Source organism: Eschrichtius robustus, chromosome 16 (genome assembly GCF_028021215.1).
Source record: "Eschrichtius robustus isolate mEscRob2 chromosome 16, mEscRob2.pri, whole genome shotgun sequence".
NCBI classification, from domain to species: Eukaryota; Metazoa; Chordata; class Mammalia; order Artiodactyla; family Eschrichtiidae; genus Eschrichtius; species Eschrichtius robustus.
The window spans coordinates 25,223,127-25,502,751 of record NC_090839.1 but is presented as its reverse complement, the minus strand read 5'-3'; the positions used below and the strand labels follow the sequence as shown (position 1 = coordinate 25,502,751).

At 40.4% G+C, this 279,625-nt stretch overlaps 3 protein-coding genes, 1 long non-coding RNA gene and 1 pseudogene across 5 annotated transcripts; 3 read left to right on the top strand and 2 right to left on the bottom strand.

Moving 5' to 3' along the window:
* Window positions 1-8,822: 8,822 nt before the first annotated feature.
* On the bottom strand, window positions 8,823-31,922 carry EIF2S2 (eukaryotic translation initiation factor 2 subunit beta). Its single transcript, XM_068566028.1, has 9 exons — window positions 31,763-31,922; window positions 26,521-26,698; window positions 24,895-24,998; window positions 21,710-21,845; window positions 20,880-20,980; window positions 20,109-20,257; window positions 12,164-12,220; window positions 9,931-10,016; window positions 8,823-9,293 (listed from the first exon to the last, which is right to left on the bottom strand). Exons 1-9 carry the CDS (start codon window positions 31,775-31,777, stop codon window positions 9,118-9,120), a joined length of 1,002 nt encoding a protein of 333 aa, XP_068422129.1. The 5' UTR covers window positions 31,778-31,922; the 3' UTR covers window positions 8,823-9,117.
* A 207-nt stretch (window positions 31,923-32,129) lies between these two features.
* LOC137750382 (uncharacterized) lies at window positions 32,130-44,952 on the top strand. 2 transcript variants are annotated; one of them, XR_011070429.1, is made up of 4 exons: window positions 32,130-32,257; window positions 34,372-34,447; window positions 34,694-34,815; window positions 44,630-44,952. It is a non-coding gene; the product is annotated as an uncharacterized lncRNA (long non-coding RNA). The 2 variants fall into 2 exon arrangements; XR_011070430.1 differs by lacking the exon at window positions 44,630-44,952 and adding an exon at window positions 36,385-36,885.
* An 84,830-nt stretch (window positions 44,953-129,782) lies between these two features.
* ASIP (agouti signaling protein) lies at window positions 129,783-240,271 on the top strand. Its single transcript, XM_068524205.1, has 7 exons — window positions 129,783-129,842; window positions 138,041-138,114; window positions 139,496-139,581; window positions 140,923-140,969; window positions 237,359-237,528; window positions 238,775-238,839; window positions 240,095-240,271. Exons 5-7 carry the CDS (start codon window positions 237,369-237,371, stop codon window positions 240,269-240,271), a joined length of 402 nt encoding a protein of 133 aa, XP_068380306.1. The 5' UTR covers window positions 129,783-129,842; window positions 138,041-138,114; window positions 139,496-139,581; window positions 140,923-140,969; window positions 237,359-237,368.
* An 11,559-nt stretch (window positions 240,272-251,830) lies between these two features.
* Window positions 251,831-267,982, bottom strand: AHCY (adenosylhomocysteinase). Its single transcript, XM_068565534.1, has 10 exons — window positions 267,848-267,982; window positions 262,257-262,447; window positions 261,029-261,104; window positions 259,203-259,352; window positions 258,204-258,316; window positions 257,523-257,730; window positions 257,344-257,431; window positions 257,125-257,242; window positions 256,124-256,318; window positions 251,831-252,716 (listed from the first exon to the last, which is right to left on the bottom strand). The coding sequence occupies exons 1-10, from the start codon at window positions 267,873-267,875 to the stop codon at window positions 252,585-252,587; spliced, it is 1,299 nt and encodes a 432-aa protein (XP_068421635.1). The 5' UTR covers window positions 267,876-267,982; the 3' UTR covers window positions 251,831-252,584.
* A 10,388-nt stretch (window positions 267,983-278,370) lies between these two features.
* LOC137749968 (large ribosomal subunit protein mL49 pseudogene) lies at window positions 278,371-279,055 on the top strand (annotated as a pseudogene).
* Window positions 279,056-279,625: the final 570 nt, after the last annotated feature.

The window sequence follows — 279,625 nt, the reverse complement described above, 5'->3', positions numbered from 1 at the left end:
AACTCGCCACTTTCTCCCCTTCTGTGTCTTGGTTTAGGACACTGTTTTTTCACAGGGATCCTTGGGCAGCAAGGGGAAAGAGGCTAGAGGCTGAGGCCTTCAGTCAGAGACCCAGACCTGGAGTGAAAAGTAGCCCCTTGGAACTGGTCAAAAGACTTCAATCTGGAGAGTTGGAGAGTTGAAGAGGGTGTCTAGAGGAAGGGGCTAGGTCCACAGGGAGTGTCTCATCCCCTTGAAGAGCCCTTGGTGGCACATACCACTACAATCCCTGAACCTACAATCTGTCCTTGCACCCAGGACATCAGAGCCCAGCTCTAGCTGACCCACTTGCACACCTGGGTAGGTCTTCATGTTCCCCTCTGTACAAGGTGGGGAACTGCTGCCCTGGACTGGAACTTGGGCAAAGTCCAAAGGGGTTTTGGTGCCTGGTAAATATCACACTGAGGGCTGGCACTGTGTTCTGTGTCCCCAGAGCTTAGTGCTGTGCGCCCATTGTACTGTAATAACACTTCTAGACTCTACAAGGACTACTCAGTATGCTTTACTGAGGCACTCACTTTTCAGAGCTGGGGGTACAGGTACAACAGCATGGGCCATGGGCTTCCTTAGTATGCCAGGCATAGAGGCCATGAGAAGAACAGGGAAGACCCTTTCCAGAGTTGGAAGCATCTGCCCTACCCAGAGGCCCTGTCTTATCACCCTGGCACCAGGAAATATCCTGGACAGAGTAAAAATGGGATTCCCCAACCTGGCGCCCCGGAAAAGCCCCTGAACTACTTCAGCTCCTAAGAAAGCTCATAGTTGGGCCCTTGAGTTAAGAGGTTCAGATCCACAAGACCCTGCATATACCTGCCCGTCCTCCCTGTGTCTGGGACCAGAAAAGACACTTCCCATTGCATTGCTCAATAGTTTTCATTTTTCTTTCCAACCTCTGAAAAACAAAAGGAGATCATGAAGAAATGTGATAGCAGATTCTGCCCAAAGCACTGATATTCTCTACATACTTTCAAGATCTTAAGTATCGATTGTGATCCTAGCAGCCCTCTTGAAGGACTGTCATAGCCAGTGGGTTTCCTGGATTGTGAGCTAATGCTTTCCCCCTTTTACTGCTGCCAGTAAGGTTTGTGACCCTGGCAGGTCTTTTTCCTTGCCAGGTCTCTGTTTCCTCATCTGTGTGAGGGGTTGGCCTAGATAGGGATAGTAAATGGGCCTGATTTCAGTTGTATAACAAACCACTCTGAAATTTAGTGCCTTTAGTGAACATTTATTAGCTTCTGATTCTGTAGCTGGGCAGTTTGGGCTGTGAACCAGCTGGGTGGTTCTTCTGCTTATCTCATCTGGGCTCTCATGTGGCTGAAGTGAGCTGGCAGATTGTCTGGAAGCTGATTGGTCTCAGATAACCACCCACTTGTCAAGTGGTTGGGCAGTGGGGGCAACTGGGCCACATGTTCCTAGCATCTAGCAGGCAAGACAGGGTAAGCCCTGATACGCAGGTGCTCTTCAAGCTCCTTGCTTGTGTCATGCTTGTTAAGGGTCTGTTGGCCAAAGCAAGTCATATGGCTAAGCCCAATTCCTCATTATGACCGTAATTTGTTTTTAACCTATCTCAGGCCTCATTTCACTTGCCAATTCAAAACATTTAGTAGCAGCTGCTGGAATGCTTTTTGAAGATTTGGAGCAGTTTTTAGACTATTAGGAAATAGTAACATGATAAGTTTGGTCATGTTTTTTATGGGCAAGGAATTGAAATATGGGTATGTGTCAGGTATTAGCCAACCCTGGCCAGGTTACATCTTGTCCCATAATATATATACTATGCAGTGGGCCATCTGATGAGACCACAAAAATACAGACGGTAGAGCAGGGCAAAAGATTCTGAGCCAGGTGTCCTGGGTTTGAATCCCAGTTGGGCCATTGACTGGCTTTGGGCATATCAAAATCCCTCTACCTGTGGCCACTTCCTGAATATCTGCTGTATAAAAGGCACATTTTACACTTAGTTAATCTCCACAACCACCCTTTTAGGTGGATGTAGTGTGAACTTTTGGTTACAGGTTATAGAAACTGAACTTAAACCTGCTTAAGCAGGAGGAAGTTTACTGTTTCACAAATTTAAAAGCCCAGGGGTAGATTTTCAGACCCAGTGGGACCTGGGGGTTCAGGAGCTGCCATCAGGAATCTTTTTCTCTATTCCCCAGCTCTGCTTCTTCTGTTGGTGGTGTTCTCAGGCAGCTTCTAAGTGGTGGCAGAGCATGGCCACAGGGCCTGTGAAGGGTGGAGGGAGGAGAAAATCCCCAAATGGAAAATATGAGTTCTACAGCTAGAAGAAAGGGGGCTTGGGCTGACAAAAACAGGTCTTCATTGTGTGATTATGACCATTTTATAGATTTTATAAATGTGGATGTTTTAGAACATGGCCCCATTGACAGGTGGTCTCTATATCCTCTCCCCTTTATCTGGACTCTATTTTATCAGTAGAATACAGTGATGGTGATGCTATTATGCCAGTCTCCCAGTCCTGTTCTTAAGAACTAGCAGTTTCTACTTCTTCTGTGTTGGGACCCAGCCACCATGCTGTGAAGAGGCCGTGTGTACATGTTCCAGCTGACAGCCAGTATCAACTGTCAGACATGAGTGAGGAAGCCTTCAAGATGGCTCCAGCCCAGCCATTGTCTGGAGAGCTGAGTAAGAACTGCCCAGCTGACCTAGTCAAAGCCCAGCACCATGAGTGATAATAATCAAATGACTGTTGTTGCTTTAAGCCACTAAATTTTAGAGTGATTTGCTATATATCAGTTGATAACCAGAACACAAACTGAGACTCAAAGGTTAAGTAGCTTGCTCTACTTTGGGGGACTGGGTTAGGAGTAAAGACCTTGTGTTGAATTGAGTTCCTATCTAGACTTTTTGTTGTGTGACCTTAGGCAAGTCACTTAAGTCTCTGTGAGCCTCATCTTCCTCATCTGAAAAAAGAAAAAAACACATTCTTTTTATGACAGTACTTACTAAATGAGAGCACTTATTATTACCTAATCCAGATTCAGGTGATTTTCTCTTAAAAAATAACGGACCATAATTTCCTGTTTTATTTTTTTTCCTACTTATTTTTATACTCACCTTGTTTCAAAATGTTACTTCAGGCAGCTGACAAAGAAAAAGTCAATAGAATATTATAAAAATGAGGCAAAGGAAGATAACAGCAAGGAGGCCTTTTTTGGTGTAATAACTCTTGTGAGTCACTGCAGTCAAGAGGAGTGCGTTGGTCTAGTGACTAGGCCATGGGGCAGCCCAGTTAGCCATCCTGCTTGTATGAACGAATGGATACGTCTCTCCTCTGACTGGTCAGTGGACTCCTGGTGCACACATGCTCTGCACCTCCACCTCAGTGTACCTCTGTGGGAGCCCAGATGATCAGGGTGTCCTTCCACAAAAGTACAGCAGCCAGGTCTTGTTTGGCCAAGTGCATGGGTTTGGCTCTTCTGTAGACTGAACAGAAACTGACAGGGTTACCCATTCTTACTTTCTGACCTGGACCCCGTCTTTCCCTCAACTCTCCAGTCCCTTTTAATAATAAGCCCCCTTATTCCTCAAACCCCACCTTCAGTGTCTGTCTCCTCTGTGCCCTGCCCTGCACACCCCAATGTCCAGCTCCCTGACCACACAGGGAGCTGCCTAAGGTGAGAGACTGTCTCACTCATCCTTGCACATAAGGGTTTTAAAAAGGAACATGTGACTGGGTCAACGACATAATTATGGAGCAAATACAAACAATCCAATCCAGCATCTACCTTTGTCTTCTTAATTATATTCTACCTCTGCAGAATCTATAGAAAGGCATATAACATATATACGTTAACATATATATGTTAGCATTTCCTGGGTGCTCTGCTGAGTTAACATAGATTGCATTATCTTATTTAACCCTCACATCAATCCCCCAGAGTTGGAGATACTCATCCCTTGTTACAGGTTGGGAAATTGAGACTCTGGGTTGAATAATTTGCCCAAAATCTTGTCACTTGGAAGGGGTGGAGGCAGGTTGCAAACCTGGGCAGTCGCTCACCACATGCCCCTGTCATAAATGACTCTGAAAGTCCTCTCCCAATTCTTGTGACAACAGTCTCTCTTGGCTCTCCTCCTCTGCATACTCAATTTCCTTTGCTGACTCTTCCCCTTATGCCAGCACCTCTTCATCCGCTTTAATTTTTATGTATAAATTCCTGGCTGACCAAACCTATGGCTTCAGACTCCACTTTCAGGCCTCCACAATCTCCAACTCTTAACTTAATCCTCCCCAGGAGTGCCGGGGGACATACACAGATACCCATCTGATAGTTGCACTTGGATGTCCACAAGGATCTCAGTTGAGCCCTGCCCAGCCCCATCTTTATCTTCATGAGTCCTGCATCTTGAAGAATGGCATTTTTGTCTACCCCGTTGCTCATGTCAACATCTTCCACTCCTAATTGTCAAATCATGTTAGTTTTTCCATGGTATGTCTTTGCTCTAACCTGTTTTTCATCCCACTGCCTTAATAGTTAAGCCCTTTTTATCTCTTACATAGACTTCTACAACTTCTTAACTAGCCTTCCTGCCACTTACTTCCCATCAGTCTTTCCTCTTTACCACCAATCAGTTATCCACTGCTCAGTGGGTAAATTCCAGACCCCTTAGCATAGCATGTAAGCCCTTTAGGATCTGACCCTCTTCCTTTCTCTCTCTAGCTCAATACCTCCCCCAGTCTGCCCTCTGTTCTTAAGCCACATAGAACTAATTGTGAAAAGAACTGTCTGATTTCTGTGCCTTTACACATGAGGTTGCTTCTACCTGGAATGTTGTCTTCTCCCACTGGTTAACCTTCATTTATCCTTTATAGCTCAGCTCAGAAGTCACCTTCTCAGACACCTTCCTGGCCTGAGTTAGCACTGCCCCTCCTGTGTGCTACTTTTATTACAGCTTTTACAGATGATATATATTTACAACTGGTTTGGTCATCGGTCATTTTCACTAAACTGTAAGTTCCTGGAGGGCAGAGAACAGGGTCTGGAGCCCAAGTGCCTGGGACTGCATCCTGTCTCCCCACTTACCAACTAAGTGACTCCTTGGGTGAGCTGCTTATCCTGAGTCTCCATTTCATCTGTAAAATGGAGATAACAGTATACCTACCTCGAAGGGTTGCTGTGCTTATTAAATGAATAAATATATATAAGCACCTAGAACAGGACCTCACACAAATTAGGGACTTTGGTAGTACTAGCCATTTATTATATAAATGATTATTTAAGAATAGCCCAGAGGGAATTTCCTGGTGGTCGGTGGTTAGGACTCCGCCCTTTCAATGCTGGGGCCTGCATTCAATCCCTGGTCAGGGAACTAAGATCCTGCAAGCCGCGCAGTGCAGCCGAAAAAAAGGAGAAGAATAGCCCAGATTCTGGGCCACATGAGAGGCATCTGTCATAGTGCACTGGTGTATCTGGGACTGAAAAGTGAAGCAGTTATAATTCTCAGAGGCCAAAACAGTTTATGATACTGCAGATGTTGCCCAGCATGATATGATTAGGTTTGGCCAACTTCCCATGTAGTGTTTTGGCTTTAAGTTGGTTCCTGGCTCATTTTAAAGCTCATGAAAATCTGCAGCTGATGAATATAATTTTAAAAGGTGCCCATTAAAATGGTGGTGTTCAATAAGAATGTCCATTAGTACTTATCCTTTAGAATAGCTGGTTCTCCAGTGGCTTCAAATATTGTGTTACAACAGAAGCCAAGCTTAAATCAAGGGGCAGTGATTAGAAGGGTTCATGGATATCTGCTATTAGGGAAGGTTTGAAGGGACAGGACTCATGGCAATCACAGGGGACCCAGTATTTGGTCCTTTCTTCTCTGGAGAGCACCACCATTAATGGGACAAAGATTGAAGGGCTATGCCTCTGTTGCAAACCCTTGGGAGAGTTTGATGCTCCTATGGCCAAGGGTGGCAGGGTTTATCAGGATCACTGAGACAGGCAACCACCCCAAGCACAGCAGTCTTTAACAAGGTCAGTAAACCCACCGTCATCATAAACATAGAAGCAATACCTATAGTCTTCAGGATTTGTACACTTGGCAGGGCCACCCTTTGGGAAAAGGGATATGCTTACAAGTACTATCAGCCATTAAGTCTCCTCCCCTCTGACCAGGGAAATTCACCCTAAGGGAAGTAGGTATTCAACAGAAGGAAGATAGATAGATAGATAGTGCATAGTGCAAGGCAGACCTGGGTTAAGCACTTTACATACACTATCTCATCATCTTTGAGGTAGGCATTTTCTCATTTTATAGATGAGAATACAGGCTATAATCAATGGTAGAGGACTGCCACTCCAGACTGTTCAAAGCCTACGCTCATAGCATTTTCAAGAATTAGCAAAACCCACCAGTAGGGTACTGACTTAATAAACTATGGCATAACATGAATAGACTCTTATGCAGTTTTAGAAATTATAAAGATACTAACTTGGAAAAATGTTCTTGATACTGAAAGAGTCTATGGTGATAGGATTATGGGAATTAAATTTTTGAAATTATAAATTCATCTTCTCAATTAGAAAAAGACTATATACCACATACTCTAAAGCCCAACTTCTAAAAACACACTGTAAAATCTAATGTTCTGTTCAAATGTGAAAACTGAGTATTGCCAGGGCAAAGAATCTGGATTGGGGAGGCCAGGTCAGAACTGGGGCCTCACACACCACAGCAGTACTTCTTCCAGGCTGCCCAGCCCAGCATTTTTTCTGAACACTTAGCCTGCAAAATGTTTGGGGGGAGAAGGGGCTACAGGTCTGCATAGTCTATGTTCCTCTTAAAGAAACTCAAGATACTAGAACACCTCCTACCACTTACAACCCACAAGCTAGGCACTGCTTGCTCTAGGCATGGGGATACATCAGTGAACGATCATACTCCCGGCTCTCAGCACTTACAGTGGCCTGAGGGGAAACAACAGTTGACATGCGGTGGGCAGGGACCTCTGAAGTATAGAGTGAGCCAGGAGGAGATCTTAGGAAAAGCTTAAGCTTTTTTGTAGGTGAGGCTGGGGACAGGTATGGAGTCAAGAGGGTTTTATAAAGACTAGAGATATAACTGCATGTTTATGTGCTTATGAAAATGCACATCAGCATACAAAAGACTTAGGCAGTCACGGAACATGTTTATCTAGTCTCAAACTCTTCTTTACCATGGGACATCCCACCCCGCACCCAGCATAATTAGGAACACTCTTCAACACTGCTTCCTAAGACACTTTGGAAATGGTGGGCTGGTTCCCTTATAACCATGGCCCTTGATCAGAAACTCTCAATGGCCTTTGCTTTGTCACTCCATAAAAGGTTCCTTCCAGCTGAGCTGTGGTTGGTATGAGGTTATACAGGAGACAGAAGAGAGGCTGATGCTATCGTGAATGGGTAACCTAGGGCAACCCATCATTTTAAATGGGTCTGCTACAGTCAATCCAATTTTAACCAAACAATACCTCAACTGGACTATCTCAAAGAGTTAGGATCAGTCCAGAGAATCTGTTTTGAGAATGGAGTTAAGAACTGGAGTTGAAATTGCCAGCCTGTCACTAAACTGTAAAGTCCCATGTCTCCCCACTAAAGAAATGAACAAAACACACATATATACGCACAAAAGCGCTAATTCCACAAGAGGCACTGATCCTTGCTTTATTCACGCAGTAACATCTGACATTGGGAATTGTGTGGATATAGATACAAAAGAAGGAAGATGAAATCATAAACAGCAGTTGAGTTCATTAGGGCAGTGCTGGCAGCTCAGCCAGTGTGTAGTCCCCTCAGGTCCTACTGGGTTGAGGGAATGCTCTGCCCCCTCCACTGCTTCTTGGCCAAGATGCTTTACAACACTTGGCCTATACTTTAAAATTAAGGGTCACAGTGATTAAAAACAACACAGTCAAGACATTCAAGGCTGAGTGACTGCTCCTGGAATAGTCTGGCAACAAGAAAGTGAGGAGCAGCATTATGCCCTTATCCTTGGCAAGTGCGTGCAAGGCAGATCACAGCAGACATGTAAGATGATCTTTTCCCCTGTGCTCAGTGGAGAAATACCTTTTCGGCCAAAACCACAGAAGGCAGAACCAGAAGGAAGCCCCAGAAGCACCACACAAGTAATATCGCCTCTTGGTTTCTCATGATCACATTCAAAAGCTACTTTAATACAGAAAATAGAAAAAGCATTTGTGGTGGGTCCTTTTCAAATCCAGAACACAAGTTGGGGAGGAAAAAGAAAAGCTTCCTCTAGCATCATGGTTTGGACTCTCAAGAGTTATCTCTACTACACATGCCACACCACTTCCTCACCAATAGAAGCCCAACAGGGGTTTTTCTTGGAGTGCCAGTTACAAGACACACCCAAAGGCTGTTATCTCTAAACTTCTCTTAGTGGCCAATAAGGAAGAAAATGCTAAGAAAGGTACTTAGCACCTTGTATTCCCTTATGTAGTAACAGCTGGAGGACTTAGCAGTGAGGTAGTGGCAACAATCCTCACATAATGAAAAGAATTCAAGTCTATATAATCGTTCTCTGGACACTGAAAACAAGCTGTCCTCCCAGACCTCATCCTCCAACCACCCTCTCACGTGAAGCTGTGTCTACTTCCGGTATACCGGGAAGCTGAGAAGGAAAATGGCTACCCAGCTGAAGTTTCTCAGGACTAGCATACAGAGACCTCGCCAGAGCCTAGGCACAAACTGTTCTGCTGAATTCATTAGGCATAATTTTTTTTTATAGAAAAGAAAACTGAAGGACAAACCAAATTGAAAGAATCACTGTTATAATAACTTTAATTTATCTTGCATTTTACAGAAGTCTATGAACGATTTTAAAAAAGCACCGCCTTACCCCATCATATTTCTCTGACAGTTGTTAAAGTAGGCAATGAGTATGTCAACAGCTTGAGCAACGGCATCTTGCAAGAATTTCGGACCAACCGGCCACACGCCAAAGAACTTGGCAGCTTTTCTATCTTGTTTTTAATACAGTGGTATATCCACTCTGATGGTACACCTGTCCAGCCAAATCTCCACAACACACTTTGCAAAATCAGTGGTGATTAGCAAATTAGTTAGCTTTGGCACGGAGCTGTGCTCGCTTGCCTGTGACAGCCTGGAAGCCAGTTTTGATGCTGGCAACAGAGCATCGAGAATGACAAGTTTCACACTGTAAGAAATAGAGTCGGGTGTCCTTTTGCAGGATTGTGTCCGGTGATCGGCACGTGTGACAGGTGACATATTCCTCTGCAGGAAAAGCAACATAAGGAATTACCTGGTAGCCACAGTGAGCCAGAGGTTTCTTTCTTCTGAAACACTTCTACTGACTGCAAGCCCACGCTGGCACCCAAACCAGGAAAGCTTAGCTTAGCTACACTTAGGTATTTTAGGGGTAAGAAAACACAAGCTATCTGATGTGATGCTTCACATACTTAACAATGGGTTGAAAAAAGACCCCAAATGTCCAAAGAAGCAGTGACACTTGCCAAATGCCTACTCCTGGCTGTGTTTACAGGAGAGCCAGTTAGACAACTTACTAGCTTTCCTAGGTGGGAACAGATCTGCCAATTTTAAGTGATTAGGAAGGTAACAAAACTGGGTCAGGCCAGGTCTGAATGCAGACAGATTTCTCTGACTTGGCCTTCAGCCTGGAACCAACCAGCAGCCTTGATCAGCTGGGTCGTCTTAGGAAATCCAAATCCCTCCCCATGACCCCAGTCGGCCACCAAGAGCCACCTCCCACCCCAGCTCCCCACCACTATCATTTTCCCTCATCTTCTAAGGCCAGCCTTTCCAGCTTCATTAAAAACCAATGGCTGTCCCCCAAAATACTTCAGCCCAATAAAAACATTTCAGAGCGACATGTTAAAAATTATAAACTTACTGATATATCTTCTCAAAACATTTTCTATCTGTTTCTGTTGGAATCTTCCTTTAATTACAAGTTGGTTATTACCATCTATAGAACCACTATGAAAGAAAACAAAAATATCTCCATTATTATTATTTTTTTCCTATAAGGAATCAAATTCCAGGGCCTTTACATATAATGAACTTAAAATATATTCAATGGCACAGGATAAGTTCTAGGAGCAGTACTACCTGGTTTCTCAAAATTTATTTTTTATTAAGTAGTTGGTACCTGATGACCGTATTTCCTAACATTAAATTCAATTTTCAATTAATTAAGTCTACAGCAACAAATCTGATTTGTAACTGATTTTAAGTCTAAAAAATTTATTCCTTAACTGTCTGTGTGATGACCCATTCACCCAACAAAAGGACAATCACACTTTTACTGAATGCATACCACACGCAAAGCAGTGAGGTAGGCTATAAACACATGCAAAGCAGTGAGGTAGGCTATAAATACAAAAAATATGAAAGGAACTACAGATATCTTTAAAAATTCTAAGGCCAAATCTTTTGATTCAGTCACATACAGCTGATGAAAATGTTCTAAAATTGTGGTGATGGTTAACTATGTGAACAAATTAGAAACCACTGGATTGTACATATTTACATGTGTGAATTTTATCTGTAAAGCTGTTACAACCCTCCCCCAAAAGTACAGTTGAAATCACAGGCCTCATATTGTCAATGGTGCTTAAAAAAGAAACTTTCTGAAAAGAAGTTGCTGACAAGTACTTTTGAGAAAGCAAAGCTCTCGGCTAGACGTCATTTGTTAAAAATTACGAATCAGAAAGTGAAACAACAAAATTCAGCCAAGCAGCATTAAATTTATATTTGCTCCGTATCTTATTATAAAGCTGACTTTTGCAGGAACCTCTCCTGTGATTCTCCTTTAACTGTAAGAGTTTATTATCATCCTCCATGAACTGCAACCCCTAATCTCTAGGCTACAGTGACTTCAATGCTTGATGCAAGAAATTTTTTTCATTCACTGTCAAAAGAAATTGAATTTTCTCAACAACCCTATAATATTTAGCCCACTGACCATAAGTTCACTGGTCACAACTTGTTATAATTTACCTCACCTCTACAAAAACTAAATTATTCTGAGAAGTAGGAAAAACACTACCTTTTACTCCATCAGTTTATGCAAGTTAAAAACAATGATTGTAACAGATTTACATTTAAAACACAATTCTTCCACAACACAGTCCACATATCTACCACTGGTCAAGTAAATTACTCCTTAACCCCAAAGCAAATACAGCCAATTCCAACAAACTGAGTTTCAAGAGTAGGAAGAGAACAGGATACCTCAGTTATCTCTCTACTGCCAGCAAGGCACAGGATTAAGGCTTTTAAGAGTTCCAGCTCCTGAGAAAGGCAGACCTGAGTTTACATCTTGACTGCAATTAACTAGCTATGTTACCAACCATACAACTTCACTTCACCAAACCTGTTTCCAAATGTGTAAGACAAGGGTAATACCAGTTTCTACTAACAGTTCACATAACTGTTTAAAGATTGAGATGGTACCCAAAAAAGTGCTTGGCATACAATGGGCACTCAATGTCTTAGTCATATTTATTATGCCCTAATTCTACATTACTTATTTTTAAAGGGACATTCAGCTTCCTAGCACTTATGGCCAAACTAACTGGGATGGGCTCCATGGGACACTGGCCCTCCCGAATGGTGATGGACTGGCGTGGTGTCTTCAACAGGAGAGCCCTAAAGACAGGGAAGTAACTAATTATGGATACCTGTTTCAATGTTTCTCCCATGCCACTCATCAATTTATAAGCTGTACTTCATCAACAGCCTATTTACAATTTAGAAAATAAATTGTCCTAAGAAAATGGCTTCCTCTGAAATCTGGTATTTGCTCCATAAAAAGACCCAAGAATTCCAATTAATGACAGGAAACTCTCTAAACATGGCAGAGCCATGGTGCTCACTCTGGTATACCAACAGGCCTGTTCACAGAGGAGCCAATGTGAACTTTGTTTCCTATTCCCAAGTAACCAACCTCCCATAGAAATGAACAAGTTTTCCTCCTTCACTGCCCTAAAAGTTCTTCTGACAATAAAGTGAATGTTTCTTTTTTCTAAGCGTGTTACATATCTTTTCAAGTTAAGAGAAGTTCTTATGAAATGTCCATTAATACTGTAAGTAACTATACATAAATGTGAATAGTTTCTTACCTTGTACCCAATTCAGCCAATAAAAACGCAAGGAGATGTTTGGGCTGACGATGTAATCTAAAAAGAAAGTGGAATAATATAAACCTTATCTTTCATGGAAATCTAACCAAACTTCTAAAAACCTCACCCTGTTCACTGTTTTAAGTTGTTATTACTCAGCTATTAGGTGAATTTTAGCACAGTTCATCAAATTCTGAAATGAAGATAAATGATACCATTTGTTTGCATTTCAAAGCCCATAAAACAATATTACATTTTATTTACAAACATATACACATTGGTAAATGTCTATAAACAGGGACAGGAAAGGTAAATACCAACTTTAGAGGATAAAATCTTTTTCTAGGAAGGAAGGTAAAAGGGATCAGAAAGAGATATAAAGATGGCCTTAAACTGTAACTGTAAAGCCCTCTTTGTAAAGAAGCAAAAAGATCTGAAGCAAATGTGTCAAAAGGTCAAAATACACCAAATTGAGGCAATGAATACTCGGGTATTTGTTATGCTAATTCCTATATATTTCCTGTTTGCAATTTTTTATTTAAAAAAAGGGAAGTATTTCACAGCAGCACAATAGCAGAAAATTTAAAACAGGTAAAATATTCACCAACTGGGAAGTGGCTAAATAAATTATGGTACATCCATTCTATCTTGCTTTTAAAATAATACAGGTCTCTAAATACAGAAAAAACAAAAAGATGTATCCACATAAAATGAAAAAAGCAAATACAGAGCAAGGCCACTCAGTATTTTCACTTTTTAATTTATTCATTTGGCACTGTTTGGGATTGTTCCAATAAGTAGATATTACTATTACAATTTTAAAAAGTTATTTTTAAAAAGTTACAACTTTAAAAAGTTATTTTTTCCCAAAAATGTAATGAGTAAGGGTTGGTGAACATATATAATATATAATAAAACAGGTAGACACTTACGTTGCTACTGGGAGTATAAACTAGTATAAACTTGTTGGAAAGCAACTTGCCAATGTCTGCCAAAAAATGTCCACTCCTGAGAGCCTCCCATCAAGCCTCTTAGATAGCCTCAACCACCAGAGGGCAGACAGCAGAAGCAAGAAAAACTACAATCCTGCAGCCTGTGGACCAAAAACCACAGTTACAGAAAGATAGACAAGATGAAAAGGCAGAGGGCTATGTACCAGATGAAGGAACAAGAAAAAACCCCAGAAAAACAACTAAATGAAGTGGAGATAGGCAACCTTCCAGAAAAAGAATTCAGAATAATGATAGTGAAGATGATCCAGGACCTCGGAATAAGAATGGAGGCAAAGATTGAGAAGATGCAAGAAATGATTAACAAAGACCTAGAAGAATTAAAGAACAAACAAACAGAGATGACCAATACAATAACTGAAATGAAAACTACACTAGAAGGAATCAACAGCAGAATAACTGAGGCAGAAGAACGGATAAGTGACCTGGAAGACAGAATGGTGGAATTCACTGCTGCGGAACAGACTAAAGAAAAAAGAATGAAAAGAAATGAAGACAGCTTAAGAGACCTCTGGGACAACATTAAACGCAACAACATTCGCATTATAGGGGTCCCAGAAGGTGAAGAGAGAGAGAAAGGACCAGAGAAAATATTTGAAGAGATTATAGTCGAAAACTTCCCTAACATGGGAAAGGAAATAGCCACCCAAGTCCAGGAAGCGCAGAGAGTCCCATACAGGATAAACCCAAGGAGAAACACGCCGAGACACATAGTAATCAAAGTGGCAAAAATTAAACACAAAGAAAAATTATTGAAAGCAGCAAGGGAAAAACAACAAATAACATACAAGGGAACTCCCATAAGGTTAACAGCTGATTTCTCAGCAGAAACTCTGCAAGCCAGAAGGGAGTGGCATGATATACTTAAAGTGATGAAAGGGAAGAACCTACAACCAAGATTACTCTACCCGGCAAGGATCTCATTTAGATTTGATGGAGAAATCAAAAGCTTTACAGACAAGCAAAAGCTACGAGAATTCAGCACCACCAAACCAGCTCTACAACAAATGCTAAAGGAACTTCTCTAAGTGGGAAACACAAGAGAAGTAAAGGACCTACAAAAACAAACCCAAAACAATTAAGAAAATGGTCATAGGAACATACATATCGATAATTACCTTAAACGTGAATGGATTAAATGCCCCAACCAAAAGACATAGACTGGCTGAATGGATACAAAAACAAGACCCATATATATGCTGTCTACAAGAGACCCACTTTAGACCTAGGGACACATACAGACTGAAAGTGAGGGGATGGAAAAAGATATTCCATGCAAATGGAAATCAAAAGAAAGCTGGAGTAGCTATACTCATATCAGATAAAATAGACTTTAAAATAAAGAATGTTACAAGAGACAAGGAAGGACACTACATAATGATCAAGGGATCAATCCAAGAAGAAGATATAACAATTATAAATATATATGCACCCAACATAGGAGCACCTCAATACATAAGGCAACTGCTAACAGCTATAAAAGAGGAAATTGACAGTAACACAATCATAGTGGGGGACTTTAACACCTCACTTACACCAATGGACAGATCATCCAAAATGAAAATAAATAAGGAAACAGAAGCTTTAAATGACACAATAGACCAGATAAATTTAATTGATATATATAGGACATTCCATCCAAAAACAGCAGATTACACGTTCTTCTCAAGTGCGCACGGAACATTCTCCAGGATAGATCACATCTTGGGTCACAAATCAAGCCTCAGTAAATTTAAGAAAATTGAAATCATATCCAGCATCTTTTCTGACCACAACACTATGAGATTAGAAATGAATTACAGGGAAAAAAACATAAAAAAGACAAACACATGGAGGCTAAACAATACGTTACTAAATAACCAAGAGATCACTGAAGAAATCAAAGAGGAAATCAAAAAATACCTAGAGACAAATGACAATGAAAACACGATGATCCAAAACCTATGGGATGCAGCGAAAGCAGTTCTAAGAGGGAAGTTTATAGCTATACAAGCCTACCTAAAGAAACAAGAAAAATCTCAAGTAAACAATCTAACCTTACACCTAAAGAAACTAGAGAAAGAAGAACAAACAAAACCCAAAGTTAGCAGAAGGAAAGAAATCATAAAGATCAGAGCAGAAATAAATGAAATAGAAACAAAGAAAACAATAGCAAAGATCAATAAAACTAAAAGCTGGTTCTTTGAGAAGATAAACAAATTGATAAGCCATTAGCCAGACTCATCAAGAAAAAGAGGGAGAGGACTCAAATCAATAAAATCAGAAATGAAAAAGGAGAAGTTACAACAGACACTGCAGAAATACAAAGCATCCTAAGAGACTACTACAAGCAACTTTATGCCAATAAAATGGACAACCTGGAAGAAATGGACAAATTCTTAGAAAGGTATAACCTTCCAAGACTGAATCAGGAAGAAACAGAAAATATGAACAGACCAATCACAAGTAATGAAATTGAAACTGTGATTAAAAATCTTCCAACAAACAAAAGTCCAGGACCAGATGGCTTCACAGGTGAATTCTATCAAACATTTAGAGAACAGCTAACACCTATCCTTCTCAAACTCTTCCAAAAATTTGCAGAGGAAGGAACACTCCCAAACTCATTCTATGAGGCCACCATCACCCTGATACCAAAACCAGACAAAGACACTACAAAAAAAGAAAATTACAGACCAATATCACTGATGAATATAGATGCAAAAATCCTCAACAAAATACTAGCAAACAGAATCCAACAACACATTAAAAGGATCATACACCACGATCAAGTGGGATTTATCCCAGGGATGCAAGGATTCTTCAATATACGCAAATCAATCAATGTGATACACCATATTAACAAATTGAAGAATAAAAACCATATGATCATCTCAATAGATGCAGAAAGAGCTTTCGACAAAATTCAACACCCATTTATGATAAAAACTCTCCAGAAAGTGGGCATAGAGGGAACCTACCTCAACATAATAAAGGCCATATATGACAAACCCACAGCAAACATCATTCTCAATGGTGAAAAACTGAAAGCATTTCCTCTAAGATCAGGAACGAGACAAGGATGTCCACTCTCACCACTATTATTCAACATAGTTCTGGAAGTCCTAGCCATGGCAATCAGAGAAGAAAAAGAAATAAAAGGAATACAAATTGGAAAAGAAGAAGTAAAACTGTCACTGCGGATGACATGATACTATACATAGAGAATCCTAAAACTGCCACCAGAAAACTGCTAGAGCTAATTAATGAATATGGTAAAGTTGCAGGATACAAAATTAATGCACAGAAATCTCTTGCATTCCTATACACTAATGATGAAAAATCTGAAAGAGAAATTATGGAAACACTCCCATTTACCATTGCAACAAAAAGAATAAAAGACCTAGGAATAAACCTACCTAGGGAGACAAAAGACCTGTATGCAGAAAACTATAAGACACTGATGAAAGAAATTAAAGATGATACCAACAGATGGAGAGATATACCATGTTCTTGGATTGGAAGAATCAACATTGTGAAAATGAGTATACTACCCAAAGCAATCTACAGATTCAATGCAATCCCTATCAAATTACCAATGGCATTTTTTACGGAACTAGAACAAATCATCTTAAAATTTGTATGGAGACACAAAAGACCCCGAATAGCCAAAGCAGTCTTGAGGCAAAAAAATGGAGCTGGAGGAATCAGACTCCCTGACTTCAGACTATACTACAAAGCTACAGTAATCAAGACAATATGGTACTGGCACAAAAACAGAAACATAGATCAATGGAACAAGATAGAAAGCCCAGAGATTAACCCACACACCTATGGTCAACTAATCTATGACAAAGGAGGCAAAGATATACAATGGAGAAAAGACAGTCTCTTCAATAAGAGGTGCTGGGAAAACTGGATAGCTACATGTAAAAGAATGAAATTAGAATACTCCCTAACACCATACACAAAAATAAACTCAAAATGGATTACAGACCTAAATATAAGACTGGACACTATAAAACTCTTAGAGGAAAACATAGGAAGAACACTCTTTGACATAAATCACAGCAAGATCTTTTTTGATCCACCTCCTAGAGTAATGGAAATAAAAACAAAAATAAACAAATGGGACCTAATGAAACTTCAAAGCTTTTGCACAGCAAAGGAAACCAGAAACAAGACGAAAAGACAACCCTCAGAATGGGAGAAAATATTTGCAAACGAATCAACGGACAAAGGATTAATCTCCAAAATATATAAACAGCTCATTCAGCTCAATATTAAAGAAACAAACACCCCAATCCAAAAATGGGCAGAAGACCTAAATAGACATTTCTCCAAAGAAGACATACAGGCGGCCACGAAGCACATGAAAAGATGCTCAACATCACTAATTATTAGAGAAATGCAAATCAAAACTACAATGAGGTATCACCTCACTCCTGTTAGAATGGGCATCATCAGAAAATCAACAAACAACAAATGCTGGAGAGGGTGTGGAGAAAAGGGAACCCTCTTGCACTGTTGGTGGGAATGTAAATTGATACAGCCACTATGGAGAACAATATGGAGGTTCCTTAAAAAACTAAAAATAGAATTACCATATGACCCAGCAATCCCACTACTGGGCATATACCCAGAGAAAACCGTAATTCAAAAAGACACATGCACCCCAATGTTCATTGCAGCACTATTTACAATAGCCAGGTCATGGAAGCAACCTAAATGCCCATCAACAGATGAATGGATAAAGAAGTTGTGGTACATATATACAATGGAATATTACTCAGCCATAAAAAAGAAACGAAATTGAGTCATTTGTTGAGAAGTGGATGGATCTAGAGACTGTCATACAGAATGAAGTAAGTCAGAAAGAGAAAAACAAATATCGTATATTAATGCATGTATGTGGAACCTAGAAAAATGGTACAGATGAGCCAGTTTGCAGGGCAGAAGTTGAGACACAGATGTAGAGAATGGACATATGGACACCAAGGGGGGAAAACTGCGGTGGGGTGGGGACGGTGGTGTGCTGAATTGGGCGATTGGGATTGATATGTATACACTGATGTGTATAAAATTGATGCCTAATAAGAACCTGCAGTATAAAACAACAAACAAAACAACTAATACTAAACTTTCATTGGGTTATTTGTATGGAAATATGTTAATATAAATGTTTCAGACATTACATGAAATTTCTAAAAATCTTATATTTGTATTTGTATGGAAATATGTATGGAAATATGTTAATATAAATGTTTCAGACATTACATGAAATTTCTAAAAATCTTATATGTTCTGGTATAATGTTATAAGTAATAATCCTAGTTATTACTTAATAAAAAAAAAAAATGTCCACTCCTTGTGACTAGGCAATTCCATTTTGGGAATTTTTGCCCTAAGGCTCTATTCTGACTTCTGCCGAGATAATGTATAAGGATGTTTCCTAAAGCTCTGCCTCTGATAATGAAAAATTGGGAGCAACAATGTGCAAGTAAGGAACTGTCAGAATATGTTGTATAGGGACTTCCCTGGTGGCACAGTGGTTAAGAATCCTCCTGCCAATGCAGGAGACACAGGTTCTATCCCTGGTCCGGGAAGATCCCACATGCCACGGAGCAACTAAGCCCGTGCGCCACAACTACTGAGCCTGCGCTCTAGAGCCCGCGGAGCCACAACTACTGAAGCCCACGCACCTAGAGCCCGTGCTCTGCTACAAGAGAAGCCACCTCAGTGAGACGGCCGCGCACCACAATGAAGAGTAGCCCCCACTCGCCGCAACTAGAGAAAAGCCCACGCGCAGCAACGAAGACCCAATGCCGCCATAAATAAATAAATAAATAAATAAATAAATAAATAAAATATTTAAAGCCTTGTGCTTCAAAGGATGGCAAGAAAGTGAAAAGACAATCCATACAATGGGAGAAAAAAATTTATCTATATATATAAAAAAAGAATATGTTGTATAACTCCTAAAAACATGTAAAAGACTATTTAATGATAAGGGTAAAAAAATCACAATATATTAAGAGAAAAATATGTTAAAAACCAGTATAATACCAATTTATTTAAATATATATAGATTCATAAAAGTAGCAAAACATAAAAATATTAAAACTATGATTACCTATCTCTTAATGGTGGACTTAACAGATGACTTTTTTTTCTTTAGTAGGTCTATATTTTCTAATTTTTCTATAATAAGCAAATACTACTATCGCCATCAGCAAAAAAGCCTAAAACCTTTTAAGTCATGCCTAAAGCAATGAAAACAAGTGGGCAGGGAATTTTTAGTGATTATATTTTCTTTGTTTACTGTTCTTTTCCCTTTTATCTGAAACAAGCATGTATCACTTATGAAACTAAAAAGAACAAACAGGAGATAAGGTCAGTTGCCCTAAGGAACCTGCCAGAAAAGGTGTAGCTGAGGAGCTTTGAGAAGAGCCAGCCCCAGACAGTGACCTGGGGGTGAGACAGGCATGGAATGAGATGGAAATTAAGAAAGTCGAAATCTCATCAACTGTGTCTTGGCAATAACCATCCAAGGAAGAAGCACATTAAATTCAGCTGCTTTCCCAAAGCTCACTGCTTGTACTTGCTTGGCAGGCCCACCCCAGGCTGATGAGCTTCTCCACCTCCCTGGGCTCTCCAGGCCCCTGTCTAAGGACTACAGTCAGCCTTCTTACTCCTCACTCCATCTGGTTAGGATCCTCTCATGAGTCAGCATGAGTGGGCTTCTCTCACTTCTGGATGTCCAATAAAACAAACCTAAAGCAGCTTTCGATTCATAATCGAAAGAACTGACGGACTTGAACTGTGACCTCCCTCGACCCAACCCTGACACCTGTGCATTCTTTCTACTTTTAATAAAGTCCACAATAAGCATATTTAACATACACTCCACTGAGAATCTAGCATTTGGGATGGAGACTCTGCATCAATCAACTTACAATTTACAGATATCTGTAAAGTTGACAAAAGAAGTTTTCTTGGTTCCTACTCGGACGACCTGTGGAGGTTTCATGACAAATTTCCTTTTCTCTCCAGCAACCATATCTGGATTCTTTTCCCTCATGATGTTGAACACTCGATTCAGTAGCTATAGAGATAAAGTGGTATTCATGTACAGTCTTATTAATAGCAGGAGTATAACGTTCCCACTTGAGTCATTCTGCTTTTCCTTTAAACAGAACAAACTTTACTTTTTACTAAATGTACACACACATCACATGTTCTGGGAGCTCCCTGAAAGCAAGACTCAATTCTCAACCAGGAACTGGTCCATTATGGATGCTTAATAGTTCCTTGTTCAAAGTTAAAGGAATGAACAAGCCCCTAATTCTACTGTTTCTGTGGGAAAGTATATGGTACCTGGAGAAGTAAAATTCAGACTACCCTGAACAAGCAAACTCCAGACTACTATGGCCCCCTATTAGCCACTCCCTCTCCCTACTGTCCCCCTTCAGTGGGGCTCCAATGACCTCAGAAGTTCATGGATTCAGATGGAACAGTGAGTACTATAATGACTGCCACATTGTGGACAGCCTGCCCCAAACGTCGGCATCAGGCAGTGCTGTGCATTGGCTGTGTGACCTCTCTGGGTCTGTTTCATTATCAACCTGTACTTCAATGGCCCTTTCAATTCAGGGAACATTTATCCTGCTTTTGTTTTGAGTTCTACTGAACAGTTTAGCCCCCTTTCATAACAGAATTTGTCTTACCTCCTCATATGTGTAGTCTCTTTCTGAACCTGCCCAAGCAGGGCCTGTCTGGTTACTGAATGAGATACCATCATCTTTTTTGCTGTCTTCATCTTCTAAAGCTACAGATAACAAAGACTGTAAGAATGAGGGGTAGAGCCTGATACAATAACAAAAAGGGGAGAAGGGAGAAGGGAGAAGCAGATCTAGAGAAATGAAAGCTTCAAAGACATTTGTCTTCCTTCCCACAACTGCATTCACAACAGCCTCAAAAGCATAAAGGCATCAAGGCTCACAAATAACCCCATATTCCCTAAGGGGATGTTACGATTTTCATAAACCACCCTTAATAGAGACCTCTCTAGGAATCTGTGGTAATACAGACACATTGAACTGTTTCTTGATTTAACAAACATAAGATAAAATAATGCACTGGGATAATTAGAGGAAAAAAATGTCCAATTGTTTTGAAGCACTTAAGAAACATATACATCCATAAAAACCCATCTGCTGACTATACTAAAGTTCTCTAAAGCAGCTATAGCACTTAGAAGCCAATAAACAGCACTTTTAACAAAACAGTAAAAGATTTTTTAAACATTATTTAAAATTCAGTTACAGTAATTGTCCCAATAGTCTAAATCAGTATGTTTTAATGTAATCACAATTGTCAAGTTCTTCCCCCATGAAATCTTTTAAACTGTCATTATGAAGTTAGATTCTGTTTCCTTTTAGCTTCCATTATTAGGCAGTGGAAATAAGGGGCAAGAAAAAATAAATAAGGCCACCCATGAAAGAGACTAGGCCAAAGGCTTGTGTAGCCTAGAAATGAGCTAAGCTCCCAATATTACCTTCATCTTTCTCTAGTATTTCATCCTCATCTGGGAACTTGACATTCTTCTTTTTCTTCTTTTTATTGCCAAGCATAATGTCAAGGTCATCCTCTGGTTCAGCTGGTTCTTGAACATCACTTTCAATCTTAAGGTCCTAAGAAAGTGAGATAAGAGTCTCAACATTTTGCTACCAGGATTATTATCACTATTTTTAAATGACATGGGCTGACATGGTTTTGGAGGAAAAAAATATATTAAATATTCAAAACTGAAGTTACAGATCAGAACTCTCTCTCACAGGTGAACCAAACTGGTTCAGAGTCTGTCATTTAAACTGGAAAAATTTTAAGACACTTTTGTGGGACCTTTTCCTTTCTTTTATCCATCAGCCTTGGGATCTTACTATAATTATTGTCCATGTTTTTAAACCAGGCCACTGTCAGAATCAAAGAAACAAAGATTCTTAAATCTTCTCAGTGACAATCTTCAGCAGGAATGGGGTTCAGGAATGTTTTAAATAAGTTTCTAGGTATTCTGATGCAGTTCGTAGGAGGGTTTTTTTTTCCTTCTGACACCAAATATGTGATGTTTTTCCACCTCAATTCTCCAACTCTCTGACACTAACTAGGTGACCTACAATTCAATGCAGTTCTAACACTACCCAGAGTTAGTGACAAACTCCATGGGTTTAAGGGCTCAGTCGCATAAGACTGTCTTCATTTCAGAGGCCAGGTACAAGTATGGAGTCCCCAGGTTTCCAATACATATGTCCTACTTCAAATTCAGAGGTTCCCACACACCCCTGGTTCAATAATTTGCTAGAAGGACTCAAAGAATTCAGGAAAACACTTTACTTAACTATTACTTTATTATATTATATATATATACAATATTATAAAGGATACGCTCAGAAATAGCCAAATGGAAAACATGCATAGAGCAAGGAAAGGGAGGCAGGAGTGCAGTGCTTCCATGCCCTCTTCAAGTATACCACTCTCCCAACACCCCAGTGTGGTCACCAATCCTGAAGCTCTCCAAACCCCACTGTTTAAGGGTTTTTTATGGACCTAACCCATGAAAGCTTTTTTGTGGAGGCTTCATTATGCAGGCATGAATGATGAAATCAGTGCTCTTGGTGACCGAACTCATAACTAGAGATTCCAAGAGTCTTAGGAGCTATGTGCCAGGAACCGGGGACAAAGACCAAATATTTTTTTTTATACCACAGCCAGCCTGGCACCAGACTGTGAGGAGGTCTTTGGGCATCACTTCAATAGATGAAACCACAAAAGAGGGAGAAGGCAGAACCCACGGAGAATTAGGGTCCTATGATGAATGCATAGAGACAAGGTAAAGCTTGATCCCAAGATTAGCTGCTATAGTCATGGATGTAAATAGGGCATAACCTTGAAATGAGACATAGAAAACCCCAGAAGAGCAGAAAGGGCCAGTTTCAGTCTCCAGCCTTCTAATCTCACCTCCTTTCACCAGTGTATCCAACTCCCTACCCTGAAGTGTGCTGTCCACATTACCCATCAATATCTATTTTTATGCACCTACATCCTGAACTACTCTGTAAATGGCTATAGTCATTTTAGAAATCTAATCAGCAGAAAAGTTGGAATAGCCGGGAGTAAATGAAGCTCAGCCTTGAGATGCCAAATCCAGCTGTGTAGTCTCAGTGCCACTTTTGGCCATCAAAGACCAATCAGCCCAATCAGTGTATTAGCTGGATAACACCAGACAAGAAACCTGATATTAACCTACTCTCTAATAAGATGACAGTCAGTAAATGAGAAACTCAGACATGCTAAATATAAATTAGCACACATCAGCCAGCTTCTAGTCCTATATTATTATTTATTTTATCCCAGTAAGATCTATTTCCAACCTGAGGCTAAGACCTAGTGAAAGGTAGAGAATAGCACATAGTGTTTCTGAAGATTTTTCAAAAGCCCTGTGGTGCTCTGAAAATTCAGGGGGAGAGTAACCCAAGATCTTAAAAACACTTCAGCCTCAAGTTAATGCCCATGTCTTGCCTGATAAGGGTACTTGTAACCTCTTACGTTATGACTTCAGTAGCAGAGAAAAAAGTATCCAAGCACTAAATTAGAGCTTACAAGTGACTCTTCAGGACAAAAGCTACTAGAGAAATTTGTTAACCAAGACTTTCTGTGGTACATCTCTGATGTGTCACCTTGTTACCCAGGCTATTTATACCTCATTCATTCAACATAATTTGAGCATTTCTCTTTATCAATTTCCTTATAACAGTAGGAAGAGAAGAGAATCCCCAAACAGGGAGAGAGTAGGATAAATCCAGGTAAAATAATCTTGTTCTAAAGAACTCTAAATTATCCCTGAACCTCCAAAAACAGGAAAAATATCTTATTTGTTTCAGTACCCTAACAATTAGCACACAATGCCTGACTCACTATAATCATTAACACATATTTGCTGAATTAACCAAGTCATTAAAATTGTGACATTGTTTCCAAAACTCAATGAATCACTGCTATGTGTGGGATACACCTTATTTACTTGAACTTGAGCAAATAAATAATTTACCAAAGAAAAATTTGGGTAAAGGGCACAAAAGGGGACAACTTAGTGCATGTGTATGTGTATTCTCACTCTTTCTCTCTCATAATTCTGAGATATTTGTATTAGAAATCAATCCAGTAATAAGACAATTACAGGGCTTCAAGTCCCTACAAGATCAGAGAACTCCATAAAACCAACCTGAGTGCTCTGGTTCTCCTACAGGCTATAAAATCATCAGCCACCAACCACCACAGGCTGGGGTTCATTCTTTGCTGCTCAGAAGAATACACATAAATTTGTGTATCCTCAACATGCTACCAAAAGTTTAACAGAAGAAACTGTATTTGCTCTATAGGATTTCTCACAGAAATCTCTCTCCTCAGCCAATCTCAGTATGATTAATGACAAGTGGCATTTTGTAATCATCTTAACGGCACACAATACAATGTGTAAAACCTAAATTTACATTCCTTTGAACCATCATCCCTTTAAGATACCTAGTCAGACAAAAATCCCAAGAAACTGACCTTAACAGTGGTGACTAAATACTTAATAACAAAAGCAAAACTAGTAAGAGATGAGACAAACAGGGAGAAACATCAGCCACTAGCAACCTTTCAAGAGGTCAAATTTTACCTTCAATAAGAAAGCAATACTACCTTTACACCTTCTTCAGCTTCATCAATATCAAATATCTTTTTTGTTTTTTTCTTCTTTTTCTTCTGATTAAAGAAGTTCAAGTCATCTAGATCATCAGAAGCATCTAAAAAGATAATTGAGATTATCAATTATTAACAAATAGCAGAAGGCGAAGCATTAAATTATGAGTTAAACCAATGTTTCAGCTATTAATCGATCAAGTCACCAGAATAGCGAGATTGGTATTAATTAGCACAGTAATTCCTCCACAGCCACAAAGGTTAGGGTTCTGAAAACACAATGGCAGGTCAACTCAAAGCTTTGTAGGAAAAATCTGGTTAGGGGACCATGTTGGGAATATTTATTTAGTAATCTGACCATATGATGCCTCACTGTTCCCAAGACAAAGTCAGGGTTCTAACATAATTTCCAAGGCTCTCCAGCCTTCTCTCTCTACTTCTGCCTACTCTCTCATCTCCCACACCTTATTTCCTAGTTCCAGCTCAACTGAACTACCTCCACTTCTTAGTGAGGTGTGCGTCTCTCACCTTCAAGCCTTCCTATGGGCCCTCCCACACAGCTCTTACCTTCATCTCACAGGATCTTTGTTAGAAGTTACTTCCACCAAGAAGTCTTCTCTAAGCCTATCCCTCCTGTTCCCCAACTGGGTTAGGTGTCCCCTAGGTGCTTTGATAGTACCTTCTATCACTCCAACAGAGGTGTTTACCAGCTGCTTGTCTATCTCCCAATGAGATACTTAGGGGCTATGCCTTTCTCACCTAAATCCCAGTGCCTAGCTCAACGAGTTATTCAATCAATCAATCAACAAACAGCCTTATAAAGTATTTCACATTCATTAAAATGAGGCTATAATATGAATAAAATGAAATTTTATCCACCATTAGTGAGTAATAATGGGTTTGGTTCAGTAAGTTTTCCATTTGTTCTGCCCTATTGTACACTAGAAATATTTTTAAATGCCCCTACTACAAAGTTTTTCAAGGAACTATTTATGAATTAATTTCGTCTTAATAAAAGAATGATTTACTTTCCAAGTTTGTTTTAAACATGTATAAGATGCTTAGCACATGGTAGATGCTCAATGAATGTTAATTTTCTCTATCCCTAGTACAGTGTCTTCTATTCAATAGGCATAAATATGTTTACTTAATCATTTATTTCTAATTGTCAAATGCTGTCTGTGTTAGAGCACAGAGTGAGTAACTCATGCTGGTGTCTAAACCCAAACACTGCAGGCTGTAATTTTAATCTCTTCTGTATGTTTTCAAACTTGTTAAGACACAAAACTGTTTATCTTGGTCCCATTTCTTTCTGCCTACACTCAAATACTACCACCATTAAAACTGGAAAAGAGACATCCCGAAAGGCTAGACTAGAAAAACCAGCCCTGGAGTGACAAAGTTTTGTCATCTCTGTCTTGTGGATTCAGTGGAATTTTCCCTGAAACAAGTCTATCGGAAATCTGGCAAGGTCCCACGCACACAGACCGTTGATGGCCTCAGCTTCACTGTAATAGATAGCCTCTCAAGTTGAGAGGCCACTGTGTACACAAAATCCAAAACACACTGATGGAAGAGAACCAGGTCTCCCAGGACAACAGTGACTCTCTCATGTCTACCACTTACCTTTTTTCCTACTGTCCTCTTCATCGGCTTCTACATCTTTGTCCTCAGTTGGCTCTGGCTCCATTTCTTTTGTTTCTGAGGGCTGGGTTTCTTCTGTCTGGGCATCCCCTTCCTCATCTAACATAAAAGGCTTCTTCTTCTTCTTTTTCTTCTTGCTCATAGTAGGATCAAAAATCATCTGTTTAAAAGATAATAAAAAAGAAAAGGGGACCACGTGATTATTTTTAATGATACTCACATTCCAAGTATGCTGTATTCTCAAAAGGCATACTCTTAAGAGTATCTGACGCATTAAAGTATCTAAAAGGATTTTACAAAAAGAAAAAAAAAAAAATATATATATATATACACACACACACACACACACACACACACGCAACCTTCCTTATACTATTAAAAGTTGAGGGGGTGCTGCCCCAAAACATATGTACATGTCTTTTAATTTAAAATTATCACAAGATAACAGAATTTAGGAAGGCATCTTAGCAATAACCCATGCTTCACCCCTCGCTTTATGAATGAGAAAACCAATGCCTAGACAAGTCATACATGTTTTATTTAAGGTTGGTAACCTGGGGTTGCTATACCAGCAGACTTGAACTGATAAAAAAAAAAAACTTAAAAATTTTTTTTATCCTGAAACTCAGACAAGCCTTTAAGGAAATCCATCAGCAACCCTTCATGTAGCAAATCTCTGAGTAAAAGAAACTTCTATACAACCTTTTACTCTGCTTTTTGTTTCTGGAACATTAAAAAATACAGATAAAGTTTTTAAAAGCACAAGTCTAGAACCTAACTGATTGAATTCAAATCCTGACTCTGGTTCTTACTTTTGTTACCCCAGGTAAGTTCTTGCCCTCTCTCTGCCTCAGTTGTAAAATGGAGATCAGTAGCAGAAACAAAACCAAATCTCACGAGGTTATTAGGAGGACTAAATAAGTAAATAAATATAAAACACTTGGTGCAGTGCCTGGCACAAAAGTACTCAATAAATGTTAGCAATTATTATACAATTTATATAATGCTTTACAGTTGACAAAACATGGTATCTCTTGATTCCTATCACTGAAATTTCATCAACTCAGGGTGATCTAATTTCCAAGACATATCACAAAACTCAAAAAAATTCCCAAAACTGATTCTGATTAACTTAAATTCCTTTATGTCCCAAGTACATTAAGGAAACTGAGCTACACTGAAACCAAACTATGGTCTGTAATAAGGTAGGGTAGTGTAAGTATCGTCCTCACCCAATAGAGAAGGATTTGCAAGACATTCTGGAAATTGATACAGCCTCATTTCAAAGTTATCCCCTCCAACCTTAAGAAGGCTCTAATTGTATAAATGAATAATTCTGAAAAGCAGTCAGTCTGAGGAACATAATCTGGCAAACTTAGAGAAGAGGATAGAAGAGCCAGGAGGAAGGAGTTCCCCACTGCTGACCTACTGGGTCTTGAGTCACCCTACATGGAGTGTTGTAATCTGTTCCACGGAAGAAGCTATAATTCATCCTTATTCCTGAAATATGGAAGTCTGGCAAAAGGACAGACAACACTCCAGGCACTACAAATTTGGTTGTCTGGCAGGGCTTACAATTCACTTACTGCATTTTTTTCAAGTATCAAGTTTCCTAGAATATTAATTATCTTTTAACTATTATTCAGCAAGACAGACTAAAGATAAGGGGGATCCTAAAATCATCAAAGGACATCCTCACAACCGCCCTGTTATGCTCTGAAAAACATTCATATAGGTCCACAGGGAAATAGTACGGTTGTAGCCTTGTAAAGGGTTATAAACATGAAAGAACTGTACACTGAAGTAATTAACACCTCTCTCAATTACTCTCTCTGGATACTTAAGACATATACTCATTGCCTCATTTTATTCACACCACTCAGCAAAACCAGAGTTTAAAAATATGGAAATAGGGATTCCAAAATAGTGCCCAAAGCAGACCTCCCCCAAACCACAAGGTCACATCAGTCTTAACTTTAAAAATGTGGTTTTTGGGACTTCCTTGGTGGTCCAGTGGTAAAGAATCCACCTTACAATGCAGGGGATGTGGGGATCGGGCAACTAAGCCCGCGCGACAACTACTGAGCTCGCGCACCTCAACTAGAGAGCCTGCATGCTGCAAATTACAGAGCCCATGAGCTCTGGAACCCGGGCACCACAGAAGAGAAAACCCAACACCACAACAAGAGAGAAGCCCACGTGCCGCAATGAAAGATCCCACATGCCCCAATGAAGATCCCGCATGCGGCAACTAAGACCTGATGCAGCCAAAAATAAAACAAATAAATAAAAAAAAATAAATCCTTTTAAAAAATGTGGTTTTTTTTTTTTAAGACTTTCATATCTGACTTAACAAATTATCACAGTCCAAATGTTTTGTTTATGAAACTAGCTGGGATGTGAGACGCAAACAGTTGCTCACGGTACACTTATGGAAAATCAGACTCTTTTGAGCTTTCTTTTTTTTAACTTTAGATAGAACAAAGCCTTCAAAAGTTTTCTCTTTTCAACTTCCCACACTGGGTTGGGTTGAAGAAAGTGAGGAAAAGGGACAGCAGCAAAAGTTACCCTGACAATAGCCTAAAGTGCTTCAGCAAGTTGGAAGCCTACTCCCATCTATCATACCTTACTCAGGATGTTAACTTTAAGGCCACAGCACACCCCACCCAGAAGGCAGGAGTGAGTTACAAAAAGAACCCAGAGAAGCAAGGTGAGCAGAACAAATGCTCTGAACAAATGTGTCGTCATCTCTGGGTGACAGGATTCTGGGAGATTTTTATTTCTCTTTGTATTCTTCTGCGTTTTGTATACGTCATACAACACATATTCCATTTTTAATCAGTTTCTTTTGTAAAACACCTTACTATGTTGTGTGAAAACCTGACGTTCCGATACTTTGTGAATGGGGCCTAGTAATAAGCAATAATCTTAGCTATTGACAGCACTTTAATGCCTGCAGATTAGGGAATTTTTCCTCACAAGACAGCACTCATATTTCTAGAATACTGCTTTTTAGAGATCATGGTTCCACTAGTTTAAAAGAAATTATGTTATGTGAGTTTTGGGCTTACTTGCCAGGTTTAAAAGGAAGTGTGTGCAGTTTACGGCAACTATACATTAAAAAACTATTAAAAGCAAAAAAGGAAATGTGAAAAAAGAAATAAATTACTTTTTAATAGTGGGTTCTTTAACCCTCTATCCTGGCCACCAGGTAGGACTACTTCCACTGAAGCGAATCCCTCACAGTTTATAAATCATTTCCATGTACAGATTTTCACTCGATTCTTACAAGTCTGTAAAGTAGCCAGAAGTTAAGAATTGGCCTAAGAAAACTTATCTATCCAGCAGTATTAAAGGAACCAGAATCTGCACATACCTTCAGAGTGGAAGCCAAAGGCAGGATTCTAGTCATACTAACTTGCTGTGTGATCTTGGGCAACTTAACCTCCCTGAGCCCTAATTTCCTGTTTACAAAATGGACTGGTAGATCTGAGAAATGCAAAGCGGCCTAATACTTTATGGGCTTCCAAAGTCCTCTGCTGGAATGCTAGTTCTGACATCTCTGCTTGACGAAATCCTTTTCACCCTTCAGTAATATTCCACTTCCTTCGACATCTGATCCCACTGCTAAAACTGAACCCTCCAGCCCTCCAAATCGCTGTTAATTGCTCTATTTCTACCTCCTGTACCAACTAGTAGTAAATCTCTTACAACACTTGCAAGTACTTTACCATAGAAAACCAAATACAGAAGAGCACCCCAGAGAACTTTGCACTATACAGGTACTTTATTTGTTAAAGGTTATGAAAAGCTTAGAAAATGGGTAGAAACAAAACAAGCATGAGACACTGCCACTCTCAGAACTTTTGAAATAGTGGCCTAGAGCAATGTCTACCATGACCTCCAAGCAAGAACCACGTACCTCCCTTAGACTCACTTTCCTTCCTAAGAGAGCGAGACCCTCCTAGTCACCTAAATAGAGATTTGGAATTCTACTACTGGCTCAGCCACTTACTATTTCATCATGGGCATTATACAACTCTCTAAAAGCCTCGGTTTTCTCATTTCTAAAATGGGCATAACAATAATACCCACCTTAAAGGGTTGTCATGAGAATCAAATGAGAGCTCAGAATCCCCTCCAAAATAAAATCCAAATTCCTTAACTTGGTCTTCAAATCCCTCCATGAACTAGCTACTTCCTATATTTCAAGGGATTAACTCTAACCAAAGTGGATAATATTCTACTCCCTTGCCCTGGATCAGGCCTTTCCACTACTTGCGGAAATTCAAAGCATTTCCAGGGCCTACCTCAAAATCCAAAGCTCGAAAAAGCCTCGAATTTTTCTCTTCCTTCTCTCCGAGGCCCTACTGGCCAAGCACTCGAATGCTTGCAGAAATTAATTATAAATTCAAGGGGGTTTTTCTGGTGGGGAGAGCTGGCCGGTAAGCGGTAGCTCTCCCCGCAGTGTTTATACCTACGGATATCGCTTAAAGCCAAATTTCATTTTAAGTCGTTTGGTTTTAAATAAACTGGGATAAATCTGGCCAAAAAGGGATCTGAGGAAATTTGCTGAGGTACAAGCACGACAGAAAAAGACCCAGGCAGCTTTGCAGCTCAGACTTCCCGCTGACGTCGCTGAGAGCTCTGCTAAGGAAGGCTCAGGGACTCCCGCCCTAAAACTTTCCGAAAAGGTTAATCACTTTTTCAGGCTGAAGGATCTTTTCCTCTCGTCCTATCCCCCCCTACATGAGAACAAGGGTGGGTGCCGGGCAGGACAAGCCAGCCTGCAAAGTTTTAAACTAGGGCGCTCCACCGGAGCCAAGAGACGCTCCTCTCGGCACCACCAGCGCCCAGAGAGTGAGAGTTGGAGCTGCACCGTCAAATCGAAGAGAATGCAGGGGCCGCCAGCCCCAATCTCGTTCAGCTGGGGCATTAACCGGGCATTCAAGCCTCTTCTGGAGAGCGACTCAACGTGCTCTCCATTCCGGAAACGCCGGCCACGGGAGGACGCCGGCCTCAGCGCCGCCACCCTGAGGAGAGCGGGGCACGGCCAAGCCGCGGCTCCGGGGCCCTCGCCGGCTCTGCCGCTCCCCGTCGCCTAGGCCCGGCTGCCCCACATGGCGGCGGCCGGCCGCTAGGCCGCAGGCCCAGTCTCCCACACTGGGGTGGGTCTGCCTCACTGCCTCCGTCCCTAGACCTAGCACCAGCCTCAGGCCCTCACCTCGTCCCCGGACATGGCTGCGGCTCGAGTGGGCTCGGCACGGACGGAAAGTCTGACAGGTCAGCCCCAGGCCCAGGCTTCAGCGTTGCTCCTGCCGACACCTCTCCCACCACCGCACTAGGATCTTGCATCAGCGAAAGGGAACAACACCCCGCCCACTCTTCCCAAGAGTTAGAAATGCGCCTGCGCAGAGACCGCCAAGGCGCAGGCGCGCGGCGAAGCCGACCTAGCGCGCTCTAACTGGCGCGAGTTACCAGGCGACGCCGCGGCGACAGGCAAGCCGGGACTTGTAGTCCGCCTAGAAGAGGCGGGCGCTAGCGCGGCGGCCGCCCAGCGACCCGTGCGCGTGCGCGACGTCTGAGGAAGCCGGCACGGAAGGTTCGATTTTGCCGGGGGTTGCCCTTACCTCAGCTTTTGGAGGCGTGGAGAACCCGCGCTTTTCTGCGTCGCTTGCGGAGTGAATTCGAGGCGGTTTCTCCTGGGTTAGGGTGGTGGGTAAGGCACTCAGTAATATGAACCCGTCGCGGCTTGTTTCCCTGCTGCTCCCTCCACCGTGCCCCATTGGGGTGTTCTAGTGTTTCAGGAACTCGAAGTTGGAGCTAGAGGCGCATACCTCACTAAAGAGTTTTACTTCACGAGAAATTTAACTCAACAGGCTGGATTTCAACTTGGGAGGTCGGCTCCTCCCTGTAGACGGGAGAGGAGACGTCCCCTGAGGAGAAGCGGCCTGGCAAGAGGCATTCTGTCGCGAAACCTCGAAATCCTTGTTTGCGAAGTCTCTGCTTGAACGCTGCGGGTGCAATTCCCCTTGAGGCATGATAATAGCAGTTACCCTTTAGGGGGCTCTCACTATTGTCAATTCCCTCCAGCCAAATACCACCGAGATCACCTGTCTAGTTGAACAAAGCTGGGCTTGGACTTCCCTGGTGGTCCAGTGGTTAAGAAGCCGCCTGCCAATGCAGGGGACACGGGTTTGAGCCCTGGTCGGGGAAGATCCCACATGCCGCAGAGCAACTAAGCCTGTGCACCACAACTACTGGGCCTGCGCTCTAGAGCCTGCGAGCCACAACTACTGAGCCCGCGTGCTGCAACTACTGAAACCCATGCGCCTAGAGCCCGTGCTCTGCGACAAGAGAAGCCACCGCAATGAGAAGCCCGCGCACCGCAATGAAGAGTAGCCCCCCACTCGCGGCAACTAGCGCAGCAACGAAGACACAACACAGCCATAAATTAAACAAAAACCTGAGCTTATTGTCTCCTTGTAAGGAGGGGAGGCACAGAATGAGGCACAGGGAGACATCTCAGAAAGAGGGTGCTGGAAAGAATTTACAGGGTTTGGGCTTGTGTTAGGTAATTTGGAGGAGGGCTTCAGGAAGCGGGCCTTCTCTCTGGATTGAATGCTATTAGGAGGTGAAGGTAATTCTATGATGGGGTATTTTAATAATTCTTATCTAAAAAGGGAGAAGAACCCTCATGTTAGCCAGGATAGGGGGATATTTGGTCTTTTTGTTTGTTTTTCTTTTGGGGTTGGAACAGTATTCTTGTTTGTTTGTATTCAAACATGTTTATGGAGTGGTTTTGTTTTTGTCTTATCCATCATGGTCACAGAGTGGCTTTGTCTGATGTTGGTGTTTTGTGAAATTGTTTATGTTCAGTAGGGCAGCACATCCTAGTTGATAACACCAGCCTAGCTCCCCCTATTCAGGAGCTGCTTTTCTCCCTCTCACTGTGCTTCATATCACTTAGTATATATTCCCTGCTTTGGGCCTCAAAACAACTGTGTGAGACAATCCACAAATAGTTTGTACTCTCCATTGGATACTAGTCCCTAATGTAAATATGGTAGGTAAAATTAGGTCCCTGCCTCCAAGGAGCTTATAGCTCAGTGAGAGTGATCCAAGCCCAGGCAATCTGATGCCAGTGGCTGCTGCTTTACCACCTTGAGAATCTGTATCCCTAAGGGGACTACACTGCCTCCTCAGTAATTTTCAGCTACTGATATCTGTGCATACCAGGATTTCTCAACAGCAGCACTCTTGACATTTGGGGCCAGATAATTCTTTGTTATTGGTGGCTGTTCTGTGCAGTGTAGGATGTTTAGCAGTATCCCTGGCCTCTATCCACTAGATGCCAGTGGCACCCTTTCCCTAATTGTGACAACCAAAAATGTCTCTAGCCATTACCAAATCACCCCTGGTTAAAAGCCACTGGTGAATACCATTTGTATTCTCCTGGTCTCTGAGAGGTAACAAATATTTGGGGCATGACAGTCCCCAAATCACTTTGAATGGGGAGGCCTTGAAGAGGAGAGAAGGAAACAATGTGGCCTAAGTTTTTGAAAAGCCCATCCAACTAGGAGAATGAAGACTGAGACAAAGAGAAGACAAGTGGGAAAAAACAAAGGTAGAAGAGAAATGATAGAGGCAGAGAGGAGCTCATAGGAAATCACCCTTAAATTACTTAGTTCACACTAACAAAGTTAGTTCACATTAATAAAGACAAAGCCTTAATGAGGCCTCGCTGTACTGCCACTCCCTGTTTGGGAAATGCTGGTCTGATTAGCAAATAGTGTTGACCACTTTTGTGAAAAGATTTATTTTCTTTTACAGCATGGTACCAGATATGACCTCCCTGAACTGGTTGCTTGCAAGAGACTTTCTTCAGAGATTTCAGGTTACTCTCAAGGTAGTTGTTTTCTTGGGAAAGCCAAGATTCCCTGGGGAGCTGGCAAAAGTCACAAAGCAATGGCAGCTGTTTCCAGGTTTTCCAAGAGATAGATTGTACTTAGATTAAGCTAATAAGAACATCAACACAATAGTTATTTGTATTTTCCTAACCTGTTTCATCCAGGAATCTGTAAAACATATAGACATTTATTAATTTTCTTCTCATAATGGTGAGGGAAATCATTGACATTCTCCTATTTTATAGATACAGAAGCCAAATTATGGAGTCCACAAAAAGTAGTGAGAAATCCAGAACAGCCTCCTGGAATCTTCACTCTGGGCCATTCCTGATGCTCAGCACCACCCCAGATCTCCAGCTTCCTAGTAGTAAGCTACTGAATTTTGTTTTCATAGGCTTTAAAATATTCCTTAGTCTCTTCACTTGACCCACAAAAACAGGCCTATAGCGGCTATGACTTTAAATAGTGACAGTACTTGAACTAGAACCCAGATCTCATGATTTTAGTCCACTACTCTGTCTACTTAAGCAAGCCCATACATCCTTGTAGGTGATGTTTAACTTACAGAAAACATAAATAAGAAAGAAATTCTAATCCACAGGGAAATCCAGACCTATTCAATCCTTTTCATTCATTTCATGGGGACTTTACGAGTTAGCTTTGATGAGTAAAAGAGAAAGTCACTGAGATATTAATGGAAAGCATTTAGTAACTCTGAAATTAAATTTGTCTTTGGGTTGATGAGGTAGACAGGAGGTATAGTGAGCACCGCCCCCTTACCCAAAGAAGTCTTGAATAGTTTATCCTCTGAGAACTAAACCAACAGAAATGAATTCTTAATTATTTAATCATATATAGAAACGACTTATGAGATAATGTGTCAATGGGGAGATTTAGGAATCTAGTCTAATGGAAATACTGTCTCCAAATAACATCATTATGTCAATGATTCTCAAATCCATTATTTCCAATCCAAACTTCTCCTCAGAATTCTAGCCTTACATGTCCAAGTGCCTGTTTCTTTTCATTTGCTTGTCTTACAGAGATCTCAAAGTTATTGTGTTTATAACAGAACTCTGGGTATGTCCCACTGCAAATCTTCCTCATCTCAATTAACAAGGCACTGCTCTCTACCCAGTTGCTTAAGTCAGAAACTCAGGAGTTAACTCAGTTCCTTCCTTTTCCTCACTTTCTTCATCCAATTCATTATCAAGTCTTATTGATTCCATGTCCAAAATAAATCTCAAATCCAACCACTTTTTTCTCTACTGCCACTAGCCTGGTCCAGGCGATAGTCATCTCTTTCTTGGATACTGCAACAGTCACCTCTTTCCCCTTTACTTCATAACACTTACCACAATTTGTTTAATTTATTGGTCTGTTTTTCTTACTTGTGATTTAATAATCTCACTTCACTACTAGAATGTATATAAAGTGCTTGAGGATAGGTACAAAATCTATCTTTTTTTTTTTGGCTGCGTCGGGTCTTCGTTGCTGCGTGTGGGCTTTCTCTAGTTGTGGTGAGCGGGGGCTACTCTTCATTGCAGTGTGTGGACTTCTCATTGTAGTGGCTTCTCTTGTTGCAGAGCACAGGCTCTAGGCGCATGGGCTTCAGTAGTTGCAGCACGCGGGCTCAGTAGTTGTGGCTCACAGGCTCTAGAGCGCAGGCTCAGTAGTTGTGGTGCACAGGCTTAGTTGCTCCGCGGCATGTGGGATCTTCCTGGACCAGGGCTCGAACCCGTGTCCCCTGCATTGGCAGGCAGATTCTTAACCACTGTGCCACCAGGGAAGTCCTATTATTTATTTTTAAGTGCATTTGTCCTTTCTTTCCAGCTAGATTATAAAATCCTTGAAGGCAATGACTATGTGTACTGTTGCCTCCTACAGTGTGTTAAATCTAGTAGGATCTTGATGTAAATTGTGTTGTGATTTACAGGGTTACTTAGTGTCTTGGCTTCTCTACAGAAGACTTCAAAACTCTTAAGAAAACCACAAATGAGATACCACCTCACACCAATTGGATGGCTATTAGGAAAAAAAAAAAAAGAAAATGACAAGTGTTAACAAGGATGTGGAGAAATTGGAACCCTTGTGTACTGTTGGTTGGAATGTAAAATAGTGCAGCCACTGTGTATGGCTGTTCCCAAAAACAATATGGTGGTTCCTCAAGAAATTAAAAATAGTATTACCATATGATACAGCAATTCCAGTTCTGGGTATATATCGAAAAAAATTGAAAGCAGAGTCTCAAAGAGATATTTGTATACCTATATGTATAGCAGCATTATTCACAATAGCCAATAGGTGCAAGCAACCCGAATGTCCACTGATAGATGAATGGATAAACAAAATGTGGTATATACATGTAATGGAATGTTATTCAGCCTTAAAAAGAAGGAAATTCTGACATGCTATAACATGGATGAAACTTGAGGACATTATGTTAAGTGAAATAAGCCAGTCACAAAAAGGTAAATACTGTATGATCCCATTTATATGAAGTGCTTAGGGTTGTCAAATTCATAGAAACAGAAAGTAGAATGGTGGTTGCCAGAGTCTGGGGGATGAGGGAGAATGGAGAATTGTTGTTTAATGGGTATAGAGTTTTAGTTTTGCAGGATAAAAGGTGTTCTGGAGACTGGTTGCACAACGTGGTGAATGTACTTAGTTGCACACAAAAATGGTTAAGATGGTAAATTTTATGTTATGTGTATTTAACCAGAATTTTTTTTTCAAAAGACCACTGAATAGGGAGTCAAAAGACCAAGGTTGGAGTTCCTTGTTCCTTGATGACTAATGAATCTTGAGCAAGTCACTTTTTCACTCATGCCTTGATTTCTTCATCTTTAAACAGGATAATAAAACATTCCCAGCTTCTGGGTTTATGTAAGGATCAGAGAGAAAAAAAACCCAAAAAATGAATAACTCTTAAGATAATTTTTTTGAGTAGTAGTTCCAGTATTCCAGTGTCCCTGATCTCCTTTAATATTCATTACAAATTTTATGTCTTATTTCATAACAAAATATTCCTAAAGATGTCTTAGCAATAACCTGTTACCACTTCAAAGGATATATACGCTGAACTCTTTCAACTTGGGCTGCTCACCTTATAATTTGGTCCTGGGAAAACAGCAAATAAAAAGCCTTTATGAGGGCTATTGATGACCTAAGATCCTAATTACTAATGTGGTTTAGCATTAATTGAGGAAATACAAGTTTAGGATTCTCATGTGAACATAATAAAGCTGGTCCCAAATTAAGGGGATAAGAGGAAGAATGAACATCTGCTGAGTACCTAATAAGTGTTAGGCCCTATAACAGATGTGTTACATGCATTATCTAATTTAGTCCTCACAACAGCGTTGTCAGGTTAATAACATCATACTCGTTTTATAAACGGGGCAGACAAAGCTGAGAGGTTGTCACTTGCCCAGGATCACACAATGAATGACAGAGATACAATCAAGTGCAGGTCTGTGTGACTCTGAAGCCCATACTCTTTCTACTGTTACACTGCTTCTCAAAATATATTTGACTACGCCTCTTGGTAATAGAGTTAATGGTAAATATTATATATTTGATATATATTCATACATTTATATCAGTTATCTTACCTTAGTCATTACAAGTAAGATAGACTGTGGTAAGGACAATTATCACCACTTTACAGATGATGAAACAGATAGAAAATTTAACTTACCTAACACCAACATCAACCAGCCAATAAATAATAATAGCAGGACTTGAAAATAGGTACTGCAATTCTCAGACCCATGTGTTTTCCACATCAGCCTCATGAGAGCAGAATTTTATCTCTGAATTTTCTGGTTCTGACATTTTTTTATGGGAGTGAAAGAGTGAGCATCTTGAAAGTCCTTCAGTTCTCAGTATACATGGACAAATTAAACACATCTTCATCCTTATTCTCTCCCCCATTCACTAAAATGACATTGAGTTAATATTTTTAATGTTATCAGTCCACAAGGACAAAGGGAATAAGAAAGATAACAGCAGATGAGGGATATCAGCAACATTTTGGAAGATGGAAAGTTGAGCCGAGAAAATTGAATTCCAAATACTGGGGAGGGGTATACTAATGAGAGGCAAGCAGGTTCATGTTGCAGAACACTAAAACATCAGGAATTGAAAGGAGCAGATACTATAGCAGCAGAGATATGTGAGGGGCCAAAAAGAGGGAGATTGGCTGAAAGTCTATATAAGAAGTTAAACTACCAGGCTCCTTCCTCATCCTGCTCAGCTAGGCAACTACGCCTCTATCTCCCTGGTTTATTCTGTGAAAAATTGAATCAGAGAAGCTCCAGACTGAGGTACCAGGTACAGCTAAAGGTCATAGCTGAGGAGGCTGGGGTAGGAGGATACCACACTGAAAACAGAGATCAGATGAATATCTACATGCTGAATGATGAAACTCGCCCAGCCTTCTTGCTCTACTTCACTCCAAGGATGCTGACAGCAAGGCTTATATTCTCGAGGCAGGAGAGCAGAGGATTAATTTTGGGAGAAACTTAAAATTGGATAACCCCAGAAGAAATAGCTATAGATAATGATACTTGAGGGTCTCCCAGCAAAACAAATAGGTCCCCACTTTATCAACCTGTGATGAAACCCACCAACTGACAAACTCTTCCGCCTAACATAGACCTTCCAAATACCTTTGTAATGACTCATTCTTAAATATGAAGGGACAGCAAAGGATCACCAGATAGTTGAGATAAACCTTCACCAAGAAAGACAGCATCAAATAGAAATGGAAAACAGAGGCAATATAGAGAGCAGAAGAATATTTTTTTGAAAACAATAAGCATCCTCTGCCTCTGATAGTATAAAATAGTGCATCCATAAAGCAAAGACAAGTTGCTCCAAAAAAAAGGAGCAATCAGAGAATAATAGCTCTGGGAAATTTTTTTAATAGCAAAAACAAATAATAGAAGTATTAATGTATAAAATTGAGGAAATCTCCCAGAAAAATAGAACAAAAAGACAGACCTGAAAATAAAAGAGAAAAGATATGGGCTTCCCTGGTGGCGCAGTGGTTGAGAATCTGCCTGCCAATGCAGGGGACACGGGTTCGAGCCCTGGTCTGGGAAGATCCCACATGCTGCGGAGCAACTAGGCCCGTGAGCCACAACTACTGAGCCTGCGCGTCTGGAGCCTGTGCTCCGCAACAAGAGAGGCCGCGATAGTGAGAGGCCCGCGCACCGCGTTGAAGAGTGGCCCCCACTTGCCGCAACTAGAGAAAGCCCTCGCACAGAAACGAAGACCCAACACAGCCATAAATAAATAATTAATTAATTAAAAAAAAAAACTTTAAATCATTTTCATATACATTACCGCTTTAAAAAAAAAAAAGAAAAGATAATTGGAGAATGAATCCATTAGGTCCAATGTTAGGCTAACTACAGTTTTAGAAATGGAGAAGAAATGAAGGGAAGAAAATTATCAAAGAAATTACAAGATCTCTGATAACTGAAGGACACGAGTTTCCAGATTGACAGAGCCTGCTGAGTGCCCAGCATAATGAAGGGAAAAAAACCAAAACCAAGAGAACTATGGGACATTATCATAAAATTTCTAAAGACAAGGGATAAAGAGAAGATCCAAAAATCTTGTTGATAGGAGGTGAAGAGGGAGCAGGGAAGGGGAATGGATTATTCATAAAAGAGTAGGTAATAAGAATAGCATATTTCTTAACATTGACACTGGTGGTTAGAAGACGATGAAACAGTGCTTTCAAAATTCTGAGAGAAAATTATTTTCAACCTAGAATTCTATACTAAGTCATGTTATCACTCAAGTGTGAGGCACAACTGAAGATGCAAGGATCAAAAAAATTTACTAACCCCCAAGCTTTTCCTGGGACACTACTGGAGGATGTGCTCTACTGAAACAAGAACGACAAAGATAGAGGTTTTAGGAAAGAGGGGATCAACCTAAGAAGGGTAAAAGGAAGTCCCAAGGTGATAGCTGTACAGCAGACCTTGTGAGGGATAGTCCAGACTAAAGGGGAAGGAGTGCTCCAGGGGAGTATTTCCAGTAAAACTGTTAGAGTATACGACATGTTTGGGTGTGCTAAAAATAGTTAAGGCATTTTTACATTTCTGTTAGTCTGGAACAGTTAGTGATAATGATACAGAAAATTTGGCAAACAAACTGAGGCAATTATTAATTGCAAGACAAACAAAAAGTTACATAAGAAAGGAAATGTAATCATAATACAATTAATTGATCCAGAAGTAAACCACACTTATAGAGTCATAGTAAGGTTAATATGAAACATTGATTTAATTTAAATGTGATATAACAATATTGTGAGGCTGAAGGGAGGGAAAGCATAAAGTGTTGGATCTTTATCTTTTATATCAGGTACTGTTTAAAATTTACAAATCAAAAAAGAAAGCAGTAAAAATATTTAATTTAGGAAAATGTTAGTAAATATGAAAAGAAAAAAAGCCAGTGAAAGAGTCTGGGAGGGTATCTCAGGCTTTGGGGAGGCCACCGCTTTTTTTTTTTTAAGTCTGTGTGTGTGTTAAAATATACTCCTGCTGTGTTTTGTTATGAGCCTTGTAGTTCCACATGACTTTTTTTAAACCACAAGACTTAAAGTATTTACATGTATTACCTTGATAAACATTAAAAATATCAAAGATAGAAAGAGAGAGAGAGAAGGAAAGAGAGAAAGAAAATCTTGTGTCTATCCAGACCTATGATATAAAATGACATTATGAATTTTCTTTACAGATAAGTCCTGGAAGAATACTAGAAAATAACAACCCTAGATATTTCAGAAGAATAAAACCCTAACTATTTAGGCCATTTTTTTAAGTATCGCATTGAATTTGGGGTGTCACAGTTGCTGCCTTCTCCCAAAATGAGAGAAATAAGGTGGAATACTAGAGCATTGCTATCCTCTGAGTTCTAATCAGTCTTACTGGCTGATTTTTTTAAATTGTGAAAACAAATGTCATCGATCTTCTGGAATCTCAAAAAGATGTTATCCTCAAGATAAATGTTGTGAGACTGTCTCATATATGGAATTAAGAGACCTAGGTTTAAATCCCCTTTCTATGACTTACTGGCTCTGTCACCTTAGGTATATTATTGATTCTGGCCCTCCCGTTTCTTCTGCTTACTCCAGAAGCTAAATTGCAATGAAAAATGTTCAAGAAGAACTGCTTCATGCTAAATCCCTCTAGTAGTGAATATGCTGCAGTGTACTTATTAGGGATTATTCAGTCTCCTCTATTAAACTATAAGAATTTTTAAAGTACCAACTGTATCTTTGCCTCTGAAATTTTCCACATCCTATTATTGCTGTTCTCTGCTTCTAATGGGCACCAAATCAATGTTGCCAGAGATTTATTGACCATATTGTGAGGAGAATGTTTGTCATTAAATGTTCCCATAATTCCTTGTTTAGAAAAGACAAAAAGTTCCATATGCTCCAGGAAGATTCTATTTTCATTGTTAAATTTAGGCTTAAGTTGGACGTAAACAATAAAGTAAAAACAAAACAGTCTGTCTTCTTCCAAAGAAAGAGTTCCTTAATGATTTTTATATATGTAAATAAATATATATAATATATTTTAAAAAATTTTTGGCCATGCTGCACGGCATGTGGGATGGCATGTGGGATCTTAGTTCCCTGACCAGGGATCGAACCTGGGCCCCCTGCATTGGAAGTGCTGAGTGTTAACCACTGGACCACCAGGGAAGTCCCATAATGATTTATATTTTTATAAAAAGGAAAGATTTTATCCAAAACCCTGGAGTACCCCAAAGATTTGGTAAACTTAACTGCTATTGTTACTGATATCCGTGTTCTTATGAGTATTAACAAAAGAATTTGACACATCTAAACAAATAAAATTATAGCATGAAATCTAGAGGAAGCATGATGAAGGAGATAATAAAGAGAGTTTTTATGATCTTGAAAAGTACAAACGGGACTTCCCTGATGGCACAGTGGTTAAGAATCCGCCTGCCAATGCAGGGGACACGGGTTTGATCCCTGGTCTGGGACGAACCCACATGCTGCGGAGTAGTTGTGGCGCACGGGCGCACTACGCCCGTGCGCCACAACTACTGACCCTGCGCTCTAGAGCCCGCGAGCCACAACTACTGAGCCCGCGTGCCACAATTACTAAAGCCATCATGCCTAAATCCTGCACTCCGCAACAAGAAAAACCACCACAATGAGAAGCCCGTGCACCACAACAAAGAGTAGCCCCCGCTCGCCGCAGCTAGAGAAAGCCTGCGCAGCAACGGAGACCCAACACAGCCAAAAAAAAGAAAAAAGTACAGAGTGAGACTTAATTTGTTCAACGATACCTAGAATATTAGAACTTCAGCTCACCTTTGGAAATTTAAAATACACTTTTGGAAAATAAAAATTAAATTAAAATGCCCACTAGATAGTGGACCTTAAATTTTAAAAAGTAACCATTTCATATATTTTAGAACAGTATAATTTTTCAATTAAGGCTATATTATTATAGCTAATATTTATTGAATGCTTCCTTTTGAACACTCCTCTAAGCTCCTTAATATATTATCTTGTTTTCCTAACCCTGTGAAATAGGTACTGTAATTACCCCCATTTTACAAATAAGAAAATGGGCTCAAAGAGATTAACTAAATATCATCTTCCAGATGCGATCTGATCAGTTCCCAGATATTATACCTCCTTTAAGTATGACAACTTTTTCCCCCTTTTATTTATTTATTTATTTATTTATTTATTTGTTTGTTTGTTTATTTTTAAATTTTTGGCTGCATTGGGTCTTTGTTGCTGTATGCAGGCTTTCTCTAGTTGCAGCAAGCATGGGCTACTCTTCATTGCAGTGTGCGGGCTTCTCATTGCAGTGGCTTCTCTTGTTGCAGAGCATGGGCTCTAGGTGCGCAGGCTTCAGTAGTTGTGGCATGCGGGCTCAGTAGTTGTGGCTCGTGGGCTCTAGAGCGCAGGCTCAGTAGTTGTGGTGCACGGGCTTCGTTGCTCCGTGGCATGTGGGATCTTCCCGGACCGGGGCTCGAACCTGTGTCCACTGTATTGGCAGGCAGATTCTCAACCACTGTGCCACCAGGGAAGCCCCCTAAAGTTGGGTTCCTTTGAAATGACCCAAGGCTCTCTTAATATCTTCCTTCCTAAATTGTACTCCAATTCCCTTTTGATGGTGTTAAACTCATTCCAGTTTAAGATTGTTCTTGGTGGAGCCATCTGACCTGGTAGCTTTTATTATCCTCCCACATGTATAATCGCTTGTTAGCCTCTTTATTTCTAGCTTCCTCTAAGTATTTCTTCTCAGGTTCTTGGTTTCCCAACATACAGTGTTACTTCTCTTCTGTTAGATAACTTTTTTTTTTTTTTGGTGGCGCTGCATGGCTAGCAGGATCTTAATTCCCCGACCAGGGATGGAACCCATACCTCCAGTGGTGGAAGCCCAGAGTCCTAACCATTGGACCACCAGGGAAGTCCCTAAACAGATCTTTTAAACAAACAAAAAAATACCTTTAAATAGCCTTATTCTTTTTGAGAAATCTCTTTTCCTTCCCCAAGGTCCCTTCCACCCAATAACCTCAGTATAAAATAGTCTCTTTCTCTGCTGAAACTTTGTAGTACTTCACTTATGCCTGCTTTCTTTATCTTATTTGTCATGTTCTCTCTAGCATTAGAGTTGTCTATATTCATTTACTGTTTGCTAGAATCTAAACCTCTTGGGACAAGAGCCAAATTTTACACATCTTTGTATTCCTTTGTATTCCTTGCACATAATAAATGTTTAGTGAGTGTTGTTGAATGAATGAATAGGCAAATGAATAAATGGAGTCCTATTTAGTGGTGTGTTAGAGTTGCTCTTACTAGATTCTGAATGCTAATTGTTAAATTTTCAGGAATTTTGCTAGTAGGCTGTTAAACTATTGGTAGCTTGAAAACTGACCATGGTAAAAGTATTCCCACCAATGTTTTGTTGCACAACACAACAAAGTTTTTTTTTCCACCAGAGAGCCAGTTATTATTAAACATTTATATATTTATCAAACATTTACCAGCACACCACTGGTCCTATTCTTCCATACTAGAAAACTGTATATACCTCTTTGTGTTAATATTAAAAAGCTGAAAGAGTTTCTAAGCCATCTTTTCTAATCTCAACATTTTACAGATAAAGAAATTGAGATCCAGAGAAGTGAAGTGGTTTGTATATGTCATACATCTAGATAGTAGCAAAGCAGAAACTGGATTCCAGCTCTTCATTCTTCTGGTCATTTCTTCTTTTTATGCACCACATTGACTTCATTTCTATGTTGTTTTACTGTTGCTTTGTTCCTTGGTATAACTTCAAATAAGGTCATAAGTATTGTTCCACACATAATAATTATTAAGGGGTGTCAGTAAACAGAACACAGCTTTCTCTGCTCTTTGTTCCTTTTGCAAACAGATTTAACACATTTGTTTTTGGAGAAGGAGCAGATTTTGTTCCTGAGTTTTATGGGCTGAGAAAAAAAGTTTTGCTTTTAATGTTTCTTTATTGTTTAGTTAAAAATTTTTTATTGAATAAAAGAGACTGCATTTCATAAAAGTACATTATATGACACTTGGAAATGTGTTTGTAAACTTTTATTGCACACTCCCCGAGAATGACTGTGAAAGCCAGGCAGCAACAATTTTGTCTCTTCTGCAGTGGCATGGCTGCCCAGTAATATCTTCCTCACTGACCTGCCTTGTTTTCTAAAATTCTCACCATTAGTTTGACAATCTGGGATCAAGGTATTTGTTAAAATGCACAAATGTTACCTTGGAAGAAAAGCGCAAAAAGCCATTTTTAGAACACTAGAGGAATAAAAATAGGACAGATATTTTGTGATTTTGAAGGGATAAGGGTGATAAAGAGAGACCCAAGATAATGTAAGAATTTCCAGTAGGATAGGTAGGACAAGCCTATCTTTGGTGATTTGTCACAACTTAGAACCCATGGGGACTTCCCTGGCGGTCCAGTGGTTGGGACTCCACCCTTCCATTGCAGGGTTCGACCCCTGGCCGGGGAACTAAGATCCCCATATGCTGCATGGCACAGCCCAAAAAAAAAAAAAGTTTGAAAAAAAAAAAAGAACCCATGGCAGCCAGAGGATAGCATGAGAATATTGGTCATAATCAGTGGATTTATTGGAGACTTCAGTGAGATCTTGGAAATATGGTTAACTTCTGAGAACAGAACTAGTAAGAAACAACCTAGGCTTGTCAGACCTCGCTTTGAGTATTATCATTAGAAAATTTGTAGACAAACTGGAACACTTTCCAGGGAGAAGATTGGGACTGAAAAATCCACCTTCAATGAATATTTATGTTCCAGCACTGTTCTGTACATTGGGATACATCAGTGAACAAAACAAAGATCCCTGCCCTTGTTTTTGTTTGTTTGTTTGGTTTTTTGTTTGTTTGGCTCCACTGCGTGGCATGCAGGATCTTAGTTCCCTGACCAGGGATGGAACCCATGGCCCTTGCAGTGGAAGCATAGAATCCTAACCACTGGATCGCCAGGGAATTCCCCTCCCTGCCTTTAGGGAACTTAAATTTTTGTAAGGCTAGACAGACAACAAAATGAATACTGACTACAGTTTGTTAGAAGGTGAAAAGTGCTTTTGATAAAAAGAAAAAATAGACAAGGCAAAGTGAATCATGTCAAGAATATCAGGAAAAGTTGAAGGATGATAGTTCTGTTTCTTCTATAAAGTATATATAATAATATTTACCATTGCTATAAATATCGAATGTGGTACTATTTGTTAAGTACTTTGTACTATGCCTAACATACTTGACAGTGGACAATAAAAGGTCTGCCCCACATCATCTTTACTCCAGGATCCAGGTCTTCTATCTGAAATATTGTCTGTTTTATGGAAGAGGGAAAAGAGGCAGGCAAACCACTCACTGGCTCTTAAAGCTTCTGCCCAGAAGTCACACGTCACCAATTTTATTAGAGCAAGTCACATGGTGTGATGGTTTTCAAAATATGTCCACAAATTCTTTGACACTCCTCCCTTCAGAAAGTGGAGTCTAATTCCTCTGCCCTTGAGTGTGAGTTGGACTTAGTTTCTTGCTTCTGACAAATACATGATGACAGAAGTGATGATGTGTGACTTCCAAGACAGTATCATAAAAGGCATTGCAGGAGCCACGGAGGAGAGCGCAGCAACAGGGGTGCGGAGGGCAGAGTGGAGAGGTTCCCACACAGAAGATCAGTGCCGACCTGCACTCACCAGCCCAAGAGGCTTGTCTGCTCACCCGCCGGGACGGGCGGGGGCTGGGAGCTGAGTCTCAGGCAGGGAGAGGACTGAGGTTGGCGGCGTGAACACAGCCGGAAGGGGTTAGTGCACCACAGCTAGCCGGGAGGGAGTCCGGGAAAAGGTCTGGGCCTGCCGAAGAGGCAAGAGACTTTTTCTTGCCTCTTTGTTTCCTGGTGCTCGAGGAGAGGGGATTAAGAGCGCTGCTTAAAGGAGCTCCAGACGCGGGCGCGAGCCGCGGCTATCAGCGCGGACCCCAGAGACGGGCATGAGACGCTAAGGCTGCTGCTGCCACAACCAAAAAGCCTGTGTGCAAGCACAGGTCACTATCCACACCGCCCCTCCCGGGAGCCTGTGCAGCCCACCACTGCCAGGGTCCCGTGATCCAGGGACAACTTCCCCGGGAGAACGCACGGCGTGCCTCAAGCTGGTGCAACGTCACGCTGGCCTCTGCCGCCGCAGGCTCACCCCGCATCCGTACCCCTCCCTCCCCCCGGCCTGAGTGAACCAGAGCCCCCGAAGCAGCTGTGCCTTTAACCCCGTCCTGTCTGAGCGAAGAACAGACGCCCTCAGGCGACCTACACGCAGAGGCGGGTCCAAATCCTAAACTGAACCCCGGGAGCTGTGCGAACAAAGAAGAGAAAGGGAAATTTCTCCCAGCAGCCTCAGGAGCAGCGGATTAAAGCTCCACAAACAACTTGATGTACCTGCATCTGTGGAATACCTGAATAGACAACGAATCATCCCAAATTGAGGAGGTGGACTTTGGGAGCAAGATATATTATTTTTTCCCCTTTACCTCTTTTTGTGAGTGTGTATATGTATGCTTCTGTGTGAGATTTTGTCTGTATAGCTTTGCTTTCACCATTTGTCCTAGGGTTCTGTCTGTCCGTTTTTTTGTTTTTTTACTTAAAAATTTTTTTTCTTAATAATTATTTTTTATTTTAATAACTTTATTTTATTTTATCTTACTTTATTTTATTTTATTTTATCCTCTTTCTTTCTTTCTATTTTTTCTCCCTTTTATTCTGAGCCGTGTGGATGAAAGACTCTTCTTGGTGCTCCAGCCAGGCATCAAGGCTGTGCCTCTGAGGTGGGAGAGCCAACTTCAGGACACTGGTCCACAAGAGACCTCCCAGCTCCACGTAATACCAAACGGTGAAAATCTCCCAGAGATCTCCATCTCAACACCGAGACCCAGCTTCACTCAACGACCAGCAAGCTACAGTGCTGGACACCCTATGCCAAACAACTAGCAAGACAGGAACACAGCCCCATCCATTAGCAGAGAGGCTGCCTAAAATCATAATAAGGCCACAGACACCCCAAAACACACCACCAGACGTGGTCCTGCCCACCAGAAAGACAAGATCCAGCCTCATCCACCAGAACACAGGCACTAGTCCCCTCCACCAGGAAGCCTACACAACCCACTGAACCAACCTTAGCCACTGGGGACAGACACAAAAAACAATGGGAACTATGAACCCTGCAGCCTGTGAAAAGGAGACCCCAAACACAGTGAGATAAGCAAAATGAGAAGACAGAAAAACACACAGCAGATGAAGGAGCAAGGTAAAAACACACCAGACCTAGCAAATGAAGAGGAAATAGGCAGTCTACCTGAAAAAGAATTCAGAATAATGATAGTAAAGATGATCCAAAATCTTGGAAATAGAATAGACAAAATGCACGAAACATGTAACAAGGACCTAGAAGAACTAAAGAGTAAACAAGCAATGATGAACAACACAATAAATGAAATTTAAAATACACTAGAGGGGATCAATAGCAGAACAACTGAGGCAGAAGAACGGATAAGTGACCTGGAAGATAAAATAGTGGAAATAACTACTGCAGAGCAGAATAAAGAAAAAAGAATGAAAAGAACTGAGGACAGTCTCAGAGACCTCTGGGACAACATTAAATGCACCAACATTCGAATTATAGGGGTCCCAGAAGAAGAAGAGAAAAAGAAAGGGACTGAGAAAATATTTGAAGAGAATATAGTTGAAAACTTCCCTAATATGGGAAAGGAAATAGTTAATCAAGTCCTGGAAGCACAGAGAGTCCCATACAGGATAAATCCAAGGAGAAACACGCCAAGACACATATTAATCAAACTATCAAAAATTAAATATAAAGAAAACATATTAAAAGCAGCAAGGGAAAAACAACAAGTAACACACAAGGGAATCCCCATAAGGTTAACAGCTGATCTTTCAGCAGAAACTCTGCAAGCCAGAGGGGAGTGGCAGGACATATTTAAAGTGATGAAGGAGAAAAACCTACAGCCAAGATTACTCTACCCAGCAAGGATCTCATTCAGATGTGATGGAGAAATTAAAACCTTTACAGACAAGCAAAAGCTCAGAGAGTTCAGCACCACCAAACCAGCTTTACAACAAATGCTAAAGGAACTTCTCTAGGCAAGAAAGACAAGAGAAGGAAAACACCTACAATAGCAAACCCAAAACATTTAAGAAAATGGGAATAGGAACATACATATCGATAATTACCTTAAATGTAAATGGATTCAATGCTCCCACCAAAGACACAGACTGGCTGAATGGATACAAAAACAAGACCCATATATATGCTGTCTACAAGAGACCCACTTCAGACCTAGGGACACATACAGACTGAAAGTGAGGGGATAGAAAAAGATATTCCATGCAAATGGAAATCAAAAGAAACCTGGAGTAGCAGTTCTCATATCAGAAGAAATAGACTTTAAAATAAAGACTATTACAAGAGACAAAGAAGGACACTACATAATGATCAAGGGATCGATCCAAGAAGAAGATACAACAATTGTAAATATTTATGCACCCAACATAGGAGCACCTCAATACATAAGGCAAATACTAACAGTTATAAAAGGGGAAATCGACAGTAACACAATCATAGTAGGGGACTTTAACACCCCACTTTCACCAATGGACAGATCATCCAAAATGAAAATAAATAAGGAAACACAAGCTTTAAATGATACATTAAACAAGATGGACTTAATTGATATTTATAGGACATTCCACCCAAAAACAACAGAATACACATTTTTCTCAAGTGCTCATGGAACATTCTCCAGGATAGATCATATCTTGGGTCACAAATCAAGCCTTGGTAAATTTCAGAAAATTGAAATCGTATCAAGTATCTTTTCCGACCACAACGCTATGAGACTAGATATCAATTACAGGAAAAGATCTGTAAAAAATACAAACACATGGAGGCTACACAATACACTACTTAATAACGAAGTGATCACTGAAGAAATCAAAGGGGAAATCAAAAAATACCTAGTAACAAATGACAATGGAGACACGACGACCCCAAACCTATGGGATGCAGCAAAAGCAGTTCTAAGAGGGAAGTTTATAGCAATACAATCCTACCTTAAGAAACAGGAAACATCTCAAATAAACAACCTAACCTTGCACCTAAAGCAATTAGAGAAAGAAGAACAAAAAAACCCCAAAGTTAGCAGAAGGAAAGAAATCATAAAGATCAGATCAGAAATAAATGAAAAAGAAATGAAGGAAACAATAGCAAAGATCAGTAAAACTAAAAGCTGGTTCTTTGCGAAGATAAACAAAATTGATAAACCATTAGCCAGACTCATCAAGAAAAAAAGGGAGAAGACTCAAATCAATAGAATTAGAAATGAAAAAGAAGTAACAACTGACACTGCAGAAATAGAAAGGATCATGAGAGATTACTACAAGCAACTCTATGCCAATAAAATGGACAACCTGGAAGAAATGGACAAATTCTTAGAAATGCACAACCTGCCAAGACTGAACCAGGAAGAAATAGAAAATATGAACAGACCAATCACAAGCACTGAAATTGAAACTGTGATTTAAAATCTTCCAACAAACAAAAGCCCAGGACCAGATGGCTTTACAGGTGAATTCTATCAAACATTTAGAGAAGAGCTAACACCTATCCTTCTCAAACTCTTCCAAAATATAGCAGAGGGAGGAACACTCCCCAACTCATTCTACGAGGCCACCATCACCCTGATACCAAAACCAGACAAAGATGTCACAAAGAAAGAAAACTACAGGCCACTATCACTGATGAACATAGATGCAAAAATCCTCAACAAAATACTAGCAAACAGAATCCAACAGCACATTAAAAGGATCATACACCATGGTCAAGTGGGGTTTATTCCAGGAATGCAAGGATTCTTCAATATACGCAAATCAATCAACGTGATACACCATATTAACAAATTGAAGGAGAAAAACCATATGATCATCTCAATAGATGCAGAGAAAGCTTTTGACAAAATTCAACACCCATTTATGATAAAAGCCCTGCAGAAAGTAGGCATAGAGGGAACTTTCCTCAACATCATAAAGGCCATATATGACAAACCCACAGCCAACATCGTCCTCAATGGTGAAAAACTGAAAACATTTCCACTAAGATCAGGAACAAGACAAGGTTGCCCACTCTCACCACTATTATTCAACATAGTTTTGGAAGTTTTAGCCACAGCAATCAGAGAAGAAAAAGATATAAAAGGAATCCAAATCGGAAAAGAAGAAGTAAAACTGTCACTGTTTGCAGATGACATGATACTATACATAGAGAATCCTAAAGATGCTACCAGAAAACTACTAGAGCTAATCAATGAATTTGGTAAAGTAGCAGGATACAAAATTAATGCACAGAAATCTCTTGCATTCCTATATACTAATGATGAAAAATCTGAAAGTGAAATTAAGAAAACACTCCCATTTACCATTGCAACAAAAAGAATAAAATATCTAGGAATAAACCTACCTAAGGAGACAAAAGACCTGTATGCAGAAAATTATAAGACACTGATGAAAGAAATTAAAGATGATACAAATAGATGGAGAGATATACCATGTTCTTGGATTGGAAGAATCAATATTGTGAAAATGACTCTACTACCCAAAGCAATCTACAGATTCAATGCAATCCCTATCAAACTACCACTGGCATTTTTCACAGAACTAGAACAAAAAATTTCACAATTTGTATGGAAACACAAAAGACCCCGAATAGCCAAAGCAATCTTGAGAATGAAAAATGGAGCTGGAGGAATCAGGCTCCCTGACTTCAGACTATACTACAAAACTTCAGTAATCAAGACAGTATGGTACTGGCACAAAAACAGAAATATAGATAAATGGAACAGGATAGAAAGCCCAGAGATAAACCCACGCACATATGGTCACCTTATCTTTGATAAAGGAGGCAAGCATATACAGTGGAGAAAAGACAGCCTCTTCAATAAGTGGGGCTGGGAAAACTGGACAGGTACATGTAAAAGTATGAAATTAAAACACTCCCTAACACCATACACAAAAATAAACTCAAAATGGATTAAAGACCTAAATGTAAGGCCAGACACTATCAAACTCTTAGAGGAAAACATAGGCAGAACACCCTATTACATAAATCACAGGAAGATCCTTTTTGACCCACCTCCTAGAGAAGTGGAAATAAAAACAAAAATAAACAAATGGGACCTAATGAAACTTTAAAGCTTTTGCACAGCAAAGGAAACCATAAACAAGACCAAAAGACAACCCTCAGAATGGGAGAAAATATTTGCAAATGAAGCAACTGACAAAGGATTAATCGCCAAGATTTACAAGCAGCTCATGCAGCTCAATAACAAAAAAAACAAACAACCAAATCCAAAATTGTGCAGAAGACCTAAACAGACATTTCTCCAAAGAAGATATACAGATTGCCAACAAACACATGAAAGAATGCTCAACATCATTAATCATTAGAGAAATGCAAATCAAAACTACAATGAGGTATCATCTCACACCGGTCAGAATGGCCATCATCAAAAAATCTAGAAACAATAAATGCTGGAGAGGGTGTGGAGAAAAGGGAACCCTCTTGCCCTGTTGGTGGGAATGTAAATTGATACAGCCACTATGGAGAACAGTATGGAGGTTCCTTAAAAAACTAAAAATAGAACTACCATATGACCCAGCAATCCCACTACTGGGCATATACCCTGAGAAAACCATAATTCAAAAAGAGTCATGTACCAAAATGTTCATTGCAGCTCTATTTACAATAGCCAGGACATGGAAGCAACCTAAGTGTCCATCATCGGATGAATGCATAAAGAAGATGTGGCACATATATACAATGGAATATTACTCAGCCATAAAAAGAAACGAAATGGAGTTATTTGTAGTGAGGTGGATGGAGTTAGAGTCTGTCATACAGAGTGAAGTAAGTCAGAAAGAGAAAAACAAATACAGTATGCTAACACATATATATGGAATCTAAGGGAAAAAAAAAAAAAGGTCATGAAGAACCTAGGGGCAAGATGGCAATAAAGACACAGACCTACTAGAGAATGGACTTGAGGATATGGGGAGGGGGAAGGGTAAGCTGTGACAAAGTGAGAGAGTGGCGTGGACATATATACACTACCAAACGTAAAATAGATAGCTACTGGGAAGCAGCCGCATAGCACAGGGAGATCAGCTCGGTGCTTTGTGATCACCTAGAGGGGTGGGATAGGGAGGGTGGGAGGGAGGGAGATGCAAGAGGGAAGAGATATGGGAACATATGTATATGTATAACTGATTCACTTTGTTATAAAGCAGAAACTAACACACCATTGTAAAGCAATTATACTCCAATAAAGATGTTTAAAAAAAAAAAGGCTTTGCAGCTTCTCTCTTGGTCTACTCACTCTGGAATAAGCCAGCTACCATGTCATGAGGACACTCAAGTAGCCAAATGGTTAGACCCATATGGTCAGGAACTTAGGCTCTTCACTAATAGCCAGTGAGGATCAGAGATCTCTTGCCAGTAGTCATGTGAATGAGCTCTCTTGGAAGAGGATCTTCCTGCTTCACTCAAGCTTTCAAATGTCTGCAGCCCCAGGAAACATCTTTTTTTAAAATTGAAGTATAATTGATTTACAATTTTGTATTAGTTTCAGGTGTAAAATATAGTGATTCAATATTTTTATACATCACAAAATTATCACTACAATAAATCTAATTTACACATGTCACCAGCAAAGTTATTACAATATTATTAGCTATATTCCCTATGCTCTACATTACACCCCCAAGACTTGTTTATTTTATAACTGAAAGTTTGTACTTCTAAATCTACCTCACCTATTACACTCATTTCCCCCTCCACCTCCCCTCTGGTAACCACCAGTTTGTTCTCTGTATCTATGAGTCTATTTTTGTTTTGTTATATTTGTTCATTTGTTTTGTTTTTTAGATTACACAGGTAAGTGAAATCATGTGGTATATGCCTTTCTCTGTATGGCTTATTTCATTTAGCATAATACTCTCTGGGCCCATCCATGTTGTCGTAAATGGCAAGATTTCATTCCTTTTTATGGCTGAGTAATATTCCATTGTAGATAAATAGATAAGTAGATATAGATATAGATTATTTATTTATTTATTTATTTATTTATTTATTTATTTATTTTTGGTTGCATTGGATCTTCGTTGCTGTGCATGGGCTTTCTCTAGTTGCGGTGAGGGGGGCTACTCTTCGTTGTGGTGTGTGGGCTTCTTATTGTGGTGGCTTCTCTTGTTGTGGAGCACAGGCTCTAGGCACACAGGCTTCAGTAGCTGTGGCAGACAGGGTCAGTAGTTGTGACTCGTGGGTTCTAGAGTGCAGGCTTGGTAGTTGTAGCACACGGGCTTAGTTGTTCCATGGCATGTGGGATCTTCCCGGACCAGGGCTCGAACCTGTGTCCCCTGCATTGGCAGGCAGATTCTTAACCACTGCACCACCAGGGAAGTCCCAGTAGATATAGATTTTGAATCATTGTGTTTTCATTTTCATTTGTCTCCAGGTATTTTTAAATTTAAATTTTCTCTTTGATTTCTTCAATGACCCATTGATTGTTTAGTACCATGTTGTTTAGACTCCATCTGTTTGTATTTATTCCAGTTTTTTCCTTGTAGTTGATTTCTGGTCTCACACTATTGTGGTCAGAAAAGATGCTTGATATGATTTCAGTCTTCTTAAATTTATTGAGACTTGTTTTGTGGCCTGGCATGTGATCTATCCTGGAGAATGTTCCATGTGCACTTGAAAGAATGTGTACTCTGCTGCTTTTGGATGGAATGTTCTATATGTAGCTATTAACTTCATCTGATCTAATATGTCATTTAAGGCCAGTGTTTCCTTATCGATTTTCTCTCTGGATGATCTGTCCATTGATGTATGTGTGGTGTCAAAGTCCCCTACTATTATTCTGTTACTGTCAATTTCTCCTTTATGTCTGTTAATATTTTCTTTATATATTTAGGTGCTCCTATGTTGGGTGCATATATTTTTACCATTATGTCTTCTTGTTGGATTGATCCTTTTATTGTTGTGTAATGTCCTTCTTTATCTCTTGTTATGGTTTCTGTTTTAAAGTCTTTTATCTAATATAAGTATTTCTACCCCAGCTTTCTTTTTGTTTCTATTTGCATGGAATATATTTTTTCATCCCGTCACTTTTAGTCTGTGTGTCTTTAGATCTGAAGTGAAAGTCTTGTAGACAGTATATATGTATATGTGTATGTGTGTGTGTGTGTATATATATATATGTATATATATATATAGATATATATATGTCTTGTTTTTGTATCCATTTAGCTGTTATGTGTCTTGTTGGAATGCTTAGCCCATTTACATTTAAAGTAATTATTGATAGGTGTGTACTTATTGCCATTTTGTTAATTGTTTTCTTGTTGTTTTTGTGGTTCTTTTTTGCTCCTTTCTTCTTCTTTTGCTCTCTCCCCTTTAAGATTTGATGACTATCTTCAGTATAATGTGTGGATTCCTTTCTTTTTGTGTGTGTATCTATTATAGATTTTTAGTTTGTTGTTACCATGAAGTTCATATAACTAACTATAACTCCCTCTCTCTCTCTCTCTTTCTCTCTCTCTCTCTCTCTCTCTCTCTATATATATATATATATATATGATTATTTTAAGCTGTTGATCTCTTAATTTTTTTTTAAAGTATTTATTTATTTATTTATGGCTGTGTTGGGTCTTCGTTTCTGTGTGAGGGCTTTTTGTAGTTGTGGCAAGCAGAGGCCACTCTTCATCGCGGTGCACGGGCTTCTCACTATCACAGCCTCTCTTGTTGCGGAGCACAGGCTCCAGACACGCAGGCTCAGTAATTGTGGCTCACGGGCCCAGCTGCTCCACGGCACGTGGGATCTTCCCAGACCAGGGCTCGAACCCGTGTCCCCTGCATTGGCAGGCAGATTCTCAACCACTGCGCCACCAGGGAAGCCCTGATCTCTTAATTTTTAATGCATTCTAATAACACTGCATTTTTACTCCCTCCCCCATGTCTAATGTTTTTGACATCATATTTTACATCTTTGTGTTTTGTGTATACTTTACTTATTGTGGATATAGATGATTTTACTTCATTTGTCTTTTAACCTTCCTACTAGCTTTATAAGTGGTTGATCTACTGCTTTTACTGTATGTTTGCCTTTACCAATAAGATTTTTCCTTTCATATTTTTCATATTTTAGTTGTGTTCTTTTCTGCTTAGAGAAGAAATGTTTAATGTTTCTAGTGGTGCTGAACTCTTTTAGCTTTTGCTTGTCTGAACCCATGCCACCTACAGTGGAAGCACAGAATCCTAACCACTGGACCACCAGGGAATTCCCCTGGGTAGAGTATTCCTGGTTTTAAGTTTTTTCCTTCTATCATTTTGAGTGTATTGTGCCACTTCCTTCTGGCCTCCAAAGATTCTGCTGAAAAGTCAACTGATTGTCTTATAGGAGTTCCTTTGTATGTAACTAGTTGCTTTTCTCTTGATGCTTTTAAGAGTCTCTCATTATCTTTAATCTTTGCCATTTTAATTATAATGTATCTGGGTGTGACCCCTTTAGGTTCATCTTGTTTGAGACTCTCTGTGCTTCCTGAACTTGGATGTCTGTGTCCTTTACCAGGTTAGTGAAGTTTTCAGCTATTATTTCTTCAAATAAGTTCTCTGCCCCTTTCTCTCTTATTCTTCCAGGACCCCTATAATGTAATGTTAGTATGCTTGATGTTGACCCAGAGGTCTCTTAAACTATCCTCATTTTTTAAAAATACTTTTTTCTTTTCAGCTTGGGTGATTTCCACTACTCTTTCTTCCTGTTCACTGATCCATTCCTTTGTATCATCTAATCTACTGTTGATTCCTTCAGTGTATTTTTAATTTCAGTTATTGTATTCTTCAGCCCTGTTTGTTTCTTCTTTAATTATGTAACTCCATTAAACTTATCCCTGTGTTCATCCATTCTTCTCCCAAGTTCGTTGAACATCTTTATGACCATTACCTTGAACTCTTTATCAGATAGATTGCTTATTTCCACTTCACTTTGGTCTTCTTCTGGGGTTTTGTCTTGTTTCTTTGTTTGGAACATATTCCTCTGTCTCCTCATTTTGCCTAATTCTCTGGGTTTATTTCTATGTATTAGGTAGGTCAGTTATGTTTCCTAATCTTGGAGAAGTGGTCTTATATAAGAGATGTCCTTTGGGGCCCAGCAGCACATTCCCCCTGGTCACCAGAGCTGTATGCTCTAGGAGTGCTCCCTATGTGGGCTGCATGGGCCCTTCTACTGTGGTAGGGCCAACTGCTGAGGGTACACTAGTAGGCAGAGCTGGTCCCTGGCCTGGTTGGCTGCCAGGCACGTCCTTGTGTGGTGGTTGTCGGGCTGCTGATGGGGAGGACTGGGTCCCAGAGCAGCTGGCTGCATGGTCTGGGGGTTCCCAGGGCTGGTGCTAGCCTGCTAGTGGGTGGGTAAACCCCCAGTGCTAATAGGCTAGAGGGAGGACTTCAAAATGGTGCTTCTAAGCACCAGTGTCCTCATGGTAGAACGAGCTCCCATAAATGGGCTGCTGCCAGTGTTTGCATCCCCAAGGGAAGTCCCAGTTGCCTCCTGCTTCTCCAACAGTCTCTCCAAGATCAGCAAGTGGGTCTGACCCAAGCTCCTTTGAAATTACTGCCTCTCTGCTGAGACTCAGAGTGTGAGATTTTACACACACCCTTTAAGAGCAGAGCCTCTGTTTCCTGCAGCCCTCTGACTCTGATCTGGGGGCTCCTCTTCTCATGCATGACCCCTCAGCTGGGGAGCCAGATGTGGGTCTCATACCCCTCACTCGTTGGGATGAACCTCTGCAATTGTGATTATCTTCCTGTTTGTGGCTCACCTACCCAGGGGTATGGGTCTTGACTATAGTGCATCTCTGCCCTTCCTACTAGACTTGTTTTGGTTCCTTCTTTATATCTTTCATAGTAGAAAATCTTTTCTGCTAGTCTTTAGGTCGTTCTTATAGATAGCTGCTCTATAAATAGTTGTAATTTTGGTGTGCCTGTGGGAGGACGTGAGCTCAGAATGTGCCATCTTGGCCAATGCTCCTCTTCTCAGCAAAACCATGAGAGACCCTGAGCCAGGACGACCTAGCCAAACTACTCCCAGATTCTTGACATACAGAAACTATGAGATAATAAATATTCATTGTTTTTAATTGTAAAGTTTTGGAGTAATTTGTTGTACAGCTATAGATAACTAATACATATGGCCACCTCTGAGTTCAATGGGACAGAATATATAATCCTCATGCAGAGAGAGGTATAGTAAGGAGAGAAATTGGAATATTTGGTGAGCAGTAATATCTATGACAGTAGCTAAAATATATTTTTTAATTTATTTTCTTTCTTTATTTATTTTTGGCTGTGTTGGGTCTTCATTGCTGTGCATGGGCTTTCTCTAGCTGCAGCGAGTAGGGGCTACTCTTTGTTGCAGTGTACGCAGCATCATTGCAGCGGCTTCTCTTGTTGTGGAGCACAGGCTCTAGGTGCACAGGCTTCAGTAGTTGCAGCACGCGGGCTCTAGAGCGCAGGCTCAGTAGTTGTGGCACACAGGCTTAGTTGCTCCTTGGCATGTGGGATCTTCCTGGACCACTGCTCGAACCCGTGTCCCCTGCATTGGCAGGTGGATTCTCAACCACTGCACCACCAGGGAAGCTCCTAGCTAAAATATTTAAATCTAGTCCTCTACCTTTTCATTAGACAAATATCTAAAGCAAGGAATAAATCATATAACCTCTGTACATTTACTCCCTTTTCCCTATCCTGTCATCCAGGAAGTTCCATAATCAGCAAGTAAGGAGGTGTTTAAGTCTGGGTTCTGATACCCGCTTCCTAATCCCTACCCCCTTCTAATTCATAGAAGTGTTGTCAGATTCCATTCTTTTTCCTGCTTTTGATCCCTCCTTAGTCTCGAATCAACCAGTTTTATATTCTGACTCTACTACTCAGTTTTACAAAGAAAGGAGATTTCTTATTCTAAGCTTTCCCCTCTTTTCCTGTTTCAAGCCTGGAGTCCTTCATCCTCACTTTCTGGATATTTCACTAATACCTCTTTCCTTTCTCCTGCCCCAGTCCCAGCATTCACAGAGAGACAGCTTGGAACAGAGCATTGGCCAGTTTATAGGCATTAAAAACTCTCATTCAACCCTAAGCATGACGTTGGCTTTGTTCAAGTTTTTCAAAATGGAAATTTATATTGTTTTTCTGTTTATAAAGGAAATAAAGGCTCATAAAAAATGAAACAATAGAGAAATAAAAACTGAAAGTTCTCCAGAATTTTTATTATGCATATACAAATAAACACATATGTTTTTATAAAACTGGCATTGTAAAATGCATTCTCTTCTATAATTTTTTCAGTTAATAAATTGTGGTCTTTTTTCTATGTCAGTACTAACCAATCTATCTTATGATTATTAAAACTACACAATAAAGGGGGGCCATAAAGTCTGGAAAAATAGGCAAATACACATAATTGATTTATTGATATGACATTACAATACGTAATATGTTCAGTGATATTTCATGATATGTTCAATGTTTTGTCATTCATTAACAATGTGTAGTTCAATGCTCTGTGCAATATTGCAATGAACATAGTACATAAATACAGAATTTCCATCAACCCCTACACATGCATCTGAAATGCATCGCCTCAATTGATTGTGGACTTGGTTTCACTGAATAAGCCTGTTCCTCTGGTGTACACCAGAAGAAGTAACCAAGGGGGTAAGTATCTATCTGATTTTTTCTTTTTTTAACATCTTTATTGGAGTATAATTGCTTTACAATGGTGTGTTAGTTTCTGCTTTATAACAAAGTGAATCAGTTATACATATACATATGTTCCCATATCTCTTCCCCCTTGCATCTCCCTCCCTCCCACCCTCCCTATCCCACCCCTCTAGGTGATCACAAAGCACCGAGCTGATCTCCCTGTGCTATGCAGCTGCTTCCCATTAGCTATCTATTTTACGTTTGGTAGTGTATATATGTCCACGCCACTCTCTCACTTTGTCACAGCTTACCCTTCCCCCTCCCCATATCCTCAAGTCCATTCTCTAGTAGGTCTGTGTCTTTATTGCCGTCTTGCCCCTAGGTTCTTCATGACCTTTTTTTTTTTTTTTCTTATATTCCATATATATGTGTTAGCATACGGTATTTGTTTTTCTTCTATCTGATTTTTAAATAAATTTATGCTTCCAGACTCTGCGGCCACTCTATATACCACTGTGTGGATATCCTGTAATTTATTTAACCAATCCTCTTCTAATGGGGCATTTAGGTTACTTCCAGTTTTTCAGAGTTGTGACTAACAATGCAGTGAACATCCATATTCATATTCATATACCTTTGTGGATTTATCTGATTATTTCATGGAGATAAAGAAGAATTGATGGGTCAAAATGGATGACATTAGAAATTTGATGTTATTGCCAAACTGCCTTCCACAGAATAAAATCAGCTTATGTTACCACTAACATTTGAATCAGCTTATATGACCACCTACAGTACATGAGACTCTTTCCCCACAAATTCACCAACACAGGTATCACTAATCATTTAAAATTTTGCCAGTATGATTCCTATTATTGTTTTAATTTGAATTTCTATAGGGAAGTCGCTGGAGGTTCAGTGGTTAGGACTCCCTGTGGCATAGCCAAAAAAAAAAAAAATTGAATTTATTTAATTATCAGTGAGGTTGAGAGTATATATTTCAGTGGTTTTAGTATGTTTGTTATGTGGTACAACATCTCTGGTCGTTTTTGTTTGTTTTTAGTGGTTTTTATTATGAAATAAAACAGATACAGAAAAACACAGTCACACACAGAGCTTAGTGAATTATTACAAAGTGCACTCCTTTTTAACCAGTCCAGAAAGATGTGAACTTTCAAAAATGCAAACGTGTGTTCGCATGTCCAATCACGTAAGTTAGTTCACGTGTCTGGCGTACATTGTCACATGCATGCATCCTCTACAAGTGCTTATGCTTTTGTGTACTTTACTGTACAGTACTGTATAGATATAGTGCAGCATCTTTATTTCAAGCCTAGGATGCCCGGAAGCAAGCATAAAAACAGCGGTGACGTAGCTGGTACTGCTAAGAAGCGCCAGGTGATAACGATGGAAACAAAAGTGAAAATAATTGAGAGAGTGCAGCGAGGCGAAAAGATGGTAGACATCGCCTGTTCTTATAATATGAATCGTTCAACCATTGGCACGATTCTAAAGAACAAGGACAAGACCATGAAATATGTGAAGTCTGCTGTGCCAGTGATGTTGACAGTAATACCAAAGAAGCGTGGAAAAGTGGTGGAGGAGATGGAGAAACTTCTCAGTGTGTGGATGCAGGATTGGCATCAGCATCGAGTCCCGGCTCAGCTTAATGCTGATTCAAGAGAAAGCTAAAAGCCTTTGTGAAGACTTGAAGAAGAAACACAGTGAAGAATCAGAGGGTGCATCTTTTAATGCCAGCCATGGCTGGTTTCATCGTTTCAAGGCTAGAGCCAACCTTCACAACGTAAAAGTAAGTGGTGAGGCAGGGAGTGCAGATATGGTAGCTGCCCAGGAATTTCCTGAAACGCTTTGAGAAATTATTGATGAAGGTGCGTACTTAACCAAGCAGGTTTTTAATGTGCACGAGACAGGACTGTATAGGAAGAGGATGCCAGACCGAAGTTACATCAGTAAGGAGGAAAAGTTGATGCCAGGGTATAAAGCAGCAAAGGATAGGCTAACTCTGTTGTTTGGTGGCAATGCTTCCAGCAATATGAAGCTGAAGCCACTCTTAGTTTATCATTCAGAGAACCCAAGAATCCTTAAAATCATAGCCAAGGGCTCTCTTCCTGTTGTGTGGAAGAGTAACCCCAAAGCCTGGGTTACACAGGCCATTTTCCAGCACTGGTTTTTCCACCACTTTATCCCAGAGGTAGAGAAATATTGCTTGGAGAAGGATGTCCCATTCAACGTTCTTTTGCTGCTCCACAATGCTCCAGGCCACCCCCCATTCATGGAGGACTTTCATCCCAGTGTCAAAATAGTGCATCTGCCACCAAATACTACATCGCTCATCTAACCTATGCACCAGGGAGTTATAGTGACTTTCAAGAAATATTATTTATGTCATACTTTTCATCAGGAAGTAAAGGCAAGTGACAAATCAGGAACAACCTTGCAACAATTTTGGAAGGACTATAACATCTACAAGGCCATAAAAAACATTGACTTTGCTTGGCACGAGGTTACAGCCATCACCATGAATGGGGTTTGGAAGAACTTTTGCCTGCAGTTGGTTCACAATTTTTGTGGATTTGAGAAGGTGGATGAGGAGTTGAAAGAGGTCTTCAGCAACTTAGTGACCCTAAGAGAGAAGCTGGAGCTAGATCTGCAAGAGGATGACTTCATTGAATTCCTTGCTGTGCAACATGAGGAGCTTACTAAGGAAGACCTGATGGAGTTGGAAGCCCAGAGAAAGGACAAAGAGAGACAAGAGGAAGAAGAAGTAACTGAAGAACCGAAGAGATTCACCACTCAGGAAATGGCAAGGGGATTTTCTTTATTTAAGGAGGCACTGTTAGTTTTTGAGGCACAGGACCGGAACATAGAATAGTACATGAAGGTTGCAGCAGCTGTTCAGAATGCAATCCAGTACTACCGTGTCATCTATGATGAGAAAAAAAGAGCTACTACCCAGACATCACTGGATCGTTTTTTCAAGAGGGTAAATAGAATTGAATCCAGCAAGGAACAACCTGTGCCATCAACATCAGGCGTGAGTGAAATTGCAGCTTGCCCTCCATCTCCTATTGCTGATGATCCTTCAGCTCTACCATCTCCCACCTCCTCTCCCTCCTCCAGTCAGTAACTCTTCTTGCCTGTTCACTCGGTGCCAGCCCCTGTATGTATGCCAGCTGTTGTACTGTACTACTGTACTTTTCAAGGTACTGTACTGTAAGATTAAAAATGTTTTCTTCATTTTTTGTGTTTGTTTTTAAAGTATTATTTGTGTGAAAAGTATTATAAACCTATTACAGTACAGTACTATATAGCTGATTGTGTTAGTTGGGTACCTAGGCTAACTTTGTTGGACTTACGAACAAATTGGACTTACGAATGCGCTCTCAGAATGGAACTTGTTCATACGTAGCGGACTTACTGTACGCAGGTCAAGCAATAAAACTTCGTTAGCTCCCTCAGAACACTTCCTTGTACCTTATCCCAATCATATAATCACCTTCCTCCTCTCAAAAATAACCACTATCCTGACTTTTATAGCAATAATCTCCTTGCATTTCTTTATAGTCTTATCACCTGAGTGTGATACTACAGTTTAGTCTTGCCCTTTTAAAAAATTAATATATCTGTTTTCTTTGCTCTGTGTTTTAAGTCTCTTTTAATTTATCGTTTCTTTCTCCATCCCTTTCTTTTCCTTAGAATTTATCTGTTGAGGAACGTGGTCCATTTGACTTGTAGAGTTCCCACAGTTTGGATTTTACTAACTGCATTTCAAGGACAGTTCAGCATTGTTGTATGTCCTTTGTATTACCTACAAATTAGCAGCTGGATGCAGAGGCTTTATCAGACTCCAGGTTTGATTCCTTTGACAAGACTACACATTACGTGTGATTGCCTGGTTGTTGCTTTTTTGTGTGTGCTGTTAGCAGCCACTGATGCTCCTTGCCTAGATCCATTAATTCAGTGGAGGTTAGAAACTGGTAATTTTCTAATCCTTTCTTTTTATTTATTTGCTGAAATATATCTATAAAGACATGCTTCCAATTATCTACTACTTACCCAATGGTAGAATTCATAACGGGAAGGCAGGATAAATGCTTGATCCTTTCCCTTTATTTACCAGTTTTCAAGATAATGAATTGGTTCACTCTCATACTCCAAATATGATCAGGTTTTAAAATATCACTGTGAGCTCAAGGACTTAAGCATATATAATCAGTTTTAATCCATTACACTTACTATTTTATGTTGACACTCCAATTGTCCCATTTTTGCTCAGTAAGCACTTCTTCAAGTTGTTTCCTGAGTCATTTTGACATGACCAGTAGTCTTTTTTTAAAAAATAAATTTATTAATTTATTTAATTTTGGCCGCGTTGGGTCTTTGTTGCAGTGCGCGGGCTTCTCATTGCAGTGGCTTCTCTTGTTGCGGAGCACAGGCTCTAGGCACACGGGCTTCAGTAGTTGTGGCACGTGGGCTCAGTAGTTTTGGCTCGCGGGCTCTAGAGCACAGGCTCAGTAGTTGTGGCGCACGGGCTTAGTTGCTCCGTGGCATGTGGGATCTTCCAGGACCAGGGCTCAAACCCGTGTCTCCTGCATTGGCAGGCAGATTCTTAGCCACTGCACCACCAGGGAAGCCCGACCAGTAGTCTTTGACAGCTTCCTTGCTAGGTGGTATGACAAAATGTTCCAGATTCATCTTGTACTTTTCCTGCCCTGGATCTAGAATCAACTATTTCTCTAAGACACCCTAGTTTCTTTTAGTGGGAAATGGTATTTCAACATCACAATCAGAGCATTAGAGATTCTTATTACTACTGGGTAGGTCACTGTTTTTAGACCTTGTCTTGTTGTGTTAACATCTTCCCTTAGTTTTTGATAGTTTCACTGTACTGTATCTAAGTATGGACTTAGGCTTATTATTATGCTCAGTATCCATTATGCTTCCTAAATCTGAGGGTTTTGCTTCCCACATCAATTTTGAAAAATGCTTAACTTCATTCAAAACTTCAATCAGTTTTCTAAAGTGGTTGTTAATTTTGCACTCCTATCCACAGTGTATGAGCATTCCGGTTACCCCACATATTCATCAACAATTGGTATTGTCAGTCTTTTAAATAGCCAATCTGGTGAATGTGTAGTGATATCTCTGGTTCTTATTTGCATTCTCTAGGTGAGTAATGATGTTGAGCATCTTATCAATTGTTTGTTAGCCATTTGGATATCTTTTGTGATACGTTCAAACCTTTTGCTCAGTTTTTTAATTGGGTTGTGGTCTCTTTTTTATGGATTAGTATGAGTTCTTTATATATTATGGATACAAATCCTTTGACAGTTGTATGTGTTGTGAATGTTTTCTTCCAGTCTGTGCCTTACCTTTTAACTGTCTTAATGGTGTCTGTTGATGAGCTTACAGGCTAACTCTTGCATATTGTGGAATATTTCATTGTAAATTTTGTAATTTTTGAATTACATTTTGTAATTTTCAAGAACCCATCTTTTTATATGATCTGGGTTGAGATTTCCCCTATAGAAAGGGTTTGTATTTGCTCTTGTCAAATGTCTTAATGTAGGACCAATTTTTTACTTTAATGTTTTGGCTTGAAGGTCTAAAGACATATAGTTACTGCAAATATGATCCTCAAACCCACTTGATGGTGGGCCTATGGTTACAAATTCTTGAGGGAGACTTTTTCATGCAGAGCAAGCTAAAACAGACATACTTCCTTGTTATTTCTTTTTGATAGTGGAAAAACTCTGGTCCCAGTTTTTCCTCGGCACCCTGCTTCATTTTCTGTCCAGGTGTCTTTTAAAACACCAAGTCCAGACTTCCTTCATGGCGCAGTGGTTAAGAATCCGCCTGCCAATGCAGGGGACACGGGTTCGAGCCCTGGTCCAGGAAGATCCCACATGCCATGGAGCAACTAAGCCCGTGTGCCACAACTACTGAGCCTGCGCTCTAGAGCCCGCAAGCCACAGCTACTGAAGCCCGCATGCCTAGAGCCCGTCCTCCGCAACAAGAGAAGCCCGTGCACCGCAACGAAGAGTAGCCCCCGCTCGCCGCAACTAGAGAAAGCCATGCACAGCAACGAAGACCCAGTGAAGCCAAAAATAAATAATAAAATAAATTTATATAAATAAATAAATAAATAAATAAATAAAACACCAAGTCCTTGGGACTTCCCTGGTGGTGCAGTGGTTAAGAACCCGCCTGCCAATGCAGGGGACATGGGTTCGATCACTTTTCCAGGAAGATCCCACATCCCTCAGAGCAACTAAGCCCAAGCGCCACAACTACTGAGCCTGCGCTCTAGAGCCCGCGCACCACCACTACTGAAGTCCGCATGCTCTAAGGGCCTGCGTGCCGCAACTACTGAGCCCACGTGCTGCAGCTACTGAAGCCTGTACACCTAGAGCCTGTGCTCCACAACAAGAGAAGCCACTGCAATGAGAAGCCCACGCACCACAATGAAGAGTAGCCCCCGCTTGCTGCAACTATAGAGAAAGCCCGCGTGCAGCAACAAAGACCCAACGCAGCCAAAAAATAAATAAATAAATAAATAATAAATAAAACACCAGGTCCTTGATTACTGAGACAGGCAACCTCCTCCACCCCCTGATCAAGTCATATTTATCCAACAATTTTAACTCCCTCTTTATTTTTAGTCCCTCAACTTAAAAAAAAAAAAAACTTTCTTAGGAGCTCAAATGTACTATTTAAAATAATGTTTATGGTATTTTAGTCAGCAATTTTAGGTGTTTTGTAGCAGGGGGGTTTTCAGAAAATATAGACTGAAATATTAGTAGGAATACTATGCCAAATATTTCTGTACCCATCAAATCATTCCTTTTCTCATCTCCTCACAGTCACTTGGGAGAAAATATGTAATAAAGATGTGAGGGCCTCTCTAGTCAATGCAGACTTACTTGGAGTCTGAAAAGTCAAAACAGTGTAGCATAACTTTCCTCATTAAGATTCTGCTTAATCCTTAAGGATTTTGTTAACATTTGGTTTTGCTTAATTTTACCCACATCCTGTTTTCTCAGGAATGGGCCTTATACGAGGGTTCTAATGGCTTCTTGAACATCAAATAAATCTTAAAAGTAAAACTGTGACAGATTGAGTGTGAATGAATCAAACAGGGATTAAATTTCCATTAAAATACATATGGATTTAATAATTAGCAGGAAAGCTCCTCCTAATTAAAAAAATGTTTTAAGATAATGTTTGAGCTGTTAGAGAAATGCAAAATGTTCCTGGACTGTATTGTCTCAGCTTATATAGATTCCCTCTGAAACTCTGATGTCACAGCCATAGACCAAATAGTCCCAACCAGCGAGTGATAAAGCTAGCAGTTTCTGGCAAATAGTAAGCATTTAAGAAATTTTAGCTTAATCTCTATTTTTCATGTGTTTGAAACACCCCTAAACTTATTTCGATGGAAGAAACTTCTTTCATACTTGCCCTCAGTCTAGTAGAGGAGTCAATGTGCAAACAAATGAAAACAATAGAATGTGCAGGGAATGGTACAGAGAAAAGGAGGGGTTAGTACCGCAACCTAAAGCAACATAGAAAGTCAGCCCAGATGATGCTTGACCTGAGACCTAAAAGAAGAGCTGTTTTGCCTGCTGCACTACTATCAGCAGAGGGACAGCGTATGTAAAGACTTAGAGGTGGGGAAAAGAGCTTGGGATTTGTGGAGAACTACAATTGAGAGTGGTGCAGTGAAAGACAGGGCTACGTGGGCAGTTAGAGGTCTGACTAAAGAGGATTTGCGTTCCAAGATCTTGGGTTTTATCCTGAAAGATCAATATTTTGATTACTATCACAGCACTTTAGCACTCATTTTATATGTATTTTTAGTATCACCTTTACCAAGGCATAATTTATATACAATAAAATGCACCTATTTTAAGTGTACATCTTGGTGACTTGACAAATTTATATACCTATGTAACCACTACCACTCAGTCTATAGAATTTTACCATTATCTCAGAAAGTTCCCTTGTGCCCCCTTCTCAGTCAACTTCCCCAACCCCCAACACACACACCTAGGCAACCACTATAGATTTCTGTCAATATAAATTAGATACAGCTTTTTAAAAGTTTTGATTAAATAGAATTACATAATATATACTCTTGTGTAGGTATATATTTCTTTTGCTCAGCATGATGTTTTTGAGGTTCACCCATGTTGTTGTGTATAACAGTAGTTTTTTTTTTATTGCTGAGATTTCATTAGATTTATATACCACACTTTATCTAATCACCTGTGGTGGACATTGGTCATTTCCAGTTTCTGGCTATTATAAAGCTGCTATAAACATTTGTGTATAGGTCTTTGTCAGTAGTCACTTTAACATGTGTTGTAGCTAATAAATTTTCTGGAAAGACCCTACCATCCCACCACCTCTAGCCAAAGTATCTGTGTGTGTTGCTGGGAGTGAAGGGAAGGCAGCAAGGAGAATTTGTTTCAGGTTGGGACAGTCATGGTACCTCATTCCCCTGCAAAAGTAATTGGTCCGAGGAGCAGGCATGCAACCAAAGATTAGTTAGAGTCTTTTCCCAGAAGAAAGAATATCTTTTTTCCCTTGGGTTGCTAAAATGGGACTATATAAGCTTGAAGCTGCCACATCTTTCTTCCCTGGTGGCATAGAGGAAGCCCTTCTGTGGTAGGAGAGAATAAGAACAATGCATGGGGGGAAATGGGGGTGGGGGGAGAGAGAAAGAGAATTCCTGCCTCCTCCAGGACTTACTTATGCCTGATAGGAATACCCACATTTAGACATAACTGGGAATCCAAAGAACCTAATAAAGAGAAAATGGAGGCTAAAGGAGAAAGACATAGTGGAGACAGCTGAAACTCATGGATCATGTTCTCAATGTCCTGAGTTCCATAATGCCAACCTTTTCTTAACTTTGAAATTAAACAAGGAAGCTGCCAGTCTGAGCCCTTGACAAAGAGGGGTAAGTTGACTCCTCACTGTGGATTAAGGATATCACTAAGAGAACCGTTTCCCTACCACTCTTGCCTCTCCACCCATCCACAGTTCATTTCAACAGATATGTATTGATACCTGCCTGTGAATAGACTAGTGTGGTGGAGTTTGGGGATATAAAGATGAATAAGACAGTCTCTCCCTTCCAGGACCTCACATACTAGTAGAGGAGGGATAACTCACTCAGCCTGGAGGTGAGGGCTATAAGGAGCTAAATCTTAGAGGATAAAATGAGAAAGAGACAAGAGCACTATAGGCAAAAATATGGAGACAAGAAACATTTAGTGTTCTAGAGTATATGGTCAAAGATAGGGCATAGCCAGAAATAATGCTGTAGAAGCAGGAGTTGGGTCATGAAAGACCTAGAATGCCACACTAATGTAAGACGTTTATATTTTACATTGTAGACATTGGGAAGTTGTAGTAGTTTTTGAGACCTGCTAAACAAAGTACCATAACTTGGGAGCTTAAACAACAGAAATTTATTTTCTCACAATTCTGGAGGCTAGAAGTCCAAGATCAAGGTATCGACAAGTTTGGTTTCTTCTGAGACCTCTTTCCTTGGCTTGCAGATGGCTCTCTTCTCCCTGTGTCTTCACACGGTCTTCCCTCTGTATGTGTGTCTAAATTTCCTTTTCTTATAAGGACACCAGTCAGATTGGATTAGGGCCTGCTCTAATGGCCTCATTTCAACTTAATTATCTCCTTAAAGACCCTATCTTCAAATACAGTGACATTCAGAGGTACTAGAGGTTAGGGGACATATGTTTCATAAAAACATTTCATAAAAAATTCATAAAAATTCATATGTTTCATAAAAAAATTTTAGGGGACACAATTCAGCCCATAACAGAAGCCACTGAAGGATTTTAAGCAGGGAAGGGCATGAACAGATCTGTACTTCAGAAACATTACTGGTAATAGTGTGGAGGATGGACTGAAGGAGGACAAGACCAGAGGCATGAAGCCTTGTTAGGAGACTTTCGGAATTGTCCAGGCAAGAGATGATAAGGGCCTGAATTAGAGAGCCTACTCACAGACTGCTGCCTGATTAGAATATTAGTCACTTCTGGATAGAGTGGCCCATGAGCAGTTGGTGACTCTTCCCACTAGGACAACTTTCGCTATATAAGATGTTTATGTACATTTGGTTTGAAGGAGAAGGGTAGGTGGAATGAGGCAGCAAGAAGTTCCATGAAGGATTTGTCAACCACATCATGGTTTTATAAGGCTCCCTAAGTTTGGATTGTGTTCCTTTACTTGTCACTGTTTCTAGTCCTGTTCCTACTCTTGTTATGGAGATTTGTTTTTGCTGTGGTAGAAAGATCACAAATTATAGAGTTGTGGCTACTTGGAGCCATAATTCTGGTGAGCCATAATTACTAGGTGAGTAACCTTGGGGAAGTCATTTTATCTCTCTGAACTTCAGAGTCTTTTTTAGTGTAAAATGGGATGATAATAATAATATCTACCTCACAGGTTTGTTGAAAGAATTGAATGAGATCATGAATGAAAAGTATTTTGTAGAAACCTGTACACTTGTTATTTATTCTCCTTGGTACTCCCAAAGGATATTTTTATGTCTGTAGGTGGGAGTGGGAAGCAGATATTCTTTACAGAGAATTTGGTGGCTATGATTTATTGAGTTACCTGCCAGGAGCCCTAGATGTGAGCCCTAGAGTATCTCTTTCTTCTGGATGGGGATCCCCAGGTCACAGGAGTTGATGGGGTGGTAGTTGTATCAACATTTGAGAAAAATATGACTCTTCTCTTGGTTATTTGGATCTGACTACCAGGAAAGAAAAAAAGTGCAGTTTGATTTCAGTAAATGCTAGAATTTGGGGGCATATTTAGTATCACTAAAACAAAGAAGGGAGAAAATAGACAAAAGCAGAGAAACAAGGGGTGAGAGCCACAAGAGGGAATATAAAAACAGAAGACAGTAGGAGAGGAAACTAGAAAAGTACAATGACTTTCCCAAAATGTCTCCTATTTCAGACTTCTTATTTATGTCTCATTTCTTTAAGTATTATAAGAACCTCAAGGGAAAGGAGAGGAACTGTACTGTTTAATATCATTTATGTATGTCTGGACAACGTCAGCTCATTATTAATATTGTCGCTAGCAAGACATGATTCCTGGAAATATTGACTTGGGTTTGTTATTATGTATAATAATTAGTATTTCTGTGAATTATATACCTCAGTCAGTGCAAAGATTTTACAACTGTTTTAAAAAGATGATTTAGTTGATCAAACATATAATTCTTCTAAAAACCATACCTTAGAGGGGAATGTTTCTTCAAAGAAGTCTGACATATTTTCATATGAGAAAACATTTTCTTAAACTTGAAACTGAATACTAACAATATTCCTTGATAATCCACCAAATTTTTTTATTGAGAAATTAGAAAACATGGCAAGAATTGGTCCTCAGATGAGACCAGGGATCAATGATTCATTCATTCAACATATACATATAGGACATGAGGTTTTTTGGTCAGGTGCTAGGTGTAGAGTGGCTGAATAAAACATAGTGCCTGCCGATTGCATGGGATGCCTCGGTCTCAGCCAGTGAATGAGGTGGAGGAGTGAGGGTGAGGAGGAGGAGGGGGAGGAGGAGGGCGAAGAGGTGCCCAGGGTGAATCAATGGAAACCCCCTCACGAAGCTGGGAAAGCACTTCAGCCGCAAAACAACAACAACAACAACATAGTGCCTGCCCTTGTGGAGTTTACAGTCATGTGGGAGAGTTAGATAGTAAATAAAAACATAAATAAATATGCAGTTAACATATAATTACAAATTGTGATAACTTTTATGAAGGAGAAGAACAAGTTGCTATGAATTAAAATAACAGTGGAGACTTTAGATGTGCGTTGCTAAGGAAATGACATTTAAACTGAAACCTGAAGGATGAGTTAGAGTTAGTCCTGAGAAGAATGGGGAGAAAGTAGCCTAGGCAGAGGAAACATCATGTTTTAGTCCTGAGGCAAGAAAGAATTCATCATGGAGTTCATCAAAGCAGGCTCATGTAGCAAATCTCAGGTAAAGCTCAGTAAAGGAAATCCTCCTCTTGTTTCTCCTGTCCTTATAGTTAATACTAATGGCTAAATGTCTTGGCTATGGTCAAGGCTGAAATAACTGCTAAGAGTTGAAACCCATGAGATCAGGGCTAACTCTGTCCCTGGGGAGGACAAAGAGATTTGGGGGCGGGGGGGGAATCTAACCTAGGGATCTAGCATAAACTTTATTTATTATATCATCATAGATGGACTACTTAAAATTTAGATATTGGATTTTTCTTGACATTCCGCCATAGTTTCTTTTTACTATGTGAATTTTCCTGGTGATCTGATGACCTGTGTGGTTCCTGTGTTCCCTATTTCTGTTATTGCTACTCCTCCTGCCATCACCACCTCTGACAATTTCCCAGTCCAGGCACCTTGGAGCCACCTTTGACTTTTCTGTCACTTGGCAGGAACAATAGATTCCACCTCTGCAGTGTCTCTCCAATGAGTTGCCTCTGGTCCATTCTCATGGCCACTAACTATGCCCAGGCTCTCCTGCTCAGTTCCTTGGCTCCAGGTTCATCCAACTTAATCCATCCTTCAGGTTACCACCATGTTAATCTTCCTTGAGTACTGTTTTAATTCTGCCCCTTTCTTAGCTCTGACCATTTGTTCTGTAAAGAAATTCCCATGAAGCTGATTTACTCTTAAGCCTCAGAAAGTGTCATCTTTAAGATTACCTCAAACTTTGTTCTTATTCAGTCTAGAGTACTTCTTCTTCTCCTATCCCCTACTCACTGTCTGGCCATTTCAACTCAACAGTCTTCCAGTGATTTAAGCCATTCTTTTATTCATTCAATAAATATTTATTGAATGTCTATTATGTGTCAGGCACTGTGCTAGGCACTGGAGATACACAGTGAGCAAGGTAGATACAGTCCCTGCCCTTGTGGAGCCCACATTTTCACAAAAGGATGGTAAAGGTACAACAAAAGAAATATAATAAGCCAGAATAAAACAGGAACATTTCCCTTACAGCAGATTAAATAAGCTCCTCAGACCCTTCAAGCTGAAAGGCTGCGTTGAAATTAGATTGCAAAGCTAGTGGGTCAAAAGTTACTCATCATCGGTATAGTGTAAGGTAGTAGAGAGAAATAAGGTTGGAGAGGTTAAGACCAGTTCATGGAGGGCCTTGAATACCAGGCTAATGAGTTTTAAACAGTTTATAGACAATGAGAAGGCATTCACTTTTTCTGTTCCCTTCTTAAAATTCAGTTTCTAAAGAACTGCCAGCTTTCTTCATACCCAGCCTTCTTTAACAAAACTGGAAAAGGTGTTACCTATTAATCTTTACACTTTATGATTGACTAACAACCTACATTTGAGGTTGTTTCTTTTAATATTTGCATTTTAGCCAGCTTTTGTAAATTTACACCTTTTTTTTTTTTCCCTAATAGTGAGATCAGAGGCGAAAGAAAGAAATGTCAGAAATCATAAAGACAAGCCATAAAATTCTGTATTCACCTTCTTCCCAGGCAGACCAAACTGGAACCTCCTAAACTTCCCTAGAAACACTGGGGTCAGAGGACCATGTATCTTCCTAGTGTTCTCTATATCTGTTGGCCCTTTCTGCTTTCTCTGGATTGAGCCTCTCCTTCAGGCCCCTACCAGCCACTCCTCTGAGAGGAAAGCCCAGGAAAAGCTCTCCCTCCTCTGTCTTTACATGCCCTTTCCTCCCTCTTCCCAAGACTTCCAGGTGGTCTATTTGGTGCTATTTTAAATAACATTTAATGATATGTGCAAACCATAATCCTTCTTAACTGACAACCTATGACAATACCTCTTTGCCACCTAAATTACCTAAACTGATAGTAAGGAGATTTTAAAAAGAGCCATGTTGGAATTCGTCCTTTTCCCTTACAAGCAATATTATTGAACCCATAGACAATTAATTATGAACACAGTCATATTACTTCAGTTTGGCATGGGTTTACAACACATCATGCTTTTATGGTTGTTTCCAAACAACTTCCTGTCTACTCTCAGCCCATACATACCAGGACTCCCACAAGTAACTCTTCTAATCACGGTAGAAGTAGCAATTTCCCAAACCATGTCCCTTTGCTGTTCCTAACTTCTGAGTTTAAAATGCCCTCTTAAGAGCCTCTTGAACCCCAACTACTAAGGTATCACTTTGAAATCTGCCTGAGAAAATGTCCAAACTATCCATTTCCTTCCCTGTCATACAACTTGGCACATATGTTCTCACCATACTTAGTCCCTTTTCTAGTCTTCTTTACAACTTTTTCTAGAAATGCCTCTTCATACCACAGGAAGCACAGAGTTATATGTATTTTTGTTGTTCTTATTGTCACCTCTGTTCAAATATTAGGATAAATACCAGTTAAGACAAACACCTAAAACCCAGTTATATTTTGATTATCTTAGCCTTAGACAGACTAGAATTAGTCACAACCCATACGCAAATCATGTATGATTGGGAGAATGAGGTTGTTTTAGCACGAAAGATAGTGGTACACAGGATGGAATTTTGTCAGCTATTCCTAATGTAGGCTTCTTTTGCTAAAACTGCATAAAAACATGTGTCAATAGAACTCAGAGCATGATTGTTATGGAACTTGACAGCAGGGCTGCACTTCATCATTCTGGGCAGCTCACATCTGGGAATTACCACTGGAAAAATGTCTTTGTGCTGTCCCTCTTCTTTATCACAGACATCTGCTTTGGAGGGGAGATTTGGATGGAGTAAAGTTTCTAAGCAAGTAGGGAAGGCCTAGAAACAAACACTTCAAAGTGCAGACCATATTCCTTTCTCCTGATGTATTAGATTCTACAACATTTAAACTTTTTCCTGTCTGGAAGCTGGTACCAGTTTTCTCCCCTGTAGAAAACTGCTGTTCTTTAAAGGGATATAGAAATTCACTTTGACTAGAAAACACCTGAGGAGAGAACAGCTGGTCTTCAAGGTTGGAAAAACATTTTTCAAATGTTCTTTTGCCTCCTATGGGGTAACTCTGAGCTATTGACAATTTCCTTTTTCTTCCTGAAGCTGAGTCAGACAGGCATTACAGAACAAACACAGTCCCCAAAAAGAAGTCTCAATAGAAAATTTGGGTTTTTCTTGCTTTCTAAGCTGTCTTGGCTTATCTTCCCTCCTAAGGCTTGCTGAAATCTGACTACTTTGGGGTTAAGTGTAGTGGATGGAATATAGGGTAACTCGGAGCTTCTACTATTAAACTCTTTTATTTAAATGTTCTAGGATTGACTAGCTGCTCTTTTATGAGAAAAAAAAAGCCTCTGAAAGAGTATGTTGATTTGAAAGGTTTACTCATCATATTCTAGGAATAGCTTACATTTTCCCATATTCTCTTTCTTTAGTAAGAAGTTCAAAATTAAGGAATCAATACACTCATATTTGTTAATGAAAACGATATCTGGCAAGTTACCAAAAATATAGGTGTAGGAGTAATTTTTTTGTGTGTGGCTGCGTTGGGTCTTTGTTGCTGTGCGCAGGCTTTCTCTAGTTGAGGCAAGCGGGGGCTACTCTTTGTTGCGGTACATGGGCTTCTCGTTGCAGTAGCTTCTCTTGTTGCGGAGCACAGGCTCTAGGAGCGCGGGCTCAGTAGTTGTGGCGCACGGGCATAGTTGCTCCGCAGCAAGTGGGATCTTCCTGGACCAGGGCTCGAACCCAAGTCCCTTGCATTGGCAGGCAGATTCTTAACCACTGCACCACCAGGGAAGCCCAGGAGTAATGTTTTAATTGCAAATAACTCTTCAGATGTACAAGAAAAATCTTTTCTTCTTCTGACTCAAATAGTGAGATATGAGATATGAGAATAGTCACTTTAGAAAGACAAGATTAGAATTAATAAGGTCATCACCTTCAGATTTAGGAGGTAAGTGTTTTAGGGCTAGAACAAGGTTATCACCAGTCAGTGCAATCAAGGTAAGGACTCCAGAACAGAGGAGTCATTTATTTATGAACCAAGTTTTTCACCCTTCTCATTATTGGCTATACCCTATCCTTAAGATTTGATCTTTCTTCTCCAGTCCTTTTATTTATTTATTTATTTTTAATAAATTTATTTATTTATTTATTTTTGGCTGCATTGGGTCTTCGTTGTTGGGTCTTAGTTGCTGCACGTGGGCTTTCTCTAGCTGTGTTGAGCGGAGGCTACTCTTCGTTGTGGTGCATGGGCTTCTCATTGCGGTGGCTTCTCTTGTTGCAGAGCTTGGGCTCTAGGCGCACAGGCTTCAGAAGTTGTGGCACGCGGGCTCAGTAGTTGTGGCTCGCGGGCTCTAGAGCGCAGGCTCAATAGTTGTGGAGCATGGGCTTAGTTGCTCCGCGGCATGTGGGATCTTCCTGGACCAGGGCTCAAACCCATGTCCCCTGCATTGGCAGGCAGATTCTCAACCACTGCGCCACCAGGGAAGTCCCTCCAGTCCTTTTAGAGTATGGTTCTATTCCCTGAATATCTGCCAATATTCCTAGCCAGATCCAATTGTGTTAGCCTGATAGTATGAGGAATTCAGAAGGTTAAGTACTCATTTCTTGGGTTTTTACCCCTCATGTTTCCTGTCCTCCTGTCCCTTTTTAAAATTATGAGTCTTCATCCTTCTGAATTTTAGCTCTAGTTTTTCCTCTTGAGAAGCTTCTCTGACATTCTGTTTGTGCTAACAACCAGTCCTTCATGCTTCACTCTGTTTAACCCTTATCGGGATTTCCCAGGTGGCGCAATGGTTAAGAATCCATCTGCCAATGCAGGGGACACGGGTTCAAGCCCTGTTCCGGGAAGATCCCACATGCTGCCAAACAACTAAGCCCATGTGCCACAGCTACTGAGACCGCGAGCCGCAACTACTGAAGCCTGCGTGCCTAGTGCCCTTGCTCTGCAACAAGAGAAGCCACTGCAACGAGAAGCCCATGCACCACAACGAAGAGTAGCTGCTACTCGCCACAACTAGAGAAAGCCCGTACGCAACAACAAAGACAAAACGCAGCCAAAAATAAATTAATTAATTAAAAAAACAAACAAACAAAACACTTATCAAGCTATTTCAATAGCTGTTTATTAGACAGAGAACTCCCTCAGAATAGAGGCTCTCATTCAGCTTTATATCCCCAGACACTGGTAAATAAGTGTCCATTGAATGAATGGATGAATGAAAAAATGAACAAGTGAACGGACGTCATTCTTAAAAAAACAATAGACCTGTTTCTAAGGTTACCAGTGACCTCCAAATTGCTAAAAGACAGGGAATTTCCTGGCAGTCCAGTGGTTAGGACTCAGAGCTTTCACTGCCGTGGCCCAGGTTCAATCCCAGGTTGGAGAACTAAGATCCTGCAAGCCACATGGCATGGCCAAAAAATAAATAAAATAAAATAAAATAAAATAAAACAGCTAAAAGACAATTTTCTGTCCTTATCATTCTTGACTTTTCTAGAGCATTGGACACTGCAGAATACTCTCTTCTTCTTGAAATTCCTCTTGTCTCTTATCTTTGATAAGTCTCCCCTGGCTCTCCTCTTCCTTCTCTGTGTACTCCTCAGTTTCCTTACTGACTTTTCCTCCTCTGCAGCACCTTAAATGTTAGAGTACTCCATACTTCGTTTTCCACCCTCTTTTGTTTTTCAGTACATGCTCCCTGGATGACCTAATCAATGGCTTCACACTCTTCACTCATGTCTCTGAAATCTCCACCCTCTAATTCATTTATTCCCTCTAATCAGGGGAAGAATATATTCAGCTATCTATGTCCACAAGTACCTCAGCCTTAACATGCCCTAAACCAAGCTCCTTATCTCTCCTTTTCTGTCTAGCCCCAGTCTATGTTTTTGTTCATGAATCCTCCAACTTGGGAAGTGAACCATCATTGTGCTCATGTCAGCAATTATACATTGCAGAAGAAAAGACTAAAGAACTTGAAGATATAGCAGTAGAAACAATCCAAAATGAAGCACATAGAGGAAAAAGACTTAAAAATGAAAAAGAGTATCAGTGGGACAACTTCAGGTGACTTAATATATGTATAAATGGAGTCCCCAAAGGAGAAGGGAGGGTACAGAAAAAATATTTGAAGATATAATAACTGAAAAATTTTCAAATTTGATGAGAACTATAAAACCATAGATCCAAGAAGTTTAACAAATCTTTAACACAAGAAGCATGAAGAAGACTATATCAAGGCACATCATAATCAAATTTCTTAAAGCTTAGATAAAGAGAAAGTCTCAATCCCTATTCTTCATCCCTGCTGCCTTAGGTTTGGTCCTCTTATGTCTTAGCTGGATATTTACAGTAGCCTCTAACTAATCTCCTTACCTCTGATTTACTTCCCCACCAGTCTTCTCCTTTTCACCACTATCAGAGAAGGGAGTTCTTGACTACTCACTGAATAAAATCCAAATCTCTTAGCATGGCATATCCAGACCTTTCCCCTCTCTCCAACCTCAATACCTCCCTTCACCCACAACTACTTGCATCCTCTAGCCACGTGGAACTATTTGTGGAAAGAGCTGTCCTCTCTCTGACCTCTGTGCCTTACATGTACTGTTGCCTTAGCCCTTCCTTTACTTGATTTATTAATCTGTGGTTCCACTAATCTCTAAGCTTTTGGAAGGCAGGGACTATCTTTCTTCTCTTCAGTGCCTGTTACATAGCTCAATACATATTTTCAAGTGAGTGAAATTTTCATTTAAAATTATTTTTATTTATTAACAGCCCAACAGTCTGGGAAATCTATTGTCATACACCTATACATTGAGATCGAAGAGAAACTGTCTTTATTTTCACAAGCCAGAAAATTTCTTCTCAATACAAGGTATTGCTGGCTGTTAATACATTTGTCTTTGGCTTCATTTAATTTTTAGCTTACTGAGATTCATGAAAAATTTCAATTGATGATTGTGCTTAAATAAGGTATTAAAATGGTATCATTTATCATCAGTAATACTCACTAAAATGCCTGAGAATGGCTGTGTTTTCTGGATGTCTTAAATATGTGGCAGTTTCTTTTATGAATGAGCATTCAACATGTTCCATTTCCACAAAAAAAGATGGGAGCTCTTTTGATAACTGCCAGAAAAGAAAATCACTGAGAGTGTATATTCATTCCTGCAAACAACTAGGGATAGTTTTTACACATATTCAGAGACTGTCTGCATAGGTATTACAGTCTCCATGCAGAAACTAGTGGCCCATTCACTGCCACTGGGCTTGTAGAACATGCCCAGGTGGATGGAGAAGGCATAGACTAGGGCTTTATAAATTAATAAAGTTAATGTTTAAGACCAACTGTATTGAGGTAAGTAGAAATGTGATTTCGTTAAATTGTTTTTAAACTAATTGGATTGAAACTCATAAAAAAGTTCCATTAGTGAGTTCCCCGTCAAGCAGTGAATCTGAAGTAGGATTGGGGAAGTCATATGCCCTTATGAAGACATAGTGTTGTTTTCAAAGGGCAGTCATCGACCCTTGAAAACTACAAACTATCCACCCTGAATCTGATTATGTGGAAGAAGGATTTTGTTCTCTGATGGGAACGTGCTACACATGGAGATCCATTAGTAGTGGGAGAGACTAAGATGTTAACCCCAAATTATAATGTTATTGGCCATGTTAAGGGTACTATAAGAGGACACAATTTTATCAGGAAATGTCTGATAGGCAGTGGAAGATATGTATCTTGAAAGAGACCTCAAATTCTGGAGATATTAATTTGAGTCATCAATTTGTATATGGGAATTGAAGCACTTAGAGTGTGTGAGATCACTCAAAGAGAATGTATGAAGCTGGAAGAAAATAGTGAAGTCATTATTATCACCATCTCAACCATTTATTGAATGATTCTTACTGTATGCTAGGCATAGTGCCAAGTACTTTCTATGCATTATTTCATTTATCCTTCGCAAAAACCCTACACGGTTAGGTGCTCTGGAGTCTTTGGCAATGCTAACATTTAGGAGACTGACAGCTGAGGGTACTCTATCAAGTGGGTCTGAAAAGGAGCCATCAGAGAAAAAGGAGCCATCAGAGAAAAAGGAGGAGGTGATGTCATTGAAATCAAGGCAAGATAGTATTTGGGGAAGGGAGAGGTCAGCAGTGCCACGTGCTGCAGAGATGCCAAGGAAGATGAGGAGTACAAAGGAGCCACTGGCTTGCCAATTCAGTGGTTGAGGATGACCTGGGAAACATTTTCAAAAGAGTGGTGAGGGAGGGATGAGAGACATATTACAAAGGGTTGAGGAAAGAATGGAATGCGCAGAGGAGAGGCAATTAGGAGGTGAAATTTAGGCTGGAAAGGGAAATAGAGTGGAACTTAAGAGGAGAGTGGTAGGGGAAGGGAGAAAAGAACAAATAGAAAAGACAAGACTAAGAGCCTAGCCAAGGTGTACTATTTCCAGAAAGAAGGTAAGTATAGAAGAGAGAGAAAAGATGGAGCACGAAGGTATGATTAAGAGGTCTAGTGTTAGGGTGAGCTTTGAACAGGGAGAGGGTCTCTTAGTGAGATTAAAAGAAAGGAGAAGTAGAAGATATAGAAAGAACTCAGGGGAGTTTACTACTAGGGGGTTCTGTTTTGTTCTGAAAAGTAGGAGGCAAAATCACCTGCTTCAAATTAGGTGGGCAGGGGTCTTGAATAAAGTGGGAAAGGTTGTGATATGGGGCATAACTACTCATATTCAAAAAGATGTACTCTAATCTGCTGAAGACTTTAAATCAGAGTTGAAAAATAGGAGAAAGTATATCCTAATAGGCCCTCCTCTTTTATAAAAAACCATGTTCCCAGACTCCCTCGATAGAGCCCTGCCTTGAATTTGGGGCATGGGGTTTTCTCTGTGGAGGGGAACTGAAAAAGGTGGTATGTAAAAGAATAAAGGAGGAGGACAAAATGTGGAAAGTGCTCAAGAGCAGGTTATACACGTTTCAGAAATGCAGGGAAGGTAATTAAAATAGCCAAAACCCCTGTGTTTTCCTCAAACCCTGGTTTGAACCTAAATGTGTACTGTGGATAGGATGCACTCTAAATGTGTCCAATGACAAATTTCTTGGAAATTTAACTACCTCTGGAGCTCTGGGAGAGATCTATACCTAATAGTCATCTTTAGAGGGCAGTGGTGATCTATCCAGGGATGTTATTTTAAAATAAAAGCAAAATGTCTAATAACAAGTTAAGTATCTGTAATGAAGAACATCTCCATTTCAAAGTATCACTTGAAATGAAACAGACATTCTATTAGAGTGTTTCTCAGATTGTGGTCTGAAGTACAATTGCATGGGGAGGGGGTTGGTTAGGAGTTGGGAGCAGGAGAGGATAAAAGAGATTAATGTTGTGTTTTCTTGAATCCCACATCAGACCTACTAAATTAGAATCTCTGGAGTGGGGCCTGAAATCTAAATATTTTACAGATGTTCCAGGTAATTTTAAAAATGTTTTATTATGGAAAATTTCAATCCCATACAAAACCATTATCATACTAGATAATTCTTGGTTACACTAAAGATCTATCTACTTCGATCATTGGGAAATTATGAGCTTACCCCACATTTCCATCCACGGTTCCAAGGCTGTATGTATCTCACTGACATATCATTTCCTCAAATGTTCACGATTATGTTTACATAATGGCAGATAGGTGTTTTAAATCATGAATGGGTGTAGAATTTAAATTTTTTGGATACATATTGAGATGATTATACAGTTTTGAACTATATAAATAAAGTTTCTAATGTAGAAGCATTCCTGTGATAAAAATCCTTCTTGGTAGTGAAATTGAGTTTGATTCCTTTATATTTTATTTGGGATTTTTGCAACTATGTTCATGAATAAGATTGTCCTGGATTTTTTTTTTCTTCTCTTACTGTCCTTGTTGGATTTTAGCTTCAAGGGTATGCTAGTCTCATAAACTAGCACAATTTATCAACATGTTTTAGCAACTTTTTTTCAGCATTGCTTCTTATACTCCCCTATTTCCTTCTTCGTTCATTTTTATTTTGTTTTGTTGTTTTTTTTTAAACCAAGAGTTGACTAGCTAATTCATTCAGCAAATACTGTTTGCTCATCTCCTATGAAAAGCACAGCTTAATTCTGACAATACTGTGGTAAGTCAGTTAAAGTATCACTGCCATTGCTTTTTTTTTCTTTTTACCTTTTGACCTCCTTCACCCATTTCTCCTACCCCCGCCCCCCAACTTTGGCAACCACTAATCTGTTCTCTGTATCTATGAGCTTGTTGTTGTTGTCGTTGTTGTTTTTAAATTCCACATACAAGAGCGATCATAAGGTATTTGTTTTTCTCTATCTGACTTCTTTCACTTAGCATAATGCCCTTGAGGTCCATCCATTTTGTCACAAATGGCAAGATTTCATTCTTTTTTATGGCTAAATAATATTCTTGTGTGGGTGTGTGTTTGTGTATATCACAATTTCTTTATCCATTCATCCATTGATGGAAACTTGGTTCATTTTTATACTGGTTTGAGTACATTCCTTAATAGGTCTTTCAGCAAGATTGTTTTGATGGTAAATATTCTAAGTCTCTGTAGTTCTTCAAATACATTTATTTTGCTTTTACTCCTAAATTATAGTTTATCTAGGTATAGTCTTTTAGATTCACCCAGTCCATGGAGCCCTCTGGATTTCAACAGTTCTGAACACACTTTATGTTCATTTCTCAGTTCAGCATTCCTGAACTACATAGGTAGTATGAATTTGAACCACGTGGCTAATTTAGTGCATACTTGGAGATCTAGTTTCTCTCCAATATCTATTTTCTATCCACAGTCCTGGCTAATGAGCCATAACTTCCTTGTGAACCCAAGGTATCAGAATAAAGAGATATGGGTGTGGCTACTTTGAAAAACAGTTTAGCAGTTCCTCAAAATGTTAAATACAGAGTTACCGTATGAACCAACAATTCTATGCCTAGGTATCTACCCAAGAGAAGTGAAAACACATGTCCACACAAAAAATTGTGCATAAATGTGCATAACAGCATTATTCATAATAGCCAAAAAGTAGAAGCAACCCAAATGTCCACCAACTGATAAACTGATAAACAAAATGTAGTATATTCATACAACAGAACACTATACAGCTATAAAAATAAACAAGTACTGCTTCGTGCTACAACATTGATGAATTTCAAAAACATTATGCTAAGTATCCAGACACAAAGGCTACGTGTTGTATGATTTCATTTATATGAAATATCCAGAATAGACAAAACTACAGAGACCAAAAGTAGATTAGTGGTTGCCTAAGGCTGGGGAGTGGACGGATGAGAATGGTTGTTAACAGGTATAAAGTATCTTTTGGGGATGATAAAAATATTCTAAAACTAGATTATGGTGATTGTTGCAGAACTCTGTAGATATACTAAAAACGATTGAATTGTACACTTTAAACTGGTGAACCTTATGGTAGATAAATTATATCTCAATAAAGCTTTTATTAAAAAAAAAAAAAACTAGAGCAGGGGTTGGCAAATTTTTCTGTAAAGGGCCAAAGAATAAATATTTTAGACTTTGTGCACCATGTGGTCTCTGTCAAAACTATTCAACTCAGTCACTATAGCATGAGAGCAGCCATGGACAATATGCAAATGAATGAGCGTGGCTGCATTCTAATAAAACTTTATTTACAAAAACAGGTGGTGGGCCAGATTTGGCCTGTGGGCTATAGTTTGCTAACACCTAAGCTAGAGTGATAAGAAAAAGCTTAAGCCATGGAGGTATTGGAACTAGTTATAGGTCATAGTCTGCAATTTTAACAATGCTACCACAGGAGCTATCTGGCTTCAGCTTTGGCTTCAACTTTTTTTTTTTTTAACATCTTTATTGGAGTATAATTGCTTTACAATGTTCTGTTAGCTTCTGCTATATAACAAAGTGAATCAGCTATATGTATACATATATCCCCATATCCCCTCCCTCTTGTGCCTCCCTCCCATCCTCCCTATCCCACTCCTCTCGGTGGTCACGAAGCACCAAGCTGATCTCCCTGTGCTATGTAGCTGCTTCCCACTAGCTATCTATTTTACATTTGGTAGTATATATATGTCAATGCTACTCTCTCACTTTGTCCCTGCTTACACTTCCCCCTTCCCGTGTCCTCAAGTCCATTCTCTATATCTGCATCTTTATTCCTGTCCTGCCCCTAGGTTCATCAGAACCATTTTTTTTAGATTCCATATATATGTGTTAGCATACAGTATTTGTTTTTCTCTTTCTGACTTACTCTGTATGACAGACTCTAGGTCCATCCACCTCACTATATATAACTCAGTTTCATTTCTTTTTATGCCTGAGTAATATTCCATTCTATATATGTGCCACATCTTCTTTATACATTCTTCTGTCGATGGACACTTAGGTTGCTTCCATGTCCTGGCTATTGTAAATACTGCTGCAGTGAACATTGTGGTACATGTCCCTTTTTGAATTATGGTTTTCTCAGGGTATATGCCCAGTAGTGGGATTGCTGGGTCATATGGTAGTTCTATTTTTAGTTTTTTAAGGAACCTCCATACTGTTCTCCATAGTGGCTGTATCAGTTTACATTCCCACCAACAGTGCAAGAGGGTTCCCTTTTCTCCACACCCTTTCCAGCATTTATTGTTTGTACATGTTTTGATGATGGCCATTCTGACAGGTATGAGGTGATACCTCATTGTGGTTTTGATTTGCATTTCTCTTATGATTAGTGATGTTGAGCATTCTTTCATATGTTTGTTGGCAATCTGTTTATCTTCTTTGGAGAGATGTCTATTAAGGTCTTCCACCCATTTTTGGATTGGGTTGTTTGTTTTTTTGATGTTGAACTGCATGAGCTGCTTGTATATTTTGGAGGTTAATCCTTTGTCAGTTGCTTCATTTGCAAGTATTTTCTCCAATTCTGAGGGTTGTCTTTTCATCTTGTTTATGGTTTCCTTTGATCTGCAAAAGCTTTTAAGTTTCATTAGGTCCCATTTGTTTATTTTTGGTTTTATTTCCATTTCTCTAGGAGGTTGGTCAAAAAGGATCTTGCTGTGATTTATGTCACAGAGTGTTTTGCCTATGTTTTCCTCTAAGAGTTTTATGTGTCTGGCCTTACCTTTAGGTCTTTAATCCATTTTGAGTTTATTTTTGTGTATGGTGTTAGGGAGCGTTCTAATTTCATTCTTTTACATGTAGCTGTCCAGTTTTCCCAGCACCACTTATTGAAGAGACTGTCTTTTCTCCACTGTATATTCTTGCCTCCTTTATCAAAGATAAACTGACCATATGTGTGTGGGTTTAACTCTGGGCTTTCTATCCTGTTCCATTGATCTACATTTCTGTTTTTGTGCCGGTACCATACTGTCTTGATTACTGAAGCTTTGTAGTATAGTCTGAAGTCTGGGAGCCTGATTCCTCCAGCTCGGTTTTTCTTTCTCAAGATTGCTTTGGCTATTCAGGGTCTTTTATGTTACCATACAAATTGTGCAATTTTTTGTTCTACTTCTGTGAAAAATGCCAATAGTAGTTTGATAGGGATTGCATTGAATCTGTAGATTGCTTTGGGTAGTATAGTCATTTTCACAATGTTGATTCTTCCAGTCCAAGAACATGGTATATTTCTCCATTGTCTTTAATTTCTTTCATCAGAGTCTTTTAGTTTTCTGCATACAGGTCTTTTGTTTCCTTAGGTAGGTTTATTCCTAGGTATTTTATTCTTTTTGTTGCAATGGTAAATGGGAGTGTTAACTTAATTTCTCTCTCAGATTTTTCATCATTAGTTTATAGGAATGCAAGAGATTTCTGTGCATTAATTTTGTATCCTGCTACTTTACCACATTCATTGATTAGCTCTAGTAGTTTTCTGGTAGCATCTTTAGGATTCTCTATGTATAGTATCATGTCCTCTGCAAGGAGTGACAGCTTTACTTCTTCTTTTCCGATTTGGATTCCTTTATTTCTTTTTCTTCTCTGATTGCCGTAGCTAAAACTTCCAAAACTATGTTGAATAATAGTGGTGAGAGTGGGCAACCTTGTCTTGTTCCTGATCTTAGAGGAAATGGTTTCAGTTTTTCACTATTGAGAACGATGTTGGCTGTGGGTTTGTCATATATGGCCTTTATTATGTTAAGGTAGGTTCCCTCTATGCCTACTTTCTGGAGAGTTTTTATCATAAATGGGTGTTGAATTTTGTTGAAAACTTTTTCTGCATCTATTGAGATTGTCATATGGTTTTTATCCTTCAATTTATTAATATGGTGTATCAGATTGATTGATTTGCGTATATTGAAGAATCCTTGCATTCCTGGGGTAAACCCCACTTCATCATGGTGTATGATCCTTTTAATGTGCTGTTGGATTCTGTTTGCTAGTATTTGGTTGAGGATTTTTGCATCTATGTTCATCAGTGGTGTTGGCCTGTAGTTTTCTTTTTCTGTGACATCTTTATCTGGTTTTGGTATCAGGGTGATGGTGGCCTTGTAGAATGAGTTTGGGAGTGTTCCTCCCTCTGCTATATTTTGGAAGAGTTTGAGAAGGATAGGTGTTAGCTCTTCTCTAAATGTTTGATAGAATTCGCCTGTGAAGCCATCTGGTCCTGGGCTTTTGTTTGTTGGAAGATTTTTTTTTTTTAATTTTATTTATTTATTTATTTATTTATTTATTTATTTATTTATGGCTGTGTTGGGTCTTCGTTTCTGTGTGAGGGCTTTCTCCAGTTGTGGCAAGCAGGGGCCGCTCTTCATTGCGGTGCGCGGGCCTCTCACTATCGTGGCCTCTCTTGTTGCGGAGCACAGGCTCCAGACGTGCAGGCTCAGTAATTGTGGCTCACGGGCCCAGCTGCTCCACGGCATGTGGGATCTTCCCAGACCAGGGCTTGAACCCGTGTCCCCTGCATTGGCAGGCAGATTCTCAACCACTGCGCCACCAGGGAAGCCCTTGTTGGAAGATTTTAATCACATTTTCAATTTCAGTGCTTGTGATTGGTCTGTTTATATTTTCTATTTCTTCCTTGTTCAGTCTTGGCAGGTTGTGCTTTTCTAAGAATTTGTCCATTTCTTCCAAGTTGTCCATTTTATTGGCATATAGTTGCTTACAGTAATCTCTCATGATCCTTTCTATTTCTGCAGTGTCAGTTGTTACTTCTCCTTTTTCATTTCTAATTCTGTTGATCTGAGTCTTCTCCCTTTTTTTCTTGATGAGTCTGGCTAATGGTTTATCAATTTTGTTTATCTTCTCAAAACACCACCTTTTAGTTTTATTGATCTTTGCTATTGTTTTCTTCATTTCTTTTTCATTTTTTCTGATCTGATCTTTATGATTTCTTTCCTTCTGCTAACTTTGGGGTTTTTTGGTTCTTCTTTCTCTAATTGTTTTAGGTGTAAGGTTAGGTTGTTTATGTCAGATTTTTCCTGTTTCTTGAGGTAGGATTCTATTGCTATAAACTTCCCTCTTAGAACTGCTTTTGCTGCATCCCATAGGTTTTGGGTCATCGTGTTTTCATTGTCATTTGTTTCTAGGTATTTGTTCATTTCCTTTTTGATTTCTTCAGTGATCTCTTGGTTATTTAGTAGTGTATTGTTTAGCCTCCATGTGTTTGTATTTTTTACAGTTTTTTCTCCTGTAATTGATATCTAGTCTCATAGCGCTGTGGTTGTAAAAGATACTTGCTACGATTTCAGTTTTCTTAAATTTACCAAGGCTTGATTTGTGACCCATGAAATGATCTATCCTGGAGAATGTTCTATGAGCACTTGAGAAGAAAGTGTATTCTGTTGTTTTTGGATGGAATGTCCTATAAATATCAATGAAGTCCATCTTGTCTAATGTGTCATTTAAGGTTTGTGTTTCCTTATTTATTTTCATTTTGGATGATCTGTCCATTGGTGAAAGTGGGGTGTTAAAGTCCCTTACTATTATTGGTTTACTGTCGATTTTCCTTTTATGGCTGTTAGCATTTGCCTTATGTATTGAGGTGCTCCTATGTTGGGTGCATAAGTATTTACAATTGTTATATCTTCTTCTTGGATTGATCTCTTGATCATTATGTAGTGTCCTTCTTTGTCTCTTGTAATAGTCTTTATTTTAAAGTCTATTTTGTCTGATATGAGGATTGCTACTCCAGCTTTCTTTTGATTTCCATTTGCATGGAATATCTTTTTCCATCCCCTCACTTTCAGTCTGTATGTGTCCCTAGGTCTGAAGTGGGTCTCTTGTAGACAGCATACATACGGGTCTTGTTTTGGTATCCATTCAACCAGTCTATGTCTTTTGGTTGGAGCATTTAATCCATTTACATTTAAGGTAATTATCTACATGTATGTTCCTATTACCATTTTTTAAAATTGTTTTGGGTTTGTTTTTGTAGGTCTTTCCTTCTCTTGTGTATCCTGCCTAGAGACGTTCCTTTAGCATTTGTTGTAGAGCTGGTTTGGTGATGCTGAATTCTCTTAACTTTTGCTTATCTGTAAAGGTTTTAATTTCTCCATCGAATCTGAATGAGGTCCTTGCTGGGTAGAGTAATCTTGGTTGTAGGTTTTTCCCTTTCATCACTTTAAATATGTCAGGCCACTCCCTTCTGGCTTGCAGAGTTTCTGCTGAAAGATCAGCTGTTAACCTTATGGGGATTCCCTTGTGTGTTATTTCTTGCTTTCCCCTTGCTGCTTTTAATATTTTTTCTTTGTATTTAATTTTTGATAGTTTGAATAATATGTGTCTTGGCGTGTTTCTCCTTAGATTTATCCCGTATGGGATTCTCTGCGTTCCTTGGACTTGATTGACAATTTCCTTTCCCATGTTAGGGAAGTTTTCAACTAAAATCTCCTCAAATATTTTCTCAGACCCTTTCTTTTTCTCTTCTTCTTCTGGGACCCCTATAATTCGAATGTTGGTGCATTTAATGCTGTCCCAGAGGTCTCTGAGACTGTCCTCAATTCTTTTCATTCTTTTTTCTTTATTCTGCTCTGCAGCAGTTATTTCCACTATTTTATCTTCCAGGTCATTTATCTGTTCTTCTGCCTCAGTTATTCTGCTATTGATTCTCCTCTAGAGAATTTTTAATTTCATTTATTGTATTGTTCATCATTGTTTGTTTGCTCTTTAGTTTTTCTAGGCCCTTGTTAAACGTTTCTTGTATTTTCTCCATTCTATTTCCAAGATTTTGGATCATCTTTACTATTATTTCTCTGAATTCTTTTTCAGGTAGAATGCCTATTTCCTCTTCATTTGTTTGGTCTGGTGGGTTTTTATCTTGCTCCTTCATCTGCTGCATATTTCTCTGTCTTCTCATTTTGTTTAACTTACTGTGTTTGGGGGTCTCCTTTTCGCAGGCTGCACGTTCATAGTTCCTGTTGTTTTTGGTGTCTGCCCCCAGTGGGTGAGTTTGGTTCAGTGGCTTGTGTAGACTTACTGGTGGAGGGGGCTGGTGCCTGTGTTCTGGTGGGTGGGACTGGATATTATCTTTCTGGTGGGCAGGGCCGCATCCTGTGGTGTGTTTTGGGGTGTCTGTGAACTTGTTATGATTTTAGGCAGCCTTTCTGCTAATGGGTGGGGTTGTGTTCTTGTCTTGCTAGTTGTTTGGCATGGGGCATCCAGCAATGGAGCTTGCTGGCCATTGGGTGGAGCCGGGTCTTAGTGTTGAGATGAAGATCCTGGGAGAGCTTTCACTGATTGATATTATGTGGGGCTGGGACGTCTCTGGTCGTCCAATGTCGTGGAGTTGGCTCCTTCACCTCGGAGGCCAAGGCCTGACACCTGGCTGGAGCACCAAGAACCTCTGACATGTTGACCTCCAAATGGAAAAATCCTTTCTTTGTGTGAATATAGGTGGCCTTCGAGTTCCAGGTTTCAGGGAACTGGCCCGTGGTCCCAAGGATGGTTGCGGCTTTAGCCGGTGGGGTCCCTCCAGAGCCAGCAGCCTCAGTGAGGCCACCCTCCCATTGGGCTCCAGGGCAGCTCAGTGACAGTGGAGGGAAGAGACCCCAAGCCTGGAGTTCCAGCTCTGTGGAAACCTGGCTTCAACTTTTTCTTACTACTCTGATATTCATTTCTAGCACCTGGGGATGTCTTGTTCTTGTTTTAGAAATCAACCATGTGTTTTAAATGTATTTTTGTATTTTATCCATTAATTCTTTGTGCTTAGAAATGTCAAGGAGACTTCCTGCCTCAGTCTAGACTGCCAAAATGACCAAAATTTACATATACGGTAAGTCCCTGTGTATTCCTCCAATCTCATCTTTTACTACTCCTTTACTCTCTCAGTACGTTTTAGTCACACTGACCTCTCTCCTGCGTTAGGGCCTTTCAAATAGCTCTCTTTTCTCTGTCCCTAAATCTTCACTTGGCAGTCAACTTCTTATCATCAAGTCAAATATCATTTAGCCCTCTCCAGATGCTCAATCTAATTTGTTCCTCCTCACCCCCAAAGTCTATCTCACTACCTTATTCTTTTTTCTTCATAAGAGAGTCATTAAGCAGGTGACTTTGTCTCTGCCCAAGCTCTGAGTGGGTACTTTTCTTTTGGGATTCTGTTCATGAGTGAGCAGTGCTAACTGGGCCTCCAGCTTTCATCACTGTGTGTTCTGCTTTTGCTCCTATCTGCCCATGGCTTGTGTTCAGTCCTGGTTCCTATGGGTTCTGAGGCTTTGGCTTCTACTTGTTACTGTGGATTCTTGGGTATTTGTTTTTATTGTTTGAGGGAAATCTCCCCCATTTTTGCTTCTTGAATATTTTCCATCTTCTTGTTTTTGAGTACAGCCCAAAATTTTAAAAATATATACATTACATATATAAAATTATATAAAAATTAGCACGATACATAGAAATATATATGTATATTTAAAATTTTATCTACTATTTAATGGGTTTGTAGCAGAAGAGAGGAGATTGCAATATGTAAAAATTTTTAACAACTTGACACAGAAGTCACAGATAGCCATTCTTTAAAAACAATGCCATTGCTGCCATTGATCTTTTTCAACAAGTAACATGATTCCCTTGATGAAATACAGGACTCAGTCCTGTCTGGAACAACAGTGGGGTTTCTCTCTCTTCTAGTAAGCTCATTGGGCCTCACTAAAATAGATAGTCTAAAATAGATACTAAAATAGTCTGCTTTACGGCCTCCTACCCTGTTTTCCCCTTTGCTACTTAATGAAGTGTTACAGACTGATTGATTGATAGCTGCTCCTAGCTGTACTCTACCACTGTTTGACCAATCTCCATTCCTCTAACTGTTAACATTCACCGTCTTTTCTTTGTCTCCACTCCCCACCTCACCACCCTCCAACACACACACACACCCACACACACACACACACACCATAACACTAGATTCCCTGCTTCGATTGCCTTCCTCTTGAGCCTGGAGTTGATAAGCAAAGTTTGATGCGTTGTGCCCAAGTGAAGTAAGCAGTCCATTTTAATGGGGCCACCTATGCAAACTACTGCTCTAATTTGCTTTATATACGTTCTCCAAAAGTAAATTGCCTTCCCTGCACAAAATGCAGTTATAAGCACATATACTTTTATTATATAAATATAGCCTATCACTTTTTAGTCTATAAAATGCAAATATAGCATGAATACTTTGGCTAGATGAGGAGCAGAGTGGTTCTGAATAGTGGGTCTGCATTGATCTGTTTCTTAGTTAATGGTCACACTTAGTTCAATAAATATTTTTGAGCACTTACTGTGACCAGCTTATAGTGGAAGGTCTAAGCTGCTAATACAGAAGGACTCCAGAAACAGTTATTTAAACAAGATATATGTGTATTTCTCCCTCATGCAACAACCTAGGAGGCAAACATTCCAGCAAGGAAAATGGAGATTGAGAGACAAAGCAATCTTTGTTGTACCAACCTTGTGCCAGGCTTTGTAGTAAGCCCAGGGACAGATCCAGGTTTTGTAGATCCTGAAGCTTATACAAAATTGGAGGCCCTCTTTAAGTAAGAGAATATAAAATAATGAATACAAAATTAAGTACAGGAACCTGAGCAAACGAAGGTCCCTAAAGGGAAAGTTTAATTAGCTTTTCAGTAAATCCAGCCATGAGTAGGCTCCTGCTGTCCAGAGCAAGATTTAGATTGTCTAAACAAGTCAATTAGAGACCTATATAAGTTGTAGTATAGTATTGTAATTGACTAAATGGTCTGAAATAATTTCAGAATATTTTGCCTTACTAAGTGCTATGGATAGTCATGAAGGATTGAGTAAAGGGAAAGAGGAATGTTTGTTGGAGTTATCCATAAAGGCTTCTTAAAGAAGGTGTAGCTAGACCCTAAAGGATGGAGCAGACTTGGAAAGGCATAATAAAGGGCAGAAGCTATTCCTGGTAGGGATCCACATATGCAAAGTTCTGAAGGCAGAATGAGCAGAGCATTTGGGAAATGTGGGGACACTTAGACTTATCAACTGAAAAAAAAATGCACAACATAAAAACTGTGAGTTAAGTATTATTCTGATGACTATAGCCCAGGATATCTCTCAGCCACTCAGATAGCTCTGAGGAAATTCTCCAAAGAGATAAGGGAGGAGCCAGGATATACGTGAACTTTTTTTGCTGGGAAAAACATGTAGTCGAGCATAAAAAGATTCCTGCCAATCACAAAGAACAGACATCTCAAATTAATAATTTTAGTGCTTTTCTATATACAGGAAGATGCAAGAATCTGGGGGTCACTGAAATTTCTCCTTAGAGAATTATCTTAATTATCTAGGGGTCAGTATATCCAAAGCACAGAATGCTTCCTGTTTTTCTCCATCCTGAATTCCCCTCAGGGTACACTGTGGGTGACTGCAGTGGCTAATGACTTGATCCTAGAACTGGAATGGCAGGCAACATTTTTTTCTTTATAGACTGGAACTAGACTTAATATTGAGGAACAATAGGAAGATTAGGCAAAGACAAATGTTGAAGTGTCCTGCTGAGATGCCAGAGTGAGGCTTCTGGATTTGATTAGACTAAGAGTGGGCAAACTGTGGTCAGCAAAAGGCCAAATCTGTCTTACCTCCTGTTTTTGTAAATAAAGTTTTATTGTAACACAGCCATGCCCACTTCTTTACATATTTCTGTGGCTGTTTTCCAGTAAAGGCAGAGTTGAGTGATTGCCACAGAAACCTTATAGCCCACAAAACCTTTATAGAAAGTTTGCTGGTCCCTGAGATAAAGCACTTGATGCAAGTGGGATTTTAGGGAAAGACTTTGATTATTAGTTTAATCTAAGACTGTATGCTAAGACCGATCTAAGACTTAAGGCATTTTCAGAAGCTTTCATCCATAAATGTTGAGAATCTTAGGTCAAAGAACAGGGAAATACAAAATCCTCTAATAAAGAAGAGAATTAAGGTTTTACTGGAGACCATTTTTAAAAATCTGATATATTTACAGCTTCTTAACTAAATCTCCAAGGCAGGTTTAGAAAACTTTAATTGAAATTTAATTTCCTACTTTGCAGAAAATGTGCCTTAAGGGGTAATTTAGGTTGAAATGAAATCTCATTGTCTTGCTTTAAAACAGTTCTTGAACCATTATTTGTTTTTTCTTGCTGTTCTTTTGTTTCTGAATCTTTCACAAAACAATTGGGGCCAATTATCTTCCATGCAATTAAAATCAAATAGTTTGTGCCAAGCAGCTCTTTAATGCAGCTGCTTCCCCTTAATCTTGGGCATTTTTTATGACACTGTTTTCCCTCCTGAAGCTCTCTCATTCTATGGTGGGGGTATTTGCAAATTAACATTCCCAGCAAATGTTTTATAGGCTTCACATTTTTCTGAACAATATCTTCTTCCCTATGGTGACGCCCAGGAGCACACACAGGTTCAATAAAGTGTTTTTATATTCACAAACATGCAGCAGAAAACAGTTTAAGGTTATCATAGCTTGGGAATTACACCTAGGAAATAAAAATGTAACATTTAATATGATGACAAAATGTTCTCCCTAAAAAATTACTTTCACTTATTGACATCTGTGCCCCAAATTTCCACACTTTCAAAATCAATTAACATTTATTGAAATCTTAAAATGTGCATGGCAATGGATACACCAAGAGATATGACACCTGCTTCCTGATCTCTTATAATCTAGAGCAGCAACTCTTAAACTTTTGGTTTCAGGACCTCTTTCCACTTTGTAAAATTTGAGCATCCCAAAGCTTTTGTTTATGTGAGTTTTATCTATTAATATTTACCATATTAGAAATAAAGAATGAGAAAATATTTAAATATTTCTTTATTCATTTTAAAATAACAATATTATGCCTATTACAACTTAACAAAAATACCATATTTTTATGAAAACTATATTGTCTAAGACAAAAAAGTAAACGGCCTAAATCAGCCACGAAAACCATATTTCTCAGGTTTTTAAAAACCAATGTCTCTTTCAATATACTGAATATCTTTCTTAAACTACACATAATCTCTTTTTAAATTCCCCTATCTTGAGAAACCCTACAGCAGAAGAACAAACTGCACCAGGGATGCATTCACACTCAGCATAGGCTGTGGAGATGGTCTTAAGGAAGCATTTTCATCACGTATATAAATAGGGAAACATCAACGTGATGATTTTACATTCTACACCTTGACTATCTTGTAAAACTTGGAATGTGAATTTTAGGATCAATTTAGAAGGCAGTATTTGTAAATATACTTAGTTTACCGATAAGAAGATTTCTCTTACAGTAATATATATTACGGTTGTATAGCTTAATGAGAAGACCAAGTTTATCAGTGCCATTCAATGCAAATATTGCAGTTTCATTCATAATTGCAAAATCTTGGAAGCAACCCAGATGTCCAAAAAAAGTAATGAAAAGATTGGAATTATTTTACATTTATGTGAATCTCTTTAATGTCTGGCCTAATAAAAGACAACTGGATTCTCATATCTGCTTTTGCATTTAGTCTGTCAGGATATCATATGTCATATAGCATCAAGAAAATTCCACTTGTGAGAGAATCAGAGTTAAAAAGGCAAATAATGTCTTAATATTATTTTGAAAATAGTTTTGACCTCATGTACCGACTGAAAGGTTCTCAGGGTCCCCGAAGGGTCCTTGGAGCTCACTTTGAAAATCCATGTTCTACAGTGAGAAAGGGGATCTATATATGAAAAAGAAAAATGACAAAATAGTCAGCATATTTCAAGTGACAAACAAAAGGGATTTCAGATTTTCAAGGGAGCTGTAATAACACTGGTAAAGGGAAAGGTAGAGATAAGGAAGGAGGAAAATGTTCTAGAAAATAAGTAGGATTAGACCTTGGCCTTAAAGGAATCATAGGGCTAATAAGTGGAGCTCTTAGAAGAGGGACTTCCAAAGGAGTAATTGAATAAAAGTACCAGCAGAAATAGCAGCCATATGCAGGAGGCAGTAAGGAAGCCAATCAGTTGAAAAGGAGGATTTTCATGTATCAATGGGTGAGCATTCTAGCTCTTTTAAGCAAAAGGGAGAATGTTTTCATGCAGAAAAATTAGATCAAGAAGAGCTATCAAGAAGAGCAGGATCCCACCTCTCAACAAGTCACCACAGCCTGACAGGAAATCTGTTAGGAAGGGTGCTGGGTAGATGGAACTAAAAACCACTACCATATGGTTGGAGGAGCAATAGATGATAGTGATGGAAAAAAAGTTAGGGTCAGCCTATAAAAGGCCTTGAATATCATACCAAAGAGTTTGGACTTTATCCTATGAGCAACAGGGAGCCACTGAAAATTTTGACCAGAGAAAGAATATGATCCTTGAACTTATATAACCCTTGTCACTTTGTTCAGGTCGGACCTCGTCTTCTTCATCCCTGTGTCTTTCAGTGCATCACAAATGTAGCCTTGCTAACAGCAGGCTGTCAATAACAGTTGAATTGTTGAGTGATCAGATTCATATAAATAGACTTTGGGGAGGTGGTACACAGGACAAAGATAAGAGACTATTGTGGTATTTATTATATTATTATTCACTTATTCAATAAATATTTGTTGAATATGAAATATGTACCAAGCACTCTGCTGGGAATTTGCTGGGAAATAAAGTTATCGTTTCTGCTCTTGAGGAGTTTATAGTGTAGTGGAAAGGAGGCAGTCAACAAATCAAACACTATCTTCTATTTGGTAAATGCCCTGAGGGAACACAGAAGCAGACTGCCTAATACAATCATGGAAGGTTGTGGAAGATTCCCTGTTGTGAAAAAAACCCTCTCTCGTATATGCACAAATGCTTTACCTGGCCAAAACATTGCTAGCAATTTTAGAAATGAGAGAAATAAAGAACTGTGTCATTTCAGTTGTGAGGGATAGAAGCAAGAAGTATGATTTAACTCAGAGCTTAATACGAATAAAACAGTGAGTCCCGAAAAGAAGTAAACTGATTCCAGTTACGTGTCACTCTTCTCCACTGCCCATCCATCCCACTGAAAGTACTGAGGGCAATTATAATCACACTTTTATTCATGTTCACAAAATGAAAGAACAAAAAAACAGGTGAGTACTAACTGTGTGCAAGGCAGTGTGCTAAACACTCTACATATATTATTTCCTCTAACTCTTATTGCAGCATTGAGATCATTACTATTATTATAGCTCCCTAAGAACTTTACTTAAAGTCCCAAGACCAGTCCAGAAGGCCAGGCAAGACTGAAGCCCAGATCTGATGACTGTGTCATGCTGCAGTCTTTATGATCAGAAAAGATTTTGATTCTCCATAAGTGAAAGAAAGAAAAATGGCCTCAGCAAAGGGATGGGAGGGTAGGAAGAAAATGAACAGAAGTGAAATCCATCGACTCCACAGTTTTGCCTACAGCATGCCTTGGTTTTTGATCACATGGGGGAATAATATAAAACAATAATCAAAAGAGTGTTAATCATTGAGTTACAAGAGGGCAATGAGAAAGAGGAGGGAAAACTTAGGGTATGAAATTGTAAGTCTGTTATAATGGACTTTTGAACATTTTAATAATTAAAATAATCTCTCATCTGTAGAGCTGTGGTTACTATAGAAGCATTATGCTTTGGGGGACAGGATCCATTTTCCCAGGAACTACTATAAGTCATTTGAAGAAAGGCCCATCAAGATAAAACAAGTTTAGTTCTTTCAAGGACAGTAATGAGCCCAATTTTAGGTATGAAGGGTACATTCAGTTTCAACACAAAGACTTCCTGAAGGGAGACTTTCTTCTCCATAAGTAGAAGCTTCTAAAGACTTTAAAGACTCCTATGTCATCTGGCGTGACAGTTCCAGCCAGTTTGAAAGCAGCACTTATGGAGCTTTTAGTAGTCTGGGGTCCTGGGATCTAGTACTGTTTCCTTGGAACATGGGGTGAGTGATTCCACCATTCAAGTATTAGTTTATTCATCTGAAAAGTGAAATAATTCTCTCTCTCTCTCCCATACTAGGAGTGTATAAGGGCAAACAGAAGAAAAGAACACTAGTAAAAGTAGAAAGCAAAATAAGAGGTTATTTTCATTTCAAATAAATTATTTAAAACATTTGTTTAAACCTATTGAACTTCTAATAAGTATTAGCTCATTCATTCACTTACCTATATTTCCAAAATAGTCCAAAGCCACCATCATCTCTTTCCTGGACCCTGGAATAGACTCCCAACAGGTCTATCTGCCTGTATTCTTACACCTCACCCAATCCATTCTCCAGCAGCCAAACTTGTCTTTTCAAAACATAAAAGAGCATTTCCACAACGACCATAATGGAGTAATAGTATTCAATTAGCCCTTCCACAATTAAAAAAAATTCTGAAACTGGACAAAATGTATGAAATAAATGTCTTCATATGTTGGACATATATAGCACAGGACTGTGATCCTCAAGAGAAGGGAAACAAACAAGGTGAACCACATGATTGTTCTTGCCTTTTTCTTGGAAGTAATTTTCAGCTACAGCACAGGTAGGGGGACCAAACAGAGTTCAATGATTTCAACAAGCTAAGGAAACAGAGATTGGAATTCAAAGTTATAAGGCAGCTGGGTTTTGTGGGACAGTGTACCATAGAAAAGATATTTGTTCATAGAAGGAACACTAGAAGTCTATACAGGGATCCCCTTGAATCTTTGCTACTTTTACTACTAGTGCTAAACTACTTAGCTGCACACTAATTGGATGAGATTCCGTGAGACTGAATAAAGAATAACTACTAAGGAAATAACAGTTACCAGAGATCACACTGGGCTGGGAAATGTTCAAGCTCCCATAAGCCAGAGTGAAGAGACATTGCCAAACATTCAGTAGAGACTCCAGAAAGATCCTGGAGACTGGGCATTCAGTAGAGACTCCAGAAAGATCCTGCTTTAGGAATTACAATAACCTAGTAATAGCAAAAAAGTTATTTTAGAGTCTCTTTAACAAAACTTGAAAACATGCCTCAAAAGTATCAAGATGATCCTAAGTAAATTAACAACTGCTTAAAAAAGAAGAGAAAAAGAAAAACGAAAGAAACTACTTGCTTGAACAAAACTCAACACTATTAAAGGAGACAACAAAATCCACTCAACAACATAGCCTCATAGTCTTCATAATATCCAGTGTACAATAAAAAATTACTAGATAGGGGGCTTCCCTGGTGGTGCAGTGGTTGAGAATCTGCCTGCCAATGCAGGGGACACGGGTTCGAGCCCTGGTCTGGGAAGATCCCACATGCCGCGGAGCAAATGGGCCTGTGAGCCACAATTACTGAGCCTGCGCGTCTGGAGCCTGTGCTCCGCAACAAGAGAGGCCACAATAGTGAGAGGCCTGTGCACCGCGATGAAGAGTGGCCCCCGCTTGCCACAACTAGAGAAAGTCCTCGCACAGAAATGAAGACCCAACACAGCCATAAATAAATAAATAAATAAATAAATAAATAAATAAAATTTAAAAAATAAATAAAATAAAATGTGCTTTATAAAAAAAAAAATTACTAGATAGGCAAAGAAGCAGGAAAATGTAACCCATAACTAGGAGAAAACAAATCAATAGAAACAGACCCAAAACTGACAAGATGATGAAAACAATAGACAAGGATTTTAAACAAGCTTTTATAAATATGTTCAAGGACATAAAGGAAGATGTGAATAAAATAAAAGAGACAGAAATTCAAGAACTGAAAAATAAAGTATCTGAGGATTTCCACTTTCTGGAAGATGGAGTAGATGTACTTTTTTCTATTCCTCTCACTAAGTACAACTAAAAACACTGGGTGTTATATATAAAACAAACATAAGAAGACTCTGAAAGATGGAGAGAAAAAAGCAAACTGACTGGGGACCTTGGGACCTGGGGACCTGAGGAAGGACACAGTGATGAATTCCCTTGGTTTTATTTTTACCTCACATATCCCAAACAATGCCTATGAATGGGGGCGGGGAGCGGGGGAATGGATGTAAAGGGAGGTAAAGTTATTATAGTTCACCAGAACTGGTAAAATGAAGGTACGATAGATTGTGATGTTATGTATACATAATAAAATACCTAGAGTGACCACTAAAACTTACCCTCCAAGATAAGGAACAAGGCAAGGATGTTCTCTCTCACCACTCCTATTCAACATAGTGCTAGAAGTTCTAATCAGTGCAATAAGGCAAGAAAAGGAAATAAAAGACATACAGATCAGAAAGGAAGAAATAAAACTGTTCTTATTTGCATATGATGAAATTGTCTATGTATAAAATCCCAAGGAATCCACAAAAAATTTCATAAAACTATTAAACTATAGTTAATAGTTAAACTATAGTTAAACTATAGTTAATAGTTAAACTATTAACTATTTTAACTATTAAAATTTCATAAAACTATTAAATGAATTCAGCAACATTACAAGATACAAGACATAAATCGATTGTATTTCCATATACTGACTTTAGACATATGGACACCAAAATCAAAACTACAGTACCATTTATAAATTCTCAAACAACAACAACAAAAAGGAACTAGTTAGATGTAAATCTGTAACAAACCATGTGCAGAACTTGTATGCTGAAAACTACAAAATTGTTAAAAGAAATCAAAGATCTAAAAAAAAAAAAAAACGAATGTATGGGGAGAGAGAGGATCATAATATCTGGAAGGTACTTTCAAATGGTTAAAAAAAGAGAGAGAGTGAGAGCAAATAATAAAGCAAATGGAGCAAAATATTAACAATTGGTGAATCTGGATAAAGGGAATACAGATGTTTCTTAGACTATTCTTGACTTTTGTGAAAGTTTGAAATTGTATTAAATAAAAACATTTAAATATCATATTAAAAATAAATGTATGGAGAGACATACTATATTCAAGGATTAGAAAACAGCCTAGTAAAGAGGTCAATTCTCCTCAAATTAATATACAGTTTAATTCAATTCCTATCAAAATATCATAAGTTTTGATATTGACAGACAAGTTTATTCTAAAATTTATATAGAAAGGCAAAGGAACTAGAATAGCTAAAACAATTTTGAAAAAAGAATAAAGTAGGAGAATCAGTCTACCTAATTTCTACACTTACTGTATAGCTAAAGTAGTCAAGACTGTGATAATCAAATTTCTGAAAACTAAAAATAACAAGAAAATCTGAGGATACATTATATACAGGGAAATAATAAGATTTACTGACTTTTCATCACAAACAATACAAGCCATAAAACAATGGAATGACATTTTTAAAGTGCAGAAAGAACAAAATGTTAACTCAGAATTCTATATCCAATAAAAATATTCTTCAAAATTAAGGTGAAATAAAGACATTTAAAGACAAATGTTGAGAGAACTTGTTGCCAATAGACCCATACTATAAAAAAAATTTAAAGGAGCTTCTTTGGGCAGAAGAACTTTGTTCTATAATATGAATGAAGAGCATCAGAAACGATAACTATGTGGGGAATGGTTTTCCCTATCTTAATTTCTTAAAAAATAATTGACTACTTAAAGAAAAAATAATAACAGTGTTTTGTGGGATTTATAACACATTTAGAAGTAAAAGTATGACAAAACTACCAAAAGGCAGGAGGAAGGAAGTAGATACTTTCTATTGTAAGGCTCTTAAGTTATACATAAAATGGTAAAAAAGAAAAAAAAATTGAAAGTCTAGAAATAAACCCATACATCTATGGTCAAAATCAGTTGATTTTTGATGAGAGTGCCAAAACCATTCAACAAATGGTACTGGGACAACTGGATATCCACATGTAAAAGAATGAAATTGGGCCCATAATTCACACCATATATAAAAATTAACTCAAAGGCCCAAAGGTAAGAGCTAAAACTATAAAACTCTTGGAATGATACAGATGAAAATCTGTATGACCTTGCATTAGATAATAGTTTCTTAGATATGACATCCAAAGCACAAGCAATCAAAGAAAAAATAGGTAAATTAGACTTCATCAAAAATAAAAATTTTTTATGCTTCAAAGGACACATAAAGTAAAATGACAACAGAATGGGAGAAGAATTTTCCAAATTATATATCTGGTAAGGATCTAGTATCCAGAATATATAAAGAACAATTCAACAGTAAAAAGGAAAATATCTCAATTTTAAAATGGGTGAAGGATTTGAATAGACATTCCTCCAAAGAAGATATATAAAGGGGCAATAAGCACATGAAAAGATGCTCAACATCATTCATCATTAGGGAAATACAAATCAAAATTACAATGAAATACAACTTCACACCCACAAAAATGGTTACAATTTTTTAAAAGGATGGCCATTGGCAAGGATGTGGAGAAATTGGAACCCTCATACATTGCTGGTGGGAATGTAAAATTATGCAGCTACTGTACAAAATAGTTTGGCAGTTCCTCAAAAAGTTAAGCATAGAATTACCATATGACTCAGCAATTCCACTCATAGGTATACACCCAAGAGAATTGAAAACATGTCTACACAAAAACATGTACATGAATGTTCATAGCAGTGTTATTCGTAATAGCTTAAAAATGGAGACAACTATCCATCAACTGATGAACTGATAAACAAAATGTGGTATATTTCATACTATTTAGCCATAAAAAAGAATGTGAAGTGCTGATACATGCTACGACATGGATGAACCTTGAAAGCATTATGTTAGGTGGAAGAATCCAGACACAAGAGACCACAGGTTTTAAGATCCCATTTATATGAAATGTCCAGAATTGTTCAACCCATAGAGACAGAAAGTAAATTAGTGGTTTCCAGGGATGGAATGAGGAGGAAATGGGGGCTAACTGCTAATAGGTAGTGTACTACTTTTGGGGTGATGGAAACGTTCTGGAATTAGATAGTGGTGATAGTTTTACAACATAGTGGATATACTAAAAACTACTGAAGTGTACACTTAAAAACAGTGAAATTTATGTTATATGAATTATATGTCAATCAAAAATGAAAAACAAATAACAAGTGTTATACTTTAATCATATCAATAATTACATAAAATATAAATGGTCTGAGATAGCTGAAGATAGTGATGGCCACTTGGCTACCTGTCTCACACTATTTCTTCCAAAAACAATACAAAAACAAAAACTAAATAAATCTATGCCTTCAGGAAATTAAAGACAGAGAATTCTGAAATTTCAAAATAACTGTAAGAGGAGAAAAATCTCCAAATTCCAGCATGTAGTTTCTCTTGCTCCTGCCACACTCCTGCCCTACTGTCAGGCTTCATGGTGAGCAGACACATGGAGAAAAACTGGGGAAGAGAGAAGAGATGGCTTAATGATGGGGCCAAAGTCTGGTCTACAACCACTCACTAAGTCTGAAAATTCCAAGAAATATCCAGATAGATTGGAATAGGGGAGGAAATTAAAAGTATAGGTAATTTAAAGAGGAAGTCTTCAAAATACATAGTTTCGGGGGTGGGGGGAAGACAAAGAATGAGTCAAGGATGACTGAGTCAAGGATGACTGCGTCAAGGATGGACTTTTTAATACATGGTATTGGGACAGCTGGATAGGCATTTGGAAAAACATAAAATTAGATCCATACCTAATGTCATACATAAGAATAAACTCCAAGTGGATGAGAGATCTAAATGTAAAGAATGAAATCATGTACTAGCAGAAAACATGGTAAGTTCCTCTTTAACCTCAAAATAGCAAAAAGTTTCCTATGACAAAAGCCAAAGCAATAAACAAAAAGATTGATAAATTTTACTACATAAAATTTTTAAAGTTTTGCATAGCCAGAAAAAAATATTCCATAAAGTCATAATGAAACTTATATACAGGGTAAAAATATTTGCAACATATACCACAAAGGACTAATATCCCTAGTATATAAAGAATTATTAAAAACTGAGTGGCAGGGACTTCCCTGGTGGTCCAGTGGGTAAGACTCCACGCTTCCAATGCAGGTGGCCTGGGGTCATGCCACAACTAAGAGTCCGCATGCCGCAACTAAGAGTCTGCATGCCGCAACTAAGAAGACTGCAAGCCGCAACAAAGATCCCGCATGCCGCAACTGAGACCTGGCACAGCCAAAAATAATAAATAAATAAGTGGCAAAGGAAAAAACCCTGAAAATAAGAAAAAGAAAAATGGGAAACAACTTAACAGACTTTACACACACACACAAAAGATATAAAAATGGCCTTCAAACATATGAAAAAATGCTAGCGGGTCTAAATTATTTCAGAATAGAAAAGATTTTAAATATATGAATGTTGTGGTAGGTAGGATTCAAAGATGGCCCCCGTGACCTTTTTCCCTTAGGGATTTTGCAGATGCAATTAAGATTACTAATCAATGACCTTAAAATGTTGATATTATCCAGGGGCTTCCCTGATGACGCAGTGGTTGAGAGTCTTCCTGCTAATGCAGGGGACACGGGTTCGAGCCCTGGTCTGGGAGGATCCCACATGCCACAGAGCAACTGGGCCCGTGAGCCACAACTACTGAGCCTGCGTATCTGGAGCCCATGCTCCGCAACAAGAGAGGCCGCGATAGTGAGAGGCCCACACACTGCGATGAAGAGTGGCCCCCGCTTGCCGCAACTAGGGGAAACCCTTGCGCAGAAACGAAGACCCAACACAGCCATAAATAAATAAATAAATAAATAAATAAATAATTTTTTTAAAAAATGTTGATATTATCCAGGTGAGCCTAATGTAATCATGGGAGCTCTTTAAAAGAACAGAATTTTTGGAACTTCCCTGGCGGTCCAGTGGTAAAGAATCTGCCTTCCAATGCAGGGAATGCCCGCTTGATCCCTGGTCAGGGAACTAAGATCCCACATGCCGTGGGGCAACTAAGCCAGCGTGCTGCAACTACTAAGCTCATGCGCCTCAACTAGAGAGTCTGCATGCCACAAACTACAGAGCCCACACCCTCTGGAGCCCTTACACCACAACTAGAGAGAGAAAACTCGCCACAACTAGAGAGAAGCCCGTGCACCACAATGGAAGATCCCATGTGCCACAACAAAGACCTGCAGCCAAAAATAATTAATTAATAAATTTTAAAAAGAACATCTTTAAAAGAACAGAATTTTCTCCCTCTGGTGACAGAAGGAATCAGTGAGATTTGAAATGTGAGGGGGATTCTGCAGCTGGACTTGAAGGATTCTGTTGCTTACCACAGTGTGAGAGGTCCACAAGAGACATAATACATGCGATCTCCAGGAGGTGAGAGGACCCACCAGCTAAGAGCCAGCAAGGAAGTGGGAAACTCACTCCTATATTTGTAAGAAACTAAATTCTGCTAATAACCTGAATGAGCTTGGAAGCAAACTTCCTTCATCAAGCCTCCAGATGAGAATGCAAGCAGCCAAAACCTTAATTTCAATCCTGTGAAACCTTTACAGTGAATCCAGTTATGTTGTGCCAGACTTCTAACGTAAGAACTGTGAGCTGCTAAATTTGTGGTAATTTATTATATAGCAGTAGAAAACTAATACAAGTGGACTAAACATTCCAATGTCAGATTGGATGAAAAAGCAAAACCAAACTATATGTTGTTTACAAGAGATACACATATGTAAGAACGCAGAGTAAAAAAGAGGCACAGTACTAACAGTAACCACAAAAAAAGCTGAAGTGGCTATATTAATATCTGATAAAGTAGACTTCAGGATTAAGGAGCATTACCAGAGGTGAAGAAGAACATTTCTTAATGATAAAATGGGCTATTCCTCAAAAAGACATACAGTTCTAAATATGTATTCATATAATAAAGTTTCCAAATATATGAAATAAAAACTGGTGAATGGAAGGAAAAAGTAAACAAATATACAATTATAGTTGGAGTTCTCAACACCCTTCTCTTAGTTGATAAAGCAAGTAGTCATAAAATAAGTAAGGAAAACATGAATAACACAATGTAAACCAACTGGACCCAATTGCCATTTATTGAACTCTCCATCCAAAACTGAAGAATACACATTCTTTTCAAGTACATCTGGAATATTCATTAATATAGACCATATGTTAAGCAATAAATAAGTATTAATACATTTTAAAATTCAAAATAATAACAGAATAGGCTGTCTTATCTATTATATAGCCACAACAGAATTACATTAAAAATCAATAATGAAAAGTTATCTGGGAAAATCTCCAAATATTTTGATATTAAGCAAACATGCCACTTCCTAATCTATGGGGCAAAGAGAAAATCTAATGAAATCAAAACATTTTGAAGGGAATGATAGTTAAAAGCACATATCAAAAGTTATGGGACACAGTTATGCAGTCTTCAGAGAGAAATTTATACCTCTAAGTGCTTATATTAAAAACAAAGAAAGATTTAAAAGCAAATGATCTAAACTTCCACATTTAGAAGCTAGGAAAAAGGAGAGCAAATTAAACCCAGAATAAGCAAAAGGAAGAACATTATGAATGTAAGACTGGAAATCAGTGCAATAGAATATAGACAAAAATTTGAGAAACTTAGTGATATAAGACATTGGTTCTTTGAAAAGATTAACAAAATTGATAACCTCTAGCAAAACTGATTAAGAAAAAAAGAAGATACTTAAATTACTAATATTATGAATGAAAGAGAGGATATTCAGACCCCACTGAAAAATATAATAACCAAAATAAAAAATTCATTTTGGGGCTCAATAGTAGAATAAAGATAACAGAGAAGGGAGCCTGCTGAGCTCCCAGGCCGATCCACTGCCCTCCAATTCCCCCTCCAGGCCACATGGGTCCTTGGGGGCATAGGAGGGAGGCCGGGGAGATCAGGAGAGGCAGATGGGAGGGGCCCACCCAGACCCCAGACTGGAGGAGCAGGAGAGGAGAGGAGGGTGGTTGTCCCACTCACTTACGCCCAGGAAGCCTGCTGGGCTCCCAGGTGAGGTCCCCTGCCCTCTGAGACCAGGGGTTGGAGGCAGCCTTGGCCCCTTCTGTTCCTTGAGCCTAAGCCCCACCCCCCACAGCCTCCAGGGCCTTTTCCAGCCCTGTGGGTCCTGAGCATTGGCCTTGCCCACTGTCCAAACCTCACCCTTGCTTAGGCCCCACTCTCCACAGCCAAGGCCTCCCCCCCTCCTTTTTTTCCCCCTCCTCCTCTTTTTCCCTATTGTGGTACTGAAGTACCTTCCAGGTGTTGATTCATCTATATTTTTATTTTTATATTCTTTCTAACATATCTGTTTACTAGTCTAATTTTATTTTTTCCTTTGTTATTGTTCTCTCTCTTTTTTTTTGCCACCCCACGTGGCTTGCGGGATCTTGGTTTGCAAGTCCGGGGTCAGGCAGAAGCTCCTGTGGTGGGAACTCTGAGTCTGCACCACTGAACTAACAGAGAACCTTAGACTCCAGGGAATATTCATCGGAGTGAGGTCTCACCGAGGTCCTCATCTCAGCACCAAGACCCATCTCTACCCAATAGCCTACAAACTCCAGTGTTGGAAGCCTCAGGCCAAACAACCAGTAAAACAGAAACACAATCCCACTCATAAGAAAAAAAAATGAGACAGCAAAAAAATATGTCACAGATGAAGGAGCAAGGTAAAAACCTACAAGACCAAATAAATGAAGAGGAAATAGGCAATCTACCTGAGAAAGAATTCAGAGTAATGATAGGAAAGATGATCCAAAATCTCAGAAATAGGATGGAAGCACAGATTGAGAAAATACAAGAAATATTTAACAAAGATCTAGAAGAACTAAAGAAAAACAAACAGAGATGAACAACACAATAACTGAAATGAAAAACACACTAGAAGGAATCAATAACAGAAAAACTGAGGCAGAAGAACGAATAAGTCAGCTGGAAGACAAAATGGTGGAAATAACTGCCAAGGAGCAGAATAAAGAAAAAAGAATGAAAAGAATTGAAGACAATTTCAGAGACCTCTGGGACAACACTAAACTCACCAACATTCGAATTATAGGGGTCCCAGAAGAAGAAGAGAAAAAGAAAGGGTCTGAGAAAATATTTGAAGAGATTATAGTTGAAAACTTCCCTAACATGGAAAAGGAAATAGTCACCCAAGTCCAGGAAGCACAGAGAATCCCATACAGGATAAACCCTAGGAAAGACACACCAAGACACATATTAATCAAACTAACAAAAATTAAATTCAAAAAAAAAATATTAAAAGCAACAAGGGAAAAACAAAAAATAACATACAAAGGAATCCCCATAAGGTTATCAGCTGATTTTTCAGTGGAAACTCTGCAGGCCAGAGGGAGTGGCAGGGTATACTTAAAGTGATGAAAGAGAAAAACCTACAAGCAAGATTACTGTACCCAGCAAGTATCTCATTCAGATTCGATGGAGAAGTCAAAAGCTTTTCAGACAAGCAAAAGTTAAGAGAATTCAGCACCACCAAACCAGCTTTACAACAAGTGTTAAAGAAACTTCTCTAAGCAGGAAACACAAGAGAAGAAAAAGACCTACAAAAACAAACCCAAAACAATTAAGAAAATAGTAATAGGAACATACGTATTGATAATAACCTTGAATGTAAATGGATTAAATGCCCCAACCAAGAGACACAGACTGGCTGAATGGATACAAAAACAAGACCCATATATATGCTGTCTACAAGAGACCCACTTCAGACCTAGGGACACATACAGACTGAAAGTGAAGGGATGGAAAAAAATATTCCATGCAAATGGAAATCAAAAGAAAGCTGGTGTAGCAATACTTGTATAAGATAAAATAGACTTTAAAATAAAGACTGTTAAAAGAGATAAGGAGGAACACTACATAATGATCAAAGGATCAATCCAAGAAGAAGATATAACAATTATAAATGTTTATGAACCCAACATAGGAGCACCTCAATACATAAAGCAAATGCTAACAACCACGAAAGGAGAAATCGACAGTAACACAATAATAGTAGGGGACTTTAACACCCCACTTACACCAATGGACGGATCATCCAACAGAAAATAAATAAGGAAACACAAGCTTTAAATGACACAATAGCCCAGATAGGTTTAATTGATATTTATAGAACATTCCACCCAAAAGTGGCAGAACACTTTCTTCTCAAGGGCACATGGAACATTCTCCAGGTTAGATCACATCCTGGGTCACAAATCAAGCCTCGGAAAATTTAAGAAAATTGAAATCGTATCAAGCATCTTTTCTGACCACAACGCTATGATATTGGAAATCAATTACAGGGAAAAAAACTGTAAAAAACACAAATACATGGAGGCTAAACAGTGCGCTACTAAATAACCAAGAGATCACTGAAGAAATCAAAGAAGAAATTAAAAAATACATGGAAACAAATGACAACATAAACACGATGACCCAAAACCTATGGGATACAGCAAAAGCAGTTCTAAGAGGAAAGTTTATAGCAATTCAATCTCACCTCAAGAAACAAGAAAAATCTCAAATAAACAATCTAACCCTACACTTAAAACAACTAGAGAAAGAAGAACAAAGAAAACCCAAAGTCAGTAGAAGGAAAGAAATCATAAAGATCAGAGCAGAAATAAATGAAATAGAAACAAACAAAACAATAGCAAAGATCAATAAAACTAAAAGCTTGTTCTTTGAGAAGATAAACAAAATTGATAAACCCTTAACGAGACTCATCAAGAAAAAAAGGGAGAGGACACAAATCAATAAAATTAGAAATGCAAAAGGAGAAATCACAACTGACACTGCAGAAATACAAAGGATTATAAGAGACTACTACAAACAACTATATGCCAACAATATGTCCACAAAGAAATGGACAAATTCTTGGAAAGGTACAATTTTCCAAGACTGAACCAGGAAGAATTAGAAAATATAAACAGACCTATCACAAGAAATGAAATTGAAACCATAATTAAAAGTCTTCCAAAAAGCAAAAGTCCAGGACCAGATGGTTTCATAGGCAAATTCTATCAAATATTTAGAGAAGAGCTAACACCGATCCTTCTCAAACTCTTCCAAAAATTGCAGAGGGAGAAACACTCCCAAATTCATTCTACAAAGCCACCATCACCCTGATACCAAAACCAGAAAAATATATCACAAAAAAAGAAAATTTAGACCAATATCACTGATGAACATAGATGCAAAACCCTGAACAAAATACTAACAAACAGAATCCAACAGCACATTAAAAGGATCATACACCATGATCAAGTGGGATTTATCCCAGGGATGCAAGGATTCTTCAGTATACGTACATCAATCAATATGATACACCACATTAACAAATTAAGGAATAAAAACCATATGATCATCTCAATAGATGCAGAAAAATCTTTTGACAAAATTCAACACCTATTTATAATAAAAACTCTCCAGAAAATGGGCATAGAGGGAACCTACCTCCACATAATAAAGGCCATATACGACAAACCCACAGCCAACATCATTCTCAATAGTGAAAAACTGAAACCATTTCCTCTAAGATCAGGAACAAGACAAGGTTGCCCACTCTCACCACTATTATTCAACATAGTTTTGGAAGTTTTAGCCACAGCAATCAGAGGAGAAAAAGAAATAAAGGAATCCAAATCAGAAAGAAGAAGTAAATCTGTCACTCTTTGCAGATGACATGATACTATACATAGAGAATCCTAAATATGCTACCAGAAAACTGCTAGAGCTAATCAACGAATTTGGTAAAGTAGCAGGATATAAAATTAATGCACAGAAATCTCTTGCATTCCTTTACACTAATGATGAAAAATCTGAGAGAGAAATTAAGGAAACACTCCCATTCATTTACCACTGCAACAAAAAGAATAAAATACCTAGGAATAAACCTACCTAAGGAAGTAAAAAACCTGTACTGAGAAAACTATATGATACTGATGAAAGAAATCAAAGATGACACAAACAGATGGAGAGATATACCATGTTCTTGGATTGGAAGAATCAATATTTGAAAATGACTATACTACCCAAAGCAATCTACAGATTCAATGCAATCCCTATCAAATTACCAGTGGCATTTTTTACAGATCTAGAACAAAAATTCTTAAAATTTGTATGGAGACACAAAAGACCCAGAATAGCCAAAGCAATCTTGAGGGAAAAAAACAGAGCTGGAGGAATCAGACTCCCTGACTTCAGACTATACTATAAAGCTACAGTAATCAAGACAATGGTACTGGCACAAAAACAGAAATACAGATCAATGGAACAGGATAGAAAGCCCAGAGATAAACCTACACACCTATGGTCAACTAATCTATGACAAAGGAGGCAAGGATATACAATGGAGAAAAGACAGTCTCTTCAATAAGTGGTGCTGGGAAAACTGGACAGCTACATGTAAAAGAATGAAATTAGAACGCTCCCTAACACCATACACAAAAATAAACTCAAAATGGATTAAAGACTTAAATGTAAGACCAGACACTATAAAACTTTTAGAGGAAAACATAGGCAGAAAAACACTCTTTGACATAAACCACAGCAAAATGTTTTTTGACTCACCTCCTAGAGTAACAGAAATAAAAACCAAAATAAACAAATGGGACTTAATTAAACTTGAAACTTTTGCACAACAAAGGAAGCCATAAACAAGACACAAAGACAACCCTCAGAATGGGAGGAGATATTTGCAAATGAAACAACAGACAAAGGATTAGTCTCCAAAATATACAAACAGCTCATGGAGCTCAATATCAAACAAAGAAACAATCCAGTTAAAAAATGGGTGGAAGACCTAGACAGACATTTCACCAAGGAAGACATACAGATGGCCAAGTGGCACAAGAAAAGATGCTCAACATCACTATTAGAGAAACGCAAATCAAAACTACAATGAGGTATCACCTCACGCTGGTCAGAATGGCCTTTATCAAAAAAGCTACAAACAATAAATGCTGGAAAGAGTGTGGTGAAAAGGGAACTCTCCTACACTGTTGGTGGGAATGTAAATTGATACAACCACTATGGAAAACAGTATGGAGTTTCCTTCAAAAACTAAAAATAGAACTACCATATGACCCAGCAATCCCACTACTGGGCATATACCCTGAGAAAACAGTAATTCAAAAAGAGACATGCACCGTAATGTTCATTGCAGCACTATTTACAATAGCCAGGACATGGAACCAACCTAAGTGTCCATTGACAAAAGAATGGATAAAGAAGATGTGGCACATACATACAATGGAATATTACTCAGCCATAAAAAGAAACAAAATTGAGTTATTTGTAGTGAGGTGGATGGACATAGAGACTGTCATGCAGAGTGAAGTAAGTCAGAAAGAGAAAAACAAATACCGTATGCTAACACATATATATGGAATCTTAAAAAAAAAAATGGCTCTGAAGAACCTAGGGGCCGGACACAGGGAGGGGGAAGGGTAAGCTGGGATGAAGTGAGAGAGTGGCACTGACATATATACACTACCAAATGTAAAATAGATAGCTAGTGGGAAGCAGCCACATAGCACAGGGAGATCAGCTCGGTGCTTTGTGACCACCTAGAGGGGTGGGATAGGGAGGGTGGGAGGGAGATGCAAGAGGGAGGAGATATGGGGATGTCAGTATATGTATAGCTGATTCACTTTGTTGTAAAGCAGAAATTAACACACCATTGTAAAGCAATTATACTCCAATAAAGATGTTAAAAAATAAAAATAAAAATAAAATAAAATACATCTGGAATAAAAAAACAACAACCAACATAAGCCAACTCTTAGAAAAAGAGATTAGATTTGCCGTTATCAGAGGTGGGGGGAAAGAATGAGAATTGGATGAAGACAGTCAAAAGGTACAACTTCCAGCTATAAGATAAATAAGTACTAGGGATGTAATGTACAATGTGATTAAATATAATCAACACTGCTGTATATTATATATGAAAGTTTGTTAAGAGAGTAAATCCTAAGAGTTCTCATCACAAGAAAAAAAAAATTAAACAGACAGCAAGTAAGAATAAAAATAAATGAAATGACTAAGTACTGACTTAAATAAGCTTTTTGGCATAAACTCATCTTTGATATATTTTTAAAATTGACTAGGGTAATATTTTGTTCAAACACTACCATTGTTTTCATGGGCCAAGGACAGATAATTTGTACTGTCTATTATTGATAATTTTTGGGTTCTTGGCATGATGTAAATAAAATGCACTTGGATAAAAGATTTTTGATGTTGGTAAACAGTGCTAGAATATTACCTCCTAATGTGTACACACCTAGGTAAATCTATAATGGTTTCTCCTCAAATTGAGTTCAACATAATGTAATATAAAACCAGTTGTGATAAATTCTCCAGTCACAATGAAATAAGGAATAAAGCTTAACCATGTGCCCCAAACCTTGAAAAGCAACACCAAAGTAAAGAAAGAAATGATATGTGGAATTTTCGTTTAGCACAGCTTCTGACCCCCACCCCACCCCAAAGAGAGAATACTGAGAAAAAAATATAAATTATTTGCTTTTAAATCCTGAGTATTCCTACTAATAGCCTTCAGTGCTGAGATATGCTAGCTGATACTTTGAGTGAGCAGACCTGGAAATTACAAATGTAAAGCCACTGTGAGTAGAAGTTCTTGGGGTTCAACTTGAGACCTCAGCTTAGATAGAAAGATCATACACAGCTCTTCATCTTTCAGGGCATGAAGCTGAGTGGATGATGAAATTTTGCTATCATAAGAATAGAAAAGATCTCTAACTGTGATAGCTCAGACTGGTAAAATTTGGGGATGATATGTATTTCATTATTTATACTTTTCTTTCAATGTTTATATTTTTGAATAATGAGTTTGTATTATTTTTATTATAGCAATACTTATTTTTTAAGAAGCCAGAAATATAAAAAGTATAATGGGATAATCAAAGATATTCACAAAATACATGCAGAAGAAGGTTTATCATAATATTAACGGTTATCAACTCATGTGGTCATTACTATCTTGGCATGTTCTTTTTTTTTTATTTTTATTTTATATTGGAGTGTGGTTGATTAACAATGATGTGTTAGTTACAGGTGTACAGCAAAGTGATTCAGTTATACCCATACAAGTATCCATTCTTTTTCCAATTCTTTTCTCATTTAGGTTATTACAGAATATTGAGCCAAGTTCCCTGTGCTATACAGTAGGTCCTTGTTGGTTATCTATTTTAAATATAGTTCTCGGCATGTTCTTACAGGCTGTCAAAATCATAAAGCACTTCATCTCTTTAATGTTTACCCTTGCTTCATTATGAAAATAATCCTTTGAAAGTGCTTGTCTGGTCATTCTCTCAAAATGACCCCTTCATTCTCAAAGGTCTTATTTGGACTAATTTTTAGCTGTGAAGCACTTCTTAGTTAATTGAAAAGGTAATTGAAAGTAAAAACCAAGTTTGAAGCCTACTTGTGAGGATATCTCATAATTACAACATTAAATCAACACGATTTTGAAAATTACCATCACAAAGACAATTCCTATGTCCATATTTTACATTTTCTCAAAAGAAAAAGAATTATTACTTGAAAATGAAAACCATAAGAAATCTCAAAAAAAGATTTTAAACATGAAGGCAATGCTACTAGATATCGTAAATTGTATCTTAAAAAGGAGAAACAGGTATTCCTTCTTCTAAATTGATAGCAAATAACTTTATGACTTGAAATAAAATGTGATACTTGAAGTATATTTAAAAATATTTGAAATATAAAGATATTTACCAACTCTACAGGGAAATCAAACATAGCACCATAAGATATTTTACATCAATATTACCCAAGTCAGAAAAATTTTATAAATAATTTTATATGCAAATACTATCATTGAGCCTGAATCATTAGTATTAGTATCTTGTAACACAATGGGGAATAAAGCTCAACTTTTGGGCAGTAAAAAAAAAGATGCAGACATAGAGAATGGACTTGAGGACACAGGGAGGGGGAAGGGTAATCTGGGATGAACTGAGAGAATGGCACTGACATATATACACTACCAAATGTAGAATAGATAGCTAGTGGGAAGCAGCCGCATAGCACAGGGAGATCAGCTTGGTGCTTTGTAACCACCTAGAGGGGTGGGATAGGGTGAGTGGGAGGGAGATGCAAGAGGGAGGGGATATGGGGATATATGTATATGTATAGCTGATTCACTTTGTTATACAGCAGAAACTAACACAACAATGTAAAGCAATTATACTCCAATAAAGATGTTTAAAAAAATGTTTGATGGTTGAAAGCAAAAATTATGATATTGTCTGATAGGGTTTTTTCTGTATGTATATGTAATATAGAAGACAAACACATCATAAAGGGGGGAGAGTAAAGGGACTAATATAGTGGTGAGGTTTCTATGCTGAACTGGTAAAACTCCAGTTGTAAATGCACTGTGAAAGTTAAGTACTTATACTGTAATCCCTATAGCAACCATACACATACACAAAAACTATAGAGTTAAAGAAAAAAAATAAGCCCACAATAGATAAAACGGATACTAGAAAAAAATTCAAATTACCCAAAAGAAGGCAGGGAAGGGGAAAGAGAGGGACAAAAAGAGAGGAAACAAGTAGTAAACAAATATTAAATGGTAGACCTAGGTCCAAACATATTAATTATTACATTAAGTGTAGAAAGTTCAAATGTATCGATTAAAACAGAGCTTCTCAGAATGGAATTTTTTAAATGGCCCAACTATATGCTGTCTACAAAAAAAGCTCATTTCAAATATAATGATGTAGCTAAATTAAAAGTAAAAGGATAGAAAAAAGATATAACAGGCAAACAGTACTCAAAAGAAAGCCCAGTGGCTATATAAATATCAGACAAATTATTTTTTTTGAATTTTATTTAATTTATTTTTTTATACAGCAGGTTCTTATTAGTTATCCATTTTATACATATTAGTGTATATATGTCAATCCCAATCTCCCAATTCATTCCACCACCACCACCACCCCCCACTGACTTTCCCCCTTGGTGTCCATATGTTTGTTCTCTACATCTGTGTCTCTATTTCTGCCTTGCAAACCGGTTCATCTGTACCATTTTCCTAGATTCTACATATATGCGTTAATATATGATATTTGTTTTTCTCCTTCTGACTTACTTCACTCTGTATGACAGTCTCTAGGTCCATCCACATCTCTACAAATGACCCAATTTCATTCCTTTTTATGGCTGAGTAATATTCCATTATGTATATGTACCACATCTTCTTTATCCACTCATCTGTCGATGGGCATTTAGGTTGTTTCCATGTCCTAGCTATTGTAAATAGTGCTGCAATGAACACTGGGGTGCATGTGTCTTTTTGAATTATGGTTTTCTCTGGGTGTATGCCCAGTAGTGGGATTGCTGGGTAATATGGTAATTCTATTTTTAGTTTTTTAAGGGAACCTCCATACTGTTCTCCATAGTGGCTGTATCAATTTACATTCCCACCAACAGAGCAAGAGGGTTCCCATTTCTCCACACCCTCTCCAGCATTTGTTGTTTGTAGATTTTCTGATGATGCCATTCTAACCAGTGTGAGGAAATACCTCATTGTACTTTTGATTTGCATTTCTCTAATAAGTAGTGATGTTGACAAGCTTTTCATGTGCCTCTTGGCCATCTGTATGTCTTCTTTGGAGAAATGTCTATTTAGGGCTTCTGCCCATTTCTTGATTGGGTTGTTTGGTTTTTTGATATTGAGCTGCATGAGCTGTTTATATATTTTGGAGATTAATCCTTTGTCAGTTGCTTCATATGCAAATATTTTCTCCCATTCTGAGGGTTGTCTTCTCATCTTGTTCATAGTTTCCTTTGCTGTGAAAAAGCTTTTAAGTTTCATTAGGTCCCATTTGTTTATTTTTGTTTTTATTTCCATTACTCTAGGAGGTGGGTCAAAAGGATCTTGCTGTGATTTATGTCAAAGAGTGTTCTGCCTATGTTTTCCTCGAAGAGTTTTATAGTGTCTGGTCTTACATTTAGGTCTTTAATCCATTTTGAGTTTATTTTTGTGTATGGTGTTAGGGAGTGTTCTAATTTCATTCTTTTACATGTAGCTGTCCAGTTTTCCCAGCACCACTTATTGAAGAGACTGTCTTTTCTCCATCATATATCCTTGCCTCCTTTGTCATAGATCAGTTGACCATAGGTGTGTGTGTCATATATAGCCTTTATTATGTTGAGAAAGCCCAGAGGGGCTTTCTATCCTGTTTCATTGATCTCTATTTCTGTTTTTGTGCCAGTACCATATTGTCTTGATTACTGTAACTTTGTAGTATAGTCTGAAGTCAGGGAGTCTGATTCCTCCAGCTCTGTTTTTTTCCCTCAAGATTATTTTGGCTATTCGGGGTCTTTTGTGTCTCCATACAAATTTTAAGAATTTTTGTTCTAGATCTGTACAAAATGCCACTGGTAATTTGATAGGGTTTGCATTGAAGCTGTAGACTGCTTTGGGTAGTATAGTCATTTTCAAATATTGATTCTTCCAATCCAAGAACATGGTATATCTCTCCATCCGTTTGTGTCATCTTTGATTTCTTTCATCAGTGTCAGATAGTTTTCTCAGTACAGGTTTTTTACTTCCTTAGGTAGGTTTATTCCTAGGTATTTTATTCTTTTTGTTGCAGTGGTAAATGGGAGTGTTTCCTTAATTTCTCTTTTCAGATCATTAGTGTATAGGAATGCAAGGGATTTCTGTGCATTAATTTTGTATCCTGCAACTTTACCAGATTCATTGATTAGCTCTAGTAGTTTTCTGGTAGCATCTTTAGGATTGTCTATGTATGGTATCATGTCATCTGCAAACAGTGACGGTTTTACTTCTTCTTTTCCAATTTGTATTCCTTTTATTTATTTTTCTCCTCTGACTGCCATGGCTAGGACTTCCAAAACTATGTTGAATAATAGTGGTGAGAGTGGACATCCTTGTCTTGTTCCTGATCTTAGAGGAAATGCTTTCAGTGTTTCACCATTGAGAATGATGTTTGCAGTGGGTTTGTCATATATAGCCTTTATTATGTTGAGGTAGGTTCCCTCTATGCCCACTTTCTGGAGAGTTTTTATCATAAATGGATGTTGAATTTTGTCAAAAGCTTTTTTTCTGCATCTATTGAGTTGAACATATGGTTTTTATTCTTCAATTTGTTAATATGATGTATCACATTGATTGATTTGCATATATTGAAGATCTTGCATCCCTGGGATAAATCCCACTTGATCATGGTGTATGATCCTTTTAATGTGCTGTTGGATTCTGTTTGCTAGTATTTTGTTGAGGATTTTTGCATCTATATTTATCAGTGATATTGGCCTATAATTTTCTTTTTTTGTAGTATCTTTGTCTGGTTTTGGTATCAGGGTGATGGTGGCCTCGTAGAATGAGTTTGGGAGTGTTCCCCCCTCTGCTATATTTTGGAAGAGTTTGAGAAGGATAGGTGTTAGCTCTTCTCTAAATGTTTGCTAGAATTCGCCTGTGAAGCCATCTGGTCCTGGGCTTTTGTTTGTTGGAAGATTTTAATCACAGTTTCAATTTCAGTGCTTGTGATTTTTTTGTTCATATTTTCTATTTCTTCCTGGTTCAGTCTTGGAAGGTTACACCTTCCTATGAATTTGTCCATTTCTTCCAGGCTGTCCGTTTTATTGGCATAGAGTTGTTTGTAGTAGTCTCTTTGGATGCTTTGTATTTCTGCAGTGTCCATTGGAACTTCTCATTTTTCATTTCTAATTTTATTGATTTGAGTCTTCCCCCTCTTTTTCTTGATGAATCTCACTAAAGGTTTATCCGTTTTATTTTTCTTCTCAAAGAACCAGCTTTTAGTTTTATTGATCTTTGCTATTGTTTTCTTTGTTTCTATTTCATTTATTACTGCTCTGATCTTTATGATTTCTTTTCTTCTACTAACTTTGGGTTTTGTTTGTTCTTCTTTCTCTAGTTCCTTTAGGTGTGAGGTTAGATTGTTTATTTGAGATTTGTCTTGTTTCTTGAGGTGAGATTGAATTGCTGTAAACTTCCCTCTTAGAACTGCTTTTGCTGCATCCCATAGGTTTTGGATCGTCATGTTTTCATTGTCATTTGTGTCTAAGTATGTTTTGATTTCCTCTTTGATTTCTTCAGTGATCTCCTGGTTATTTAGTAACGTATTGTTTAGCCTCCATGTGTTTGTGTTTTTCACGTTTTTTTCCCCTGTAATTGATTTCTAATCTCATAGTGTTGTGGTCTGAAAAGATGCTTGATATGATTTCAATTTTCTTAAATTTTCCAAGGCTTGATTTGTGACCCAAGATGTGATCTATCCTGGAGAATGTTCCATGTGCACTTGAGAAGAAAGTGTAATCTACTGTTTTCGGATGGAATGTCTTATAAATATCAATTAAATCTATCTGGTCTATTGTGTCATTTAAAGCTTGTGTTTCCTTATTAATTTTCTGTCTGGATGATCTGTCCATTGGTGTAAGTGAGGTGTTAAAGTCCCCAACTATTATTGTGTTACTGTCGATTTCCTCTCTTATAGCTGTTAGCATTTGCCTTATGTTTTGAGGTGCTCCTATGTTGGGTGCATATATATTTATAATTGTTATATCTTTTTCTTGGATTAATCCTTTGATCATTTTGTAGTGCCCTTCCTTGTCTCTTGTAACTTTCTTTATTTTAAAGTCTATTTTATCTGCTACTCCACCTTTCTTTTGATTTCCATTTGCATGGAATATCTTTTTCCATCCCCACACTTTCAGTCTGTATGTGTCCCTAGGTCTGAAGTGGGTCTCTTGTAGACAGCATATATATGGGTCTTGTTTTTGTATCCATTCAGCGAGCCTGTGTCTTTTGGTTGGAGCATTTAATCCATTCACATTTAAGGTGATTAATGATACATATGTTCCTATTACCATTTTATTAATTGTTTGGGGTTTGTTTTTGTAGGTCCTTTTCTTCTCTTGTGTTTCCCACTTAGAGAACTTCCTTTAGCATTTGTCATAGAGCTGGTTTGGTGATGCTGAATTCTTTTAGCTTTTGCTTGTCTTTAAAGCTTTTGATTTCTTCTTTGAATCTGAATGAGATCCTTGCCAGGTAGAGTAATCTTGGCTGTAGGTTCTTCCCTTTCATCACTTTCAGTATATGGTGCCACTCCCTTCTGGCTTGTAGAGTTTCTGCTGAGAAATCAGCTGTTAACCTTATGGGAGTTCCCTTGTATGTTATTTGTCATTTTTCCCTTGTTGCTTTTAATAATTTTTGTCAATTTGATTACTATGTGTCTCGGTGTGTTTCTCCTTGGGTTTATCCTGACTGGGACTCTCTGAGCTTCCTGGACTTGGGTGGGTATTTCCTTTCCCATGTTAGGGAATTTTTCACCTATAGTCTCTTCAAATATTCTCTTAGGTCCTTTCTCTCTCTCTTCTCCTTCTGAGACCCCTATAACGCAAATGTTGGTGTGTTTAATGTTGTCTCAGAGGTCTCGTTGGTTGTCTTCATTTCTTTTCATTCTTTTTTCTTTATTCTGTTCCACAGCAGTGAATTCCACCCTTCTGTCTTCCAGGTCACTTATCCGTTCTTCTGCCTCAGTTATTCTGCTATTGATTCCTTCTAGTGCATTTTTCATTTCAGTTATTGTATTGTTCATCTCTGCTTATTTGTTCTTTAATTCTTCTAGGTCTTTGTTAAACATTTCTTGCATCTTCTCGATCTTTGCCTCCATTCTTTTTCCGAGGTCCTGGATCATCTTTACTATCATTTTTCTGAATTCTTTTTCTGGATGGTTGCCTATCTCCACTTCATTTAGTTGTTTTTCTGGGGTTTTATCTTGTTCCTTCATCTGGTACATAGCCCTCTGCCTTTTCATCTTGTCTGTCTTTCTGTGAATGTGGTTTTTGTTCCACAGGCTGCAGGATTGTAGTTCTTCTTGCTTCTGCTGTCTGCCCTCTGGTGGAAGAGGCTATCTAAGAGGCTTGTGCAAGCTTCATGATGGGAGGGACTGGTGGTGGGTAGAGCTGGGTATTGCTCTGGTGGGCAGAGCTCAGTAAAACTTTAATCCACTTCTCTGCTGATGGGTGGGGCTGGGTTCCCTCCCTGTTGGTTGTTTGGCCTGAGGTGACCCAGCACAGGAGCCTACTTGGCTCTTTGGTGGGGCTAATGGTGGACTCCGGGAGGATTCACGCCAAAGAGTACTTCCCAGAACTTCTGCTGCCAGTGTCCTTGTCCCCACAGTGGACCATAGCCACCCCCTGCCTCTACAGGAGACCCTCCAACACTAGCAGGTAGGTCTGGTTCAGTCTCCTACGGGGTCACTGCTCCTTGCCCTGGGTCCTGATGCACATGCTACTTTGTGTGTTCCCTCCAAGATTGGAGTCCATGTTTTCCCCAGTCCTGGAGAAGTCCTGCAATCAAATCCCGCTAGCCTTCAAAGTTTGATTCTCTGGGAATTCCTCCTCCCATTGCCGGATCCCCAGGTTGGGAAGCCTGACGTGGGGCTCAGAACCTTCACTCCAGTGGGTGGACTTCTGTGGTATAATTGTTCTCCAGTTTGTGAGTCACCCACCCAGTGGTTATGGGATTTGATTTTATTGTGATTGTGCCCCTCCTACCATCTCATTGCAGCTTCTCCTTTGTCTTTGGATGTGGGATATCTTTTTTGGTGAGTTCCAGTGCCTTACTGTCAATGATTGCTCAGCAGTTAGTTGTGATTCAGTGCTCTCGCAAGAGGGAGTGAGACAAATTATTATTTGAAGAAATAATAACTAAGAACTACAAAGTCTCAGAACAAAGAAAATTACCAGGGATTAAGAGGGTCATTACATAATGATAAAAGGGTAAATTCACCAAGAATATATAATAATCCTAAATGTGTATATATCTAACAGAAGAGTTTCAAAATACATGAAGCAAAACTGATAGAATTGAAAGGAAAAATGGGGGACTCCACAATTATAGTTGGAGTATCAACACTCCTTTCTCAGTAATTGATAGAACTACTAGACAAAAATTAGTAAGAATATAGAAGAACTCAACCAAATGGATCTAACTGACATTTATAGACTACTCCATCTAACAACAGCAAAATAAATGTTTTTTTCAAGTGTACATGGAAAAACTAATCAGGTGTACATGGAAAGTATAATCAAGATAGGCCATATGCTGGGCTATAAAATTAACCTTAACAAATTTAAAAGAGTTTAAATCATGCAAAGTATGTTTTCGGACCATAATGGAATTAGACTAGAAATCAAAACCAGAAAGATAACAGGAAAATCTCCAAATATTTGGATAGTAAACAACATGTTTCTAAATAATCAAAAAGTCAAAGTATAAAAATTAATAAAAACAAACAAACAACAATAGCAAAAAAATCAAAGAGTCTCAGGTGAAATTATAAAAAATTTTTACTGAACAAAAATAATACAACAAATCAAAAATTTTAGAATGCAATGCTTAGAGGGAAATTTATAGCATCAAATGCTTGTATTAGAAAAGTCTCAAATGAATAAACTAAGCTTTCACTTTAAGAAATCAGAGATGAACAAACTAAATCCAAGGCAAGTAGAAGGAAGGAAATAATAAACATAAGAGCAGGAATCAATGAAACTGAAAACAGAAAAAACAAAAAAAAAAAAAAAAGGAAAAAAAGCAGTTCTTTGAAAAGATTGGTAAAATTGATATACTTCTAGCAAGACCGACAAAGAAAAAAGATACAAATTACCATTAGCAGTAATGAAAGTGATTATACACTCTTAAAAGATAATAAGAGGGACTTCCCTGGTGGCACAGTGGTTAAGAATCCGCCTGCCAATGTAAGGGACACAGGTTCGATCCCTGGTCCAGGAAGATCCCACATGCCGCGGAGCAACTAAGCCCATGAGCCACAACTACTGAAGCCCATGCATCTAGAGCCCATGCTCTGCAACAAGAGAAACCACCACAGTGAGAAGCCCGCACACCGCAATGAAGAGTAGCCCCCACTTGCCACAACTAGAGAAAGCCTGTGCATAGCAATGAAGACCCAACACAGCCAAAATAAAAATAAAATTTAAAAAAAAGATAATAAGGGAAGACTGTGAACAACTATGCACATACATTCAACAACTTAGATGAAACGGACTAATTCCTTGAAAATGACAAAAGTCACTCAAGATGAAATAGATAACCTCAATAGTTCTATAACTATTAAAGACATTGCATTCATAGTCAAAAACCAGAAAGGAATCTCCTGTCCCATATGTTTCAGCTTACATACTGTACTATTCCATTTTTATCACATTTTCAAAAAGACAAAAAACTATAGTGATAGAGAAAAAAAGAGTGGTTGCCAGGGGTTAGTTAGTGATGAGGGCAGGGTGGGGAGTAGGACTACAAAGGAACAGCATGAGGGAACTTTCTGGGGTTATGGAACTGTTCTGTATTCTGTTCGTGAATCTATACATGTGTTAAAATGAACTGTACACACAAAAAAGTCAATTTTACTGTATGTTCACTTAAAAAATTTTTTTTATAACCAGGACTCCTTGGGCAAATGGTTGATTCCAGACCTGGGGCACAGGAGGTACAAGATGAGCCTGGAACATCTTGTTATGCTATAAAGTAAGGAATTACTCAAAATAAGAATGGGCACATGTCTTGAGGGCAAAAGAGACAGCTTGAAGGAATTCATAATGACAATATCTTGACATTTTAGCACCAAAATAATTAAGGACAGTAATAAATTATACACAATTAAAAATAGAAATCTATGAATCCCAACTTATAGCAAATAGATACATACATACATTTATACATACATACATACTGTTGCTTACAATAGAATGTCTAGTGCTTACTGCTAAATACAGAGGCAATACTGAGGTTGTGAAGTCATATTTTGCAGCCATCATAACAAAGATCAGCTCAGGCAAGAATATCAATGAATATTAAATCTAGGAGCAAATTTTTATGAGGTGCAGGATATTTGCATGATCTTAAAGTGTGTCCCCATGGATGGTTTATTGGTTATCAGGGAAAAATTAGTAACTCTACAGTAGAGAAATCAAACAACTTGACCAGGTGATCACAACATCACAAATAAGGGGTAGATGGATATTGTATGCCTTAATGGATATTAAACCCTGAGGAGAACAGAGCTTTTATGTAGTATTCTGATCAGAAATGCATAACCTGAATCTAATTATAAGGAAACATCAGACAAACCAAAACTGTTTCTATTTTTTGGAATGTTCTATTTTTTAAAATGTCAATGTCATAAAAGACAAAGAAAGGCTGTGAAAATGTTCAAGATTAAAGGAGACTAAAGAGACTTGACAACAAAATGCAGTGCCTGACTTTAGACTGGATCTTGTGTGAGAGGAGGGGAAAATTCCATAACTGACATAATTGGGTCAGTTAACAAAATTAGAGTATGGGGACTTCCCTGGTGGCACAGTGGTTAAGAATCCACCTGCCAATGCAGGGGACACGGGTTTGATTCCTGGTCCTGGAAGATCCCACGTGCTGCAAAGCAACTAAGCCCGTGTGCCACAACTACTGAGCCTGCACTCTAGAGCCCGCAAGCCAGAACTACTGAGCCTGCATGCCTCAACTACTGAAGTCTGCGTGCCTAGAGCCCCTGCTCTGCAACAAGAGACACCCCTGCAATGAGAAGCCTGCGCACTGCAGCGAAGAGTAGCCCCCGCTCGCTGCAACTAGAGAAAGCCCATGCGCAGCAACAAAGACCCAACGCAGCCAAAAATAAATCAAAAAAAAAAAATTGGAGTATGGACAATCGACTAAAGTTTCATATCAATGCTAAATTTGCTGAAGTTGATCAACATCGGGTGGTTAAGTCATAGGATATCCTTATTCTTAGGAAACATACTCTGAAGTATTTGGAGGTAAAGGACCATGATGCTTCCAACTTATTCTCAGACTGTTCAGAAAAAAACTGAGTGTATGTGTGTGTGTGTGGCAAGATGTGTGTGTGAGTGTGTAGAGAGACACAGACAGTGAAAATGATAAAGCAAATGGATAAAAATGTTAACAGGTAAACATAGGTAAAGGAAATATAGGCAATTTCTGTACTATTTTTATTTTTCCCAATTTTTTCATAAATTTAAAATTATTCCTCCCTCAAATTTTTAAGTTTGTTCTTCAAAAGACACTGATAAGAAAACAAATAGGCAAACCTTAGCCTAGGAAATATTCACAATACACATACAGGACAAAGATTTGTATATAAATAACTCCTACTCAATAATAAAAAGGCAAACAAGCCCAATTGAAAAAGGGGTAAAAACTGAAACAAGCAGTTCATAAAGGAAAATGTACAGGTGGACAATTAACATATGAAAAAATCCTTAACAGCATTATGCATCAAGAAAACACAGGGCTTCCCTGGTGGCGCAGTGGTTGAGAATCTGCCTGCCAATGCAGAGGACACGGGTTCGAGCCCTGGTCTGGGAAGATCCCACATGCCGCGGAGCAACTGGGCCCGTGAGCCACAATTACTGAGCCTGCGCATCTGGAGCCTGTGCCCCGCAACAAGAGAGGCCGCGATAGTGAGAGGCCCGCGCACCGCGATGAAGAGTGGCCCCCGCTTGCCACAACTAGAGAAAGCTCTCGCACAGAGATGAAGACCCAACACAGCCATAAATAAATTAATTAATTAAAAGAGAACACAAATTAGGGACTTCCCTGGTGTCACAGTGGTTAAGACTCCACGCTCCCAATGCAGGGGGCCCGGGTTCAATCCCTGGTCAGGGAACTAGATCCCACATTCATGTCACAACAAAAGAGCTCTCGAGCGCAACTAAGGAGCCCACCTTCCGCAACCAAGGCCCGGTGCAAGCAAAATAAATAAATTGAAAAAAAAAAAGAATCCACTATGATAGGAAAAATTTCATTAAAACACACACACACACACACACACACACACACACACACACACACACACAAATTAAACCACAATGAGATACCATTTTACACCCACTAGAATAACAACAACAAAAAAAGAAAAACTGTCACTGTCAAATGTTGGTAAGGATGGATGTGCAGCAAACAGAACTCTCACACATTGCTGATGGGAGTGTAAAAATGATTTAACCACTTTGGTAATGTCTGTCAGTTTCTCATTAAATTAAACACACACCTAACCCTACACACCTGCAATTCTACTTCCAGTTATTTACCCAAGAGAAATGAAGCCATATGTATACAAAAAGACTTGTACAAGGACATTCACAGCTGCTTTATTTATAGTGGACAACTCAAATGTTCATCAACAGGTGAATGGAGAAACAAATTGTGGTATATCCATTAAATGGAATTCTACTCAGAATTAAAAAGGAAGAAGTTTCTGATACAAACTGTGGATGAACCTCAAAAACATTATGCTAAATGACAGAAGCCAGACACAGAAGAGTACATATTGTATGATTCCAATTATATAAAGTTCTAGAATAGGTGAAGCTAATCTGTGTGAAAGAAATCTAACAGTTGTTATGAAGGAGGGTGGGGAATGATTGGGGAGGGGCTTAAGGAATCATTCTAGGCTGATAGAAATGTTCTGTATCTGATAAGGTGTGAGCTATACTGGCATATGCAGTTTTCAAAACCACACTGTACACATGCAGATTGCATGTGTATATTGTGTATGGTATGGTTATTGTGTATTTCATTGTATGTTAATCATATCTCCACTTTTTTAAAAAGGAAAATAATAGATTATGTCACTACCCTGTTTAAAACTTTGCTTCCTGTTGCTAAGATCCAAACTCTTTACTGTCGCTGACAAGGCCCTGCATGATCTGGTCTCTACCTGTCTTTGCAGCCTCATCTCCCATTCTCTCCTGCTTGTTCACTATGCTCTAGCCAGATTGGTCTCCCTCCTGCTCTTCAAACATGTCAAGCCCTTTCCTGCCTCAAGATCTTAGTACTTGAAGTTTCCTCTGTTTAGAACACTCTTTTCCCAGCTCTTTGCATAACTGGTTCATTCTCATTCTTCAAGTCTTATCTCAACATCACCCCCTTAGAGAACCCTTTCCTGACCACCCTGTCTAATGTAAGCCCCTTCCAGTTACTCTTTGGTATTATCCTAATCATTTTCTTTTTAGCACTCTCATTATTTGCTATGATTTTGTTTTTCATTTTTCAGTTGTTCATTCTTTGTTCTTCATCTCCCTCCACTTTCATTGTCTTCATTGTTCAATACTGTATTCCCATTGCCTAGCAAGGAGTCTGGCACATAGCAGGTACTTAATAAATATTTGTTGAATGAATGAGTAAATTGTCCTCTAAGGGTAGAAAAAAGGAGAAGATAATTCTTCAGTAAATACAGAAAACAAAATTGAGGAACATGTGTTTCCATCCAATTTGCCTAAAGAAGTATTCAAGAATTTCTTGGAATAATCTGGTACATCCACTGGGAAAAATTATTAAGGGAAATAAACATGGTTTTAAACTGTTAAAGTTTAATTAATTTTATAACACACAGATAAATTAAATTCAGATAAAATTTAATTGAAATTTGGAATATAAAATTAGAAGATGTTAACAATGTGTTCAAACTTGAAAAAAGTGAATATCTTGGGAAATAACAAAATGTCATCTTGCAGGACCAAGAAGTCATCTAGAATAACCAATACTGCAGAAGTCAGGAATCATGAATTTATCAGGAATATCTTATATTTGTATTAATCACTTGATCCTCCTAGTCTTTTGATAGACAAGCCAGAGCTCACATATAGGATGTCTCTGAAACCCCTCGCCCCCAAAAAAACAAGTTGCCAGCGTTGATGAAAATGTGAAATAGCCTGATATGTTGTAAAGATCACTGGGTAAGAAGTCAAAAGCCCCCAAGTATAGTTCACAATTCTTCCACTAACTAGCTGAGTAAATCACTTAATTGCTCTGGGCTGAGGGGTTTTTAATATGTAAAATAAAAGAGATGTACTAAATTATCTCCAAGAGCTCTTCCCATAATAAAGTTCTTTGAGGTGGAAATGGAAATAAAATTGGAGATGCATTGCCTAGTAAAGGTGTCCCATGTCCAACATGGTCATATGAGCTCAAGGTTTGAAAATAGAAAGTATTTAGCATGCTTATTTATCTCATTTTTTCTTAGAGAAGGAACAAAGCCTCTCTGAAGTATCTTCCACCAGGAGAATATCTCCACTGATGTCTAGAAAGCTGTTTGGTTGGTGAAGGAAATGACACCATGGACTCCAGAATACTGTCAGGACAGCTTTCAAATCCAATGGGATGACTATACAGGCTAGTAAAAGAAAGGTAACTTACAAAGGGAAGAAAATTCTTTTGTGTGCATCACACTCTGTACTAATTACTTTATATAGCTATCTCATTTACTCTTTACTTATGTTATGTACTATTCCTATTTTTTAAATATAAATGTTTAGATAGAGGAGAAATTGAGGTTCACAGAGTATAAGTGATTTGGAAGCCCATATCCCTTCCACATTCTATCCCATCTCTGTCCAGAGAGTTAAATTCTTCCATGGAACTTTCTTATTCCTTCCACAGAAGTTTCCTTGACCATCCTGGCCCAAGGTGATTTCTTCTTCTTCAGAGATTCTCTGGTGCATATTACCTATACTACCAATTTCACACCTATAACTTTATGCAATGTTGGTTATATTTGACTCATTTATTAATCAGTAAGTATTTATTAAACAGCCACCATGGAACTTCACTAGGCAGGGGGATACACAAATGAATAAGACACAGTCCCTGCCCTCAGGAGTTAAAATTTAGTGGCGGAGACAACCTCATCTGCAGTCTATTAACACCCCGATCCATTCTAAGATTAAACCACTTTCTCTACTCCTCTCTCCTCCAGTTCAGAACACTTCCATTTCAGCTCTCAGGCAAAAACAAAACAAAACAAACAAACAAACATACCAATGATGAGCTGGAAAGTAGCAAAACTATGCCTTAAGGGAAAGGGGAATTTTAATTAATGAATTAACAGTAGCAAATACTCTATAAACATCGAGGACAAAACAAAGAGGAGGTAATAATTGACTGAGAAAGTTAAATTCTAAGCAATAGCACTCTTCCCAGGCAGCACAGAATGACTGGTAACACACGGCTGTCTTCCTAACACATCCCGGGGGGTGGTGGTGGTGGTGGGGGTGTTGGTTATCTCTTGCTGGTAACTAGGCATGGCTTCAGGAACAAGACTATCTATTCCAGCCACTGTTCTAGCCAGTTACACTACTAACAACATATTTCTAAGATAGTCTTCTTGAGTGCAAGACTGTTTTGTAACAGATGGTGAAAGTCCACAGATAAAAGTTATGTGGTACATAGAGCAAAGTCTGGTACATAGAAAAGGTTCTGCTCAGCTTTGGTTTCTTCTTGGTTCTTTTAGTCAGTCTAGATCTTGTGCTCTAGCAGTGTTAAGTTACTTTTTTTTTCTTCAGTGTCATACTCCGGGATACTGAGTTAATTTAATCCAATTTAATGAGCACTTTCAATATGCAATATGGTTGGTACTTAAGAGAAATAAACATGTATAAGAGGATTCCTGCTGCAAAGAGTTGGGAGTTGTGCAAATAATTATCTAGACTATGGACCTGGTAATGTCATGTTCTGTGACAAGTACTTCTGTTCTTGAGAGCCATATATAAAATCCAGATATATCGCCTAGCACATTCTACCCCATAGTGTAAGATTAAATTACTGTCATCTCCAAGGTTCTGGGCTGCGGTATGTTAATGAGGAGTCCTGGTCATGCTTACTAATAGGCTTTTCCCAGAAATGAACTTGCAAGCATTCTCTGAAGTGGAGCTGAATTCAGACAGAGGATCTATTGGTCTTACCAGTGTAACCTAGGATCTGAGAAAGAGAGACCAATCCCTGTGACTTCCTATTACCCAACATCTTTCCTAGAGGTACCCTTGAGGTACCAACCCAAGCCTCACCCCGCCTACTAAGCAAGAGGTGAGGCAGGTGAATAGATTCCCTTTAAAATGTAAAGGGTAGGGTTAAGGGACTGAAATTCATTGAGCATCTACCATGTGTTACACAAAAATCTCATTTAAAGTTTACATTAACACTCTGGAGTATCATTGCCCCCATTTTACATCTGAGAAAACTGAGGCCCAAAGAGGTTAAATAACTTGCCCAAGGTCACATAGCTTGTAAGTGGTGTTGATTCAACTTCGAGAATGGCACTGGATGGAGACCTAGTTGAGAAATCTGCTGGATCCTGCCTCTACCAGGGACCTATCATGGCTAAGTGATATTTCAAATTATCAAACTGCTCCAAAGCCATGGACAGGAGGCCCCCACACAGCACAATCAACTCCAGGAAGACCTAGACAATACCTGAAATTCAATTTCACCAAATCCCTTTGGTCTCCAAAATTCAGTTTTTTGCACCTTAATTTCAGGGTGCTTCCAGATTAGAAACGTGAGAGCTCAGTTGCCATAAAGCAAAAGAACTCACACCAGGGAAACTCCTGCTGAGTTGGCAACACTCTGGGAGGTGGAGATCCTTGAGGCAGAGGAAGCCAGGGAGCAGGAGAATACAGAAGCCCCAGTAGCCCTGAAAGAACTGAAGATCCGGGAGGCCAGGCAAAGCGATCAGAGGGGTGGCCCCACAGCTGGTGGTCATTAACAGCTCAGGGCTGCATAAAAAGCAGTGGGAAGGCAGGGGATGGTTTCGGTCAGCTGCCAAAGTCACTGAACCAAATCCTGGAGCCCCAGTTCACTGACCCTTCCCACTCAGCAATTTCCACAGGTAAGTCCAAAGGGGAAGTGCTTCAGGAATCTGACAATTTAATTCTGCTTTGCTGATATAAGGATATCATCACCAAAACTAGAAAGAAAATGGGCCAGTGATTATGACATGATTTTTTAATGAGGTCAACTCTCATTTTTCTGTAGGGAGCTTGCCAGGAATTCTCTAAAACAATAGACAACCCCCAAATCATTTATATTTAACTTTGGGATTTGGGGTGGCACTTGGCAGCAGGTTCCTGAGTATGTTTAACCTGGGTTGAAAATAAAAATTAGTAGTCTTTGGGAGTGCACAGATTGATGAATGAGGCACAAAGGGGAACCAACTGTTCATTTAGACATTGTCATTGATAATCCACAAATGGGGAGGGGAGTTATAAATGAATAATTCTAGCCACCATCAGAAGCTGGTTCTTTGTTAGAATTTGGGCACAGGCCTCAGCATGAAACTAGGCTGGGGAGAAATATTTATTAGCCGGAAGACTTCTGAAATCTTTTCCACAGCAAGTTTATACCCTTTAAGAGAGGAATTTATTTTCAATCTTTGTTTTCCTTTGGCCTCTAAAGTTCCTTCTCAGAGAAAAAGTCAATTCCCTGCTCTGGACTAGGGCAAAGTACTTGAGGTTTGTCCGTTTCATCCCTGTCCACAGGCCTAGTAACTTTAAGATGGACTTCCTCAGGGTTGCAGGTCTACTGATGGTGTTTTCATTTATCTCTTAGGAGGGCCCTGAATTTTCCAAACTGCCTTTGAGAGACTCAGATATTTTATTTTATAAATAGTAGTTAGTACAGACTTTATGTATCCATCACTCATATCATCTGTGCAAAATCAAGAAAATATACTCTAGTGGGTACAAACTTAAGAGTACCAGGCTCGTAGATATGAGAGGTAATGGAAGTCCCCTGATGGTTTGTTTTCAGTGCAAGACATACCTGGAGCACATCACTTACTGTAAATGACCTTTACAAGGGGAAGTTACTTTGGAGTGGTTTCACCACGTGAAAATGAGACAGGACCATCACAAGAATAAATAAAATCGTTTCTCAAAAGCCAGATCTCAAGTCTAAAAGAGGAGAAAGAACTATTCTTTGCAAGGTTCAAACCTCAGAACAGATTCTTCTCTGCTGGTGTGTGGCATTTCCGCATCCTGCTTAGACTATCCATCTGCCTCTGCTATACAGACCTCCTTATAGGCCCAGGCCAGCCTTAATGCCTCCTGCTGACCACAGGCATTCAGGGAGAAGAAAATTCTGTTGCTGCCTTATTTCTGTCTCTGGAAAGGATGCCTCTCCTCCTAGTCTGCAGCCCTTGGTCAGGCGGGACTGATGGACTGCTGCCTTCAGGACCCACAGAGGCAGGCAGGCAGGCTCCTGTCAGCTCTGCCACTGCTCCTCCACAGCCCTTCCAACACAGGCCACAGGCCGGTCATGCTCTTAAGCAGAAGTCTAGGCAAGGATTTCAAGTCCTTTTAAGAATTCACACTGGGTAACGCTAACCTAGGGCTCTGAGTCAACAGCTGGGAATATCCTCTGTGAAGGATATAATGGGGGGAACTGCTGGCTCCCACCTCCTGCTCATCCAGTGGATTGGATCTATTGCAGTCTTGGCATCAGCGCAATCACACCTGACTTTACCAGTTAGTTTACAGAACACCTCAGATGAGAACTGAGTAAGATAAGAGATATAAAAGCAATTGGTAAACTCCAAAGTCCCAGAAGAATGTACAAGACAATATGACCAAAGATTTCCTAACCCATTCCAGAGTTTAGTCCTTGGATTTCTGTCCTTTTCTCTATTCCCATTCTCCCTGGGTGATCTCATCTGTTCCCCTGGTTTTAATTATAACCTATACGCCAGTAACACCCAAGTCTGCATGTCTGGCTTAAATCTCTCCACAGAACTTTAGTTTTTATTTCTAATAGATTCCTAGCTAAGTCTATTTCAGTGTATCCCACAGATATGGTAAACAGAACTCACCCGTTTCTTCACTCAGCCCTTCTCTTCCTTTGGAATTTAGCATTTAATTGGTGATACCATCAGCCACATAGTCACCTGAGCTAGACACTAGAGAGCCTTCCTTGATTTTTGCTTTGCCCTCATCCCCTTGCATCCAAGGCCCTTAGGTCTGTTGCTTCTATCCCAAACTTACTAATTCAGGTGCTCATTTGTCTTTCCCCTGTATTATTCTGCTTTAACCTTGATTATTTTCTCTGGTCTTCTTGTCTCCAGATATGTCACATCAATCTACTCTCCACACCTCTGCTAGCACAATATTTGTAAATTAAGTCTGACCATATGTCTCTCCTGCTTAAAATGTTTCAGCAGCATCACAGGATATGGTCCAGGCTCCTTAATCTGATATATATAAGGCTCTCCCTGTCTGTTTCTCCTCATCTTTGGGCCCTTCCTGCCCCCATCTTTATTTCCCTCCACATATTTGCTATCACTGACTGGTCTTTCTGTCTGAAATGTGGTCTCCTTCTGTTGTCAACACCCCGACCCCACATAGCTAAATCCTATTCATCATTTAAGGTTCAGCTCAGATATCACTTCTTCTGAGAAGTCTTCCCTGACTAGCCCCATCCCCTGGTCCATAAGGTGCTGGCATATCTTATATATACCTCTAACAATGCACAAGGCTCATTTATTATTATTATTTATTTTTATAATTATATTATACTTATCTCTTCTTCTGGACCGTAAGCTCTTTGTAGGCAGAGACAATGTCTTTATATCCACCATTTCTAGTAGAGTGCATGGCATAAACTAAGCCCCCAATAATTGTTTGAATGACTGAATGTCAGAAAATTAATCTTAGCTTTTTAAAAAAGTCTTCAATGGTAAAAACTGAAAAATTATTTTAGCTAACCTCAGTTACCTAGCATCCTCTTGCCCTAAGTCCCTGAACATTTTAGGTAGTGAACTGAATTGATTTCTCTGAATATATTTTAAGTTTATGCCAAAAATTACATAGTGATATTGAAGAAGGGCATTCCTTAAACATTCCAGTACCCAATTTGATGATCGAATGTCTTGGTTTCTCCCCTTGTCTCCCCACTACTGGGTCTCCATAGAGTTCCGCTGAGACACACACACACCGCTCAGATATTCTTCTCCCCAAACCAGAGCTCTGATGTGGCCACCTGGGGGCAGTGCAGACTTGTGGATGGACTTCACAGTAAGGCTTAGGGAGTCCCAGCGCTGAGCAGTCCCAGTCTGTGTGCCACTCCACCCAGTTCCCTTTCCTCCCACTTTGACTCAGGCTCCTATTGAGTTGACATGAGGCTGACTGGAATAGGTGCACAGGTGTGAGGCACACTCACAGAGCAGCATGCATACCCATACCCATATTCTGGAACACTTCTAGCCTCCAACTCCTTAGAGGCAGGGTTAAACAAATCAAGCTGGGGGTTTCTTTGAGCCAGGTTGTGAATATGTCATATTTCTGTAGTTCTCTAAATTAAATATCCTTGGCTCCCATCCACCAGTGGGTGGAAATCCAATCTTGGTCCTTTTTTCAGGATCTCACAGGTATTTCAGAAATGTCTCTCAGTCAGTGCCTGACGCCTTTGGAGCTCTTTGCCCATGACAATTGTCTGTTCTAGGACCCTTTCTCTAGACCTAACTGGGGCATAGAGACCTCTGTTGAGGCTCCAAAATAGCAGTGCCTTTGGTCACCTTTTTGAGCACAAAGTCATCCCCATTCAAGGTCCTACTGTGCCGGGGTCTGTAGGAGAGTGGGAGCAGGACCTGGCTGCTCAAGGAGACTGTAGTGCTCCTCAGCACCATCCATTTCAGAGCCAGGCTCAGGAAATTCTCTCTCCTCTGCCCTCCTCTAATCCTAAGAGCCCTTCTTTGTCTCAGACAAAACAGCTGTATCCCCTCTGAGACCTGGGCTGATTTCAAAAACAAAAGCCTGTTGATTTATTTTTCTTTTCTGAGGCGAATGAAGCCCTGATCTCCAGAACAAAAGGCCCTCAGTTACTCTTTTGGGATGGCGAGTGTAGAAGATAGGAATAGTTCATTCTTTCACAAAGAACAGAAATGGCTGACACCACAGAAAATAAGACAGTTAATTCCTCTAGCAGGTTAGCCTGTCAAACACTAAAGCACTGCTTATCTCATACTTTGTTCCCAGAGTATGGAGCCTGTCCAGGAAGAGGCAGTAGGCCATACTGCAGGTAGAGATCCACACTGATAATGTGCCAGGCCTCAGACTGGGGAGTGCTTCAGGTTGAAAGTAAGCAGCAAACTTAGGCTCCCCCATCGTCTGTGTAGGTCCCAGATTGACTAGGGAGGATGGAGCTGGTACTCCCACGTTCCAATTCCCTGGGGCTGGCCTCATTTAGGCCTGATCTCTGGAAGAAGTTTGAAGAACCTATGGGAGAATTACCCCAAGACCACATCTAACCCTTGAATAATGAACTGGATAATGAAATAACAGAAGAGAGCAATCTTGATTACTGATTTTTTTTGTATAAATTTTTATTTTTTAATATTTAATTAAAATATCCTTATTTTGATTACTGAGATTTTTGACACCCCCTTAAATTTTGCACCTTAGACGCATACCTTGCTTGTCTCACCCTAGCCTGTCCATTGGCATCTGCCCCTTGCAGAGCTACCTAGAGTCCTTGTAGTTCATTCACAGGATATAGCCTGAGCCTAGCTATATGAGACCCTTGGTGGGGCACCAGCATCTCAGCCTGACCTTGGGTCAGAGTCAGGGGGCCCAGCATCCTGGGCTAGCTCTTCTCCCACACCCTCAGCTAGACTGTATTGAGGTCACACCTGTAAGGTATTGTACAATGAGACATCTGGGCATCAATCCAAGAGTCCTTTGATTGATTTTTTTAATAGATGGAGAGAATTTGCTAACATACCACTATTCATCAGGGGTCATATGAGGATCCAAGAATTTCACAAAATCTAGGTTGTTCTGATTTGATTAAGACCACATTCTTTTTTTTTTTTTTAATTTATTTATTTTATTTATTGGTTTTTTTGGCTGCGTTGGGTCTTTGGCTACACACGGGCTTTCTCTAGTTGCAGTGATTGAGGGCTACTCTTCATTGCAGTGCACAGGCTTCTCATTGTGGTGGCTTCTCTTGTTGCAGAGCATGGGCTCTAGGCACACAGGCTTCAGTAGTTGTGGCACATGGGCTCAGTAGTTGTGGCTCACGGGCTCTAGAGCTCAGGCTCACTAGTTGTGGTGCACGGGCTTAGTTGCTCCCCGGCACGTGGGATCTTCCTGGACCAGGGCTCGAACCCATGTCCCCTGCATCGGCAGGCGGATTCTTAACCACTGCACCACCAGGGAAGTCCCAAGACCACATTCTTTAGTGTGGCCCATAATAAGGCCAGCCCTTCACCACTTCATTTCATCTGTTTCTAGCCTCATGTCTAGCCATTCCCCCATGTACACTATACTCTTGTCACAGGGAACAATTTGGTCTGCTTGCTGTTTTCGAAGCATAAGAAGTACTTTCACGCCTCCGTGCCTTTGCTCATGTTGTTTCCTTGCCTGGAATACCTTTTTTCTTCCTCTCTGACTGATGAACTCTTTACTTATCTTCAGGCCCAAATAAAATATCATCTCCTCTGTAGTTTCCACTAATATGTTCCCCTTATTGAAGTTCACTAACACTCCTGATAGTCTCTGTCCCGTTTTCATGTAGCTGTTTTTTACTTGTCTCTTTATCGGTGAACTCAGTGAATGGCTTGAAAGAGCAACTCCTGAGGTTACTTCCTCTCCCCCTCCTCTTCATTCATTCTCCCCATCCTATGACTTCATTCATCTTTGTATCCGCAGCTCTTAGCATAATGCTTGCCACGGAGGAGTAGGAGTACTTAACAAACATTTGCTGCATTTGATGAAAGCTGCAAGGCATCAGGCAAAATGTGGTTCTTTTATTTTCACTTTCTATTTCCACTTCTCAGGAGATTTTGATTACTGGTCTCAATTTCCTCTCCTGATCATTTCTGTTCTATCTGACCATATGCATCTCATCCCAGTTTTACCTAGCTTTTCTTGGCTAGCTCTCCCAACCCACTCCACTCATTCAGCACATATTTATTGAATACCTGTGGTTCCGCATGCACTATTCTAGGCATTGAGGATACAGCAGTGAACAAGATAGATGGGATACTTTCATGGAGCTTACATTATGGTTGAATAACTGGACCAAAACAAGTAAATGAACAAGATAATTTCAAATAATGATGAGTTATAGAAAGGAAATAAAGTGATGTGATAGGGAGTGAAGAGACATTAGTCAGGTAAGCCCTCTCTGACAAGGAAACATTGAAATCTGGAGGATAAGAAGGAGAAAGCCATATGGGGATCTGCAGAAAAAAAATTTCAAGTGGAAAGGTCAGCAAGAGCACAGGCCTAGAGACAAGATCAAATGACTGAAAATTATAAAGCATTATATAAATAAACAAAATGATTGCTTCAAGACTTTCATTAGCCTGTCAGTATACCGTCAGCCCTTTCACAATAGAGTAGCTTCAATCCCTTCTGAGAAGTGACTGATTTCCCTTAACCTCCAATGTCCCTACCACTCAAATCACAGAATTTTCTTCCAGTGAATCCCATTGAAACTCACCAGAAGTTCATCTGACTGAAGCACCAATCCATGGGATTAGATGCGTTGTGTGATCCCTTTTAAGGGACTTCCCTCCCTCCCTTATCACTTCCAGAAGGACTAGGCGCTGCTCTCCCTTCTCCAGGAACACTCAAATGGAAATCCAGGGGCAGCGTTAAGGGGAAAAAGTCAATTCTCTGGACAGATACACACAAGTGGGAGAGCCTGGAGTCCACTTCTGTGAATCCCAGGAGTGTCTCCTCACCCCTACAGCCATTCTTGTTATCCTTTCTCCACACTGTGTGTTGCCCTCCACTGGGCTGCCATGCCCGGCTAGTGAGGGAGTCCAAAAGAGCTGGCCTCCTCTCTTAGATACCAGAGCAGCTGCTTGAAGAGGCTGGAGGGCTTCCTGCCACTGGAGACATGAAACACTCTCAGTAAGCCAGGAGCCAGAATCAAAGCCATATGGTTTGCTTTGCAGTAAAGATCACAGGGCCTGAAAAACTAGAGGAAGGAGGGCCAGCCAGGGAACACGTTTTGGGAGTAAGAGAGTTGTGCCTATCCCAATCCTGGCAGCCCTGTACTCACAAGTATAGTCCCCCTACCTAAGGGCCCTCCTTTTCTTGGACTCATAGCCCATTTCGACTCTCTTCAGACCCAGATTGGTAGAAGTTCAAACAATAAAGCCCAGAGAATGAGATTATCCACTCCCTGGAACATCCTGGTCCCCTAAAGGCCTCCTGACCAGATGCCCCCCAAAAGAAAACTGTCCCTATTTATTCTTATCTCTAATGAACTGACATACCCCACACCTTAAAAATATTAAACGAGCAGCCCTTTATCTAGTTGTTTACTGTGAATCTAACTAGATACAGGTTCTCTAAGATTTTTCTTAGATTTTTAGATTTATCTTAGATTTTTCCAAGGTGCTCCTGAGGTAGATAGAATCCATAAGCATTAAAATGAAATTCATGCTAATGACTCCTTCTAAAAGGATAAACTGCATGGTTCTAATGTGGAAGCCTGGATTTGGATCTGCTTTAGGACTTTAAATGCCAGGGCTTCTGTTAGTTCCAGTGGGTTCCTGTTCTTACTGCTACATGAGCGGGGATTGTTTAAGGACACTAAACAAGTTTTGGGGAGGAGGTGCTGCATGCCTGGAACTGGGATAGCTCCCAGTGTCTTCTGCTTTGCAGACCAAGGCCAAGGCACTCAAGGAAAAATTGAATCCTAATTCTCACTGTCCACCTGCTGCCTCCCTGCTCCCCAACTCCAGCCCATCACTTCAGTGGCTTCCTCTAAAAGGCAGCATTAGTGGGGAAAGCTCTATGTCCACAAGTCTCCATGTCCATGCAGAAGAGTTTGGGGCAGCTGGCTTTGTTTTAGGGCCCAGGCTGACCCATAAATGGGAGGAACATTCCAGGTAACCTTTTACTATAGGAAAGGGGTAGAGCCTCAGTACCTCAGAGTTGAGAGCCTGCTCCCTAAACCTCTCCCATAATCTGTTCACCCAGGGCAGATCTGCAATATGCTGGGTCGTGGAAGAAAAAGCAAAAGCAAAAAATAAAACAAAAACAAATAAACATAAGTTTTCCTAACTTTCTTCTGCAGGTATTTTCTTGGATGGGAAGGGAAATGAAAGATCTGATAGAGAGAATGCTTCTCCTTCTTGGCTACTGTGGAAAGTAAGTGTTTACAAGGTTGCGTGATCAGGGATTTAAGGGTGGGATTTTGTCTTAAGCTTCAAAAAGTTGCAAAGATGATACTGTGCCTGCCTCCCAGACCCCCTGACCTGCTCCACTATATGTTTAAGGCAAAACAGGGAGCAATCACCTGAAGCCCTTTGGCTCCAAACAGGACCCTCAATTCTAGCCATCAAAGACATGGCCCTCGTTCTAGAAGCTCCAACCATGCATTCGCAGGAAATTTAGAAAAGCTGGAGTTCAGCCTTTGCTCCTCTCCTGATGTTATTTCTCATTGCCCCTCAAGGGCTATACACAGAATGCAAGGGACTGGCTATTTGGGTGAATTCAGTGAGGACATTGCCCGTTATAATTCATTCTTATCAGCCACAGAAACAGGATTAAGTATCAGACACATGTGCCAGAATGTGTTAAGCACTGATAGGTTGACAGGATTGTTTTGAAGCTTTTGACCAAAATTAATTATATTTTAATATGTTCTATATATTTTTGTATAGACTCTATCTTATTTAAGCATCACAATAATGCTAAACTTTGGAAAGGGAAAGTATGACTCTCACTATTATATATACAAACACAAAGAGATTAAATGACTTGCCCAAACTCATCTAGCTTTGTTGTTACTAGAGTCAAGACTAGAACACTGATTGCCTAACTTCCAGTTCAGTGCCTTTTCCGCCATTTCAACTTAAGAACAAATATCCTCCAAAAAGTTGCAGTAAATCAAGGTATTAGCAGTCACTGAAGCCCTTCCCTGGGCTCCCATTATAATTATGGAGTCTTCCTCTTTCAAGGCTGAGTCGTCGTTTGCCACAATGTGCTCCCCCAGATTCACACACAGTTCACGTGCACGGAACACCATCAGGCACTTTGCATATCATTATTTCAATTCATTCCCCAGTACCTCCATTGAGGATATTATTTACCCATGGTACTGATAAACTGAAGCTCAGAGAAAGCAGATACATTAGTTTAAAATCCTAGAGCTTGTAAGCTGCAGTCGGAGCAGAAACCAGGTCTTCTGATACTCTGATCCTCTTTCTTGATACCCAAGGACCCCAGAAACATTAGCCATAATAGGAATCAAACACAGATCTCCTCAAGACATGAGTAAGTTTGTGGACTTTACCTGCATGAGGCAGATTTTCGGGCTGGAATATCATGTAATACAGAAGAGAACCTTCAGTTTCTCCAGAGGTGGCAACTATCCTTCCCACTGGGTGTCCACACAGAAACACGGGAGCATGCTTACGTGGCACGTGCTGCCCCGCCTCCCCCTGCCAGGGGTTTGGTCACAGCTACAGCATCTTGACAGCATATTTAAACCAACTTGCAGTAACTGGCAACAAAGTATCATTCCCAGACAGGCTGCGGGTCCTTGAGCTTCTGCAGACTTTGGAAGAGGGAATCCTTAGCTGAAAAATTCAAGAACCAGGGGGTCCCAGAGAGGTAAGTAATAAATTCCATTCAGATGTTGGGACTGGTTTTTTCCTTTCTTTCTTTCTTTCTTTTTTTTTCAATCACATTCGAAGAGCAAACAAGTTCTTTTCACCTTATCAAGCAAGGTGAGAAGAACATTGCTTCCTTTATTCTTGAGTGGGTCTGCACCAAAGGATTGAGAGGGCTAACAGCATCTGAGTAATTAAGGGTGACATCTGAGTTATCTGAGAGCACTTTGTACATGTGACAGAATTATCCGAATAGGTAAATGGTGTTGCAAATACTTCAGCAAAATCCAATTACAGGCCTCTGAGTCCATTCTAATTTACGGCTCTCACACTGTTTACCTGCAGTATAGGCAGCGCATCCGTTTTGAAATTCTTCTAAGAAACCATGACTGTGCAAATTGGTCCAACAAATAGCTGAATGTACACATTGCTCCGTTAGAGAGGGAAAGGCAGACGTAGACATAAGTACTAAATTTTATCTCATGGCATCTGAGCAGCCTAGATGGCCTGACAGCTTTGTTGTGCTACAATATATGGGTAACAATTGGGTCATTAGGTAGCTCACAAAACTCCCCTCCAGCAGCCCAGGCTCTCCTGGGGTTAACTCTTGCTGTGGGGCTGGGATGAGGAAAAACAGACATTCCCAAGCTGCAGCTGCAGTTGACGTCTCCTTCACCCCACACCTGAGCTCCTGCTCCCTGGAAGAGAAACCTGAGTAAAGACAGCCATGGCAGCAGAGAAGGGTTCTTCTTGGCAGTGGCTGCTTCTGACTTCAGAGCTGTGGGCACTGAGCTAGAAAGCAGTACAGAGAGAGAGGACCAGGAACTAAATGACACCGGAAAATGGGAAACTCAGGGGAGAAAGGACCTGACTTTCTTCCCCTCAAAGACGTGTGCTTTGCAAGGTTCGTCTTTTCATCTGGACTGGTGAGTCTCAAAATTTTTAGTCCTTAGACTATTTGAGCAAAACAAGAGTGTCTCACCTATTTACTAGACTAAATAAACAAACCAGCAAACAAACAAACAAACAAAAAACCACTTTTGAGCTGTTTTTGCTGAATCCTTGTGATTATTTGTAGCTCCCTTTAAACATGTTTGTTTTGATGCATTTAAGTTTTGATCGAAATCCACAGTGGAAAATATTGTTTCAAAGGGAAAAAAAACAAACCACCCAACATACTTCTGTGCCTTGCATACTGACCCAGCCCACAGAACGATTGGAAGAATCTTTGCCGACCCACCAGAGATCCCTGGATTCCACTTGGAGAACCATCGATCTAAAAAACGACATCTTGATTTCAGAACCCTTCTTTTGATCTGGAATTATCTATTATTGACCACAGAAAGCTGCTACTGACGATTACCGGAACAGTGCCCTGTACAGCGAGAGGTGAGCCCAGTGTGGGAAGAAGAAATCTCTTTCTCTTTCTCAGCGGGTGTTTCGGTACAGTGCGATATCTATGCTTAGTATGATATCTATGAGCTCAATTTCTTCTTCTTCTCTTTTTCTTCCTCTTCTTTTTCCTTTCTCTCCCCTCCTTCCTCTTCCTCATTTTCTTCTACTTTGTTTGTTTCTTCTATAGTAAAAATTTCCCCAAGCCCTGGGTGCCTAAATGATTTTTGCCTGGTACATTCCACTAATTGAAGTTTCGTAATCACAGTTTCTTATTCGGGTGTGAATTTTCCTATATCTGAGCACCCAAATTATTGTAAACGCAGCTGGCCCCTGCCCATGCCTTGTGTACAGTTACCTGAGATAGTACCAGAGAAGAGAAGGCTGCAGGTTTGTGCCTTTCACTGTACCAAAATGCAGAGCTCTATTGAGATAAGTGTAGGAAAGGAGAACCTTCGTGGAGGGAGCAGCCATGTTGCAATGAACCGACAACACAGATAATATGAAGAACAAATCCAGGGAGAAATGGAACCATACGCTGGAAGCATGAAGTTACAATAGTTCCTTTGGTCAAACTGCCCTGAAAATGCAGGAAAAGACTCTCACTCGTGTTGAAAGTAGGGCATGTGTCTGCATCTGCTCTGCTTAAACCACAGGGATCTCATTAACGATCGGGGCACTGACACTGATGGCTTCATTCTGGGCACAACCCTCAGCAGGATGGCCCCATGCAAAGGTAATTGCCAGGAATGGAGGGCTCATTATAGCCTTTTGATTTGGTCACCCAAACATCCTGTCAGACAGATGTAGAAAGGAGACCAATCTTTACCTCAAAAGAAGTAAATTGTGGGTTGAAGTGTTTGGTTTCAGTCTCTGTCAGGTTAAGGCTTTGAAAAACAGACCTGTGGGTCTAGGAAACCACATACCGGATTCAATTGCTTTGGAGTCCTGAGAATATTCAAGGATATAAGGAAATATATAACCCAATTCAAGACAATTATTTTAATTGGCGGTTTTACTGTCTAGTGCAGTAACCCTCATTTTGTGTAAGTGGCTCGGGGTTGGAATGCAATCTGGGAAAGGGCTGTTTCTGGTTCTTCAAGCCAGTCTGAAGGAATATCAAAAGTTAAAATAACATAAAACTTGCCATCTTTCGGTTACACCATGAATCTTTCTCTCTTCCGAGCACTTCTACATATGGGTAAGCGTTCTAGCAAAGATGCAGTTACAATCCAGCATGGGGAAGCAAAGGAGCCCAAGTGTTCAAAGTTGGACATAAGAGCCAGGACACTAGTCAAAAAGAGAGAAGAGCTATTATAGAAAAGAAATAGAAAATAGAAACCAAAAAGATCAGATGTCGGTGTGTGTGTTGGGGTTGGGGGGATGGTGGATGGTAGCAGAGGGTCATCTTTGATTGACATAAGTAAGAATATAGTTCAGGGAGAATGTGCACAAAGAAATAGATCGTGGCTTGAGAAAAAACTGACTTCAGTTGGGTAGGGAACATTTATTCAGATTTTGGGGAGAAAATTGGAAAGAACTGTAAAGCTAAAGTCTGTATCCAATTTGAATACCTATGCAGCTGGGTCTGGGGGCCAAAGTAGTTCCTAGAGCCCCTAGAGGTCTGCATTTTGCTCAAAAGGCAGCTCTCTTGAGGAAAAAGAAGAAGAATGGGGGCATTGCAGCGGGGGAGAGGTCCATAAGCCCTTCTGATGGCCCCCACACAGGTAGGACACAGCCATGAATTGCCTGCTAGACAGCCACCAGTTCTGTCTCCATCCGTTCCCGAAACCCGTGCTTACAGATTCTTTCTTTATATTCAGGTGTTTTTAAGAAGAATCAGCTTGGAGCAAAAGTACTAAATTCAAAACATTCTAAACCACAATTTAAATCTTATTTAAAAGATGAAAAGATGAGAAGTGTGACTCTTTTCATTTGTTTAGAAATAGTCACTGCACACAGTATCCCATCCGGTATGTGTTTCACTCTTTCCTTGGTTTGTTCTGCTCTCAAGTGCCATCAGGCCTCATTCAATACAGTCAGTAATTGGACTTTTAGAAGGGGGAAAAGTGGTTATTTAAAATTGCCTCCTTATGTCCTGTAGTTGCACCCTTTGACATTTGCTTCCAGAGAAGTGTATACAGTGATGACTGACTAGGTATCTGCTTTAATTTAGTTCAACTGTGAAATAAATTAGGAGGCCATCCCCATCCTTAGCATCACTGTAAGTTAGGGACACAGAGAAAAATTCGCTGGACCCTAGTGAAGGCATACACGGATTGGAGCTTCTGTGTGGTCAGGTGACCTGATTCACAGGAGCAGCAGGTCTTGGTGCACAAAGCTCAGGAATAGGAATTAGGAGACCAGTTTCTAGTACTGCATCTACTTCTAACAGCCTGTGAGGCCTTAATCTAGTCATTGACCCGCTCAGGGCAGCCATCTTCCCATGCATCAAATGGGAAGACAAAGACTAGCTTCCCCTACTTGTGGATAAGATGACAGCTGAAAGTATCTGCCTTAGCTAGGGGAGAGGGAGTGGGGTCAGAGAGAGACAGTTGTGACAGCTGACTTTGTCACTTGATTGCTTAATTTTTAAAATCTTGATCTCCCTCTTCACTGGGATCCTGAATAGTCTGGACACACTTTTATTTTCTTTTAAGTAAAGTTGTTATTGAAAGTTTTTCTGTTTCTATTAGACAAAAAAGCCTTCAGCTTGATGAATTTTCACCACATAAACACACCCAGGAAACCTAAACCTAGATCTAGAAATAGGACATTACCAGTACCCAGAACCCCCTCATGCCCTCTTTAAGTCCCTTTCTTCCCAAGGGCAACCACTAACCTGACTTCTAACACCATAATTAAGTTTTGCCTGTTTGAGGGTTTATGTATGTGTGTATATACTTTGATGTGTGACTTCTTTTGCTTAATATTACGTTTGTAAGATTCAGTTATGTTATTGCATGTAGTAATATTTTGGGGTTTTTTTTGGGTTTTTTGGTTTTATTTTTTTTGTTTGTTTGTTTTGTTGTTGTTTTTTGGCCACACCACGCGGCTTGTGGGACCTTAGTTCCCCGACCAGTGATCGAACTCTTTGCCCCCTGCAGTGGAAAGGTGGAGTGCTAACCACTGGACTGCCAGGGAATTCCTACATGTAGTAATATTTTATTTTCATTGCTCTATAATATTTCATGAATTTATATACCACAATTTATTTATCCATTACCTTATTGATGGACATTTGGGTTGTTTCCAGTTGGGGACTATTATGAACAGTTCTATTAGGAACATTTATGAACGGTTTTTTGCTGAACATATGAATGCATTTCTATTGGGTATATCTAGAAATGGAATTGCTGAATTATAGGACGTGTGAGTTCTGCTTTAAGAGATACTGCCAGTTTTCCAAATTAGTTGCATCATTTTACACTCCCACCAGCCATGTCTGAGATTTCTGTTTTTTTCTACATCCTCATCAACACTTGGTGTTGTCTGTCTTTTACATTTAGCCATTTTGGTGGGAGAGTAGTGGAATGCTTTTTTATTTTAATTTATATTTCCTTGATGACTAATGAAGTTGAGCACCTTTTAATATATTTATTGGCCATTTGGATACACTGTTTTGTGAAATAACTTTCAGGTCTTGAACCTATTCTTCTGTCGGGTTGTCTAACATTTTTATTGGCCTATAAGTGTTCTTTAAATATTATGGACATTGTTGTGTACATGTTGCAAATATCATTTCCCACAATGCTGTCAAATCATATTGGAGCCTGAGGCAAAGGAAAATTCAGAAATACTGATAGCTATCTTTATTTAAAATTATGGCATTTTGCTCATCATGGATTTTTAAAAATTAACTCTGCTTTTTAAAAATATTGCATAACTTCTTATTTGTTTTGATTACTGAGGGGTTTTTCTGGTGCCCCTTTAAAAATTGTGTCCAAGCTTAACACCTCACTTGCCTCACCCTAAATCTCTTATTCCATTCTGTGGCTTCCATTATAGTCTTTATAGTGTTATTTGTTGAAAAGGAGTTCCTAATTTAAATTTAAATTTAAATTAATTGAATTGAATTTTTCAAGCTTTTCTTTTACGGTTAGCATCTTTTTAAAAAATTCTGTTTAAGAAATTTTTTCCTACTTAAGTCATAAAGATATTCTCCTATAATTTCTTTTAGAATAGTGCTATCCAATAGAAATTTCTGCAGTGATAGAACTATTCTCTATCTGTGCTGTCCAATATGACAGCCAATATGATGCAGCTGTTGAGCACTTGAAATGTAGCCAGTATGTCTGTTGCACTGAATTTTAAATTTTATTTCCTTTAATTAATTTAATTAAATATAGCTAGTGGCAATGTAGTCTGACAACGTTGTCCACCTGGAATTGATTTTAGGATATGCTATAAGGTCATGTCTCCTTTTTTTCTTCCATATGGATATCCAGTTGACCCAGGATCATGTACTGAAAAGACCATTAATTCCTTTTATAATTTACCAATGTTCTATATGTGAATCTGGTTCTGGGATGTCCATTTTTTTCTATTTATCTATTAGTTCGTCTTTGTGCCAATTCCATGCTGTGTCAAATACTGTAGCTACTATAATGAGACTTAATACATAATAGAATAAGTTTTTCATGTTTCTGGTCTTCCCCAGGAGGTCTTGGCTATTCTTGAACTTCTGCATTTCCACATAAATTTTATTTATTTATTTATTGAAGTATAGTTGACATACAATATTATGTTAGTTTCAGGTGTACAACATAGTGATTTGACATTTAAATACATTACGAAATGATCACCATGATAGGTCTAATAACCATCTGTCACCGTACAAAGATATTACAGTATTACTGACTATATTTCTTATGCTGTATATTACATCTTGTGACTTATTTATTTTATAACTGGAAGTTTGTCCCTCTTAATCTCCTTCACCTATTTCACCCAACCCCCTACAGCTGTCCCCTCTGGCAATCAGTTTGTTCTCTGTTCTCTGATACAGTTTGTTCTCTGTATCTATGTCTATTTCTGTTTTGTTTTGTTTGTTTTGTTTTTTTAGATTCCACACATAAGTGAAAACATATGGTATTTGTCTGTCCAACTTATTTCACTTAGCATAAGTTGTGGCATGTTGTGGCAAATGGCGAGATTTCATTCTTGTTTATAGTTGATGATATTCCATTGTGTATATATGCCACATATTCTTTATCCATTCATATATCAGTGGATATTTAGATTGCTTCCACAGCTTGGCTGTCGTAAATAATGCTGCAATGAACATTATTGTTCACTGAACATATATTGTTCATATATGTTTTAAATTAGTGGGTTCATTTCCTTTTGTTTTCCACCCAGAAATGGAATTGCTAGATCATATGGTAGTTCTATTTTTAATTTTTTGAGGAACCTCCATACTATTTCCCATGGTGGCTGTACCAATTTATATTCACACTAACAGTCCACAAAGGTTCAGTTTTCTCCACATCCTCACCAATCATTGTTATCTGTTGTCTTCTTTTGTTTTATTTTTTTTTAACATCTTTATTGGAGTATAATTGCTTTACAATGTTGTGTTAGTTTCTTCTGTATAACAAAGTGAATCAGCTAAATGTATACATATATCCCCATATCCCCTTCCTCTTGCATCTCCGTCCCACCCTCCCTATCCCACCCCTCTAGGTGGTCACAGAGCACCGAGCTGATCTCCTGGTGCTATGCAGCTGCTTACCACTAGCTATTTTACATTTGGTAGTGTATATATATCAATGCTACTCTCTCACTTTGTCCCAGTTTACTCTTCCCCCTCCCCATGTCCTCAAGTCCATTCTCTAGGTCTGCGTCTTTATTCCTGTCCTACCACTAGGTTCATCAGAAACATTTTTTTTTTAGATTCCATATATATGTGTTAGCATACGGTATTTGTTTTTCTCCTTCTGACTGACTTCACTCTGTATGACAGACTCTAGGTCCACCCACCTCACTACAAATAGTTCAATTTCGTTTCTTTTTATGGCTGAGTAATATTCCATTGTATATATGTGACACATCTTCTTTATCCATTCATCTGTCAATGGACACTTAGGTTGCTTCCATGTCCTGACTCTTGTAAACAGTGCTGCACTAACCACTGTGGTACATGTCTCTTTTTGAATTATGGTTTTCTCAGAGTATATGCCCATATGGTAGTTCTATTTTTAGTTTTTTAAGGAACCTCCATACTGTTCTCCATAGTGGCTGTATCAATTTACATTCCCACCAACAGTGCAAGAGGGTTCCCTTTTCTTCACAACCTCTCCAGCATTTATTGTTTGTAGATTTTTTGATGATGGCCACTCTGACCGGTGTGAGGTGATATCTCATTGCAGTTTTGATTTGCATTTCTCTAATGATTAGTGATGTTGAGCATCCTTTCAGGTCTTTGTTGGCAATCTGTATATCTTCTTTGGAGAAATGTGTATTTAGGTCTTCCACCCATTTTTGGATTGGGTTGTTTGTTTTTTTGATATTGAGCTGCATGAGCTGCTTGTATATTTTGGAGATTAATCCTTTGTCAGTTGCTTTGTTTGCAAATATTTTCTCCCATTCTGAGGGTTGTCTTTTCCTCTTGTTTATGGTTTCCTTTGATCTGCAAAAGGTTTTAAGTTTCATTAGATCCCATTTGTTTATTTTTGTTTTTATTTCCATTTCTCTAGGAGGTGGGTCAAAAAGGATCTTGCTGTGATTTATGTCAGAGAGTGTTCTGCCTATGTTTTCCTCTAAGAGTTTGATAGTGTCTGACCTTACATTTAGGTCTCTAATCCATTTTGAGTTTATTTTTGTATACAGTGTTAGGAAGTGTTCTAATTTCATTCTTTTACATGTAGCTGTCCAATTTTCCCAGCACCACTTATTGAAGAGGCTGTCTTTTCTCCATTGTATATTCTTGCCTCCTTTATCAAAGATAAGCTGACCATATGTGCATGGGTTTATCTCTGGGCTTTCTATCCTGTTCCATTGATCTATATTTCTATTTTTGTGCCAGTACCATACTGTCTTGATTACTGTAGCTTTGTAGTATAGTCTAAAGTCAGGGAGCCTGATTCCTCCAGCTCCGTTTTTCTTTGTCAAGATTGCTTTGCCTTTTCGGGGTCTTTTGTGTTTCCATACAAATTGTGAAATTTTTTGTTCTAATTCTGTGAAAAATGCCAATAGTAGTTTGATAGGGATTGCATTGAATCTGTAGATTGCTTTGGATGTATAGTCATTTTCACAATGTTGATTCTTCCAATCCAAGAACATGGTATGTCTCTCCATCTGTGTGTATCATCTTTAATTTCTTTCATCAGTGTCTTATAGTTTTCTGTATACAGGTCTTTTGTCTCCTTAGGTAGGTTTATTCCTAGGTATTTCATTCTTTTTGTTGCAGTGGTAAATGGGAGTGTTTCCTTAATTTCTCTCTCAGATTTTTCATCATTAGTGTATAGGAATGCAAGAGATTTCTGTGCATTAATTTTGTATCCTGCTACTTTACCAGATTCATTGATTAGCTCTAGTAGTTTTCTGGTAGCATCTTTAGGATTCTCTATGTATAATATCATGTCATCTGCAAAGAGTGACAGCTTTACTTCTTCTTTTCCAATTTGGATTCCTTTTATTTCTTTTCCTTCTCTGATTGCTGTGGCTAAAACTTCCAAAACTATGTTGAATAATAGTGGTGAGAGTGGGCAACCTTGTCTTGTTCCTGATCTTAGAGGAAATGGTTTCAGTTTTTCACTATTGAGAACGATGTTGGTTGTGGGTTTGTCATATATGGCCTTTATTATGTTGAGGTAGGTTCCCTCTTTGCCTACTTTCTGGAGAGTTTTTATCGTAAATGGGTGTTGAATTTTGTTGAAAGCTTTTTCTGCATCTATTGAGATAGTCGTATGGTTTTTATCCTTCAGTTTGTTAATATGGTGTATCACATTGATTGATTTGTGTATATTGAAGAATCCTTGCATTCCTGGGATAAACCCCACTTGATCATGGTGTATGATCCTTTTAATGTGCTGTTGGATTCTGTTTGCTAGTATTTTATTGAGGATTTTTGCATCTATGTCCATCAGTGATATTGGCTTGTAATTTTCTTTTTTTGTGACATCTTTATCTGGTTTTGGTATCAGGGTCATGGTGGCCTCGTAGAATGAGTTTGGGAGTGTTCCTCCCTCTGCTATATTTTGGAAGAGTTTGAGAAGGATAGGTGTTAGCTGTTCTCTAAATGTTTGATAGAATTCGCCTGTGAAGCCATCTGGTCCTGGGCTTTTGTTTGTTGGAAGATTTTAATCACAGTTTCAATTTCAGTGCTTGTGATTGGTCTCTTTATATTTTCTATTTCTTTCTTGTTCAGTCTTGTCAGGTTGTGCTTTTCTAAGAATTTGTCCATTTCTTCCAGGTTGTCCATTTTATTGGCATATAGTTGCTTGCAGTAATCTCTCATGATCCTTTTATTTCTGCAGTGTCAGTTGTTACTTCCTTTTCTTTTCTAATTCTGTTGATTTGAGTCTTCTCCCTTTTTTTCTTGAGGAGTCTGGCTAATGGTTTATCAATTTGTTTATCTTCTCAAAGCACCACCTTTTAGTTTTATTGATCTTTGCTATTGCTTCCTTCATTTCTTTTTCACTTCTTTCTGATCTGATTTTTATAATTTCTTTCGTTCTGCTAACTTTGGGGTTTTTTGGTTCTTCTTTCTCTAATTGTTTTAGCTGTAAGGTTAGGTTGTTTATTTGAGATTTTTCCTGTTTCTTGAGGTAGGCTTGTATAGCTATAAACTTCCCTCTTAGAACTGCTTTTGCTGCATTCCATAGGCTTTGGGTCGTCGTTTTTTCTTTGTCATTTGTTTCTAGGTATTTTTTGATTTCCTTTTTGATTTCTTCAGTGATCTCTTTGTTATTTAGTAGTGTATTGTTTAGCCTCCATGTGTTTGTATTTTTTACAGTTTTTTCTCCAGTAATTGATATCTAGTCTCATAGCGTTGTGGTTGGAAAAGATACTTCATACAATTTCAGTTTTCTTAAATTTATCAAGGCTTGATTTGTGACCCACGATATGATCTATCCTGGAGAATGTTCCATGAGCACTTGAGAAAAATGTGTATTCTGTTGTTTTTGGATAGAATGTCCTATAAATATCAATGAAGTCCATCTTGTCTAATGTGTCATTTAAGGTTTGTGTTTCCTTATTTATTTTCATTTTGGATGATCTGTCCATTGGTGAAAGTGTGGTGTTAAAGTCCCCTACTATTATTGTGTTACTGTCGATTTCCCCTTTTATGGCTGTTAACATTTGCCTTATGTATTGAGGTGCTCCTATGTTGGGTGCCTAAATATTTACAATTGTTATATCTTCTTCTTGGATTGATCCCTTGATCATTATGTAGTGTCCTTCTTTGTCTCTTATAATAGCCTTTATTTTAAAGTCTATTTTGTCTGATATGAGAATTGCTACTCCAGCTTTCTTTTGATTTCCATTTGCATGGAACAGCTTTTTCCATCCCTTCACTTTCAGTCTCTATGTGTCCCTAGGTCTCAAGTGGGTCTCTTGTAGGCAACATATATACAGGTCTTACTTTTGTATCCGTTCAGCCAGTCTATGTCTTTTGGTTGGAGCATTTAATCCATTTACATTTAGGTAATTATTGATATGTATGTTCTTATTACCATTTTGGGTTTGTTTTTGTAGGTCTTTTCTTTCTCTTGTGTTTCTGCCTAGAGAAGTTCCTTTAGTATTTGTTGTAAAGCTGGTTTGGTGGTGCTGAATTCTCTTAACTTTTTCTTGTCTGTAAAGGTTTTAATTTCTCTGTCAAATCTGAATGAGATCCTTGCTGAGTAGAGTAATCTTGGTTGTAAGTTCTTCCCTTTCATCACTTTAAATATGTCCTGCCACTCCCTTCTGGCTTGCAGAGTTTCTGCTGAAAGATCAGCTGTTATCCTTATGGGGATTCCCTTGTATGTTATTTGTTGCTTTTCCCTTGCTGCTTTTAATACTTTTTCTTTGTATTTAATTTTTGATAGTTTGATTAATGTGTGTCTTGGCGTGCTTCTCCTTGGATTTATCCTGTATGGTACTCTCTGCGCTTCCTGGACTTGATTGACTATTTCCTTTCCCATGTTAGGAAAGTTTTCAACTATAATCTCCTCAAATATTTTCTCAGACCCTTTCTTTTTCTCTTCTTCTTCTGGGACCCCTATAATTCGAGTGTTGGTGCATTTAATGTTGTCCCAGAGGTCTCCGAGACTGTCCTCAATTCTTTTCATTCTTTTTTCTTTATTCTGCTCTGCAGCAGTTATTTCCACTATTTTATCTTCCAGGTCACTTATCCGTTCTTCTGCCTCAGTTATTCTGCTATTGATTCCTTCTAGAGAATTTTAAATTTCATTTATTGTTTTGTTCATCATTGTTTGTTTGCTCTTTAGTTCTTCTAGGTCCTTGTTAAACGTTTCTTGTGTTTTCTCCATTCTATTTCCAAGATTTTGGATCATCTTTACTATTATTACTCCGAATTCTTTTTCAGGTAGGCTGCCTATTTCCTCTTCATTTGTTTGGTCTGGTGGGTTTTTACCTTGCTCCTTCATCTGCTGAATATTTCTCTGTTGTCTCATTTTGTTTAACTTACTGTGTTTGGGGTCTCCTTTTTGCAGGCTGCAGGTTTGCCATTCCCGTTGTTTTTGGTGTCTGCCCCCAGTGGGTGAGGTTGGTCCAGTGAGTTGTGTAGGCTTCTTGGTGGAGGGGACTGGTGCCTGTGTTCTAGTGGGTGGGGCTGGATTTTGTCTTTTTGGTGGGCAGGGACACGTCTGGTGATGTGTTTTGGGGTGTCTGTGAACTTAGTATGATTTTAGGCAGACTCTCTGCTAATTGGTGGGGTCGTGCTCCTGTCTTGCTAGTTGAGTGGCATTGGGCGTCCAGCACTGGAGATTGCTGGACGTTGGGTGGAGCTGGGTCTTAGCGTTGGGATAGAGATCTCTGGGAGAGCTCTCACAGAGTGATATTATGTGGGGCCGGGAAGTCTCTGGTGGTCCAATGTCCTGAACTCAGCTCTCCCACCTCAGGCCTGACACTAGCTGGAGCACCAAGACCCTGTCAGCCACACGGCTCAGAGGAAAGGGAGAAAAAAAAGAAAGAAAAGAAATTATTAAAATAAAAAATAATAATAAAAGAAGAGAGCAACCAAACCAATAAACAAATCCACCAATGATAACAAGTGCTAAAAACTATATTAAGATAAACATAAAAGTCAGAAACAAAATCAGTCATAGACAGCAGACCCCAAGACTACAGTTGCTCCCAAAGTCCACCGCCTCAATTTTGCAGTGATTCATTGTCTATTCAGGTATTCCACAAATGCAGGGTACATCAAGTTGATTGTGGGGATTTAGTCTGCTGCTCCTGAGGCTGCATGGAGAAATTTCCCTTTCTCTTCTTTGTTTGCACAGCTCCTGGGGTTCAGCTTTGGTTTTGGCCCCACCTCTGTGTGTAGGTCACCTTCAGGCATCTGTTCCCACCCAGACAGGACAGGGTTAAAGGAGCAGCTGACTAGGGGGCTCTGGCTCACTCAGGCCAGGGAGAGGGAGGGGTACAGTAGTTATAATTGGAATGCAGGGCAAGCCTGCAGTGGCAGAGGCCAGCGTGATGTTGCAACAACCTAAGGTGCACCGTGTGTTCTCCCGGGGAACTTGTCCCTGGATCACGGGACCCTGGCAGTGGTGTGCTGCACAGGCTCCTGGTGGGGTGTGGATAGTGACCTGTGCTTGCACGCAGGATTCTTGGTGGCTGCAGCAGCAGCATTAGCATTTCATGCCCATCTCTGGGGTCCAAGCTGATAACCATGGCTTGCGCCCGTCTCTGGAGCTTGTTTAGGCGGTGCTCTGCCTTCTGTGGGCAGACAGGGAAGGAATCCCCTCTCCTCGTGCACCCCAAAACAACGGTCGTTTGCCTCTTAGGCAGGTCCAGACGTTTTCCCGGACTCCCTCCCAGCTAGCTGTGGCGCACTAGCCCCCTTCAGGCTGTGTTCAAACGACCAATCCCAGTCCTCTCTCTGAGATATGACCTCTGAAGCCCAAGCCTCAGCTCCCAGCCCCCAGCCACCCCGGCAGGTGAGCAGATAAGCCTCTCAGGCTGGTGAGTGCTGGTCCACACCAATCCTCTGTGGGGGAATCTCTTCGCTTTGCCCTCTGCACCTCTGTAGCTATGCTCTCGTCTGTGGCTCCGAAGCTTCCCCTCCCGCCCACTCCCCATCTCCGCCAGTGAAGGGTCTTCCTAGTGTGTGAAAACTTTTCCTTCTTCACAGCTCCCTCCCAGAGGTGCAGGTCCCACCCCTATTCTTTTGTCTCTGTTTTTTCTTTTTTCTTTTGCCCTACCCAAGTACATGGGGATTTTCTTGCCTTTTGTGAAGTCTGATGTCTTCTGCCAGCGTTCAGTAGGTGTTCTGTAGGAGTTGTTCCACATGTAGATGTATTTTTGATGTATTTGTGGGGAGGAAAGTGATCTCCACGTCTTACTCCTCCATCATCTTGAAGGTCCCCCCTGTTGTCTTTTTGATGATAGTGATTCTGACATGTGGGAGGTATTTCATCACGGTTTTGATTTCCATTTCCTTGATGATTAGTGATGTTGAGCATCTTTTCATGTATCTGCTGGCCATCTGTATGTCTTCTTTGGAAAAATGTCTATTCAGGTCCTCTGACCGTATTTTAATTGGGTTTTTTTTTTTCCAGTGGTATGAGTCTTTTGTATATTTTGAATATTAACCCCTTATCAGATATACTGTTTGCAAATATCTTCTCCCATTCAGTTGACTGCCTTTTTGCTTTGTTGATAGTTTCCTTTGCAGTGCAAAAGCTTATTAGTTTGATGTAGTCTCATTTGTTTATTTTTGCTTTTGTTCTCCTTGCCTGAGGAAACAGATCCAAGAAAAGTATTGCTAAGACCAGTGTCGAAGAGTTCACTACCTGTGTTTTCTTCTAGGAGTTTTATGATTTCAGGTAAGTCTTTAATCCATTTTCAATTTATTTTTGTATATGGTGTAAGAAAATGGTCCAGTTTGATTCTTTTGCATGTAGCTGTCCAGTTTTCCAACACCATTTATTGAAGAAGCTGTCTTTTCCCCATTATATATTCTTGCCTCCTTTGTCATAGATTAATTGACCATATAAGTGTGGATTTATTTCTGGGCTCTCTATTCTGTACCATTGATATATGTGTCTGTTTTTGTGCCAGTACCATAGTGTTTTGATTGCTATAGCTTTGTAGTATAGTCTGAAATCAGGGCCCTTGATACCTCCAGCTTTGTTCTTTTTTCTCAGATTGCTTTGGCTATTCAGGATCTTTCGTGGTTCATACAAATTTTAGAATTATTTGTTCTAGTTCTATGAAAAATGCCATTGGTATTTTGATAAGGATTGCATTGAATCTGTAGATCACTTTGGGTAGTATGGATATTTTAACAATTAATTCTTCAAATTCATGAGCATGGTGTATCTTTCCAATAATTTGTGTTGTCTTCAATTTCCTCTCTCAATGTCTTACAGATTTCAGAATACAGGTCTTTCACCTGCTTGGTTAAATTTATTCCTAAGTATTTTATTCTTTTTGATGAAACTATAAATGGGATTGTTTTCTTAATTTCTCTTTCTGATAGATAGTTATTAGTGTGTAGAAACTCAAGAGATCTCTGTGTATTAATTTTGTATCCTGCAACTTTACTGAATTTATTTATTAGTTCTAGTAATTTTTGGTGGAATCTTTAGGGTTTCCTATATATAGTATCATGTCATCTGCAAACAGTGACAGTTTTACTTCTTCCTTTCAAATTTGGATGTCCTTTATTCCTTATTCTTGTCTGATTGCTGTGGCTAGAACTTCCATTAGTATGGTTGAATAAAAGTGACAAGAGTGGGCATCTTTGTCTTGTTCCTGATCTTAGAGGAAACGATTTCTGCTTTTCACCGTTGAGTATCATGTTAGCTATGGGTTTGTCATATATGGCCTTTATTATGTTGAGGTATGTTCCCTTTATATCCACTTTGTTGAGAATTTTTATAATATATGGATGTTGAATTTTGTCAGAAGTTTTTCTCTATTTTTAAGAAGATCATATGATTTTTATCTTTTGTTTTGTTAATGTGGTGTATCACATTGATTGATTTGCAGATATCAAACCATCCTTGCTCTTCTGGGATAAATTCCACTAGATAATGGTGTATGATCCTTTTAATGTATTGTTGAATTCAGTTTTCCTGCATTTTGTTGCGTTTTTTTGCACCTATATTCATCAGGGATATGGCCTGTAATTTCCCTTTTTTGTGATGTTTTGTCTGGTTTTGGTATCAGGGTAATGCTGGCCTCATAGAATGAGTTTAGCAGCATTCCTTCCTCATCAATTTTGGAATAGTTTGAGAAAGATAGGTATTAACTCTTCTTTAAATGCTTGGTAGAATTCACCTGTGAAGCTGTGTGTTAGTTTGTTTGTTGGAAGTTTTTTGATTACTGAATCAATTTAATTGCTAGTAATGTCTGTTCAGATTTTCTATTTCTCCTGATTCAGTCTTGGAAAGATATGTTTCTAGGAATTTATCCATTACTTCTAGGTTGTCCAATTTGTTGTCATATAATTGTTCGTAGTAATCTCTTATGATCCTTTGTATTTCTGTGATGTCAGTTGTAAATTATCCTTTCATTTCTGATTTATTTATTTATTTGAGCCCATTCTCTTTTTTTTTTTCTTGATGATTCTGGCTAAAGATTTATCAATTTTGTTTAACTTTTCAAAGAACTAGCTCTTAGTCTCATTAATCTTTTCTAGTTTTTGCCTCTATTTCATTTATTTCCACTATGATCTTTATTATTTCCTTCCTTCTACTAACTTTGGTGGGGGGGTTGTTCTTTTTATTGTTCTTTTAGGTGTAAGGTTAGATTGTTTATTTGAGATTTTTCTTGTTTCCTGACATGGGCATGTATCACTATAAACTTCCCACTTAGAACTGCCTTTGCTGTGTTCCATAGATTTTGCAGTGTTGTGTTTCCATTATTATTTGTCTCCAGCATTTTTGTTCTCTTTGATTTCTTCAGTGATCCATTGGTTGTTTAGTACCATGTTGTTTAGACTCCATGTGTTTGTGTTTCTTCTAGTTTTTTTCTTGTAGTTGATTTCTAGTCACATACTGTTGTGGTCAGAAATGATGGTTGATAGGATTTCAGTCTTCCTTAATTTTTGAGACTTGTTTTGTGCCCTAACATGTGATCTATCCTGGAGTATGTTTCATGTGCATTTGAAAAGAATGTGTGTTCTGCAGTTTTTGGATGGAATATTCTTTATATATCTACTAGGTTCATTGGTCTAAAGTGTAGTTTAAGGCCAATGTTTCCTTACTGTTTTTCTTTCTGGATGATCTATACACTGATGTAAGTGGGGTGTTAAAGTCCCCTACCATGGGCTTCCCTGGTGGCACAGTGGTTGAGAATCTGCCTGCTAATGCAGGGGACACGGGAACGAGCCCTGGTCTGGGAAGATCCCACATGCCGCGGAGCAACTAGGCCCATGAGCCACAACTACTGAGCCTGCGCGTCTGGAGCCTGTGCTCCGCAACAAGAGAGGCCGCGATAGTGAGAGGCCCCCGCACACCGCGATGAAGAGTGGCCCCCACTTGCCGCAACTAGAGAAAGCCCTCGCACAGAAACGAAGACCCAACACAGCCAAAAATTAATTAATTAATTAATTAATTAAAATAAAAAAAAAAGTCCCCTACCATTATTGAATTCCTGTCAATTCCTTCCTTTATGTCTGCTAATATTTGCTTTATGTATTTAGATGCTCCTATGTTGGTGCATATATATTTATAAGTATTATATCTTCTTTTTGGAGTGATCCCATTATCATTATGTAACGCCCTTCTTTATCTCTTGTTACAGTCTTTGTTTTAAAGTCTATTTTGCCTGTTATAAATATTGGTACCCAAGCTTTCTTTTTTGTTTCCATTTGCATGGAATATATTTTTCTGTCCCCTCACTTTTAGTGTGTGTGTCTTTAGGTCTGAAGTGAGTCTCTTCTAGGCAGCATATATGTGGGGGTTGTTTTTTAATCCATTCAGCCACCCTGTGTCTTTTGATTGGAATGTATAGTCCATTTACATTTAAAGTAATTATTGATAGGTATATACTTATTGCCATTTTGTTAATTGTTTTCTGGTAATTTTTATTAATCTCTATTCCTTTCTTTTTCTCTTGCTCTCTCCCCTTGTGATTTGATTCCTTTCTTTAGTGTTACATTTATATTTCTTTCTCTTTATATCTTGTGTGTCTTTTATTGGTTTTTGGCTCACGGTTACCATGAGGTTCTTATATAACAACCTATGTATTTAGCAGTCTATTTTAGGTTGATGGTCACTTAAATTTGAGTGCATTCTAAAAACACTACATTTTAACATCTCCTCCTGACATTTTATGTTTTTAACTTCATATTTTACATCTTTTTGTGTGTATACCTTTACTAATTATCGTAGATATATATGATTTTACTAGTTTTGTCTTTTAGCCTTCATACTAGCTATGCAGGTTGTTGATCCATGACATTTACTATATGTTTGCCTTTCTTGGTGAGATTTTTTTCTTTCATAATTTTCGTATTTCTAGTTATAACCTTTCTTTTCTGTTTAAAGAAGTCCCTTTAATATTTCTTATAAGTTCAGTTTAGTGGTGATGAACTCCTTTAGCTTTTGCTTGTCTGGGAAGCTCTTTGTCTCTCCATCAATTCTGAATGATAACCTTGCCAAGTAGAGTATTCTTGGTTGTAAGTTTTTTCCTTTCAGCACTTTGAATATGTTTGCTACTCCCTCTGGCCTGTAAAGTTTCTGCTGAAAAGTCACCTGTTAGTCTTATGGGGGCACCCTTGTATTTAACTAGTTGTTTTTCTCTTGCTGCTTTTAATTCTCTCTTTATCTTTTACTTTTGACATTTTAGTTATAATGTGTCTTGGTGTGTTTCTCTTTGGGGGTCATTGTTTGGGACTCTCTGTGATTCCTGGAGTTGGGTGTTTGTTTTCTTTGCAATGTCAGGAAGCTTTCAGCCATTATCTCTTCAAATAGGTTTCCTGTCCCTTTCTCTCTTGCTTTTCCTTCTGTGACCCCTATAATGTGAATATTAGTATGCTCGATGTTGTCCTAGAGGTCCCTTAAACCATCCTCATTTTTTGTTGTTCCTGTTTCTTTTTTCTTTCTGCTGGTCTGATTGGGTGATTTCCACTACCCTGTCATCCAGATCACTGATCCATTCTTCTGCATAATCTAATCTGCTGTTGGTTCCCTCTAGTGTGATTTTCATTTCAGTTATTGTATTCTTCAGCTCTGATTGGTTCTTCTTTATATTTTCTCTTTCTGTTGAAGCTCTCATTGTATTCCTCCATTCTTTTTCCTGAGTTCAATGAGCATCTTTATATCGTTACTTTGAATTCTTTATCTGGAAGGTCACTTTATCTCCATTTTACTCCATTTTTTTTCTGAGGTTTGTCTTGTTTTTTGTTTGGAAAATATTCTTTTGTCTTCTCATTTTGCCTAATTCTCTGTGTTTGTTTCTATGTATTAGGTAAATCAGCTACATCTCGTGGTCTTAATGGAGTGTCTTTATGTAGGAAGTGTCCTGTGGGGCCCAGTAGTATGGACCACCACCCCACCCTGGCAGGTTTTTATTCTTTTTTTAAATGGGTACCCTACAGATTACACATCATGAATCAAATAGGAACTTTTCTATTTCCCAGACAATGTAAGGACCTAAAAACACTTTAAGTTCAATTATCCAACACACACACACGCGCACACACACACACACACACACCTTTTGTGTTCTCAGTGCCATATATTTTAATTATATATTTTAAAATTTATATTTTAAATATAGTTTTATATAAATTTTATTTGTATTGTTGTTATTGTCATTGCCATTGTTTTATACAATCAGTATTTATTAAATTTACCCATTGTCTTTAAATTTATGTTGCTCTGTATTTTTCCTTTCAGTTTTGTGCTTTTCCTTTTTCCTTCCACCTGAAAAAATACCTTTTTAGCATTTCTTTTAGTGTGAGTCTACTGGTGACAAATTTTGCAGTTTTTCTTTTTCTGAAACTGTATTTCCACCTTCATTTCTCAAAACTCATTTTGCTGAGTGTAGAATTCTAACTTGGCAGTCATTTTATTTCATTTTGAAGATATCTTTGCATTGTTTTCTGGCTTCTGTTTCCTTGAGAAGTCAGCTGTCAGTCTTATTTTTGGTCTTTTGCAAGTAAATTGAGTATTTTCTCATTCTAATTTTAAGATTTTTCTCTTGGTCTTTGCTTTTTAACAGATTTACTATAATTAGCCTTGGTGTAAATTTATTCTGCTTAGGCCTTGGGATATTTCTTGAATCTGTGACTGGATAAAGATATCAAAAATATAAAGATAAAAACTTTAGAAAATACTCAATATTCTCAAATAGTGCTTTTGCCCCATTATCTCACTTCTAACCTACTAGGATTACAACTTTTTACCATGTCCCATATGTCTCTTACACTCTTTTCTATATATTTCATCATCTTGTATCTCCACTTAATTCTTTTTTTAAATTGAGATATAATTTACATACTATAGAATTCACCAATTATAAGTGATTCAATGATTTTCACCAAATTTAAATAATTGTGCAACCATTAGAACTTTTCTATCACCAAAAAGTTTCCTCATGTCCATTTGCAGTTATTCCTACTTCTGCTACTTCCAGCCCTAGGCAACCACTAATTTGCTTTTATCCCCCTAATATTTTTTTTTGGCTGCATTGGGTCTTTGTTGCTGTGCACAGGCTTTCTCTAGTTGTGGCAAGTGGAGGCTACTCTTTGTTACCGTGCACGGGCTTCTCATTGCAGTGGCTTCTCTTGTTGCAGAGCACGGGCTCTAGGTGAGCAGGCTTCAGTAGTTGTGGCATGCAGGCTCAGTAGTTGTGGCGCATGGGCTTAGTTGCTCCATGGCATGTGGGATCTTCCAGGAACAGGGATTGAACCCGTGTCCCCTGCATTGGCAGGAGGATTCTTAACCACTGAGCCACCAGGGAAGTCCCTCCCCCTAATTTTTTTGTGGTAAAGTACACGTAACACAAGATTTACCAGCTTGGGACTTCCCCGGTGGTCCAGTGGTAAAGAATCTGCCTTCCAATGCATGGGGCGCAGGTTTGATCCTTGGTCGGGGAACTAAGATCCCACATGCTGCGGGACAACTAAGCCCACATGCCACAACTAATGAGCTTGCATGTCTTGAGAGAGCCCGCATGCTACAAACTACAGAGCCCATACGCCCTGGAGCCCACACGCCACAACTACAGAACCCACGTGCCCTGGAGTCTGCGTGCCACAACTAAAGAGAGAAAAACCTGCATGCCACAACTAGAGAGAAGCCCGTGTGCTGCAACAAAGAGCCCACATGCCACACTGAAAGGATCCCACATGCCTCAACAAAGATCCCACGTGCTGCAACTAAGACCCAACACAGCCAAAAAAATAAAGAAAATAAATAAATAAAATTAATAAATATTTTTAAAAAAAGATTTACCAGCTTATCCATTTTTAAGTATACAGTTCAATGATGTTAAATACATTCATAATGCTGTGAAACCATTTCCAATATCCATCTCCATAAATCTTTTCATCTTGTAAACACTGAAACTCTATACCCATTAAATGATAACTCCACATTCCACCTCATCGAAGCCCCTGGCAACCATCATTCTACTTCTGTCTCTGTGGTTTTGACTACTCTCAGTACCTCATATACGTGGAATTATACAATATTTTCTTTTTGTGACTGGCTTATTTCACTGAACATAATGTCCTCAAGGTTCATCCATGTTGTAGCTTAGGTCAGAATTTCCTTCCTTTTAAAGGTCAAATAATTCATTTTTATGTATATATCACCTTTAACTTATCCATTAATCTGTTGACGAACACTTGGGTTGCCTCCATAATTTAGTTGTGAATAATGCTGCTATGGGGTACAAATACCTCTTTGAGACTCTACCTTCAATTCTTTTGGGTACATGTTCACAAGTGAAATTGTTGAATCCTATGGAAATTCTATTTTTAATTTTTTGAGGAACCACCATACTGTTTTACACAGTGGCTGTACCATTTTACATTCCCACCAATAGTGCACAAGTGTTCCAATTTACCCACATTCTTTCCAGCACTAGTTATTTTCTGTTTTTAATAGTAGCCATCCTAATGGGTGTGAACTATCTCACTATAGTTTTGATTTTTATTTCCCTAATGATTAGTGGTGAGCATCTTTTCATGTGCTTATTGCCCATTTATATATCTTCTTTGAGGAAATGACTATTCAAATCCGTTGCCCATTTTTTCATTCGTTGTTGTTGAGTTTTAGGAGTTCTCCCTATATTCTAGATATTAATCTTTTATCAGATGTATGATTTGCAAATATTTTCTCCCATTCTGCAGGTTGCCTTATTACTCTGTTGATATTGGCTTTTGATGCACAAAATTTTTTAATTTTATGAAGTCCAGTTTGTCTAATTTTTCTCTTCTTGCCTATATTTTTCATGTCATATCCAAGAAATCATTACCAAATGCAATACCATGAAGCTTTTTTCCCTGTTTTCTTCTAAGAATTTTATAGTTTTAGGTCTTCACAGTTAGTCTTTGATTCAGTTTAAGTTAATTTTTGTATATGGTGTTCGGAAAGGTCCAACCTCATTCTTGTGCATGTGGATATCCAGTTTTCCCAGCACCATTTGTTGAAAAGACTATTTCCCCATGGAATGGTCTTGACACCATTGTCAAAACTCAAATATCATATATGTGAAGGTATATTTCTGAGCTCTCTATTCTATCAATCATTGTTTTATATGTCCATCTTTGTGCCAGTACCACACTGTTTTGATTACTGTATCTCTGTAGTAAGTTTTGAAGTTAGCAAGTATGGGTCCTCCAGCTTTGTTCTTCTTTTTCAAGATTGTTTTGGCTATTTGAGTCTCTTGATAATCCATATGAATTTTAGGATGCTTTTTTCTATTTCTGCAAAAAATGTTTTTGGGATTTTGATAGGGACTGCATTGAATCAGTAGATTGCTTTGGGTAGTATTGACATCTTAGCAATATAAAGTCTTCCAATCCATGAACATGGGATGTGTTGCCATTTATTTAATTTCTTTCAGCAATGTTTTGTAGTTTTTGTTGCACAAGTGTATATTCTTTTTGATGCTATTTATTCTTTTTGATGCTATTGTAAATGGAATTATTTTTGTAATTTCTTTTTCAGATTATTCATTTTTAGTGTCTAGAAATGCAACTTAGTTTTGTGTGTTGATTTTTTATCTTTCTACTTTGCTGAATTCATGTATTAGTACTAACAGTTCTTTTTTTAAATATTTATTTTCCCTTTTTTTTTTTGGCTGCGTCAGGTCTTTAGTTATGGCACACGGGAATCCTCTTCGTTGAGGTATGTGGGATCTTTTCTCATTACAGTGTGCAGTCTCTTCATTGTGGCACTCAGGCTTCTCTCTAGTTGCAGCGCATGGGCTTCTCTCGAGTTGTGGCGTGCGGGTTTTCTCTCTCTAGTTGTGGCGTGAGGGCTCCAGTGCACGTGGGTTCTGTAGTTTGCAACACCTGGGTTCTCTCATTGAGGCATGTGAGCTCAATAGTTGTGGCACATGGGCTTAGTTGCCCCGCGGCATGTGGGATCTTAGTTCCCCGACCAAGGATTGAACCTGCATCCCCTGCCTGGAAGGTGGATTCTTTACCACTGGACCACCAGGGAAGTCCCCCTAACAGTTCTTTTGTGTAGAATCCTTAGGATGTTCTACATATAAGATTATTTCTTCTGCAGGTAGAGATAATTTAACTTCGTCCTTTGCACTTTGGATAATGATTTCTTTTTCTTGCCTTATGGTTCTAGCTAGAATTTCCAGTACTACATTCAATAGAAGTGGTGAAAGTGGGCATCCTTATCTTGTTCCTGATCTTAGAGGAATAGCTTTCATTGTTTCACCATTCAGTATGATGTTTGCTGTGGGTTTTCATACATGGCTGTTATTGTGTTGAGGTAGTCTCCTTCTAGTCCTAGCTTTTTGAGTATTTTTATCATAAAAATGTGTTGAGTTTTATCAAATGCTTTTTCTGTATCAATTGAGGTGATCATGTGTTTTGTTTTTTTTCCCTTCATTCTGTTAATATGGTGTAAAACATTGATTTTTGTATATTGAACCATCCTTGCATTCCAGAAATAACTCCCACTTTGTCATGGCATATAATCCTTTTAATATACTGCTGAATTCAGTTGCTAGTATTTTGGTGAGGATTTTTGCATCAGTGTTCATAAGATATATTGGTCTGTAATTTTCTTTTCTTGTAGGGTCTTTGTCTGGCACTATGAGTTAGGACGTATTTCCTCCTCTTTGATGTTTTGGAAAGGTTTGAGAAGGATTGGTATTTTTAAATGTTTAGTAGATTTCACCAGTGAAGCTGTCAGGTCCAGGGCTTTTGTTTCTGGGAGACTTCTTATTACTGATTCAATCTACTTACTAGTTATAGGTCTATTCAGATTTACTATTTCTTTGTGATTTACTCTTTGTAGATTTTGTGTTTCTAGGAGTTTGTCCATTTCATCTAGGTTATTCAATTTGTTGGTGTAAAATTGTTCATAGTACTCTCTTAAAATCTTTTTATTTCTGTAGGGTTGATAGTAATAGCCCCACTTTCATTTCTGATTTTAATAAGTTGAGTCTTTTCTTCTATTTTCTTAGTCTCTCTAGCTAAAGGTTTGTCAGTTTTGTTGATATTTTGGAAGAACTAACTTTTGTTTTCATTGATTATCTCTATCTTGTCTATTTTCTATTTCATTTATCTCTGCTATACTCTTTACTATCTATTTCCTCCTGCTAGCTTTGAGTTTAGTTTGTTCTTCTTTTTCTAGTTTTTTAACATGTAAAGTTAAATTGTGATTTGAGATCTTTTTTGGTTTTTGATGTAAGTGTTTATAGCTATAAATTTCCCCATCATCCCTGCTTTCATTGCATCCCATAAGTTTTTGTATGTTGCGTTTTTGTTTTCATTCATCTCTAAATAGTTTATAATTTCCCTGGTGATTTCTTCTTTGATCCATTGATTGTTTAAGTGTGTTGTTTAATTTCCAAAAATTTGTTAATTTTCCAGTTTTACTTGTGTTATTATTTCTAACTTTATCCTGTTGTGGTTGAGAAGATACTTTGTAAGAGATCTATCTTTTTAAATCTCTTGAGACTTAATTTGTGACCTAACATATGGACTCTCCTGGAAAATGTCCCATGTGCACTTGAGAAGAATATCTATGCTCTTGTTTTTGGATAGAGTATTCTGTATATATCTGTTAGATCTAATTGGCTTATTGCATTAAGTCTTCTATTTCCTTATTTATCTCCTGTCTGGTTGTTTTATCCATTATTGAGTGTGGTAATTAAAGTCTTCAGCTATTATTTTTATGTCAATTTCTCCCTTCAATTCTGTCAGGTTTTGCTTCATATATTTTGATGATCTGTTATTAGGTGAGTAAATGCTTATAATTGTTGTATCTTCTTGCTGTACTAAAGCTTTTATTAATATATAATGTCCTCCTTGTCTCTTGTAACTTTTTTGCTTTAAAGTCTATTTTGTCTGATATTAGTATAGCCACTCCTGCTCTTTTTTGGTTACTGTTTGCATGGAATACCTTTTTTTTTTTGGCCACACCGTGTGGCATGTGGGATCTTAGTTCCCTGACCAGGGATCAAACCCACTCCCCCTGCAATGGAAGCACAGAGTCTTAACCACTAGACGACCAGGGAAGTCCCTGTGCATGGAATACCTTTTCTCATCTTTTCACCTTCAATCTTTTTGTCTATTTGGATCTAACATGAGTCTCTTGTACATAGCATATAGTTGGATCATATGATTTTATCCATTCTACCAGTCTCTGTATTTTTATTGGAGAGTTTAATTCATTTACATTTCAAGTACTTACTGATAAGGAAGGACTTAATGCTGTCATTTTGCTATTTGTTTTCTGTATGGCTTGTTGCTTTTTGTCCCTCATTTCCTGTCTCTATTACTGTCTCCTTTTGTATTTAGTTGATATTTTTATAGTGAAATATTTACATTCCTTTCTCATTATTTTTGGGTATATTCTATAGCTGGTTTTTTGTAGCTATCATGGAGATTACATTTAACATCCTAAAGTTATAACTCTCTAATTTAAATTTGTACCAGCTTAATTTCAATAACATACAAACACTCTGCCCCTTTACACCTCCATCCCACCCCTCTTGGTTGTTGATGTCACAAAATTATGTCTTTATACATTGTGTACCCAAAAGCATAAACTAGTAATTCTTTTAAATTAATCAGTATCTGAAATTATGTAGAAAACAAAAAACGAAGTTACAGTGCAAAGTTACAATAATACTATCTTTTAGACTAACAATTATTTTTTAAATGTCTCAAATAATCTAGAAAACAAAAACTAGAATTACAAACTGTTTTCCATTATTGTACTTTTCAGCTCCAGAATTTCTTTTTGATTTTATATTAGGTTTTCTGTCTCTGTATGGACATTTCTATTTTGCTCATACATCATTTTTTTCACTTTACCCACATTTTCCTTTAGTTCTTCAAGCATCTTTAAGATGGTTGTTTTAAAGTCTTTGCCTAGTATATCTGCCATCAGGTCGTTTTCAGGAACAGTTTCTGTTGATTTTTTTTCTTTTGAATAGTCATATTTTCGTATTTCTTTGTGTGCCTTGTGATTTTTCTTAAACCAGACATTTGCATTTAATAATGTGGTATCTCTGGAAATCTGATTCTTCCCCTACCACAAGGTTTGCTGTTTTTGTTATCGTTACTATTTTGTTTTGTTTTTAATTGTTGTAGGCTGTCTCTTTGCCCAGGATCAGCCTGAGATGTAAACTTAAGATCTTCTCAGTCCTTTTCTAAGTCTTTCTGTGGGCATGCATGGTCAATTTCTAATTTTTCCTTATGCAGTTGTTTTTGAATGTCCTACTCTTTAATGTCCGGCTCCCAAAAAGGGAAAAAGAAAAATTAAGGGGGAAAAGGATGCTAACTCCTTAAATTGCATGGAAGTTACTTTAACTGGAGAGAGAGGGGCTTGCAACAATGTGGGGAGGTGCAACAACATTGGCCACCTGCCTCTTTGTCTGCACCTCTGTGACCAGAAGCAACAATCAGCAGTCAGAGCACACATCCCAATATTTGGAGGATGGGATACTTTTTGCCCAGCCTCATTCCTGAAAGCTGTGTGCAAGCTCCCTCCACAAACACGCACACAGCTGCCTGCCACAGGTAGCTATACTATGCTAAAAGCCAGATTAACCACAATTTACTGTCTAAGCCTTCCCCTAGAAGTTGGAAGCCTTCAATGGACTCTAAAGTTCCTAAATAGTTGCATTAGACAGATTCTATCAGCACAATTGTTGTCTAGGTGGGGAGGTAGATTCCTTATGCTCCTTCACCATCTTCCCAGAATTCTTCTGAAGGAGTTCTTCATATGTTATAGACACAAGTCTTTGCCACATATGTATATTGGAACATTTTTTCTCAGTCTGTTGCTTGCTTATTAATTTTCAAAATGCTTCCTTTTGATGGGCAAATATTTTAATTTTCTTGAAGTCCAGTATTTCAATTTTTACTTTTATGGTTAGTACATTTTATGTTATGCCTAAAAAAGCTTTGCCTATTCTATGGTTGCAAAGATTTTCTTCTAGAAGCTTTATGATTCTAGCTTTTACATTTAGGTCTGTGATCCATCTTGAATTAATTTTTGTGTATGGAGTGCAGTAGGGATCAGAATTATTATTCTACAGAGATATCCAGTTTCAGCATAATTTGTTAAATAGACTTTCCTTTCCCCATTGATCTTATTTGGTGTCTTAGTTGATAATCAATTGACTGTATAAGCCTGGGTCTATTTCTGGACTCGATTCTGGTTATTAATCTACTTCTATGTATGTCTATTGTAAGTTTGATGTAGCTTTATGGTAAATCTAGAACTCAGGAATGTAAGTACTCTAACATTGTTATTCTGTTTTCAAAATTGTTTTGGTTATTCTAGGTCCTGGATCCTTTGAATTTCCATACAAATCTTACAACCACCTTGTCAATTTCTTCAAAAAAGCCTGCCTAACTCTAGAGATAATTTGAGGTTCCATATATTTTCTCCCTCCAGAGAAGACTTACTTTTTGTTTTTGTCAAGCAGATGGCCTATGGGATGAATACCTTTATCTAATAAATGTCTGAGAAATTCAAAGCTGGGCTGCAATCTTTCTGAGGACTGGTCTATTTCCAGTTCATCCTTATTCCAAGGGTGAAGTGCTTCTTGATCCCAGTCTGAAGCCTGGGTGTTTACCAGGGCCCTTCCTCCTTTTCAGGCTCTTTACTACAATTTTTTTTCTTGCCATTCCTGACTGGGAAATTGCTGAAAGCTCTTTTCAGCTTTTCCGTGCTGTTTTTGTTTTCAGAGTCAGCAATTATCTTCAGGGTAAAGTTTCCCCAAACACCAGGCTCACCTTTTTTGGCTTTTCTTTTCTTTCAGATCTTGGATCAGCAAATTCTCACTGCTTTGGTAACTCTTCTATGCCTTCAAATTGGTGTTTTAAAAATAATAATTTGTCCAACTTTTCTAATTGTTCTCAGCAAGAGGTGTGTCTGTAAAGCTTAATTAGTCAGCCTTTGCCAGAACAGGAACTCTGATGTATTTTTTAAAAATACAAGTTAATTAAAGTTAACTTGGTTTTGGAAAATATTTTCAGACTTTCCTAATGATTATGAAGATAATTGGCAATTACCTAGAGTGGTGGAAATTGTTAGCATGGGGGTTTGCTTCAGCATTTTAGGCAGGAAAATACCATAGGCCCTCAGACCAGAATGAGAGAGGCCACAAACAGAATGTGATGTTTGGAGCTGCTCACCAAGGCTACTTGGTGTGTCTTATAAATTTTCCACTCCCCCATTTCCACCCATAATTGGGAGGTTAGAGATAATATACCTTTGCTTATTACCTTCATCCAGCCCCACTGAAGCAAAGTGGTATTACATTTTTCCATTACTGAGCTATAGCAACATGTGAGTTTTACAGCTATATAATACTAGTGAGCATTCCTCCTATTTGCTTTTAGATGCTGATAGTGGAATCTGCTCACTCTAGCTTAATCCCAGGTACTTCTCACTATGCTGTCACTTAACAGGGGAAATCAGGTTGGTGGAGGTGAAAGCAGCAAAAGGAAAGGAGAATGTGCCCTATTCAAAAATTTTAATTTAAGCCTCTGAAGTTTCCCAAATCAAATGTGAGGATAGCTAGAAGCCTATGGCTCTTGTACACAGATGTACACACATTGGCAGCTATATAGACTTCTATACACATGCTCCCAAGTACATGCATTTTACACACTCAAAGGTATATAGACATAGACTGATAGCTCCTGTAGAACAGGTATTGTGAGAACAGGAAGCTTAACCTCAGGCTAAACTAGATAATACCATATAATCCACTGGATACTATGTGGAAAGAGGTGACTCAGGTGACCCTCTTGCCCTCTTTTTTTTATAGTTATTAGAAAATATTGGCTATATTCCGTATGTTGTACAATATATCCTTGTAGCTTATTTATTTTATACATAGTAGTTTGTACCTCTTAGCCCCCTACCCCTATAGTGCCCCTACCCCCCTTCCTTCCACTTACATCACTAATTTGTTCTCTATCAACAAGTCTGTTTCTTTTTTGTTATATTCACTAGTTTATTTTTTAGATTCCACATATAAGTGATATCATACAGTATTTATTTGTCTTTCTTTGTCTGACTTATTTCACTTAGCATAATACCCTCCAAATCCATCCATGTTGTTGCAAATGACAAAATTTAATTCTTTTTTATGGCTGAGTAGTATTCCATTGTATACATATACCACATCTTACTTATCCATTCATCTGCTGATGGACTCTTAGGTTGCTTCCATATCTTGGCAATTGTAAATAATGCTGTTATGAACACTGGGGGGCGGGGGGCAAATTATTGTTTTGGGGTTTTTTTCAGATATATACCCAGAAGTAGAATTGCTAAGTCATATGGTAGTTCTATTTTCAGTTTTTTGAGAAATCTCCATACTGTTTTCCACAGTGGCTGCACCAAGTTACATTCCCACCAACAGTTTACAAGGGTTCCCTTTTCTCCACATCCTCTCCAACATTTGTTATTTGTAGGTTTTTTTCTTTTCCATTAAGTTTTATTACAAGATATTGAATATAGTTCCCTGTGCTATAAAGTACCTCTTGCCCTCTTGAGGAAGGACAGGATCAAGAAGCAAGAGCTGACTTTAGCTGATGCCTATTATGTGCCAAGTTTTGTGCTAGGACATCTTACATATATTATCACATTCAATCCTCATATGATCCTACAGAATAGGTATGTTACCCCCATTTTTAATTTACGGCCCCAAAAGGCCCTAACAAATGTCAAATAGTCAGTGTACTTGCAGAGCCAAGATTCAAATCTAATTTTGCCTGGCTCCAAAGCCTATTCTCTGAAAGTATAAAAAAGAGGCAGAATTTCTTATTTAAACAATTAGAGTCTGCAATAGAGTTTCTAAATAGAAGCATAATTTATGACTTTGTTTATTATTTCTCTCACAGTGACCATCAGCATCAGTTTCAGTGAATAAGAGTCTATTGAGCACTTACAAAATGCTCAGTTACTAGGATTTTATGGGCAAGGGTAAGGTTATGTGTGAACAGTGAGAGGAACAGAGCACAGAACTATTAGCATTAACAAGCCTTTTCTGAACACCTAAGCACTGAACTGGTTATTCAGAACATAAAGGCAGGAAGTATAACACATGGTCCTCACTCTCCAAAGCTTACAGCCTAGTTACTTCAGATGTCATTTATGCTGCATCTACATGTACAGAATCTACACATACCTATAAAAGGCACAGAGAATACAAAGACAAGTAAGCCTGGACCTTCTCTCATGTAACTCACAGTCTAAGGGTGAGTCAGACTCACAAACAGGCATTTTCAATATAAGACATTGAGTTAAAAGTAAGCACAGGATGTCACAGGAGCATGGAAAGGGGACATTTAGCTCAATATAGTGGTTCAGGGAAGCAGGAAGAAATGACTTTTGAACTAACATGGGGGAGGCAGAATTAATGCATCTGAAACACTTAGCATGCAACACTGACAGTATATGTGTTCTGAACAGAATGATACTGATGATATGGCACTACAGAAAGTCAATGAATATTCCATGACTGAGCTGTTCCCTGAATAACTTCAGAGTGGGAGCTATCAGACTACAAACTTTTCCTTCTCTTCCCTTTGCTTTTGCAACTCCTAAAGCCCACTCTTGTTATGGGGAGTTTTTCTTCCTCCCTCCCTTCCTCCCTCTTTCCTTTCCTTCCTTCCTACCTTCCTTCCCATCTTTTCTTTGATTTTTTTTCCCAAAAAATAAGGAGGTCATAAGAGCTGGAGAAACTGGGGAAGTCTTCAAGCAGAGTGTGAGACTTGAAGGATTTATGGGATTTAAATATAAAAAGGGAGGACACTGAAAGGGAAACAAATGCCAACTATTGAGTCCATCGACTCACATTTTGTGAATCCCTACCCTGCCTTCTATACCATGTTCTGGGAACACTGAGATGAATGTGCCACGAGTTGAAATGAGCAGTACATGTTCGTGGGCAGTAAGTGGAAAGCATGTCTAGAATAGTGGGAAATAAAGTCTAATAAGCAAAATGGGATAGGTTGTAAAGGGCCTAGAAAACAAACAGAGGAGTTTAGACTTGATACGTTTTGATATCAAGAGTCCTTTTAGGCTTTTGAGCAGGTGAGGGGGGAAAAAGTGGGTGGGAGAGATTTGAGAGAGGGAAGACTGGTATTATACAGACTAACAAGAGGCTGTGTGTGAGCCTAATTCTGGTAATAAGGGTCTCTAGGGTATGGCAGAAAGAATGGGAGGAAAGGAGCAGGGTACATTTTAAAGAAAGAATGGACAGAGCTTGAGGATATAGAGAATCCATACCTCCAGGATATCAGTTTTTAAACATTAGGAAATGCCTAGTTACAGGCTACAAATCCTAAAAGAAGTTGGGTTGGGAATGGTAGGCTACAGAGAAGAAAAGAAATGAACAAAAAGGCTGCAGACTGGCGATGAGGTTATAACTGCTATGATCTGTGGCTAGTAAGTAGCCCAGGCCTTAGGTGTCTTCCAGTGAGGTTTAGGACTCCGGGTTTGTGAAGTACCTCTTTTTGGGGGAGGGGCTACCACACCTCTCGGCTTGTGGGATCTTAGTTCCCCACCCAGGGACTGAACCTGAACTCATGCACTCGGCAGTGAAAGCCCACTGGACCGCCAGGGAATTCCCTGAAGTACCTTTTTAAAAACAGGTAAAGTCTCTGAGAACCATTGTTTTGAGGGCACTATTTATCAGATTGAGCAACTCCAAAGCTAGAGACAGAGCAGGGGTCATTTTAGAAGGCTTCGCACACAGAGAAGCTTGTGAAAAACAAGTTTTAAGGAACTAGATCCTGAGGTCCTGACTTGTGGGTCTGAAGTGGGGCCCAGGAATCTTTACCAAGCTTCTTAAGGTGATGCTAATAAAAAAGGTGCTCAGGAGACCCTTTGAGAAACATTTAGAGAAAGATAAGCTAACTGCTCAGGGAGGACTGGGCTGGTATCTGCAGGTATGCCTTCTCCGGATCCATGTGACTTCACCACACAGAGCCTCAGGAGTGCTAGACCATTCTATCCCATCAAAGTTATTCTGCTCCACTGGCTGTGAAGGAGAAGGAGATATTCATGTTCCAGGACACTGGCTCAGACAGGCTTATTGAGTGAGTCTAAAGACTTGTAGACGTCAAAAGGTTTTTAAGAATAATCATCATAACATAGTAATGAATCAAAAACATGCAGACATTTGCTTAAATGACCCTGTAGAGACTGGAGTTTAAAAAACGGAAGGGGCTGCCCAGATTCAGGGATCTAGCAGAATGGACTTGCTTGAGAAAAATCAAGCAAGACAACCAAAGGGGACTCTTGGGATTGCCCCACCAGGACTTCTGAGGCCACTCTAATGAAATGACTTACAAGTGTGGTAGAATAGCCTCTATGGCACCCACATTGGCCTAATTCTGGTTAAAATTGCACAACCAGGGTGGGCTGACAATCTTTGGGACACAAAGCAAGGTCCAACATTCAAGGCTTGGCAGACCTGACCAAGACTTTTCTCCTGCCTTTGAATTTATATAGTTCCTTAATTATATGTCCCTCATGCCCCTTAACACTTTTTCTTTTGTATTAAAAGTTGTGCTCTTGTCTCAACCTTCCTTTTAGATTGGAAACTGCATCTTTTCCATCTTTATACCCCCCACAGCACTTCCACTAGGCTTCGTGAAATACAGTCATCTTTGTTACATAGAAAATTCTTATATGATTTTATTTTCTCAGACTTTATTTGGTCCTGCTGACCTTTCTGGTTCTAGTACCCCACAATTAAAATTAATATAGCTTTATAATACTTTTTAATATCTCATAGGATGTGTTCCCCTTATTATTCTTCTTTTTCAATATTTTCTTATTTTTTGGCCACGCCACGTGGCTTGCGGGATCTTAGTTCCCCGACCAGGGATCGAACCCAGGCTCCTGGCAGTGAGAGGGCCGAGTCCTAACCACTGGACCTCCAGAGAATTCCGTTTCAATATTTTCTTGGTTATTCTCGCAGTTTTTCTCAAATGAACTTCAGAGGCAATTTACAAAAAAATAAAATAAAATTGCATTGGGATTCAGATGGAGATTATTTTCAACTTATACATTAATCTGGGGGAAATTTTTTTAACCATAATAATTCTTACCTCAAGGAAAATAGCTTGTTTTTCCACTTATTCAAGTTTTTTCTCATATCTCTCAGTAGAGTTTATAGCTTTTTTCATATACATCCTTATAATTGCTTAAATGCCTAATTGCATAATTGCCTAATTATTTTTGTAATTCTTTCTGCCGTGAATTAGATATTTTTATTTTGCCATTATAATAGTGTTTAAGTCATTATTGTTGGCATATACAAACACCACTGGTTTTTTGTTATTTTTAATTTATTTATTTTATTTATTTATTTTTGGCCACGTTGGGTCTTCATTGCTGTGCGTGGGCTTTCTCTAGTTGCAGCGAGCAGGGGCTACTCTTCGTTGCAGTGTGCAGGCTTCTCATTGCGGTGGCTTCTCTTGTTGCAGAGCATGGGCTCTAGGTGCAGGCTCAGTAGTTGTGGTGCACGGGCTTAGTTGCTCCGCAGCATGTGGGATCTTCCCAGACCAGGGAATCGAAGCTGTGTCCCCTGCATTGGCAGGCGGATTCTTAAACACTACGCTACCAGGGAAGCCCACCACTGGTTTTTAAATCTTTATTTAGTAACTAGATCTACAACTATTTTAGAACATGTGTCTCATAAGTCAGCTGATCATATTGGCAAAAACACTTTACCTGTCTGTTATGTACGTAATTTACATTAATTAGCTAGTGCATTTTCTTGGGCCATTATGAATGTAAATTAGGTTTAATCAGGAAGTGCTATTAAAAACTTAATCGTACATTGTCTGCAAGACATCCATCCAAGAAACCCACAAAATTTAATTTTTAAAAAATTTTTATTGGCGTATAGTTGATTTATAATGTTGTATTAATTTCTGCTGTGCAGTAAAGTGAATCAGTTGTACATATATATATATCCACTCTTTTTTAGATTCTTTTCCCATATAGGTCATTGCAGAGTGTTGAGTAGAGTTCCCTGTGCTATACAGTAGCACAAGATTTAATTCTAAAACAAGTGACAGCTTTGCAATAAAAGAGCAATGTCCTCACTTGGCTTATAGTTTACTAAATTTGAATACCCATGCGGAAACTAATGGTACTAGTAAGTAAGTTTGGTAATAACAGCTACCATTTATTGAGATTTTACTATGTACCAGCCATTAGGATAGACATTTTGTATTAGTTATTTCAATTAATGCTCACAACAACTCTAGTATATAGGTATTAATATTCTCATTTTACAGATAAGAAAACTGAAGCTCAAAGAGCTAAAATTGCCTATCTATGGTTACATAGCTAGTTAATGATAAAGATAGAATTTAGACCTAAGTTGTCTGACTTTAACTCCAAAGGCATGCTTTTGACACTTGATTACTTACCCTGAGGTATAATACTGTAAATTTACTACAGTAAATACTGTAAGTTTACTATAGTATATACTTGACTCTCACAGATGGTTAAGACCACAGCATAATTCTGCTCAGTGCCTTAATTTTGTTACCTCAAATAGAATGAACACAACCAACCAAGATGGGATAACTGGGACTGAATTTACACTTAAAACAACTTAAAAAAGGAATAAAATATTTGAAAAAAATGGTTTCAATGGATACCAGGTTATGAAAGGCAGTGATCCCTGAAAGATGGAAAACAGATGATCCTTACAATTTTCTTGGCTAAACGACTGGAAATTTTCCAGGCCATGCTGCAATGAGGGGGAAACCAGGCAAACTGGCAATCTCCTTGAGTTGAGGAGAGACAATGCTGGGAATCTTTAGAGGTCAAAGCATATACAGATTTTGGAGCAGAGTTTCAGAGAGGAAATTACTGCACAGAGAAAAAACTCCAGAAATCTTCAGAAGATCCCTCCTAGAGTATATAGCAGAATATGAAGAAACTACCCAAGGCTGGGGAGAGAACCACTGAAAAAGATTAGTGGGGAAAAAAACCAAGATCACACAGGGCTGGAATGAATACCTATTCCTACCATTCACCATGGAAAAAACTCATAATTCACATGGCATCAGGACGAGTACTCAGAAGGGTTTTGCATTAATACTGGGAAAAACTTAGTCCCAGACTAAAGATTGCTGTGGTCCAGCCTAACAAAGCTTAATATCAAGACCAGAAAGAATAAAAATGTTTCCAAGTACCCAAAACAAAGCTCAAGAATATTTACAGGAATACAAAAATATACATCACCCAACAAGGTAAAATTTGCAATGTCTGGCCATCCACACAAAATTTAGCACACATTCAAAGAAGCAGGAAAATATGAACCTATAATTTGGACAAAAATCAATCAATAGAAACCAACCCAGAAATGATACATATGATAGAATTAGTAGCAAGGACATTAAAATAGTTGTTGTTACCATATGCCTTATGTACAAGAAGCTAAAGAAAGGATTGACCATGTTAAGTGGAGACATGGAAGATATAAAAAAAGACCCAACTCAAATTTATAGAGATGAAAAAGATACTGGATGAGATTAATGGCATATTAGTTGTTGCAGAAGAGATCAGTGAACTTGAAGACACAGAAATAAAAAATGAAACAGAGAAAAATGACTGAAAAAATATACATACAGGCATACTTCATTTTACTGCACTTGCTGTTTTTTACAAATTGCATTTTTTACAAATTGAAGGTTTGTGGCAACCCTGCATTGAGCAAGTCAATTGGCACCATTTTTCCAACAGCATTATTTTTAAATTAAGGTGTGTACATTTTTTTAGACATAATACTATTGCATACTTTATAGACTACAGCATAGTGTAAACATATATGCACTGAGAAACCAAAAAATTTGTGTGAATCACTTTATAGCAATATTCACTTTATTTCAGTGGTCTGGAACTGAACCTTCAGTATCTCCAAGTTATGCCTGTATACAGATTATCAGTGAACTCTGGGACAATTTTAAGCAACCTTATATATGTGTAACTGGAATTCCTGAAAATGGAAGGAAGGGAGAATCAGAAAAAAATATTTGAAAAAATAATGGATGAATCTTTTCTAATTGTGATGAAAACTATAAACACATAGAGCCAAGAAATTCAACAAACCTAAACACAATAAACATGAAGAAAACTATACCAAGGCACATTATAACCAAATTTCTTAAACCCATGATAAAAAGAAAATCTTAACAGTATTTATAGGAAAAAGGCACATTATATACAGAAGAACAAAGATAAGAACAATACCAGATTTCTTGTTGGATATAATGAAAATCAGAAGACAGTGGAGAAGACATGTTTAAAGTGCTGAAAGAAAAAAAGGCCCCTGACAACCTAGAATTCTATACCCAACAAAAATATCTTTCAAAAATGAAGGTGAAAGAAAGATTTTTTTCAGATTAAAAAGTTGAAAGAATCACCAACAGAACTATACCACAAGAAATCTTAAAGAAATTCTTTAGGCAGAAGAAAAATAACACCAAATGGAAACTTTGTACATTCTATACACAAAGAAAGGAGAGTATCAGAAATGGCAACTACATGGGTAGATAGAAAAAAATTATTTTTTATTATTTAAATCCTTTAAAAATAGTTCAACTTTTTTCCCATTTTTTTGTTGTAGTAAAATACACATAACAGTTCAACATTTTAAAGCAAATATAATAACAATGTTTTGTGTGCTTTAGAACATTTGTAGAAGTAAAATGTATGACTCAATAGCACAAAGTCCAGAAAGGAGAAATGGAAGTATACAGATTTAAGGTCCTTTTTTTAAAAAAAATAAATTTATTATTTTTTTAAATCTTTTTTTTTTTAATTTTAATTTTAATTTATTTTGGCTGTGTTGGGTCTTTGTTGCTGCGCGTGGGCTTTCTCTAGTTGCGGCGAGTGGGGGCTACTCTTCATTGCAGTGCACGGGCTTCTCATTGCAGTGGCTTCTCTTGTTGCAGAGCATGGGTTTTAGGCTCACAGGCTTCAGTAGTTGTGGCACATGGGCTCAGTAGTTGTGGCTCACGGACTCTAGAGCGCAGGCTCAGTAGTTGTGGTGCACAGGCTTAGTTGCTCCACAGCATGTGGGATCTTCCCGGACCAGGGCTAGAACCCATGTCCCTGCATTGGCAGGTGGATTCTTAACCACTGTGCCACCAGAGAAGTCCTTAAGTTTCTTATACGATATGTGAAGTGGTATAATATCACTTCAAGGTAGATTGTGATAATTAAAGATGTATATACTCTTAACTCTAAAGCAACTACTAAAATAACATAATAAAGTTATAACTAATAAGCCAATAAAGGAGATAAAATAAAAAATACTCAATCCAAAAGAAAACAGAAAAGGGAAACAAAGAACACATGAGATAAATAGAAAACAAAGAACAAGATCGTAGATTTAAACTCAGTCATATCAGTAATCACATTAAATGATTATTAAATGGTCTAAATATCAGTATTAAGGTAGACATTGTCAGACTGGATAGAAAGGCAAGACCCAACTGCAAACTGCCTCCAGGAAGCTCACTATAAATACAAAACCACAAATAAGTTAAAAGTAAAGGAATGGGAAAACGTTATACTAGCACTAATCAAAAGAAAGCTGAAATGGCTCTATTAATGTCAAATAAAGTAGATTACAAGGCAAAGAATATTACTAAGGATAATGATAAAGAGATCAATTCACCAAGAGGATATAACAATCCTAAACGTTTATACACCTAACAACAGAGTTCCCAAGTACATGAAATAAAAAACTGATGACTTGCAAGGAGAAAGAGGCAAATCCACAATTATAGTAAGAGATTTCAACATCCCTATATTAATAATCCATAAAACAAACAGAAAAACGTCAGTAAGGATATAGAAGACTTGAATAATGCTAACAACTGGTATTTGATCTAACTGGTAATTATAGACGAATCCATCCAACAATAGCAGAATACACATTATTTTTAAGAAGAGAATGTTTGTCATGATTGACAATATTCCAGAACATAAAATAAGTCTCAATAAATTTTAAGTAACTTAAGTTACACAAGATATGCCCTTTGACCACAGTGTAATTAAATCAGAAATAAATAACAGAAAGATCTCTGAAAAATGCCCAAGTATTTGGAAACTAAATAACACACTTACAGATAATCCATAAGTCAAAGAAGAAATCAAAAGAAATGTTGTAAAATATTTGAATTGAATAAAGTTTATGAGATGCCAATAGAGCAGTACTTGGAAACTTATACTGCTAAATTCCTGTATTAGAAAAGGAGAAAATTCTTAAATCACCTTAAAGAACTAGAAAAAAAAAAAAAAAAGCAAATGAAACCCAAAGAAAGGAAATAATAAAATTGAGGAAAAGAGGAAATAATAAAGATTTAAAACATAAACTAATGGAACAGAAAAGAGAAAAAACAATAGAGAAAATAAATGAAAATAAAAGTTGGTTATTTGAAAAGTTCAGTAAAATTGATAAACCTGTAGCCAGACTGATTAGGAAAAAAAGAAGGAAGACCTAAATTACCAAGTTAGAAATTAGAGAGAGAGATCACTAGAGAGTCTACAGATATTGAAAGGATGAGGGAATACCAATAAATCAACAATTTATTTTTTTAATAAATCAGCAATTTAGATGAAATAGACAAATTCCTTGGAAGACAAAAACTATGAAAGTTCACTCAAGAAAAAAATCATATAACAATATTCCTAAATCTATTAAAGACACTGAATTTATAGTTAAAACTCTTCCCACAAAGAAAATTTCAGGCCCAAATGACTTCACTGATAAATTCTACTAAAGATATAAGGAAGAAATAATACCAATTCCACACTAACTCTTCCAGAAAATTGAAAAAGAAGAGAATGTATGCCAACTCATTCTATGAAGCTAGAATTACTCTCAAACCAAAATCAAAGACATTACAAAGAAAGAAAACTAAAGATCAATATACCTAATGAATATAGCTGTAAAATTCTTTACAAAAATTTTAGCCATTCAAATCCAACAATGCATTAAAAAGGATAATACATTATGACCCAAGTGAGATTTATCTCAGGAATGCAAGGTTTGCTTAAACATTCAAAACTCAATGTAATTTACCATTTTTACAGACTAAAAAAAAAGAACCTATATGATTGTTTCAATAAATGCATAAAAAGCATCTGAAAAAATCCAAAATCCACTTCTGATTTTTTTTAAATCTTAGCAACCTAGAATAGAAAAGAACTTCATCAATCTGATAAAGGGCATATACAAAAACCTACAGCTCATGTTATATTTAATGATTAAAGACTGAATGTCTCTTTCTATGATAAGGAACAAGGCAAGGGAATCTGTTCTTACATCTTTTATTCAACATTGTACTGGTGGTTTTAGCCAATGCAGTAAGGCAAGGAAAAGAAATAAAATTCACCCAGTTTGGAAATGAAATATTAAAACTGTATTTATTTGAAGAAGACATGATTGTTTATGTAGAAAATCCAATGAAATCCTCCAAAAGTCTGCTAGAACTACTAAGTAAGTTTAGCAAAGTTGAAGCATTCAAGATCAATATACAAAAATCAATTGAATTTTTATATAATAGCAGAGGCAATAGAAATTGAAATGTAAAAAAAATCATTTATAATAGCATCAAAAATATTAAATTATTTGTGATAAATCTATACAAGACCTATATGCTGAAACTATAAGACATTACTGAGAGAAATTAAAGAAACTCTAAATAAGTAGAGATATACCATGTTCATGGATTGGAAGACTCAGTACTGTTAAATATCAATTATCTTCATATTGATCCAACACAACCTCAATCAGAATCCCAGGAGGTTTTTTAGAAGTTGACAAGCTTATTTTAAAATTCATGTGGAAATACAAAGAACATAGAATAGAATAGCCAACACACTTTGAAAAAGAGGAACAAAGTTTGAGGACTTACTCTCCCTGACTTCAAGACTTGGAAAGTAATTAACAAAGTGTAGTATTAGAATAAGACAAATAAGTCAATAGTTCAAAATAGAGAGTCCAGGAATAGATTCACACATATATGGTCAATTGATTTCCAACAGTTACAAAGTATAGTCTTTTCAGTAAATGGTGCTAGTGCTGGAACAATTAGATAACCATAAGCAAATGGTTATGAACCATTTGGAGTTCATTTTATGAACTCCAACCCATAACCTCACACCATATACAAAAATTAATTTGAAATGGATTGTAGACATAAGTGTAAAATCTTGCTGTATGGTGAGATAACAATAGAACGTTTAAAATAAAACATAGGAGAAAGTTTTGTGACCTGAAGTTAAGCAAAGATTTCTTAAATATAACATGAAAAGCACAACATATAAAAGAAAAAATTAGTAAATTGGACTTTATCAAAATTAAGAACTTCTACTCTTCAAAAGACACTGTTAGAGACAATGAAAATCCAAACCTCTGACTGGGAGAAATTATTTACAAATAACTTACCTGTCAAAGGACTGGTTTCCAGAATATAATAGGATATATAAGAAAACAAACAGCTCAACTTTTAAATAGGCAAAATAGTTTAACAGACACTTTATCAAAGGAAATAAATAGATGGAAATAAGCTAATTAGAGAAACACAAATTAAAACCAAAGTGAGATACCACTATACACACCTATTAGGATTTCTAAAATTGAAAAGACTGATCATATCAAGTGTTGGTGAGGACATGGAGCAAATGGAACTCTCATGCATGTCAGATCTAGGATTTGACTTTAACCTACTTATAAGTTGATAAGTTAGCTTATTGTTGTTTTGTGGGTGCCAATAGAGACATGAGACTCTTGGGTCAAAGTACTCTATTACTCACCAAACAGCAAGCAGCATAAGCATCAGCCTTTTGCATCAGTTCCCCTTGCCCTCAGATTCAACAGGGGCAACACAGAGGACCCAGATGCCTGTCTGCAAACATGGTGAAATGTTTTACATGAGAGGAATGCTGAGCTTGGGGAACCCACTGTTTTGTGTTTGTTTGTGTTGTGTTGTTTTATTGTAACGCCTATAGTTCATTTTATTTACATATCATGTAATATTTTTATAGAGGTATAATTGACATACATTATACTAGTTTCAGGTGTACAATATAATTACTCAATAGTTGTATGTATTGCAAAATGATCACCATAATAAATCTAGTTAATTGTCACCATCCATATTTAGAGAATTTTTTTTCTTGTGAGGAGAATTTTTAAGATTTACTATTAGTAACTTCAAATATGCAATACAGTATAGTATCCATGCTGTACAATACATCCTCATGGCTTATTTATTTTATAACTAGAAGTTTGTACCTTTTGACCCCCTTCACCCATTTTACCCACTGACACCTACCCCCTGCCTCTGGCAACCACCACTCTGTTTTCTGTATCTATGAGCTTTGGAAACCCATTGTTTTATAGCAAGCAGTAAGCAAGCCTGATTTTTTGTCCTAGGGAGATATTACCGCATAGTTTAATGTTGCTTGCTACACAGACAATTCTGAGAAATGACCTGGGTAAAGAGCTGTCAATGCCTTGCATTCTTGGAATACTCTGTAATATGAAAGGGAGCATAAGAGATCCATGGCAGAGTGTCTCTCAACAACATAACCCCTCAGTTTACATCATCTTGGCTTATGATGAATTTTCACATGAGCAAGTCATTCTGTTGGCCACTCTGATTAATCTGTCTGGAACATAGGGACTGGAACCAAATCCATTCAATTTATGTCATACAGTATAGGCCACTGTCAACAGGTCTCCAAGCAGCAGGATGAGGCCAACTTGCAGTATTGACCTCAACCATGTTCCCCAGAGCTCCAGACTCAGTCAACTGTGAGGGAGATTTATAGGACAATAAGATCAACAGGTCTTATTTCAGAGAGCCAGGATGTAGTCTAAGACAAGTCTCAATCACCATATAGCACAACCAAGGCTACTCAGGCATTAGGAGATGCATACGATTTTGTACCAGTAAGATTGAAACATGGTTATGCCACTCTGTGTGTTTGCATATATATAGGGGGAGGGGTCCACCTTTGGGAGCTGACATTGATAGCATCAGGCACAGAAGGTACAGTATCTTGACCATATGAGTTCTTCTGTTTTCATAGCACATGGGCAGGGATGACAAACCCAGCAGCAGGTGAGATTTTCAGCCTGAAAGCAGTCTGCCTCAAACAAATCATACAATTGTTTTGCCAGGTTGTAGTGCTAAATCTAAAGGACAAAGAGAACATTAATTGTTCGCTACCTCTCCACAGTTCTTAGGGCATAGGATGTTCCTTTCCCAGGTGCTGGGGTTGTTGCTCTCCTTCCATAGCCACAAAATCAGTGTATCCTATCCCAGTAGCTATAACTTCACCTTTTCTCCAATTCTTCCCTACCCACACCAGACTTTTTATCTGAAAGGGTCAAATGCGAGTGACACAAGGATATTTTTTAAGAATCGATGGAGACACATCATATCCCCCACCTTAGCCTGCTTGGGCAACTGTAGGAAGACTTAGTGAGTAGTATACTCAACCAAGTAGTCATTGTTCTCATGATTTAGGACCATGTCAATCTAACAAAAGAATCCAGGTGGCTGAACCACAATTAAGTTTGAATACCTGAGACGTCCTTTTGGCTAAGCAGCCCGTTAGAGGGTGCAACAACCAGGCTGACCTGGAGTTGCTGTTAGGGTAAAGAAAGGCACGTTATGCCCAGGAATGGTCAGGCAGAATCCTGAATTTCCAAAATAGGTCTATGTAACTCTTCACCCCATTCACCCTGATCATTAGCCAGTAAGCAATTAAGAGGAGATGATTCCTTTCTAGAGACAGCCACATTCCATAACCAAACTTCCTTTCTAAGATACGTGGACCAGAAGAGCTGAGAGAGATGTCAGAAATTATTTTGAGTTGATTTTTTAAAAGACAATTCCATGACTACTACTATTCAACATTGTACTGGAGGTTCTAGCCAGGGAAATTAGGCGAGAAAAAGAATAAAATGCATCCAGATTTGAGAGAAAGAAGTAAAACTATCTCTATTGACATTATCTATCTCTACATGATATGATTTTGTACATAATAAATCTTAAGGAATTCACACACACACAAAAACTTTAGAACTAATAAGCAAGTTCAGCAAGGTTGCAGGATACAAGATCAAAATACAACATCAATTACTTTTCTATACACCAACAGTTAGCAATATAAAAATGAAATTAATAAAACAATTCCATTTACAATAGCCTCAAAAAGAGTAAAATGTTTAAGAATAAAGTTAAAAAACTGCAAGATTTGTACACTGAAGACCAGAAAAGCACTGTTGAAAGAAATTAAAGAAGATCTAAACAAATGGAAAGACATCCTGAGTTCATGGATTGGAAGACTTAATATTGTTAAAGTGGCAGTAATCCCCAAATTGAGCTATAGATTCAACTCAACCCCTTTTAAAATACCAGCTGCCTTTTCTTTGTAGAAATTGTCAAACTGATCCAAAGATTCGTGTAGAAATGCACGGGACCTAGAATGGCCAGAACAGTCTTAAAAAAGAAGCACAAAGTTGCAGGATTCACACTTCCAATTTCAGAATTTACTACAAAGCTATAGTAATCAAAACAGCATGATACTTATATTAGTCATGGCTCCCCAGAGAAACAGAACCAACAGGAGATACACACACACACAGGGTGGAGTAGTAGTATAATATTATGGTGGAGTAGTAGCCCAATTTCCTCCTGGTAGTCAGGATCAATCGCACCAGCCAGTACAGTAACTCCCTTCTTTACTTGTTGATTCAGAGACATGAAGAACCCAAGGTGGCTTGGTAGTAGTCTTAACTTGCAGTTCAGTGTAATCATTGTTGTGTTTCCCGGTGGAAGCATTTCTCCCTCTGGAACTAAGACATTTAGACCAGAAGAACATAAAGTTGTGGGAACATGAAGCAAAAATTTTGCTAGTGGGTAAAAGTAAGTGTTGCCACTCCCATTTTCACCACTCCATCCCTGGATCTATGAATCCTGGCTATCAGAGAAACAGCACCATATACAGGCATAGCTCGGAGATATTGCAGGATCAGTTCCAGACCACTGCAACAAAGCAAATATTGCAATAAAGCAAGTCACACAGATTTTTTTGGTTTCCCAGTGCATATAAAAGTTATGTTTACACTACACTGTAGTCTGTTAAGTGTGCAATAGCATAATGTCTAAAAACACAATGTACATAACTTAACTAAAAATTATGCTGTTGGGAAAATGGTGCCAATAGACTTGCTCCATGCAGTGTTGCCACAAACCTTCAATTTGTAGAAAAAATGCAGTATCTTTACAGAGTAGTAAAATGAGACACAATAAATCGAGGTATAGCCTGTACTGGATGCTGATTCAGAACCTATACAGTTGACCCTTGAACAACATGGATTTGAACTGTGCAGGTCCACTTATACGCAGATTTTTTTCAATAAACAGGCACTACAATACTACACAATCCGTGGAACTGTGGATTTGGAGGGCCAACTGTAAAGTTACATGAAGATTTTCAACTGCTCAGAGGGTAGGCACCCCTAACCCCCAAGTTGTTCAAGGGTCAACTGTACAGTCGTCTTTCGGTATCTGCAGAGGATTGGTTCCAGGACACCCCTCCCCCTCGTGGATACCAAAATCTGCAGATGCTCAAGTCCCTTACATAAAATGATGTGTTTGCATATAATGTACTCACATCCTCCTGTATACTTTAAATCATCTCTAGATTACTTATAATACCTAATACAATGTAAATGCTATGTAAATAGTTGTAAATACAGTGTGAATGCTATGTAAATAGTTGCCAGTGCATGGCAAATTCAAGTTTTGCTTTTTGGAAATTTCTGCAATTTTTAAAAAATATTTTTGATCCCCAGTGGTGGAATCCACGGATGCAGAACCTGTGGATAAGGGGGCTGACTACAGCCTTCTGGAGAACCTTGCCCCACCCCTGCAAGATATTGCCACTTAGCTGGCCCTGTAATTGAGTCTTCAAAAGCCCATTCTGGGACTTCCTTGGTGGTCCAGTGGCTAAGGCTCTGTGCTCCCAGTGCAGGGGGCCCGGGTTCAATCCCTGGTCAGGGAACTAGATCCCACATGCTGCAACAAAGAGTTAGCATGCTGCAACTAAAGATCCCATGTGCTGCAACTAAAAGATCCCACGTGCCGCAACTAAGACCCAGTGCAGACAAATAAATAAATATTAAAAAAAAAAAAAAAGCCCATTCCACCATTCTATCAATCCAGCTGCTTCAGGATGGTGGGGAACATGATAAGACCAATGAATTCCATGAGTGTGGGCTCTTTTCTGTGCTTTTTTTTCCTGTGAAACAAGTTCCCTGATCAGAAGTAATGCTGTGTGGAATACTGCATTGGAAATGGCATTCTGTAAGTCCATGGATGGTAGTTTTGTCAGAAGCATTGTGTGCAGGGAAGGCAAATCCATATCCAGATTAAGTGCCTATTCCGGTAAGAACAAAATGCTGCCCCTTCCATGGTGGCCCAAAGCAGTCAACCTGCCACCAGGTAGCTGGTTGATCACCCCAGGCTATGGTGCTATATTGGGAACTCAATATTGGTCTCTGCTGTTGGCAGATCAGGGACCCAGTGGTGGCCATAGCCATGTTGGCCTCAGTGAGTGGAAGTCCATGTTCCTGAGCCCATGCATAACCTAAAACACTCACAGACACACCCAGAAATAATGTTTAGCCAAATTTCTGGGCACCTGTGGTCCAGTCAAGTTGACAAATAAAATTAACAATTATAACATTGGCATGCAGATAGACATATAGATCAATGGAATAGAATTAAGTGTTTGTAAATAAACCCATCCATCTATGGTCAATTGATTCTTGACATGCATACCAAGATCATTCAATGGGGGAAAGAACAGTCTTTTCAACAAATAGTGCTGGGATAACTGAACAGCCAAAGGCAAAAGACTGAAGTCAGACCCTTACCTCACCCCACACACAAAAGTTAATTCATAGTGGATCACAGACCTAAATGTAAGACCTAAAATTGTAAAACTCTTTAAAAAATATATACAGGAATAAATCTTTGTGACATTAGTTTAGGCAATGTTTTGTAAATATGACACTAAAACAACAAATGAAGAGAAAAATAGATAAATTAGGCTTCATCAAAATTTTAAATGCTTGTGCTTCAAAGGACACCATCAAGAAAGTGAAAAGCTAACCCACAGAATGGGCGAAAATATTTGCAAATCATGTATCTGGTAAGGATTTTGTCTCCAGAATATATAAATAACTCTTACAACTCAACAACAAAGACACAAATGACCCTATTTAAAAATGAGCAAAGGATTTGAATAGACATTTCTCCAAAGAAGATGTACTAACGGACAGTAAGCATATGAAAATATGCTCAGCGTCACTGGTCATTACAGAAATGCAAATCAAAACCACAAGGTAGCATTTCACACCCATTAGGATGGCTATAATCAAAAAGAAAGATAATAGCAAATGTTGGCAAGGATGTGGAGAAGTTGGAACCCTTGTGCATTGCTGATGTGATTGTAAAATGGTACAGCCACTTTGGAAAACAATTTTGACAGTGCCTGAAAATGTTAACAGAGTTATCATATGACCCAACAATTCCACTCCTAGGTGTATACCCAAAATAAATGAACATATATCTACACAAAACTTTTACATAAATGTTCATAGCAGCATTATTCAAACTAGCCCAAAAATGGAAACAACCCAAATTCCTGTCAACAAATGAATATGTAAGTGAAAATATAGTATATCCATAAAATGGAATATTATTCAGCCTTGAAAAAGAATGTGCTGATGCATGCTACAACATGGATGAACTTTGAAAACATTATGCTAAATGAAAGAAGCCAGTCACAAAAAAATACATATTGTATGATGGTTGCACAATTCTGTGAATATGCTAAAACTGCTGAGATTGTACATTTCAAAAGGGTGAATTTTATATGTGAATTATATCTCTATAAAGCTGTTACTTTTTAAAATGTTTATTCCATCCCTCAGTGATTCCAGCAGTTTGAGTATGATAAGGGGACTGAAAGGTCTATCAAATACTTTGACTATCAGTCCATTGTTGAATGAGCTTTTGCAATAAAAGGTACATTATTATCATCATCCAGAAAGCCAAAATCATGTTAGTTTTAAGGGCACAATGGTGTGGCCAGAATTGGCTGATCAGACTAGAACAGCAAAACCATAATTTAAGAATGAATCGACAGCAATGAGAAACCCTCAGAAGGGCTCAAAGTTCTGATTCATCAATTCCCCAGGAGCCAGTAGGATCAATACCCAGTGCAATATGGCCTCTTTTCACCATGAGACAAATAAGGCAACTTTTGACAGAAGTCACAAGTCTGGCATGAGTGGTAGCTTCTGCATCAGAAACATAGAGTTCCTTTGTTGTGTGCCCAGTCCATGATGTGCTACCATGTCCAATGTGATGATGGATCTAGGTAGCAGGTGTGGCAGTCTGGATGATGCAAGCTTGATCAGCAGCTTGATTCCAGGTGGTCTTATCAGAAAGATAGCCCTTATTTTGTATATCACATGAGTGATCCAGACCGTTTGATCGGCATCTGCAGTTTGTTTCCACAGTTCATGACCCAAAGAGAGGTGCCTTTAATCTGCCAGTCTGTAGTCTTCTAAGCAGCAAACCGGACAGCTAGGCCATTGGCAACAGCCCAAGAGTCAGTTAAAATATATAGCATGACTAGTCCTAAGGTAAAGGTGATGGCTTTCATTTCAGCCCATTGTGCTAATTGGCCCTTACTGCAATTGGTCTTCCAGAATTGTCATTGGAGCCAGCCAGCCAGTGGACACCATCAGCTTTCATTTTAACAAAACCATCAGTGAACCAGGCTTAGGCATTTAGGATAACCTCTGTGAATCAAGAGCCCAAGTGAGTCAGTGAGGGGAGAAAGTTTTCACATAAAGTTGACTTGTCACTAGGGCCAGCCCAGCTATGCACTTGAATATACCATTTCCATTTGACTAGTGAGGCCTTTTGAACCTTTCCCTGGTTAGGTGTAGAGTTCTTGTTCACCCACCCAAAATGGGACTATCAGGCTGGAGAGTCACACAGCCTCATGGGTCAGCATTTGACTTCAACATGGGCTTAGTAGCAGGTTAACAGTTGCCTTTTTTTTTTAAGGGTTGTACTTGGTGGCTGCATCAGGCAGGTGGTGCTGCTATCCTAGGAAATGGCCTCTAACCTCTAACTCATGCTCTGATTTCCCTTTTCCCTCCTAGGAATCCATATTGTTTCTGCTGGACCACTTGTTCCCTGTTCAACCAAACAAACATCTAATGTTTTTACTCCCCACAAAACTCAAGGTCCTTATTGTTGATATCATTTATTTCAGCTTTGGGAACTCCTGACTCATTGCCACATGGCCTTTTTACTGGGGCCCTGGGCTTTCTGTCCATTGTCATCCCTTCCTCCTCCCACCCTGAGGAGAATGAGTAACAACAATTCAGGCACCATTTTTAGATGGTTGGTTTCAATCCTTCCTCTCAAACCGCTCAGCTTCATTAATAGGTAGGGTACTGGGAGACCTTTTCTCCCCATCTCCCACCCACCACTTGTGCAAGCATATTCACTACCAGATCCCAAAGAGTGTCTTCATAACCCCAGTCCTTGCCTGAGGGGCCCAGATCCTTTGTCTTTCAAAGAGTCATGTCTCTGTCAGCATCCCATCCTCAGAATTCTCAAGTCTGGGATTTGATTTTATCCTACTTACAAGCTGTGTAAGAAAAACCTACTAGTCTTCCTGAGTAGAGAAAAACTGAGTTCTTTGCTCCTGCCTTTCTCTCCTATGTGCCTCCTTTACTCTCACACTTCTACCACATTCACAACGCTTCTGACACCATATATGTGGCGGTCTTTCCCCACACCAAGCAGTTCTCGGCACCACCAGCTCATTGTTCTGCAATTCAACTCAATTCTGACACTATCTACCCAAAAATAGCAACATATTCCACAAGTTAAGGAGTCAGTTCCACAAAGTACACCCCAGCCCCACTTCAGACGCCAGTCACAAGCTCAGGTTATCACCTGTGCTTCTGACCAACGAGGTATAGAATGGAAGTTCCAACAACACCCTCCTTGGGTTCAACTGATTTGCTAGGGCGACTCACAAAACTCAGGGAAAACTTACTTAAGTTTACCAGTTTATAAAAGCATATGATAAAGGATACAGATGAACAGCCAAATGAAGAGCTACACAGGGGCAAGGCTGGATCTGAGCACAGGAGCTCCAGTCCCTGTGGAGTTGGGATGCTTCACCCTCCTGGTATGTGGATGTGTTCACCACCCAGAAGCTTCCAAAAACCCATGCTATGGGGATTTTTATGGAGGCTTCTTTATGTAAGCGTGATCAATTAACTACCTTTCTAGCCCCTCTCCCCTCTCTGGAGAAGTGGGGGATGGGGAAGCTGAACATTCCAAGCTTCTAATCATGACCTGGTCTTTCTGGTGACTAGCCTCCATCCAGGGGCTAACCAGGAGCCTGCCCAGAGTCACCTCATTAGAAAAAAGATGTTTCTAATGGTCTTATCACTTAGGAATTTACAAGGGTTTTAGGAGCCCTGTGTCAGGGACAGGGTCAAAGACCATATATTAGAAGAAGAGAGGCTACTAGTATTCTTATCACTTAGGAAATTACAAGGGTTTTAAGAACTCTGTGCCAGGAAGTGGAGAGGGGGCGGTGCAGAGACCAATATAGATATTTTCTTTTATCTTACACAAACTAATAAGTTAGCATGTTACTGTTTTGTAAATGCTGGCAGGAGATACAAGAATCCTGAGTCATAAACGAAGTACTTTATTGCTCACTGCATAGTGAACAACATGAAGCATGTTTACATTGATTCCCACAGTACTATGGGGGTAACAAGGGGGGCCCAGAGGGATGCCTAATGCTTCCAGTGGCTTGCATTACGGGAGAGGAATCCTGAGCTTGGGGAAACTGCTGTTTTATAGCAAGTAGTAAATAAGCCTGGTTTTTGTCACAGAGGGTGACATTATATCATCCCTCAAGATTGCTCACTGTAAGTGCAATCCTGAGAAATAGCCTAGGTAAGGGACTGTCAGGGCCTTGCACTCTTGGCGTACCCAGCAAGATATATAGGATTGCCAGGGACACATGGAGGGGTGTCTCTCAATTAATACACTGCTGGCAGGAATGTAAAATGGTGCAACCACTTTGAAAAATAGTTTGGCTGTTTCCTAAAAAGATAAACATACATGTAGTATATGACCCAGACATTCCACTTCTATGTATTTAACCAAGAGAAATGAAAGCATGTATCCATACAAAGACTTATACATGAATGTTCATGCAGCTTAATTTGTAATAGCCCAAAGTTGGAAACAACTGAAATTTCTATCAACAGGTGAATGGATGAGCAACTTGTAGTATAATCATACAAGGGATTACTACTCGGCAATAAAAAAAGAAATGAACTATTGATACAGGCAACAACATGGATGTATCTCAAAATAATTTTGATTTGTGAAAGTGGCCATAAAATAAAAGAGTACCTTATAGTTCCATTTATATAAAATTCTAGGAAATGAAAACAAATCTATAGTGACAGAAATCAAATCAGTAGTCACCTGGGGACTGGGTTGAGTATAGGGGAAGGTGGGGCGTGAGCAAAGAGAGGGATTAAAAGAGGCAGGAGAAAATTTTTCATGGTTATGGATATGTTTATTATCTTGATTGTAGCTATGGTTTCACCAGTATTTACAGATATCAAAATGTATCACATTACGAACTTTAAATATGTGCAGTTTATTGGCTATCAATTATATTTTAATAAGGCTGTTAAAAACAGAATGAACAATGCTGTTAATCACAGTATATTTTGTAATAACAAAAAACTAGAAACAAAATTTTTATTAATAGGGAATATTACATAGCAACTGAAATTGCAGTTGTATATGTACATTCACTGAAATGAAAAAATGTCCACAACATGTTAAGTTAAAAAGCAGGCTACACAGCTTGCGTATTGTCATTATAGCTACCCTCTATTGAGCATTAACTCTGTGCCAGGCACTGTATTAAGAACTTGCGTTATCTTGTTCATGCCCATAACTACCCTGTGAGGTAGGTGCTACTATTATCTGCATTTGACAGATGAGGAATCTGAGGCACAGAGACTTGGTTCAAGATTCGAAGCTCATAAACTGAAATTGTAACAGAATATTGCTGATTCCACAGCCTAAATTCTGAACGTCTCACTATATTACACTATTTTCTCTATCCTGGATTAGGATGATCCTCCCTCTTTTTTTTTTTTTTTTTTTTTTTACGGGTGTGTGTGGTATATACACATAGAAAGAGAATTGGAAGTAAATACAAATGAATATATGTCTAGTTATGAGGACTAGATTTCTAGTGATTCTTACTTTTCCCTAGACTTTTATGTATTGTCTGATTTTTGTAATGAGCACATATAAACATATCAACTTTTCTAAACAAAAAAAAAAAAAAGCAAATTTCAGTTGAGGTAATAGAAATGATAGCATGGAGCTTCTCTTCTTGTGGTATACTGTTTAAGGGAAAAGTCTCTGGAATAAGATTACCTAATCCATCAATTTTATAGCTGTATAACTCTGAATGTGTTTCTTAATCTTGCTAAACTCCAGTTTCTTCATCTATAAAATAATAGAACCTGGAATTGTTGTGAGGATTAAATGAGATAAAGCATATGAAGTGCCTAGTACAAAACCTGGCACAGAGTAAGCTGTCAATCTATTTTTAGTTAATAAGTTGTTATTATCTTGAGTTCAACAAGCAAGTTGCCTGACATTTTAGGCATTCAATCTAGATGTCAATAGATGTCAATAGATGTCAATCTGTTTTTAGTTAATAAGTTGTTATTATCTTGAGTTCAACAAGCAAGTTGCCTGACATTTATGCCTTCAGTCTAAAACTTTTAACTAACCATAAGTACAATAAGGTAGAGAAAGGGTAATTAAGAGGCCCAGTTTTAGTCTTGACTCTGCCGTGCAACAATATGTAACAATGGGCAAATCTCTTTATTTCTCTGGAACTCAGTTTTCTATTCCATAAACTGAGGGGGTTGGACTAAACAACTCCTAAAGTCCCACTCAGTTCTTAAATTCTGTGATTCTCAGATCATGAATTCATTCACTTCTCACTGGATATTAATTGAGCATCTCTGGGGCCAGGCCCTGCACGAGGACCTAGGGATACAGTGGCAAACAATGTATTTAAATGCCTTCCCTCTGGAGCTTACATGATAGAAGAGAAATATAGGCACTGAACACAACACACAAATAATTATAATTTTATTCACTCTAAGAAAGAAAAGTACAGGTTGCTGTGAGAATGTATACTGGGGAGTCCTAACCCAGTTTAGGGGGTCAGAAGGTGTGTTAAATAGGTAACAAAAAAGGCAACAACCAGGCAAAACTACTTGAGGCTAATTTCATCTCATTGTGCAACTACTATAGGAATTCAAATAGTAAACAGTAGATTTAAACCACAGTGCCTTTTGGCATCTCCAATAAGTTCATAATACCCATGAAATCCAGTGGTAGTATTTGTTCCTATTATTCGTTATACAGCATTGAATCTTTCAACAGTTCATGAGCCAGTTAGTTCTGTAAAAACAAGGAAATGTCTGTGGTGGAAGTCTGTCAAATGGGCTGTGCCTCAGATAGATGGCCCCTCATTCCAGTTGTCCCTGAGATGTCATAAAACATTTCCCTAAAGATTTTCTTTCATAACTGGAAATGGAATTTTTCTCTTGCTCCCACTTTCAACCCAAACTCTCCTAAACCCAAGATTACAGAGGCTCCAAGGCAAGTTCCATAAACTCTGTCCCATTGTTTCCTGGAGAAAATCAGACTGGGGTCTCTGTGTTGCCTCTGGAGTTCATAGAATGGCTATGGGGGCATTGGGTAGAAATGAAGAGATGGGAAATTGGGGCAGAATTGGGGTCCTCTGAGAGGGAGAGAAGAGTGACTGCCACTGCAGCACTGGGAGGCTTGAGTCTCAGCCCTGACTCTGGCCCTGACTTGCAGTCTGACCCCAGGGTGACACTGAACCCCTCTATTCCTATTTCTTCACTGAAATATTTCCTTGACTCATCTTAGGAGGATGGGAGATGAGCTCCCTGAAATCAGGAAAAAATCTTCTAAAATCTGTAATGTTCTATATTCTTATTTTATCCTCTATAACTTATTTTGCCTATTTTTCCCTGGGCTGCACACCTATAATGCATTTAACAACTATCTTTTCCTCTGTGTGGTGTAAGGGAAATTTGAGAGGCAGTATATTGAAATAGTTCAAAACAAGTCATTTAACTGCTCTGTGCCTCTGTCTTCTCAACTATTAAATGAGAATAATTCCTAGTTTATAAGGTCATTGTGAGAGTTAATTGAGATAAGATATATAAAGTACTTAGCACAGTGGCTGGCACATGGTAAGAAATCACTATTTGGTAGCTGTTATTATTATTACTGCTGGGCTAGGCCATATCCAGATCTTTCTAGAGGGTAAAAAAGCTAATAAGTAAGGATTATAAGATGGTAACCTGAGTCTTGGACTGCTATTTATATCACTTACACTGCCATTAACTCATTTTCCCTTCACTTTGAGCAATGTAAGAAAGGAGGGGTTTACAGAGTAGTAAAGGATTAAGCAGAAATTGCCAGAAGGGTTGAACAATCACCTCAGTGGTCAATTGTCTGAATTGTTTACTATAGTATCTTGAGTGCCCATGATGCTTGACACAAAATAGATGCTCAAAAAATATTTTAATTTGTTGAAATTGAATGAATTAATATACTGAAACTCACTGAGAACCTAGATGTTTGCTCTGTGTGATTTTAGACCTTCAGGAAAGTCAACCCAGTCCAAAAATTGCTTAGTTCATTACCTGCCCTAGTGTCAGACATGCTGTCACTCAAGAGCCATTCTTTTGAGTTAAGACTTTGTATCATAAAAAGGCTGTTAAAGATGCCTGAAGATGCCTCTTTACAGAGAACCTAAAAACTCCTTCATACTGCAAGCAAAAAGGAAGGAAAGAAGGAAGAGAGGGAGGGACTTAAATAGTGCTGGGGATTTCTCCATTGTTCCACTCAATACTGTTATTATGAGTGTTAAATGGGAAGGAGGAATTTGCTATCGCCTCATTTTGCTGAAATATTGGCTTCCCTGTGCACCGATGCCGAACAGAAGTATGGAGACAGAGATTTTGGAGGAAGAAAGATGGCTTTATTTTTCTGCCAGGCAGAAGAGAAGACACAGCAGGCTAGCGCCTCAAGAACTGTGTCCCCCCTCCTTTTGGAATCGGAGATTTTATATGCGGGGCTCGCAGTCCGGGGTATATGACAAGGATCAAAGTAGTGAAGGTCTTGCATTCTTCTTCTTCCTGCATTATTTCAAAACAGTCACAGCTGGCGTCAGGCAGCTGGGTAATTGGGTCCGTTTGTCTCTGGTTATTGGCCTGCGACCTTTTTTCTGAAATGCAAATGCTACAAGGGGTGATTTGCTGCAAGGGAGTGCAGGATGTAATTCACATAGTGTTAAGGAGCAATAGGTTATTCCTGTCCTGCCCCTAGACGCAGACTTAAGAGAAGGGACTTGAGGACACGGGGAGGGGGAAGGGTAAGCTGGGACGAAGTGAGAGAGTAGCATTGACATATATACACTACCAAATGTAAAATAGCTAGTGGGAAGCAACTGCATAGCACAGGGAGATCAGCTCGGTGCTTTGTGACCATCTAGAGGGGTGGGATAGGGAGAGTGGGAGCGAGGTGCAGGAGGGAGGGGATAGGGAGATATATGCATACATATAGCTGATTCACTTTGTTATACAGCAGAAACGAACACAACATTGTAAAGCAATTATACTCCAATAAAGACGTTAAAAAAAAGAGTACTAGGTCAGCTTCGTGAAGTACAAATCTAGTTACAGACACTATAGATTAGTAACAGTTAAAAAAAAAAAAAAACTAGGAGTGATTAACTCTTTCAGGCCAGGTTATGTTTCTTCTCTAGCCTGTTTACTGTTCCCTTTATTTTCCTTGTTCTCAGGAGAGGGAAAACTTCATTTCTATTTTTGCTGCAACAAATTCCCCACTGCTAGTTCATCCCCTCCATATCAATGGAGGAAGGGAAACAGGCGTCATTCATGTCTGGCTGAGGACAAAACTTCAGTTTTGCTCCACTTGACAAACACCAGCTGTCTGGCCCAGGGGCCCATCTATCTCATATTTCAAATCCCCCCTGAGAGACATGAACCCCAAGAAATCTTTATTGGGAGGATGAGGGATGACAGTCTGTCTTCTGTAGCTTCTTTAGGCTGGCAAGGGGCTCGGAGACCCTACCTAGTTGGGGGTCACAGAGCTTTCACCCTGTCTGATTAAGGGCCCCAGGGTGCCTTCTGTTGTTGTTTTGGCAGGATCTGTTCTGAGAAACGGCTGGAATCTTTGCATCATCATTATCTTGATGTGAACCTATTGTAATCTGGAAGAGACAGAACTTAACAAGTAGTTTAAAAAAACAGAAGCCAAAGATTAGTACAAGAATTACTGTAGCCCGGGTCCCAAGCAGGATTAAAAGCCATGTTCCCTTTGGTAGTAATTTTGATCCTGATCTAGACAGTCAGCGCTTGGGTTACCCTGTCTAAAGGAATTAAAGCCATTTGGTGTGTTCATATATATAATTTTATGTCCTCTTCTATTAGCCCAGTGTGACTGATGTAGGTTTAACAGATCATGTTGGAAGTATTTGGAGGAGTGACAACCTAAATGTTAACAGACAAAATAGATCTCATTTCTTTTTAGGAGAATAAGCCTGAAACCCAGTCTAGGCCTGGCACTTTGGGGAGAATTGTAGCCAGGTAGCTGGTTATCTAGTTTCATCAAAGTAGGTTTTAACCTTTGATGTGGTATTAACATATAAGTAATGGGAGCTATTGGTCACTACATATGTGTTTTCTCTTTTTGTTAATATAAGATCTAAAGCAATTTTATCATCTAAAAGTGTAATAGTTACAAGAGGAGACCTTTAAGAAGTAAGGTTGCAGTTACCAGCTGCCAGCAGACATTGTTTTGAGAATGGCTGGTGGCATCCCAAATCTAACACAGCTCAGAAAACTCAAGTCCTTAGCAATAAAAGAACTTGCCTAAAATCACACCACAGTGTCACCATTAATGATGTCAGTGTTTCTCTAGGTATGAGAAGATGCAAGAATTGGGGCTCGTAAAATCTTCTCCTGAAAGTATTTAACTATCTGAAGGCCTGTTCTGTCAATTTTTCCCAGAGAATAGAGTGCCTCATTTCAGATCTCCACCCTGAACTCCTTGTAGCGGGTGTTGAAGGTCACCAGCTACAGCAGCTCATGATTTAAGCTTGTAGAAGTAGATGGCAAGTGTCAGTTTTCAGTCAGCAGGACCCCTTTTTGGTCATAATTTCAACCATGGTTTGGGGCATTTCATGACCATTTTGTCCCATGGTGCTAGGAATGCTCATTCCCAGGTCTGGCAAAGATTTTGCTGATAGGCCACTCCATGTGCTGTTACTGGACTAGGCCTTTACTAGTATCCAAAAGTCTCTGGACACCTGTCTTCCTAGTCTCTTATGGTCCAGGACAATATTCCCCCTTGTTGCTTCTTCTCATATCTAGAGTTAAGACTATTGCAATCATTGATCTCATATGGAACTATATATCATCATTTTATCAGAGGCTCAGTCACACTTTTGGTAACGTAAGAAACAATAATTTTTTTTGAAATAGGCAAAATACAAATAGCATAGCTGGCAGTATTAATAAAGTCATAAGTAAGAATTAAGCCAAGAAGTTCCATTAGATGCCACCCAGTATATCCCAGGTCGTGTTAGTCTGTTCTGTACCAATCCCTATTCTTCAGGGAAATTATATATTGGCATTGTCCGTAAGGTACTCAGCCCAGTTTCCTAGTGTTACTAGACTGATTATCCTTAGTATGGTTTAATTGTTCCCAGCACAGAGGAGCCTTTAACCTTAAGTTACCATAGCATGGTGTTAATTATATAAATCCATCCCATAATTGTGGGAGGTTTTATTCCTTGGCTGAAATGTTGCTTGTTGCTCTGATTGAACTTTGAGTAATAGAGGAAAATTCATACTTATGGTAAGGGTCAGAGCAGGTGTTATTAATTGGTCAGGTGAAGGGATCTCATCCAGTAATATCAATAGTGGCCTGAACATGAGTATAATTTTCCTTTTAAGATAAATTTCCTAAGAGTCAACCAATTAGAGCCTTGGAGTGGATAAATCCACTCAGGTAACCCAGAAGTACTAGACATAGGTAATTGGCCACAAACCCAACAATTGGATTGATTTTTAAAACTAGCATAGGATCATGCCTATGATAGAAAAACATTTGATACATATGCAAAGGTCCAAGAAGTCAAGAAAACATTATAAATGGGCAGATGAGTCAGGTCCAGGATCTTGGGTAAGCTGTTTACTTCTGATGTTGTCTTTTTCTCATCCTGGTGTGAGTGTAGTTTCTCCTCTGTTTGAGCGTTGTTTTAAGGTGATTTTGAGGTCAGCAGTCCTCCCTATAGGCCAGTCCAGTGCAGGGGCCCTTTGTGAGTGGAAATTAATCCAAGAGTTAATTCCCTTTAGTTTTACTGTGTATGAGCTAGTTAAGAGTACCTGATAAGGGTCCTTCCATCCAGTTTGGAGATAGTCCTTTAAATTACGTCTTTTCCAGTATGTATAATCCCCTGGTTGTAGGTCAGGGGGCATCTGATCTTCATCCAAAAATAGATTACTGAGATAAGCTTTAGAAACAAATTTAGAGTGTCCTTTAATAATTCAATTAAACTTTTTAGCAATATAACATAACAGCAAGGAACTATCTGGGAAGTGAGTCTTAGTAAACACCTTAATTAACAAAACTAGAATTTAATATTCAGTAAAACATAATTTTTTTTCTTCATCGTGAGGGCATTAACCCTGCAAGACCCGGAAGGCTTTATCCCATCAAATAAAAAATGAGGTTTGTCAGGGAGCACAAAAAGCCAAGCAGCTGTCTTGTATTTTCCATAGCCCTGACTGTTTGATTTACAGCTATTGTTTACCCATTTTAAATTCCCTGATTTAGGAGTAGACTGTTATCGTGTTTTAAGGACATCAAGATGGGAAAAATCTGACAATGAGGGGTTAATTTTTGTAAGACATAATGAACTTTATCTACATGTGCCATAATCTTCATAGTTCACTGTGAAATCATACTTATTTACTTTACCAAAGTAACAAAAGATGTTAAAAGTAAGTGTAAATCACTTAAAGGCAAATAAATTTACATAGTCTGTTATTAAAGCAGCATTCCAAGAAAACTTTGTTCTCTTAACAGAGGGAGAGAACCAAATTTCAGTCTGGTCTCAATAAACTTGGCCTGATGATTTATATAACTGTAATTAATCATATAGGCTTTTTGCTTGCTGAAACTGTAAGGAGTTTCAGACTGAACTTTTAAAAGACCTCTCAGGAAAGTCACACCAACAGCTTGTCACAGATTTCGCTTACCAAATCTAGGTGAATTCCTCCTTTTTCATGGTCCCAAAAATACCTTGAGATTTCTGTACCTGTTAGTGAGGTAGCCTTCCTAATTTATCTGATAAGGGTGCTGGGGACCTAAGAGTTTCCAGTCTCTGGAGGGAGCAGATAGAGAGAAAAGATAAATGTTTTAATTTTACCCATAGGTGTAAATTACCAAATTGTTGTAAACCATAAGCAGCTTGAGGAGAAGAGCTTCTTTTTATCCAGTTTAGCATTATGGTCTGAAAGTCAGAAACTTGTATTTATCCAAAAGTCCTTTTTATAAATCTTCTTGAAGAGGAAGCATTTTTGCAAAGGCATCAGAGTGAAGCCGTTAAGTGTCTATAATGACAAAAGACTTAAGGCAAGTTTAAAATCTGATTACAATGTAATTAACAAGGTAGCTTGGTTACTGTGGTGACATGACACAAGATAATAACTAGAATTATAACTGATAACATTTTACCAGGACATATCAGAATTTTTTTGAAACTCCATATAAGTTCTGGACTATCTATATTAGTAACAATTACCATACAATATAACCTAAGAAGATTTATTACACACTTGACAATACTTCCCATGTACTTTTAACATACCACATGAACCTAATTAGTGTAGTATCTCTCTTTGGGATGTTTCAGGGGCCATTTGAAGCACCCCAAAGTTAGCTAGAGGTCAAAGAAACTTCATTACAATTTGATTTGGGATGTTTTATCAAAAAAATCAAAAGAGTTTAGAACACTCAGTCAGATAAGATCATATGTCACTGTGAAACAATAGTTATTCACTTAGCCAAAGTAACAATAAAAGATTTTAAAGGCAAATATCGAACTGATCACTTAAGAGGTAAAGAAGATTAAAATCTGTCATCCAAGGCAGTTCAACATCTTAAGAAAACTTGTACCATGCATAAAACTCTTTTCTCAGGGTCCACTTTCCACAAACCTTTTTTATCACTTTCTGTATCCATCACTTTATTTTCCCATTCAGAAACAGCCACCTGTAAGTCAGATCTACTTCCTTTTCCCTTAATAAAATGCGATTCCATTCCTCATACCTTCTTTACTCAAAACACACATCCTACTTTCCTTAAGCAACCATGAACTGTCCTTTATATCAGCACTCTGTAGACTGGTAAACATACATCCAAATAATAATTTTTGAAGAATGTGCTTTCTTATAGAAAATATCTCAGTGTGGCACTAAACACATTTTTAATAGTTCTAAACCTTTTGTTTCTCTGTAAAAGGAAGCCAATGTTCAGTAATTAATGTTTTAGTATCTTATTTTATTTGGAAATGGCCTGGTTATTTAATAAACATCCATCCTTTAACTTAATTTAGCACAACTCTAAATTTTCAAGTTTTCAAACATCTGGAAAGATCATTCTTAAGTAAATATTCCTAAAACAGAATTATTCCTAAAAATTTCACCCAAAACTCTTATCTCATTTGCAATTTTTTTCCTTAAAAGTTTCTTCACATCGAGTTATTTTCATTGCTGACAAATTTGTAACAGATATAATAAGAGCTTATTTATTTTATATTAAACCTAGGCACAATAAAAGTAATATACTTAAGGTTGATGGCTCTAAAGACATGTCTATATTAATTAGATCAACAAACATTAATACCACGTATTAATTTAATATTGACTATTTCCCAGTTCACGTGAACGTGAAATTTATTTAATTTTTCTTGTATTTAGAATTGTTTGATTTGTAAGCGCTGACTTTTCTTTTAAGCCAGTTAAATAGAGCTCATTTACAAATTAACCTCAGCAATATTATCCAAAGACAAAAGCACATACTGAAACATACACATATATCCAGACAGAGAGAGATCTCAGAGTTTCCACTTGAGATTTAAAATATCTCTTTGCCTCTTTTTTTTTTTTTTTTCTCTTGGCTTGAAGTTCTACTAATTAACCCAAGGCTGAAGTCTCAGGCAGAGTGGCCTATGTTTGTAGCTCAAGGACATGATAAGAGTTAACTTCAAGGTTTGTCCTAGGCATATTTTTGTTCTCTCAGGGTCAGAATTTTGAAGAAAAGTATTTTAACCAGCTAGCTTTTTACTGCACATGCAAAAAGAACTGGTTTTGCAATTTTAAGAAAAGTTTTATTTTAACCAGTTTTCTCCAGTCTAAAGAATATTGTGGCCATACTGTCAAAAATCATCTTTCTCTTTCTGTGGTCATGATTTCATAGCTAAAATTTAAACCAGATAGTGCTTAAATTGGCTCTGATAACAGGGGTAGAGTGGCTGATAAAATGTTGTCCCATCAGGGATTGTCCATCTGGGGAGGTGGGGTCTTAGTTTGATCAGAAGAATCTGAAGGAGTCAGGGAACTTGCAGGAGTGGGGGAAGCTTGGTTTCCCCCCTCCCCGAGAGTTGGGAGAAGTTAGAAGAGGATCATTTAGAATGTCAGGAGAGGTAGTTTTTTTTGCTGATTTTTTTTGTTTTTTTCTGATTCCTCAGGCTTTTGATTATGGAGCCACCTAGAACAGGATTATAATAAAAGAGACATAAATTCCTGAACATAAGGGAACCTCAGTTCATTTTTCCCATCCTGTGGCAATAAAGATGTAATTGTAGGAGACCCATTTTCAGTCCATTTTTCTTTGTCACTGGATCATAGCTATAGGTCGACCAGTCATTTAAAATTTTGCCTGCGGGTTCCCGGGTGGGGGTGGAACCTTAGAGGAATCGCTTCCCATTTAGGCTCGAGCAGTTGGTAACAGATGTTAGAGGTTAGCGCGCTCAAATCAAAACATAAACCTTCACCTTGTCAGCTGGAAGTCACACATAAAACATAAACCGTAAAAGGAAACAGCAAAGGGATGTTCAAAAAGAAAAAGGAGAAACATATGGCGGAGACCCGCTCAAACGTGACTTCCAAATCTCACTCGACCTGGACCGTTGCCCCAAAGCAGCGCCTTACATCAGAATCTCTCTTTGCAGGGAGAATTCCACACCAGGATTTTCCCTTTGCAGTGAAATCCCAAAATTGGAACCGAAGTTCCCGTAAGGGGACGGTCAAAAGTCACGAAGTGCACTCGGGGAGACTCACGTAGGTGCTGACGGGTGTGTCGCGACTTCCCTACGCCCTCTTTCTGATCCTCCAATATTTAGTGTTTTCTCAGAGTGGAAGTCCAGGCCGGCGCGGGCAAGAGAAGAGAAGTTGTCCTCAAGGCAAAAGAAGCCTGGCAGCTGCTAGGTCAGCCTCTCCCCGGTTCTCCGCCGCAGCCTCCGAGTTCCGCAGCCCAGTCTGGTGGGCCGGGTGAGATCAGGGCACAGCTCTGCAGCAAGGAGTCCCTGGCGAACTGGCCTCAAAGATATCCTCCAACCCTCCGCTCTCCCAAAGGAGGCTGGCGTGGAGAGAGATCCCCGAGTTTCCGATCAAGCCGAGGGGCCCTGCGGGCCGCCTGCCCCAGAGCAGATCCCTGACGACCCCCCATTTTCTTGCGGAAATATCGGCTTCCCTGTGCACCGATGCCGAACAGAAATACGGAGACAGAGATTTTGGAGGAAGAGAGAGATGGCTTTAATTTTCTTCCAGACAGAAGGGGAGACACAGCAGGCTAGCGCCTCAAGAACTGTATCCCCCCCTCCTTTTGGAATCGGAGATTTTATATGCGGGGCTCGCAGTCCGGGGTATATGATAAGGATCAAAGTAGTGAAGGTCTTGCATTCTTCTTCTTCCTGCATTATTTCAAAACGGTCACAGCTGGCGTCAGGCAGCCGGGTAATTGGGTCCGTTTGTCTCTGGTTATTGGCCTGCGACCTTTTTTCTGAAATGCAAATGCTACAAGGGGTGATTTGCTGCAAGGGAGTGCGGGATGTAATTCACATAGTGTTGAAGAGTAATAGGTTAGCTTTGTGAAGTACAAATCTAGTTACAGACACTGCAGATTAGTAACAGTTGAAAAAGAAAAAAAACTAGGAGTGATTAGCTCATTCAGGGCAGGTTATGTTTCTTCTCTAGCCTGTTCACTGTTCCCTTTATTTTCCTTGTTCTCAGGAGAGGGAAAACTTCATTTCTATTTTTGCTGCACTCAGGCTGTCTCAATTCTTTCTGATGAGCTTCTTACCAAGCTAACTATGAGTCTAATGATTAAAGGATCATGGCCCCTAAATGCAAACCAACTCTTCAATCTGGTGCTTAACTGAAGTAACAGCAATCTGTTCGAACATTGGAGGAAGAACTGGCTGTATAAAATATGTGAAGACAACATGGCATCCTCTTAAGGGGTTTCAAGGGCATTTTGACTATATGCAATTTTCACTATATATACTGACTTTATTTGTTTATTTTAAAATATTTATTTATTTAGCTGTGCCGGGTCTTAGTTGCAGCACGCAGGATCTTTGTTGTGGCGTGCGGGATCTTTTAGTTGCAGTGTGCAGGATCTAGTTCCCTGACCAGGGATCGAACCTGGGCCCCCTGCACTGGGAGCACAGAGTCTTAACCACTGGACCACCAGGGAAGTCCCTATACTGACTTTAGAATCTAACCCCAGGTCACGATATGCCTTCACTATATTCATTTTAATCTGCCGTCACTAATTAGTCCTGTGTCTGTGTGTCACACATGTGTGCATTCTATGACTAAAGAGGGAATGATAGCTAATCTATATTCTCAGTGGAAAAAGAATAATTAACCAATTTGTGAATTATGTTCTAAATTTGTATTAATTTATATTCTAATTATTAAGCATTTAAATGAGATCTTCTGCCTTGATTACAATTTTTAGTAAACGAGCTTCAGTTTTGACATTGTATTGTAGTTTTAGTTTTTCCATTCAACAAATATTATTGTGCACCTACTAATACTAGGCACGGTGCCGGTTATCACATGTAGTTTCCTTGAAAAACAATAACCACAAAAGTTTTTGTGAAAATCTGCTTCCTCCAAAGCCACTGAGGAGTGATGAAAGGACTAGACTATGAGTGAGGCAAGGTAGAGTCTGAAATCTGTAACATAGAAAGGAAAACGGTGTAAATATGTGCTAAGGCAGAAAATGTGAGGTCTGAATGAGACTTTATTGACTCTGTAACGTCTGGTAAAAGGGTGCTTGTTGCCATCTTTGGGAAATATTCTGTCTAGAGTTAAGTGCCAAAGAGTGCCTGGCATCAGGAAAAACAGCCTCTCCATTGTTGTGATTTAAATGATCCCTAAGCTGCTGGAGATCAAGGGGACACTCTTTGGGACTGAGAAAAAAAGAGCATGGCACCTAACGACTACAGAAAACATTTTTAAAGTACCCTTGGAATATTTATGAAAACTGAACAAATGCTAGGCCATAAGGTGAGCCTAAACACATTTTTAAAGGATTAGTATCAAACAGACCATATTCTGAAGCCACAGTGCAATTAGGTTAGAAACCAATAATAGGAGTTCCCTGGTGGCACAGTGGTTAAGAATCCACCTGCCAATGCAGGGGACATGGGTTCAAGCCCTGGTCCAGGGAGATCCCACATGCCACAGAGCAGCTAAGCCTGTGCACCACAACTACTGAGCCTTTAATCTAGATCCTGCGAGCCACAACTACTGAGCCCCCACACCACAACTACTGAAGCCCGCGTGCCCTAGAGCCTGTGCACCCCAACTACTGAAGCCTGTGTGCCGCAACTACTGAGCCCGCATGCTGCAACTACTGAAGCCCACACACCTAGAGCCCGTGCTCCACAACAAGAGAAGCCACCACAATGAGAAGCCCACACACAGCAACAAAGAGTAGCCCCACTCCCCACAACAAGAGAAAGCCCACACACAGCAACAAAGACCCAAAGCAATGCAATCCCTATCAAACTACCAATGGCATTTTTCACAGAACCAGAACAAAAAGTTTCACAATTTGTATGGAAACACAAAAGACCCCAAAAAGTCAAAGCAATCTTGAGAAAGAAAAATGGAGCTGGAGGAATCAGGCTCCCTGACTTTAGACTATACTACAAAGCTACAGTAATCAAGACAGTATGGTACTGGCACAAAAACAGAAATGTAGATCAATGGAACAGGATAGAAAGCCCAGAGTTAAACCCACACACATATGGTCAGTTTATCTTTGATAAAGGAGGCAAGAATATACAGTAGAGAAAAGACAGCCTCTTCAATGAGTGGTGCTGGGAAAACTGGACAGCTACATGTAGAAGAATGAAATTAGAACACTTTCTAACACCACACACAAAAATAAACTCAAAATGGATTAAAGACCTAAATGTAAGACCAGACACTGTAAAACTCTTAGCGGAAAACATAGGCAGAACACTCTCTGACATAAATCACAGCAAGATCCTTTCTGACCCTCCTCCTAGAGAAATGGAAATAAAAACAAAAATAAACAAATGGGACCTAATGAAACTTCAAAGCTTTTGCACAGCAAAGGAAACCATAAACAAGACGAAAAGACAACCCTCAGAATAGGAGAAAATATTTGCAAATGAAGCACCTGAGAAAGGATTAACCTCTAAAATATACAAGCAGCTCATGCAGCTCAATATCAAAAAAACAAACACCCCAATCCAAAAATGGGCAGAAGACCTAAATAGACATTTCTCCAAAGAAGATAAACAGATTGCCAACAAACACATGAAAGGATGCTCAACATCACTAATCATTAGAGAAATACAAATCAAAACCACAATGAGGTATCACCTCACACCTGTCAGAATGGCCATCATCAAAAAAATCTAGAAACAATAAATGCTGGAGAGGGTGTGGAGAAAAGGGAACCCTCTTGCACTGTTGGTGGGAATGTAAATTGATACAGCCACTATGGAGAACAGTATGGAGGTTCCTTAAAAAACTAAAAATAGAACTACCATACGACCCAGCAATCCCACTACTGGGCATATACCCTGAGAAAACCATAATTCAAAAAGAGTCATGTACCACAGTGTTCATTGCAGCACTATTTACAATAGCCAGGACATGGAAGCAACCTAAGTGTCCATTGACAGATGAATGGATAAAGAAGATGTGGCACATATATACAATGGAATATTACTCAGCCATGAAAAGAAACGAAATTGAGTTATTTGTAGTGAGGTGGATGGACCTAGAGTGTGTCATTCAGAGTGAAGTAAGTCAGAAAGAAAAAACAAATACCATATACTAACACATATATATGGAATCTAAAAAAAAAAAACGGTTCTGATGAACCTAGTGGCAGGACAGGAATAAAGACACAGACATAGAGAATGGACTTGAGGACACGGGGAGGGGGAAGGATAAGCTGGGACAAAGTGAGGGAGTAGTACTGACATATATACATTACCAAATGTAAAATAGATAGCTAGTGGGAAGCAGCTGCATAGCACAGGGAGATCAGCTCAGTGCTTTGTGACCACCTAAAGGGGTGTGATAGGGAGGGTGGGTGGGAGACGCAAGAGGGAGGGGTTAGGGGGATACATGTATACATATAGCTGATTCACTTTGTTATACAGCAGAAACTAACACAACATTGTAAAACAATTATACTCCAATAAAGATATTAAAAAAAAAGAAGACCCAATGCAGCCAAAAAATAAATAAATAAATTTTAAAAAAGAAACCAATAATAAAAAGAAAAACTGAAAAACCTCACATATTTATGAACTTTAAAACTTAATTTCTTAACTCACAGTCTAAAAGAAAAATTATAATGGAAATGAGAAAATACTTATAACTGAACAGTAGTAAAACTACTATGTATCTAAATGGTTGAGATGCAACCAAGCACTGTTTAGAGGGAAATTCATAGCCTTAAAGGAAAAAAAGGAAGACAGTGTTAAAATTAAAGAACTAAGCATCCAGTATATGACATTAAAGGAAAAATAGCAGAATAAACTCAAAGAAAGCAAAAGAAAATGAAAAGCAGAAATTAATGAAAAAGAAAGCAAACATCCACTGAAGAAGATCAACAAAGCCAAAATTTGGTGGTTTGGAAATACCACTAGTAAAATTAATTAAGTAAACAAGAGAAAATGTAAAAATAAACAACATTATAAACGATAAAAGGTGATATGACAGGTGGTGAAGAGATTAAATGATACAAACAATAGTATAAACAATTTTAGGCAACAAATTTGAAAACATATGAAATAGATAAATTCCAACTGATTGATGAAGAAATATAAAATCTGAATTGTCCCATGACCATTAAACAAATTGGACCATAATTTTAAAATCTTACCATAATCTGTATGATGCACTCTGATAAGCCTGGAAAGTAAGTTCTACCAAAATTTCAAAGAATAGACAATCTTACACAAAGTTTCCAATTTTTTTTTTTAATTTTTAAGGAGGGACACTTCCCATTTCATCTTATGAAGGTAGAATAACTTTGATACCAAAACCAAACAAGCATAGTGAAAGAAAACAAGACAGGAAAAAACAGTACTGTATGACCAAGTTGGGTTTATACTAGGAATGCAAAGTTGATTTAATAATGAAAAATAAATTAATTTAATTCACCACATTAACAGATTAAAGGAGAAAAACAATATGATTGTACCAATTGATGAGGAAAATCCAAGATCTGTTCATGATTCAAAAATAAAAAAGGCATGGGAATTCCTTGGTGGTCCAGTGGTAAAGAATCTGCCTTACAATGCAGGGGACACAGGTTGGATCCCTGGACAGGGAACTAAGAACCCACATGCCACAGGGCAACTAAGCCCGCGCGCCACAACTGCTAAGCTTGCGCGCCTCGAGAGAGCCCGTGTGCCCAAACTACAGAGCCCACGTGCTCTGGAACCTGCACACCACAACTACAGAGCCCACGCGCCCTGGAGCCCACACACCACAACTACAGAAGAGAAAACCTCCATGCCACAGCTAGAGAGAAGCCTGCGTCCCACAACAAAAGATCCCGCATGCCTCAACCAAGATCCCCCATGCCACAACTAAGACCCGACACAGCCAAAAATAAATAAATATAAATGAATAATAAATCATTTAAATTAAAATAAAATAAAATAAAAAAGGCATGGGACTTCCCTGGCCGTCCAGTGGTTAAGACCCTGTGCTTCCACTGCATGGGGCATGGGTTTGGTCCCTGGTCCCAGAACTAAGATCCTGCGTGCCGCACTGCACAGCCAAAAAAATAAAATAAAATAAAAGGCAACAGAAAGGAACCTCTTAATCTAATGAAGGGCATCTCTATTACCACAAGTAATTGTGAAATGTTAAAGTATCCCCTTTGTTGAAAGATTAGCAAGAATGCTTCATCTTATTCAACATTATACTGAAGACCCTAGCCAATACAATAATATAAGAATAAGAAATAAAAAGTATACAGATTGGAAAGACACAGATGTAGAGAATGGACCTGAGGACATGGGGAGGGGGAAGGGTAAGCTGAGACGAAGTGAGAGAGTGGCATTGACATATATACACTACCAAATGTAAAATTGATAGCTAGTGGGAAACACTTGCATAGCACAGGGAGATCAGCTCGTGCTTTGTGACCACCTAGAGGGGTGGGTAGGGAGGGTGGGAGGGAGATGCAAGAGGGAGGTGATATGGGGATATATGTATATGTATAGCTGATTCACTGTTATACAGCAGCAACTAACACAACAATGTAAAGCAATTATACTCCAATAAAGATGTTAAAAAAAAAAAAAGTATAAGGATTGGAAAAGGAGAAAGCAAATGGTGTTTATCTGTGGGTATATGTTCAACTCTGCAGAAAATCCAAAAGAATCTCTAGGTGAATTATTAGAATTAAAAGAATTTAGCAAGAGTTATGGGTAAAAATCATGTTATAAAAGTCAATTGCAACAATTAGTAAATAAATTTATATAAAGAGACCATTTACAATCATAACAAAAATTTAAAATACCTAGGAATAAATCTAACAAAAGTTGTGGAAGCCCTATGGAGAAAATTTTAAAACTGTATTGAAATACAGCGGGCTTCCCTGGTGGCGCAGTGGTTGAGAATCTGCCTGCCAATGCAGGGGACATGGGTTTGAGCCCTGGTCTGGGAAGATCCCACATGCCGCGGAGCAACTAAGCACGTGTGCCACAACTACTGAGCCTGCGCGTCTGAAGCCTGTGCTCCACAACAAGAGAGGCCGCGATAGTGAGAGGCCCGTGCACCGCGATGAAGAGTGGCCCCCGCTTGCCGCAACTGGAGAAAGCCCTCGCACAGAAACGAAGATTCAACACAGCCATAAATAAATAAATAAATAAATAAATTTATTAAAAAAAAAAAAAAAAGAAATACAGTGAAGAGTACCTAACTATATGGAGAGCTAGGTTCACATAAAAAGATACTGTAAAGATGACATCTCCTCATATTGACTTATACATTTAATGCAATTTTGATAAAAATCCCAACAGTTTTTCTGTGTGTAAAATTTGACAAGATGTTTCTATAATTTTTATATGGAAGACCAAAGGACCAGGAATAGCCAAGACATTCCTGATAAAGAAAAAGTCAAAGGACTTCCCCTACCAAATATCAAGATTTATAATGCTATAATAATTAAGACAGTATCTTAAAACAAATACACCAATGAAACAGAAAAGAAATCCCAGAAACAAACTCAAGCATATGTGGAAACTTTATTTATGACAGAGGTAGCATTACAGAAAGGAAGGAAAAAGATAAACTTTTTAATAAATTGTGCTGGGACAGTTGTTATGTATAGGAAAAAATTATATTGGATTCCTACTTTATGCCATATACAAAAATGAATTCTAGGTTTACTAAAGATTTAAATATGAGGAACTCAATAGATATTTGATGATATTAAGATATTTTTAATATTTTAGGTATGATATTAGTATCATAGTTACGTTTTAAAGTAATTCTTATAGTTTAGAAATATATTCTACAATATTAATAGGTGAAATATTATGTTCTAGAGGATGTAGTGGATGGGAGTATAGATAAAACAAGATTGGCCCTGATATGAACTTTTTAATTTAATATTTATTTATTTATTTATTTGGCTGTACTGGGTCTTAGTTGCGGCATGCGGGATCTTTTTTTTAGTTGCAGTATGCGGGATCTTTAGTTGCGGCATGCGGAATCTTTTGTTGCAGCATGCGGTATCTTTTGTTATGGCATGCGGGAATCTTAGTTGCAGCATGCAGGCTCTTAGTTGCGGTATGCAGGATATAATTCCCTGACTAGGGATCGAGCCTGGGCCCCCTGCATTGGGAGCATGTAGTCTTAGCCACTGGACCACCAGGGAACTCCCTGATTTGAACATTTTTGATGCTGGGTAAAGGGAATAAAGGGGTTTAATATACTATTTTCTCTATTTTATATATATTTGAAATTATACACTATAAAAAGTTAAAGAGATTTTAATGTGAAAGGTAAACCTATAAAACTTTTAGAAAACAATATAGAAAAATATCTTTATGACCATGGGATAGGAAAAGATTTCTTAAACATACAGAAAGAAAAATAAATTTGACTACATTAAAATTAAGAATTTTGATTCATCCAAAATACCATAAAAAGAGTACAAGGGCAAGCCACAAACTGGGAGAAAATATTTGCAATACATATAACCAACAAAAGATTAGTACACAAGATATTTATGAATCAATAAGAAAAAAGACAATCAATGGGAAAATGGGAAGGAGACATGAACTGGAATTTCACAAAAAAGAAAATTCAAATGCCCATAAAAATATGAAGGGAGTGCTCCATCTCTTGGTAATCAAGAAAATGCAAGTTAACACCATAATGAAATACTGTTTTATACACGATGGGCAACATTTTTTAAAGTCAAAAAGTAAACAAATATTGGTGACATAATGGGGCAAGAACAATTCATATCTACTCCTGACAGAAGTGTTAAATTGGTAAAATGAAGGTGGAAAACAGTTTGGCACTACCTAATTAAGTTGAACATGCATATAACTTTAATGCCATCAATTCCATTCCTAAGTAAGTATATGGAGTAACCACTGTATGTATGCCCAGGAGAATATTCAGAGCAAAAAAGAAAAAAAAAAAAGAATATACAGAGCAGCACTGTTATTAATCGCCCACACTGGGAGCAACTCACCTGATCATCCTAGTAAAATATGGATAAATAAATTGTGGGATATTCACACAATTGAATACCATACAGCAGTAAAAGTAACTAAACCACAAATTCACATATCAACAGGTAAAACAAAAGAAACAAGTCCCATAAGATAAAGTTATGGGACTCCATTTAGATAAAGTTCAAAAACAGGCTAAATTAAACTGTTTATTGTTTAGAGATTCATACTGATGTGGTAAACCATGAAAGCAAGCAAGGGCATTATTCAGCTGAAATTCAAGGTAATAATTTTACAGTCTCTGGAAGACCCTTAAAGAGTGGTGCTAATTCCAGATAGAAGTAAAATTTCATTAAGGAAGATATTTTGGGATAGAAGTGTTTGGGGCCTCTTAAATAGCACCAGAGGGAGCTAGGCTCTTGTCTCTGAAAGGATGGTTCAGGCCTCACCTCTCAAAGCCACTTTCTTCCAATCAGCAGAGATGAGTACGGCCCTCAGAGGCAGTTCTGCCCCAGAAAAACTATTCCAATAAGTTCCAGATATGGTGCAGAAAGGGCGCCATCACCACCCCAGGCAGGCCACATGGCCCATGCCTAGCTCACCCCACACAGGGAACTGCAACCTGAATGAGGCAGCCCAGTGGCCTATTCAGAATCTTTCCTGGAAATACCATGTACTAGGTCAGCATTTCAGAGTTTTTAGAAAGAGTTCACAAGCACCTTCTCATCAGATCATGTCAACCCTGTGACATGCCCCTTGACCTTGGAGAGCTTCCCAAATCCCACACTTATTAGAAGTCATCTGGTCACCTATATTATAGCCCTTTTTTGAAAACCAGCCAATGGGCTCTTGAGAGATGCCCAACTCAACTCTACTCAATATGGGAAAACCATGAGGGTCTTCAAAACTAACAGAAATGTCAATTTTCTTGGAAAGAGAGCTCTAATTATCTACACTTGGAATGCATTAGAAGATATTTATAAGACTTTGACAATTCAAACACAAACAGAACAGTACTAAGGAAATTAGCTATTTATTCTTCTCTTGGTTTTCAGCTAAAATAAGTAAATGATGGATAATTAGTTGATAAATGACCATATCCAGGAGGTCTAGAAAGATAGAAATGAGTCTGATCCTATTAGATCATAACAGGGTCTCATTTGATCATAACATTTTAGAGCTGGATCAAACCTAAATGAGATCATCTAAGTCCCCTTGAGAAATGCTCACACCTGTGCACAAGGAGATTATAATCCAGGATGGCCCCTGACCTACCTGCCCCCTCTAGGAAATACTATTTTAGAGTTAAAACTGTAGTATAGTAGTTAATTATCTATACTTATAAAGATTTAATTATTTACATAGATAAATCTCAAACTAAATCTTTAAGTATCCACATAGATAAATCTCAAATAATAGTAGCAAGCAGGCTTCCCTGGTGGCGCAGTGGTTGAGAATCTGCCTGCTAATGCAGGGGACACGGGTCCGAGCCCTGGCCTGGGAAGATCCCACATGCCGCGGAGCAACTAGGCCCGTGAGCCACAACTACTGAGCCTGCGCGTCTGGAGCCTGTGCTCTGCAACAAGAGAGGCCGCGATAGTGAGAGGCCCGCGCACCGCGATGAAGAGTGGCCCCCGCTTGCCGCAACTAGAGAAAGCCCTCGCACAGAAACGAAGACCCAACACAGCCAAAAATAAAAATAAATAAATAAATAAATAAAAAATCTCTTAATCCATCAAAAAAAAAAAAAATAGTAGCAAGCATATAGTTGTTACTATGTGCAGGCATTATTCTAAGGGCTTTACATGTTTTAACTTATTTAATTCTCACAGAAGCTCTATGTTACTATCCCTATTTAACATATGGGGAAACTGAGGTTCAGAGAGGTTAAGCAATTTACCCAAGATCATGCAGTTAGTAATGGTAGAGATAGGATATGAGCCCAGGCTATCTGCCCTGGAATCTTAGAGCTTGACTACCAGGCTATACTACTTCTCCATAGTATGATATTGCTGAAAAACAAGATGTAGCAGGAAACATATAGTATGTAACCATTTACATAAATGTTTAAAACTCTCAAAACATTTCTATGTTGTTTTTACAAAATCATATACCTAGAAGCATAAAAATATTCATGGGAGTGGTACTCGCCAACTCAGGATAGTGTTTAGCTCTGGGAGAAGGAGGAGAAATGAATGGGGAGCTATATTTATAGCATTCTATTTCTTTGTTTAAAACTTTGAAGCAAATATGGGGACAACATTAACATCTGTGGTGAGCACATGGGTGAATATCACAGTTTATGTGACTTGTCCAAAGTCACATAAAAGTAACAAAGATGGAATTTTTTTAATAGATCACTTAGTCTAATTCTCTCATTTAGGATTTGAGGTCAGTCTGTATAGATTAGGGAACCAGCCAGATAGTAATTTGTTCAAGGGCCTACTGTGAGTCAGTGGCAGGAACCAAGTCCCCAGACTTCAGAGCACTTTTCACCCACACCACCATCCTTTCCCACATCCTGCCATTCTCAAACAATCTGTTTTACCTCCTGATTTATCCCCAAAGGCTCATGATTTTGCCTGCTGGACAACTTGTATTTGTCCTTTTGGCTAATTACTTTTAAGGAAATAATAATGTTCATTACTCATTTATATTCCATTGCTCCATACTTGAATAGGATTATATTTTAGAGTCATAAGGCCCAATCAGCATCAGAGCCAAGCCTTTCTCAGGAATTTTATGTCTTTTCTACTTTCTTTCCCTCCTTTTTCTTCTTTTTTTTCCCACTTAGATCTATCTTTCATAGCCTTCTATTCCCATCACCTAAAATCCATCAGATTCAGGATGTTGCCTCCTCCCAATTCCATATTCGAACTCTTGATTTATCTGAAGAGCTTACTTGGTGGGTCATACGATGAATTAAAATTTAGAAAACATTCACATTTGTGGAGTGCTTCACAGTTTTCAAGGTGCCTACATGATTTCATTTGATCTTCTTTTCAGCCCAGGATGGTAGGTAGGTGAGATAGTGGGTTTAGACAGTTTATGTGACTTGCCAAGATCACAGAAAGAAAGTAACAAAACCTGAACAGGAATCCAGATCTTCTGACTTCTTATTCACTTCTCTTTCCAATTGCCCCTGTCTCCATAAACCACCAGAAATAAGTTGGTCCCTAGAAATAAGGATAAATCAATGTAGGACCATGCCACTACCTATCACATTCTTCCACCACCATCCCCACTAAAACAAACAATGCTTGCTGCATAGCCCTGTATTAAGTTGCTCCGCTCTAAAGAGTCTCAAAGCTTCACATCACCCAGGGGTCATAAATTGTGATCTTGTAAATTCTACTTTATTCAAATAAAACCCAAATGAGTGAGAAGAGGAGCGCCACAGCCTAATAACTTACTGTGTCAGCAGAAGGGCAGCCCTTCAACTGTTGAAAATTTACGTAGAAATTTGAAAATCATGAGACCAATATTGAAAGTTCCCAGAGAGATTTTACTAATAAGGCAGGCTGGGCCTCAGCAATCTGCCCACCTAGAGTTTAGCTTCTCCACCGAGTACTCCTTAGTCCACCCAGAACTTCTGAAAGAAGCTGAATTAAACCCTTCTTTGGCAGGATTTGTTTTTCCAGGTTAACTCATTAGGGCAAAGTTTCATTCTCTCTCCTGGGATCCATTCTGAACTAAAGTCTCATTAAATCCTGTTCATGAGTATCCTCAGTGCACCCACTTCCTTTCCAACCCCTTGCAACCTCAGTGTCAACACCAATTCTAATTCCAAAGACTGGGGAGAAGAATAGGGAGACTAGACCACAAGGCTTGTGGCCACCAGAATGAGTATGAAGGCAGTCTTTGCTTGGCTGAAAGCAAAGAGATGAGATGGGGAAGCCAGCTACTGGGAGTTCCCGGGGTCTTTTAAAAATCTCACAGCAACACATCTTGCCTCTGCTGTGTAAGGACAGGGAAGATGCTCAGCTCTGGCTTCCCTTAGAGAGGCTGATAAAGGGCACTGTAAGTAGGAGAAAATTTTTTTCTTTTCTTCTGCTGCCTACAGAAATCCTATCTCCTCCTCTGGGTTCTTCAAATAACCTGGGTTGCTAGACATCCCCTACATAAAATAAATGCTACCCTTTACTTTCACTTCTTTTGTAAAACCTGCTCTGTTTACTACTACTTTTCTGATGATGAAACACTTCTTCTTTTCATTGTGGATCAGTGAGAATCTTCCTGCCAATGAGATGGAGTGAAGTTTAAAATAATTTTTGTAGTATGGTTGTTTGTTTTCTTACTCTTGTCCTTGAAATTACAGACAAGCAAGCCCCAAGCCTCCTCTGTTGCAAGGTGAGAAAGTTCCTTTGGCCTTCATTTTTTGAGGGGAAGCATGTGAGTCTAGTTGGCAGCTTAAATATGCTTTCAGAGTGAGTGAAGCCACTGCAACTTTGGAAAGTTTAAAGAACTTGTTGGTCATCCCTCATTTCTTCATTTTCAGGAAAGCTAAACAGATTTATTTGTTTCACTCTTGTGGGTCAGAGTAGTTAGGAATTTAGCATAAAGAAAGCAATCTACCTTTCGCTAACTAGTAGCTTCTTATTTCTCTTTACCCTGCTTTTTCCATTTTCTAGCAGTAAAAGAAAAAAATTCCATAGAAAGAGGTACTTTAAAATCTCAGCACTGACTCCGGAATCATATTTTAGCACTTCTTTAAATGTCTTCAGAAAGTCACTTGTAGGGACTTCCCTAGTGGCGCAGTGGTTAAGAATCCGCCAGCCAATGCAGGGGACACGGATCCAAGCCCTGGTCTGGGAAGATCCCACATGCCGTGGACCAACTAAGCCCATGTGCCACAACTACTGAGCCTGCACTCTAGAGCCCATGCACCACAACTACTGAAGCCTGCGCGCCTAGAGCCTGTGCTCTGCAACATAAGAAGCCACCGCAATGAGAAGCCCGCGCACCGCAATGAAGAGTAGCCCCTGCTCACCGCAACTAGAGAAAGCCCTTGCGCAGCAACAAAGACCCAATGCATAAATAAATAAATAAAAGTCACTTGTAGTATCAGATTTCTAATGACTCTCACAGAGTAGAATTTGGGATTTAGGATCAGTCTGCATGTGAAGAATTGGTTCATTTCATATTTATTAGAGCAAAAAACAAGACAACCAAACTTCCATTTATGGCAAATTTCCTTTTCCTTTCTAAGTGTTTGGTTTTTCAGAGTGGATGCCCATTTCAGCACATTTTAATGCCCCTTAGAGGAAAGCTCGGGTTAATATTTTCAATTGTGGATTCATTTGTTCTGCTTCAGCAACACTGGACATTTGTTCTGCCATTTCCATTGGAGAAGCTCTAGGAGGCTTAAGAGATGCAACATTGGAGTCACTTTGGGTTTTCTTTGGCTATTTTGGGGGCCTTTGTGGGATCAAGAGATCTTGACCCATGGACTTCCCTTGTGGTCCAGTGGTTAAGAATCTGCCTTCTAAAAAAAACAAAAGAATCCGCCTTCCAATGCAGAGGATGCAGGTTCGATTCCTGGTTGGGGAACTAAGATCCCACATGCCACAGGGCAACTAAGCCCACACGTGCTGCAGCTAGAGAGCCTGCGCACCACAACTACTGAGTCCGCGCACTCTGGAACCCGCATGCCACAACTAGAGAAGCCTACGTGCCGCAACAAAGACCCAGCGCAGCCAAAAAAAAAAGAGATCATCACCCATTCCATAAAACACTTTCACATGTGTCTGTCTCAAAACCTTTTCTACTTTGTCTAAACACAAAGTTTGTCTAATTCATACATCGTTTTAAGGTTTGCTCAGCTGTATTTCCTTTGGTCTGCCTTGATCCTTTTCTGCAGAAAATTTCTCTGACATCAAAGCCTCTTCCCTTCCTTCTGCTGGAAAGTTGTTGAGAGCTGTAGCAGACCATCCACCCAGCTTCAGGCCATGCTTAGTAAGTTCAGAATACATCCCAAGTAAAAGGAATTCAGAAAAACATAAGACAGCATGATGACTGGGGCAAAGAAAAGTGAGAGAAGTAATTTCTGAAGAGTAAAACCGAAATCAATAAAGTCCCCACTAAGGTCTTTGTTGAGTGATAAGCACTAAATCAGTCCGAAGGGAATGATGTCAGGAGGTTAATCATTTTAGCAGCTCCTACCAGCATTGTATTCCTTATATACTTTGGGAAGGCATATCTGGGAAGCCAGGACTCTTGACACCTGTTTCAGTAGAACAGGGAGACAGATTTCACACTGACATGCAGCTGCCTGGATGATTTGTGTCCTTTTGCTTCTTGAGGAAGAACACAGCATCAGGCCTTCTCTCGAATACTAACTCAGAGCCCCTTAGGCAGAGCCTGGGCCTACCACATGGTTCTTGGTCTCAGAAGAAGAGCCCTGAAGCAGGCTGTCCATATAAGACCCAAACCACCCATTAGAATATTATTCAATTTGTCATCTGTTAGGCATAAGAATTAGACTAGTCAATTCAGTCACAACAGTCAAATCAGTCTGTGTGTATAGATATAGCCCAAGAGATCAAATTGTTTTGGTATTGTATAAAAAAGTTATTCTGATATTTGTTAAAATGGTAAGGAAGACTTTATTCAAGACTATTGCGATAGGGATATTGCAATAGGAAAGGAAGATCAGGCTCAACTCAGAATACAACAAAGACAGTTGGGAATTTTTAGCCAATGATTAGAGTAAGAGGGTCAGAGGATGGAAAATTACTAAGAGGAGACATCAAGGGTAAGGAGATCCTTGCTAAACTGACCTAACAGGATTCTCCCTAAAGTCAGGTTTATACGTCAAAGGTGGGGGATGAGAAACTTGATTAGATATTGAGTGATCAGATACCAAGGGTGGGAGGATTCTCACTAAATTGACAGCATTCTTGATAAACCTGAGCTATGCAAGCCAAAGACAGAATGGAGGGCCAAAGTCAAGGCCTAGTTAAGAAGAGGGCTCAGAGGAGCCTAACTAAAGTTTGGTCAGGGAGAGAGTCTTTGTCAGTATCCACAAGCTTTCTTCTCTTCCTCCCATCCATTCCCATCCTACTTCCCCGAACCCCACCAGCTACAAAAGAGAGGTCTCCACTTTCCTCAGCCAGCCATCCCTTACACTTCCCAGATTTCCTCATTATCAAAAAACAGAGTGTGCCAGACTTCCCTGGTGGCACAGTGGTTAAGAATCCACCTGCCAGTGCAGGGGACACAGGTTCGATCCCTGGTCCGGGAAGATCCCACATGCTGTGGAGCAACTAAGCCTGTGTGCCACAACTACTGAGCCTGTGCTCTAGAGCCCGCGAGCCACAACTACTGAGCCCACATGCCTAAAGCCTGTGCTGCACAAAAAGAGAAGCCACCACAATGAGAAGCCCACGCACCACAATGAAGAGTAGCCCCCGCTCGCCACAGCTAGAGAAACCCTGTGCACAGCAACGAAGACCCAATGCAGCCAAAAATAAATAAATAAATAATTAATTTAAATTTTAAAAAAACCCAAAACAGAGCGTGCCAGACTCTCAGGACTCCAGATTCAGCATCTCAACTAGCAGATGTATCTCTGACTCATTCCAGTCTCTGATTGCTAGGGTCGGTTTACTCTCTGATGAAAGAGTCAAGGCCCTCTCCACTTTGGGAAACTTACTTTCCAGTTGTGGACAACATACCTGACAGACCCACTGGCAGCATTTGCAATCCCCATCCCTAGGGACAGTAGAGGAGGAAGAGCTAGTGATTAAGCAAACACATCACCCTTCCTTTAGCTGGCACATTTTTAGTCCATCTGACAGTCAACAACTCTCACTGATAGACACTGAGTGTATAGACTGAAGGAATTCTAAAACCAGGGTTTGAGAAATGGGGTAAATACTGTTTTGTTTTTATTTCTACTGTAGCAAGCTGGACTGGGCCAGGATGGCAGACCACCGAACCAAGAAGTTTGCAATTTTCCTCCTTTTTCTACTTCAGGCAAAGGTACCAACCTTCTTGTGTGGCTCTGGAGTCCGGAAGACTTGGGATTGACTGCTCTCTCTGTCACTTACTACCTCTGTCTCTTGGGCTGCTCTGGGTTTCAGTTTCCTCAGCTGTGACATATAGATTGTTAAAAGGATTAAATGTACATAATGTGCCTAGAGCAGAGCCTGGCATATAGCAGGTACTCAATAAATAGAAGCTATTATGATTCATATCTCTGCCCTTGTCAGTAATTAGCAGTTTGAGTTGTCTTACAATGAAAAGAGTAGCACAGTGGAAGAGATTCTAGTCTTGACTCTTACTGATTCAAGTGTCTCCTTGGGAAACCCCTTTCCTCCTTGGAGCCTCAGTTTCCTTATCTGTAGAACCAGAGTGAATGGACAAAATCAGTGTTTCTCACACATGGCTGTATATCACAATTGCCTGGAAGCTTATTGAAAGTATGTCTCCCAGGCTCCATCCCTGGAAATTCAGGTTCAGTGGGCCTAGGGTAGGCTTTGGGGTTTATATTTGGTAAAACTCCGCAAGAAAAGGGATGAACAAATGTGGTATGTTTACAGTGGAATACTAATCAGCTATTAAAAAAAGAACAAACTACTTATGCACGCAACAAAATGGATGAAACCTCAAAAACATCATGTTGAGCAAAGGAAGTCAGATGCAAATGATTTCATTCAGCATGATTCCACTTATATGAGTACAGAAACCAGCAAAATTTATCTACGGTGGTAGGAGTCAGAATAGACGTCACCTCTGACAGGTAAAAATGGGTATTGCCTGGAAAGAGGCACAAGGGAACTTTCAGGAGTGGAAGAAATGTTCTATACCTTGAGCTGAGTGGTGGTTACACAGGTTTGTAAAGTTAAAATTCATCAAGCTGGATACTTAAAATTGGTGCATTTTACTGTATGTAAATGATATCTTAACAAAGTACTGTTAGCATAAGGGCAAAATGTTCCCCTGACGACTCTAATGCATAGCCAGGTTTAAGTTTCCTGGACAAGACGATCCATAAGTTCTCTTCCAGTTCTAAAGCCCTATGGTTCTTATATCCCCGTCTCAGGCCCCCTTACCAGTCCCTTTTATCCACAAATTAGGTCATATCTTTTACCTTTCTCGATCAAATACAAGATAAAAGATATTAAGAAAAGCCAGAGTCCTGAGCATATCCTAGCACTCAGATAAGGGATGCTAATGAAATTTAAGGGTTGTCCAAGCCCCAGTATGACAGAACAAAGGCCAAGGAAAAGACATTAAGTCACCATCAAATCTGACTTGTCACCTGTCCTGTTGTCCCAAAGGGACCAACAAATCTGAGGATTTTCTGTTGCTGGTTTTCTTTTCTATTCATTCATTCATTCATTCACCAAATATTTATTGAGTGCCTTGCTTTGTGCCAGGTACCTCTGGGTAGTGGGAGTAGCAAAATGAATATGATAGCAAGGTCCCTGCCCTCAGGAAGTTTAAAGTCTACAAGAGAAGGAAAGCCAATACAAAGATAAACACGGATAATTGTTAATTGTGATAAGAGCTATGAAAGAAATAGGATGATGGGATAGATAAATACTGGGGGAGGACGTTTCTATGAGGAGGTAATATTTGTACAAAGATCCAGAGGTTGCCAATGATCCAGCCATGGGAAGAACTAAAAGAATCAAGTTCAAGGCCAGGGAATGAACATTAGGGGCAAAGTAGAAAAGAGTTAGCATATTTTAGGGACAGAAAGGAGTACAATATGTCTAGAATCTAGTGATTGAGAGGGAGAGTCTATCAGATGAGGTCAGAGAGAGTAACAACAGGGCCTTACAAGAAATCGTGATCTTATTTCAAGAACAATGGGAAACTATTAAAGTTTTTAAGCAGGGGGTGATATGTGATTTTAATTCCCCCTCCCCCCGCAAAAAAATCACTCTACTATTTTGGAAATGGATGGAACAGGACAAGAGTGGAGACAGGATATCAATTAAGAGACATTTATAGTTGTCCAAGCAACAGTCCCAGAGGTTCAGAACCTGGGCTGAACTGCTATGCAAAGCTACCCTAGTTTGGTAACTCGGTTAACCAAAGACAGAGAGCAAGAAAAAACAACTTCAGAAGTTAGTGAATTCCTCATGCTCAGTTGGCCTTGTCTTTCTAATGTTTTCCCCACATGTCATAGATGAGGCTGAATAAAGGATCCCTCAGAATGTTGAGCTCAGTCCCTGAAGTGCCTTTCTTCAGACCCAATCTTGAGAAGCGAGCCAAATTTATGACCAGGGCTTCTCCAGGTCCTTTTCATCAGTTTCTTTCTCTCTTTTGGGGTCTCATGCCCACCCTCAGCAGAATCTGCCCTCCTAACACAGTGCCTCAAAGCCCTCTGGACCTTTCTTTCTTTACTTCTCCTTCTTTTCCTCTCCTCAGAGGTCTGCCCTTAGGTAGGAAAACAGAAAACTAATCCAATAACACTAATTGCTACCAACTTAACCATGACTGAGAGCATTTGCACTTGATCCTTATATCCCATAAGACATGCTATGGAATCTGGCTAGTTAAGGGAAGATATTTTGAGGCAGAATGTGGCTTAAATTCTATTTTGTGAGTTATCCCACTCTGTCTTCCCAAAGAACTCAGACTAGCCAACAGAGGTTGTCTGAAGAAAAACATTAACTGGAGACACTGTTGATCTTGGACCCTGTGGCCCGGATCAACAGGTAGAGGGATCTGGAGCAACAAAGGGTGGGACTGGCTTTCCATAGAAATCTTAAGAGATGACAGTCCAGGCAGTCCCCAAGTAGAGGGCCCCCTCTTGTCTGGCAGAAGACAAGAGTCCAGAAATAGGCCAGAACAATGGGCCTGGAGGAGGCAAGACTTAAACAGGTTTTTGAAGGGAAGTGTAGGATTTGGAGAAGGAGATGATGAATGGCCATGGCATTCTAAACAAGGTGAATGGGGAATTCCCTGGTGATCCAGTGGTTAGAACTCTGCGCTCTGACTGCCAAGGGCCTGGGTTCAATCCCTGGTCGAGGAACTAAAAATCCCACAAGCCATGTGGCATGGCCAAAAATGAAAAAAAATAAAAGGTAAACAAGGTGACTGACGCTCTCTCACTTGCAAACTAGAAAGTACAAGTCCACAACTCTGCCCCTAACTTGCTCCCTATTTCCCACCCATGGTTGTAGAGAGAAAAGCTGGAGGTCAAGCATAAACCCATGTCTGACAACAGCTGATTCTGACTGATGCTGATGGTGCTACCTTTTCCTTCCTTCTCTCCTCTCCTGACCTAGGCAAGCTGGAGTCCACTTAGGGATGAGCAACACTAAGTCACAACCCTGGTCTTGTGAGTTGGATGAGCCATGCTTTATTCTGGTTAAAGGGAAACATCCCATTCAGAGAGAAACGGAACCAACATCTTGGCTTGGCTATAAATAATTGCCTCACTCTTAGAAAGTCTAAAGACCTAAGAGCTCTGAACCCTAATCAACATCTCAAAGGGCCATGATCTAACAGATACAGAGACCAGACCACAGTACAATTTACCTTTTCTTTTTTTTCCCCATCATTATATTGTGAGAATGTTTTTAAATATGGAAAATTTCATGTTACCTCCACCCAGAATCATCCATATTTATTACCATATTTGCTTCAAGTCTTTTTTATTTAAAAAAAAATTACAGGGAGAATTCCCTGGCGGTCCAGTGGTTAGGATTCTGCGCTTCCACTGCAGGGGGCACGGGTTCCATCCCTGGTCAGAGAACTAAGATCCTGTAAGGCACCTCGGTTGTGGCCAAAAAAACCCCCACGAAAACAAACAATTACAAAGTTGGAGTTTCCCTTACCCCCCAGCTCCAATTCTCATAATTCTTCTATTTCTTTGTCTTTTCCTCCCTACTTATCTTTCTCCTCTCTACTTTCCTTTTCTGCCTGTTTTATTCTCTTGTCATTAATTCTTTTAGTTTTTTCTTTTTTGGTTGTGGCTCGCAGCTTGCAGGATCTTAATTCCCCCAGCAGGGATCGAACCTGCACCCTCAGCAGTGACAGCGCAGAGTCCTAACCACTGAACTGCCAGGGAATTCCCCTCTTCTCATTAATTCTAAAATCTAGTGAGTTTAATATTTTACATTCTCCTCTTCTAAATATGTTTTTTAAAAAAGAAGACTAATTTAAAAGGAGGCTTCTTTAAGGCTCTTGATTACTTTTTGGGTGCATATCTGGTCCTCAATGAAACAGGTTTCCATCCCAATATAAAAGTTGTGATTATTAAGTTATATGGTGTTTTTCTTGTATGACTTTTATTATTTTTAATGTATTTCTTTTTTTAAAAATTTATTTATTTAATTTATTTATTTTTGGCTGCGTTGGGTCTTTGTTGCTGCGTGTGGGCTTTCTCTAGTTGCAGCGAGCGGGGGCTACTCTTTGGTGCAGTGTGCGGGCTTCTCATTGCAGTGGCTTCTGTTGTTGAGGAGCACGGGCTCTAGGCGTGCGGGCTTCAGTAGTTGTGGCACGTGGGCTCAGTAGTTGTGGCACACATGCTTAGTTGTTCCACAGCATGTGGGATCTTCCCGGACCAGGGCTCGAACCCATGTCCCCTGCATTGGCAGGCGGATTCTTAACCACTGCGCCACCAGGGAAGTCCTTGTATGACTTTTAAATTGCCTTTAGAATGTTTAGAATTCTAAAGATATTTAAAGCAACTTGCAGCATTAGAATGAATTTTTGGCCTCTCAATGTTACAGCTTTGAGGAAAAACACTCAACAGGCTATCTCAGTTCTGGTTGTGTCAGCTTAAAATTAAAATCAAAATCTCATGACTTAGGCCATATATTACTATCCTTACCAGACTTGGCTGTAAATCATTGTCTATTTCCAGAAATCAGATTTATTCTCAGAGGACAAATTCTTACCATCAAAAGGAACATTCAACAGAATGTGTTACAGCCTCTCTGAAGGGGATGCTGCTCGTTTGGAATCACCGCAAGTCATGTTACTGAACTCAAGTCCAGCTGCTTGCTGCTCAAAAATTAATACTCGAGAGGCAAGTGTTGGTAGAAACAGAAAATGTTGCTTTTAATCAGAAAGCCAGCATTCTGGGGAGAAGGTGGAATCAACTCCGAAGATTCTGCTCAGCCATGAAAGTTTTTAAAGGAAAAGGGGAAGTAATCTGAGTTAATCATTGAGATAGAGAATCAGACTCGTCGCCATCTCCCCCTGTGTGCAGGCTTGTCAACTACTTGTGATCTTTCTTTAGATGATATATTGTTCACACAATTTGTGAGATTACTGAAGGGGAAGCTGAGGAAGAGATTTGGTCATCTGTTAATTACTTATTCTTCATTTCTACTTCTTTGATCTACAGAAAGAACTAACAGATTAGGCAAGGTATTGTGTGATCAAAAGATTTGAAAGGTGTGCTTGGGCCGGAGGTGAGTAGAGCATGGGGGTGTCTGGCTTAAGGTTAGTTACATTCTAGCTCTGCTAAAGTGACAAGACAAAACGGGCCTCCTCCAGAGAGCTCTTTCCTGCCAAAAGCTGCTTACAGTCAGAGTTAGAAGAGACCTTAAACATCTAATCCAAATCCTTTTTTGTACAAGTGAAGAAAAAGATGCCCACAGAGAGAAAGTAACTTGCCAGAAGTCCCACAGTGAATTCCTGGCAAGGCTGGGTCTAGAACCCCGGCCCATTCTTTGGTGTCTGCTCCACTGAGATGTCTGATGCCTGGAGCACTAGTAAGGCAGCTTCAGGGGATGTCTAGAAGCAGTCTCATCATTATATAACTTACTGCTGAAACTACTGAGTGTAATTTAATGTTTCCCCCAATCCACAAACTTCTTTATTTTCTCACAAGCTTCTTTACAGCCACCATGTCATACAATCAGTGTCAGCTTTCTCAATCTTGTAACCAGAAATGACTTCATGGGTGTGCACTTGAGCAGTTGCATAGGCCCTCGTACTTAGAGGGCCTCATGCTTGCTTAGTTTAATGCTCTCCTTGAAATTCTTAATTTTTTAGCACATGGTCCCACATTTTCACTTTGCACAGAGCCCCACAAATTAGGTAGCCTACCTGTAACTTACATCCTGGGAGAAAGGAATGAGAAGGAAAATGGTCTCCCTGTTTTATTAGGAGATTGTAATGAAATACCTAGAACTATCCCCTGGGAGAGGATCAGGAACTTGGCACCTGTACTCCTGACTCAGGCCACTGACTATTTCCCACAACCCCAGGCCACCAGCCTGGTTTGGATGTACAGGACCTAATGATCTTCCCAGTATGAGATTTGGCTTCTTAAGAAAAACTCTAGCCAAATAATTGATTAAAATAGGATAGAAATCTCAGTAATTGGCTTTGGCTGTGCACATCTGGCTCCCGGTGGCCTGATGGCTGTAAAAGGAAGCCACTCTCTAGGGCAGGAAATTCAAGGAGACTGCCAAAGGGGAAAGGCAGCAGAGGCTGTCTGCTGCATAGAACCATATGAAAGAGGGAGGAACTGGCAAGAGCAGCACAGAATGTTTGAGCACTCCAGGAGCTGCAGCCCAAAACTGGAAGGAGGCTGAGGAAATTAGAGAGGTCCTTGTTCAACAATAACTCACAAAATCATCCAAGACCCTGTGCAGTTTAACCACCCTCTTTTTTCTGCCTACCCAAGGCATTTATTTCACTTGTTCCTCAACTCTAGCACTTCTCTCCTCATTTTTTTTGTTAGTTATTTGTTTGTCTTCCCTGCAGGACTGAAAGCCATGTAAAGGCAGGGACTCTTTAATCATCTTTTTTATTTTTCTTTTGGCCGCACCATGGTGGCTTGTGGGATCCTAGTTCCCCAACCAGGGATGGAACCCACACCTGCAACAATGCAAGCGTGGGGTCCTAACCACTGGACTGCCAGGGAATTCCCATATGCATTTATATTGAGCATATAGTAAATTAATTCAATTGAGAGAAACATTTATTGAGGCCTTATTTTGTACTGAGCTTAGGCACTGGGGCTAGGGGTAGTAGGGAGGTGATGAGCATGAAGATGAATAAGGCAGAGGCTCTGCCCTTAATGAGTCTTCAATCTAGAAGAGACAGGCAAATGAACAAATCATTACAACACAGTGTGTCTAGGGAGGAGAGAATAATTTTCTCCCCTGGAGGGGACAGTCAGGGAAGGCTTCCCACAGCATTCAAAAATTTTTTGTTGCTTGATTGGCTGTTCTAGGACAAAACTAAGTAGATAAAACATATTGCCACTCTCCTGCTACCCCAGAAATTATCATCACTAATAAGCCTGGGTGAACATTAAGGAATGGGCCGGTAGCCCCAGTGGAGCCTCCGAAGCTCAGCCTGGCCAGGCACTTGTAGTGGATGCGTATCACCAGCTACCCAGGTGGATGAAAGAGGTGTAAGGCAGTGGGATCCTTATGCAGCTGCTGAACATCTGGTGTGGGGAATCTAGGTAACTATGAATGAGAGATATTTCTTCTCTGGCCCTGACCCTCAGTATTTGATACAGCTAGTTTGGCTGAGAAACTAAACCACAACAAAAATTGTGTGTTACTTCTCCCAGGTTTTGGCATATCAGAAACTGTGGCTGATGAGCCAGAAGAGTTAGTTATAGGCTTTGAGAGTGTTCCAGGGCAGAGAAAAAAATTGACGATATCCTCTGCTCTCACGTGCCTGTGATTCAGGATGAGGCCGTCAAGTTGCAGGAACATAATATACCAAGAAGGGGTTTCCATTTTAGCTCCTAGAAGCTGAGTGGTTCTGAGCTTTGTAGGGGCCAGAGACACACTTTTAGATCCAGAGAAAGCTACGAACCTTCTCCCCAGAAAAATGCGCATATGCACAAAATTTTGCAGACAATTTTAGGTTAAGATTCTCTCCTGCTATAATTTCCCTTTCCTCCCAAGTGTATGTTTTGTTCCAAAAGACTGGTCAGAGGAAAATCTGCCTCTGTCACCACTAGCCTATATGAGTTGCTCCTCCATGTTGGACGCATACCCAACACTGCTTTGCTTCTAGCAACTTCCTTCTTCACAGGGATGAGTTTCACCAGATCCCTAGCCATGGGTGCTTGGCAGGACTGATGGAAGCCACTATTACAATCAACTGAGCCCCGTCTCCTCCCCTGCAGTGCCAGCTTGCCGGCTGCCCAGACACCCTGGTTCCCCTCACAGGTGCCACCAGCACAGCCCAGGGCAGGCTGTCAGGACTGCACCTCATTACACCTAGTTTGGTCAGCAGCTAATATTGTTCACTGTCTTCAAGAAGACTGCTGCCTTCACCTCTTCTTCCGTTCTCATCTCTTACTATACCTCTGTCCCAATAGGTGGTTAGCCATCCCCCATCACTGGAACATTATAATCCTTTCCTTTGCTTCTAGGATCAAGGCCTTGACCCTAAAGGATTAAGATATCAGGCTATCCCAGTGCCATAGCTAAGGGGATGTATGCAGTGTACACTCAGTGTACGCTGCATACTGATACACCATCTCCTCACCTTACCATACTCAGAGATGCTCTGCACACTGCTGTCTCCCATATTCCCTCAATCAGAGCCCTTACACATTAGTACTCATGTGTGCGCACATGCGCATGCACACACACACAACAGCACTCCTGAGGTATATAAACCACTTACATTTAGCCATGACTTTCCATGCCCTCTTTTCCAGAGTTTAATCAGATTCAGTCACACTCATGCATTTGTAAATCCCTCAGCTCTTAAGGATACACAACAATTGGCTTTTACAAAATCCTTCTCTGTGCAACTGCTTAATCTCCCTAAAGTCCAGGAAGCAGGAATCAGAAATTATGGATGCATAGAATTTAAGAGTAGAAAGGTCTTTAGATTCTTTAATTCATTAAACAAATCTTTATTAAATTTCTACTCTGTGCCTCATAATGTGTACTGAGTCGTGTAGTCCTATCCTCTCATTTTGCAGATGAGAAAGCAGAGGCCCAAATGGGCCAAGGGTCACACAGCCACTTAACTGGCAGGTATGTCCATGTAACCTGATTCCCCTTTCTGGATTCTTTATATCCACATGCTGAAGAGAAACTCATCTTAAGTCCTAAGCAGTAACTTAAAGCAGATGATGAGTTTAAGAGGAAGAATTGTCATCAGTGATACCACAGATCAAAGAACAGTCTTTACCACCACAGAGTGGAAGGACAATTTACTCTTGAGAAAAGCAATTGCACAGGTAGTCTTTGTTGTCAGCATTATGATCCTGCATTAATAGGTGGAATGTGTGTCCCATGTTGAGGGTTTGTATAGTTCCATAATCCATTACCTGAAATTGCAAAATCCCAAAACTCTGCTGTAAGTATTTTTTTTTCCTTTGGTAACTCATTTGGCAAAAAACCTGTCCTGAATTGATGCAAATCAATTCACAGTCTTTGTTTATCCTTTGTTTGTTTATCCATAACTTTTTGCTACAGAAGCATCAGTACATTTTTAATGGGTGCTTCTAGAGCCTTTATATGTGGTTTAATATAGAAGATATTGTTTTTCTAAAATTCTGAATCCTAAAAAAAAATCTGACCCCAAGCATCATAATACACCTAGGTATTATGGACATATATTACATTTAGAATATACATATCTCCCCAGGATTTGTGTAAGCAATGTTGGTTCTTACCTTCTCCCAATACACAAATAAGATTAATTCCACTGAGACTTCACCTTTCCCAGACTCAGTCTAATTTTATAATTCCACTAAGTTACTTAGGTTCTAAGAAATTGTATTTTAAGTTTATTTCTTAACAGTTACTTGCACAGCAAAGGAAACTTTTTTAAAAAATTAAGTCCTGTAGGAACTCCCATAAGGTTAACAGCTGATTTCTCAGCAGAAACTCTACAAGCCAGAAGGGAGTGGCATGATATATTTAAAGTGATGAAAGGGAAGAACCTACAACCAAGATTACTCTACCTGGCAAGGATCTCATTCAGATTCGAAGGAGAAATCAAAAGCTTTACAGACAAGCAAAAGCTAAGAGAATTCAGCACCACCAAACCAGCTCTACAACAAATGCTAAAGGAACTTCTCTAAGAGGGAGACACAAGAGAAGAAAAGGACCTACAAAAACAAACCCAAAACAATTAAGAAAATGGTCATAGGAACATACATATCGATAATTACCTTAAATGTGAATGGATTAAATGCTCCAACCAAAAGACACAGGCTCACTGAATGGATACAAAAACAAGACCAATACATATGCTGTCTACAAGAGACCCACTTCAGACCTAGGGACACATACAGACTGAAAGTGAGGGGATGGAAAAAGATATTCCATGCAAATGGAAATCAAAAGAAAGCTGGAGTAGCAATACTCATATCAGATAAAATAGACTTTAAAATAAAGAATGTTACAAGAGACAAGGAAGGACACTACATAACGATCAAAGGATCAATCCAAGAAGAAGATATAACAATTATAAATATATATGCACCCAACATAGGAGCACCTCAATACATAAGGCAACTGCTAACAACTATAAAAGAGGAAATCGACAGTAACACAATAATAGTGGGGGATTTTAACACCTCACTTACACCAATGGACAGATCATCCAAACAGGAAATTAATAAGGAAACACAAGTTTAAATGACACAATAGACCAGATAGATTTAATTGATATTTATAGGACATTCCATCCAAAAACAGCAGATTACACTTTCTTCTCAAGTGCACAGGGAGCATTCTCCAGGATAGATCCCATCTTGAGTCACAAATCAAGCCTCAGTAAATTTAAGAAAATTGAAATCCTATCAAGCATCTTTTCTGACCACAATGCTATGAGACTAGAAATCAATTAGGGGGAGAAAAACGTAAAAAACACAAACACATGGAGGCTTAACAATACGTTACTAAATAACCAAGAGATCACTGAAGGAATCAAAGAGGAAATCAAAAAATACCTAGAGACAAATTACAACGAAAACACGATGATCCAAAACCCATGGGATGCAGCAAAAGCAGTTACAAGAGGGAAGTTTATAGCAATAAAAGCCTACCTCAAGAAACAAGAAAAATCTCAAATAAACAATCTAATCTTACACCTAAAGGAACTAGAGAAAGTAAAACAAACAAAACCCAAAGTTAGTAGAAGGAAAGAAATCATAAAGATCAGAGCAGAAATAAATGAAATAGAAGCAAAGAAAACAATAGCGAAGATCAATAAAACTAAAAGCTGGTTCTTTGAGAAGATAAATGAAATTGATAAACCATTAGCCAGGCTAATCAACAAAAAGAGGGAGAGGACTCAAATCAATAAAAGTAGAAATGAAAAAGGAGAAGTTACAACAGACACCGCAGAAATACAAAGCATCCTAAGAGACAACTACAAGCAACTCTATGCCAATAAAATGGACAACCTGGAAGAAATGGACAAATTCTTAGAAAGGTATAAGCTTCCAAGACTGAACCAGGAAGAAATAGAAAATATGAACAAAGCAATCACAAGTAATGAAATTGAAACTGTAATTAAAAATCTTCCAACAAACAAAAGTCCAGGACCAGATGGCTTCACAGGTGAATTCTATCAAACATTTAGAGAAGAGCTAACACCCATCCTTCTCAAACTCTTCCAAAAAATGCAGAGGAAAGAACACTTCCAAACTCATTCTATGAGGCCACCATCACCCTGATACCAAAACCAGACAAAGATACTACAAAAAAAGAAAATTACAGACCAATATCACTGATGAATATAGATGCAAAAATCCTCAACAAAATACTAGCAAACAGAATCTAACAACACTTTAAAAGGATCATACACCATGATCAAGTGGGATTTATCCCAGGGATGCAAGGATTCTTCAATATATGCAAATCAATCAATGTGATACACCATATTAACAAATTGAAGAAGAAAAACCATATGATCATCTCAATAGATGCAGAAAAAGCTTTTGACAAAATTCAACACCGATTTATGATAAAAACTCTCCAGAAAGTGGGCAGAGAGGGAACCTACTCAACATAATAAAGGCCATATACGACAAACCCACAGCAAGCATCATTCTCAATGGTGAAACACTGAAAGCATTTCCTCTAAGATCAGGAACAAGACAAGGATGTCCACTCTCACCACTATTATTCAACATAGTTTTGGAAGTCCTAGCCATGGCAACCAGAGAAGAAAAAGAAATAAAAGGAATACAAATTGGAAAAGAAGAAGTAAAACTGTCACTGTTTGCAGATGACATGATACTATACATAGAGAATCCTAAAAATGCCACCAGAAAACTACTAGAGCTAATCAATAAATTTGGTACAAAATTAATGCACAGACATCTCTTGCATTCCTATACACTAATGATGAAAAATCTGAAAGAGAAATTAAGGAAACACTCCCATTTACCATTGCAACAAAAAGAATAAAATACCTAGGAATAAACCTACCTAGGGAGACAAAAGACCTGTACTCAGAAAACTATAAGACACTGATGAAAGAAATCAAAGATGACACAAACAGATGGAGAGATATACCATGTTCTTAGATTGGAAGACTCAATATTGTGAAAATGACTATACTACCCAAAAAAATCTACAGAGTCAATGCAATCCCTATCAAATTACCAGTGGCATTTTTTACAGATCTAGAACAAAAAATCTTAAAATTTGTATGGAGACACAAAAGACCCCGAATAGCCAAAGCAGTCTTGAGGGAAAAAAACAGAGCTGGAGGAATCAGACTCCCTGACTTCAGACTATACTACAAAGCTACAGTAATCAAGACAATATGGTACTGGCACAAAAACAGAAATAGAGATCAATGAAACAGGATAGAAAGCCCAGAGATAAACCCACACACCTATGGTCAACTAATCTATGACAAAGGAGGCAAGGATATACGATGGAGAAAAGACAGTCTCTTCAATAAGTGATGACGGGAAAACTGGACAGCTACGTGTAAAAGAATGAAATTAGAACACTCCCTAACACCATACACAAAAATAAACTCAAAATGGATTAGAGACCTAAATGTAAGACTGGACACTATAAAACTCTTAGAGGAAAACATAGGAAGAACACTCTCTGACATAAATCACAGCAAGATCCTTTTTGATCCACCTCCTAGAGTAATGGAAATAAAAACAAATGGGACCTAATGAAACTTAAAAGCTTTTGCAAAGCAAAGGAAACTACAAACAAGACGAAAAGACAACCCGCAGAATGGGAGAAATTATTTCCAAATGAATCAACGGACAAAGGATTAATCTCAAGAATATATAAACAGCTCATGCACCTCAATATTAAAAAAAAAAAACCCAATCGAAAAATGGGCAGAAGAACTAAATAGACATTTCTCCAAAGAAGACATACAGATGTCCAAGAAGCACATGAAATGCTGCTCAACATCACTAATTATTAGAGAAATGCAAATCAAAACTACAATGAGGTATCACCTCACACCAGTTAGAATGGGCATCATCAGAAAATCTACAAACAACAAATGCTGGAGAGGGTGTGGAGAAAAGGGAACCCTCTTGCACTGTTGGTGGGAATGTAAATTGATACAGCCACTACGGAGAACAGTAGGGAGGTTCCTTAAAAAACTAAAAATAGAATTACCATATGACCCAGCAATCCCACTACTGGGCACATACCCAGAGAAAACCATAATTCAAAAAGACACATGCACCTTAATGTTCATTGCAGCACTATTTACAATAGCCAGGTCATGGAAGCAACCTAAATGCCCATCGACAGACAAATGGATAAGGAAGTTGTGTTACATATATACAATGGAATATTACTCAGCCATAAAAAGGAACGAAATTGGTCATTTGTAGAGACATGGATGGATCTAGAGACTGTCATACAGAGTGAAGTAAGTCAGAAAGAGAAAAACAAATATCGTATATTAACGCATATATGTGGAACCCAGAAAAATGGTACAGATGAACCAGTTTGCAGGGCAGAAATAGAGACACAGATGTAGAGAACAAATGTATGGACACCAAGGGGGGAAAGTGGTGGTAGGGGGAGTGTGATGAATTGGGAGATTGGGATTGACATATACACTAATACGTATAAAATGGATAACTAATAAGAACATGCTGTATAAAAAATAAATAAAATTAAATTTAAAAATTAAAAAAAAAAATTAAGCCCTGTAATTCACTATATCCTTAATTAGTCTAGAGATGTTACCTAGTGACATCTCCTCCCTGCCCATTGTGCAGTGGCTACTATTTATATTAAGCCTGCTGGTTGCTGTGATGGTGATAATTCCTGCATTATCAGGTGTTCAGAGGAAGTGATGAATGTGGACTTTGGGTCTCAGTTCATCCACCCCGAACTCCAGACACTCCTTTTGTAACTCACATTTCCCAATTACCCTTTCACTTCTTTGCAGGAATTCCCAGCATGTTTTTTGGTCAGTTTTATATCACTCGTGATAAGGAAAACCCAAAGAAATAGAATAACTACGTATAATGCCTCTCAATCAGTGACATGACGTTTGTGACTTGCCTTAATCAGAGCTTTTCCTTAATCAGAGCTTCTCCCCAACCCATTCCACCATATCTCCATTCTTTCCTTTCTTTTTTTTTTCTCTTTTCAAGTTGAATTTATTTCTGATTTGTCCTTCTAATTAATACCCATTGATACCAGAGCTCTGCTGCTTGAAAAAAAAAATGGTCTCTTGGGACTTCCCTGGTGGTCCAGTGTTAAAGAATCCGCCTTCCAATGCAGGGGACGCGGGTTCGATCCCTGGTCGGGGAATTAAGATCCCACATGCCACAGGGCAACTAAGCCCACGCGCCTCAAGGAGAGAGCTTGAGTGTCCCAAACTACGGAGTCCACGCACTCTGGAACCCGCGCACCACAACGAGAGAGAGAAAACCTGCACTCCACAACTAGAGAGAAGCCCGCATGCCTCAGCGAAGATCCCGCGTGCCGTAACCAAGACCCGACGCAGCCAAAAAATAAATTAATTAATTAAAAACAAGAAAAAAGTTTTTTTAAAAACTGCTTTTGGAAGAGATTGAGGATACAAAATAAAATCTTAAAATACACATTTAATTTTATGCAACTAATCAAAATATTATCTTGCAATTTCCAATGATTATATTTCTTATTTGTATTCCAGGGGTTATTGCACTGCATCTTTATGAATTCTAGGCAGCATGGTGTAATAGAAAGTTTCAAAACATTATGATAACTACTCAGAATGGATATTTTCCCTCTGCCTCTAATAATCAAAACTTACCAAACCTAACTTTTGTCTCATTAGGACCCAGCCCTGTCCTAAAGCGAATCTGAAACCTGTTAAATTAATGACAAGTATTATTGGTTGGTAATGGCACAAGTTAACTTTCCCAAGTCACATTGGTCTTTTAATAAGGATCATCAATACCTTTACCCAAAGAAGCAGTTAATTACTTCAATCAGTTAGTAGATATTGAGAGAACAGACGAGACGTGTTTGCTTGCCTAACAGCCCCTCACGATTCTCACAATCTAGACAGGGTCAGCAGACTTTTTCTGTGAAAGGCCAGAGAGTAAATATTTTATGCTTTGTGGACCACATAGGGTCTCTGTTGGGTTTTTTTTTTTTAATAGAACACTTTACAAACGTGAAAACCATTTGTAGCTTGAAGACTGTACAAATGCTACATGAAACATGGAAAGGGCAAACAAATACTGCAGTCACTAACAGCTACAGATTCAGCCTCAGTGGTAAGTAAATAAATGCTTGTATAACAAGCTAAGTACTGTGCTTAGGTCAGAAGTGGTCAGGCTTAAGAAGTGGTAAAGGAGGAGCTTTGTATGGGGACCAGGAAGTAGCCATGCTTGGCTAGGATATATACTTCCTATAGGAAAAGGTAAAGCTGGAAAGGAATGTGGAAGGCAGGTTGGGAGGGCTCTGGTGCCTTTTTGAGGCTATGGATTATGTATTTCATTTGGTAGTCAGGGTAACCCCTGCAGAGGAATAGAATGCTTGGAATCCAGCAGCAGCCTCTTAATTGGTTTTCCTTCCTTTCAGTCTTGTCCCCTCCATCTCCACACCCCAGTCAGAGGGATCTTTCTACAATGCAAATCTGAACAACTCCCTCCCCCTATTCAAAACTTTTCATTCATTTTCCATCGACCTTAAGATATTGTTCAAACTCCTTACCATGGTTTACAAGTCCCATCATGATCTGGCCCCTGCTTCCATCTCCTGTTATGTTTATTTGCCAGCCTTACTGATCTTTTCTAGTTCCTCAAATGCACCATCCTCTCTTGCCTTTGGATCTTCATGTATATGGTTCTCAGTGTCTGCAACACTGCCATCACCACCTCCACTCTCCTCTCCAACATGGATAAGTCCAAATCAGCCCTCTGTTTTCAGCTTCAATACAACATGCTTCAAGAGACCTTCCCTAGTCCATGCACTAGTTGAGGTCTCCCATAGCACAAGCTTTATTAGAATAACTTATTTAACTTGTCAGTCATCCCTGATAGAGTGTAAGCTCTGTAAGGACAGGCATCATTGTGTATCTTGATCACTATTTTTACCCAAGAATCTAGCATAGCACTGGTTCATAGTTGGTACTTAACAAATATTTTTTAACTAGCTGAATGAATGTATGTATGAATGAATGAATGAATGAATGAAAGGAAATGGGGCTTTATTTAAAAGGAAGCTTAGTCTGGTTATATGTTCTAGAGTCAAGGAGGCCAGTAAGGAGGCTCTTATGGAAGACCAAGCGGGAGGAACTAGGCTGCTAGGGACAGAAGGAATGGAAAGGGAGGGAGGGCTGTGAGAATTGGGGGGAGTGAAAATCACTAGAACTTAATGACTGATTGACTGGGTGTGGGGAACAAGAGAGAAGGAGAAATTGCTCTCCAAGCTGAGAGCCCAGCAGCATCATTAGAGAGAGAGAGAGGGAGTCCTGCTAGGAAGAGAGGTCCAAGTTACTGCTTGGGGCTCGTCACTGTGCCAGGTTCATGGTCATAGAAATGAGTAAAACATGACCTTTTTTTATCAAGTGGGAGAGACAAACACATAAACAATGTGATAAAGGATTTGACAGAGAACAGTACAAAGTTCTGAGAAGCAGAGAATGGAGCAAATTACTATGCCTCAGTCCCCAGACTTTCCTGATAAAGGTTTGTTTGGGTTAACTATTGCTGATAGGGACTAGAAACCTCAGAGATCGAACTGCATGGAGCTGGGAAACTTAGGGCCTCAAAAAATGTTTTGGGCTCTAGGGCCTGAGGAGGTGTATTGTCCCACCACACAAAAAAGATGTGAGCTGCTTGAAAAACCTCTGTATTGCCTCTTTCTGTTTTATAGATTGGGATTCTTCAAGTCATTGTTTATTTGAAAAAAGAGTTCCCCTGCTAAATGAATGCAAACCACTCACCTAGCCCACTCCCCTCATTTTACCAAAAAGAAAATTAGAGTCCATTAAAAAAAAAAAAAAAAAAAAAGAATGGATTTGTCCAAATTCACGCATTTACTAATGCTTAAGCCAAGACAAGAACTCAGAGGTCCTGACTCCGAGCCCAGGGCTCATTCTATTGACTTACTACCAGGCTTTGTGAAAGAAAATTGGTGGCCAGTTCATGATAGGCAAATAAATGCCCATTGATGAAAGGATCTGAAGGTATCAGAAGAAATGGAGTTAGGGCTGAGAGAGGTGGAGGATGGACTTCAAAAGGAAGGGACTGTCCCCTCTACCTTTAAGAATTTTAGAATGAGGTTGGGGGCTGGCTATTTGGGTCCTCCTTCTCCTGGAATGTAACAGAAGTGGAGAAAATTTTACTCTAAGCAATCTGAGGGCTGGGAGGAATAGGCTAGAAATTGCCAGGCTGAGCCCAGGAATGGGCAGGACCAGCATGAGCAGATTGTTTTATTCTCTTCTCACCCACTATGCCTTATGGCAGGGCCAGAGAACCTTGGGGAAGCAGTCTCAGCTTTTTCCCAGACCAGAAAGAACACGCACAGGGTGGGTGAGGAGTAGGGATTCCACACTCAGAGAAGATGAAGATGCTGTTGAAGCTGTGAGCCCTCACTAAGCCAAACCTAGACATTCATGGGAAGAAATCCACTCTGGGATCTGTCTGGTTCATCAAAATCCAGCTAGCAATAAATCAATAAATATAGTTAGCCTATTCGAACAGGTCCATCCTATCCTCCTGACGCAAACCATATCTGCATTTATTTCCTCTGGATGTCGGAATATAGCATATGCAATGATGTACACACTTGTCCAAAAAAGCCATTTATCCCTACACCTTCTCATTCAGTCTTAACTCATGAGCCTTATTCTCTGCACTTCAGTAAGACCTCTGCCAGTGTGAGGCATTACTGGGGACCTTTCAACAACTCTGCCCAAGCCTAGGGTCTCCTGGGGCCACTGACTTAAAAAACCCCAGCACCCCACCCTCTGGAAGGCAGAGACCAATTGCAATGCATTCCTTTTCTCTTTGCTTCAGTCTCCCTCCCTTTTTTTAAAATAAATAAATTTATTTATTTATTTATTTATTTATGTATATATGGCTGTGTTGGGTCTTTGTTGCTGCGTGCGGGCTTTCTGTAGTTGGGGCGAGTGGGAGCTACTCTTCATTGCTGTGCGCGGGCTTATTGTGGTGGCTTCTCTTGTTGCGGAGCACGGGCTCTAGGCGTGCGGCTTCAGTAGTTGTGGCTCGCAGGCTCAGTAGTTGTGGTGCACGGGCTTAGTTGCTCCACAGCATGTGGGATGTTCCCGGACCAGGGCTCGAACCCGTGTCGCCTGCACTGGCAGGCAGATTCTTAACCACTGCGCCACCAGGGAAGTCCCTCCCTCCCTTTCTTGTCTTTCTTTCTTCCTCTCCCATCTCTCCTTTTCTCTCTTCTTCCTTTATCAGTTCCCCTTCCCTGTCCTAAGCCTTGCTGGTCCTCCAGCTCCCCTGGGACACTGGGGTGTGGAATGGGATCAGAGCACCAGCCCAAAGAAAGCAGGAGGGCACATCCATTTGCCAGGGCCCCTGGCCCACCTGACTGCCTTCTCTGTCCCACTCAGGCCTCCCGGAATGGATGTCATCCACCTCCTCCTGGCTACCCTGCTGGTCTGCCTGTGCTCCCTCACTGCCTACAGCCACCTGGCACCTGAGGAAAAGCCCAGAGATGAAAGGAGGCTGAGGAGCAACTCTTCCATGAACCTGTTGGATTTCCCTTCTGTCTCTATTGTGGGTAGGTAGCCTGGCCTGGGGCCCAGCCTCCAGGCTCTGGCCCAAGAGAACTGCAGGATGGCAAACACACTCCCCAAGCTGATACCAGGATCCACTGCCATAGGTCAGAGCTCCTTCGTGCTCATTCCTCAAAACAATCCTGGAGGAATAAAGTGTCCCTTAACTCATTTGATTTAGGAAAGCCCTGCCTGCCACCAATCGAATACGCAGCTTAGCATGTTAGAGGCTCTGAGAAACCTTAAAGTCATGACACTTGGTGAATTTGGTTTAACTTACCATTTCTGAAACTTAATGAGTCATGGAACTCCTATCAATGGTAAAAATTTTAGGAAATGCTGCAGAATATAACCAAGTCTGGGATGAACTAGTCCTTTCATGCCAGGGTTGAGAATTGAAAATGACTGCTTGGGAGAAAATATCAGGGGCATTAGAGCCTGGCATGGAGATCTTCTGGTTCGACTTCATCTGACAATAATAATAATAACATATATACTTATTTTGTGCTAGGCACTGTGACGTGAGTATTATTTTTATTCCTATTTTATTTCACAGCTAAGTAAATTAAGTCTTAGAAAAGTTAAGTAACTAACACACAGTTCTTAACTGGCAAAGCCAGAATTCAAACCCAAGTGTTTAACCCCAGAACCTAAGCTCAAAACTAATATTCCTTGCTGACTTGTCTCTCACTTCAAAAAGAGGATATTCTAGATATATCAGGGAAGGGACTGGGGCACATTAACATTGACTGATCACCTTCGATGTGTCAGACTTTCCACTTTATAAACATACCTCATTTACCCTCAAAACAACTCTTCAAGGTAGGTATTACAGTATCCTACTTGCAGATGAGAAAACTGAGTCTTAAGGAGATTAAGTAGGTTGCTCAAGGCCACAAAGCTGTTATATGGCAGAGTCAGGATTCAAATCAGGTATGCCTGGCTCCAAAGCTCTGAGAAATGGAAAATAGGGATACAGGAAAAACAAGTCCATCCATGTACAAGACACTGAGTCCATTTTCCAGGGCCGCCTTTGCTTTCCCTCAGAGGACTCTTTGCTCTCAGTCTCTGGCTCCAGGTCTGCAGCCAGGCTAACAAGAACCTGCTGGCCTAAGTCCCAAGATGTGATCTATCCAGCCAACCCTTCATCCTCTCCCCTACCCTGGGGCTTCCTGGAGCCCCCTCTGTTCCTCCCACTTCATTGCAGCTCAGGGCCCTCAGAGACTGGCTTTGCTCCTTCTCTCCTTGAAGCACAGAACAAGAAATCCAAAAAGATCAGCAGAAAAGAAGCGGAAAAAAAGAAAAGATCTTCCAAGGTAGGTCTGGGAGCTCACATTGTTGGGGTGGGACTGGACTTAAAGGGAGAGGATCCCCAAGCTCTGGCTAGGAACTAAATAAAAGATTTCCCAGGCCTGCATGCCCAAAAGAAACTGAAAGCTACCAAAACTTCCTGGCCTCAAGCCCTGAACCAGACCCCCAGGAGCTGAGGCCCAGAAAGCTAAGGTTCACTGAGCAAAATAGCTTACCTGCTAAAAAGCATCTTCCTATACTAGCTCACACCCTGCCTGAAATTTCACCATCACTCATTCTTTTGGATGAATGCAATGTTTCCCAAACCTCAGTCATTTCAGAACCATTTCCACAACTTTTACCATATCTGAGTTTCACCTATTTAATATATTTGTTTAAAATTAAAACTTTAGTTTTAAAACTTTTCTATCATGGTTATATAGTTATTTAAAAACCTATATAACCATGATAGAAAACCAGTATCACTTGACATAAATAGAAAGTAACCCTAAAAATAAGTAAAATGAAAATAAAACCTTGTTTTTTGAAAACTCAGTTCCTCAGTTGCACTAGACACATTTCAAGTACTCAGCAGCCACATATGGCTGACTGGCGGCTGCCTGTATTGGACAGCACAGCAAAGAATGTCCTCAGGAAAGGGAGTAGCAAACTCAAAGCTCCTGCAGTAGGAACTCATTTCTTGTGTTCGGTGCACAGAAGGCAGTGTGCTAAAGACCCGTGGGAGAGGTGGGCGGGCCAAACCACAGAGGGCCTCAAGGACCAAAGTAAGGGGGAGGAGGGTGTGCTTTAAGCCCGAGTGTGATGCCATCATAGGTCTTCTGAGCGGTCCCTTTTGTGTACTGGAGGTTGGACTGTAAGGGGGCAAGAGCAGCAGACAGGGGCCTAGCCCAGAGTAGCAGCGGTAGTGAAGCAGTGGGTAGACTCCGGATCTATTGTGAAGGCAGAACTGACAGGGACTGTGGCTACACCGGAAGGGGAAGGCAACAGAGACGGTAGTTAAAAACGGTGGAGCTGAGTGGGATGCCCTAGGGAGAGAAGAGGCCAGGCCGAAGCCAGTTAAGTTCTGATGAAGTGGGGCATTGTTGGGGGGAGCAGGCGGGGACCCGCTGGGGTGCCCTGTGGGCATCAGTCGAGCGGGCGGTGGACAGCAGGTGGGGATGTCTGGTCGGGGGCCTCCATAGTCCAAGGAGTTCCCAGGCAGAGGTGAGGACGAGTGGGGCGGACGTGGACTGCTCGGGCAGCCCCGGCGTTTCCCCGCAGAAAAACGCTTCGATGAAGAAGGTGGCACGGCCCCGGCCCCCGCCGCCTGGCCCCTGCGTGGCCACCCGCGACAGCTGCAAGCCGCCGGCGCCCGCCTGCTGCGACCCGTGCGCCTTCTGCCAGTGCCGCTTCTTCCGCAGCGCCTGTTCCTGCCGCGTGCTCAACCCCACCTGCTGAGCGCGCCTCTGGGTGGTGGGCGGGGTGGGGCGGGGCTTCTAGGGGCGGGGCTCCCCGGACGGGCCCTTCTGGGACGGGCGATCTCTAGTAGGTGTGGCTTCCTAGAACAGGGAGTGGGGGTGGCTACTGACGTTGGGGCGGAGCTTTCAGGAGGCGGGGCTTCAAGGAGACTTGGCTTGGGCTGGGCTAAAATCCAAATATATGTAGGCTAACCAAAGGTGTGTGGCTGTTTCTTTAAAGAACCCAAAAGATCCTTTTCCCTTCGCCGAGTCCGCTTCACCGCAGAAGTTCTGCGGGCTGCGCACTTGCTTTCTCCTGGGCCTGGGGAAACCTGGTTACCTGGCCCTGAGGCTGCCTGCCCTCCTGGTAAGCCCATCTCTGGGTGTGGCCGACAGAGACAATGCTGCCCCCTTCCTTTAAGCCTGGGAACACCCGAAGCTGCCTCCAAAACCAGGGAGGCAGAAAGGAACCATTAAGGAACTGCCTTTCAGTGTTTCACCCTTTCCCCCTTCTAAGGAGCTCTCCTCAGCACCCCCCAAAACAAGAAAGGCTACAACTCTATACACAGTCTCACTGGGCTGTCTGTACTAAGGGGTCTGCGGGTACAAACTGGGGTGGCTGATTGTGACTGGGCATTGCTCTGGCCTGAGGACCGTAGAGCCTTAGGAGGCTCCCCCAAAATGGCTAGCCTAAGAGACAAATAAAGGAGGGCGGTAGTCTACTGGAGAGGTCTGAGGACCTCAAAGAATCAAAGGAAAAGCCATACAACAAGCCTCAGAAAGGGTAGGACTCTGAGGGATGTGAAAGGAGCCAGGTCAAAGAAAACAATGGGCAATGTTTTCAGGGCAAGACTATGGGATAAGTCACCTCCAACAGCTTCAGTTCTTGCATGGGACCATTCATAATTCAAATGCCCTAGAAAGAGAATCTGATTGAGTTTTCCCACTCCCACGCTAAATGAACACTGATCATTGGTCCCCAGCCATTTTTAATTCTGAAAGCCTAGAGTTTGGGCTCTCCCAAGTAGGAAACAGGTGTTCAGGAATCCTTCCTCACTCCCTGCCCCGGCTCTGTCAGCCAGGAAGGAGGCAGTGGGCCTGGGCATGGTGAGTAGGCAGCAACTTTTGTCCTGGATTATCAAGGGCCTGTCTCCTAGTGTCCCAAACTGTTGCCTGAGATTCTATCCTTAGAGATTCTGAGTCTGTGGGAAACTGAAATGCAGCATTTTATCTCTGGAAGGACCCTGGGAGGTGCTGTTTTGGAGAGAGAGGTGGTAAAGGTAGGAACAGGGTCTGTGTGGGCACAGTCACATGAAAACTCCCAGCACCTTGAGAGGAAAGGGTTCTAAATGACATCACCTACTTGCCCTGCTTGGCTGAGGGCATCCCTGCCAGTGAAAAGGTAGAAAAGCTGAGGTTTCACCTGTCAGCGTCTCCCAGAGCTGGAGCTCTTCCCCAAGGAATCACTATAAGCAAGAAAGAAGAAACTGCAAACGATGGTGATGTAAGAAGATAATTGTTTTGTTAAAAAATAATAACAAGGCCTGTCTGTACATGAGAAAGAGTCTAGAAAGAGGCTATGTGACAGAATAATGTGGAGCAGTTGCCTCAGCCCTGGTAACCACCATGTATCTCGGTCCTTGGAGGTGAGGACAGTTGGGCTCCGGGGTCAGCACAGATGGGGCCACCTCCCCTGACACACTTGTCAACTTACAATCTTCCCTCTTTCAAATGTTTTAAAACTCCCTCCTTTCCAAGGACCTTTCTCAACTGGAAACCCATGTTGTGCCTGCAGTGACATAACCAGTATGGAATGGAGGAGGCAAACATCAGACCCTGGACTGGACCGAGCTCGAGCCACCTAGACAGAGCACACACACAAAAAGATGGGTGCCCCAGGCTAGGCTGGGGACACGATTCTGCACATTGGGAAAGTCTGTGTTTCTCTGGGCTTCCATTTACTTGTCTGTAAAATGGGATATAATCACTCTTGCTGTTCTTGTTATAAATCTGAGATAGTGTTGCTTCTTATACCTTAACACAACAAGCAACATACACACACAGACAGAGAAAAGCTACCAGTTGCTTGTTTTTGTTTTCTGTCATTTAGGCTGCAAGCCCACAGGGCAAGAACCTTTTGTTCCTTGTACCACAGCTGCTGCTGAGTAAATGTCATCAGTAATTAGAATATTGGGAATATACTGCAGCGGCTGCTCCAGTGTTTTCCAGACATTGCTCACCTACCAGGCACCATTTGACCCCTATGAGTGAGGCCAGAGATGCAAAGCCAAAGACCCAGTCCATTAGTGACAAAACCACTAGGCTGCTGGGTCCAGACAACCGCATGGAAGCCCAACCCATTCACTCATTCAGCAAATGTGTATTGAGCACGTACTAGGTGCCAGGCATTGTGCCAGGTGCTGTGAATACTGTGGTGAACAAGTCTAATCCTCTCCTTACAGAGCTCATGGCCCAGTGGACCATGACCACCAGCCCTTGTTAAAGGTTAGAACCATTGTTAGCATGTTTGGTCTGTTCCCTCAGACTCTCAGTTCTTACTTCTGTTGACTCAGAACCCTGGTTAGGTATTTATCTGCCCAAGTTCCCCTTCAGCTTGAGAGCCTAAGATTCATCCACCTTTTCAGAATTCCTCCTCAAGCCTTAGGGTCCTGAGAGAATGGTTCTGGGTCTCTGCAAAATCCTGCCTGAGTGACCAGAATTGGAATACATCTGTGACTCAGAGTTGTGAAGATGTGGGACACACATACCCTATTTCCCACACCATTATTCATATTTCTCTCCCCCCTGCCCCATACACACACAAAGTGCAAAGGTGAATTCTGTCCTAGATATATTCTACTTTTGTGGCTATTGATTTAGGATTAGGATCATTTCTTCCTGTAGAGCATGGCCTTACACTTGTGCCAAAGTTCTCACAGTGTGGCCTTGAATAAGTCACTGACCTCTTGATGCTACTACCATTTCCCCATTTGCAAAATTCGGAGTAAATCAGTCAGAATGTTTTGGTTGCAAACAACAGAAACGATTCTGGCTAGCCTAAGAAACAAATAAAGGGGGGTGGTAGTCTACTGGAGAGGTCTGGAGACCTCAAAGAATCGAAGGAAAAGCCATACAACAGGCCTCAGAAAGGATAGGTCCCTGAGGGATGTGAAAGGAGCCAGGCCAAAGAAACCAATGGACAGCGTTTTCAGGGCAAAGCTATGGGATAAGTCACCTCCAACCACTTCAGTTCTTGCATGGGACCATTCATAATTCAAATTCCCAAGAGCGGGAATCTGATTGACCTGAAGTGGTACCCAGGAAAGGGTGGCCCATCTTGATAGACAGTCCCACAAAGTCTGTTCGAAATGTGGGAGGGATAATTCTCCAATAAAAAAAACCCAAAGATACAGTTACTGGAGGGCAAAATCCACAACTGGCCACTATGAGAGAGCTGGTCTCTGGATTTATTCTGAGGACACTTTTGGCACCAGAAATTCTGCAACATAATCTGAAGCAATGGTTTTCTTTTTTTTTTTTTTTTTTTAGGAGAGGTACCCTTTCCTCAGTTGAATTCTTAAGGGGGAACCCCATTATATAATACACATTAAAATAGTTTTGGGCTTCCCTGGTGGCACAGTGGTTAAGAATCCGCCTGCCAATGCAAGGGACACGGGTTCGAGCCCTGGTTCGGGAAGATCCCACATGCCGTGGAGCAACAATGCCTGTGCTCCACAACTACTGAGCCTGCGCTCTAGAGCCCGTGAGCCACAGCTACTGAAGCCTGGGCCCATGCTCCGCAACGAAGAGTGGCCCCTGCTCTCCGTAACTAGAGAAAGCCCGCGTGCAGCAACGAAGACCCAATGCAGCCAAAAATAAATAAATAAATAAATTTATTAAAAAATAATAATAATAATAAAATAAAATAGTTTTAAGTTACTATAAGGTTGTAATGATGCACACAAAAATTTGAAATCAGAGATTAGAGATTAACGGTTGCCCTCCCATATCAGCCTCAGTAACCGGTTTGTTTCCATCTTTTGTTTTGGTTGCACAGTACCGACAAAGGTCTACTTCACACAGAGAAGTTGTTGCAAAAGGTTTTAACAGCTCACCCTGTGACCTCAGAACAGTCTCCTGTTAGAAACAGCAAGAGGTTTATTTCAAAATCTAGTCCAGGTGGTCTCCAACGTGTTAAAATTTGGTACCTAGCACATTTAAACATGAATGTTTTTATTACTTTTAAATGGCTTCAAAGTTTTTCAAAGTAGAAGTTGAAGCTTATGGATCTACAGAAGCAATATACTTCCAAAACCACTACCCTGAGGGGTAGCAGGTCCTCAGGACCTCAAATCCTTTCCTGGCTTGTGGACCACAGGCCAACCTAATTGGCAATCCTTGGATCCTTACTCTAAGTGCCTCCACCTGTTTGAACAACCACAGATCTAGCGTCTTCACCCACTGTCAAGAAATTACTCTCAGTCATACAACAGGAACTTTATAAAGGAATTTAACTCCAAAAACCAATTCCCATGTGTGAAGGGGACAGGATAGGTAAAGAAAAGAATTTAATTTTAACTGAAGTAGCCAAACCATCTGTAGTAAACTTCAGATTAGTCTAGAATAAACGTGTTCCTCCCTTTCTTCTTCCATGCACGAAGTATATTTATTGTGAGGCAAAGGGTGTGTGTGTTGTGGGACTGGGGGTAGGGCAGGAATGTCTTCTGTTTTCTCAGTAAAATCATCAAATGTTTATGTTCACTCCAGAAAAGAGTTTTATACTGATGGCTTGCAGAGAGACAGTAGCTATTGTCAGCTCTCCCAGCTGGCTATGGGAGTTGTAGAGTCTGGGAGGTGGCACCACCTAATGGTGATGATGATGATGATGGCGATGATGATCGTGCCTTCTTGTTATCTGCGGAGCCCAGCAAATAGCTTCATTCCTTTGACTCTTGAAGATTTTCACATCTTTCAGAGCTCCTCTTTGGAATTCCTGGACCCAGTGGCTGCATAGACTACCAGAGCAATGATAAAATCACGACTACTAAAGAAAAATTAATATAATGATGATGATGATAAAAACCTTCCTAAATTACCTAATTTTATAAGATCACATTTACAAGCCATTGAGTGAGCTGATTCCTCCCCAAATCAAAAACTAGAGCCTTATGACTTTGGGGAAAAGTTTAGTTTTTTGGGGTTTTTTTTCTTTTTTTCTCTCATTATTTATCCCAATGTCTATCAACATCTGGAATTCTGCATAATGTATACATGTCAGAGGTTGCAAAAGAAAAGTAGAGAAGGGGCCTGGGGGGGAAGGGAAGGCAGTGCAGCCCCTGAGGAGCTGGGAAATAAAGAGGGTTATTTGACAAGGCAAGGGAACATTGAATTCAGTGATCAGCCAACGGCTACCCCTTTAAAATCCCAAAGCAGCCTTGGTTTCCCAGTCTTATATGATCTGGAAATTAATTGATCTTTGTCTAACAGAACCTCCCCACCCCCCTACCCAGGAAGGCCCAACTGTACTGGAGCACCTCAAGTAATCCTCAGTAATTTCACCCAAACCAGAATCATGGAGCCCACTGCACTGGCTCTGAGATAAGTGCAGAGCCTCTGGAGGGTCCTGAGATGCTCGCCCTCTCCCCAGGATGACTCTGAGGTTGTTTCCTGACGTTTGCCAGGGACCCAGGGCTGCTGCTAACAGCCTGAGGCCTATGTGATTTGTAACTATCATAATATCATACTAATAATGTCTATTGATTGAGGCCTGTGGGATCTGCATTTATCATATCATACTAATAATGTCTATTGATTGAGCAGCTACTTCATGCCAGAATGATACCCAAGCTCCCAAATTTGCTTCTTGAGGTAAGAATTATAGTAAATAAGGGAACTTGGGGCTCAGAGAGGCTAGGTATTGTGCCTGGATCTCACACCTCAGCGCTGGGATTCATGCCCAGCCCACCTCATTCCAAAGCCTACGCCCTTAACCACCAGGCCACTGAAAGCCAGGCAAAGGAGATTCTGTCTGCCTAGAGCCGACACCTTGCAGGAGCCTCAGCCCCAAGGTTTTCTCCCATTTTCTCTCCTGGTGCCATTTCTGTCTTCTCCACCTCAGCAGGACACTTGAAATTGCCAGAGACGGCAACCCTGTTCAAATGGGCTAAAGGAAAAAAAGGGAACTTTGTTGTTGTCACAGCACTAAACAGTCCAGTGGGTAGATCTAGTTAGCATAAAGCATGGCTAGATTCAGGTCCTCTGGAATGTGTCACTCTGTCTCTCAATTCTATGTTGGTGTCACCCTCAGGCAGACTTCCCCTCATGGGGGCAAAGAAGCAGCTCTAGGTTCACATTCCTGCCAAGCCTGACAGCCCTACTGAAGAGAGCGCCTTTTCTCCATTTTCAGGACAGGTGGGTCTCTTTTACAGTTGCCACCTGCTGTGCAACAGGCACTGGGTGGGAGGGGTCGCAAGGGAACTTGTTAGAAATGCAAATTATAGGGCCCCATCTCAGGCCTACTGAATCAGAAGCTCTGGGGGTGAGCCCAGCAATCTGTGTTTTAACAAGCCCCCAGGTGGTCCTGACACAGGTTTAAGAACCACTGGGTTAGTGGGGATCCATACAAGCCAGCAGTTAGAAGAGCCAGCAAGTTCCCCACAAAGAGACATGCTGAGGCAGGGCATTCTGTTGGACATACCCTGGGTGTACGTTCCCAGCTACTTCTGTTTCTCTCCCTTGTAATAAGGCAAGTATGAGAAGAACTGTGAGTGGGGGTAATCAGACTATCAGGGTACTTAGCAGTGTGAATGTAGGTACCAACTATTTATGGAGTTGTCAGGAAAAGCCCACTGCCCAGCACCTGGGGTCTTTTGGGACCCCTCGGAGGTTGTAACTCCTCCAGCCAGGGAGAGAAGCCAGCAGACCGGAAGGAATCTGGCCCCAAGCACAGCCCGCACGGGGTGCAGGCAGCCCAGGGTAAGCTCCTGGGATCACTATTGGACAGTTCTCTGTATTGCATCACACCAGATTTCTAGTAAAAATCCTGAAATCCTGGGGTTGAATCTGGACCAACTATGTGAGCTATGTGCCTATCCTTGAGCCAGTTTGGAGAGTGTATCCATGAGTAACTTACTGAAGCTGATTGACAAGGCCTGATCACATAAGCACCCTGGCTGCCTCCATCACTTCAAGCAGATTTCCTAGCCTTGTCCTCTGGGGTAGTCCTGAGTGGGTCTCAGGGATGAGAATCTGGATTCCTGAGGTTTCCTGAAACCTCAGCTCCCCAAAGCAGAGCCGACCCCTGCCTGCTGCCTCTTGTAGTTCTCCCGGCATAAGCAGGCCCTCCCAACCCCTCCTGGGTTTTACTCCATGCTACCTCAAACCCTCCAACCTCCTCATTACTTGTCTCCAACAAGACTTGAAAAGGGATTCCAGCACATCTAGCCTAGCAAGGCCCTCCCACCTTAACCTGCCACGTGGAGGTGGGCAGAGGGCCTTGGTATGCAGGGAAGAGCTCTTGCCTAGAGGCAAGCAGGACACCTAGATCTTCAGGGTGACTTTGGACTTCACTTAAACTCTCTGGGCCCGCATTTCTCCATATACACATGCTGGATTTGGCTCTATAGATGCTCTAAGTTCCTTCCAAGTTCTAAGATCCTAAGATTTTTCTAAAGTACTGTTTAATTTTCTAAATATCCTAAATTTCCTGCCTTCAAAACAGCTCCTTCCCACCCAGTGGTGCCTGACACAGCCCTGAAAACTTGACATAAAACTCTTTATATATTTACAATAGCCAGGACATGGAAGCAACCTAAGTGTCCATCAACAGATGAATGGATAAAGATGTGGCACATATATACAATGGAATACTACTCAGCCATAAAAAGAAACGAAATTGAGTCATTTGTAGTGAGGTGGATGGACCTAGAGTCTGTCATACAGAGTGAAGTAAGTCAGAAAGAGAAAAACAAATACCGTATGCTAACACATATATATGGAATTAAAAAAAAAAAAGGTCATGAAGAACCTTTTCTTCAAGGTTCTTGAAGAAAAGACGGGAATAAAGACACAGACCTACTAGAGAATGGACTTGAGGACACGGGGAGGGGGAAGGGTAAGCTGGGACGAAGTGAGAGAGTGGCATAGACATATATACACTACCAAATGTAAAATAGCTACTGGGAAGCAGCCGCATAGCACAGGGAGATTAGCATAGCACAGGGAGATTAGCATAGCACAGGGAGATTAGCTCGGTACTTTGTGACCACCTAGAGGGGTGGGATAGGGAGGGTGGGAGGGAGGGAGATGCAAGAGGGAAGAGATATGGGGATATATGTATATGTATAGCTGATTCACTTTGTTATAAAGCAGAAACTAACACACCATTGTAAGGCAATTATACTCCAATAAAGATGTTAAAAAAAAAAACCTAAAAACTCTTTATATACATGTTATGTCACTGACCCTCAAAACAACCATCTGAGGTAGGTACTTCTGTCCTTGCCCAAAGTCACATGGTGAGTTAACAGCAGACCCAGGTCTCCTCCCTTCAAAGCCCAGTCCACTGTTCCACAAAATCCCCCAGGTCTTAACCTCCCTTCTCACTTTCCTGGAAAAAAAAAAATCCAGTCAGACCAGATACTATAGGACCCTTGGCCAATTCCTTCTTTCCCCATGATGCCCAGGCATCAGGAGTGGAGTTGCGGGGAACAGGAGACGCATCAACTTTCACTGTGGATACCTGGTCAGTGTCAAACATGTGACAGATTAGCAGATCTGAGATCAGAGGTAAGGCTGAGACCAGATGTGAAAGGAGAGGGTGTTTTTTTTTAAAAAAGAAAGGTTCTGAGAACTGGCAGGACACCTCCAAAGAGGAAAGGAAAAGGCCAGGATAACAGAAACCAGAACCCCTAGGGGACCGGATGTGGGGGACTACATTGGATCTCACAGAGGGAACATCTGGAAAGGTATTTCTTGAGTCTGGGAGCAGACAGGTTTGAGGGAAGGGAGCGTGGCTGCCATGAAGGATAAGGCATTAAACCTCTCTGGCTCAGATGAACAGCAGCCCTCCCCCTTTTCTACTGAGAAGAGCTGGGATTCTGGTCTCAGAGTCCTACCGAGTACAAAAACCAGCTCACTCTCTCAAAGCCTGTTTTCTGAACTGTAAAACGGGAATTCAAGTCTCTACAAGGTTATCAGGAGGAATAAGTAAGCGCTTACTTAGAGCAATGGCTGGTACACAATTAGCTGTAAAAGAAATGGCAGTGGGCAGCAGTGGATCTCGGACTGTTTTGACCATTGGTGTCATGATTGGTTGAGAGGTGGTTCCTGTGTCGTTTGTTGCTAATAATAGTTGAAGTACCAAAGTTTTAAAATTATTTACAGCAGAGTCATAGCATACATTCATGTAACCTAATGCAACAGCAACTATATGCATGGAGAAAAAAAGGCTGAGAATTAACTGGGCAGGACACCTTGATGAGCATCCAAGCCCGAGAAAGCATGGGGAGGGGCTATTGATCCTCTAGTTTTCAGCCCTTCACGCCTGTCAGACCGCAGGCCATCGACAAGGGTTTTGCTTGACACCATATACTTTTAAAAGTTAGACTAAACAAGCCCTTCTTTCTATCACTCAGATGCATTTGCACTCAAATAGTAGAAGAGGTGGAGTTACAATGCCAGATGCAGCCAAGGGCATGCCAAGCATGATGCTGTGGACTCGTGGTTGGGAAAGCTGATCTGAGAGGCAGGATTGGCCTCAACCTCCATCTCCTCATGTTCTCCTGTGTACTCAACTCTCACTCAACTCTGGAGGAAGAAATACGAAAGAGAGCCCCAACGGCAATCCACTACCTTCTGTCAAAACGTCATGCCTTGAGTAGAGCAACCTTCACTTATACGCTCGCCATTTGTCTCACACAAGTGCCTGGCCCAGGACTCAGACCAACCCGAGGTGGAGTCCAGGCAGCGCCACTTACCGTGTGATCTTGGGTCAGGCCATTTGGCCTCTCTGAATCTCTCCACTAATTCATACCAGGTAATAGCCAGAGGCTGAGAATACAAAAACAAGCCACAAGTATGAATGTTCAGTCAAGTAGGGTCGTTTCAGGGATCTGTGCAGCTCAAGGATTAAAACTAAGGTCTCATCCTAGTGTTCAAGGGCTCTCCTTCCTGTCTCCCAGGCCACCTTTCTAGCCCTCTACCTCACAGCTCCCCTTATATTACAGTTAAACTCCCTGCCCCCTAACTCACTCCTGCTTAAGTTGTTCTGCTGCCCAAAATGCTCTTGCCTTCAATTCCTATTAAAAATCTTTAGTTCTTTCAAAATCCATTTCAAGGGACTTCCCTTGTGGTCCAGTGGTAGAGAATCCGCCTTCCAATGCAGGGGATGCAGGTTCAATCCCCAATCGGGAAACTAAGATCCCACATGCCACGGGGCAACTAAGCCCATGTGCCGCAACTACTGAGCTCGTGTGCCTCAGCTAGAGAGCCCACATGCTGCAAACTACAGAGCCCATGCGCTCTGGAGCCCGTGTGCCACAGCTAGATAGAGAAAACCCGTGCACCACAACTAGAGAGAAGCCCGAGCGATGCAACTGGAGAGAAGCCCACGTGCTGCAACGAAAGATCCCAAATGCTGCACATAAGACCTGACGCAGCCAAAAAAATAAAAAGAAAATAAAATATTTAAAAAAAAACAAAACAACAAAATCCAATTCAAGCATCACCTTTTCCCTCCCGCCTTTCAGTGCTGCCAGGCACACTGAACTCTAAAGCTGAGCGGAGAAAGGGAAGTGCCAAGAGATGGCAAAGCTGTTTGTATGCCTGCCTTCTCCTTCTAGCTTGAGATTCCCAGCATCCCCATCAGGCCTTCCATGCAGTGGATGACCCTTAGAATAGTCTCTAGTTACCCTTCCCAGGCGGGTTCTTGTTTTTCTCTGACTTCCAAGACCAGAACAGGGGTTCAGTAAATGACGATTTAGGCAAATAGAGAGTCCCATTTCCCACCCACCTTCCTGTGATTTAAATCATGATGAGGCCACTTGTAACTGTGGACTTTAGGAAAGACGCTTAACTTCTATAAGTCTCCATTCTCATCCATAAAGTTAGGATAATAATATTACTAAGCTTGTTGCGAGATTAATGAAACTACAAAGCACCTAGCACTCAGTAGGTGATCAGTAAACAACAGTCCCCCAAGGAGCACTGGATCAAGCCAAAGTGGAAATGGGGAGAAAACGAAATTATAAATTGGAACAGAAAAAAATAAGGTAGAGGAAATAAATACAAACAGAGATTACAATAAATATAAATAGGTTAATCTCACCTATTAAGTGACTCTTAGGTTGGGTAAAAAACAGGCTGTTTACAAAAGACACACCTGGACACTAGAGTTCTCTCTTCATTTTACCCATTCTTCCAAGCCCAAGGGTGTGCCTGCAGCCCTTGTCACCCCACACCGCAACACAGCAGACTATTACAGCACATCAGACTATTACCCCTTGGCTTACACCATACATTGTTGGCAGTGTATTATCTATAAAATAAAGGCTCAAAATACTTTTAGGCACCAAAATTTTTATTAACCCACCTTCTTGCTCTCTTTTAAATTATAAACCAAATTAATCTCTTTTTGACCCAGAGTTGTGATGGGAACATCAAGTTACAATGCACATTTACGTTTCTCTGGCCCCTCTCAACCTCTGGCTGTCACTTCTCTTGTCCTTTCTTGGCTATCCCTTAACAATATATTCCAACCCCTGTAAAATAGGGACTAAAAGTACCAACCTCATCGTTCTGAGGTTTAAGAGAATGCCAAGCACTAAGCCGGGCTCTCAGGAGCATTCAAACTCCAACAGTTCCTCCACACCCTTTGACATAGCTCCTTCTCATCTGTCATGGGCTGAGGAACCAATGAACCTGTAAACCAAGAACATGGGTATAAAGTCCATAGGCCAAGTGAGGGCCTGGATGGTAAAGTGCATGGGCTTTGTGAACACCACTGCCAACTTCCAGCCTAAGGAAGGACTGACTGAGTGAGCAGTTCCAAAACCCCTGAGCTCATGGCTCCCTGTGGGTAACTCCCGTGTACCTCTATAATGACCAGGGCTTGAGGAGGGACTTCTTAATTCCCCCTGCCACACTTGGAACAGTATGAGGGATGCAGCAGAGGCCAAAGACTGAATGACTAGCCCCAGGGAGTTGATGGGGAACATTATCAAACCAATCTCAAAGGTGGTGCCATTTGCTCTTGGGGAGGAGAGGTGGGACCCAGGCAAGGACAGCAGCTGGAAAGCAAAGGGCAGGCCTGGTTCTCAATAGCGGTAGTGATCAGGTTTGAAGGGGCCATCACAGGGCATGCCCAAGTACTGGGCCTGCTTCTCAGTCAGCTTGGTCAGCTTCACATTCAGCTTGCCCAGGTGGGCTTCAGCCACTGCTTCATCCAGCTGGGGAGAAACACAGAAAAAGCTGGAATCAGTGCCATGCTCTGGGATCCGTTACTTGCATCTAGCTGCCAAAGAGAGGCAGGAACTGTTCTGTTGTGACATCTGCGGAGTGTTATGCATATCACTTCATTCTATCCTCACAGCCAGCCTCCAGTGTGGCTTTTGGCTGCTCAGTTCCCCTTCTTCAAGGGGGAACCAAGCTACATCCTCCCCTCCAAGCAGCCCTAATGGGACAATCAATTACATCTCCTTCCTTACCCTCCATCAACCTAAGCAGCCAACCAAAATGCTTCTCTGGAATTTATCTATGGACAAGACATATTTTCATGACAGGGGCTTTCAGGATTCCTAAACAGGGAGGCTATCAGTCTCTGCTCACCAGGGGCAAGTCTATTTGACAAGTGAAGTGAATGTAGGAGGAAAAAAGAGCCAAGAGACAGAGAAAGAGCTCTGATGCCAATGGATCCCTGGATCCAGTGTCTGAATCTTAGACTCCTCCATTACAGAACCAATAGAGTTCCTTTTTAGATTACACTGGTTGTGTTTGTTTCAAAATACATCCTTAGCACTGGTGGTATAGTGGTGAGCATAGCTGCCTTCCAAAATACATCCTTAAAATCTTTGTCTATAAATTCATAAAACTCCTTCCTTCAAGAGGGGGAGCCTAATTCCTCACCCCTTGAGTGACTCAATTCTAATGAATAGAATAAAGCAGAAGTGCTGGTGTGTGACTTGGAGACTGGGTCCTAAAAGGCACTTCAGCTTCCTCCTTTGCTCTCCCCCTGGATCTGGGGGAGGCCAGCCGCCATCTCATGAGGAAACTTAAGCAGCCCTATGGAGATACGCATGTGGCAAGGAACCACCTGCCAACAGTGATGTGAAGTGGATCTTCCAACTCCAGTCAAGCCTTCAGATGACTGCAGCCCTGGCTGACATCTCGACTACAACCTCATGAATTACGCTGCTCTCAAACTCTCAACCCACAGAAACTGAAATAATAAATGTTTATTGTTTTAAGCCAGTAAGTTTGGGATTTAAATTGCTATACAGTAACAGATAACTAATACACCAGTTTGAACAGGGTTTCTAAAGGATCCTGACTAATAAAAAAATTGCCATCTCCTTTCACAAATGTGGAAATCAAGGCTCAGAAAGGTGGAATGACTTGCCCAAGGTCACAAAGCTAGTTAATGACAGAGCTAGGTTTTGAATCCAGGGTCCACCTGGCTCCAAAGTCCCATAACTTGTCTCAAGTTATGGTCTCCAAGGCAGCTTTGAAGAGACAGAACAGAAACCAAGGAGGATAGAGGCTGGGGTTAGATAAGGCCTATTTCTAAGTCTGACCAGTGCTGAAATGCATAAAGGGGGCCTGAGAAGGGCAAGTGGCTGTACTTAGAGAAGGATCAACCCTAAGCAGGGCTCTCACTTTCTCAGCGTCCAGCTCCAGGTAGGGCCTCTTTCTACCCCCAAGTCCCATCCCATAATGGCGCAATAGCCTTTAACCACAGCCCAGCCCAGAGAGCTTTACATTCCCAAGTGGTTTCACACTCACGGTCTCATTAGAGGCTCACAAACACCCTTAAGAAGGAGGCCAGGGTTTATTCTTCTATTTAACAAATGAAGAAACTGGGGAGAGGCAGGCAAAGGCAGGAGCAGAGCCCACCCCTAAGTCCTAAGTCCATGTCAGCTCTGGAGGCAGAATGAAGGTCTCCAGTGCCCAGAGGACACAATGAATTCTCCCTTCTATTGGCCTGGCTTAGCCGAGAACACCCTTCCTTCTCCCTGCTCCCCGTACCCAGGAGGCAGTGTGTCATAACGGTTAACAACTTGGACAGGCAGGGGTGGGATGCACTCCTGGCCCAATACTTTGCAGCTGTGGAGGCAAGTCACCCTCTGAAGCTTAGTTTCTTCATCTGTAGGCTGGGTCTCTCAGAGCTGGTATAGAGATCAGTGATATTCAAGAGCGCTTGGTGCAAGTACCTTAAGAAATGGTGGCTGCTCTCTCTTTCCTTGTTAACCAAGGTACATAATCCCTTGCCCACATCTCGCATGTGAGATGTGAAGCCTGTCCCCAACCCGTATCTTGGCAGTGATGAAGGAAGAAGATAGGATGGGGCCAGGTGCTGGGGTAGGAGGTGAGCTCTTTGCCTTCTCACTTCCAACCCCGGCCTCATTTTAAAGGCCTGCCCAATCTCTCACTATATTCACAGCCGTATTTCCTCCAACTGAGATCAGATGAGGGGTCGAATGAGACTTTTTTCACCGCACAACCAGCATGGGAACCTGGCAGGCTGCCCAGGACAGGACAGCCCCCTGAGGCCCTTACAGGTAAAACATCTGGTCAGGCAAGACAGTGCCTGAGGAAGACTAGGGGGAAAGGAGTTGGCTGGCTCGGGGGCAGACAACCCAGCCTCTTCCTACTTCTCATCAGTTGGCAGACCAGCTTTTCAAAGGGTGGGAGGAGTGGTATGAAGACTCCACCGCAGCCTCTCCAGCAGCCAAGGGCTGGAAGCAAGAGCTACTCTTACCATTTAGCTGAGAAGGAAACTGAGGCCCAGTCAGGCAAAGTAGCAAAGCCAAGTTCACCCATGACACTGGCAAAAAAAAAAGCCAGGACTAAAACATAGTGTTCTGACCTGTGGGAGAGGGCAGTTGCAGGGGGTGTTCGGACAAGCACTGGATTTGACGTCAGACGACCTCATTGTCATGGTTAATCTGACCACACGCGCACAACACATCAGGTGCCATGCTCAGTGTGTTAGTGGCATCATCCCATTCCAAGGCCACAATCACGCAGCCTGTAGGCTGCATTCGGCTTACAAACACTTCCAAGTTAACCAACCTGGTTATATTTAAAAACTGAATATTTCACACAAATATACTGATATCTGGCTTCCTTTGAAACGTCAGGAGCCCTGGTCCAGTGGGTCCAGGTTGATGACAGGCAGCCAACCTCTTCAACTGGGGCACGTGCTCTTTGGTCAGTTCCCACCCAGCCCATTTACCTGCCCAATTCCTGTGGGCATGTGGGTTTGTGACCTGTGATCTAAGGAAATCCTCACAATCCTTAAAGAGGTAATATCACCTTCATTTTACAGATAAGGAAATGGAGGCACAGTTACACAGCCTCTAAGTGGTAAGGGTGAGATTCAAACCTGGGTGTGTCTCACTCCAAAGCCCATGCTCCTCTCACCACCCAGCCCTGCCACTCTGGGAGTTATTCCCTGCTTTGGGCCCCAATTTCCTCCTCTGTTAAAAGGAGAGAATGATTTCTGCCCTGTGGAGGACCCTGTGAAGATCTTCAAGAGAGTGGAGAGGCGAGTGCTGTATGAACTCTGGCAAGGCCTGCATGGAGAGCCCAGGGCTGGACACATGACCCTTGGCCAGGGGTGGAGGTAGGAACCCACCTTCTTGGGCAGGAAGTGGACCCCGACGGGATACTTGTCTGGGTGGGTCCACAGCTCAATCTGCGCCAGCACCTGGTTGGTGAAGGAGTTGCTCATCACGAAGCTGGGGTGGCCCATGGCGCAGCCCAGGTTGACCAGCCGGCCCTCGGCCAGAATGATGATGCGGCGCCCGTTCTTCAACAAGTAGCGGTCCACCTGCAAGTGGGCAGCACAGTGGTAAGGGCTGGTGGGCACAGCTCCCAGTGTCCACCCCTATCCTCATCCTACCCTCCAGTCCAGCAGGCCTCCCGACCTCCAGCAGGGCCCACAAAGGGCCTGGACTGCCCCAGAACAACCTCCAGCACAGGGCCTGGCACACACAATTAATAAGAGCCAGTATTTGTTATGCAACTCTGAGCAGCAGACCTCATAGGTCTGCTGTGAGAATTTAAAGAGCTGACATGTACAAGGCACTTAGTTTAAGTACTACGTATTAGCTAATGTTATTATTATTACTGGCATGTGCCCTGGGCTAAGAACATACATATAACCATATATACATATATACACAATATATATATAAAATTATCACATTTAATCCTACTAACAACCCTGTAAATTAAGTACTGCTATTATCCCCATTCCACAGATAAGAAACTGAAGTTTAAAGGGTTAAGTTCTTTGTCCAGAGCCACACATTACAAAGTGGCTGCAACATGAGCCTGGACAGTCTGAGGACAGATCCCACGTTCTCAATCACCATGCCTAGTAACAAGTTGAATGCGGTGGTACTCAACCTTGGCTGCACATCGGAATCATCTTGGGACCTTTAAAAATGGGGATGCCTTGGCCTCACTCCAAGATTCCAATTTAAGCAGCCCTGAAACCAGTCCCTCTTGCACCCATCCCACTGCCCAGGTTGCCAGACCCTCGTCATCTGACTTGCTTGACGGCCAGCCTACGAGCACGCCCCCCTCGGCGCTCCATCCACCAAGCCTGCTGGCAGGGCTGGGGCTTCTCACCTGGGGCTTGATGTTCACCTTCTCCACAGCGTTCTCGTTCAGCCACTTGACATCAATCTCCACGTCAAAGTGTCCGATGTTACACACAATGGCGTCATCTTTCATCTGTTCAAAGTGCCTGTGGAGGAGCCCCAGCCTGTGACAGACTGTCAGGGACCAAGAGCAGCTGCAAGCCTGCCCCCTCCTTCACTCCCTGGGACCCCCCCACCTGGCGCCTACCTGCCGAGGATGATGTCGATACAGCCCGTGGTGGTGACAAAGATGTTGCCCTCCTGACAGGCCTCATCCATGATGGTCACCTCATAGCCTGTGTAGGGACAGTGTCTGTGCGTCATCCAGGGTGGTCTTGCCCCCCCTCTGGCCCCAGTGGCTGACAACCAACCTTCACCCTATCATACCCTCCATGGCAGCCTGAAGCGCGTTGATGGGGTCGATCTCCGTGATGATGACGCGGGCCCCGAAGCCCCTCAGGGCCTGGGCACAGCCCTTGCCCACGTCGCCATAGCCCGCTACCACCGCCACCTTGCCTGCAATCATCACGTCCGTGGCCCGCTTGATGCCATCTATGAGGGACTCCCGGCAGCCATAGAGGTTGTCAAACTTGCTCTGAAAGGAGAGGGGGCAAGGCGGCTACGGGGGCAGGCAAGGCCCTGGGGCCTCAGACCCACTCTCAACATCTCAGCCTGGTGGGCCTTGGGCTGATCACCTCCTGGGACTTCTCCCCACCAGCTAATGTGCTCATGTGCCCCTTGCCCTGCTCAGTCCCACGACTTTCTCCCTGGCCTTTCTCTGCCAGTCCAGAAGGCTTCCTGGGGATCAACTATGAGAGATTGCCCAGTCAAAGAATCTGCTTCACGTTAAACCTCTTGATGCCCAGCTCTGAGGCTCACTGCACAGTTCTTTGCCTCTTTAATGCCTTTAATGCTTTGCCTCATTACCCTAAGTCTACAACCCCTTTTCCCCCTCAAATGAGGGCTAAGCCCCTAGCCTGCAGCCTTCCCAGGGGACTTTCTGCAAGGCCTACTCCTGAGCTGCTCTGGGAACCAACAGCTGGAGCCATCACTGCCCCACAGGCTCACCTTGGTGACAGAGTCGTTGACATTGATGGCAGGCACCTTCAGGATCCCGTTGGCCATCATCTTGTACAGGTTGTGGACCCCCGTTGTGGTCTCTTCGGAGATGCCTCGGATGCCTGAACAAGAGAGGAGGGGATGAATTTCAGGCCAGGAAGGAGTGGCCCAAGGGACAGGGTGGCATCTGGGATGAAACTCCGAGAGCCTCAGAGATCCCACAACTGAACTCACCCAAATTCCTCATCTTTGCCTCCTAAAGCCGCTCCTCCTTCTGGGTTCCTATCTCTGTAACGGACACCGCAGTCCACCTAATCACCTAGGCCAGCATGAGGGAGGAGCCACTACCATCACCAGGCCTAATGATTCTACCTCCCAACAACTCCCCAACTCTCCACTTGCACTGTCACTGCCCTAGTCCCTGCCACCATCGTCGCTTGCCTGTCCCAGCCACAACTCATCCTCTACACAGTAGCCATTTTTAACATATACATTTGCAGGGAAGTCTTTTCAGTACCATCCAATTACTTCCCTTTACTCTCAGGATCAAACCAAACTCTTTTCTCAGTCTATTCTATTAAGTCTTTACACATCTGATCTTCACTAAAGCTCCAGCCACAACCTGCAATTCTCCCCAGTGAAGGAAGCTGCCATGCTGGCTAACTTTCTGTTTTATGAATGGTCTATCCTTTCCTGCCTCAGGGCCTTTGCACTCACTATACTACCCCACTTTCCTCCCCACCCGCTTTTAACAAAGCTGACGCATTCCCAGCTGTTCTCAGCCCTTGCCTTGGCTTGCCCTTGGGTCATCAGCTCAGCCAGGTCTCCCCTAGCCACCCAGCCCCGAAGCCGGGCCCTAGCACGCCTACAGGAGCCTGCTGTTCTCCCATCTTCCACAGAATCTGCTGCTCGAGGCACTGGGAGTCCTGCCAGGCCTGCTGCTTTCATGCGGGCAAGCAGGCCCCGTTTAAACCACTAGCGCCCAGCCCATCCACCCGTCCTACTCACCTGACAGGAGCTGTGGGTACTTGGTGTGGATGAGGTTGGTGAGGTCACCACCATCGTCCAGAATCATGTTGAGGGGCCCGTCCTTGAAGTACAGCGTCTGCTCAATGCACCACAGATATTCCTCGTCCGTTTCACCCTTCCAGGCGTACACTGGAGAGTGAGTGGCATATCAGGGCCTGGCCCTCCCCACTGGCACCTGCTCCAGGGACCCACCTGGATAGAGCCAATACTATCTCCTTCCTAATTCCCATCCCCTGCCACCTCTAGCCCCTCTGAGGACTCAGCGATGGTAAGAACACAACTTGGAGCCAGAGAAATCTGAGTGCAAATCCTGGTTCTGCACTCACCAGCTGTGTGACTTTGGGAAAGTCACTTCACCTCTCTGAGCCTCAGTTTCCTCATCTATAATAGTATGGATTATGTGAGACAGAGGCCAAGTACAGACACCCCCATATATAGGTATCTGGAAATAATTATCTCCTTTCCTACCTCTTCTGTCTGGGCCTCCAACCCAGTGACCAGGGCTCCTACCCACAATGCCTACTGCTAGGATGGAGGTGCACGGGGGCAGGAAGCCACACTCAGGTGGACCCAAGCGAGACAAGATCCAAGATGCATTATGCACTGAAAGGACTTGATGGGCCAGCAGTCTCTGTGGTAGGTTATCCTAGGCACAGTCTGGCCGAAAACTACTAACAGCAGCTACCATGTATGGAGCACTTTCTCTGTGCCAGACATTACTCTAACTGCTTCACGCCCCATCTCATTTTTCCTCACAGAAACCCTGTGAGGCAGCCATTACCATCATCATCATTTACAGATGCCCAGAGAGGGGCTAAGATGTGCCCAGGTCACTCAGTATGGCATTCCTGAGCAGGCATCAGAACCCAGGCAGGGCTCCTGGGAATTCGAGGGCAGACCAGTGGTTAGGACTCTGCGCTTCCACTGCTAGGCGCCCAGGTTTGATCCCTGGTCGGGGAACTAAGATCTCGCAAGCCACATGGCGCAGCCAAAAAAAAAGAACCCAGGGCTCCTGACTGCCAGCCCAGGCTCCTCCCATCATATGGTACAACTGAGACACAGGTGTGGGGCTCCCATGAACCTCCTGTGAGCAAAGGACACCTGCCAAAGCAGGGCCAGCTTCCCCTCCCCCAAATTGGTGCAGACAATGGCATTAAAAACAAAACCTTTCCCAGAAAAGGGCCATGGAGCCCAAACTAGGCTGAGGAGTTGGAGACAGGCCAATCCAGCCTTGGTCAGTCTCTGGAGAGGTCCTCCCCCACTCTTTACCCTCCACCTGTGGCTGGTTAGAAGGAACTGTGAATGTCCTATTTCATCATCATCAGAGCTAACCACTGCCTTCCTCAAGCCCAGGCAGACTTGTGCCTATTTCTCCAGCAGCTTGTGAGAAAGTCTTTCCTCTTTGGTCCTGGTACTTCCCCAGCGCCCAAACCATCAGATACTATGCAATGGACCTCTGAGACTTTTTTTCTGCCCAGTATCCCTCCCTGATTCTTTCGGAAACAGACCCACATCATTCCTTTAAAGAATTTCCCCTCTTCAACATCGTGTGGCTCCCAATCATTAGATCCCACCCTTCCTGATCACATGACTTGAACTGGGCAAGTAAGTGCCTTCAATAGGATTTTAGATGACAGTTGGACAAAACAGTTCTTTCCAATGGGTCACTAGGCTAGGATTCTGCGGCCATGACTCCTCTCCTCTACCGCCGGGAAGTCTGTAGCAGTAAAAGTCAGTGAAGCAAACAGGAAAAAGCAGAGCCACTTCATGCATTCCTGCATCCCTCAGAAGCAAGCTGGCCTCACCTGGAATGCCAGCCTTGGCAATGGCAGCTGCTGCATGGTCCTGGGTGGAGAAGATATTGCAGCTGGACCACCGCACCTGAAAGAGCCAGCAAAACAGGGCTGGTCACAGACAATTCAGAAGACCAAGGTCACTGGACAGGGATAAGAAAAAGCCCTGGAGCTAGGGCCGAGAGGCTCGGGAACTACATCCAGCCAGTTCTGCAACCTCAGGCTGGGTTGCAAATGGCAACCAGTGGATGGGAGTGGATGGGAGCCAGAGCACTGACAAGACCCAACTTATGTTAAAACATGGCTCTGCTGTGTGGAAGGGAAAAGGCTCCACACAGAAGCAAGGAGACAGGGCAGAAGCTGTTGTCAGAGTTCAGACAAGAAATGCACCTCTAGCAGTGGAGGTGATGATGCGTGTACTTTGAGGGCTGAGCTGACAGGATTTGCTGCAGGGTTCGTTGTTGGAGTAAGAGAGCAAGAGGAGTCAGGGACGACCCCAGGTTCTTGAACTGAGAGGGCCTGTAAGGCTGAAGTCTGCATCTGCCTACACGGGGAAGCCTCCAAGAAGAGAAGGAAATCATGAGTTCCTTTGGACATGTTGAGGCTGAGATGTCAATCAGATCTCCAAGTGGAGGTGATACACCAGTTGCTGGGTACCCAAGTCTGGAGTTCCAGGGAGAAGTCCAGGCTCGTACATATAACTGGGAGTCATCACCATACAGACAGTATTTAAAGCCATAAAATCAGATTGCCAAGAGTGTGAGTGTATAAAAGAAAGAAGAGGTCCAAGGACTGAACCCTGGTGTATTCTGTAGCTGGCTTTTGCTGCTCTGCCCTGCCCCCTGCTTTGGGAAACATCTTGCCCCCAGAGAAGTTGGAAGAGCTGCAATCATTGGTACACATAACCCAGGCTGAACCAATCAGAGCGCGCCATCCTTCCAGCAGCCATGATTGGCCAAGGGCAGGCACATGACCCCAGGAGGGCCTAGGAGAGCCAGTCCTTAGGTGACTCAGTAGAACGCCGGGCTTGAGTTTTTCCTATCAGAGCTCCCCAGTCAGGAGAATGTGAACTGAGGGCAGTCAGACGCCGTCTTCCCAGCGAGAGAAAATCTGCAGAACAGTCACGACAAATGGAGGTGGGGGGCACTGTGACAAGGCTGTAGCTGGAGCCCCTGCTGGGCCTGAGGGGGCACAAGACTGGAGTTCCCCACTGCACAAGAACTGCTGCTGCGGGCCTCACCTCAGCACCCAGGGCAACGAGGGTCTCGATGAGGACAGCTGTCTCCACGGTCATGTGCAGGCAGCCGGCAATGCGGGCGCCCTTCAGTGGTTTGGAGGCCGAGTACATCTCCCGCATGCGCATCAGGCCCGGCATCTCATTCTCTGCGAGGTCCAGGGCCTTGCGTCCCCAGGCGGCCAGGCTGATGTCAGCTGTGGGGGCAGGATGGATGGGAGTTCGTGAACCACCGCATCCCACCAACCACAAAGCACTGCCACTCAGCACTCATCCACTTGCGGGCAAGAAACACTAGACTGGGTAATCCGGTCACCGCACTCTCTCACTCATTCAACAAGGATTTATGGAGCCAGGGCAGTCAAAAAAGAAAGACATGGTCCCTGCCAGTAACCACAGCTTACTTATAGCCTTGTGGGAGAACACATTTAATCAAAGAATCACACAGGACCATGAATATTACAACACAGGTAAGTGCCCCCTTGAAAAATAGCTATCAGCCTATATATACCTCCTGCTACCCTTTCTGCTGCCACCTACCAACGTCCTCATTCCCTAAAGATTTTAGCTCCTGGCTCTCCACATTCCTAGTCATCACTCTTGGTGACTTCAGCACTCATAAATGATATAATCTAACACCTTGGACTCGGCACAGCTCCTTGATCTCCTTGAAGATATAAAAATGCTTCTCCACTCCTAATGTTTCTCTCCACATGGAGGGAACTCATCTGTGTAACTAACACTCTTGGCCTCTCTCTCTCTCTGCCCCAGGGGAGGTGGAGTGACTTGTCTAACTAGTAAACTTAGGAGGAATAAACTGGGCATGCGCAGTTCAGGTCTCCCGTCTTTTGCAAGCAAGCAGCAGCCAACCTACCTGCAGGAAGTGTGTTCTTCCACATAGAGACCTACCCAGGCCCGCCCTGCCTGTAACTCGTGGGTTAACTGCTGAATTTTGGGGTTCAGTTAGCATGATCATTGGGACTTTGACACTAATCTGCATTCTCTGGCTTCGATGTTATTAGTCATCCCTTGGTAACTACAGCGGATTGGTTCCGGGAACACCTGTGGATACCAAAATTCTCGGACGCTCAAGTCCCTTACATAAAATGGCATAGTACAATGAATACTACTCCTGTCCCTTATAATCTCACCCTCCCTCCCCTGCCACACTAGCCCATTCTCAAGGTCAGTCCCTAGGTCAGTGTTTGCAAACTTCCCGGATAAGGGTCATCTGGCATGCTTACAAATCTCCCCTGCGGAATCAGATTCAGTAGGTATAGGATGGGGCCCGGAACTCGTCGTGATTTTTATCTTTAGGGGAGCTTAGATCCCGCCAATCACCCAAAAGGGGTGGTGGGTGGGAGGGAAAGGACTATAGAGAATTTAGTAATAAATAATAAAACCAACTAAGTCACTCTGCTTCCTACTGTACATCTAAACAACTTCACAGATGAAATATACCCCCCCATGGGAGGGACTACTCCCACTGTGCCTCAACACACACCCCCTCCAACCCCTGCCCACTTTGGCAGGCCATCACCCATGATACTCTCCCTTGGAAATCTTGATTTCAAGCGACCGACTCTGGCCATGTCCCATCTTTCCAATACTCTCTGTCTAGGGCCCAAACTCCAATAAAGCTGCAACGGGTCAGGTCAGAACCTTTAATCCATTTATCCTACGATTATCACTGTACCTCACTGCACCCTTCATGTTCTCAACATCTTCCACAATTTAGATTCCACTGTCCCTTCTACCCTCTTGTTCTCTGAGAACTCCTCAGCAAAACTCCCACCCTGGTTAAACCCAGCCCTCCACTGCACCCAAGTCATTGAGCCCAGTAGGAGGAAAATGATGACCACACCAAGAGTTTCATTTATTAAGACCACAAATCTCAAGGGACACTCCAGCAATCCTATTACATCTTCTTAGTAAATTTACCACCTTTTCCACTCCAAACTTCTAACCTTTCCTCATCAACTGATGACCTCACTTCACAATTCATAGAGAATTCAGAACTATGCCACTTTTCCTCCAGGGAATCCACTAGTCCTCCTCACATGTAGTTACAGACCAGGCATTCCTTTGTTACAACAGACAGGGCTGTCTCTGCTCTGTGGGGCCTGATCCCATATCGTTTTACCTCCTTGATGACTTCACTACTCCACTAAAACTGCTCTTCTCAAGGTCTCTGTAAGGCCTAATCCCCATAACTAATGGTCAATTACCTATGTTCATAGTTCTCCCTGCAGCACGAATAGCACTAAGTACTCTCTCCTTCTGAAACCCTTTCTTTGCTTGGCTTCTATGCCTGTCTTTCTGTGGCTTCCCTACCACCTTCCTGGCTCCTCTTCCTGTTACAGACTCTAAAGTTTGGAAGCTCTCAGGGCTTCATCATCTCCCTCTTCTCTCCTACCAGATGAGCTCATCCCATTTTATGGCTTGAAATACTTTTTCTATGGAAATGTCTCCCACACATTCATCTCCAGCCCAATCTTCTCCCCTGAACTTGAGACTCATATAATCCAACTGCCTATTCAGCATCTCAATTTGGATGCCCAACTGGATTATGTGTCAAGTTTGAGCCCTCATGACTCCTTGCCCTCACCCCCAAACTTGTCACTCCCCAAATCTTCCCATTTTAGGAAATGAAACCACCATTCGACCAGCTGCTCCAGCCAAAAACTTAACGATTTCTTGCTTTCTCTTTCTCCCTTGCACCCCCTTTCAACCCATCAGCACACTGTTGGCTCAACATCCCCAATACAAGCAATCCAACAGCATCTCACCACCTTGGATCACTGAAGCCACCTCCTCACTGGTCTCCCTGCTCCCACGTACTATTCTCCCCACAGAAGTCAGAGAAACAAACTTTTCAATTTTAAAATATATCACCTCCATTCTTCTGCTCAAGTAAAAAACAAGCCAACATCCAATGGCTTCCCCTTAACCATGAATAAAATCCTAACTCATCACATGGCTTTAGGGTCCTACCCAGGTGACTGCCCACCCTTCTCCCCCACCTCTCCACCCTCTTCTCCCCCTCTCTAGTTGCTTAACCACACGAACCTCCAGGTGAACTAAACTCATTCCCACCTCAGGGCTTTAACCAAGCAGCTCTCTTACCCTGGAAGACTCCTCCCCAGCACCTGATACAGTACCTGGCACACAGCAGGGGCTCAACAAAAACCTGGAAATAGGAAAGAACTTGGTATTTTGTTGCTGGAGGAACAGAGTGTGCCAGGGTGACTCTAGCAGAGGGAGTAAGATGATGAATCAGGACTTTATTCCTATAGAGTTTTAAGGGGAGTATCATGACCAGACTTGTCTTCCGAAAAGCCCTCTTTGGTTGCTGCATGTATCTGTGGAGCAACAGACCCGGGGAGACCTGTGAGGAGGGAGACCAGGACTGGGGTGGTGGCCATGGAGACAGAGAATTGGGCAGATCTCCTCACTTATAAAATGGAGACAATACTACTGTATTATCCATATGCATGTCTGTCCCACTCTCATCCTTGAGTCACCCTTGTATCTCTAGTGCCCAGCTGGGCCTGGCATAGAGAAGGGGTCCGCAAATGTTTACCAACCACACCTGTTGTTAGGACTGAATGAGAGAAGGTCCACGAAAGGGGCTGGCACGAGACAGAGTTAGCAAACAAGAAACAAATCTGAACCTAGTCCAACTCCCAGCATTTACGAATGAGGAAAGGCTCAGAGAAGGGTTTGCCCCAGGTTCCACAGCCAGTCAATGGCAGAGGCAGGACTGGTGGCCAGGGAGGGCTAGAGCCAGAGGCTCCTGGGAGGGGCACAGCAGTAGTGGACAATGGTTCCTGTCCTATCCTAAGCTTCACCCCCTCTGCCACCACCTGTCCCTCTAGCCAAAAAGAACTCTTTCACTGCCCTCAGGACAGCTGTGTCAGCCCTGGTGTTTTCGTGGGTCCCTCAACTCCAAGGGCACAGGAGAGTCTGGCACTCTAAGCTCTGGGGGTTTTGGTGCCCAGGAGAGCTGAGGACTTGCAGAGGTTGCAGTAACACCTGTCCCAGGACAAGCTAAGAGGCATAATAGCAAAACCCTCTCTGAGCCTCAGTTTCTTCGTCTGTAAAGTGGGAATAATCATCCCTAACCTTCTATGAGCCCTGAGGATTAAAGAAGATGCCATATGGGCAAGGTCGGGCACACTGTGCCCTCCCTGATGGAAGCGTCCTTCCTCCAACCCTACCTAGCCAAGCTCCTCCACTTCCAAATGCAGCCTTATCTGCTGCCACACAACCCGAAGCCCTCAACCCTAACCCATCCAACTCTCCACAGTGTAACATGTCCCCATTCCACTTCTGCCACTGGACCTTGACTTAATCTTTCTGGGCTTCAGTTTCATCCACACAAGAGGGACAATACCTACTCTGGCCTGCTACTTGATAAACTACTATTGATAGGTTGTTATTTTCCACAGTCTTTGCAAGTCACTTCCTGTTAGGGCTTCAGTTTCTTCCTCTGTATCATGAGATAAAGTCCACCTCTAAAGATCATTCTGTAAACAAATGCAAATCCCCAGATACATAGCAAGTGCTCCATGAATGATGCTTTTCTCCAGGTTGAATGGCATCTTGAATTTACTTTAAAAATTGCTAGCCAGGCTGAACTGGTTTTTGCTGAAAGGTCATTAGGGTTATTCCAAATGTGTTGTTCACTTATATACAGTGGTGAAAAGGTGGGCACAGCCTGGGTTCATATCCTGCTCCACCACCTCCCAGCTGTAAAAATGTGGGCAAGTTACCTTTTTTCCTGGGTTTCAGTAAACCCATCATAAAATGAGAAAGTCATAGTCCCCACCCTAAAAAGCCATTAGAATAAAATGAATTAATCTATAATAAACGTAGAAGGCAATGCCCATTCCACAGTAAACGCCCAATAAACGTTAACTATCAGTGTATCAGCTTCAATCCATAGAACAGCAGGAAGAAGTTTTCTAACCACTCCAAAATTTCTTCGAGATTCTCTGTATGACTGTACCTTCTGGCCAGGTGGGTGACCCCAAGAGGTTTGAGTAACAAGCCCAAAGTCCCTGGTAAGTGGACAAGCCCGGCCTTGGGCTCAGTCTCCAGGCCTCTCCCCACGTGCCCTTCGGGGCCCCAGTGCCCTCGCCTTCCCTGTAGGAGGCCCAGAGAGGGTGGGCACTTGCCCGGGACCACCAAGTTAGCCAAAGAGCCGGTCCAGGCCCAGGAGGCAGGATCCAGGCCCCCTAGTGTAGGTCCCAGCAGGTGCCACTGGTCCCAAGCCGCGGCTAGGTGCGCGCTGCCCGCCTGCCCCAGGCGGCTCTGGCGGAACACGCCGCCAGTTCGCCGCTCCGCGGGCCTCGCCGCTGCACCGGCCTCGCGGGGCACGCCGGGACGCATAGTCCGCGGCCGCCTCCGAAGACCCGCTCGCGGCGGCGGGAGAACTCCAACCCCCAGACGGCCTCGCGCGGCCAAGACCGCGCTGTGCCGGCGATTCAAGGGGGGTCTTTCAGAGCGCCCCGGGTCGGCTCCGCGGCAGCCGCCTCAACAGGCCCCCAGCGGAGGCGGAGCAGACGCGGCCGGCTGCCCGTCCCGGAACTCACCGACTTTGTAAGGCAGCTTGTCCGACATGCCGGCGGCGTTTCCGCACGGAGTGATGGACACGGGCGAAGGATGCCGAGCCGCGGACTGGAGGCAGGAGCGGGTCAGGCGGCGCCGGGTAGGGACCTGCGCGTGGCGCCGGCGCCTTTAAATATCTTCCCCTGGCTTGCATATTCATGAGTCCCGCTGGAGCTGAGCCATAGGGGCGGGGCAAACGCACGGGGGCGGGGCCGGAGTGGACTTTGGTCCCTGCTGAGCGCAGTTTTTTTCCCATGCGGTCCTTCCACCTCCCGCCCTGGGCAGCGAAGGGAGATCGGGGATAGGCCTGAGAACTACTCGAGGCCGTTCTTCCTTTCATTCGTTCAACCAGTGAAACCGATGTCAAAACCGGGTGAAACTGAAATTCCAACCAGTTCACTTCCCCGAACCTCAGTTTCTTCTTCAGTAAAGCGGGCAGAATGATACCTACCACACAGATTCTAACTTGCAATATGTCAAGTTCCTAGCACATCCTAGACCTTCCACCCTCCTCCCACTGTCCTGAGTTTAGTTAAATTTGTATGCGTTTTTATACTTTTACTACATATGTATAAATCATTAAATGCTTCATAGAATTCTTTCTGTGTTTAAACCCTTCATATAAATGGTACCATACTGTACTTATCCTTCTGCAGTTTGCTTTTTTCTGTTAAGAGTCATGCATAGACTTTGAATGTATTCATTTTTGCTGCTGCATAGAATTTCATTGTCTACATCCCATGATTAATTTATCTGTTCTCCTGTTTGCTGGCATTCGGGTTGTATAGTCAGTCTGCCATTATTGCATACATGGAAAAATGAACGTTGTCTCTTAGTGCCCATGAGTAGGTGTTTCTGGGCCATAAATGTACTTAAGGGTGAAGTTTCTGAGCTGAAGTCACTTTTTTTTTTTTTAAAGAGGTAATTCTTTTTTTTAAAGTTTGGGTTTATTTATTTATTTATTTATTTATGGCTGTGTTGGGTCTTCGTTTCTGTGCGAGGGCTTTCTCTAGTTGCGTCGAGTGGGGGCCACTCTTCATCGCGGTGCGCGGGCCTCTCATTATCGCGGCCTCTCTTGTTGTGGAGCACAGGCTCCAGACGCGCAGGCTCAGTAATTGTGGCTCACGGGCCTAGTTGCTCCACGGCATGTGGGATCTTCCCAGACCAGGGCTCGAACCCGTGTCCCCTGCATTGGCAGGCGGATTCTCAACCACTGCGCCACCAGGGAAGCCCCCTGCAGCAGTTTTTAAAAGTAGGTAGTGTTACATAAAATAATGGCACATATTACAATGATGCATCTTAACACATTTTTAACTTTCCTAGATATTGCCAAATTGTTTTCCAGAATAGTTTATCCTCTCACCAGCAGTGTCTGAGAGGGCTTGTTGTTCCACATCCCTGTCAGCACTTGTCAGTCTGACATAAATTTTTGTTAAACTGATGGGTGTGCAAATCTCCTTGTGGTTTTTAATCGGCCACCTGAAGACTCTTTAACGTCTCTCTAGGAACCCTCTGCCCCAGCATCCACCCAGCTGCTATCTCCTTCCTCTCCTTCTCATACTCTCTCAGAGTTGACCCATTCTGTGTCTGTGCTTTCTCACCACCCACTGAGTCCTCAGCTGTGTGATCTCCACCCCCAGGTCTCTGCTGAAACTGCTCCAGCCAAAGTCAGCAGGGAACCTGGCTGAATCCAAAGGATGTGCCTCAGCCTGCATCCCAACCCACCTCACTGCTGCACACAATGTGCCCTTGGCCTCCACTTTCCTGACTCTCCTCCCACTCTCCACAGGGTAACTTCTCTGGCCTAAGCAACTTCCTATCCTTCACTAGCGACTTCAAGTGTTGATGTTCCTTTTTTCTCTTACTCTGCTCCATCTTCCAGGCCCATCTCACCCACACTTATGGCTATTGTGACCACTTATATCCAGGTAATCCCAGTGTTCATGGAATAAAACACTGCCGTACCCCAGACACTGCCTGTTTCACTTCTCAATTACATGCCCCTTCTCCCTGGAGTTAGCACTACAGTGATTAAGGTTTAATGTCTTTATCGTTCCCTTGCTTTTTAAAAATGGATGTTACTACCTATATGACTATCCTAAATAATACATTGTTTAGTTTTGACTGTGTTTTGCCCTTGTATAAATGAAATCATACTGTATATATTCTTCTGCAACTTGCTTTCAACATTGCTTTTGAGAGTCATTCATGTATATACTGTAGGTATGGTTCATTTATTTTCATTTCTGTGTAATCCACTTATTTATTCATTCTATTGTTGATGGACATTGGGTTGTTTCAGGGTTTTTTTGTTTTTTGTTTTTTATTTATTTTTGGCTGCGCTGGGTCTTCGTTGCTGCACGTGGGCTTTCTCTAGTTGCGGCGAGAGGGGGGCTACTCTTTGTTGCGGTGCGCAGACTTCTCATTGTGGTTGCTTTTTTTGTTGCAGAACACGGGCTCTAGGTGCGCGGGCTTCAGTAGTTGCTGCACACAGGCTCAGTAGTTGAGGCACGCGGGCCCTGGAGCGCGCGGGCTTCAGTAGTTGTGGCGCACGGGCTTAGTTGCTCTGCAGCATGTGGGATCTTCCCGGACCAGGGATCGAACCCGTGTCCCCTGCATTGGCAGGTGAGTTCTTAACCACCGCGCCAGCAGGGAAGTCCCTGTTTCAGTTTTTTGCTACTACAAAGAATACTGCTCTAACATTCTTATGTGTGTGTATAGATCAATACAGGGATAGATATAGATAGATAGATAGAATTTGGGAGTTGAATTACTTGAACAGATATGCTCGTGTCCAACTTAACTAGGTAATATGAAACTGTTTCCTAAAGTGGTTGCATCAGTCTATACTCTGACCAGCAGTGGATAAAAACTCTTGTTTTATGCCCTTATCAGCATACCAATTTTTTTTTTCTCCAATCTGGCAGGTATGAAATGATTTCTCATTGTGGTTTTAATTTGCATTTCTTTGACTACTGTGACTAATGAGGTAGAGCATCTGTTCATATGTTATAACCCTTCTGGGAGTCTTTGTCTGTAAAAGTTCCATTCATGTCTTTGCCTGTTTAAAACTAGGTGGTTTGTTTTTCTTTTCAGCTAATAGGAATTCTTTACATATTCTGGATACTAGTCCTTTGCTAATTATATGTGATGCAAATATCTTCTCCAGGTTTGTGGTTTGTGTTCTCACCCTCTCTGTTGTTTTTTGATAAATAAAAATTCTTAGTTTTAATATAGTCAGATTTATCAATCTTTTCCCGTAGTGTTAGTGGCAGTTTTTGTCTTGTTTTAGAAAACCTATATACCCCAAAGTCATAAAGAATTTCTCCTATATTGTTATCCCAAAGTTTTATAGTTCAAATATGCATGTGGTGTGAGGTAGGAATTCTATTTCATTTTTTTCCCATAAGGATAAGCAGTTGTCCCAGCACCACTTATGGGATAGTGCATCCTTCTCCCAGTGACCTATAGGGCCATCTCTGTCATACATTAAGTGTCCATAAATCCACGGGTTATTCCTATCTCTCTATTTTGACACATTGATCTGTATATGCACTGTTAAATTACTAAAGATTTATAATAAATCTTGATTTGGTAGGGGAAGTCCTCACACCTTGTTCTTCTTCAAGGGTATCTTGTGGGAGTTCCCTGGTGGCTTAGTGGTTAGGATTCTGGCTTTTCACTGCTGTGGCCTGGGTTCAGTCCCTGACCAGGGAACTGAGATTCCGCAAGCCGTGCAGTATAGCCAAAAAAAAAAAAAAGAGCATCTTGCACTGTCTTAGACATTTTAGAGTCACCTTGTCAAGTTTTAGGGGAAAAAAAGCTTTTTTGAATTTTTACTAAAATTGTGTTAATCTGTAAATTACTTAGGGGGAGAGTTAACATCTTTATGTCATTGAGTATATCAACATTAACATGGTACATATTGATGTATATATTGATATATATTTTTATATATGTATTATATATTTGTATGTATTTCTGCACTTATTTATTTTATTTTGTGTTTTTGGGTTTTTTTCTCTCTCCATTTATTTAGATCTTCTTTAGTGTATTTCAATAAAGTTATTTATTTTTCTCGGGACTTCCCTGGTGGCGCAGTGGTTAAGAATTGCCTGCCAATGCAGGGGACACAGGTTCGAGCCCTCGTCTGGGAAGATCCCACACTCTACGGAGCAACTAAGCCCATGCACCACAACTACTGAGCCTGCGTGCCACAACTATGAAGCCCATGCGCCTAGCCCCCGCTCTCTGCAACTAGAGAAAACCCATGCAGCAATGAAGACCCAACGTAGCCAAAAATAAATAAAAAATAAATAAATTTTTAAAACAAAGTTACTTATTTTTCTCTATAAAGATCCTGAATATATTTTGTTAGGTTGATTTCTAGGTGTTTTTTATGTTATTTAAAATTTTTTTATTTTTTAGATGTTTGTGGCAGGTGTTTACAAATGGATTGCTTTTGGTAGATTGATCTTCTGTTCAGCAGCCTTGAACTCTTACTTGCTTTTAAATACTCGTGTTAACTATGTACACAATCATATCCTCTGTAAGCAAGGATAATTTTGGTTTTTTTTTTTCCAATCCTGACACTGTTTTGTCTTTTTTTTCTTGCCTTACTGCACTGGCTGGACTTCTAGTACAATGGTAAATGGAAGAGGTGGACATTGGCCCCCTTATCTTGTTCTACTGCCTCTTGTGTCCTTCGTCTGATTGACTGACTGGCACCTCCCTCCACCAAGTAATTGCACATTTTATCATCATCAATAGAGCTATAGGGAATTCCCTAGCAGTCCAGTGGTTAGGACTCCAAACTCTCACTGCCAAGGGCCAGGATACAATCCCTGGTGGAGGAACTAAAATCCCATAAGCCTCGCGGTGCGACCAAAAAAAAAAAAAACAGAGAGAGAGAGAGCTATAAAATCCGTTCCCCCCTCTCTACCCCATGACCAACAGCCTGATTCCATCCTTCATCACCTCCCAGCTGGATCAGTGCACCAGCCTCCTCACTGGTCTTCAAGCATCCAGCCTAGCTGTGTCCCATTCATCCTCAACCCTATAGCCAGAGTGATAATATATATACACACACACATATATATATTTTGGCCACACCACGTGGCTTTCAGGATCTTAGGTGCCAGACCAGGGATCGAACCCGGTCCATAGCAGTGACAGCACCGAGCCCTAATCACTGCACCGCCAGGGAATTCCCCAGAGTGATATTTTGAAAACACAAATACGCCTATATCTTCCTCCTGCTTAAAACTGTTCATTGGCTTCCAGTTGCCTAAAGCAGTGGTCTCTAAAGTGTCTTTTTGATCAATTTTTTCTTCTCAAATATTATTACATTCCTTACAACATGACTGACAAGGACAGGAGTTCACATGAAGAGGAGGAGAACTGTCAGCTTCACCCTTTTCTATTTGTTCGCTGTTGTAACTTTAGCATTATCTGGAACTTGCCATTGCTTTGCAGGAATATTTTGAAGCCAATTGTCCATTTTGTGGGGCTAATATAGGAAAACTGGTAACATGATATTTATGTTTGCTTAGCCTGATAGAGGCACACACTACACACAACAGTGTATTGCAGAATTCTGAAAGGTGGGGGTAAGGACTCCACTGCCCACCCCTCCCAGGTGTGGACCCCCTTCCCTCAGGAAGTCTCTGCTACCTCACATGACGCTGACCTCAGACAAAGGTCAGACATACAGACCAAGTGAGAGTAATGGTGTCAGTTAATGACAAAAATCCATCCTAAGTGTATATCGTGCTTTGGGAGATATCAGCTAAGGACATATTTGCTAATGTATGTATTTTAAGTTCATTTGAACAAAACTTTCGGAGATTGCTGGCCTCAGGAGAAGGTCCAAGCACCTTCAAGGCCCCCCTTGGTGTGGTCCCTGCCATGCACCTCACCTTGTCTCTTTGCCCCCAACAGCATCACAGTTCACATTACAGCAACTCAACACTTATGGATGGTTCTCCCATACCATGTTCTTTCCTGCCTTGATATTCTCCCCTTTCTCCCTGGATGCTCCCTGACCCCAGACTTCCTGTCAAAGTCCCATTTGTCCTTTAAAGCCCGGCCCTTCCTTGACACCCCCACCCAGGCCAGAATAGATATCTCCTCTGTGCTCCCACAAAATCCCTAATGCAACTCTAGCACTGTACTTTCCACATTGTTTCATACCATCTTTGTGGGGGGGGGCAGGGCTCTTCCTCTTTAGCCCCAGGATCCAGCACAGACCCTGGTTAACTTTTAAAAATAATAATATAAATATTAAAAAAAACAGAAGTTGAGGTCCTTCATTTATTCATTCATTAAGTATTGATCAAGTTCTACTAACTGCCAGGCACTGAGCTAGCTTCTGAGAATGCAGCTGTGTTCAAGCCAGACACAGCCCCTGCCCTCATGGAGTTTGCATTCTAGTGGGCAAGGGGTGGAAAATAACAAAGAAATGAACAAGCAATTTCAGATAAGGATTTTTTTGTCCTGCCCAAAGGCCTTTGCACATGCTATTCCTTCTGCTTAGAAAGTTCTTCCTGACCCTTTGCATGATAAGCCACTGATCTTCCTATAAATCAGGTGTGCCAAAATGTAGCTTTATTATTCTTTTTCCATGACTCAGTGGAGAGAGAGAAGCCCTTCCAACCTGAGACTTCTGAAATCCCTTCCAACCTGAGACACTGTGTTTCCCATTGCAGCAGTGTTGTCAGCCCTACTTTGGTCCCTTGGGTTCCTAGGAAGATCATCCTGGGGAATTCCCTGAAGGTCCAGTGGTTAGGACTCCTGTCTTCCACTGCAGGGGGCACAGTTTCAATCTCTGGTCAGGAAACTAAGATCCTGCATGCCGTGCCTCGTGGCCAAAAAAAAAAAAAGAAAAACAAAAACAAAAAAATCATCCTGGCACATAGTAGATGCTTAATTTGTTGTCTGGTTGACTGGTTGAATGAATGAATGTAGTTACATTTTACCTTTTGGACAATAAATCAAATTTATTTTTCATTCTAACAGAGAGAAGTTGAAAAATAGAGAACAGGGGGAAAAAAGCATCTGTCTTAGCCTGAGTTTCATAGAAAGTAGAACTCACGACATAGGTTTAAGTTTGGACCTTTAGGGTGTGTGATCCAAGGGTGCAGACTGAGGGAGGATGAGGGAGCAGAGCAGAGAATGACCAAGTGGGCAGCTGTATCACTTGGCTAGCCACCGCTCTGGGCTGCTCCATCTCACCTTGGAACCACCTGAGGAACTGAATGAAATGTGTTTCTATACCCACAGCTAGCTACATAATTTGCGATGCCCAGTGTAGAGTGAAAATGCAAGGCCCTTGTTCAAAAAGCGTTGTGGGGGGGCGCAGAATTCCCCAGCCGTCCAGTGGTGAGGACTCCGAGCTCTCACTGCCAAGGGCCCAGGTTCAATCACTGGTTGGGGAACTAAGATCCCACAAGCCCCAAGGCTCAGCCAAAAAAAACAAAAAAGCACTAGGGGGAGGGGAGAGTGCCATCAAAGTACTAAGATACAGATATAGAGCTTTCCTTCTCTTCCGCAGTTTCTCTCCTGACTTATCATGTTTTTTATTTGCTATTTAATGTCACAATAAGTAAAGAAAAAATTTTAATTTAAATTTTACCATTCATATTTACATTGTACAATGCAGTTTTAAAGGTAAATATAAGAGCATTTAGTTCATATGTAGAATCACCAAAATTACAGAATTTGTATTTCATAGCTTGTATATGCATATGTGTTTTGTTCTAACCAGAAAGAGTAAACAGTGCACGCAAAAAAACTTACTTTGGGACTTCCCTGGCGGTCCAGAAGTTAGGACTTGGTGCTTCCCCCGGTGGGGGAACTAAGACCCTGCAAGCCGCACTGCGCCAAGGAAAAGAAAAAACAACTTCATTTTACTTTTTGATATGTGCACATTATATGTGCACATTTTATCAGCACTCTGCCCTCAGCTTACTGGTAAGGAAGGACCAAAAGGAAAAGGAACTATGGATTTCCCCATCTTTCCTTTCCTTCTGCATTTTCAGTGTGTTTGGCTAATACAGAGTAACATGAGAAAGACATGGCAGAGTCCCTTGGTTGTTAAGGTTTTTCTGTGTTCAAATCAAGCTCTGGTTTGTACTGGTTTGTGCTCTCCTTGAGTCTTGCTGAAATCCATACATCGTGCTCTGCTGGAATTTTGCGTCCATGGGACTTTGAGACCGTGACATTCACGCAGATATACATCGTTTGTACCATTCATTTGAGAGAAAAAAGGGGGAATTATTGATCCACCAGCTTCCGACCCCAACAGGTCCTAGTGTCTCCCCACAGGTCATTAACCTGCCTGAGCTTCCAGGAGATGCATGCAAATGCCCTGAGCAAGAAACCTTGGGAGGGGAGCTAAAGGTATGGGCCAGTCCTGGGGCAGGCACAGCCGGGGATGACCTGCAGGAAACTAGTAGGAGCCTGTGCAGAATTGGTTTCCCCAGCAGGTCTGGGATGAGAGGCAGGTGAGGTGGAGAGAATCCGAAGTGGGGCACAGGAGGGTCTGACAGAGCCACACAATCCTGCACCCACCACCCGACAGTGCCATCACTGCTTACTGTATTTTTTATATTTTGCCTTGTCGTCTTTACCTTTAATATATATATTTTATAGGCTTCCCTGGTGGCGCAGTGGTTGAGAATCTGCCTGCTAATGCAGGGGACATGGGTTCTAGCCTTGGTCTGGGAAGATCCCACATGCCGCGGAGCAACTGGGCCCGTGAGCCACAACTACTGAGCTTGCGCGTCTGGAGCCTGTGCTCCGCAACAAGAGAGCCCGCGATAGTGAGAGGCCCGCGCACCGTGATGAAGAGTGGCCCCCGCTTGCCGCAACTAGAGAAAGCCCTCGCACAGAAACGAAGACCCAACACAGCAAAAATAAATAAATAAATTTAAAAGCCTAAGGAAAAAAAAATATATATATATATATTTTTATATACATAAATATAGTCATATAATTTTTATGTCACTATATGAGGATAATTTTCCTCCACTGTTTTGAGATATAATTCACAGAGCATAAAATTCACCATTTTTAAATGTACAGTTCAGTCGTTTTGGTATAGTCACCGAGATTGTGCAACCATCACCATGATCTAATTCCAGAACATTTCATCACCCCATAAAGAAACCTTCTACCCATTAGAAATCCATTCCTATTCTTCCCTCCCACCAGCCTCTGGCAACCACTAACCAATGTATTTTCGGTTTTGATAGGTTTACCTATTCTGAACATGTCATATAAGTGCAATCATATAATATGTGACCTTCTTTTCATTTTTAGTTGAGGGGTATTTTATATACAGTGATATGCACAGAACTTAAGTATTATCTGGATGAATTTTGGCAAATGCATACACATGTAACCTATACTCCAACAAGAAAAGTGAATATGTTTGAGGATAATTTTTTTTTTTTTAGTGTTCATTTATTTATTTGGCTGAGCCAGGTCTTAGTTGCCACATGTGGGATCTTTTAGTTGTGGCATGCAAGATCTAGTTCCCCCACCAGGGATCGAACCCGGGACCCCTGCATTGGGGGCGTGGAGTCCTAACTGCTGGACTACCAGGGAAGTCCAGAGGATAATCTTTTAAAAGTGCACATAGAAGGGGGCTTTCCTGGTGGCGCAGTGGTTAAGAATCCACCAGCCAATGCAGGGGAGACGGGTTCGAGCCCTGGCTCAGGAAGATCCCACATGCCGCGGAGCAACTAAGCCTGTGCACCACAACTACTGAAGCCTGTGCGCCTAGAGCCTGTGCTCTGCAACAAGAGAAACCACGAGAAGCCCACGCACCGCAATGAAGAGTAGCCCCCGCTCACCACAGCTAGAGAAAACCCGAGGGCAGCAACGAAGACCCAACACAGCCAAAAGTAAATAATAAATTAATTCATTCATTAATTTTTTTTAAAAAGTGCACTTAGAGTGGATATGTCACACCACTCTCATGGAGTAATAGGGGTTTTCCATTTTTTCACTATTAGAAGTACAATGAGTTGTTCATTCATGCAGAATTTCCCATATATTTTGGATAATTTCCTTGGGAAAAAAAATCCTAGAATTTGGAGTAATTTGACCAAAGGACAGAAGCATTTTTTTTTAATTTATTTTTTTTAAATTTATTTTTATTTATTTATGGCTATGTTGGGTCTTCGTTTCCATGCGAGGGCTTTCTCTAGTTGTGGCAAGCGGGGGCCACTCTTCATCGCGGTGCGTGGGCTTCTCACTACCGCGGCCTCTCGTTGCGGAGCACAGGCTCCAGACGCGCAGGCTCAGTAATTGAGGCTCACAGGCCCAGTTGCTCCACGGCATGTGGGATCTTCCCAGACCAGGGCACGAACCCGTGTCCCCTGCATTGGCAGGCAGATTCTCAACCACTGCGCCACCAGGGAAGCCCTGGACAGAAGCATTTTTAAAGATTCTCCTGATTTTATTGCCATGTTGTTTTCTAAAAGTCATCTATTGAGGAGTTCAAGATGGCAGCGACCATGTTTCGGGCTGTGCAGCGGGGCTGGAGAACCGGTGTCCCGCCGGGCTGCGGGCTGCGGCGACTGACCCAGGGGCCTCCTGATTACCCCAGCTTCGTGGAGTCTGTGGATGAATACCGTTTTGTGGAGCGCCTGTTACCCCCCACCAGCATCCCAAAGCCCCCAAAGCATGAACATTATCCCACTCCTAGTGGTTGGCAGCCCCCCAGAGACCCCCCACCCAACCTGCCCTACTTTGTGCGACGCTCTCGTATGCACAGCATCCCAGTCTACAAGGACATCACGCATGGAAACCGTCAGATGACTGTGATCCGGAAGGTGAAGGGGGACATTTGGGCCCTGCAGAAGGATGTGGAAGATTTCCTGAGCCCGCTGCTGGGGAAGACACCTATCACCCAGGTCAATGAGGTGACAGGTACCCTTCGGGTCAAGGGCTACTTTGACCAGCAGCTCAGAGCCTGGCTTCTGGAGAAGGGCTTCTGAAGCCCAGCTGGGCAGCCTGCACAACCAGTGTCCCCTTGCGACTGGAGTGCCGGGGATCTCAGGAGGGAAGTGGCTATTGAGGCAGCTAGGGGAAAGGGGCACAGAGACCAGGGTGAGGGCTGTGGAGCAGGCCTTGTTTGCATAAAGGAGGAAATGGGATTCTGTATAGGTGCCAGCACTGGGGGAGGGCTGTCTAATATTGGAGACCCACCAGGAACAGCCAAGCTAGGGGGGAGCATTAATTCCCCCGCCCCCCCACTTTGGCGTGTTCCTGCTTTCCCTTCATTGGAGCTCCTTGGACTCAGCTATTCAAGCTGTAGAGGTTGTTGACTGCCCCTCTGTTGGAAGGAGTAGCCCAGCCCAGTTTACAGGAGGGTAGCACAGGGCAGACCCATTGGGTACATTCCTTCCTTGGCCCGCAGACCCTCACCGCGGCAAAAAATCCCTGAGCCCTTGCTCTAGGTCAGACCTGACTTGATAGAGGCTACAGAGAACACAACACGACTCAGACGTGGGTCCTGGAGGTCTTCAGTTCCAAGTGTAGTGCACGTCAGCCCCTCGGCTCATTCCTTTTACCCATGGAGAGGCAAAAAGGCCAGTTACCTCTATTCCATTCCATATTAAGAGTTGGGTCTGACTGGGTTTCCAGCTCCAGCAAATTAATTGATTAGCTTTAGCTAGTCTGCCCACAAGGGGCTCCTCGAGCGCTCCTAGCAGCCCAGCACAGGGCCATCCTTCCCGGGTTGCTGACCTAGT

What these genes read in the sequence shown, in the direction of transcription:
- EIF2S2 (XM_068566028.1), bottom strand. An exon ending in AATACTAGAGAAAGATGAAG is followed by an intron (nt 20,981 to 21,709) that starts GTAATATTGGGA and finishes TGTTATCTGTAG; the next exon opens with CTTTAGAAGATGAAGACAGC. An exon ending in TTTACAGATATCTGTAAATT is followed by an intron (nt 12,221 to 20,108) that starts GTAAGTTGATTG and finishes CTTTCTTTTTAG; the next exon opens with ATTACATCGTCAGCCCAAAC.
- ASIP (XM_068524205.1), top strand. Translation starts at nt 237,369, where the DNA reads ATGGATGTCATCCACCTCCTCCTGGCTACCCTGCTGGTCTGCCTGTGC. An exon ending in CCCTTCTGTCTCTATTGTGG is followed by an intron (nt 237,529 to 238,774) that starts GTAGGTAGCCTG and finishes CTCTCCTTGAAG; the next exon opens with CACAGAACAAGAAATCCAAA. An exon ending in AAAAGAAAAGATCTTCCAAG is followed by an intron (nt 238,840 to 240,094) that starts GTAGGTCTGGGA and finishes GTTTCCCCGCAG; the next exon opens with AAAAACGCTTCGATGAAGAA.
- AHCY (XM_068565534.1), bottom strand. Translation starts at nt 267,875, where the DNA reads ATGTCGGACAAGCTGCCTTACAAAGTCG. An exon ending in CAAGCTGCCTTACAAAGTCG is followed by an intron (nt 262,448 to 267,847) that starts GTGAGTTCCGGG and finishes CTGCCCCCACAG; the next exon opens with CTGACATCAGCCTGGCCGCC. An exon ending in TCAACGACTCTGTCACCAAG is followed by an intron (nt 257,731 to 258,203) that starts GTGAGCCTGTGG and finishes CTCTCCTTTCAG; the next exon opens with AGCAAGTTTGACAACCTCTA.